Consider the following 228,876-nt stretch of genomic DNA (forward strand, 5'->3'; position numbering starts at 1 on the left):
AACTCCTTAGCACGGGGATGAATTGCACTCTAACAGTTCCATCAGTCATGTCGATGCATTGCAAATTCAATTTGAATAAGAGTTGAATTCATAGAAATATTTGGCTTATGACATTTTTCATTAGCAGTGGTTTTACCTGATTAATCTGAGTCCTCAACTTCTGAATTAATTGAGCTAACAGGCATTTAACATTGATGCTGATAAAACAAGTTTCTTTCATCTCCTCAAACACCTCTAGTATCTGTTGCTAATTAGCATCAATTGCAGACACATCTTTCATATATCACATGATTCCTTTTTACTTCAGAACCATTCATACTGTCAGTTTATCCCATCATTTTCTCAGTGCTACCAATTTGAATGATTCTATAGTAATCCCAAACTACTACTTTGTAGACAGCATTTTGAATATTCTCTTGGCTTTTGAACTTAATAGACATGATGAGATTTAAAATGTTCATAAAGAACCTTAGGAACAAGAGAAACCAACATGATTGCACATTGCCATTTTTTTATTCGTGGACATAAGTTATTTTCATTTTAAAACTTTTGCTTTGGTTGCATCTCTGAAAATAAAGGTTTTTGCATGTGCTGCTCTTGACATCCATATAACCTAAACTGTCATGTGCAGAAATTGATCCTTCACCCATCAACTGAGAAAGGATTTGCAACTATCACATGACAGCACAACCCTGCCTGGAATCATGTGAGGCAGAGCTTGTATAAATAATAAATTGAGAAATACATATATGTATGTATATTCTTTGCATGTATATATGTGTGTATATATGCACATACATACGTGTGTATGTATGTCTTTGGGAACTGAAACTCCCAAATCAGTGCTATCTAATATAATGTGACCCAACAAGTAACCTAAAATTTTCTAGAAACCACATTTTATTTTTTTTATTAATTTTTTTAATGTTTATTTATTTTTGAGAGAGAAAGAGAGACACAGAGTGTGAACAGGTGAGAGGCAGACACAGAATCAAAGCAGGCTCCGAGCTGTCAGCACAGAGCCCGACTCGGCTCAAACCCACAAACTGTGAGATCATGACCTGAGCCGAAGTCGGACGCTTAACCGACTCAGCCACCCAGGTGCCCCTAGAAGCCACACTTTAAAAAGTAAAAACAAACAGGAGAAATCAGCTTTAATAATCTTTCATTCAACCCAATATATTCAAAATAGTGTAATTTCAACATGCATTTAATATAAACATTGTAAATAAGCTACCTTACATTCCTTTTTTTGTACTAAGCATTTAAAATTTGGTGTATATTTCACATTTACATCTTAATTCAAATGCCAGGTTTTCATCAGTAATACTTGGTCTGTATTTAGATTTCATAAAATTTAGGTTTGAAAAAAATAGATTAATATACTCAAGTTGTTCCAAATATACTTAGAAGTTTTCAGTAATTGTATATCAAATTTGTTTGCTTACTTATTTATTTACGTATCTATCTAGTTATTTATTGTTAAATATGGAACACTTCATGAATTTGCATGTCATCCAAGCGCAGGGGCCATGCTAATCTTCTATCATTCCAATTTTAGTCTATGTGCTGCTAGCAGATATCAAGCTTTTAAATTAAATTAAATCAGAGGCACCTGGATGGCTCAGTCGGTTAAGTGTCCAACTTCGGCTCAGGTCATGATCTCACAGTTTATGGGTTTGAGCTCTGCGTTGGGCTCTGTGCTGATGGCTCAAAGCCTGGAGCCTGCTTCGGATTCTGTGTCTCCCTCTTTCTGCCCCTCTCCTGCTCATGCGCTCTCTCTCTCTCTTTTTGAATATAAACATTAAAAAAAAATTTTTAATGAATAAATTAATTAAATCAAATTAAAAATTTCATTGCTCAGTAGCACTAGCTACGTTTCTAGTGCTCAAGTGCCATATGTGTCTAGTGTATTGGACAGCACAGTTCTGTATAATTCTGTTGCTTGTTTTTCAGATATTAAACATGAAGAGGAACAGGTTATGTAAGAAAATAGATACTACCTGTAGCACTCAATGTGGCTGAGGGAAATTCCAAAAAGTACAGCATCCCAGAAGCTAAAACCCAGAGCTTTAAGGAGAGAATAATTAACAGCATAAAATGCTGCAAAAAGATCAGGAATGATGACTGAGAAAAACTATTTTGAGAGAGACAAGAAAGAGAGAGAGAAAACAAGTGGGAGAGGGGCAGAGAGAGAGAGAGAGAGAGAGAGAGAGAGAGAGAGAATCCCAAGCAGGCTCTGCATTGTCAGCGCAGGGCTGGACGCGGAGCTCAAACTCACAAACCATGAGATCGTGACTTGAGCCAAAATCAAGAGTGGGATGCTTAACTGATTGAGCCACTCAGGCGCCCTGAAAAAAACTCTTTAGACTTGCTTCCTAAAAGTTCATTTTTGAAAGAAATGGTGCAGACAAAGCTAGCATGCAAACTGTGAAGGAGGGATTAGGTGGTAAGGAGATAAAGGCTCAAAATGGTGATTACTGTCTTTTTTTAAGAATTGGAGAGAATTGGTTTTTAAGAATTGGGAGAATTGGAGGCACCTGGGTGACTCAGTCAGTTGAGCATCCAACTTCAGCTGAGGTCATCATCTCATGGTTCATGGGTTCTAGCCCCCCCATCAGGCTCTGTACTGACAGCTCAGAGCCTGGAGCCTGCTTCAGATTCTGTGTCTCCCTCTCTGTCTGCCCCTCCCCCATTTGCGCGCGCGCGCTCTCTCTCTCTCTCTCTCTGTCTCTTTCAAAAATAAACATTAAAAAATTTAAATAGGGAGAATTGATGTTGGTATTATTGGTAAACAATCATCTCAAAAAACTGCCCATTTGGGGGATGTATAGTTTATGTACATTTATGAATTTTGATATGTATAGATTCATGGAATCACTTCCACAATCAGGATACAGAACAATTCCATCTTCCACTAAGATTCATTCCCATTATTAGAGTTGCACCCCCAACTGAGCCCTTACCATTGATCATTTCTGTACACTTGAGTTTTATCTCTTCAAGAATATCATGAATGGAATCATATAGTATGTAACTTTTTGATATTAGCTTCTTTCACTCAGATAATGACTTTGAAATTCATCCAAGTCTTTGCTTGTGTCAATAGGTTATTCTTTCTCATTGCTGAGTAATACTCCGCGGTATGAATGTACCACAGGCTTATCCATTCATGAGTTGTAGGACATTTGGGTTGTTACCAATTTCTGATGATTATAAGTAGAGCTGCTATAAACATTTGTATACATCTTTTTCAATGAACATAGTTTTCATTTCTCTAGTGCAAGAGGTAGCAAACTAGGGCTGGCTGCCTATTTCTGCAAATAAAATGCTAATGTAACACAACCTTGCCCACTCATTTATATACTGTCTTACAGCTGCTTTTGCACTACAGTGACACCATTGAGTAGTTGTGACAGAGACCTATGTTCTTAACCCTAAAATATTTACTTTCTGGCCCTGTAAGGAAAACTTCACTTACACCTGCTCTAAAGACTCAGGAGTGGGATCATTGAGTCCTATGATGGGTGTCATGTTTAAAATTCTAAAAAACTGCCGAACTGTTTTCTAAAGCAGCTATATAATTTTTGTATTCCCATCAGAAATACATGAAGTCCAGGGGCTCTGCATTATTGTTACCATTTTGCCAGTGTGAAGTAGATCTCATCATGATTGTATTTTAGCCCTTAATAGGCAATACTGTTGAATGTTGTTTCTCAGGCATATTTGCCATCCACATATCTTGTTTGGTAAACTGTGTTTTATTTGTTGCCCATATTGTAATCAGGTTGTTTGTTGTCTTAGTGTTGAGGCTTGAGAGGACTTTATGTATTCTGATTGCAAGTTCTCTATCAGATATGTGGTTGGCAAACATTTTCTTTCACAGTCTCTACTTTATTTCATTATCTAAACAGTGTCTTCTACAGAGTAAACATTTTTTATTTTGGTGAAGTTCAACTTCCAATTTTTTCTTTTATGAATCATGGTTTTGGTGTCATGTCTAAGAACTCTAGTGCAACCTCCAGTCACCAAGGTTTTCTTCCACATCTTACACTTTATATTGATATATATGATCCACTTTGAGTTAACTTTTGCACTAAGTGAGAAATTTATGTTAAGAACTTGGGGCTTAAGGGTGCCTGGGTGGCTCAAGCAGTTAAGCATCTGACTCTTGCTTTCGGCTCAGGTTATGATCTAAGTTTCATGAGTTTGAGCCCCGTGTCGCCATCTGCTCTGGCAGCGCGGAGCCTGCTTAGGATTCTCTCTCTCTCCCTGTCTCTCTGCTCCCACTTGTGCTGTCTCTGAATAAATAAATAAATAAATAAGTAAATAAATAAATAAATAAATAAATAAATAAGATTTTGGGTGTTTTTTTGCATAGTGATGTCCAGTTGTCCCCACACTATCCTTTCTCCATTAAATTGCTATTGCCGCTTTGTGTAAATCAAATGATAGTATTAACATGAGTCTATATCTGGACTCTCCATGTTGTTTCACTGATTTCTGTATTTTTTGTTGCAGATAATACACTGTCTTGATTACTCTAGCTATATATAAGTCTTATAATCAAGGAATGTAATTCCTCAAGTAGTATGACTCTTCTTTGTCAAAATTTCTTCTACGATTCTACCAATATTTTGTCATTACATCCTGTATATGTTTTGTTGGACTATAGTTATTTCATTTTTCATAGAAAAAATGTAAGTGGTCTTATTTTTTAGATTTTGGCCTTCAGTTGCTTATTGCTAGTATAGAGAAATACAGTTGATTTTTGTATGTTGACCTTATATCCTGTGACATTGTTAAATGCACCTGTTAGTTGTAGATTTTTTGTAGGTTACTTGGATTTCACACACTGACAATCATGTAATTTAATCTGTATGCCTTTTATTTCTTTATTTTGCCTTATTTCAGGTCTAGGATTTTTAGTAAATATTGAATAAGACCAGTGAGAGAGAACACTCCTTGTTTTCGATCTTAAGGAGAATGACTTTCACTGTTAACTTGATGTTAGCTATAGGTTTAGGTAGATGCCTTTATCAGGTTAAGGAAATTTCTATTATTAGTTTGCTAACAATTTTTATCATGAGTGGACATTCTTTAAGCTGCTAATATAATTACATTGATTCATTTTAAAATATTAGACCATCCTCGAATACCAGGATAAACCCCACATGGTTGTTATGTGGTTTGCTTGTTAGTTTATTGTGGTAAAATACACATAACATAAAATTTACTACTTTAACCATTTTTAAATGTAGAATTCAATGACATTAAGTACACTCACAATGTTGTGCAACCATCACCACTATCCATTTCCAAAAGTTTTTTTATTGCCCCAAAAAGAAACTCTGTACCCATTAAACAATTAGTTCCCATTCCCCCCATCCTCTGGTAACCTCTATTCTACTTTATGACTCTATGAATTTGCCTAGTCTAGGTACCTCTTGTATTTGGAACTATCCAGTATTTGTCCTTTTGTGTCTGGCTTATTTGGCTTAGCATAATGTTTTCAAGGTTCATTCACAGTATAGTATTTTTCAGAATTTTATGGCTTTCCATGGCTGAATATGTATTAACCTTTTGTATACTACTTGATTTGCCAATTTTTGTTGAGGATTTTGCATCTAAATTGAGGGATATTGATATTTTCTAATTTCCTTTGAGATTTTCTCTTTGATTCGTCAATTATTTAGAAGTCTGTTGTTTAATTTCCAGGTGGTTAGAGATTCTCCTGTTCCATTTGCTTTTTCTACTTCCATTAAGGTTAGAGGACATGATTTGCATGTCCTCTTTTAAAATTGTTAAGGTTTGCTTTTTTTTTAAGGTTTGCTTTCTTTTTATTTTAAATTTATTTATTTATTTTGAGAGAGAGAGAGAAAGAGCACAAAGTGGGGGACGGGCAGAGAGAGAGAATGAGGGAGAGAGAGAATCCCAAGCAGGCTCTGCGCTGTCAGCACAGAACCTGATGCAGGGCTCAGTCTCACAAACCATGAGATCATGACCTGAGCCAAAATCAACTGAGCCACCCAGATGCCCCAAGGTTTGCTTTCTTTTTTAATGATTATTTATTTATTTTGAGAGAGAGAGACAAACAGCTTGAGAGGAGAAGGGACAGAGAGAGAGGCACAGAATCCAAAGCAAGCTCCAGACTCTGAGCTATCAGCACAGAGCCCAATGTGGGGCTTGAACCCACCAACCGTAAGATCATGATCTGAACCAAAGTCAGATGCTTAACTGACTGAGCCACACAGGTGCCTCCCAAGTTTGGTTTCTGATCCAGGATATAGACTGTCTTGGTGAATCATATATGTGCACTTGAAAAGAATGTTTATTCTCCTGTTGAGTGTTCTACAAATGTCAATTAGATCCCATTGGTTATGGTCCTGTTCCATTCTGTGTCTTTACTGATTTTCTATCTACTAGTTATATTGATCATTGAGAGAGGAGTATTGAAGTCCCAAACTACAATTTTGGATTTATCTATTCTTTCCTTTAGTTCTCTCAGTTTTGGCTTCATGAATTTTGAACCTTTGGTGTCAGATGAAAATACATTTGGGATTGTTGTGTCTTGTTAGTGAATTGACACTTTTATCATTATGGAATAGCCTTCTTTATCCTTGATGATTTCTCTGAAATCTACTTTGTCTGATACTAATATGGCTACTTACTCCATCACTTCTGATTAATGTTTCAATGGTATTTCTTTTTCCATCTCTTTACTTTTAACCTACCTACATATCATTATATTTAAAGTTAGTTTCTTATACAGCATATAGTTAGGTATTGTTTTATCCACTCTGATAATGTATAACTTTTAGTTGCTATATTTAGTCCATTTATACCTCATATAATTGTTGATATGTTTGGATTTATGTCTACTGTTAAACTAAATAAATGGTTTCTGTTTGCTCTATTTTTTATTTCTCTACTAACTTTTTTCTGTTTTCTTTTTGGTTATTTGAATATTTTGAATACTAATCTCATTTTGTTTTAATTTATTATCTTTGACTATATCTCTTTGCATAGTTGTTTTTTAATTTTTAAAGTTTTTTTTTTTATTGTTTTGAGAGAGAGAGAGCAAGTGGTGTAGGGGAAGAGAGAGAGGAGAGGGAGAGAATACCAAGCAGGCTCCATATTGCCGGTGCAAAGCTGACACCAGGCTTGAATTCACAAACCGTGAGATCATGACCCGAGGCGGAATCAAGAGTTGGATGCTTAACAGACTAAGCCACCCACGTGCCCCACATCATTGTTTTATAAATGGTAGCTCTAGGGATTACAATATACTTAATTATTTATGGACTACTTAGTATGAATACTTTATCATTTCAGGTAGACTATAGAAACCTAATGACCAATTAGATATCTTTACCTTCCTCTCCTTATGTTATAGATGTCTCAAAGTACATTTACATTCACTGTAAACTGCACTGAGCAATCTTATACTTTTTCTTTCAGTCATCAAATATATTTTAAAGAACAATAAAGGTAGATCCACTAGACAGAGATCACCAAGGGAATAAAATACTCTAACAACACTGTAAACAAATTAGATCTAAAAGACATCTACAGAAAACTCTACCCAACACAGCAGAATGCATGTTACTCTCAAGTGTACACAGAGCATTCTCCAGCATAGACAGTGTGCCAGGGTATAAGACAAAACTCAAGAAATTAAAAAAAAAAAACAACAACCCTGAAATCAAACAAAATATGTTTTCTTACAACAATGGAATGAAGGCAGAAATAAATTACAGAAAGAAATCTTAGAAATTCACAAATATGTGCATATTAAACAACATACTTCTAAAATAATCAGTGAGTCTAAAGAAATCACAAGGGAAGTTAGAAAATACCTTGAGATGAATGAAAATGAAGACACAACATATCAAAACTTATGGGATGAAGTTAAAATGGTACTTGGAAATTTATAGCAGAAAAGTCCTATATTTAAAAAGAAGAATGATCTCAAATGAATAACCTAAACCTGTGCCTTAAGACATAGAAAAAGAAGAGACAACTAAACATAAAGCAAGCAGAAGGAATGAAATAACAAAGATTAGAGCTGAAAATGGTGAAATACAGACTAAAAAAAAATAATAGAGAAAACTAAACAAAAAAATTCAATGAAAAAATGGACATAAAACTTACACATTTCTCCAAAGATGATATACACATGGCCAAAAATCATATAAAAAGGTGCTAAACATCACTAATCATTACAGAAATGAAAATTAAAATCACGGTAAGATCATTTTATACCCATTAGGATGGCTACTATGAAAAACAAAACCAGGAAATGACAAGTGTTGGCGAGATGAGCAGCAGTTGGAATCCCTGTGCACTATTGGAGGGAGCGTACAATAGTGCAACCACTATGGAAAACGGTATGACAGTTTCTCAAAAAATTAAAATTAGAATCACCATACGATCCAGCAATCCCATTTGCGTGCATATATATGAAAGCAGTGGAATCAGTATCTTGAATTGATACTTGCACACAGATCTTCCTAAAAGCTTTATTCACAATAGTCAAGAGGTATAAGCAATCCATACATCCATTGACAGATTAATGGATAAACAAAATGTTGTTATATATACAATGGAACTTTATTCAACCTTAAAAAAAAAAAAGAGGAAATCCTGTCACATTCTATACCATGAATGAAGTTTGAAGACAATGTGCTAAAGGACATAAGCCAGGCACCAAAAGGCAAATACCGTATGATTCCACTTGTATGAGGTATCTAAAGTAGTCACAGTCAAAGTAACAGAAAGTTGGATGGTGGTCACCAGGGGAGGGAGGAGGAGGAAATGGAGAACTGTTTAATATGTGAATGTGAATTTCAGTTTTGCAAAATGAAAAAGTTATGTAGATCTGTTTAACAACAATGCAAATATACTTAACACTACTGAATTGTACAGTTAAAAATGGTTAAGGGGCTCCTGGGTGGTTCAGTCGGTTGGGCGTCCGACTTCAGCTCAAGTCATGATCTCACGGTCCGTGAGTTCGAGCCTCGCGTCGGACTCTGGGCTGATGGCTCAGAGCCTAGAGCTTGCTTCCGAATCTGTGTCTCCCTCTCTCTCTGCTCCTCCCCCGTTCATGCTCTCTCTCTGTCTCAAAAATAAATGAACGTTAAAAAAAAATTTTTTTTTAAATGGTTAAGATGGTAAATTTAATGTTAGGTATTTTTTACAACAATTAAATTTTTAAAAGTTACTTGAAAAATAGTAGAGAAAATCAACAAAATCAAAAGTTAGTTTTTGAAAGGTTTTTAAAAGTGACAAAATTTTAGTTAGATTGACCAAGAAAAATAGACGCAAATTGCTGAATTCAGGAATTAAATAAGGTATATTAATATTGACTTACAGAAATAAAAAATATTGGGGCACCTGGGTGTCTCAGATGGTTAAGTGTCAGACTCTTGGTTTCAGCTCAGGTCATGATCTCGTGGTTCGTGAGTTCAAGCCCTGAGTCAGGCTCCACTCTGGGAGCCTGCTTGGTATTCTCTCTTTCCCCCCTCTCTGTCCCTCCCCCACTCATGCTCTCTTTCTCAAAATAAATAAACTTTTTTTTTTTTTTTTTTTTAAGAAGTAGTAGGGGAGTCTGGGTGGCTTAGTTAAGGGTCTAACCCTTGGTTTCAGCTCAGGTCATGACTTCTCATGGTTCATGAGTTCAAGCCCCGCATTGGGCTCTGTGCTAGCAGTGGGGAGCCTGCTTGGGATTCTCTCTCCCTCTCTCTGTGCTCCTCCCCCCGCTTATGCTCTTTCTCAAAAATAAGTAAATAAACTCTAAAAGTTTTTCAAAAAATTTAAAAAAAAGAAAAAGGACTATAAAGGAGTACTATGAACAATTATATGCTTGTAAATTAGATAATTTAGATGAAGTAGACAAATTCATAGACAAAAACTACCAAAACAACTTAAGAAGAAATAGAAAATGTGAACAGATCTATAATAAGAGATTGAGTTGGTGATTAAAAAACACCCAACAATGAAAAGCCCAGGATCCAATCGCTTCCCTGGTGAATTCTACTAAACTTCTTTTTTTTAACGTTTATTTATTTATTTATTTATTTAAATTTTTTTTCAATGTTTATTTTTGAGACAGAGACAGACAGAGCATGAACGGGGGAGGGTCAGAGAGAGGGAGACACAGAATTTGAAGCAGGCTCCAGGCTCCCAGCTGTCAGCACAGAGCCCGACGTGGGGCGTGAACTCACAAGTCACGAGATCATGACCTGAGCCCAAGTCGGACGCTTAACTGACCAAGCCACCCAGGCGCCCCTGTTTATTTATTTTTGAGAGAGAGAGTGTGTGAGCAAGGGAGGGGCAGAGAGAAAGAGTGACAGAGGATCCCATGCAGGCTGTGTGCTGACAGCAGCAAGCCTGATGTGGGGCTCCAACTCACGGACCATGAGACCATGACATGAACTGAAGTCAGAGGCTTAACCAACTGAGCCACCCAGGTACTCTTATACTAAACTTTTAAATAAGAATGGATGTTTATCCTTCTTTTTTTTTTTTTTTTAATGTTTTTATTTATTTTTGAGAGAGAGAGAGCACAAGCAGGGGAGGGGCAGAGAGAGAGGGAGACACAAAATCCAGAGCAGGCTCCAGGCTCTGAGCTGCCAGCCCAGAGCTCGATGCAGTGCTTAAACTCACAAACTGCGAGATTATGACCTGAGCCAAGTCGTCCACTCAACTGACTGAGCCACCCAGGCATCCCAGATGCTGATCCTTCTTAAACTTTTCAAAAAATTAGAAGAGAATGTAACACTTTCTAATGTAATCCATGATGAAACTATTACTCTGATTCCAAAGCCAGAAAAAGACAACAAAAGAAAACTACAGAGCAATATCCTTTAGGAATACACATGCAGAAATCCTTAGCAAAATGGGAGCAAACTGAATCCAGCTTCTACAATGGATTATACCAAGTAAGGCTTATCCCAGGAGTGCAAAGTTGGTTCACATACAAAAATAATACAATTAATTGCAAAATATTAATAGAATTAAAGGAAAAAAATCACATGATCATCTCAACAGGTTCAGAAAAAGCACTTAAAAAACCCCAATCCCTTTCATGGGGATTGGGGAGGGATTCATCCCTCCATCAACAATGAAGGAATAGAAGGGAATTTCTTCACCTGGTAAAGGCTATCTACAAAAAAACAACAGCTGACATCATATTTAATGGCAAAAGACCAAAAACTTTCCCCCTAAGATCAGGAACAAGACAGAGATGTCCTCTTTCACTACCTCTTAAAAAAAATTCTTTTTTTAATGTTTATTTTTGAGAGAGACAGAGACAGAGTGTGAGTGGGGGAGGGGCAGAGAGAAAGGGAGACAGAATCCGAAGCAGGCTCCAGGCTCTGAGCAAGCTGTCAGCACACAGCCTGATGTAGGGCTTGAACTCACAAACCACGAGATCATGACCTGAACCAAAGTCGGATGCTTAACCAACTAGGCCACCCAGGCGCCCCTCACTGCCTCTTTTTAACATTGTACTGGAGGTTCTAGCCAGGGCAATTAGGCAAGAAAAACAAATAAAAGGCATCCATATAGGAATGGAAGACATAAAAATAACTCTTTCATAAGTGACTTAATCTTATACATGGAAAACTCTTTAAGAGTTCTAAAAAAAACCTATTAGAGCTTAATAATAAAAGAATTCAACAAGGTTGCATATACAAGGTCAATTAAAAATCAATTGTCTTCTGTAAAATAGCAATGAACAATCCAAAATGAAATTAAGAAAACAATTCCATTTAGAATAGCATCAAAAAGAATAAAATACTTCTGAATAAACTTAAAGCTTTAAGTATAAGATTTATAGACTCAAAAGTACACATTTTTTAAAAGAATTAAAGAAGACCCAAATAAATGAAAAGATACCCCATGTTCATGAATTGGATGAAAATGTGTCCACACACAAGCTTACATATGAATGTTTATAGCAGCATTATCAAAACAGCAAAAGGTGGAAACAACTCAAATGTCCATCAACTGTAAATTTATAAACAAAATGTGGTATACCCACATAACAATATTATCTAGGGGCACCTGGCTGGCTCAGTTGATACAATTTTAGATTTAAGAACATATGACTCTTGATCTCGGGGTCATGAGTTCAAGTTCCACGTTGGGTGTGGAGCCTACTTAAAAAAAATATTAATCTGGCAAAAAAAGAATGAAGTACTGATGAACCTTGTGGTTCAATGTGGATGAATGTTGACAAAATTATACTAAGTGAAAGAAGCCAGTCAAAAGACAACATATTGTGTAATTCCATTTATGTGAAAATGTACAGAGTATGCAAATTCGTAAACACAGAAAGTTGGCTAGTGGTTGCTAAGGGATGAGAGTGGGTAATGGGAGTGACTGCTAACACATATGGGGTCTCTTGGGGTGATCGAATTGTTCTATAATTAAATCATGGAAGCGCTGACCAACATTGTGAATATACTAAAAAGAAAAAAAACTCATTGAATTAAATTAAATTAAATCCTCTGGAGAGTGTGGGTATTTTTGTTAAGGCAATCTAGCTGGTTAGGTTCAAACCACAAATTCCAACTCGCCTTCTGTGGTCTATGGTTCCAAAGTCAGTTCAGTTTCCAGAGTGCTGACAGGGCTATTCAAGTTCTGTCCCACTTGTGTGCCACCTAGTGGCCAACTGAGGACCGTGGACGGTGGTCTGTCAGTTCAGCTCAGTTCTTTGGTATGTGGAGCAGGACCAGGTCCGTCCAGGGGTCGCTCCGAAAGGGGCCCTGGAGTTCATAAACAGGTTTGTGGGGTCACTTCCCTGAGCAACTCTCTCTGGGAAATTTCCCTGTTACTTTTGTTTCCTGCAGGTTCTAGTTTTTAGTCTTCTGATCAGAAAACTGAGGCTTTACCTAAGCAGCTCTGCCAGGCATTTTGCATTTGCGGCCAAGCAGCAGGAGGATGGAGTCGGAATAAAAGCAACACCATTTTTACCCTCTTGGGTTTCACCCTGTTGGGCCTACAGCTCAGTTGGAGAACTCTCTCCCCTTCAGAGTTTTGGCTCCTGGGACCCAACTAAATGGGTATTCTCACAGGTTCTTTTCACAGGCTGTTCTCTTTGCCTGGAAAGCTCCTTTCCCTTTTCTCCCTCAGGAAAGCTCTGCAGTGTCTTTCAGCCCCAGTTCAGCCATCACCACCTTTGGAAAATCTTTCTAGACTTTCTAGAATTAACCATTTTCTCCTCTGAGAAATTTCTCCGCATCCTACTCCTATTTCTAATGTTGGTTCTTACTGCACTATGTTCTGAGTCATTTTTTAATGGCCCCTGGTACACTGTGAGCTTTCCAAGGCCTGAACGTTTATTGCTGTTTCATTGTCTTCCAGTGCAGTGGCTGGCAAAAGTGTACACTCAATAAATGTTTCTTGAATTTACTTTTAGTTTACCCTCTCTCCACTTCTATTTGGCGTCTTTTTATCTGGTATGGGAAATTCATTAAGCTCATTAGAATTGTGTGTAGGGGCACCTGGGTGGCTCAGAAGGTTAAACTTCCAACTTCGGTACAGGTCACAATCTCACAGTTTGTGGGTTCGAGCCTACATCGGGCTCTGTGCTGACAGCTCAGAGCCTGGAGCCTGCTTTGGATTCTGTGTCTCCCTCACTCTCTGCCCCTCCCCTGCTCGTGCTCTGTCTCTCTCTCTCAAAAATAAAAATAAAAACATTTCTAAAAAATTTTTAAAAGGGCACCTGGGGGCTCAGTTGGCTGAATGACCAACTCTTGGCTTCGCTCAGGTCATGGTCTCACAGTTTATGAGTTCGAGTCCCACATCAGGCTCCTCAGCTGGCAGCATGGCAACTGCTCTCTCTCCCACTCTCTCTCCCACTCTCTCTGCCCTTCCCCCTCTCGCTGTCTCTGTCTCTCTCAAAATAAATAAACTTAAAAAAAAAAAAAAAGAATCGTGTGTAAACTAAGCAGGTGACAAGCAAGGGTCTAAGAGATTTTTCTAGGTAATGAACATTCGTGCATGGACTTTATATATCTTTCGTGTTTTTAAAGCTTCTGTTTTCTACTTTTTGCCTGTATTCTGGCAGAAGTTGCCAGAAAGCTTGGTTCCAAATAGTTTAGAACTCATCACTGTACACAAAATTAAAAGGCCTTAGCTGTCCTCTGAAGGAATTTACAACTTGAAACAGGGAAATAGCCATGTCAAGTTTTCAAAAGTAGAGAAATGTGGGTTAGACCCCACATTTAATCAGGAGGTATCATTCTTGAATATTATTGAATTGAATATTCAATTGAATTCAATTGAATTGAATATTATTGAATCTTGAATATTCTTGAATATTAATGTTTCCTGATTATTAATTGGAAAGCAGTAGGAATAATTTTCAAAATGTTGATATGTTGACCCCAATAAACCCTCTTATGGGATGTTAAAGATATGTGCAAATGAATATCCTTTTAGTAAGCTACTGCTTTCATGCTTGTCTCTAACAATTTGGGGATTGAGATCTTCTTCTTGGTCCATATAAACAAAACTTAGGTTTCTAGTAGGAACACAAGCCAGTCACCTGTGGTACAATTTTAGATTGAAGAAGCTACTTGCCTGTTGCCCGGATTAGTGACAGTCATCAAGTGGAGATTGCCTACTTGATCTTGTGGCATCAAAAATTCTAATATGACAGCGGGATTAGAAAGTACAGAAGGAAATTCCAAGGTTTTAGACGTGAGAAAAAAAATAATGTTTTTTCCTTCTGAAACACTGGGGTCTCCCCAGTGGAGTCAGGTGAGGCAGGTCAGGACACAGGAGCAAGTGCACTTGTGTGGCCCCACGGTGACTGGAGATTCTAGGTGAGGGGGTGTGTCTGAGGCACTGAACTCATGGTCCACCCAGTAAAGTCTTAAGGTTGAGGTGATCACAGTATGGTTTGGGGAGCACACCTGGAACAGACCTTTACTTTCAACTCTACAAAGTTAGAATTTGTGAGAATTTATACAGGAGAGGCTTTTAGCTCACCATTGCTCCACAGGTGGAGGAAAAATTGCCAACAATATCAAAAAAGATGTAAACAATAACCAATTTAACAAAACACATTCAAAAAATAAAGTTAGCATTTTGGTTACTATAGTATAATACTAATTTTGGCAAACCAGACAACACTACCTGAATTGGAATTGAGTAAAGTCCCCCCTTTTTCCCTGCCAAAAAACTCCAAACAAAAAGTTTAGGAACCATCTTAATAACATTTTTATGCATTTTCTCCATCTATTTAAAATGGCTTTTTGTACCTTTTATGATGATATTGTGTAAGATTTTGGATCCTGCTTTTGGTATTATAAGCATTTCCTAAGAGATTTTTTAAAAAGGAAGGGATGGCATTTGTGTTTTTAGAAAGAAAACCCTAGGTGTAGACATTGTGCTGGTTCTTAGCTTTGAAAGTTCTTGTAGACTAGCTAACACTGGTAATGGCGTGATGTATGCCCAGGTATGTGTCAGTCATTTAGCAATCGCTGAGCTCCTACTGGGCGCTGGGCCCTGGAAGTGGCTGGAAGGTACAGGATGAAAACAACACAGTCTTTTCCTCCCAGAGTCAACCTTCTGGTGGGAACATAAACCAATATGCACAGACAGACCTGACAATAGGTTAGGGCCTGACTTCGAAAGTCCTTGACACAACATTTTTTTACATTTTTGTCAATTGATTAACACAGATATTATTATTTAATGTTTATTTATTTTTGAGAGAGAGACAGAATGCGAGTGGGTTAGGGGCAGAGAGAGAGGGAGACACAGAAGCAGAAGCAGAAGCAGAAGCAGGCTTTAGGCTGTGAGCTGTCAGCACAGAGCCCAATGCGGGGCTCAAACTCACAAACTGTGAGATCATGACCTGAGCCGAAGTCGGATGCTCAACCGACTGAGCCACCCAGGCGCCCCAAAAATTTTTTAAAACATTTATTTATTTTTGAGACAGAGAGACAGAATGCGAGCAGGGGAGGGGCAGAGAGAAAGGGAGACACAGAATCTGAAGCAAGCTCCAGGCTCTGAGCTGTCAGCACAGAGCCCAATGCGGGCCTCAAACCCATGAACCCTAAGATCATGACCTGAGCCGAAGTCAGACACTTGACTGACTGAGCCACCCAGGCGCCCCTGGGAACTTTCTACAGTTGAAGCGATGGAGTGTGTACATGTGGGGCAGGGAGAGGTTGTTGGGGGCGGAAATAATAGAAATCAGCCTGTACTAGCTCTACATTCTGGACAGATGGTGGTGCCACTACAGGAAATGAGGAAATGCAGACTTTAGGAAATGAAAGTGGGCCAGGGTGCCCACCCCTGGCCTCCTCCCCTGCCTGGCCAAGTGGTATTCCCCTCTGAAGATCCAGCTCCTCTAGGAGTCTTTCCTCCCCGGCTGCAGGGGCTGCTGCTGCTGCTGTGATCTAGCAAAGCCCTAAGCTCACCTTCACAACACTTCCCACGTGGTGCTGTAATTGCCCATCTCTCCTACTTGGGCGAGAGGAAGCCAAAGATCTGACCTGCTCAGGGCAGGAAAAGACTGAGACTTACATCACAGAGGCCCTGGAACCTCTACGTTTAAGGAGGACTAAGGCTCAGGGAGGGAGGGTGCAGTGGAAGAGGAAGAGGTGCCCCTTGAGAGCACCAGACACAGTGCCTCAGGGCTTGCAAAGTGATGTATTAAGATCTCTATCTCTTTTGTTAAGAAGTTCAAAATAACCAGAATTATGGTGAGTAGCAGGAAGACTCCACCCCCATTCTATATGGTTCCAAGATTTGGGTTATACACAGTAACTAGATCATTTTCTTTTATTCATACACGAGTATATTTTGTAGTTAGAACTACTTTAATTTTCTCTCTCACATACACAAACACACACATATATACATCTCACCCCCCCCACCCAAGTAACAGCATAGAAATATGTATAAGTTTGGAACCACAGGAATACTTGGTTCAAATTCTGGATATGCCACTTTTAAGTCATGCAACCTCCAGGACCTACTTAACATCACTGTGCAACTCCTCTGCTATGAACTGGGAAGAATTTTAAGTAACTCATACAATTGTAAGGATTAAATAAGATAGTATTTGTGGAAACCGCCTTGCGATCTTTATGTAGAGAATGTTTAATTTGGTATTTTTACATGGATGTAGATACAGGATTACTTAAATTGTGTTCCAAAGAAACTACATTTAAAATTGGCTTTAAGTGAACCTTTTTGAAAAAAATTGATATAATTGACATATAACATTATATTAATATCAGATGTACATGATTCAGTATCTACACTTGTAAAATGATCACAGGAAGTCTAGTTATCTATTACCATACATAATTATAAAATTTTTTATTCTCATGATAAGAACTTTTAAGATCTGCTCTTGGCAACTTTCAAATATACAATATAATGTTATTAACTATAGTCACCTTCCTGTATAGGACATCTTCATTTTATAATGAAGTTTGTACCTTCTGACTTCTTTTAACCATTTTTCCCACTTTGACACCCCACTTCTGGCAACCACCAATCTGTTCTCTGTATTCTAGGCCCCCTTTTTTTTTTAAGATTCCATATGTTCATGAGTTCATATGGTATTTGTTTTTCTCTGACTTATTTCACTTAGCATAATGCCTTCCAGTTCCATCCATGTTGTTGCAAAGGGCAAGATTTCCTTCTTTTTTGTGGCTGAATAATATTCCATTGCATAATACACCACAATTTCTTTATCCATTCATCTGTGGATGGACACTGAAGTTGTTTCCAAAACAGTTTTCTTATTAGAGATTTTATTTTTTTAAGTAATCTCTACACCCAACGTGGGCCTCAAACTCACAACCCCAAGATCAGGAGTTGCATGTGCCACTACCTGAGCCAGCCAGGGACCACCCCCTCACCAGCTGTTTTCTTAAACATTAGTCCTATCTTCTCATAGTTCTAGGTCTCAAAGTCATTCAAATGAAACAATGTGCAATAGGATTAGTCTTAATAATTATGAACATTTATTAAGCACCAAGAGTATACTGCAATGGTTGCTATACAAAAACATAATTAACAATATAGTGTCCCTGCCATCGAGCTTACATTCTAAAATGAAATACAACAATAATGCTGTAAGCCTACCTCAAAATTTCCTTAACTTAGAAATGGCTATTTTGGCAAGTGAGGCAAAATGACCTATCATTTTAGGTACGATATTAATAAGGCTTTGAACATGATCCAAAGAATGTTTTACTTGTACTCAGACATTTCCCCCAATTATGTTAGGCTTGGTATGAAAAAGAGCACTTAGAAATTGGGTAAGAACAATGAATTATTTCAAATTGCCTTGTAGGACTTTAAACAGAGAAATGCTTACTAGCCTGAGTTTTTCCACAGCCAGGGAAAACCCCATGAAAAGTATTATGAACTCAACCAAGTCTTCTATTCCACTTGCAACTTTTTGACTTCCTCTTCCTTTCCCACAGGTAAGGGCTCCAATGATGTCCCTTATCAAGGAAGGAAGTATTGCATCTAGACAAAATACCCTAGAGTATTAGAACTTCCAGGAAATACCAATTCTTATTTTAAAAGAGTGAGCAAAGACAGTAGTGGGACATCTGGCTATAGGAGAGGCCTGGCTGTGTAAGATATGTAAACAAGCTGAGCTGAGTTCATGCATCTTCAAAATGATTAAGACTATGGGTAAATGGCTGCTCTTCTGTTCCTTATTTCTGCCATAGGGGTATTTGAGAATTTAGCATCAAGACCCCAAACTGCCAAAGCCTGCACTATTTGGCCTATATCCATAGTATAGTATTTAATAAATACTTTCAAGGTTTTCCTTGCTGGTTACATATTAGCTGACGAAGGCACACAGATGGATTTTATTCTTACTGTCCAATGCAAAGACTGTTTTAAACTTCTGAGTACATACAGTCTTAAACTATATATTGTTTATTTTCAATCATTGATAATTCTTTGAACTCTAAAAGAACACTAAAAAATAATTGGTTATAAGTTATCTGAAAACCAAGATAGAATTTACTCTTGTAAAGTGCATGCACAAACTTTTAAAAAATACATGCATACAAATACTTTAATGGCAGAGTGAGTAGCATCCTGAGTTGTTTTTTTTTTAATGGCAAAACAGTATTTCAGCAATTTTTTAAAAAACCAATACTTTCCTCCTTAGAAGTCTGTCTTGGGAACTTACTTTTAAATGAAAAATAGCAGCAGCAACATTTAACAATTACTCACAAAATTTGCATTGCAAACAAGTTTGCCAAGAAAGAATGGTCTAGAAACTTCAGGATAAACGTTTAAAAACATTTTATAAGGTAGAATGATTCACTACTTTTGATCTAAAATTGATATTTAAACATCCCCTTCCAATTTAAAAATGTCATTTTTACCTCCTACTTAAATAAAATCCAATTATGAGATTTGAAATGAAAAACTTGAAACACATATCAATATCATTCTTTTAAGATGACAAAAATTAATTTCAATGTGTTTCCCAAAAAAAGGAGAGGAAAAAAAAAAATCTCATCTTAGTGGTGGCAAATGAATTTGGGTTTACAAATCTCAATCAATGCACTTATTTTTGGTATTGCATGAAACAGCTAGGATTCCTGAATTAAGTATGTTTCTAAGGCAAGGCAAGTTTGATTATGTATGAAGCACAGATATTAGTCAGCATGGTTATAAAGGCAAGAAGACCAATACATATAAATTCACTTGTTTTTAAGCGATACATTCTAAGCTACATAAAATTTAATTTTGTGTCCTATTCTAAGACTACATCTTTGACCTTAAGCTTAGAAGCATAATTGCTGTAATCCATTAAAAAATACTTCATTTTTTCCAATATTGTAAAGTGTACTGAATTTTCAAATGTCTAGTATAAATTTTTTTTTGCAAAAAATTTAAAAAGGCATACTATTAGCTAGCTATAACTACTATGTTAAGTAACTGTATGAAGGAAGAGTTTCACAAGGAGAACAAAATATAAAACTAAGCATAGTAATTATTGAATTTAACAAAAAATGAAATCAAGTAGTTTTGAATGCACTTGTTTCTTGTCTTAGTAATGTGTATATTCATTTTATAACTACTAGTTTGATAAACATACTAACATTTTACAAGATTTGTTTTTCTTGGTTGGTTATTTTTCTTCCTTATATCCTCCCTAACAGCTGTTGGAATTTATTTTCTTTCAAATACAAAGTAAAATAATGTTTCTATTGTATCTGAGTCATGTGAAAGCTGACTCCCTATTTTCATTTTTAAAAGTTAAATTAATTTTTTTGGACCTTGATTAACATGTAACATTTAACCATGTGTTTTTGCTGTTAAGTATAGTCTACATTTCAACAAACTGATAGGGTATTTAACAAAAGCATCATGATCTCATCTGTGTTTTAAATATGATTACACAAGCTTTTTTTCTTTTTTAATGAGAAAAAGGAGATAAAGAAAACCATTCATATAGGCCCTCTTCACTCTCAATTATTTTGAGATACAGCTTTAAACAGGGTGGACCAAGTCAAGTAATGTTGGTAATCTCTTTTCTTTGCACAGAAGAGAAAAAACAAAAGAAAGGAAGTTATTTCCTTCCTAAGGTCTCAGCTAGTTTCTTAAGTCTTTTCTTCAGCTCCAACGGAAATTTCTCATAGCACTTCTTACAGACTGGCTTCATGTCAAACTCCACAAATTTATTCCTAAAGACAGTAACAATAATAAAAGAAATCAGTAGAAAGGTATTTAATACAGATATATAAATAATGTGAGGTAATTTTACTGAAGTAAATGAAGATACAATATGGTGACATTAATATTCATAGCAAAAAATGAATTCTAATCTTAATTCTTGTCATTGTGGAGATGTAAAAAAATTATAATACCATTGGAAAAAAATTGTCCTTATAAATTGATCTTATACATCTCTCTGTTTAATACAGAATGTACATTACATTTTAGTCCGTGCTCACATGTATACAGGAAATCTAATGTCAATATAATTTAGGTAGTAGGGTCAATCACATGTTCATGTACCACAAGAACACTTTAAAGAACAGTTATTAAAAGCCAGGAGTTGTATTTTTGTAATGTGAATGACTTTCTCTTTGTTGAAGGCAATATCATTGTACTTAATATTTTAAATTAGGGAGCTATAGGTTTTATCTTTCCTTGCATGAAATGATTTGCCTCCTACCTCCAGCACCAAAAAAATTATCTTCAAAAAAATCTGAAATCATAATGGTTTTTTGGTTGGTTGTCTGACAGAAAAGTTGGTAGGGGAGATATAAGAATGTTTTTAATCACTCTTAAAAAACAGAAATGAAATAGATTGCCTGTGGTTCCATTTTGTGAATGGTTAGCTGTATGGAGAACTCAATGTTTTAAAAGCTAGAACAATACACATTATCTATCAATTTGTTTGTAAAACAGTTCTGGAGAGCACAGGTTTCTAGACAGCCTCCTAAGTATCTGTCATGCATTTCCATTTGGTAATACCATTACAATCGCTCATTACTGTTGAAATCGAGGGTCCTAAACTGTGAACTGAGTATATGCACAACCTTGTAACTTTTGCATTTTCCTAACTTGTATTTAGGCAGCATTTCTGGAAGAAATTTAGTGGTACTTTGTTATCTATGACAAATGATTAAATCAGGTGATGTAATTTTAAAGAATAAGGTTAATAACAAAGTTAATTCCTATTATATTTAAAATGAAAAATCTTTTATTTTAAAGCATTACATGGAAATTATTCTCTAGCTATTTTTCACAGAGCTCTTGATGCTGATAGAAATTCAAATGATCTTATTTTTCCATTGACAATTTGATTTAAATAGTACTAATGAGTTACAATATTCTCCCAAAGACTTCTTAGAACAAAAGCTATTAAAACTGCCATTTTTTTTAATGAGGGAAATAAATTATCATTGCTTTCAGAGATACTGCTAAGCAAACCTTCAATTGTTTTAATTTATATTTGAATTTTAATTCCTCTTTATAGAAGGAAACACGAGAACTGGAACAATAAAAAACTTTCGTTGGAGTGCAGAACATAGTGATAACCATGAAGAAAAAAGGACAATCATGCTAGGAATTCAACAGAATTTCAAAGATTGAAATATTTCCCATAAAAATCAGGAATAAAGTAAGTAGGCTTTGAAAACATCAAGAAAATGAATCCATAAACAGTAGCATATGGGTATTCTGTGAAAGCAGATTACATACACCAAAGACATTAGAGCTCTTATTATGTACAGTAGATGGTTTTTGCTTAGATATGAAACATGCTGAAAGGATTTAACTTAATGCAGAGCTTAGAACATGTGATGATTGGAGTTTATCAATTAAATCATTTTAGGCAAAGAAACTGAAAACCAGGATTTTAAAAGCTGCAATTATCAGAGAAAAATACTTTAAAACTTTCCCTAATGTCTACTAAATAGAGATTGGAATTCTTCCCTTTGAATCTACTTAAAAAAAAAAAGAAGAATCTTAGTAATTACCCAAAAGGCCCAGCTCTACAGAGGACAACTACTTGTATTTCAATCTCTGGCAGCTACAAACACATGCCAAAAGGAAGAGACAATAAAAAAGCAAGAGACAAAAAGAGAACAAAACACATTCTAAAGGACTAACCAAAGAAGAAAGTAGTGAAAATGATGATAGAAGGGACAGAAAAGTTTACAAACAGACTGGCTTTTTCTTTTTCTGCTTGTCCTTATCCTTTGCTTCTCTCTCCCGTTTGGCAAGTCGCCTCTTAAATTCTTCTGGCATTTTTTCATAACAGTGTTTGCAGACTGGTTTGAGATCAATTTCAACAAACTTATCCCTTTGAGCAGGACAAAGAAGGAATAGAAGAAACAACATAAAACAATTAAAGGAAGAACCTTTACATTCAGAGGCCTAAATAGAAAGAATAAGGAATCAGATAATTATTTTTAAAAATACTCTATTTAAAAAAATGTTAACCTAAAGTTTTGGTCTTAGGATTCACACGGGACTAAACCGCAGACTTACTTGAGTGTTAATTTAGTGTTGCAGGTAGAACAGGCAAAACAGTTCACACACCAGGCCTTATTCAGAGCAGAGACCACTGGAGAAAGAGCAAAGACACATGGTCACACACTTTGGCGTTCAAAGTGGCAGCGCTGACATCCTCAACTCAAACAGAGCTAAGGGTGCCTCCACAACACTTAGAAGAGGTTCTGAGAGGCTTTTTTGCAAAAGAATCACAGGACTAAAAATCTCAGCGCCATTAATTAATGTTTACTGAATCAATCCAATTAATAAATTAATTAAAGGCTATTTTTTCACATTATTAAAAAAACTGAGCACTTAATGTTTTCCGTGACTGTAGGGTTCATCTTAAGGAAGATTACCGTTGCCTTTTTCAATCTTTATTTACAGTTAAAACTTTTCTTCTTCCCTTTAGAGTATCCTGTGAGGCACATAAACAGTATGTACCATACCTTCCCGCCAAAGCCTGCCCTCTCACTCTGTGCATGGTGCAGTGTGTATTTAACATGCATTATGTCACTCAGATGAGCTTTTCTGGCACAGGGCCACTACCACTGGCCCAACAAAGAAATATAGACTAGGTAAGTAATTAAAAAACAATCCAGACGTTAACTTATTTGCCTGTCTTCCAAAGCTGACAAAAAGGAGAGCTTCCTTTGACAGCTTCTTTCACCTGACTACTATGTCACATAGGAGGGAGCTAAGTTTTATTTTCTATGGCACTAAAGATTGCTCTCCTGAAGTAATCCTTTTGCAAACTGCATCATGGGCAGTGTTTCACAAAGTATTTCCCAGGTTGGGTTTTCTGACAGGAAATACGAAGCATGTTGAAAACAGGAATGTTTAAAACTTTGCCAGGAAGTTTTTGGCAAAACTGTGCTAGTGGCTATTAGCAAACACAGCTGCTTCCTTTCTGTCCCAGTTAATCAGCCCTGCCTACTTACAATACAAGGCTGGTAAGTGCTAGAAATGTCTACAGAAAACTGCCAGGTTTTAGCATCTGCAGGGTTAAAGTGACTCTTGCTAACTACCAAGGCAGATTAAGCTGTTCCTAATAAACACTGCTCTACAGCTTCCAAGTTCTATAAATCCAGGGCATGGAAATAGAAACAGATCTCAAGGTTGTTTCACACAATACGTACTGTATTGAATGAATGGTTCACACAATACATACTGTAACAAGCCTGAGGCACTGCCCTAAAGTATTGTCATAAAGGAGTAACGAATCCAACTTGTACGATATTATCATCTCTGCTATGAATTACTTGAGCAATATGCCAAAGAAAAAGTAACTGATAATGGTCAAATGACAAATAGTAATCAATCTCTTTCTGTTTTTGTGTCATAATTTTGACACAAAATTATGCCATATAAAATCCCTACAGATACTTACCATCACCTTCTATAACACGGTTACAGTGGAAACAAACATCACCAAATAGCTGAAAATGAAAAAAAAAAGTGGTAAAAATTCAAGACATGTTAGAACTAAGGTTTAGAACACCAAACATTTAATACAGTTTCAGTTCTTTCTACCACTTAAAAATAAACAGCTGGCTACCTAGATCCAGAATTTACCCTTATTAGAGAAAATGAGTAAAGTGCATTGACTAGTTTTTACTTTTTACAGTGAAGATAATTTACTTTTCATCACTATCAAAACCCAGAAAATGGCTTTGGAAATGTCCCAGATTTAAGGAGGCTAAAGAAAATGACAACCCTAGACTGGCTCTAGTACTGAAGTGGAAAAAAATGATTCAATGACATTATGGGTTCAAGTGACAAAATGGAATAAATATAATAAAGTATTATATCAATACTGATTAACTATGATTATGTGAGACCACTCCATATTCTTGGGAAATAAAAACTGAAGTATTTAGGGGTAAAGGGCCATGATGAACTTCTGAAATACTTCAGAAAAAAATGTGTGTATATATGAATACATACATTTGTATATGAAGATCTGTGCATTTATTAAGTGTGTGTTTTTACAGAGAGTGGGCCAATGCAAATGATGAAGTAAAAGGTACATAGGTATTCTTCACATTTTTATTTTACAACCTTTCTGTTGACTCTGAAATTATTTCCCAAGTAAAACATTAAAAAATAAAATCTATAGTCCAATGTACATTTTCCAAGAGCTTTCCTTGTAGCTAAAATATTAAGCTCAAACTTATAAAAGTATATCTAGTATCCAATAAGTATGATCAATACCTGGTTATAGTGGGTTTCACAATATGCCAGGCCTTTCCTTTCATAATGTCGATGTCCAAGAAATGGCTTTTCACACTTGGCGCAAACAAAATGCTGAAAAAAATTGCTAGAGGTAATTTTTGAGCTGCCATATTTTATTTATTTAATAAAGTAAAACCCCAAAGTTAAATTATTCTCAGAGAAGGTACATGAAAGTTTGAGGTAGTTATTTCATTTGGCCAGGGGTAACCCTGGGACACTTTCAGTCTTAACTTAATTCAGGTGTCTTGAGTTTTTGACACGTTACTTTAAGACACAGCCTTTTTAAACAACACAGAATGAGAAGAGGTCAACATGTTAATATCATCTATAAGGGAGGGGCTGCTGCTGGAAATGGACCATGACACTCCTGCCTCGAGAAGGATTTAAGAACAAAAAAGCACACCCTGTATCATTACTGAGAGATCACAAAAGTGTGTATATTCTGTATTCTTAATTTTCTACAATGTCATTTGTCTTGAAAATGTCCGTATTTAATCTTTAGAATTTCCTAATCTTGCCAGCACCTCTGAATGATGGAAATTCAAAAGTACTAGTTAACCCTTCCACCATTTACGACTCACCTCCACATGCCACTGCTTGCCCATAGCATTCACCACACGCCCTTCAATGGGCCGTCGACAAGCGCCACAGATGGGGACCCCCATTTTATCATGGCACGGCAGACAGTACAGCTCTCCTTTCAGCTCCCGGGCATCAGCAGTCAGCTCCTTCCTGTCCATGAGAAATATATCCAACTGAATACTACTACCGAGAGAGAAAAACAGGCAACTGAGGAGACTGACATACTTTTTAGCAGGTTTTTGAAGATCTCACTATAACAACCTTCTTTTCCCCACTCTTAGTAGTGCTCACAGTAACCTAAATTAATAGGCTTGAACCGGTTTCAGATTCCTATCAAAACATCAATGTCAAGCAATAATGATAAAATGTACAAATAAGTCAGATATATACCATCACATTGGTCATATTTATCACTTCCTTGTCTATGATCACATGATAGTCCTTTTGTCTTCCTGAAAAAGCTAGAGAAGAATCATCACAGTGCTTGGGACAGACTTGGAGATGTTATCTTTACAAAATAACTGAGGTCTAAAGTTAGAGATTAGCTCCATTTACTAACAATTAAACTGTCACCAGCTTTTAAGTTACAGGTTAACAGAAAATAAAAGAAATGCCCAGAACCTTCCTTCCCACAAATGCTTAAGTTCACTATTCTTTTCAGTCTCCTGCATCAATATTACCATTTAGGCAGAGGTGGCCCTAATTAGCCAAATGGACTTGTTTACATTTCATCTGTTTTAAGTAATTCTCCAGAAGTACTAATGACAAATGAACAGAGAAAAATTCCACCAAAGGGAAATAGGCAAGAAAATGAAATAAGGTACAAACTGATAATCCCAAAATAAATGAGGTGGCTATACTCATAGCACAAAGCTGTTTTCTTGATCTTTAGCTTACCTTATCTCTGTCCACCCCCACTATAATTTAGCATGTATGTTCAAACTGATTATAGTAAAGTAACTTTTCCCATTAAATTTTTAGATAGCAAATTTAAAAAATCATAGCTGAACAATTTATCATGAGTCTTTGAAGAAAATAAATCCCTTTAGAAGTAAATAAAATTAAATAAATGTAGTTTAAGATATTTTAAGATAACACCCTAAGTATTACAACTGTAAAAGTTATATATGTACAAAGAGAAGACTTTTTAAAGGTTTTTTTTTTTTTTTTAATCCTGTATTGAAAAAGCACAGTGATCAAAACAGTTTTTGGGATAACTGAATTTTACCACTAACTGAATACTAAAGGTATATGTATATATGTTATATGTACACACACACACAGGGTGTGGGGAGAGTGTGCTGCACACACTCAAATGTGGCAAAATGTTAAGTGATGAAACTCAATGATGGGTATGTAGGTATTCTTTGTATTAGTCTCTTGACTTCTTCATAGGTTTAAAATGTTCCAGATTACAAGGTGGAGAAAAACAATCTGGTGTGCTGGAGTAAAAGATACAGAAAAAAAGTGATGTTTTACTTTATTTCCACGGTTTGTGCAATAAAAAGGGAAGAAATTGCAGTACCCGCAGTTGGCACAGTTGAAATGGTCTGGATGGTAAGGGTCATTCTTGAATATCAGCGGTTGCTCATCGATGATGGCGTGGCATTTCTGGCAGATGTATTTTCCAAGGCCTCTGGCTTTCTCACGATTATGACAGGGGCGACACAGATGTCTAAACAGAGCCAACACTTTTTTAGAAACTTAAGTTTAAAATCTGAGGTTCTAATAGTTAAAAAGAAATATGCTTCTCATGTCTCTGAAAAGAAGTGAATAATTTAAAAAAAAAAATCACACTTGGCTTAACAGCAGAATCAAGCCACTATTTTTTACATGAAAATTTATTTATTCCAACCCAAGTAATCCAACTGATCTTTAAGAAACTCCATCTTAACTACGTATCTCCCTTTTGTTGGCCCAGGGACACCAATTCTAGGGTCCTCTCCTAACAGCCGCCAGATGAGCCAATACAGGCTGCAGTCCCTATACCTTAAACTCAGTGCCTGAAAGCACCTCCTCACAGCCCTAGGGGAAAACAGGCATGACCTTGCAGTAGTTACTTCTCCACCCACACCTAACAAGGATGGAAAACTCCTACCTCCCAGCATTCTTGACAAATCCAATATCTGCCAGAACTTCCTGGCAGAGGTCACAGCGGAAGCACTCAGGATGCCAGCTGTTATTCATGGCTTTGATAACTCGGCCAATGATGAATTCACCTGTGGGAAAGGAACACACAAAGGATGTCCAGGGTGCGTCTTATTGCTGAAAGCAGTAAGGCAAAAGACACAAGGAAAAAGAACACATTTAAACCTTTCTCCACAACTAGGGGCTTTCTACATACATATCGACCACAGTAAGTACTGCATTAGGAAAAAACTCTATTTCATCTGAGTCCTTAGTTTTGATTCTGTGGTCAAATTTTTGGGCTGTCTTATCACATCTCTGAATCTGATTTTCCTTTTCTCAATGATACACTGGGTTCTCTCAAATGCCTTTTGTTTATTTCTGGTCATTGCTGACACAGCACATTTTCTTGAAGCCTATACTTAATTAATTTCTTCTTTCACTAAACTTTAGAACATTCTACTCAGTTTCTCCAATTTCTGGAGACTCTCTAGTAAAGCTGCTAGCAACCCATGAGGTGGCTAAAATGCAAGCAAGTTAAACACTTGTGTTACACACAGCAGTCCTTAAGCATGTGAAGCACCCCTCCAATGTTTTCCCTGTCTCTCTCTTGGCAACCTCAAAAGCGAGTAAAGGCTGAATTAACAGGGGACAAGAATATTCCAAAGGATCATCTAAAAAAGTCCTAATCAATCCCCAAAAAACTTTACACTAGATGTCCTTAAAAAACATTTCTCTCTGGGTTTTGATATTCTTCCAGTTTGTTATATATTAATGATAAGGAAAAGGATGTACAAAGTACCTGAATGCTATTTATAATGAGCACTAAACACCATTTCCACCATTGACATAATTTTGAGACTCACTTTTTACTCTGCTATTCAGCAGTAAAACTTACCACACTGATGACAGCAAGGAGCAAAGAGCATCTGAAAGTCATGTTCACAGTACTTCCTTCCTTCAAACTGAAATAGAAAGTACCATCAGCTTGTACAGATGAAACAATCACAGGATGAATATAATTATTCTGTGGAGACATATGGAAAGATGTTTTTGAACTAAGAGCCCTGCCCTAAGAATTATAATTCTACTGAGATGTTTAAAAGCAGATGTACTTTTGTACTTTACCTACACCTACCTGCATGTGGGTACAGGAAAGACATACTCAACAACTGGTACTATGGCTCCAGAGTACAGTGAACTCCCTCTAACAATGATGAACTGTTTTCTGGCTTGCAGACTCACCTTTAGGAGTCTAATGAGAGCGGTGGACTCCTCTCCCTAGAAAATACACATATATACACAAACCGTTTCCCACTTTTTTTACGTTGATATCTGAAATGTTGTATTATAAACTTAAATATTTACAAAGGGTAGATAGTCGAGTATATTTTAGATCTAAACATTTTAAAATGAGGCCAAAACCCATTAAAAAATATTCTATTTTAGGGGCGTTTGGGTGGTTCAGTCGGTTAAGCGTCTGACTTTGGCTCAGGTCATGATCTCGCAGTTCATGGGTTTGAGCCCCACGTCGGGCTCTGTGCTTTGGATTATGTGTCTCCCCCTCTCTCTCTGCTCCTCCCCCATTCATGCTCTATCTCTCTCTGTCTCTCAAAAACTAAACGTTAAAAAATTTTTTTTTAAATTCTATTTTAATAGTTGGAAAATTCACATCCTCTACTTCTCTCCTTGAACTATTTCCATTTCATTTCCCACAAAGTTTTATCCTGGTATGATATTTTTTCCTAAATTCCATACTAAAGTCTTTAACAGATCACCCTACCATACTACTCAGCAATTAAAATGTATATAACAAAACTTTAAAATTTGTTTTACTACCTGAACCCATGAACTCTAAAAGCTAAAAACATTTTTTATTCTGGATTAAGTTATCATTATAATTATTAGTACACAAATAGTTAAAACATGAATATGTGTACAAATGTCAAATTTTACTTTCTACTATTTGTTTACTTAAGCCTATCGTGGAGCAGCTGGGTACCTCAATTGGTTAAGCACCCGACTTCGGCTCAGGTCATGATCTCACAGTTCATGAGTTGTAGCCCTGCATCGAGCTCTGTGCTAACAGCTCAGAGCCTGGAGCCTGCTTTGGATTCTGTGTCTCCCTCTCTCTCTGCCACACCCCTGCTCACACTCTATCTCTCAAAAATAAATAAACATTAAAAAATTAAAAAAAAAAAGAAAAGTGTCTCAATGAGATGAGCAGGGCTCCCCTTCCTCTCACAATTATTCCATGTATCCACAGATAAATAGGACTTACCAATGGAAGAGTTCAACATGAATTTCTATTTTGGGGGCTGCTTTTTACCCTCTTCACATAAATAAGTCATGAGAATTATGGCATGTCTCCCTTTGTATCTTTGAACTCCTTACAATGTTCACATATTGCATATTGTTTGACTATCAAAATCCATTTTTAGTGATGTAGCAGTAGTCAACTAAATTTGGTCAATTGTGGAAATTAGCTGCAGATTTAGCTCAATTTATTGAACATATCCACTATAGCTTAATCTGCAGACCAGCCCAAGTAGATTTATTTTGTGCCAGAAAAAGGCTTACTTCATTTTGAAATTCAAATGGATGAACTCTAATACGTTTAATGAATCTGTTTTTAAAAAAATTTTTTAATTCATGTTTATTTTTGAGAGAGCATGAGCAGGGAAGGGGCAGAGAGAGAGGGAGACACAGAATCAGAAATAGGCTCCAGGCTCTGAGCTGTCAGCACAGAGCCCAATGCGGGGTTCAAACTCACGAACCGTGAGATCATGACCTGAGCAGAAGTTGGACACCCACCTGGGTGGGTGAGCCACCCAGGCTGGATGCCCCCGTTTTTTTTTTAATTTTTAAATTAATGTAATGAATCTGTTTTCAGAAGTTACAAACAGATAATCATAAATTGATATGCCATATTACCCAGTTCTCTGTCATAATGCACTGTGGGTAGCCCCAACCAGAAGTTATTTATGAAGTAAATACGTTCCTTTATTGGATGTTACAAACATATATAGAAATCAGATGCTTAGCTTTTAGCAGTAATTAAAAAAAGAAATCAAGGGGTGCCTAGGTGGTTCAGTCGGTTGGGTGACTGACTTCAGCTCAGGTCATGATCTCATGGTCTGTGGGTTCGAGCCCTGCGTTGGGCTTTGTGCTGACAGCTCAGAGCCTGGAGCCTGCTTTAGATTCTGTGTCTCCCTGTCTCTCTTCTTCCCTTTGTGTTCTATCAAAAATAAACATTAAAAAATTTTTAAAAAAGAGAGAAATCAAATATAAAGACTCAGAAACAACTCCACTGATTTAGTTGGAACCGATAAACTTTTTTATTGGCTACCCTAGTCTTTTAATTTTTTTTTATATTTATTTATTTTTGAGACACAGAGTGAGACAGAGTACAAGCAGGGGAGGGGCAGAGAAAGAAGGACACAGAATCTGAAGCAGGCTCCAGGCTCCAAGCAAGCGTTCAGTACAGAGCCTGATGTGGGGCTCAAACCTATGAACTGTGAGATCATGACCTGAGCCGAAGTCAGTCACTTAACCGACTGAGCCACCCAGGCGCCCCATCGGCTACCCTAGTCTTAATCCATGTTGAAAGACTGGGCTCAGAACTGTTGGTGTCAACTGGCCATGTAGCTTTATTCTTTTTTTTAAAGATTTATTTTTTATTTTTTATTTATTTTTATTTTTGAAAGAGTGTGAGCAGGGGAAGGGCAGAGAGAGAGGGGAATAGAGGATTTAAAGCTGGCTCTGTGCTGACAGCAGCAAGCCTGATGCAGGTCTTGATCTCAAGAACCATGAGGTCATGACCTGAGCCAAAGTCAGATACTCAACCAACTGAACCACCCATGTGCCCCTGGCCATGTAGGTTTAATAGCAAAGACTGGTTAATGATAACAATGCATCACAACATTTTTAGTAGGAAAACAGAATGTTTTGTGTGCCACTTATGTGTGTGTGGCAGGTTTATTATAATTTTTAAAATCAGTTCTTTTTAATGGAAACAACCAAAAAAAAAATCTGTCACAGAATTTGGAGACCATTAAAACATAGTTTAATGAGAAAAAAAAAAAAGAAACATTCAACTTTTAGTTTGTATTTAATGAAAGAGAAAGACATATTGCTTAAGACAAAAACAAAATGAGTCCAGCAGTTAGCATATATACTATATTTGCTAGCAGAAGGTAGAAAAAAAAATATAGGATTGGTTGCAATTTGAGTAAGTCTTTTAAGACGTGATTCAAATAGGTAGCATAGAGTGGAAGTTAAGAACACTGACCATGGATCCAGAATGCCTGAGTTTAAATTCTGGCTAAACCACTGACTGGCTGTGTGACTTGGGTCAGGCTGTTTAGCCTCTCAGTGCCTTGCGAGAGTCACAGACTTCTGTTTTGGCTCTGGCTCCTAACATATACGCATCATGTTCATAATTTCTTACCAATGCTCTATGCTTTGCTCTCACAGACCTCTCCCTTTAAAAGGATAAATCCTGTGATATACATATACAATGAAATACCACTCAGCCATAAATAGGAAGGAAATCATGCTAGCTAGCTAGCTATTTATTTATTTATTTATTTATTCATTCATTCATTCATTCATTCATTTATTTATTTTGAGAAAGAAGGGGAATGTAAGGGGCAGAGACAGGAGAGAAAGAGAATCCCAGGCAGGCTCCTCACTGTCAGGGCAAAACCTGATATGGGGCTTAAACTCACAAACCATGAGATCAAGACTTAAGCTGAAGTTGGATGCTTAACTGAGCGACCCATATGCCCTGGAAATCCTGCTATTTGCAACAACATGGACAAACCTGGAGGGCATTATGCTAAAAGAATTAAGTCAGGCAGAGAAAGACAAATACTGTGTGATCTCACTTATGTGTGGAATCTAAAAATGCCAAACTCCTAGAAACAGAGTAGTCTGATAGTTACTGGGACCTGGAGGGATCAGGGAAATGGGGAAATATTGTTTAAGGGGTACAAACTTCCAGTTATAAAATGAGTAAATTCTGGGCATCTAAGATACAGCACAGTGATTACAGTTAACAACACTGTATTGCACACTTGAAGTCTGCTAAGACAGTAGATCTTAAATGTTCTCACCATACACACACACAAAAGGTAATTACATGAGGTGATGGATGTGCTAACCTTACTGTGGTTATCATTTCACAATATATACATATACATATGAAATCATCATGTTGTACACCTTAATGTTATCTGTCGATCATATTTTAATAAAACTGAAGAAAAAGGATGAGTCCTTTTGAAATTAAAGATAAAAAAAGACAAAGTCTTAACAGGAAGTTGTCATGATTACTCCCTACATTTCCAAATCTGCTACAAATCTGAACCCAGAACAGCCAGCACAGTTCCTAAAGCTAGGCTTCATCCTTATCAAGAAAATACAGAAGGCAGGGTGCCTGGGTGGCTCAGTCGGTTGGGTGTCCAACTCTTGATTTCAGCTCAGGTCATGATCTCACAGTTCGTGGGATCAAGCCCTGCATCAGGCTCCATGCTAACAGTGTGGATTCTCTTTTCCTCTATCTCTGACCCTCACCCCACTTACGTGCACCTGTGCTCTCTCTCTCCCTCAAAATAAATCAGTAAAACCTTGGCTTGCAAGCATAATTCGTTCCAGAAACACGCTTGCATTCCAAAGCACTTGTATATAAAGCAAATTTGAAGAACCATTGGCTCAGGTGTGATCATGTGACCTTTGGCATCATGTACTACTTGTATTGCAAGGCACTGCTCATTTATCAAGTTACAATTTATTAGAAATGTTTGCTCTTCTTGTGGAACACCTGCAGAGTAAGTTATTCGCAATGCAACGTTTTACTGTAAATAAAACTTAAAAAAAAAAACAAAGAAAATACACAAGGCAGGGAAAGACTAGAAGCCTTATGGGTTTGAGGACTCCTGACTAATGACTTTTTATTGGTGTTCTGGGGCAATTAATCACAGTAAGATTTGAGATTCTTTTCTCTTGTGAAGTGGGAAAATCAAGTGCTACTGTGAATACAAATATATTATCAGAGAAATCAACTTTAGGAAGAAGAATCCAAAAATTTAGTTCTCTCAAACCAAAATACAAGGATCCAGAAATGGATCCCTTGAAACCATCCATAATGCAAACCCTTTGCATACCCTGGGCTGTGCTTATCCTGTATGAGGACTAATGCAAGAGAATTTCTTTTGCTAGAACAAGCTGCCTCTTTTCTACAGGTATAGACATGATCAAACACAGTTATGGGCTTGATATCCAAGCCCAGGAGAAAGGCCAGAAGTTGATCCAAAGTAAAACTCTAGGATAAAAATGAAAAATCAGAAATCATAAATTTGAAAAAATCAAACTTTCAGAAGTACTACCTTTCTAGGTAACTGCATGTTACAACCCAAAACTGGTTTAAAATACCCTCAGCTTATAAGAAATATTAATTTGAATTAATTCAATATTCAATATTGAATATTCAATATTCAATAATTAATTAATTAATATTGTTGAAACGGAATGTCTAAGAACCCTACTTGCTGCCACCTGCCTGGAACAGGGATTGTTCAGTCTGGTGGAGGATTAACTCCAACCAAAAATAGCTCTGCTTTATGTTTTATGTTTGAGTTCTGTGAAGACTCTCTTTCGAGGAGGGTGGGGCTTGATTCTGCTGCTTTAAAGAAAGCTCAGAATTAGAAACTTAGCTGGTAGTCTCATTTCAAGGCAAGTGCAAATGTTGACGATCTTCACTTGGTGATTTGTACTGGTTTGTCATAAATTGCTTTGAACTGAGTGGGTCAGCAGATAAGCTCCTCATCTAGTTGGGAAGTTTCCTCCCAACCAGACCTCCCTTCTCAGGGTTCAGCCTTCCTGAGTAATCATGATTCTGTGTAAGAGGAAATGAGTGAAGAAATCCCTTTGTAAACCATCTTTCTACTAAATCATTCATTATAAATTGGTCTTTCCTGTTATGCATTTTGTGATAGGGAAAAAAGGACACATTTGGGAAATTCAAACTAAGGAGAGAGAAAGAAATCTGAAGTATTAACAAAGAACTTAATGTGTACTATGCCAAAATGAGAAAGGCTGCACACCATGTTCTAGTTCTTGGTCCAGTCCATCCTGATTTGTAATGTTTGTAGAATTATATCACCCTTTAACTGTTGGTTCAATTTTACTCTCAAAAGTACCTTCTTAGGGGAAATACTAAGATAATCCTTTTACTGGAGATATGCCGAGATGTCACAAAGTTAGATTTGGGAGCTGTTATGGTGGCTATCTACATATAGTTAGCATTAGGACCTCTGGGCTGAGCGGGTATCCCCCTCTGAAATGGCATTTAAACAGCCTTCTCATGCCACCAATGACTTGGTCATTTTACAAATATTTTTTCACATGTACTGGAATATGACTAGACATACTGGTAACTCATGAAAACCAGTACTGATGAAAACAGATTTCCCTTTGAAGCGAACTACAATTCCGAATGCAAAAATCACTAATTGTATACAACTCATACATTTATCTGACCTCTCTAAATTTTCCTAATCTGAAAATGAGGAACAGAAGCATGGAAGTCATCATCAAGTTCTATCCAAATCACTGTGAAAACTGTATTCACTCCCAGAACTAGGGTATAGTGTGGTCTACACAGTATACCCTACAATGCAGGCTTTCCATAAATATTTACTGAATGACTGGATGAAAAAGTAGTGATGGCCACATACAAGAGAGCATTATCTCTCAGAATGATAAAATATCAGTCCCAGGAAACCATTTCAACTTCAGTGAGAGTTGGTGCATCCTAGTGGAGGAGAACCCAGCTTGTGCAGACAAGCAGGCATGAGTTAACATCCTGATTTGACCACGTCCCCACTAGTTAACCGTGGCCAAGGTCTCTGAGCCTCATCACGGCCACAGGTAAGTTGGGAAAAAAAGTACCTAACTCACAGGATTTATGTGAGAATCAAATGAAAGAAGAACAACAAGAATAACAGTCTACAAAACACTTAGTATAGGGGCGCCTGGGTGACTCGGTTGGTTAAAGCGTCAGACTCTCGATTTCGGCTCAGGTCATCATCTTGTTGGTTTGTGAGATCGAGCCCTGCGTCAGGATCTGCACTGACAATGCAGAGTCTGCTTGGGATTTTCTCTCTCCCTCTCTCTCTGCCCCTCCCTGCTTGCACTCACGTGAGCAATCTCTCTCCCCAAATAAATTAAAAAACTAAAAAAAAAAAACTAAAAAAAAAAAAGAAAGAAAGAAAGAAAGAAAAAAGAGAAAGAAATACCTAGTATAGTGCCTGGCTCAGAAATAAAAGTATTAGTATAACTCACAAGTCTTCTAAAATCAGGAATTGTGGGACATTTATTCACACATAAAGTACTACATTCTAGGCAAGGTTAAGGACTGTGACTTAACACAACAAGCTAGGTGACCTTACTCTCAAGAGACACATGGAAGCAGAAACAGCACCTCAACTCCTGGGGGTATTAGGGGTGGCAAGCAATACCACCACCATGATTGTTTGAACATGTTGTTTTTTATTACTGCCCTGATCACTACCTTCCAATACAGACAAAATTAAAAGATAAATATTTTTTGGAATCATTAATATTTATTATTTTTTAAATTTTTATTTATTTGAGAGAGAGAGAGTGCACACAAGTGGGAGAGGGGCAGAGAGAGACAGAGAGAGAATCCCAAGAAGGCTCCACACTGTCAACACAGAGCCAGACGCAGGGCTCGATCCCACAAAGTGTGAGATCATGAACTGAGCTGCAAACAACAATCAGATGCTTAACTGACTGAGCGCCACCCAGGCACCCCTGGAATCATAAACATTTAAAAGTTGTTTAAAATTAAAACACAGAAGTAGGATATTTGAAAAGAGAAAAATAAATTTCAGTTAGTGGAACCAGTACTAATCACCACACAGGTAATGTATCTTGCCTTCTGCTAAATGAGGATGATATTTTCATTATGAATAGTTGAATGTTGACTATCCAAGAACGGTATAGTTATCTTTTCTTGTGTCAATTTAAACCAGAAAAATGTAGGCTCTCTTGAGGGTCTTTCTTAAGTGAAATCTGTCTAGAAATACTTTCTAATTAAATTTATGGGGCGCCTGGGTGGCTCAGTCAGTTAAGCATCTGACTTCAGCTCAGGTCATGATCTCACGGTTTGCGGGTTTGAGCCCCATGTCGGGCTCTGTGCTGACAACTCAGAGCCCGGCGCCTGCTTCGGATTCTGTGTTTTCCTCTCTTTCTGTTCCTCCCTCGCTTGCTCTCTCTCTCTCTCTCTCTCTTTCAAAAATAAATAAAGATTAAATTTTTTTTTTAATTTATGGAACAAGAATTAGCTCTAACTGCAGTCAAATTCTGAGAGACAGAACTATAAAAAGGTTTTTTATTTTGTGAGAGTACTGCCTAACCAACATGGGGAACACACCCACTTACAATGGACTTGCTATATCCCTAGTGAAGATCATAACCCTCATTGTTTAGTGTAATGGTTCTCAGCTGAGGGTGATTTAGCGCCCCAAGAGATATTCTGGTTGTCAGGACTGGGGATCTAGTGGGTAGAAATTACTAAACATCCTACAATGCACAGGACAGCTTCCAGAACACAGCATGCTACCTTGGTTCAAACTCATAACCGTATCAGACACATGTGATTAATCCCTTGTTAGAGAAAACTGAAATTCAAAAATATTAAATAACTTGCACCAAAGCCAGTAGAGCTGGGGTTCAATCCAAGGCTGTCAGACCCTAAAATCTACACTGCTTCTTCTGTATCCACCACCTCTTTTAGACAGAGCAATAGAGAATATAACCTAGAATTCTAAAATTATCTTGTGGGTTTCTATCAACTTAAAAACCATGGCTTCTCTGCCAACACACGATGTGAACTTCACTTGAGAACTGTTAATCTGAACACAGATAGATGAAGAGGTAATTCTGTTGGATGTGGAACAATGACATTACAGCCTGGAACTACTGTGTTCCTTTTTGACAACGTACCAATAAAGTGAATCCTCCTTCTATTTCCATTGCACAAATCTGAGGAAAATGCTGAGGTCCTGAAACAACCTAATTATGGATACATGGTTCCTAAGACATCCTAGGATGCACAGCTTCACTGACAGTTTCTCTCAGTCAGCAAATATTCAGAGGACCCACTAAAGGCAAGGCACGATGCTAGAAGCTGCTGCAGATATATGTAGTGACAGCCTGTAAAATCATATCATGGTTATTTTCTAAAAAAAAGTACCTTCCATTTACTAAGCTCTTTACCAAGTGCCACTGTGCTGAAATAGAAACATCATCTATACCGGTTTTCAGTAGATTCTGGGGTAGAAATCTGTCCTCAGGTAGATTTAACTTCCTATTACCAACCAGTCTGTAGTAATACTGTGAAGCTTTGTATTTAATTTTCAATGACTTGATCTTGGTCAGCCTAGTCTAATACACTGTAGGATAAGCTCCTTAAGACTCTATCTACCTTGCTCATCATTGTACTCCTAGAATGTAACATGGTGCCTGACACACTGTAACTACCTAATATTATAAATATTGTTAAATGGATGGATAGGTCAATAAAGAATGAATAAACACACACATGGGAAATCTCATGATATCTGACTAATCAAGGCTGTTTGGTCACCTTCAATCTGTGACAGTTCCTCAACCTTGGCCTGTCTTAAATGACCTTGACACTTTAAAAAAAAAAAAAATGTATGTTTATTATTTATTTATTTAGAGACAGAGCACGCACACACAAGCAAGAGAGGGGCAGAGAGAAAGGGAGAAAAATCCCAGGCAGGCTCAACACTGTTAGCGTAGAGCCTGACGCAGCGCTTGATCCGATGAACTGTGAGATCATAATCTGAGCTGAAACCAAGAGTCAGGTGCTTAACTGACCGAGCCCTGCCCTTGACACTTTTAAAGGGTACGGGTTGTGTTTTGTAGAGTGCTCCTCATTATGTGTTTGTCTCATGATTAGACTGAGGTCATAGGTTTGCGGGAATACCACAGTAATAATACGCTCTATTTTCTTGCATCATATCGGAGAGTACATGATCTCAACATGATTTCTTACTGGTCATGTTTACCTTGACCACTTGATTAAGAGGGTATTGGGGCGCCTGGGTGGCTCAGTTGGTTGAGCGTCCGACTTCGGCTCACGTCATGATCTCACGGCTTGTGGATTCGAGCCCTGTGTCAGGCTCTGTGCTGACAGCTCAGAGGCTGGAGCCTGCTTCAGATTCTGTGTCTCCTTCTCTCTCTGCCCCTCCCCTGCTCGCACTCTGTTTCTCTCTCAAAAATAAAAAAACATTAAAAAAAAAAAAAAGATGGTATCTGCCAGGGGCACCTAGGTGGCTCAGTCAGTTAAGCGCCTGTCGTAGGTTCAAGTCATGATCTCATGGTCCGCGAATTCGAGCCCCATATCAGGCTCTGTGCTGGCAGCTCAGAGCCTGGAGCCTGCTTTGGATTCTGTGTCTCCCTCTCTCTGTCTCTCTAACCCTGCCCCACTCACGCTCTGTCTCTATCTTTCAAAAATGAATAAACGTTAAAAAAAAAAAAGATAGTATCTGCTAGGTTTTGCCACCGCAAAATCACTACTTTACCCTTTCTATATCCCTTTCAATACCCTTTCAATCCCAACTAGATACAACATGTCAGTCAATAATAGAACATTTTGTTAAGACCAGTATCCCAAAAATCATCTCTTAACTATGATTCTTCTGTTGTACCTCCTCCCCCAAAAAACACAAAAATTTAAAGTAACTTCATTTAGTGTTACATGTCTGGAAATTATTCCCAAACAATTTGGCAGAAGATGGGTGTTGTGGGTATGTGTGTGAGATGCATAAGGATACATGATATTCACTGTATTATTCTTTCAACTTTTCTGCAGGTTTTAAATAACAACTAAGTTTATTCAAGAACACCACATTGGCCTGAACCAATATACCAAATCAGTGGTCCACCTATGGTAGTGAAAATACATCATGACTAGGCATTTTACTCAGGGTTCTACCCAAAACTGAAATTTCCTATTTTTACATAAGAATACATTTCTTTCATCCACCACTCTGGACAATGTTCATGAAATGAGCAATAGGTAAATGAGTAAAGACTTTGAAGGGTAGCCTGCAATGTTTATATTAGAAAATGTGTTCCCTGGGTCCTACTGGGAATCTTAGCATTTTATCTTGCCATCTGTACAATCCAAGTACTGTATACATACCATTGTATTTATTAAGCACCTAGTAGTCATCAAATACTGCATAACAAACTATAGAGATAATGAATCAATGAGAACAGTCCTTGCACCCGAGGTATTTAATGTAATAAATTGTGAAATGCCATCTTTACTAAAGGTATAAACAAAGTGCTGTGTGTAGTCAGAGAAGACAACTTAAATGAGACAGGTGTGAGTGGCCTGAAAACATGACTAATGTGGTCTTGTAAATAAAAACATCCCAGGTACAGCAGTCATTGATGACAAGCTATGGAGCACAAGAAGCACTGAGACAGACCTTATATTTTTTAGCAGTGATAGATTACAGCCTCAATGGCAAACTTTTAAGTTCACTTACTGAACCACATAAGCTGGTGGGTTGGAATTCACCCTGCATAAAGGAGCCAGTGCAGGTAATAATCCTGGTTGCTGCTAAAACAGTCTTAAGAGGAGCTGCAAATGAGCCAGAAATAGCTGAGCTCAATCAGCTTACCTCCAGACAAACATCCTCATGAATGGGTAGGAAACAGTAGTGTAATAGTAAACTTGCCTTTGGGGCCAAAAGGAGGAGCATCCTGGCCATCTGATCCCAAATATCAGAAGTTACACAGTATAAAGTGAATCCCATTTTCAAGGGGAAGAACTAATCCTACAGAGAAAAGACTAGGGATGGTGGAAATAAGGGAAGGTTGATGTTTTAATAATAAGACAAAAGCAATACAAAGCTGTAGAGTAGAAAGGACACATTTGCTATTATTACCAAGATTGAAGTCCATACTTTGTGTCTCAAATGGAAAACAAGCCAGGTAAATTTTTAAGCTTGCTTTTCAATAACTGAAAATGCAGATTATTTCTTGGAAGCCCCGGATAGCTTTTTCTCGGATATCATTCAACCAAAAAGAAAGGCCAGATTTTCTACATGCAGATTTACATATCCCTGGCCTTGGAAAAGGGGTTTTAATTTTAAGTGTAGCTAAAACAGCAATCTTCCTCAGGACCCAAGGGACCTTAAGCTGGACAATAGCCCATTCATAGACTAGTTCTGTGTATTCATAACATTCTGGAATAATATCAGATGGACCCAGGAAGCATATTTATAGTCCAGAAGTAAAGAGGAGTGAGGTGTGGGCAGGAGGACAAGTGTGAGTCATGCTTTATTCTGTCCCACTGAAAGCTCTCACAGAGCCTCCCCTCTGACTAAGCACAAGTGGCCTGACAGCTGACAGAACACAGATGCAGAACCAGGACCTTAGGAGGTGACAGTGCCTGACAACAATTATTAATTCCAAAGTGCCAGGTGAATGGACCATATAATATTGAATTAATGTTTGGAAAAACTGACCCTGCCTTTCCCTTTTGGATCTTTCTCTTCCTCCTCTGGACTCTCTCCTAAGGTTTTTGCCATAACTAACCATTTCAATAAAAATATCTATATTTGAGGGGCATCTGGGTGACTCAGTCGGTTGGGCATCCAACTCTGGATTTGTTTGGCTTTAGGTCATGATCCCAGCGTCATGGGATCAAGCCCCACATCAGGTTCTGTGCTGAGCATGGAGTCTGCAAAAGATTCTTTCTCTCTGCCCATCCCTGCCCCTTCCCCTCCCCTGCTCTCGTGCTCTCTCTCTAGACTTAAAAAACAAACAAACAAAAAAACCCTTAGATGTGAAAAGAATACGCATGGGAAAGAATACCATATTAGACATTAGGAGACCAAACTAGGTTCTAATCCCATTCACATCACAGACCTACTGTGTTATAGCAACACTTCAACATCTTTGGGCCTCAAGGGGGGAAAAAAAGTAGGGGTAAGGTAGGGACTGACAGAGTATGAAGACTCATGTTTCCTCAAGAGGCAGACACTTGGCTCTCTTTAAGTGACCTCCTTCCTTGCCAGAGTCCTGGCACACCTCTACTGTGCTGACCTGAGCCAGAATCCCAGCACACCCCCACTGTGCTGACCTGAGAACCTGAGTGTTCCATCAAGACCACGGAAGCAGGTCCTTTTCCTTTTACTACAACTGAGGACTGCCCTCCCTCCTGCCCCTGCTCCCTTTCTCTCCCTGTTGCCTAGATCCCTAGCGATTTCCTTTTCTTCTTCAGAAATCTAGCTGCCGTTCTCCTCATTACCACTGGCAGCTTCACCCACAACCTCAGGAAGGGATCTGTTACCCTGATGCCAAGAAGCACAGTCCCTGCTCTAGCTGCCTCCTCGGTCTTCCCTCCTACTACGCCTCTTCTCACTGTCACTTGCCGTTCCCAACCCAAAGCCATTACATTTGACAGAAAAAGAGATTCCCACTGCCCAGGGAAGGAGTTTGGAAGAATGAAGGAAAAGAAAACAAGAATCTCTTCCTGTTCCTAGGGTTTTTATTGTGGGGAATATAGTTCCTCGGATACAGCAGGAGCTCAAATATGTGTTCTAATCAAAACTCTTTTTTTTTTTTTTTTTTGAAAGACAGAGCACGAGCAGGGGAGGAAGAGAGAGAGAAAGATAGAATCCAAGCAGGCTCTGCAGGGTCAGCACAGAGCCTGATGTGGGGCTTGAACTCATGAAACCATGAGATCGTGACACTTAACCGACTGAACCCCCCCCCCCTCCTCCCAGGTGCCCCTCTAATCAAAACTCTTAAAGCTTTCCCCAGAGTTATGTTACTATAGACAGGGCAGTTCTGCATGTCATGTGCATATGATGGGGTAAATAGCTTTTCTGCAGGCTGGCCTGGGAACCTCCCTCTCAGGAAGCGTTATTTCCATGGGAAAATGCCATCTGAGTGGCAAACAACTGACTTACTAATAACCATTAAAAATTACCTTTCCTTCCTCAGGAATGGCTTTTACAACAGGGAAATTAAAAAATGTGCTAGGCAAAGAAGAAATCAAAGAGCAGCTGTCTCTGGCTATAACATAATTCTATGTACAGGTATTATCACAGAGAGACATGCATATGAATAACACACACATATAAATATGTAAGGAGTAAGCTGGTAAAAGTGCACTATCTAACTGGTCACACACACACAAAACCATTCTCATCTTTGTTAACAACATGGGCTTGGCCTCTGTAGACTATTCCCAAAAGCAGACATATTTTGTGAGTAGGGGCTTTTATAGCAATGGTAAGAAGAAATCCAAGTGTAGACACCACAGGGTAACACACGAGAATCAGGAGCAAGAATTTGGAAAAGAAGATACATAGAAGAGCTTAATATGGACAGGATATCCCTCCAAAATATCCAAATAAGATCCTTCTTAGAGAATAAATGCATGGAAGCTCCTATTGATTGTTTGAAAGGTAGGTAACAGATACCCTGCCTTAGAGAGGATGTTTCATGGTGCTCTGAGTTGGGGAAAGACAGAGGCAGGAATCAGGAAGGTATGTGCAGGGGGCAAGCAAATCAGAAAACCTGCAGCTAAAGCTTACAAATGGGCTCTGTCTGCTGAGCTGAAGTGCACAGATCTGATGGGTCAAGTCACAAGGCACCAAGGGTTCTGGCACAGGAAGGTGAAATGAACAGTACAAGTTGGTGGGTCTGTCAGGGCATTCCACATAGAAGCCATCACTAACCTGACAGGTACCAAAATACCTGGTACTTCAACACCATCTTCATACTGAAATTTAAACCGAAGAAGGATGCCTCAAAACAAGGTGGAGTGGGAAGGGAATGGTGCTTCTGTCCAGGCTGACTCACCTCATAAAAGAGTCCCTCTGGGAACTGCTGGAAACACTGGGCACACACGAAGCACTGCTCGTGGTACAGCTCCCCATTACTGTTTACTATCTTCTCGGCGGGCGCAAAGCCCCCCTTGCAGCGCTCACAGGTGGCATTGGCCAGGGCATTGGCCATGTTGCTGTAATACACAAAGGACAGAAGTCACAGACTATCTACCTTTTCTTAAACTTAAGACTAAACAACATAAAGGACTAAGGAGAAAATTCTATCTGATGACAAAAATCATATTGTAGCCCTAAAGCCCAATTTCTTGTGTCTTAAGTACTCAACTCAAACTGTTCCCATCTCTTTGCCTTAGCATCTTAGGTGCTGAAAGGGTCTCTTGCTTGGAATCTGTTTTTAATATTGCTGACATTCCTCTTGCTAAATATACTATAAGAGGGTGCCTGCTACCTGTGAGGAACTAGGGATAGAGATTAAAGTCAAGAGTTGCTCTTGAGAGAGCTTAAGGTTATAGCTTCCTACGTAGCCTAATTAAAATATCCACAGGTCACCATCTCAAAGCCAGTTTTTCACCCTTCTGAGAACAGAATCTAAATTGCATGTCAACTGAATGCCATGTCCTAGGCTGGACACAGGTTATCCCTTTGGTTATATCCTGCTGAAGGCAACTGCTACAGTAGCTCTTAAAATCAGCCAGAGTGCCATGGTCCTGTAATCTCATTAGTAAGACAAGTATTGGGCACTGGCATTATAAGCTGTATCTTAAAGTCACAGCATTGTCCATTATGAAGATCATCTTACAGACATGACACAGGGAGGTTCAGGGAGGTGGAATGACCTATCCAACTTCACAAGTCTCAGTAGTTAATGGAAGATACAGGACCAGAATCCAGGGCCCCCATTCATAAAATCACAACCAGATTATAATATCAATTTCAAAAATCCGAGAATATGTGATAGGGACACCATCACGCTTTACATATTAGGCAGTCAAGTGACCACTGAAGAGCCCAGTGACCCGATCTCTCCCTTGCAGTAATTCCACTGTACCTTGAAGCATATAGGAAGAACTCTATAAAGGGTTCCAGGCCCTATTAAACCACTGTGTATTTGGGGGCATCTGGCTGGCTCAGTCGAAGGAGCGTGCAACTCTTGATTGTGGGGTCGTGAGTTCAAGCCCCATGTTGGGGGTAGAGATTACTTAAATAAACTTAAAAAAAAAAAAAAAAAAAGAAAGAAAGAACTGATTTGTTTTAAAAGGCCATGAAGTGAGGAATGTCCCCTAACCAGAGCAGTCATTGGCCAAACTGTCCTTCACAATTTGGCAAGTTTATTTTCAGACGCCCACCCAGAGCACAAGCTCTACCTGTGTGTCTAGGTCCCTGGTGCAGCCTGTAACCACCCAGATATTGAATCAATCCACCTGGTAAAGATACTGCTGACATTCTCCAGAATCTTCACAACCACCCTGTGAGGCAGGTGAGGAGTCTTCATTTTACAGATTAATAACTGCCTTGTCCCCAGCCAGTTTCTAAGTTTTGCCGTTTCCTTAGCAGAAAGGCTCACACATATGTTGTCTCACCTCCACCCCACCCCAGTGGAAGATAACTTTGCCTTCTTGCCCCAAATGTTTCAAAGAACAGTATTCCTATTTTGAAGCCTCCATAACTAACCTCATGCAGAAGTACCATGTTCATAACCGCATACCCATCAAAACTCAACTTTACTTATTAATAGGCTTAAATATAAAATTAAAACATCACAAAAAAAGAAAACAAAGGAACGCCTGGGTGGCTCTGTCAGTTAGGTAACTGACTTGGTTTCGGCTCAAGTCATGATCTCATGGGTTCGTGAGATTGAGCCCCACATGGGGCTCTGCACTAAGCATCATATAGCCTGATTGGGATTGTCTCTCCCCCTTCTCTCTGACCTTCCCTGCTTGCATGCAACTTGCATACACTCTCGATAGATAGATAGATAGATAGATAGATAGATAGATAGAATCTAAAAAAAGGAAAAGAAAAAAAAAAGGAAGACAGGCAGCCTCACTGCTTGGCAAACCTAGCCTAAGTTATCACATTAAAACAAATTTTCTACTTTGTCATTTCAAAATTACTGTTGGTTAGGGAGAAAAATCTTCACATTCCCTTCTTACTGGGTTTTGCCATAAGCTAGATGAATTACAACAATTTTAATAAAGCTCTTGGAAAGGTTTGTGTTTCTCCTTTCTCCTGACCAAAATCCACAGGTGTCCCTAGATGAAGGATGGGAAGCCCGCACCTGCCCCCATAATTCTTAATATCGTTTTGAAGATAAAATTTTAAAAAGTATGTAACTTTGGAAGCCAGAAGATGCTACTCAAAGACAAAGTGTCATTATTAATTTTCAACCCCCTCAAAAGGTTCACCCAATCCTTATAATTTTAAAAGAACTCCTAAAAAGCAGGAAGTGCAGAACATTCTGGAATGTCCTGATCCATTATTATCTTGGTTCTTAAAGTACAGGGGTCACTGTGACCCTTTTAGGGGTTCAAAAACTCCCTTCCTTTTTCAACTATATCTCTATGGGAAGCATATTTTCTTTATATACATTAGCGACATATTACAATAGGTTAAACACAGAATCAGAACTGAGAAACTGTCTTAGTCACTAATGAGATTTGCAAAAATGTAATTCAATGCCATTTTTCCCACCAAGCTTTTGTCATTTGAAAACAGTTATTTTTCATAAAAATTAATATCAATAGTTATTAATATTAACATGTAATGGGTTTATTGTTTTTTAAATTAATAAATATTTTGTTCTCAGTTTTATTTTCAAAAACAGTAAATATCGCTAAGCAAAAGCTCTTTGGGGACGTCAATAATTTTTTTTCATTTTTTAAAACATTTTACCTATTTTTGCAAGACAGAGAGATAGAGCATGGACAGAAGAGGGGCAGAGAGAGAAGGAGACACAGAATCTGAAGCAGGCTCCAGGCTCCAAGCTGTCAGCACAGAGCCCGATGTGGGGCTTGAACCCATGAACCATGAGATCCTGACCTGAGCAGATGCTTAACTGACTGAGCCACCCAGGAGCCCTGGGGGACCTCAACAATTTTTAAGAGTGTAAAGCAGTCCCAAGACCAAAGCATTTATCACCTGTTTACTACTCATTATACTAAACACTGGTTATAGTCAAATTCAAATACTCAAATAGAATTAGAAAATAGGTTGACACATTATAAAAACAAATACATAGTTTCCCACACACAGGAAAAATAAACTAGTTTTAGCCATAATGTAATGTGTATTTTTGAAGAGGTATTCCTTTTAATAACAAGCAGGATAAGGAAACAGAACCTTAGAGGAAACTTTCAGAACAAAAGCCCCAATAATCTCACCCAGCTACTGAACTGTTTACATTTCCTTTTCCTCTCCTGTTTTTGACCCTCTGGCAGTATTTATTCAATGGACTATTTTTTAGAGCAGTTTCTGGTTCACAGCAAAACTGAGCAGAAAGTGTAAAGAGTTCCCATTCACCCCCACATCCGAGCCTCCCCTGCTACCAACACCCCCACCAGAGAGGTAGTACTTTGTTACAACTAATGAACCTACAGTGACCTGTGTATTTTTTTTTACAGTTGTTTTTATCTTTAACACTACTATGATAGAAGTTACATTTTATTTTATTATTTTTATTATTTTTAGTTCAGGTAATTATTTATTTATTTACTTATTTATTTAATTTAAATTCAAGTTAGTTAACATATCATGTAGCATTGGTTTCAGGAGTAGAACCCAGTGACTCATCACTTAAAACATACAACACTGAGTGCTCATCCCAACAAGTGCCCTCCTTAATCCCCATCACCCATTTGGCACATCCTCCCACCCCCTTCCCCTCCAGCAACCCTCAGTTTGTTCTATTTCAGAGTCTCTTATGGTTTGCCTCCCTCTCTACATTTTAAAAGTTATGAATGATAGTTATAACTGTCATCAGGCTAGAAATAATTACTTGGCTGATTTTTCAAAAAGGGATTTATGCTAAGAAGTGTTGATGACAAAGAATATATATGTTGGGAAGTATCTTTACATCTGGCCAGTCATAACTGATTGTTATGTCAGTCATAAATGACCCACTTTTCCACAAATTAGCTGCACACAGAAAACTTGGCATCATTGAGCTTTTTGTTTTTCTTTTGTCTTATTGATCAAAGTATGGGAAAAAAATTTTCTGGTATTAAAATGAAAAACAAATGTGTAAATCCAAAAAGCATCTTGAAAGTCCATGAAGCATTTTGGTTACAGTATAATTATAATTGCCCAATTATACTTAAACAGAACTCTTTATAAGTTGTGAAAAATCAATGACATCTGTTACAATACCACACAGAATGGGTTCATAGAAATAGAGAATCAGGTCAGTCAAATTCTCCTTAACTCTTAATTGACAAATTGGGAATCTGCAATAATTCGAAGCTTCCGACTTTACAGGAGTTGGTCTAAATAATACTAAATACTACTCTGCACTATTTTTTTTATTGTTTGCTAAAATCCACTTAATGACATGAATTAGACTAACTTTTTAGAGTTAATGGCACACACACACACACACACACACACACACACACACGCAGGTTACACAACATTCTTATTTATTCATTCAGTCCCTTTGAGACAGTATTAAACCCAGTTAGCCTACTTCAAACTGCTTTGTTAAACCTAACAAAAATGTGCATCCTTATTAACTGTCTGTAGTTCAGTTTTTACTGTTCCCCTCAACTGACCCCTTATGTGTAGGAAGTTTTAGAGCATACAATTTTTCTATTATAAATCCTGACAGCAAAAACTCTAAATCTCCCTCTTGGACTACATAATGAAAATGTACTATTAACAGGAACCTATTGAAGACAAAGATGTTACTACTATTACTTTAAAGGCAGCATTTTTGTTCACTTCTGCATTTCATCTGGTGGATTCTTGCCTGCTGGAATACACCCCCCGCCCCTCCATCACCCTAGAATGCCCCTGCTAAAAGTCGAGGAAATAAAACCATCAATAGCTAGTGAACTCGAAACCCAAGATGGCTAGATCTGGAAGAGGGGAGCTCCTCTCCCAGGAGAAAAGACACTTACAATTTCGCATAAAAGTCACAAAACTCCTTGTAGACCTTTACGTCACTGTGCCTGCGCTGCAGTTTGGACACAGCCCTCTCGTCTTCATTGCCATTAGCCTGGTGGACATTGTTAAGAGCTGTCTGGGGGATTTCTTCATTCTCTGGGATAACATAGGGGCACACCCTGCCCGGGAACGCCATCCGTGGGTGCTTGAGAGCCCCAAACCCAGGGCAGAGAGTAGCAGGCAGGGACAGAGAAACAATTTCCAGGCCTCCCCTGTTTCCCTGCCAGGGTCACTCCCACTGTTCCCACACACGTCAGCCCTGCGTTTGCCAGGATCATTCCTAGCCTTTCATGTTAAGAGCTCCAGCAGCAAAGCAGTCAGTTGGTGTGCCAGTCCTGATTTACTGAGGCATTTCTGGAAGCTCCAGAAAACATTCTACAAAGCAGTGACAGTCTTTGCTGGAGCAATCTTCCTGATGGACTGTGTCTGTAAACACTGCTATGGAAGGAAGAACTGCTTGGCAGGGTCCGAGAGAAACAAACATCCACGTGTCCTGGGGAATCTGTCACCAGGCATCAACCACACGAACACTGTGCTTCTTGTAAAACATCCCCAGATATTCTGTTCCTAAACAAGCTCCCCACTGAGGCCAAATGCAGCTGGCACACTCTATGGGGCGTTGTAATGCCCAGGGCATGCTTGCCAGCTATACCCATGGTTGCCGTCCCCCAGGGGTCTGTGAGTCCCTGAGATTTGGAGCTACTTTGGACTTTCATTGATCCTAGTACTTGGTACATAGCAAGAGTTGGATGATGTGTCCAATGAATGGACACAAGAAGAAATAGGAAAGCGCTAGAGTCTAGTTAGAAACCCCCAGCTAATCCTAGCCTTTATCATGGCTAAGGATGCTGCTGGCATTCCTGCAATAGTCAGTCTACAGTACTGTTGTCTTGTAGCAGTGCTACAGATGAGGAGGGTGACGATGAAGGCCACGGGCAATAGAGGGGCTCAGAACCTTTCTCCAGGCCCATTCCTCTGAGACCTAGGTGCTCGATTTCTCACCAAAATCAAGGTACCAAGGGCCACTTGAGAAAGAAAAGCTAGAGAGTAGGTAAAAGGTACACTGACCAACAGAGGTCTCACTAGAGATGAGAGCCATGAAAGCATCAGCAAACAGACACAATGCAGCTGAGACTCCCAAATAATAACAATAAATAATGCTACCTAAGCATTTGTAAGTACTATCACATCCCTATAAGGTAGGTATTATTTACAGATGAGGAACTGAGGTGTAAGGAGGCTGAATAATTAAATACATGGGAGAGTCAAGATTTAAATCTAAGTAACCTTATTCTAGAGCCTATGTTGTCAATTACCATGTCAGAAAATAGTTAAACATATTCACTGGAGAGCAAAATAAGTTAACTACAAAAGATTTAAGTAGTGAGCACAAAATGAGACAGAAGCAGAAAATGAGATCTAGTCTTCCCACTTTGAAACCCAATGAATGATCTCAGAGCACAGGTCAGAAATTTAAAGGCTGTGGGGCTATGGATCCTGCTCAGACCCCAAGCCTGTGGCTGATGGAGTAAGAGACTCACCATTTTTTTTTAAGTAGGCTCCACACCCAGTGCTGAGCCCAGTGCAGGGCTTGAACTCATGACTCTGAGATCAAGACAGCTGATATCAAGAGTCGGACGCTTAACCAACTGAGCCACGCAGGCATCCCAAGACTCACCATTTTTAAAGAGGAAAGAAACAGCCTCATGGTTTAACATATATAAAACATGTAAAGTTTTTTAACTTTATCACGACCACGTAGAATAGAGGAGGCAGCAGGCATGAACACACACACACACACACACACACACACACACACACACACACACTGACTCTGAGACCAGAAACACAATGCCACTGAATTAGGGGTAGCACAATAGAAAGAGGGGAACCATGCCTCCTGCCCAGAATACTTCTTCCCTCTTAACCTGATTATCTTCTATTTACATTTCTACTTTATCTAAGACACTCCTAAAAATCAATCTTTATTTTAATTATCTTTAAACTTTTCTATCTCAGTTTACTGGGACCAAGTCCACAAACATGGGGATTTGCCCTCCTCAGGGAAAAGATTCTAGACAATGGCTTAATGGTCAAAAAGAAGGAAGGGGGCCCCACTGCCACTGTGTTCTCAACGATAATCCTTCCACTTTGCCAATTTACAACTAGCGTTCAGAGTTAATTTTTCCTGCATAAATAATAAATAAGAATCACCTTCTTAGCTTAAGAGACCTGCTTAAAGTCACACAGCTAGCAAGTGGAAGATCCCAAATTCAAATCCAGACATCTGCCTCCAATGTTTCTGTTTTTTACCTCTACATAAAATCTATCCTGTGGCCAACAGACACATGAAAAGGTCTCAACATCACTAATAATAAGGGAAAGGCAAATCAAAATCACAGTATCACCTCATACCTGTCAGAAATGGCTAGAACAAAAGACACAAACACTAATTTGAAAAGACATATGCACAACTATGTTCACTGCAGCATTATTTACAGTAGCCAAGATATGGACATATCCTAAGTGTCCACTGACAGATGAATGGATAAAGAAGATGTGGTATAAAAAAAAAAAAAAAGATGTGGTATATATACACATACATATACATATGCATACAGTGGAATATTACTCAGCCATAAAAAAGAATGAGATCTTGCCATTTGCAACAACCTGGATGGACCTAGGGGGTATTATGCTAAGTGAAATAAGTCAGGGAAAGAGAAATACTATATAATGTCATTTATAAGTGGAATCTAAAGCCAAACAAAACAAATGAACAAAGAAACAAAAGCAGAAACAGACCCATAAATATAGAGAACTGATGGTTGCTAAATGGGCGGGGGGGGGGGGATGGGTAAAAAAGGTGAAGTGTTGTTGGGGGGGGGGAATGGGTAAAAAAGGTGAAGAGGAGTGGGAGGTACAGGCTTCCAGTTATGGGACAAGTAAGTCACAGGGATAAAAGCTGTGACACAGGGAATATAGTCAGTGGTATTATAATAGCCTTATATGGTAACAAATGGTAGCTATGCTTGTGGTGAGCATAGCACAGCTTATAGAGTTGTAAAATCATGATGCTGTACACCCAGAACTAATATAATAGTGTCAACTATACTTCATCAAAAAATATATATATACACACATACACATACCAAAACCAAAATACATAAGCTAAAACTATAAAACTTCTTGCATAAAATATAGGACAGTTATATAACAAATTTAAAAAAATTTTTGTTCATGTTTTTATTTTAGGAGTGGGGGGAATGGGGGAGGGGCAGAGAGACAAGGAGAGAGAGAATCCCAAGCAGTCTCTGCACTCTCAGTGGCCTCAATCTCACAAACCATGAGATCATGACCTGAGCGGAAATCAAGAGCTGGATGCTTAACCTACTAAGCCAAAAAAATTTTTTTAAACAGGGGCACCTGGGTGGCTCGTTCGGTTGAGCATCTGACTCTTGATACTGGCTCAGGTCATGATCTCACTGTTGTGGGATGGAGCCCTGCGTTGGGGTCTGTGCTGAGTGTGGAGCCTGCTTGGGATTTTCTCTCTCCCTCTCTCTCTGCCCCTCCTCTGCTCGCTCTCTTGCTCTCTCTCTCTCAAAAATAAGCAAACAAAAATTTTTTTAAATGAAATAAAATAAAATCTATACTGTATGGGTGTTTCCAGTAACTGATACATTTGTCTATGTCTTAAGGAAAGAAGATATTAGGCGCTATTTGTTTGTTTTGTTTACAATATGCTTACAGCTCTTAATCCATACTAGGTACAATGATTGCAAATCATGTTCATTTTCCTACCAGAAACATCATTAAATCCAAATATTCTGCCCACTGAGGTAATGCTATTGGCAATACCAACCTAAGGGCAGGACGCTGAAGTAGGTCCTAGAGATTTCCCTTTCCTTCAGTTCAGTTTCCAGGGGATCTGAGGATAAGTTTTCTATGTTCTTTTCATCTCACTTCACATGCTAGAAATGTAACCTCCAGGAATGTAGGAACTTTGTTTTGTTCATGCCTATGCCCCAGCATCATCAAGAGAAGCCACCACTTGGCAGGTGTGTGTAATTATTTGTTGAATGAACTAGGGTTAATAATCCATCTACTTCATCTGGCAAACCATGAAAACAGTGAGACAGCAATTTAGCTACCAGTCTGCTAAACACTTTGAGTCAGAAGATCTAAAAATGTAACTATCTTATTAACTTCATAAGAATTAATCTTATATTTACTAGACAGAAAAGCAGAACTATGAAAAAAAGCTAATAGTGAACACACACTATTCGGTTCATGAACAGACACAATGAAGACTCTTACCTGCTAAGGAATTAAAGATAATGTGGAAGATCTGCCATCAAGTTCTAACTTTTTATTTTGAAATAATTATAGTCACAGGAAGTTATAAAAATTGTACAGAGAAGTTCTTCATATCCTTTACGTAGTTTCTCCAATGGTTACTTTATGTGATTACAGTCCAATGTCAAAACCAGGAATCTGACATTAACACAAGGTGTGTATATACATTACATATATGTCATTTTACCACCTTGGCACTGCCCCTAATCAAGATACAGCACAATACTGTCACCACAAAGATCTCTTTCATATTATCTCTGATAGTCACACTCACCTTCTCCACACCTTGCCATCTCTTAGCCCTTGGGAACCACTAGTCTGTTTTTCATTTATGTCATTATAATTTGGAGAATGTTACTGCTATGGACTGAATGTTTGTGTCCCTCCAAAATTCATATGTTGAAAGCCTAATCCCAAATGTAGGTATTTGGAGGTGGGACCTTTGGGAGGTAATTAGGATTAAATTAGGTCAAGAGCAGAGCATTAATCCCTCATTATGGGATTAACATCCTTTAAGAAGAGGAAGAGACACAGATCATTCTCTATCTGCCATGTGAGGATATAGCCAAAGGTAGCAAAATGTGGATGGCTCAGTCGGTTGAGCATCTGACTTTGGCTCAGGTCATGATCTCATGGTTCGTGAGTTCAAACCCAGTGTCAGGCTCTGCTGACAGCTCAGAGCCTGGAGCCTGCTTCAGATTCTGTATCTCCCTCTCTGTCTGCTCCTCCCCAACTTAAGCTCTCTTTGTCTCTCAAAAATAAATAAACATTAAAAAAAAAATTGTGGGTCCTCACCAGACACTGGATCTGTTGGTACCTTGATCTTGAACTTCGCAGCCTCCAGACCCTTGGGAAATAAATATTTGTTGTTTAAGCCATACAGTCTATGATATTTTTGTCATAGCCAACCAAACTAAGACAGCTCCATGGAATCATAATAGTATGTAACCTTTCAAAGGCTGGCTTTTTGTACTCAGCATAATATCGATCCAAGTTGTTAATATATATCAACAGTGTGTAACTTTTTATTGCTGTCCATGGTATGGACATACCATAGTTTGTTTAACCATTCAACCAGTGAAGGTTCAGACATCATGTCTGAACATATGGAACTTTTCCTATGTGCTCACAATGCAACAGGCCTAAGGGGTATCTGAGAAGTGCCTGCCAAATGAATAAACAAGTGAATACAAGTTTTGGGCTACTGTAAATAAAGCTATATCAGTTCCTGTGTGAATAAACATTTTCATATCTCTGGGATAAATGTCCAAGGGTGGAATTGCTGAGTTATACGATAAATGTACATTCAATATGTTTAAGAAACTTCCAAACTATTGTTTGTATCTATCCATCTATCTATCTATATCTATCTACCTACCTACCTACCTACCTACCTACCTACCTAATTTACAGGGGAGGGGCAGAGAGAGACGGTCCAAGCAGGCTCAGCGCTGTTAGCGCAGAGCCTGATGTGGGCTCAGTCTCACGCACGAACTGTGAGATCATGAGCCGAAATCGAGAGTTCGACACTTAACTGACTGAGCCATCCAGTACCCTCCCCAAACTATTTTCTTAGAGTGGTTATAGCACTTTAACTCAGTAATATACGAGAGAGTCAATTTCTCCACATCTTCACCAGTATTTGGTGCTACCATTATTATTATTTTTTAAGTTTATTTATTTTGAGGAGTAGGGGCAGAGAGACAGGAAGAGGCAGAATCCCAAGCAGGCTACATGCTGTCAGCACAGAGCCCGATGTTGGGCTCAAACTCACAAACTGTAAGAAAATGACCTGAGCCAAGACGCTTAACTGAATGAGCCACCCAGGTGCCCCGGTGCTACCATTATTTTTAGTTGTAGCTGTTCTAACAGGTGTGCAGGCATAACTTTTTATTATGTATATGTAGTAAGTCTATATATATATATATATATATATATATATATATGCATATATATATATATACATATATATATATATGCATATATATATATATACATATATATATGTGCAGATAAGCACAAAAAATAAGTCAAATTTCAGTCTACCAGATAACTGTATTGACAAGAAGGGAAAAATAATACATTTGGGAAAAAAATTCAAAGACTATAGAGATATATAAAATGACAACTACAGTGATTATAATTATTAATATAATTAAATAATTATTAATTGATAATTTAATAATTGCTCCACACCTTCAACTAAGTCAGTTCCATGGTGTCTTTCTGCTAAATCAGATTAGTGCTGGAAATTTAGTAAAACTTCCCTTATCTCTTCAAATTATGCTATCTAAAAAATACCGTGTTAAGGTAAAGCAGGTAGGAAACCTTCTATTTTTTCTGGTTTCCTCTACTTCCAGCTGGGACTATGTTAATGAGGGTGCTTGGCACATAGCAAATACCCAAACAGTAAATCCAAACTTTAATAGAAGTCACCTTAGTATGAGTCAGTTTTATGATCAAAGGTATCATGTACAATGTTAATATTTTTAAACTATTTAATCAATCAGTATGACTATTTAAATGGATGCTGAGAGACTTGTGGCTCTGTCTCTTTGTTTACAGTTTTGCCACATCTCATTCTTTCCTCCTTTCCTTTCTTTTATCACCAAGGAATATCTGAACTGACAGCTGCAAGGGAGAAGGGAGGCTGAAGTTTTAAAGAAGGAAAACATGGAGCAGGACAGAGCCAATGATCTATCCCACATCTCCTTTCTATGAGCCTGTCCCTGGGAGGAAAAGACTCTGACCAGTTGATTCTTGCATAGAAATTCCCTGAACCTTATACATGCTACTTCTACTGAAGCAACAAAGGAAGTGACACAGTGAGGGTCAAAGCCAACAAGGAAGGCTTAGCGTGCCTGCCCCCGAAAGTGTGAATGAGGTCTGGTTTGTAGGGGCTAGTGGCAATGGGCTACTCTTCCTTTAGCAGCTTTTCCATTAAGGTCTGTCGCTTCTTAAAAAGGAATTGCTCACATTATTCTACTGTTTGCTTATCCTCATTATTTTACATCATGTCTGAACATATGGAACTTTTCCTATGTGCTCACAATGCAACAGGCCTAAGGGGTATCTGAGAAGTGCCTGCCAAATGAATAAACAAGTGAATACAAGTCACAGCCTGTTTCTATGAGTATACAATGTCCTTAGGCAAACGATATATGGATATCCATCGATTCTCCATTATTCAAGCATATAAGGAGATGCTGAGTGAAAAGGGCTGTCTGTGCACCCCTGTATCTGAGTAAGGATCAGTAACTATGAGGCCACTGCAAGGTCAGGTGGTACTATTCACCCAAAAGGACTGCAAAGGGGAATCGGCTGGTCAATCACTTCTTTTCCAGCTATAAGCTAATAACAGAACAGAACACAGCTAAGAGAAATGCATGGTTATTTTTCCAAGAGGACATGGAGGTCATTTCAGGCCAAATAAACACCACTGCTTAAGTTTTATATCCAGGCATTTTGTTACTTTTAATCCATTTTTGGCACTTAATAATGTCTAAGAAATGCAAACAATCTTTTTAGATTGTGTTTGTAACAATGAGAAAAATATTTACCTGAATGCTTTTGATGGAAAGTACTACTGCCACCTCAGTGGCATCAAAATAGTCTTTGAAACAGGGCAGGAGGCTGTTTAAAAAAAATACCCAAAAGCCAGTTTTGTCTGAATAGTGGGCCTGTTAGGTGGCTTCTGCTGAAGAACTAGGGTTTCCTGAGGCCCATGATTCCTTAAGCGTTCTTCCCAAAAGGTTCTATAACCTGACTATGGCCTATGGACTATGACTACGGTCTATGGGAGACCCTACAGGACATGTCTGAACCCTAAACATCCCTTAAATCCATCCAGAGTAGACAGACTCATATTTCCTACACTCAACATTTTTTGATCATCTGTGAGCGATCTACTGTGCTGTGTTTTTGTCCATTTGGGCTGCTATAACAAAATACCACAGACTGGGTGGCTTATAAACAGCAGAAATTTATTTCTGACAGTGTTAGAGGCTCAAAGTACAAGGTCAAGGTGCCAGCATGTTCAGGTTCTGGTAAGAGCCCTCCTCCCCTCTTCCTCGTTCATATCCTCTCACCGGTGTTCTTACATGGTGGCTAGGGCTGGGGAGCTCTGTGAGACCTCTTTTTTAAGGGCACTAATCCCATTCATGAAGGCTCCACCCTCATGACCGAAGCACCTCCTAAAAGCCCCACCCACCAATACCATCACCTTTGGGGGTTAGGATTTTGGCATATGAATTTTGAGGGGACATGAACATTCAGACCACAGCAGGTAGGATCTAGGACCCTGGTGGAGTGCATGTAACAGTCTGTTAGATGCTAAACTACACACAACATATCTTATGTTAAGCTGACCACTCCAGTGTTCAGTAAAGAGTGCTGCCGTGCTTCAGACCCTACCAGTCCAGCGAGCTCCATGATTTCAGCCCAAACTCCACCCCTGACATACTGCCTAGCCCGAGATAAATAACTGACTGAGGGACATCACACAAAAATATTGCAGCTATATCCAGGAGCTCAAATACTTAAATCCTAGATACAATCATGAGCATGGTTGCCAGAATTAAACACCAACTTTTTAATAACTGGAATTTTAAAATTAAAATTCTCTCAGATAGCAACAATTGAACTATGTATATCACTACCAGATACGTAGCTCATCTATGTGGTTTTTAAAATTGAAGCTGAACATTTTGACCAATTGCTTCTAAAACACAGGACTTGAATACAGAAAAAAAAAAAGGCAGTGCTATTTACATGTTTTACACCATTCCATAGACAGATGTGAAGATGTGGATGGCTAACCAAGCACTTGGCAATAACAACTCCTAGAATGTAGCTTCTTCAACTTTAATCAAAGGCTTCCATGTTGGGGTGCATGGGTGGCTCAGTCAGTTAAGTGTCTGACTTAAGCTCAGGTCATGATCTCGCGGTTCGTGAGTTTGAGTCCCAAGTCGGGCTCTGTGCTGACAGCTCAGAGCCTGGAGCCTGCTTCGGATTCTGTGTTTCCCTCTCTCTTTGCCCCTCCTGGACTCATGTTCGCTAGCACTCTCAGTCTCTCTCTCTGTCTCTCCATCTCTCAAAAGTGAATAAACGTTAAAAACAAAAGCAAAACAAAACAAAAAAGGCTTCCATGAATACTGGGGTATTGAAATTGTTGAGACAGCCTGGTTAAGTTACCATATGACGAAATGAATTATTTTCACTGTGATTCTCTATTCTACTTAAATGGAAAATTTAATCTGATTTTCCCCCTACTATTAAAAACACAACAATCGTGACATGCAAGTGAAGATAATGGAGCTGGAAAGTTCTTTCTCATTTCCCAGAGACCAGGACAAATGCACTGTGTCTTCTTTCAACAGTCAATGAGGAAAGAGACAAAGGTCGGCTGGCCAGAAAGGATACAGGAGTTGCAATTAACATAGCATTTTTCTTGTCTGTTAAAATTGTTTCCTAATTCTGAATTGCACAAGCAAAAAGAGAGCATTTATTACAACAGGGGCAAGAGAGTGAGAAAGAAATAAGATGTGTTTTCAACTAACTTCAAAGAAGAAAGGCGTTGTTACCTGCCCGCACAGGTGCTGATTACTGATTATTACAATCAAAGCAGAGAACATCTTTAGCTTTGTTACTGTACTTTAGAAAGAACTGAAGAGACTAAGTGAACACTGTTATCACCTACCAGGAGGAAAGAACAGACTTAAAGGACCTCCTGCTCATCCCAAGTACTCAGAGCAGTCCAGCAGAGATCCTGAGGCTGGGACTCCAGAAGAGAAAGCTATTTGCATGTGATTGTAACACCGTCTGAAATGAAATTCACCTAAAAGAGCTCTGTGCTGTTGAAGACAGAAGATTTAGAGCACCCCAAATGTTGTGATATTTGAAGAAGTGTATTTATATCCCTGTAAAGGAAAATGAGTGAAACAGTATCTGGTTGAAAATTTCCAAGAAGCACACTAGCAGGCACACTTTCAGTCCTAAAATCAAAAAATACACTGTTTCCAGTGAAAGTGGGTGAGGTAAAAATTCTTTCTCTGGTGTCTGGAAGGGCCCTGGTTTTATTCTTGAAGCCCACAACAGAGGAATCAACTACTCAGGAGCCATCAGGCAGACAGCTGCCACAGGCTCTCCTCCATACCCTGAGGATTCTGTGGCACAAGACAGGTCCCAAAGGTGCTCTGCAGCTCAGAAATACTCTGCCTGCAACAGGCACAAATTATCGCAAATTATAGTTCAGTTTCTCAATCTTAACAAATTTAATAAGTATTAACAACCTACTTAGTGGACTACTTCTTGGGAAGTACTTCTCTCTGGACAATCTCTAGAAGTTTTCCAACGTTACCCAACCAACCCATCCACAAACTTCAGCATGTAGAGGACACAGGGAGCCTGGGGAAGATGCAGGAATGAGAACTCACAGTGTTCTCCCCTTTCTCCATGACACTCTTGTTGCATCCACACGACTCCTGAAACAGAATGCTACAGGCACCAGTGACAGTCACAACAAAGTTTATTGCAATGAGAGGCAAGGCCAACCAATCAGGACCAACACTCTTGATCAGAGTGCGGCCCCGAACAGCCGGGGTACAGAGTTTTTAAAGCTGATCACATAGTTTTATCATTACCTGGGAATAGAACAGAGAAACAGTTCCCAGATGAGTCAGAAACGGTTGCCGGATGAGGTGACTATTTTAGACTTTCTGCCCCTAAGTTGCAACCAGTGGATCTCCTTGACCTTGCCCGTGATGCTCTTTTCTGTGAACTTTTGTTTCCTTTGTTGGTGAAGCCTGATTTACAAGAGTAGATTTTCCAGAGTACCAAGAGTAATTTACAAGAGTAAAGCAAGGCTGTTATCTCTTGACCTTCAGGGTCAGAACAAAGCTGTTATTTTTCAAGCTACAGTGTCAACATAAAGCTGTTATCTCTCAAGCTATGCGTTAGCCCTACACTACAATTTAACCCTTACACTCTGATGCTGACAGGTCTACTTTATTAAGAGACATTCTGGACCACGTGCAGAGAAAAACCAACAGAGTTCAAGACAGTTCGTGACACACTTCTCTCCTGGGTACAGATGTAACAGTGCTGACATGCTGCCTGCATCCAGCCACCCTGTCTTTGCAGTAATGATGACACTCCCATCCCACAGAGCAACCCACTAGAGAAGGAAAGATACAAAACTAGATCTGGGAGGGGGAACACCAGAGTGGCTTAGTCAGCTGAGTGTCCGACTTCGGCTCAGGTCATGATCTCCTACTTTGTGAGTTCGAGCCCCACATCAGGCTCTGTGCAGACAGCTCAGAGCCTGGAGCCTGCTTCTGTCTCCCTGTTTCTTTCGAATTCTGTCTCCCTTTCTTTCTGCTGCTCACACTCTGCTCTCCTGCTCACACTCTGTCTCTCTCTCAAAAAATAAACGAACATTAAAAAAATTCAAAACTAGATCGGGAAAGTGGCAGAAGATGTGGCAACAAGGCAAAATCAGTAATAACAGAAAACTAACAAAGGACGTGAACGGGCAACCTCAGCTTCCGGAAGCCCCATGTGTATGGAAGTGTGAGCACTCTGAGACAGGATCACTGGGTTGCACTGTTTTGTTTGGCAAGTTGAATTTCTCCACCCCCATCAGCCCCTAAGCAACATAGCTTGTTACAGAACATTTATAAAAGGCACAGAAGACCCACTCATCTAGAAGACCTGCCATCTAGAGAGAAGCACTGCAATATGTTGATCTCTATTCCTTGTAAAATACATATATACACATGATTGTAAATAAGGGCAAGACTGTTGCATAGTGATTGTTCAGAATTATCTTTAATAGTATCAAACATACCTAGTACTGGACATAAAAAGACACAAACCTGAAAGGACATAAAGTTCTTTGGATGAATACTACTGCCCCCTTTTCCCCTGCTTTCTGCTTATCCAAAACTTGCCCAGTCCTCAAATTTCTATTCAAGGTCTTCTCTAAGAAGCCTCCTGTGAGCATTCTAGCCTGTACTAAATTGTTTAGCATGTACAAGTGCTCAAGTGGGTAAGATTTCAGTCGATTCCACATTGTTTTCTACACTGCAAAGATGGTTCTTCTCTCAAGAACACCATGAGCCCTTTAGTGTGAAAATTTCCATGGAGTCTTCATATCAAGCACCCTCTTAGTAGGCAATAATCAAAGTGGCCCTTTTGTGAAAAGTTGCTATACAACAGAGCTACGGAGGTGCTGGTAAGCCACCACCATCCCCAGAAACCCAAGACAACTCAGTGTAGCATCAGTATGTACTTCAGCGTGACATTTTCTTGTCAGTAAAGAGAACTCTCTTAACAAGATATCATCACTGCAGTCTGAAACCTATAAGCTTTCTAATAAACTTTCTCTCGCTAGATCCCCATGGTTGCTCAGTAAGCAGAGTGTTTGGTCAACTGAAAAAACTTTCTTAAAATCCTCTTTCATAGGTTAGGCAATTTTTCTCTGATTTTTTAAACATCCTCACTGGAAAATGTCTCTGTAGCAGCTCCTCCATTATCCAAATCATTTCTCCCTGTTACTTGTATGGTGACCCACTAACACATATTCTCACCCCAAACATCTTTTTAAAATGATACATTGTGTCCTGACCAAAATAGATGAATTTGAGAAAGGCTTTTATTTCAAATACAGAACAGTATTTTTAGCTAAGAGTGTTGACTAAAAGAATGTCCAGCTTACCAGGGAAATCCCTCAGTGAATCCATGGGCACCTTATATGGCTGGAGTGGCCATCAGCATCCAACTTTCTGGCTCTAAATTACATTCTTATTTTAGTTCTGACTCAGCTGGGATGTCTCACTGAACTGACCTTCAGTTAAGATGGGACAGGAAGTCAATGGGAGTTTTTACTCTGTGAATAAGCTTCACACGAGTGATAAGGTAAAAGAAAACCATGAGAATTTCAGTAAGGAAGGACAGAAAAAAACCCACACTGTACTCAAGGTAAAACAACCCTTTCAAACTTAAATCTACATCTTTCATTTTCAGTTGTTTTATTTATTTTTAACACAGAACATGTTTTCACGTATATTTTGTTACATTAAACAACATTTGAAAATATTGGACAGAATTAAAGAGAAGAACTGAAAATTATTTGGCTAACTTTAAAAAGGTAATTCTTCTCTTTTAACTTCAAATTCTGTGAAGTTCATATAGAAAGACAAGGAACTGCTTTAGCTACCATGACTTACAGTTTCCCATATGTATAATCAAAAGATGTGGAAATGATGTAAGGTCACAGGAGGCCTGAGCACCTGGTGGTGTCATTGTAAGGCTACCTAGTACACGGGTTGAGCTTCAGTTTCTCCCAGGTGTCTTTGGCATGTTCCTCCTCTTTTTCTGCCTCCTGTCCTCAGCTCTTCTCTTTCCCCATGGAGCTTACTATTCTCTGTCACAGAATTAAGTCTGGGTTTTTGAAAGCAGTTTACAAGGTTAGGTAGGAAGCTTCATGTTCAGTTCCTTTACCTCTTCTCAAGGAGACATACTCTATGAATCCAGCAGTAATAACATAAAGGTATGATCATTATGACTGCAGACAGATTCCTCATTTCCTGATGGAAGATTACTGGAATATCTTTGGTGTGCTGATGATGGGAAAGTGCTTTCTCCGCAGCCTGCTGGCCCGGAGGCCTTTCAGCAGAGGGCGCTGGAGACACTGACTGGAGGAAAGGGTTTTGCATGCAGCTCCTGGCAAGCTCAGCAGGTGGGGGCAGGGCTTTCTCAGGTCCAGCCTCTGGCAGCACATACAGTTTCTTCAGTGCCCAGCTCACATGTGCATGGCAGCCAGAAGCAGTGAGTGGCAAGCAGCTTTCCTGGTGGCAATGCCTGGTGGTTCTGCAGCAGGGGGGGCCTCTGGCTCCTGCAGCGTGTGGCAGCCCACAGCACACTGACCACCCAGCCCTGCCTCTCCAACCACTACACTGCCCACCGCTCCCATTCTTAGCACTTCTGTAGTAGAGAGCCTTGTGGCACCCTGCAGGGAGAGTCTCCTACAAGTTCAGGTTTCTAGCAACATATGTTTCACTGCGGCAGCACTGTAGCAACTGCTCTGCTATTCCCATCTGCGGTGAGTCCTGCGTGGGGAGGAGGGCTCTTCGCTGCTTAGAGGTGCTATTCCCACACTCTTAGCCTTCTCTCTGCTTCTTACTAGTCAACCTCTTACTACTGCAAACCTTTACTGGAGTTAATAACTCTTTTTATCTTTTTGTGAAACCTTCCTCATTCAAATTACAGTAAAACCTTGGTTTGTGAGCACAATTCTTTCCAGAAACATGCTTGTAATCCAAAGCACTTGTATATCAAAGCAAATTTCAAGAACCACTGGTACAGTTGTGATCATGTGATGTTTGGCATCATGTACTTAGGCGTATTCCAAGACATCACTCATTTATCAAGTTAAAATTTATTAGAAATGTTTGCTCTTACAGAACACTCGCAGAACAAGTTACTTGCAATCCAAGGTTTTAGTATACTGTGTGGCGTTTCTCTCCTGACTGGATCCAGACTGAACCACAGCTGATATGAGAGGACAAAATCAGGACTCTTTAATTGATTGTTCTTAGACCTCATCAGGTCCTTTATCCAATGTGAGGCATCTGTCTCACTTAAAACAACTGGATTTGTGTTTGAAACTAGAAAGGGAAGGGAGGAGTGGATTATAAAATAAAAGTCCAGCATAATAAAATGGCCAGCTAGATAAGAATTCAAGACAGTCGACCTCACTCTTTGTGTCTCCAAGCCAGAGGCCACAAATGGACTCAAGGTTCAACTCAGGGCAAGAGTATATGGCACTCCCCTCCTCCCCCCCAACCTAGTACAGAGCATAAATCCCTTCCTGTGATCACTCTCTGGTACCAGGGGCATGTCTGGGGACCAGTCAACCTGGGTTCTTATATTTTCACGCTAGGTATTAACCAAGGAAAGAGGCAAACAAGGGACACACTTCTGTTTCAGTCTTCAAGAAACAAAAGAGGAGAATAAAGGAGCCTTTATTAACCTTTAGTAAGCTCTCACTTACTAAACATCTTCAAGACCGTAAGGAGGCTGATGATAAGAACTGCAAGCTTCCTGGGCACTTACTATGTACCAGAACACTTGGTTGTGGGGTATTCTGTGCTACTTCATGTCAGTGCTATACAAGTTTCCTTGGTCATAGCAATTCCTGTTTCCCTTCCTGTCATGACAGTCCTGGTGTGTAATAACTAAGCAGCAGCCTGCTTCCTAAACAGTCCCTCAATTTCAGAATACTTGTGGTGGAAAGGACCATGCACACCACTTAGCAGTGACTTGCATTGCATCTCTGCAGGTATGGTCACACCAAAAGCCTGTTTGTGGGCACAGCCAGAAAGCACAGTTCCAGGAGAGCCTGAAAGTCAGCCCCTTGAGGGCTCCAAGGCCTATGCCAGGATTCTCAGCTTCATTTTCTGAGGAGAGATCGGGCAAAATCTAAAATGTGATATAGTAATATTCTAAACAACTTCTGTCATAAAAATGCGCTTTTAAGGGATGATACATTACCTTATTATTATCGGTTCTGTTTCCTCTTCATCTACCTTCTTTCAGTCCCCATACATACAAAAGCTGAACTGACAAACTCTGAGTCACGAAACATGGCAGCAGGTGGCACGACAGGGAGCAGACCAGCCCTGTGGGCCTTCTTTCCCTTCCCTTTACAGACATCCTGGTGGCCGTCATCTGCAACCTTAAACAGGCTAGTGACAGACCAACTTCACAAGGGCTGTAGCTGTTCAGCCTGCTTTCCCTTCCCATTCTTGCAGGACTCTTTGAGGACACTGCTCCTCCCTCCTCCTTCTGGAGCATGGCCTCTCTTGCCACAAAGAGGCCAGAGCCACCATCCAGTTTCCACCCCAACTACAAACCTTCCAGAAATATTGTTTCTAAAGAACAACGTGCAAGAAAAAAAAATCAGGGAAAAGGCGTGGGGAGAGAAACAACACCACAGAGCTTGCAAAGACTATTTTAGTGACTTTTACCATTGAGGCTTACACACCTGCACATGCTGGTGTGTGTGTTGTCTTTTAATATGTAATTGCTTAAATAATATTAAACAAAACTTAAACCTTCCTGACTATAGGGCATGGAGACTCCTTGCTCTAATCCTCTTATAAACAGAACTGACACCAAGGATTTTAGTTTAGGACAGCAAATGTGTACTGGGATGACAATGTCTATATAAATCTTTAACCATAGCAACGCATAAAACAGAACGATCTCTTCTCATGGCATAAATAAGGAAGCAAAATGTCATCAAAACTAACTTGGTACCAGGTCAAATTCTAAGCTGGAAAAATAGAGCAAAATACTTGAGTTCTTAAACAGCTTGGAATCTAGTAGGAAAGCAAATCAAATGATGAAATGCTGAGAATGGTCCACATAAACTAATAAAACCATATGGTCTGAATATAAGTAAAAGAGCTGTCTAGCCCTCAAGTGATTGTATCTGTGATGTTGCATCAAAAATCAATGATCTGCCTCTATTAAAAGTGGCAGTCATTTCTACTCTTCCACAGATAACGATATTGCAAACAAGTAGAGACAAATGATCACCATTATTTCAAGAGACAGTTTTATCCTTTTAGATAAAATTGCTCTGAAATAAAGGAAATAGTTCTGTATTGAAAGGATAAATGAAAAGCAAACATCAAATTAATCACTATGTTAAGATGCTAGCAAAGGGGGGGTGCCCGGGTGGCTCAGTCGGTTAAGTGTCTGACTTCGGCTCAGGTCATGATTTCACAGTTGGTGGGTTCAAGCCCCGCGTCGGGCTCTGTGCTGACAGCTCAGAGCCTGGAGCCTGCTTTGATTCTGTGTCTCCCTCTCTCTTTGCCCCTCGCCTGCTCACACTCTGTCTCTCTCAAAAATAAATAAACATTAAAAAAAAATTAAAAAAAAAAAAGATGCTAGCAAAAGCAAAGGGACAGAACAACAGTTAATATTTTAAAAGGACAAAATCCAAATTTTACACTGCTGTCATGATAAACATTTAAGAGTCATATGGGATGCATGAAGGCTTTCAGGGACAGAGTGGGAAGGGATGAGGGGGAAAAATCACATGGCACAGTTTATTATCATGAGCACAAATACAATCAGTGCTCAATATTATAATGGCTCATAAAGCAATGTGTTTTCTCATCCAGAAATCAATCTATATACTTGCTATGCAGGTACAGATTGCCTCTAGGTAAACTGCCTATATAAACACATATGAACAAGCCAGTTTACCTTCCCTTTTATTGAATGTTTCCATGTAAATGCAGACAGCTGGAGTCATTATCACACAGCCCAGAGGTCAGAACCCCAGGAGGTCACACTTAGCTCTGTAGAAGCAGTTTCAGACAGGCCATGATCTACATTTTGGTTCTTTTGTAACATTTGCATTCCCTCTTATATTTTTCAAGACTCAAAAGGCACAGAAAGAAGCCAGAGGCTTTTCTGCAGCTCATTTACCATTCATTTGACCCTAAACATCATTTTGTGCCCTAAGGTCTGGCACTGCCTTGCAGAGAAAGAACAAACTGTCCTGAACCATGAGAATTCTGAGTACATGCTCCTTTGGGTATTCTTTCTTGATTTTGTCATAGTTTCTGAGAATCTTGCACATGTTAAGTGGCTCCAGCACTTAATTTTTAACAAGGTGTCTTGCAAGGAGAGACCATAGCAGAATTCCAACAAATTACTAACATAGGTACTCAGGAAGCACAGAGAAACTAATGTTCAGCTTTGCTAACAGATGTGTCTTCCCAAATAGTAAAAATGGAAAGTGTCCAGTCATTTGATATTCAAAACGAAATACAACAATTCCTCCTTGAATAACTCTAAATCTGTTAATATCAAAACACCTTTTCTTTTTATCAATCATATTCAGTTGGCAAATGGAGAAACTCAAGCTCCTAAAAATAAGTGACTCGTAAAAGTCAATTACTAAGTGGTGATACCAGATATTGGATGTAGTCTCTGCTACCCCAGACTCTAAACTATAATGGCCCACAGTCCATAAGCCAAGCTCTTATTTTCAAAGTAAACGTAAATTGTCCCACAGATGAAACAAATCTCTCTCTGCCATGGAGGTAAGAACAGTCAATGAGATGTTCAGTAATCTCTTTCGATACAAATTGAGAAAGGCTTAATAATTACCACAGGTAGACCTCCTCGGGAAAGGTAAGGGGCTCCTATCTCTTTCCACTCTCCTCCTCCCATCAACCTCCAAATTACACATACCAGAGCCACAAATGCTGAAACCTGGTTGGTTTATATGACACTGACAGGCAAGTGACTGACAGACTATCGTTATAGATGTTGGGTAAGGCAAACTACTGATAAGCCCAGCAAGTGTTAAATTATAATGTGTCACATATGAGGGAAAGGTTAAAATTGTGCCACTCATCATGATACATATCAAAAAATTATAAACTCTACTGAAGATTTCAAACACATATTAAACTAGTGGGGAAAATAAAATGAATCCCCTCATATCCAGCTCAATGCCAAAAGTTATTAAACTGTGACCAATTTGTTTTATCTATTCTTCAACCATAAAATATTTTGAAGCAAATTCCATACATCATATCATTTGATCCATAAATTCTTCAGCATATAACCATAATGTATATATTCAAGCTCTATTTCCCCTACAGGGATGTAATACAGCATAGTAAATTGTGAAGGAGGCTCATTATAGAGATGCTTGAGTTCTACCTACTACCATTTCAAAATTACAGATTCTTGGGGCACCTGAGTGGCTCATTCTGTTGAGCATCTGACTCTTGATTTTGGTTCAGGTCATGATCCCTGGGTTGTGGGACTCGTAAGTGGGGGTAGACTGTCCTCCACTAGTTTTCAAATCATACTGAGATACCTCAGCAGCTGCCAAAGGACTGGGGGAAGGTTCAGGAAAAGAATCCGGTCTAGCCATCCCACCCCTTCCCTTCTCATCACTTCCACAGAGCATCACTGCTTTTGTTCTACACACCACAGTGCCCAGGGACATCCTGTCTGGAAAAGATGATTTTTTTAAAAAGCTTCTGACTGGAACTTCAACTTCTTTCTGAGATTTTCAGATACCTGTTTTTGTTTTTTTGGTCCATTCCTGTGAAAATCAGAAGCTCTAAAAACATTGACCAGTTTTCTGAAATGGTCTGATATTTTACCACTTCTATTATGAGTGAAAGTTAACTTACTGGTATATACCAGTTTTAACTGGTGACTGAGTAGATCAATCTCAGTCTTTAGTTCTCGCTATATAGCTCAGAAGACCACCCTAAGTTCATTCACAGAGAAGCATCTTCCCTGGAAACAATCTTGTAACTCCTTCTTTTTCCCTTCAAACATGGCTGAAACATTCCAAATGAGCAGCCTGCATATAAGCTGTGGCCCAGTTCTAGGTCCATGCACACTCATACTTCTTCCCCATAATACTATCATTTTTTTCATTTCTATAACTCCTAAACAGAATTTTGATAATGAAATGTACCATTTAATCTCAGTACCATTTGACAATGCCTTCTTTAAGTTGTTATAATAGCAGATGGCAATACAAAGATGTACAAAGGTGACAGCAGTAATCTGCTAAATTGCAGAATTGGTTACAGTGGCCACAAAACCTATCAAAATCCAACAGACGTGTTCCCACAGAAGACAATCAGGTGGCCAACAAACATATGAAAAGATGCTCAATCTCACTACACATCAGGGAAATGCAAATCAAAACCACATTGTGATATCACTTCACACCAGTCAGAACATCAGTTATTAAAAAGACAAGAGGATAGGGCACCTGGGTGGCTCAGTGGATTAAAGCCCCATGTCAGGCTCTGTGCTGACAGTTCAGAGCCTGGAGCCTGCTTCAGATTCTGTGTCTCCCCCACCCCTCTCTGCCCCTCCCCTGCTCTCTCTGTCTCTGTCTCTCTCTCCCAAAAATAAATAAATATTAAAAACAAAAAAGAAGACAAGAGGAGTCCCTGGCTGGCTCAGTCAGAAGAGCATGCAACTCTTGATCTCAGGGTCGTGAGTTCGAGCCCCACATTGGGTGTAGAGATTACTTAAATGAATAAATAAACACAACAAGAAATAACAATTGTTACTGTTAACAAGAAAAAAATAACAAGAAAAAAAACACAAGAAATAACAATTGTTGGCAAAGATGTGGAGAAAAGGGAACTCTCATGCATTGTTGGTGGGAATGTAAACTGGTGCAGTCATTACAGGAAACAATATGGAGGTTCCTCAAAAAATACCAAATGACCTAGGAATTCCACTACTGGGTATTTGCCCAAAGAAAACAAAAACATTAGTTTAAAAAACATATATATGCACCCCTAGGTTTACTGCAGCACTATTTATAGTAAGTAAGATACGGACACAACCTAAGTGCCCATGATAGATGAATGATAAAAATGTGGTATGAGCAAGCAACTTTTTTTTTAAGTTTACTTATTTATTTTGAGGGAGACAGAGACAGTGCAAGTTGGGGAGGGGCAGAGAGGGAGGGAGAGAGACAGAATCCCAAGCCGACTCTGTGCTGCCTGTGCAGAGCCTGACATGGGGCTCAAACCCATGAAACTGCAAGATCATGACCTGAGCTGAAACCAAGAGTCAGATGCTTAACCGACTGAGCCACCCACGTGCCTCAAGCATGTAACTCTTGATTTCAAGGTTGTAAGTTTAAGCCTCATGCTGGAGGTAGAGTTTACTTAAAAAAAAAAAGAGAGAGAGATGTTGTATGTATATTTACAATGAAATATTACTCAGCTATTAAAAGAATGAAATCTTGCCATTTGTGATAACATGGATGAACCTACAGTGTATTTGCTATGTAAAGTAAGGCAGAAAAGATAAATACCATGTAATTTCACTTACATGTGGAACCTAAAAAACAAACGAATAAAAAACAGAAACAGACTACATAAATACAGAGAACAAAATGATGGTTGCTAGAGGAGAGGAGAGAGGGGAATGGGTGAAATAAGTGAAGGGAATTAAGAGGTACAAACACCCAGTTATAAAATACATCACAGAGATGAAAAGTACAGCATAGGGGATATAATCAATAATACTGTAATAACACTGTATTCTGACAGATGGTGACTACTCTTAATGTGGTGAGCATTGGTTATGTATATGATTGTCGAATCACTGTGTCATACATCTGAACTCTTACAATATCTTGTATACTGACTGTACTTCAATAACAAAAACATTGTTCATTTATTTTAAGAGAGAGAGAGAGAGAGAGAGAGAGAAAGAGAGAGAGCGAGGGCACATATGAGCAGGGGAGGGTCAGAGAGAGAACGAGACAGAGGATAGGAAGCAGGCTCCAGGCTGACAGCAGAGAGCCCCCAACGCGGGGCTCAAACTTATGAACTGTGAGATCATGACATGAGCCAAAGTTGGAGGCCCAAGTGACTGAGACCCAGGTGCCCCAGAAACATTTTTTGTTTTGTTTTGTTTTTAAAGCATAAAACAAACAGTCATGTTTTTAAAAGCCTCACTTATGTCTTGTAATGGCTTCATATTTAGTTTGGAAAGAAAAACCAAAATATTCTACTCTGATTTTACAATCTCTTCAATGAATGACCTAATACAATGCTCTCATAGTCCATTTCATTTATTCACAAATATTAACTGAACATCTAGTAGTTTAACATTTATTTATTTTTGAGAAACAGCGTGAGCAGTGGAGGGGCAGAGAGAGAGGGAGATACAGAAACCGAAGCAGGCTCCAGGCTCTAGGCTGTCAGCACAGAGCTGGATGTGGGCCTGAACTCATAAACCGCAAGATCGTGACATAAACTGAAGTTGGACACTTAACCGACTCAGCCACCCAGGCACCCCTGAACATCTAGTAGTTTAAATTGTGCTGGTCACAAAGTGAGTTAGAAACTACTCCCAGCCTGGATCTGACAGTTACCTTTACATAGATGATATCTGACACCATGAATACTGAAGAGCTTTCGGAAACACTAGCAAGGGCAACAACAAATGAGAACTCGAAAAGAAGCAGTTAACTAGTAGGAAAACTAAGAAAAGGCAGCATTGGGGAGATGAATGAAGGAGAAAGTTTTAAGAAGGAAGTATTACTGCTATACAAATTCAAAAAGAAGTAAAGGCAAAGTAACTTGATTTATAGTGACAGCCTTGGGATTGTGAGGTGGGCCTCCCTCCCACAACAGACACTTACTTCCTCCCTGCCAGCTAGCAGTACAGCGAAGAGACTCACTACTTACTATGGATTGTATGAGAGGGATGACCGGATAAAGGCTGCTGCCAGAGAGGGAAAACGTAACCTAAGGAAGGGCTCTGGATCAGTGATGTGTGACCATAAGGTCTAGGTGACCAAGCTGATAGGAGGGAATACAAGGAACCACAAAGTTGACAACAAGCTACCATGATTTTCATTTATTCCTACAACTCAGTGAACTCTTATGAGTATTACGTAGAAACCACTGTGAAGGAAAAAAATGGGGGGGGGGGGAGTACAAATCCCTAACAAATGATCAATGCACAGCTTTGCCTTCAGACATCTTAGTTTAGCAAAGGAGCCTAGATGCATGTACAACTGACAGTGACAGAAGCTAGACTGTATCCTATGGGATAGTGGGGCACGTGGCACCGGGTGGGCAGGGGTGACGAGAAGCAGCGAGCTTGGGGATGAAGAATTCTGCTCTCCTGCAGTCTTGCCCTTCATTGATTGTGCAAAGGCAGGATTAAGCAAGAGAACACATGAAAATGTCTAATAGGACTAGCTTCATACAAGTTCGACATGCTACTTTCTTTCATGGATTCCCTCTGTCTTCATTCAACAAACAAAGCAGTGAATGGAGCGTGAAATCGGGGATGACACAGCAGGATGGGAAGAAAACATGGAAGGCAGGCATAGTGCTTCATTCATTCACAAAGGTACAAGCAGATCTCAATGGACAGGGCCAATGACGGATATGAGATGATTCAGAGACATATATATATATATATAAGGATTGTGAATGAAGAGAAACAGAGGGCTGATTTAACAACATTTAACATTTGACTGACTTGGTGTTCTTATTCTCTATGCATCATACACAACTGGTCCTGAGTACCCTGACTTCATTCTTTCCAGGTTCCCCAGGCTGAGTTAAGTGGCACAGTCCACCCCTTTGTGGCAGGCAGCCCAGAGGATAACCCTGGAGACCCCGCCTCTTGGAACTGACAAAGATTCTCTCCTTGATGAACTCCAACCATGCTCTTTTAAGCTCTTTCTTACTGGGCCCTGACTTTTGAGTTTCCACAGCCAGAATCAGAGTAATTTAACCTCCCACCCTTGAGATCTACTCAGTCTCTCCAACTAACAAGGTTCTTCACCCTCCATCATTCCCCAGATGATGTCTGTTCCCCTGACCTGACTTCATCAATATTTCTCTTAGGTCAGTGTGACTGTAACCTCCCACCCTTGAGATCTGCTCAATCTCTCCAACTAATTAAATTCCTCATCCTCTACTGTTAGAGAAGTGGATAAAGTACACCAAAGATGGCTGATTGGACTAAAACAAACTCTGGTTTCTAGCTTAGAGACCCCTCCTCCGGTTTCTTCTTCCTTTGTTTGCTGTGCACGCGAAAACCTCCACAGATATGGAGGCTGTCGGCTACAAATTACCCTCCCCACTTGCATTCCAGGCTCAGATCTTTGGAGAAAGTCTCCTCTGAGCCCACCGGTGTACAATAAATCTCCAATCCACCAAGATATCCGAGTGCCACTTGTTTTTTCCGCCAGCGTTCCAGCCTGGTTCCGTAACACTACCACCCCCCAGGTGATGTCTGCTCACCTGGCCTGCCTTTAGCAAGAATCCTGTTAGGTCAGTTTTGCCAGAATGCCCCCTTACCTCTGATGTTTCTTCTCAGTAATTCTCCATCCACTGACCCCTACTCTGCTCCCTGGCTATAAACCCCACTTTTCATTGGTGTACTTGGGAGTTCAGCCCTCATCAATCTCCCCCACCAGGAAGCTCACTGCAGTGGTCCCTATATCTATCTTGATCCTGAATAGTCTGCCTTATTGTTTTGTAATAGGTGTCACTGGATGTTGTTTTTCTTTTTTTTTAATTTTTAAAATGTTTATTCATTTTTGAGGGGGGGGGGGGGGGAGGCAGAGAGAGAGCAAGAGATACAGAATCCAAAGCAGGCTCCAGGCTCTGAGCTATCAGCACAGACCGGGATGCAGGGCCCAAAACCACAAACCGTGAGATCATGACTGAGAAGTCAGTTGCTTAACCAACTGGGGTGCCCCTGTTTTTCTTTAATAGTAGTCACACTTTTGTGTAATCCCCTGTTCTTCAGTGTAGACTGGACTTACTAACTTGCTTTTAATGAAGGCATTACAGCAAAACTGGTAAGTCATTTCCAAGATTTGTCTATATAAAGACTGTGGTTGCCATTCTTGAGCTCTCTCCCTCTCATCCATTTGAGTCTTGAGAAGACTACAGCCCTGACTGAAAGCTCAACAGCAATACCACAAAAGATCCTGAGCTGAATTCAATGAACTAAGATGCATCTGGATTCCTTGCTCACAGAAACTGTGGGATAACAAAGGTTCACTGTTTTAAGCCTCTAGTCAGTAAATCCGTACCCACAGGCCAAATGTGGCTCACTGTCTGCTTTTGTAGGTGAAGTTTTATTGTAACACAAAGAGCTACACTCATTCATTTACGCATCTTCTACAGCGGTGTTCATATTACAACAGCAGAGTTGAGTAGCTGTGGCACAGAATGTATAGTGTGCAAAGCCTAAAATATTATCTGGCCCTTTACAAAAAAGTGTGCCGACTCCAGGTGCCCTTAAGTTTAGGGGTGATTTGTTATTCAGTAATAGGTAGCTAATGCACTCTGATCCTTTTTTTTTTAATGTTTATTTATTTTTGAGAGAGAGAGAGAGAGAGAGAGAGAGAGAGAGAACGAGTGGGGGAAAAGCAGAGAAAGAGGGAGATAAGAATCCGAAGCAGGCTCCAGGCTCTGAGCTGTCAGCATAGGGTCTGACACAAGGCTCGAACCCACAAGCTGTGAGATCATGACCTGAGCTGAAGTTGGACGCTTAACTGACTGAGCCATCCAGGTGCCCCCAATGCACTCTGATCCTATAGCATCATGGCCATTCCTCCAGCTATCTTTTAATTATCTCTGTGTGTCTGTTTTTCCACCATATACAAAGTTCCATGTTAGTAGATAATGAATGGTTTAATCAACTTCATATCCCCATTTCCCTGGCACAGAGTCAGACCTTAATAAATGTAGACTGAACCAAGAATGCCTAGACAAATACATTTTACCTACTAACATGGGAAACTCACAACCTAGCAATATATCCTTTAAATAAAGAACATTATAGGGGCATCTGGATGGCTCGGTCGGTTGAGCGTCTGACTTCAGCTCAGGTCATGATCTCACAGTTTGTGAGTTCGAGCCCCGAATCGGGACTTGTGCTGACAGTTCAGAGCATGGAGTCTGCTTCTGATTCTGTATCTCCCTCTCTCTCTGCTCCTCTCCCACTCCTGCTCTCTCTCTCGCAGAGATAAACATTAAGAAAGAAAGAAAGAAAGAAAGAAAGAAAGAAAGAAAGAAAGAAAGAAAGAAAGAAAGAAAAAGAAAACATTATATTAAGAAGAACCAAAACTACAAATGGTGCTAAAAAATAGCTACTATTTTCAGTTGAATCCATTTTAAAAGTATTTGTTGTCTGTCACAGAAACAATGATTCTAGATCCAGGAAAACTGTTATCTTTTAAACTGGCTACACTTTTATAAAACCTCATGTTTAAAATACCTGTCTGTCCAGGTGTGCTGTTTTGAGGGGACACATGCACCCCCATGTTTACAGCAGCACTATCAACAATAGCCAAAGTATGGAAAGAGCCCAAATGTCCACCAATGGAATGAATGGATAGAGGAGAGGTGGTATATATAGACAATGGAGTATTACCCGGCAATCATAAAGAATTAAATCTTGCCATTTGTAACTATGTGGGTGGAACTAGAGGGTATTTTGCTAAGTGAAATTAGTCAGAAAAAGACAAATATATGACTTCACTCATATGAGGACTTTAAGACACAGAACAGATGAACATAAGGGAAGGGAAGCAGAAATAATATAAAAACAGGAAGGGGGATAAAACATAAGAGACTCATAAATATGGAGAACTGAGGGTTAGTGGAAGGGTTGTGGAAGGGGGGATGGGCTAAATGGGTAAGGGGCACTAAGGAATCTACTTCTGAAATCATTGCTTCACTATATACTAACTAATTTGGATGTAAATTTTAAAAAATAAAAAATAAAGTTAAATTACAAATAAAAAAATAAAATAAAATACTTTTATGTCAGTTTATATCAGATACTCCCAAGATTGTTGTTATTAGTTCTAACCATGAAACAAACAATGTATCTTCCAGCACTTGGAAATATTATTGAAATTTTCCAAAACACTGTAGAATTTCAGTTTTGTTCCAACAAATTCTGTATGTCAGAATTAAAAACTAAAGTTGGCAGCAGAAACTGTCAAACATAAGTCAACATCCTACACGCAATGATTCATTGTAGCTTCCTATCTCAGTCTGGTTCCCTTCACACTCTGGCTGCCAGAGGCAGGAGTACAATATTGTTGGCAAGATAAAAACTTGGATATTTTTATGATGTTCAATTTTAATTTTAAGGAATATATTCATTATGGGGCACCTGGCTGGCTCAGTTGGTAGAACACGTGACTCTCAATCTCAGGATTGTGAATTCAAGCCCCACATTGGGCATGGAGCCTACTTTAAAAAAAAAAAAAAGGAATATATTCATTATGACATACAAATGTAATATTTTTAGCTTTTTAAACCTGGATATTTTCTCTGACAAATATCTGTGAAAAGGAGGCATAAAATTTCTATTTTTGTTTTGATCTTATTACTTACAGGCGAGCACAGGAGGTTAACGTTTACTTTCACGTTCAATGGTAAATTTTTAACTTTTAAGATATGGTCACGTATATTCAAAACTTCCACATAAGAAATCTTACCCTAAAACCTAAATGAAGCCTAAGTTCTGTGGTTAAGAGCTCACACTTTGAACACAAGACACAAATGGGTACAGCCCTGTGTTCAAATCCCAATTGCCCAAATTACAAATCATGTGTCTCTAAGAGTCCTTTCCCTTCTCTGTGAAAAGGGGAAATACTCTGCACCTCACAGGATTATTGTGAAGATTCACTGAGGCTGTGACGCACTTACCACATAGCCAGAAAAGCACTAAATGGTATGAAAGGCCATGACGGTTTTTAAAAATAATTAATGAGTTTATATTTATATGAGACATATGTATTAATAATCTTACTGTGGGTTTGGGAAAGATTTTAAATAGGACACAGAAAGCACAAACTTCAAAAACAAAAAAATCAATAAAGTATCAAAAAAACCCTTTTGCTTTTCAAAAGACACTTATAAAAATGAGAGGACAAGCCACACAGTGGGAGGAGACATTTGCAAAATATGTATGACAAGACTTGTATGTAGAATATATAAACACTGTGAAAACTTAATACCAGTAAGAAATACCCCAATAAAAGATAGGCAAAAAACTGAACGTTTTGCCAAAGATACATAGATTGCAAATAAGCAAATGAACATATACTCAACTACATGAGTCATTAGGAAAATGCAAATTAAAGCCACAAAGGACACCACTACACACCCCCAAATGGCTAAAATTAAAAAAAAAATTATGAAACCAAGTGTTGGTGAGGATGTGGAGAAAACAGAACCCTCAACCACTGTTGGTGGAAATGGGTACACTCTCTTTGGAAAGCAGTTTAGATATTTCTCAAAAAATGTAATATACATAACCTACCTAACAACCAGTCATTCTACCCAAGAGAAATGAAAGAATATGTCCTTACAAGGACTTGTACAAGAATGTTCACAGCAGCTTTATTTGTAATAGCCCAAAACTGGAACCAACTCAAATGTCAACCAGCAAGCAACTGTCTAAACAGATTATAACTTACCCATAAAATGGAACATCACTCAAAGACACAATGGAAGGGACTGCTGATATAGGCAATAACATGGATGGATCTCAAAATAAGTATGCTGAGTTAAAAAGCCAAATCAAAACAAAGAGCACATTATCGTATGATTCTATTCACCTGAAATTCTTAAGAATCTAAAGTAATCTAGAATGACAAAAAGCAGATCAAAGTTCCTGGGGATGCAGGGAAGGGAGAGAGAGGGAAGCTCTGGGATGATGAGTGTGCTCATTATTTTGACTGTGGTAAAAGTATCACTGTGTTTACTTGTCAAAATTGATCAACTGCACATTAAAATTGTGCACTTCATTGAGGTTCATTAGTTCAACCTCAAGAAAGCTGTTTCTTAAAAAACTGCACACGAGATTGATTTTTAATCTTTATATACACTCTATGAACAGACTGCTACTGTGGATTGAATTCTGTCTCCTGAAAAGATACGTTGATGGGGTGCTTGGTTAAGTGTCCAATTCTTGATTTCGGCTCAGATTATGATCTAACAGTTTGTGAGTTTGAGCCCCCATGTCGGGCTCCATGCTGACAGTTAGGAGCCTGCTTGGGATTCTCTCTCTCTCTCCCCCCCCCCGCCCCTTTCTCTGCCCTCCCTAGTAAACTCTTTCTCTTTCTCTCAAAAATAAATAAACAAACTGTAAAAAGATACACTGACATCCTAACTCCTGGTACCCTGAACAGGATCTTATTTGAAATAGAGTCTTTGCAGATATAGTTAAGATACAAATTAAGATGATTGGTGTACTTACACAAAGAGGAGAGGAGACACAGAGATATGACACACCCATGGGGAGAACACTGTGTGAAGACATGGACATATGGAGAAGACAGCCATGTTATAAAAGAGGCAGAGATTAGAGTGATGCCATCTACAAGCCAACAGTAAGTAAGCAACGCCAGCAAATGCCAGAAGCTAGAAGAGGATTCTCTCTTTCAGGTTTCAGAGGGAATGTGGTCCTGCTGACACACTGATTTCTGACTTCTAGTCTTCAGAACTGTGAGACAGTAAACCTGCCGTTTGAAGCCACCCAGTTTGTGGAACAGCTCTAGGAAACCAACATGGCCTTAAAAAGACTTAAGGAGTCATATATTTATTTGAAAACATATTCAGTATTTACTTCTAAAAGCAGGTATTCTTTTTTTAAATTTTTTTTTTACATTTATTTATTTTTGAGAGAGACAGAGAGTGAGTGAGCGAGCACAAGTGGGGGAGGGGCAGAGAGAGGAGACACAAGCCGAACGAAGCAGGCCCCAGGCTCCGAGCTGTCAGCACCTGAGCCAAAGTCGGATACTGAGCCACCAAGGCGCCCCAGGTATTCTTTTTGTTGTTGTTGTTTATTTATTTTTGAGAGAAAGAGCACGTGCACAGGAGAGAGAGAGAGTGAGGGAGAAAGCATGCACACGAACGGGGGGGGGGGGGGTCAGAGAGAGGGAGAGAGAGAGTTTCCAAAGCATGCTCCACACTGTTAGAGCAGAGTTGATGTAGGGCTCCAACTCAAGAACCATGAGATCATGACTACAGCCAAAATCAAGAGTTGGACACTCAACTGAGCCATTCAGGCACCCCTAAAAGTAGATATTCTATAAAAGAATATTCACATTCAAAACTTATTTTTTTAAACAAGCGAGTGAGAGAGAGTGCGAGCGTGAGCAGGGGAGAGGAGCAGAGAGAATCTCAAGCAGACTCTGGGTGAAATAAAAAGTCAGCTGCTCAATCTACAAGCTACCCAGGCACCCCTCAAAGCCTGTTTTAATCACAGAATTAAACTGGGTCTCACAGATACACAATAAGTGGTTATGTTTTCAAAATGTATATTTTTATATGTAAATATATACAATATAAGTAATATGGTTTCATTTTAATAGCATCTATCCAAATAATGTAGGTAAAGTGCAATTGTTAGTCAACTGCTATTTTTTTTGTTTTTATAAGTGATTTATAACTGATACTTTAAGGTTTTATGTGTATTTTTGAAGCTATAGGAAAGCAATTATGATGATTAAAATGTTGGCATTTAATTGTGATAGCAAATCATTGAGAAAATTTTATGTTTATTGACAACAGATTCACAAATTGATTCTGAAGTTGAGGTTCATTCCTAAATGTCTCTCAGCTGTACAGAGAAACAGAAAAGGGATCCTTATCTAAAGACTTTTCACTTTTTAATTATTCCTTTCACTAACATTGCTATTTTTAACTTCAGCATCTAGTCTCTAAACTATATAGAAATATTTTAGGTGATAAAGAGGAAAATATATTCCCCTTTAGAAAATAAGTTTCCCCAAACTACTGAAAAACAAAATGACCATGATCTTTTTGACCATGATGCTTTGGAAGATATAAGAGGTACCTCTAAGCCTGTTTAGTTTCTAATTTCTTCACTCATCAAGTGAGGAATAGATACTGGACAGTGATGACCTCCTAGGTACTATGGTAGATGCTAGGGATGCAACAGAAATAAGGCCAGGCCTCTGGCTTTGGAGAATCCTCTACTAACGGCGAGGAGCACAGGAGAGGGACAGGTAAAGTGAGCAGGATGAGGAGGGGTATGCCTGTAAAGCCAATTATTACAATATAAATACTTGTGGATTATACTATTTTAGAAACATTCATATAATTGAGATATGTGACACTGTAGAAGTTTGAAGAAGCCAACCTAACCTGTTGGTTTGATATATTTGTATATTGTGGTATCATTGCTAAGGTAGCTTTAGCTAACATCTTTACCATGGCACATAATTATCATTTCCTTTTTGTGTTGAGAATAGTTGCCATCTAGTCTCTTAGCAATTCTGAAGTGTTGAATACGGTATTGTTCACTATAATCATTATGTTGGGCATTAGATTTCCAGGACTTATTTAGCTACTAGTTGCAAGTTTGTACCCTTAAAACATCTGCTCAACACCCCCAGCCCACAGGCCTTGGTAACGACCATTCTACTCTCTGGTTTCCCAAGGTGAGTTTTTTTAGATTCCACATAAAAGTGATATCATACAGTATTTGTGCCTCCCTCTCTGACTTATCAGCATAAGGCCCTCAAGGTCCATTCATGTTGTCACAAATGGCAGGATTTCCTTCTTCTTCACAGCTGCATAATATTCCAGCATGATCCCACCCCCCCCATGTATTTGTCTATATTACACCCTTAAACACACATAAGAAAGCACTACTACCTTTAAAGAAACCAAAACTGACAAAATGATACATCTCTCAGAGAAAAAAATATTTATTAACTATGTGATATGTTCACTGTTAGGAAGATTAAATATGTTCTCACTGAACCATTAAATAAGAACAGACAAAAACGGCAAAGCTGCAATTTTATCCCCCTAATTGTCTCACAGACTATATGTCTCAACCTCAAATATGAACATTGGTTTTTCATCCAAAATACAGGCAAAGAAATAATAAGCAAACTGCAAAGCAGGTATGCAAAGAAATGCACATCCTAAGCTGACCTACTCCAACCTCAACTGAACTCAGAATCAAGGACAGGAACTGGTTAATAATGATGATTACCTTTTCCAACTTTAGGTTCTTCTTCCTCACTTATTGAATTGTGAGTTAAAAAACAAACAAAAAACTCCCAAACTATGAAAATTCTTAGTATAGTGCCCAACCCATAACAAGGGCTCAACCAGTGGAAATGTATTATTCAGAACACATGATCTGAGTTTTCAACTCTCAAACCAAGTCAAGTACATTCCCACTACCTTTTTTCTTTTTTTAACTTTTTATTTACTTATTTTGAGAGAGACAGAGACAGCGCGAGTGGGGAAGGGCAGAGAGAGGGAGAGAGAATCCCAAGCAGGCTCTGCACTACCAGCACAGAGCCCAACGTGAAGCTCAAATTCACGAACTATGAGATCATGGCCTGAGCCCAAATCAAGAGTTGGACGCTTAACTGACTGAGCCACCCCAGCAACCCAAGGACATTCCCACTACTTAAAAATGATTATGTCCTATATCTAGAAAGATACAAGCTCAGAAGGTTTACTTAATAATCAGAAAGTAAAGGTTACTTTGCACTTCCTCCTATTCCTCGTGGGCCAGTTCCATCACAAAAAGTGCAGGAAAGATAGCATTAAGAAGTTCTAACAAGTAAATAAATTCTTACTGCTGCATCTAGTCAACTTCATGTAGGGATACAAACTTCAAAGTATTTTTTCTTTTGTTTTCCTCACTCATTTCAAGATTGACACAGCCCTGATTTTATCCAGGTACAACAAATCTAACTGGGAGGTGGAGGAGTGGAGAGAGTAGGTGCATAACTAAAGGAACAACAGGGAAAAACAGAAGGATTTTATATCTTAGAACTAGACCAAGGGTCTAATGCCACTGTACACTGTAGCAAGAAACTACTAGAGACAACCGTGCAAAGAAGCTTGGCTGTGTTCCAGCAAAACTTCATTTATGGGGCACCTGGGCGGCTCTGTTGGTTGAGTGTCTGACTTCAGCTCAGGTCAAGATCTTACAGTTCCTAGATTCAAGCCCTGCATGGAGCTTGCTGCTATCGGTGCAGAGCTTGCTTTGGATCCATTGTCTCCCTCTCTCTGCCCCTCCCCACTCTCTCTTTCTCAAAAATAAATATTTAAATTGTTTTTAATGTTTATTTTTGAGAGACAGCATGAGTGGGGGAGGGGTGGAGAGAGAGAGAGGGAAGCACAGAATCTGAAGCAAGCTCCAGGCTCTGAGCTGTCAGCACAGAGCCTGACAGAAGGCCCGAACCCACGAGCCGTGAGATCTTGACCTGAGCCGAAGTTGGACGCTTAACCGACTGAGCCATCCAGGTGCCCCTGAAATTTTTTTTAAATGTTTATTTTTGAGGGGCACCTGGGTGGCTCAGTCGGTTAAGCACCCAACTTCAGCTCAGGTAGTGATCTCACGGTTTCTGGGTTCGGGCCCGCATCGGGCTCTGTGCTGACAGCTCAGAGCCTGGAGCCTGCTTTGGATTCTGTGTCTCCCTCACTCTCTGCCCCTCCCCCACTGGCACTCTGTTGGTCTCTCTCTCTCTCTCTCTCTCTCTCTCTCTCTCTCTCTCTCAAAAATAAACATTTAAAAAATTAAAAATAAATAAAATAAAAATACTTCATTTATTATGGATAGTGAAATTTGAGTTTCACGTAATTTTCAGTATGTTATACAATATTCTTCTTTCAACTTTTTTCCAACCACTGAAAAATATAAAATCCACATGGGCCATACAAAAACAGGCAGTGGGCCAGATGTGGCCAATGTTTCTATGTAAACTATGTTTCAGGCCTACCCAGCAAAGACTTGACTTTTGAGGTATCCCCAATTAGTTACTTACAGATCCTTTATATCTGAGAGAGAGCAAAAGTGAGTGAGAATTTTAATTTTTTTTAACATTTACTTATTTTTGAGAGAGAGAGACCGAGAATGAGCAGGGGAGGAACAGACAGAGAGGGAGTCACAGAATCCGAAGCAGGCTCCAGGCTCTGAGCTGTCAGCACAGAGCCTGATGTGGGGCTTGAACCCACGAACTGTGAGATCATGACCTGAGCTGAAGTCAGTTGCTTAACTGACTGAGCCACCCAGGCACCCCAAAAGTGAGTGAGAATTTTAAAGGGTGTATGTGAATGTGTGTGTGTGTGTGTGTGTGTGTGTGTGTGTGTGTGTGTTGTGTGTGTGTGTGTGTGTGTATTGTGTTAGGCATGTTCTTCATGTTTCATCAAAAAACAAGGTGTCTGGGTGCAACATAGTTTGAAGGATGGAATAAATAGTTAAGGATTAAGTATACAGATAAGGGTATATCTTAAATGTTTATCTATTTTTGAGAGGGAAAGAATGCACACACACTCAAGAGAGGGCAGAGAGAGAGAAAGACAGAAAATCCCAAGCAGGCTCCACACTGTCAGTGCAGAGCCCAATGTTGGGCACAAACCTATGAACCATGAGATCATGACCTAGGCCGAAATCAAGAGTCAGGACACTCAACTGACTGAGCCACCCAGGGGCCCCAAGGGTTTATCTTAGATGCGATTTTTGAAGATCAAAAATTCCAAGGAAAAAAGGGTAAATTCTTTTTAGAGGTGTGAAACTCAGAACAAGCTCTGAGCCGACTGACATAAAAGTGTGAGCTATGTTGTGCTAAGGAGTCCATTGCTCAAATTTGAAAGTCATACCAGTTGTATCCAGGTCATGAGAACTGGACGGAAAGACAATCTGTATTTGTATACACAGACTTCATATAGTCTTGGATACAAATGAACATCCACACTATATCCAAATCCTTAACACTGAGCTTCACAAGGGAAAATAATTTCCAATGGTTTCTTTGACATGTTAGAATCTAGCCAAAATTAAGGACATGCTCTAGAACTCAAGACAAAGACCCACAGGACACTTTCCACTGGTAGTAACAACTACTATTTAAATAAAATAAATTGCCATAACATAACCCTCAAATGTAGAGGGTAATAGTCTGTTGTACAAAGTATGCAATAGGGGAAGTTTCAGGTTATATTTAGTACATCAAAATAAAAGTCTATAAAGTCAGTGTTTTTCATGCTGCCTCTTACAAGTTTGAAGCCAGGGTTGTTTTCATGTCTTTCACGGTCCTCCTTAAACACTTGTATTTTGTTTCAGAGCATAGTCTTTTATTTTTAACTTTCAAGAAAAATGTTTTCTGGCAATGAGCATAGCTCTTTTAGTTTCTATCATTCTGTTAGAGTTCATAAATATGCCAAGAAAGTGAACAGGAGAGTGAGAAGGAATGTGAGCAGGTATGGGTCTTGTGCAATACTGAGGCGGTGTGAGAAATGTTTGATATTACATGTATTCAAAGTCAAACAACTGCTTGTGTGAAGAGCACCTGTTGGTCACAGTTCATGTGCCAAAACCGTGGCGTGCCTTAAAGGGGAAGAACTGTGTCTGATTCATCACTACATCTTTATTTAGCAGAGTAGGCACCTAATAAAAATTAGTTGAATAATGCATGAAAGCCATTAATCCTATACCACTATGCACAATATAATAATGCCCCTGCCTCGGGGAGCCTGGGTGGCTCAGTCAGTTGAGCGTCCGGCTTCAGCTCAGGTCACGATCTCGTGGTTCTGTGCTGACAGCTCTGTGCTGTCATCGGGCTCTGTGCTGACAGCTGGGAGCCTGGAGCCTGCTTCGGATTCTGTCTCCCTCTCTCTCTGCCCCTCCCCCACTCGTGGTCTGTCTCTCTCTCTCTAAAATAAATAAACATTAAAATATTTTTTTTTTTTAAATAACGCCTCTGCCTCTGTAGGTTGGTGGTGAGGAATTTATGAGATAGTAAATGATGCTCAATAATGGCAGTTATTTTTACTTCGTTCTAAAGAGGAACAAACTGAGGTTTAACAAGATTACGTAACTTGTCTAACAGAGTGGTGCTGAAATGGGTGTGCCTAATTTCAAAGTCCCTACCCTCCCTGATTCCTATTAACTAAGAAACCTGATTTAATGCTAAAAATAGGCTTACTATAAAATTAGAAAAACAAACAACCTGACTCTCTAAATTGATAAAAAGTCCATGGAAAAACAGACAATTGCCTACTTTTACTAGCTAAGTACCACACTCCTAAAATAAGGAATAATAGGGGCGCCTGGGTGGTTCAGACAGCTAAGCGTCTGACTTTGGCTTAGGTCATGATCTTGTAGTTCATGGGTTTGAGCCCCACGTCCGGCTCTGTGCTGGCAGCTCGGAGCCTGGAGCCTGCTTCGGATTCTGTGTCTCCATCTCTTTCTGCCCCTCCTCTGCTTGCATTCTGTCTCTCTCTCAAAAATAAACATTAATTTTTTTTTTAAATAAAATAAGGAATAATGGTCATTCTCTCTGCAGTAAAGGACAGAGAAATCACAGAAGCAGAAGTCCCTTATTATCACCTGAGAACTGTATCACCAGAATGGGTGGAAAAATATTTCCCCTTAACTCAACAGAACAAGCAATACTTCTTAATAATTATTCTTCCTCCTTGGGGCACTGGGGTGGCTCAGTTGGTTAAGCGTCCCACTCTTGATTTTGGCTCAAGTCATGATCTCATGGTCAAGATCTCACAGTGGTGAGATTGTGCCCTGCATCAAGCTCTGGACTGGGCATGGAACCTGATTAAGATTCTCTCTCTCTCCCTCTGCCCCTACCTACCCCCATCTCTCTCAAGAAAAATATATTCTTCCTCCTTTGATTTGAAGTCTAGACAAAAGGAAAATATCCAGTTGTTTTGAAGGTCATTATAAAAATAACTACCTCCTTGAGCATAAACGCAATTTTATTCATGCGTACTTTTGCTACTGTCCGAAAAATAAATAAAATATGGTTGGTCTCAAATGTTGTTTTATATATCTTAATTTTTTTTTTATAAAGGAAATTCCTTAGGACCCCAAATCTGAAATTAAAACTGTTTCCAGTAACTTTTCACTCTTGGCTCAAGAGTAGTTTGGAGTCTGCTTGTAAATGTTGATTTCAGAGGACACTTCCAAAAGCCTATCTGTTTAGCAAGAGAGAGCTCAATATTTTCACTAAACCTCATAAAATTTGTAACAATTCAAACTCTGAAGCCTTTAAATTCTGTCTTTAAATCCAATCAATTCAAAATTGATACAATTATACGTACCTAAGAGACACCTGACATAGTAAGGAATAAAATCTAATGTTAGCATCGATAATGGTCCTTTAATGCTACTATTCTCTTCAAAAGTTATTGAAAGAGTTGATAATTTTCAAGTAAATGTTTCCCTCCCAAAGTATAGCTCCTGTAGTATATATAGCTGGCTGTAAGACAAACAGACTTACAGAAGTTTAAAAAAGCGTTCCTGATAATTGTTTCCCTGTCAAATTTAAATATAGAACTTAAACTCTAAAAATGAACTTATAGAAAAAAGAGAAATAACACACAGCATGTAAATATCCCTCTCACCATCTAGTTGAAATATTCAAATACTTAAGTCATGAGTCCATAAACAAACTTAAGTACTATAGAGTAAACGTAATAAAAAGAAAAGGAAGTCTCTCTTTACTGCAGCCTCCTGTCAGCACTAAAACAGGAACACTTCATCTCAGAAACAAAATCTAAACCCTTCACAGTTAGCATATTTTAACATATGGCTTAATGTTGCAGGGACTTTTTAGAACCTAAAAATCTAAAAACAATTCTCAATAGCTGTAACAAAAACTAAAATGAGGCAAATTAAGTCTGAAAACAAAACAAAACAAAACACCCTAACCTTTTAGTTAAAATGGTCTCCAGATTTTTGATGTCCTTCCTTCCTAGGTTACATTCAATAGCTTCTGCATTCCTTTGCTCAACCATTTCAATAACAAAGAATGCTCTATGAACACCCCCCAACCCCCACTCAAAACATCACAAACTAATCTCACCACCAAAATTCAAAGAAAAACTCCTCACAGAAACATGTTCTAATAAGCCAAAGCAATCTATCTTTAAACTAAGGGGGAAAAATCAATTGTTTCCAAATATTACTTTGATGATTATATAATTTTTAAAGACAGCACAGCAGTTTTGGGGAACAGCTAAAACAACTTACAGGATTTGTGAAGAAATGGAAAAATGAGTTCTAGTTTTGCACAGTTCCAATCCAGCACAATCTGGGGATAGTGTTCAGTCTTTAATTACAGACTGAGAGGTTTCAGTGGAACCTCTTCAAAGTGTATTCCCCACTGCTGCATCCACTGAGGCAGGAATCTCGCTGCAATCACTAGGTGTCTTGACCTCCAGCCAACCATGACTTTGCACTCACCTTAGCTCTTCCTCCGGTAACCCATTTAGTCTCACACTATCGGGGCGATCTCGTCTTCTCCGGTAGAGACCTGAGTGGGACAGCTCTTTAAGCTGTAATGCAGTCATACTTCTCTCTACACATCAGTTATTGACAGTCTGAAGCATTTATGCCGAGCAGCGTGGCTGCTAGGGCTCAGAATGAACGTGTCTCTTGCCGGGACTTTAGTACACCTGACCAGAGTTGGAAACCTCCAGGCAAGCCGGGCTAAGCACAGCTTCCTGTTTCTCTGTTGGTACACACCCTCTTCAGCAAGGCCTGGCCTGCCTTATCTCTGGGCCTTGCACCTTGGGGGAGGGGATGGGGGGAGGTGTCAGGGACCTGGGTCTCACGTGTTTACTAATAAGCAAAGTTTAATTGTTATGAATAATCACACCAATTCCTTTATAAATCTTTCCAGCATCATTCTGAATTAAAATTAGGCTAAAAAGCTCCAGTAGGGTAATGACTAAAGGGTCCTGCCCTATTTTATTTGCCAGGAAATGCACGAAGACTCCACAAGCAGCTGTCAGTATAAAGAAGTGCCTGGTCATCAAGAGCTCTTTGGGATATTTTCCTTTAAAAAAAAAAAAAAAAAAGGCACAATTGTGAGGGAAACAGTGCAATTCCTCCCTTTCCCCATTCTATCTGAAATCCTTTTTAGAAAAGAAGTGTCTTTTCCCCCTAGATGTTACTCAAAAATTCATAACTGAAAGGAACGTGGTTTCTTCTATCAACCTCCATTCAGTGATTTTCTAAATCTGTTTAACTACCTATTCTAAAAATTCCCTCTCATCAAATATGCACCTCAGTGTAATCAATACTGTCTGCCTAAAGGTGTTTTGGGTGCCTATGCAGCCCTAGTAGATGCACATTTGACACCAGATAGTGACAAAGATAGAAAGGGGCTCTGTTTTAGTGTGTGTGGGGTATAGGTGAGTGTTTGCAAGAGGGGTTCGCAAATAATGGAGGACAAATAACATGGAGCAAGTCTTTACTGTTACAGTTCCAAATGATGTTAGTGCAACAGCATGCAGGATTGTAGCCTCCAGTTCTGATTCAGTTCCACTCAGTATACAGCACTGTCTCACAGATACAGTCTAGAGCCTTGGCAACTTCTTAGCCAATAGTTTGACTTTATGGTTTCAATAATTTCTCCTTGAGTGATCTGTATCAACCTCCTTCCCTTCTAGAATCCCCTCAACAAGAGCACAGAGAAATGTCTCTGAAACTTCTTTTTGCATCAAGGGTTAAAGAATTAACATATTCCCCTGAGAGTATCTATATTATAAATACAAATATTAAGGCACCCACAAGGAAGATGGGGGTCCATATCTTACTCCTTCACCCAGGACACGCAGATGTTAGCTCCCTTCAGGGCCACAATTGTCACCTTGGCTCCACCACCCCAGCGGAAAACAGACAACTTACAGCTGCCATCAAAATGTAACATACATTTTTTAATTATTTTTTTTAATGTTTATTTTTGAGAAAGAGACAGAGTGTGAGTAGGGGAGGAGCAGAGAGAGGGAGACACAGAATCCAAAGCAGGCTCTAGGCTCCAAGCTGTCAGCACAGAGCCTGACACAGGGCTTGAACTCAAGAACCACCTGATCATGACCTGAGCCAAAGTTGGACACTCAATCTACTGAGCCACCCAGGCGCCGCCAATATGTAACATACTTTTTTTTTTTTTTTTTTTTTGAAAGAGAGCACAAGCAGGGGAAGGGAAGAGAAAGAGAGGGAGAGAGAGAGAATCCTAACCAGGCTCCACACTGTCAGAGCAGAGACCAACACGGGGTTCAAACCCATGAACTGAGAGATCATGACCTGAGCTGAAACAAATGGGCAGACACTTAACTGACTGAGCCACCCAGGTGCCCGATAACACACACTTTTAAAGATTCAAGGAAGAAATTACTAATTTTGTTAACACTAGATTTAAATAGTTGTGAAACATGTAAAAGAATCAAGTGACAAATGTTATCTCTTTCAAAAAGGGTAATACTGGAGGCCTCTGGGGAACTTGGGGACAGTAGCAGAAGAAAGCCTTTCTATTACCAAATTCTGTTCAGAACTTTGGATATTCTGCCTATTCAAAAATAAATAAAAAATACATATGTCTTTACATATGTCTTTTGTACAAAGCCCTAGGATCCTACTGAGACCTAAAATACAGAAAAGGTTAAAGTTTACCATAACAAACATAAAATTAGGATTCCTAAAGTGTCTAATTCTTACAGTTTTGTCAAAACAGATGTGAAAAACAAATGAAGAGAAACCACCAATTCTGTTTCTTTTCACTCTAGGCACCACTCTAGATGCTTGATGAATACAATACAAATTAATATTATATTCACTACAAACACAGAGACCTTGACATTGTTTTTTCCTTTTTCAAGTTTTTATTTAAATTCCATTTAGTTAACATAGAGTGTAATATTACTTTCAAGAAAGCTCAACATTAAATAGGACTTGTTTCTATAGAAAGATATAAATAACAGAGTTTGATTTTTAAAAGAGCTTTAAAAAAGTAATGCAGCATGCTGACAAGGAAAAAGTGCTTGGCAACTACTAAAGGTTAACGAGACAGGAAACACCTAACTGTGTAGGACGAATCCTGTATTTGATGAGTCTAAGGTTAAAGGATGTGAACAGAAAAAAAAAAGTTCCCAAGCTATATAACAAACAAACTGAAACAGTTCTTGCTCTCTGACTTTTAAAATGGTTGTAATGAGGGGTGCCTGGGTGGCTCAGTTGGTTAACCATCGGACTTCAGCTCAGGTCATGATCTTGGAGTTCGTGAGTTAGAGCCCCACATCCAGCTCTCTGCTGTCAGCACAGAGCCTGCTTCTGATCCTTTGTCCCCTATGCCACTCTGGTGCCCCTCCCCGTGTTCATTCGTTCTCATTTTCCCTCTCCCTCTCCCCCCCCCCCATCTCCCAAAAAATAAATAAGCACTTAAAAAAAATTTATAAAATGGTTGTAATGACAAATAGGAATTTCAGTAAATGAATGCTTAAGGTCTAACGAAATTGTCACAACCAAGTAAAACTAAATTCTGGGGCTGAAGGTAAAGCTCTCTCACATAGTCTCTAGCACCCCTTCGGATGTGCTCTCAGATTTTATTGAGCTATAAGTAGAACCAGCACTACGATACACGCTGGGAACCCACACAATTTCTGAATAGGAAATTCACAAATGCCACAAAACACACCATTGACCAAGCAGCTCACGGGATAGCCAGATTATCAACTCCTCTCCTCACAACGGTGTTCCTGAACTTCATTCAGCACCAAGGGAGGGAGAGCCCACCCCTGGAACACACAACAGGGCGGTGTCAGCAAAAGTGGCCTCATGTCTTCATCTTTTTTTTGTTAACTTTTATACTTTTCCATAGAAACAGAGCTCTCAGTTGTGCCCTCTGTTGACAGCACAGAGGGAGGCCTGTGCCAGTGCATTTTCTGTGGGTCTCTATACAGGGAAATAGTTCATTCTGCACTCCAAACAATCTCTGAGGACCAATGCGGAATACTCCTCTCTCATACTCCTATACAGCATCACTCACCTGGGATTCTGCCTCTTCTCAGAGGCTTCCAGGCATCAAGTGTTCACTACCAGGCAGCACTCCAGAACTCCCAGAGCTTTCCTCAGCCCCCATGCCCAGTGGTTGTTAAGGAGCAACAGCTCACAAAAGTTGTTAAGGTGAAGCATCTTCTATCCCACTTTCAATACAGTACAGTTGGGCTGTGAACCTGATTACAACTTTTGTTCACTTGTCTCCAAACTGTTAGGTTCTCTTTGAATCCGTACTTTGACTCCTGGCATAATTAGATATCTGTTCCAGCTTAACGTCATCAGAATAGCTGATAATATCTTTTATAAATTTAAGCCCTTTATTGAGATGACTAAATACAAAGTTCTACAGAGCCTCACACAAGGTCCTGTTCTGCCAGGCTAACATCTAACCCAGTGGTTTTTCACCTTTCAGAAGGTCAGGAACCTTTTATGAACCTGACAAAAGTTAATGACTCAGAAAATGCATGTGAACACAAAGTTTTATCATCATTTCAGGGAAACGATAGATTCTTCAGAAGCCAACAGATGGACTTTACCTTGGATCTTCTGATTTGCACTGATCTTCCCCTTCTCTGGAAACCTGCAACACCACGGTGTAGGATTTTGGATCTCATTTGTTCAATAAGTTTTCACTCAGTGCTCTGCACTGGGCTAGGCACTGTTTCAGAAGAGTTCCTTTGTCTCCCCTTAACGTCTCCGAACCAATCTTTCTTCCACTTATCTTACCCTCTTCCAATCTATCCTCCAAATTTCAAAGTGCTCTTTAAATTTTTTTGTTTCTTTATTTTTGAGAGACAGAGAGAGAGAGTGAGCAGGGGAGGGACAGAGAGGAAGAAAGAGAATTCCAAGCAGGCTGGATTTCATGAACCATGAGATCACGACCTGAGCTGAAATCAAGTTAGATGCTTAACCAACTGAGCCATCCAGGTGCCCCGTCAAAGTGTTCTTTTAAAATATCATGTATTGATCCTGCTGAAAAACTCTTGACTGGCTCACTGCCATGGGGCGCCAAGTGAACCCTGCTGAGCCCATGCCCTCCCACACTTGCACTGAATTCCGGGAGGTTCCCAGGACAGGCATCACTTCCTCTCACCTCCTGGCCTTTCCACATGGAGCTTTATAAGACTAGAAGATGGACCAACTCCTAATCATCCCACTACAACTCAGTGCAAGGATCATCACTTATAAGAAGCATTTCTAGACCCTAAGCACCCACAGTTCCCTTTCTGTTGTTCCGAGTGCCTTCCCCTGGCAACTGTGCTCCTGTCCTCATAATCACACAGCCTCACAACAGGTTGCTTCTCTACCCACCTCTCCCCTTAGCATAACAGGTCTGTGAGGGTAGTAATGTATCAGATCATTTACAACTGTGTCCACAAGACCAGATACATGGTAGACGTTTGCATTATTTAAATAAGTTCTTTGATTTAGTGGTTCAACCAATTGATTTTGACAGCCTAATCACTTTACAGTGCTACTTATGAGATTTTGAAACTTTTTTTTTTTTGCATTTGACATTCAACATTACCTAAATGAGATTTTTAAAAGGCACACCTATTCTATACTTTTACAAAAATTTACTTTCTTGGTGATACTGTAAAAAGTCAAAAGCTTTTGTAGAGTTGAACAGTACCTCCCACGGTATAAACACTTCCCACTTGGGACTGGAATAAAAAAAAAAATTTAGCCTAGATTTTTACCTATACCTGACATGATCTAGTTTTTCTAAGTTGAAGTATAATTCACATACAGTCTAATACTAGGTTTGGGCGTACATATAATGACTCAACAATTCTATACATTACTCAGTGCTCATCATGATAAGTGTACTCCTATAACATAGTCCAGGTTTTAGTGTACTTGGTCTAAGTACTCCTTCAGGCACGAAAGGGTAAAGAAACCTAGTTAAACATCAAACTTCTAAAACTGATCATTAGTATTACTAAACTGTGAATCTTTCTCCTACACAGAAATAAGACAGCGACAAACCAGATTCCATGGCAGAGTTAAGTGGGCCTCATTAGCAGTAACTTTTGTACTAGCTACTAAGAGCCTGTAAACTGGCTGAGCAGTTGTACATTTCCAGGCCATTTATTTCCTTGTGTGACACATAATAAGAGAATAATTTTATGTTTCGCAACTAATTTTGAACTTAATGAAAATGAATCCTTTTTAAAATTTTATCTTATGAATAATCATTTACAGGGGAAAGCAAAGTCTCTAGTAAAGTAAGAATATCGTCCTTTCTCACTATGTCTAACACATTCATTTCCTAAATATTTATCAGCCCTGCTATCTCTCTAAATGAGACCTCTCTAGAGTGCTCTGGGCTATCAATATGCAGGAAGGACGCAGTACTGAAAACAGATCTGCTGCTTAAGAGTTCTAACTCTGACATGCCATCATAAGTAGGTTGAAGATGAAATTAACTAGAACAAAGAATATGGGAAGGCAGAATAAACTGCCTAAAAAACCAGGCCAGAGTCAAAAAAAAAAAAAAAATCACCAAAAAAACGATGCCATTCATAAGGAGATGACACCACAACAAGTCCCTCTGAATTTTTTCCTTAATCAGCTTTTCTGTAACTCAAGCTGGACACACCTGAGTGGACAGCCTGACCTGTCATCAGAGGCTTGTGAGAACTTCACTGCATCGTTCCGAGCCAGACACACACTGAAGTTTCTCTCATGACCAACAACATGAGGTCATCTGCAGTACTTTGTTAGATAATTAAAGACTGTTCTCAAAAGATGCTGTCAAAATATGGTGAATTCTATTTCCAAAGGAATTTGAAATAAAATTTCAAGTAACTTATCCCATCCACATTTTGAAAGGGCTAAGTACGGGGTAAGTTGGTGTAAGGGTACAAGAAAGAAACCAGAAATATTCCATGTTTGTCAGTCTTCTTGCTATGCTTGACATATAAGCACACAGGAAGTCATTTCACTATGAAAATCCTCAATTTTTCCATTTAGAAACACAAGAAACCAAATTAGATGATTATCACTGGTCTTTCCCCTATATTAAAAGGACTTGATTTTAAGAAAGGACCTGAGTAACATGATGTGCCAATGTCGACTAAGTTCTGACACAGCACACTTTACCCCTAATGATTGCATTAGTGAGAAATTCCATTGCTGAGTAAATTAGGAACACAAGGGTCAGGATTTATACATTAGCTCTTCAACAAGTATTTCCTGGAGTCCCACCATATGTCAGATCCTCAGTGTAGAGACAGGAACAGAGGAGAAAGATACTGAGCATCTTTGAACTTTTCTTGATTGTTCTTTCCCTGTGTACTTTCTCTTTGGGAGAAAAGAACTATTCCAAAAGTAAGATCTAATGAAAATATAAAATGCCATGAAAAGGCATACTGATCATCCCAGCCCCAAAACACATCTGCTGCAAAACCAGAGAATACTCCTCAACAGAGCCCTGAGACCATAGGGAAGGAATAAGGAAGTAGGTGTCTGCAGGAGGACTGCACTTTTCCTCCAGAGCATAAATTATTTAAAAAAAAAAATTTTTTTTAACGTTTATTTATTTTTGAGACAGAGAGAGACAAAGCATGAACGGGGGAGGGTCACGGAGAGGGAGACACAGAATCTGAAACAGGCTCCAGGCTCTGAGCTGTCAGCACAGAGCCCGACGTGGGGCTCGAACTCACAGACTGCGAGATCATAACCTGAGCCGAAGTCGGCCGCTTAACCAACTGAGCCACCCAGTTGAGCATAAATTATAATGTTGTACCTCATTTGATGCACTAAACATGTTTTTGGAAAACGGAGTGTAAGATTAAACTTTTTTAACAGAGTAATTTTTAATTCTCTAAGGAAACTTGTTTTAAAAAGAAATCCTACTGGTAATATTTCAACAAAGGGAGCTTTTCTGAAAATAAAAATTTTCACACATTCAACCTAAGACATATGTTTTAATATAACGTTTTATAACATTGCTATAAATATTGTTTCTACTCTTTCTACTTGTCCACCTTATACCTCGATATGTGCTGAGCCTGTTTCTAAACTAAACTCTCATTTAAAAAAATCCAATAGGTGAAGTACTTGTGTGTGAGAGGAGGGAAGAAACAGTTATTTCCACATTCCAAGAGAGTCAGTCACGAGCCAGGAATTTTGATCTTCTGAGAACCTGGAAGAAGAAATACAGTTCTGCTCCCTGCCCTGGAATTCAAGAGGTGTGTCATAAAAAATAAACCACAATACCTGCCTTACCCCACTATAGGATTCATTAAAACAGTTAGCACTGTCAACACATCAACTTTTATATCAAAACTGTTTTCACCAAGTTCTCAAAATATTTCCAGGTTCTGTATAAATTCTAATCTCAAAGGCAACATAAAAAAATTTGTGTCGCCTCATTTCTAACGTCAGTGTCATCTCTTCACTTACTGTTATTTTTTTCTCCCTAGCTCAGATAAAAGTTCAATTCCATGACAAAAAAAGAATTTAAAATTTTAAGAAAGCTCTAAAGACATAATTATTTCAATAAGGACAATATTTCCTGCATAGTTTTACCATTTGAGAGTGATTGATGACAATTATTTGCTACAAAAAGGTATTCACGATATAGTACTTTGTGAAAAAAGAGTTGAGGACACTGCCCACTGCTTCCATTTTACATGAAAGACTACATATGTATACACCATGTATGTATGCACATCCACACACCCACAAACACCAGAGAGTCTGGAAGAGTATATACCTTCCAAAATATCTCTGGTGGGCAGTATTTGAAAAGATTCAAAATTATTTTTTCTTGTGGACTGTCTATATCTTCTAAGTTTTCTACAACAAAAAAATATAGTTCTATTTAATAAGGAACCAAAATTTAAAATGCTTGAGGTAACAAAGAGAAAAATTAAATTAAGATCCATTATCCCATCTTCCAAAGGGATTTCTAATCAAATCAGGAAGAAAGGACACCTCAGAAACCCTCAATATATATAATGAAATATGGATGCATCCTCTAGAGTGGGTCGGGTTTGAGTGGGAACAGCAGTACAGAAGAGGATTTGGGGAGAGGTAAGTGGACGGCACTCCAGGTGGAGGAAACATCAGTGCAATGTGATTGAGAGATATGTCAAGAGGAAAGTGAGACTGACAAAGCAGTGGATCTTCTAAGCCAGGACCACAGCTTTCAAGGTAGCACAAAAAAAAAAGGAAAGCCATGTACAGAGGATCTCATTACCCAAGTGTAAGATGAGGGTCCAGCTGAGGCTGTTCATGGGAATGAGAAGGGGACAGGCACAGACAACATTACATCAGGACTGATGGGCAGGGCTCAGCAAAAGGGCACAGAAGAGTGTGCTGTGACCGCCCCAAGGCAATCATTGCACACTGAGAGAGCCCCAAACATGTGGCAAGTCCTGCTCTAAGACCAGGGACCCACTGTCCTTGTGGGGCTTGCAGTCTACTGCTGGTACTAGTACTAATCATACAATCACACAAATACAGATTTAAAAACGTGTCAAATGACAGAAGAATAGGGTACCATGAGAATGCTTACAGCAAGGAGTGGGGAGGGATGGCAGGGAAACATTTTCTGAAACGGAAACATTACCCCCAAAAGCTGGGATCTGATACCCCCCAAACCCAAAAGGTATGAAGTCACTAAAGGCAAGAGGGCCCAAGGTGTGGGGAGCATTCGTGGAAACAGGGTCAGTTGATAGAGACCCAGGGCCAGGAGGAAAGGAAATCCCACCTTGTGGCTAAAGGGGAGTGCTGGCAGGTGAGGTGAGAGACAGGCAGTGGCATGGCATCTTTTAACCTAAGAGTGAAGGGAAGCCACCATACTGTTAAACAAGGGCCCAACACGATCAAATCTGTTCCACAAAGATTGCTCTCACAGTGGCATGTGGGGAGGGTGGATTTTAAGGAGCAAGTGGGGACAATCATGGAGGCAGTGCAGGGAAGAGATAACAGCCTGAGCTATAGTGGTATGAGAGGAATTTAGGAGGTAATGGAGAGGCCGCGGTAGGAGAGGCAGTAAGCACTGACACTGTTAACATCTCCCCATATTCTGTTTGTGATGAAGCAATAACACTGACCTGGGGAAATACAGCAAGAGCTGTACTTCATGTTCCTTTAATCTTGTTCACAGAGAGGCAGGCATTTTAAACCTACTTTGAATCTGATAAATAGTTTTTAGAGAGTGTTTACAAAAGAAAAAGCTGGGACACAAAAATGTTCACCTCACAAAGTTCAAAGTCTCCCAACTCTCTAATATGGTTGATCATTACTAACAACAGAGGGGTCTAAGTGCCTACCAAGCACCCTGTGCTTACTATCTAGTTTAATGTTCATCTCAGTCCTATGAGGTGTGTATCACTCTTCCCGTTTTGCAGATGAAGTTATGAAGTGTTAAAACAGTTAAATGTCTTTTCAAAATTTTATTTTATTTATTTATTTATTCTTCTTCTCTTTTTTTTTAGAGACAGAGAGTGTGAGCCGGGGAGAGGGGCAGAAGGAGAGAGAGACAGAGAGAGAGAGAATCCACGCTCAGTGTAGTGTCCCTTGTGGGGCTCGATCCCATGACATTGGGACCATGACCTGAACCAAAATCAAGAGTCGGATGCTCAAATGACTGAGTCACTTAGCACCCTGGTAGTTAAATGTCTTGACCAAACAACATAACCAATAAGGCAGATAATGTGGATCCCAACCCAAGTTTACCTGACTCAAATGTTCCTGTTTTGCCAATGACTACACTGTCTCTGGGCCCCCAAATGCTCTCCTCACAGATCATCAAAAGGTCACTCTGAACTAGAACTGCCTTTCAATACTGATAAATCTAACCCAGGAAGCTTCTGGAAAGCTCAGGACCCTGACAGGCACAGGTGCCCTGAGGAAAAGTCCCAGACTATAAACACAGACTAGAGACAGGTGGCCCACACTTTCCATCCCTGGAAATGAAAAGTAGTCTAGTTATGCTCTAGATGAATACTGTGAATGGGGAGTCTGAGGATTTGGAAAGAGACCTATAGTGCACTCCTGTACAATACTCACTAATACACATCTTCCTCCTCAGCTAATTTTCTCCCACCAGTCCGGAAGTAAAGGCCTGTGAAAGAAAGGAGTCAAATTGGTAGTCTTAAATTTAACTGAACTCCTGGATTCCTTTGAGTTCTGCAGGTTGAAATTACCAATGCTGCCTTACTTCCTTGCAGAGTACATGTGATGACTCAATGTTTCCATGAGTTCTGGAAAAAAAAAGGCAAAACTTCTAATGAATACAGGTTTCCTCTAACAGAGCAAGTCTGCTGAAACCATGTAGACTGTTACATGGCAACAAGGGAGGCTCTGGAAGCAACTGAGACAACACAGCGACGTTAGGAGGGTGTGGGTGCAGGAAGAGGCACTGAGAATATGACCAAGCCCATTTTAATTCCTTTGAGAGCACTTCATGCCATAAACAAATGTTAGTGTTTAAGCCATACAAACCACCTGCTTCTGGTACCTTATAAAGGAGGCTATTTCAAAACACAAACCAATCACTACATGAGAATAATAAAGAAAAAAAAGTATGCAGTTTTATTCCCCAATCCTGATATTAAGAAATCCCTGTAAAGCCATATTTGGTCTCCACATACTAGAGAAATATGTTCTACTGAACAAAAATTCTTAAGATAGAGGTGAAATACCTAAAACTTACTGAGATCCGTATCACACAAAGCAAAGGAACTCATCTCTTAGCAAACTCATCTCTCCCCTACCATGGGACCCAGCTTCTTCCCTGACATTCACTGTGATTTAGGAAATAATACCTCTGTTAAGAGCTATATTTACTGAGTGCTTACTATGTGCCAGGCATGTTCTGCAAGCATTTATCAAATTTATATTCTGCAGTGATACAATAAAGTAAATAATACTATTATTCCCATTTTAAAGATACTGAAACTGTGGTAGCAGTACATGTAATCTGTCCAAGATCATACAATTTTTATGTGATTAAGAATTTGAAACCTTATGCTTGGTTTTAAATCATGCTTTTAACCATTACAGTGTGCTGCCCCCTAGCCAGAAAATGGCTATTCTTCTCAACAGTAGAAGAGAGCTTACGATCAGAAATTACTTTAAAATTCAACCAAGGCTAATAAACACAAGGTAGTATCCCGGACAGGATGCTGAAATAGACAAAAAGACACTATGAAGGTGATGAAAGATCTTAACAAGAGAGGAAACTGGGTGAGAGGTATAGACTGAATGCTCTATCTTTGCAACTTTCCCATAAATCTAACATTATTCTAAAAATAAAAGTTTATTTAAAAAATTCAAAATGATAATTCAACATGACAAGAGAGCTAATATCTCCAAAAAAGTAATTACAAGAAAGAAAAATGGGGAAGGGGTTTTCCTCCAAATTAAAAGAAATTTAAGAGACATAACAATCAAATGTATTAATAAGTATGGACTTTGTTTAGATCCTGGTTCAAACAAACCAACTGTAAAGGAATATTCTTAGGATAGGTGGTAAAATTTGACCAGGGACTGGGTATTGGTTGATACCAAAGATTTATCACTCACTCAGTTAGATGTGATAATAGCACATGTTTATATAAGAAAATGACCATATTATCAGAGACTAATTCTGAAGTGTATCGAGATCAACTGACCTAATGTCTGGGATTTGCTTTTAAATAAGTAAATTAAGAGAGAAAAAAGACCCCAATAGCCAAAGCAATCTTGAGAAAGAAGAACAAAGCTGATCTCAAACTACATTACAAAGCTACAGTAATCAAAACAGTATGGTATTGGCATAAAAACAGACACATAGTTCAATGGAACAGAATAGAGAGCCCAGAAACAAACCCATGAATTTATGGTCAGTTAATTTATGACAAAGGAGCCAAGAACATACAACGGGGACAGGAAAGTCTCCTCAGTAAATGGTGCTGGGAAAACTGAACAGTTACATGCAAAGAATGGCACTAGACCACTCCCTTATACCACACACACACACACACACACACACAAAACTAACTCAAATGGTTTAAAGACTGAAACATAAGACCTAAAACCATAAAACTCCTAGAAGTAAACATAGGTAGTAAGCTTCCTCACATCATCTTTGCAATGATTTTTTAAAAATAAAATTTAATGTGTATTTATTTTTGAGAGAGAGACACACACACACACACAGCGTGAGCAGGTTGGGCAGAGACAGAGGGAGACACAGAATCTGAAGCAGGCTTCAGGCTCTGAGCTGTCAGCACAGAGCCTCATGCAGGGCCTGAACTCATGAACTGTGAGACCGTGACCTGAGCCGAAGTGGGACACTTACCCGACTGAGCCACCCTGGTGCCCCATGCAATGATTTTTAAAATTTGAAACCAAAAGTCAAAGGCATGGGAAGCAAAAATAAACAAGTGGTATTACATCAAACTAAAAAGCTTCTGCACAGCAAAGAAAACCACCAACAAAATGAAAGGGCAACCTACCAAATGGGAGAAAATATTGGAAATCATACATCTCATGAGGTTTAATATCCAAAACATAAGAACTCACACAAGTCAACAGCAAATAAAACAATCTGATTTAAAAATAGGGGGAGGGGTGGCAGTGCACCTGGGTGGCTCAGTTGGTTAAGAATCTGATTTCGGCTCAGGTCATGATCTCATAGTTCATGGGTTCAAGCCCTGCATTGGGCTCTGTGCTGACAGCTCAGAGCCTGGAGCCTGTTTTGGATTCTGTGTCTCCCTCTCACTTTCTCTCTCAGCCCCTTCCCTGCTGGTGCTCTGTCTCTCAAAACTAAACAAATGTTAAAAATAAATTAAAAAAAAATAGAAGATTTAGACATTTTTCCAAAGAAGACATACAGACGGTCCTACAGTGCTCCACATCACTCATCATCAGAAAAATGCAAATCAAAACCACAGTGAAATACTGTATCACATCAGTTAGAATGGCTAGCTACTAACAAAAAGACAAGAAATAACGAGTGCTCACAAAGGTATGGAGAAAAGGGAACACCCTTGTGCACTGTTGGTGGGAATGTAAATTGGCGTAGCTACTGTGGAAAACAGTATGGATGTTCCTCAAAAACTTAAAGACAGAACTACCATATGATCCAGCAACTGCACTTCTGGGTACTTATCTGAAAGAAACACAAACACTAACGTTAGAAGATATCTGCAACCCCATGTTCCTTGTAGCATTATTTACAAAAGCCAAGACATGGAACCAACCTAAGTGTTCACTAATGGAAAAATATAGAAAATGCGATTTATATACATATATTCATGTATACACACACACACACACACACACACACACACACACACACACACACTGTGATTAAGCCACAAAAAAGAATGAAGTCTTGCTATTTGCAACAACATGGAAGGACCATGAGGGCATTATGCTAAGTGGAGTAAGTGAGACAGAGAAAGGCAAGTATCTTATGATCTCACTTATATGTGAAATCTAAAACAAACAAACAAACAAACAAACAACACAGAGAAAAAAGAACTCCTAGATACAAAGAACAGATTGGTGGTTGCCAGATGTGGGAATTGGGGAGTAGGCAAAATTGGTGAAGGTGGTCAAAATGTACAAACTTCCAGTTATAAAATAAATCATGGAAAGGACATGGGTGACTCAGTGGGTTAAGGGTCCGACTTCGGCTCAGGTCATGATCTCGCCACTCTGGAGTTTGAACCCCATGTCAGGCTCTGTGCTGAAAGCTCAAGAGACTGGAGTCTGCTTCGGATTCTGTGTCTCCCTCTCTCTCTCTGACCCTCCCATGCTCGTGCTCTGTCTCTCTCCCTCTCTCAAAAATAAAATAAATATTACAAAATTTTTTTTAAATAAAAAAACCACAGGGATGTAACATACAGCATTGTGACTGTAGTTAATAATACTGCACTGCATATTTGAAAGTTGCTAAGAATAGATCTTAACGTCCTCGTTACAAGGAAAATTTTTGTAACTATCTTAATGGATATTTAGACTTACTGTAGTAATCATTTCACAGTATATAAATATCAAATCATTATGTTGTATACCTGAAACTATGTCAATTATATTTCCATTAAAAGAGACAAAAACAAGATATATGAAGCAAACATGGTAATACAGTAACTAAGGCAGAGTAATGAGTACATGGAGGTTCATTTCTTCCATTTTTATATTAGAAAATTTTCATACTAAAATTATTTTAACTTAAAACAAAATTCAACCAATGGGGATGAAAACAAGCATAACTACCTTGAAGTCATAACATAATACCCTGACAGCAGTATAAAAACAGCCCCCACATGTATGGGGAGAGAGGAGAAAATAATATTCTAGGTAGAGAAGAAAGAAATAGAACAAAAGCACAGAATGGTGGTAAATTGACCCAGAGAACAGCAGATAGCCTCATTTTGTGAAAAGAGTATGAGTAGAGAAGTAGAAGATAAGGCATCAAGACAGGGCCATATTTTGAAGATCTGTCAATGCCAAGCTAGGAAATATTATGAAACGTGTGATAAAGGGTCACAAATGGTTTGGATTCAGGATGGAGAAGGTTATAGGCCTGGATAGATCCATCTGTGAAAGACCAGCTAGGCAGCAAGATGTACCATGTGAGGAGGGAAAGAGAAGACTCGAGAATGGAGGTGGAGCCTTCATGACTTGTGAGGTGAAAAGGTTGGTGAGAAAAAACAAAACAAACAAGAAGAGTATATACACCGAAACAGGAAATTCTTTTGCAAACACCTAGCCAGACAATGCCCCAAACAAGGCCACTTCAAACCCTCAGCACTCTCAAATCATCCGTCCACCCTCCTTTCCCATCACTCTTGTGGATAACCTTGCTTACCTTAGAGAAAACAGAAGTCATCTGAAAGAAGCCACCTCGACAGTCTACAAGCCCTCGTTTTCACTATACTCCCCCCTTCTTACAGGATGACTTCCATTTCAACAGAATTTAATAAATGGCACAAAATAACACTGATTCTACATTATTGTCATCTTGTTGTGGTGCTAATGACAATAATGCTTATGGTGTTAATGCTCTACATACTATTTCATGTAATGGTCACAACACCCTGTGACACAAGTGCTATCCCTATTTTGCAGAAGTAGAAACCAAGCTCTATACTTAGCAAATGACAGCACTGGAGTCTGAATGGGTATATCAGGTCCCCAGCTCCCCAATCTGTAATCACTCTACTGTACCGTCTCTCTAAATGTCTATCATTAAGAAACAAGATGTAAAAAGTTGTGATCTCTTCAATGGAATACTATATAGCTACAAATGAAAGTAATTCACTAAAGCTACATAAATCCATATGAATTAATCTAAAAAATGTTAAGTCAAAACTCTAAGTTTCATAGTAACACAAATAGCATACACTATATACAATCTAAAACAAAAGAAACAATCTCATGCACTGCTAAGAAAACATAACTGTGTAATAAAAGTATAAAGACATACACAGAAGTAATACAAATTTAGGAAAATGCTTTCCTCGTGGAAGAAAAGTGGATGGGAGGATATTTGAAACAGGAAAGTATACCAAGAGATTTCAACTATATTTGTTTTTTAAATTATTTTTTATTTTTTTGATGTTTTTAAATTTTTATTTAAGTTTATTTATGTGTGAGAGAGAGTGTGTGTGCGCACACGAGTGGGGGAAGGGCAGAAAGAGAGGGAGAGAGAGAGAATCCCAAGAAGGCTCCCACTGTCAATGCAGAGCCCAATTCAGGGCTTGAACTTACCAACCATGAGATCATGACCTGAGCCGAAATCAAGAGTCAGACGTTTAATTAACAGTCTGAGCCATGCAAGTGCCCCTCGACTATACTTGTAATGTTTTCTTTCTTAAGATATGTGATAGGCATTTGAAGCCTCCTTCTAGTAAATCCTATACCATTTTTTTTAATGAAAAAAGGATGAAAATACAGAGCAGATGTTCTCTTAGATAGCATATTTGTAAGTCCACAAGTTTCAAAGCACTGCTTCTGCCATCATGTGGCTCCTAAAGATATTACATGCACACAATTTTCAGAAAAAGAAAGGAAGTTTAAAAAGAGGCATTGTTAATTCTCAGGTACAAGATCATATGGATGTAACGCACAGAGAAGCCTGAGTAAGCCACTTACTTGATACATAACCATTATTAAAAACATATTACCACTTCTAAATAATAATAAAACAGAAGACATAAAACATATGCTAGGTGCAAAAGAATAACACTGGACCCCTATCTTACACCATTCACAAAAATTAACTCGAAATGGATTAAGGACTTACGCGTAAGACCTGTAACTATAAAACTCATAGAAGAAAACATAGCAGAAAAGTAACTTCACATCAGTCTTGATAGTGATTTTTTGGATGAGATACCAATAGCACAAGCGACAAAAGCAAAAATAAGTGGAACTACATCAAACTAGAAAGTTCCCACCACACAGCAGAAGAAGCAATCAACAAAATGAAAAGGAAACCTACAGAAAAGAAGAAAATATTTCCAAATCATGCATCTAAGAACAGGTTAATATCCAAAATTTATAAGGAACTCATACAACTCAACAGCCAAAACACAAACAACCTGACGAAAAAATGGGCAGAGGCCATGAACAGATTTTCCAAAGATATAAAAATAGCCAACAAGTTCATGAAATGTGCTCAACATCACTAATAATCAGGAAAATTCAAAACCACAAGGAAATATCACCTCATACCTGTTAGAATGGTTAGTATCAGAAAGATAAGAGTTAAGTATTGGTAAGATGTGGAGAAAAGGAAACCCTTGTGCACTGTTGATGGGAATGTAAATTGGTGTTGCCACTGTATAAAACACTACGAAGTTCCTCAAAAAATTGAAAATAGAACTACCCTATGATCCATCAATCCCACTTCTGGGTATACATTTGAAGGAAATGAAATCACTATCTCAAAAAGATATCTGCATTCCCTTATTTTCTGCAGCATTATTCACAATAGTTAAGACATGGAAACAACCTAAGTGTCCATCAATTGATACAAATGGATAAAGAATGTGGCATATGTATGCATACATATACGATGTAGTATTATTCAGCTTACAAAAAAAAGGAAATCCTGCCATTTGCAACCTCACGGGTGGACCCTGAGAGTATTCTGCTAAGTGAAATAAACTAGAGAAACACAAATACTGTGTGATCTCACTTATATGTGGAATCTAAAAACACCGAATTCATAGAAATGAAGAGTAGGATGGTGCTTGCCAAGGGCTGAGAGGTGGGGGAAATGGGGAGATGATCAAAGGGCGTAAACTACCAGGTGTAAGATGAGAAAGTTTTGGGTATGTAATACACAGCATGATGACTATCATAGTTAAAAATACATATATTTGCAAGTTGCTATGACAGTAGTCTTAATGTTCTCACCATAACGTCAACAAAATGGTGATTGCATGTCTTAAATCACCACACTGTAAACCTCAAAATTACACAATGTTATATGCCAATCATATCTCAATAAAGCTGGAAAAATAAAAATTATAAAAGCCAGTTTGGTAGGAAGCCCACTCAGAAGAAGAAAAGTATGAGAGAGTTATTGGAAAGAAACTGTTTAAGAGAGAAGGATCAACGTAAGACATGTTAAGGTTAAATAGTCAAGACCAGCAGAAAGATGGGCTTTCAGATGCAATTCCATTAATAGCTAAATGAAGATCTAGACACAAACGTCAAAACCCAGAAGTAAATGAACAGAAAGAACACAGTAAAAAGAAACCTTGTACATAACATTAAGTTTCACTTCATTTTGTACCTTAGAATTCAGTATTAAAAAAAATTTAATGTTTATTTTGAGAGAGAGATAGAGAGAAAGAACAAACAAGTGGGGGGGGGGGCGGGGCAGAGAGAAAGGGAGACACAGAATGCAAAGCAGGCTCCAGGCTGTCAGCACAGAGCCCAATGCAGGGCTTGAACCCACGAACTGTGAGGCCATGACCTGAGCCGAAGTTGGACGCTCAACTGACTGAGCCACCCAGGCGCCCCTAGAATTCAGTATTTTTAATAGCAAATTTTACGAGAGATCAACATCTTTCCCAAATATCCAGGTTAGAGAGAAATAAACCTAAAAATTGTATCACAGTGAATCTTAACTAGTTAGAAACACGTCCCTGTGTAAAATTAATTGCACAAGCACTACCTATACAGTAAAGGTATAACTGGCATGTTTCACTACATTCTATTTATCACCAGCTGCCCCCACTGCCCCCCAAATATTGTACAGCAGTGCCCAATATGGCCTTCTGATCAAAGGTGTCCCTGGGCGGGGCACCTGGGTGGCTCAGTGGGTTAAGAGCCCAGCTCTTAGTTTTGGCTTGGGTCATAGTCTTGCAGTTTCATGGGTTCGAGCCCCACGTTGAGCTCTGTGCTGACCGTGTGGAGCCTGCTTGGGATTCTCTCTCTCCCTCTCTCTCTGCCCCTCCCCCACTCACACTGTCTCTGTCTCTCAAAATAAATAAATAAACTGAAAAAAAAGAGGGTCCCTGGTCACCTGGATGCCCAAACTAAACTCTTGAAGTCATCCTCAGCAACTTCTTTCTCACCAACCCACTCAGCAAAAGTAGTTGATTTAATGCATGAGATGTCATTTCCATTTCTCTCTTCATTTATATTTACATGTCTAAGGTCCTTCCCATAGTGTCCTGCATACCCAGCTGATGACCCCATCCTCACTCTCCTTAAGAGGCTGGGTTCAGAGTCAACCAGCCTTGAACTCAGATCCCAGCTTTGACACTTAATAGCTACTTTTTTTTTTTTTAAAGTTTATTTATTTTGAAAGAGAGCACGTGAGGGGAGAGGGGCAGAGAGAGAGAGAGAGAATCCCGAGAAGGCTCTGCACCGCCAGCACGGAGCCCAATGTGGGGCTCGAACCCATGAAGTTACAAGATCATGACCCAAGCTGAAACCAAGAGTTGGATGCTTAACTCACTGAACCATCCAGGACCCCCACTTTTTAAAAAAAATGTTTATTTCTTTATTTTGAGAGGGAGAGAGAGAGAGAATCTCAAGAAGGTTCCACACTGCCAGTGCTGAGCCCCACTTGGGGCTTGATCTCACAAACCATGGTGACCTGAGCCAAAATCGAGTCAATGCTTAACCCACTGAGCCACCCAGGTGCCCCTCTTTTCTTTCTTTTTTTCAAAATTTTTTAATGTTGATTTATTTTTGAGAGTGAGACCAACAGAGTGCAAGTGGGGGAGGGGCAGACAGAGAGGGAGACACAGAATGCAAAGCAGGTTCCAGGCTCTGAGTTGTAAGCACGGAGCTCGATGTGGGGCTCAAACCCACGAACCGTGAAATCATGACCTAAGATGACATCAGACATTTAATGGACTGAGCCACCCCAGTGCCCCACTTTTATTTCTAAAAAGGAAATTGTTATAGCCATACCCCATACAGCTCCTATGAAAAGCACATGGAAACCTCACTGAAAATGGCAGGAAGCCCTGAAGGGGGAGCTCTCACTAACACACCATCACCACTCATAATCAGCAGGAAGAAGGAAGGTAATTCTTATCTTGACAAGAAAGGGCACTTTTCCCATAGAAATTTTATCTCTGGCTTTTAAGAAAAAGTGGGACAATAGCTCCCTGCTCCAAAATCAATCACAGTCTCAAACTCCTATTCTTCCCTAGTGAACTTTTGTTCACAACAATCCTCCCCAATTTCCCCTTAACACCTAATAAAAGCAAGCTTCCCTTTGTCCCTTTGGACTTACCTATGGTTTGCCATAGTTTACTTGTCCCAAATTGCAGTTCCAATCCTATTCCCAGATAAACTCATTTTCCTAGGAAAATAACTGGCTATTTTATTTTTAAGGTTGACAAGTGGCACATACTAAGTGTTAAATACAAAATAAATATCACCATTATCAATATTTCTCCTCTCCCCTACTGCCATCAAAGCTTTTCTTAATGCAAATCTGATCATACCATGTCTCAGTTTAGAAGATTTCTATGGATGTCTATTTTATATGGGATACAGTTTAAAGACCTTGGCATAACATATGCAACATATGTAGGAGTGCTGACAATACTGACCCCATCCCTTTGGCTCTGTATCATGTTCAAGTTCAACTGATGGCTTCTTTGGGGGCTATATGTTCCAGGCCCCTTGGAGACTGACAAGCATACCTTAGAAATGCCTGCCATGGCTGGGATGAGTAAGGCTTGTTTTGGCCTCTCTATGTTAGATATAACATAGCCCTCCCCCTTCCTGATGCACAGGTGGTGCCACAAGATCTAATTAAAGGTTAGCTGTCAGGTGTATGCAAGCCCTTTGAGGTGTGTGCAAACCCTTTGATCTCACTATAGTGCCCTTCTGCATGTCCCCTTGCTCTATAAAATCTGTGAACTAAGATCTGGACTTTATGAAAAATAACTATGCAGCTGCCATGGATTGTTTTCTGCTCTATCCTCCCCACCCTTTGCCCCCCTTGTCAGTAAATTACCCTAAATAAAAGTCTGTAAACTGTGTGGAGCCACCTGCTTCCTTTTCTGGTCTCAAAGTGCCTTTTCAGTTGGGGGAACCATGTACTGTCCCTCCCCCATCTTCTAACAACATAACTCTTCACAACGTACTTACCTTTCTGGCCTCATTGCCAGCCATTTTTTTTCCTTCCAACTGTGAATCCCCTGCCCACAATGAGCCCCCTTCCCCAACCACTGTTCCCCCAACTTAGCACACTCTTTTGTGTCCCCTTAAGGACAGGCAGCAGAGAGTCAAAGGAGCCAGTGGGTTATACTAGATGGCTTCCATAAAGCCTCCACCACTGTAAGGAGTGATCACATCTCTACCCTTTGGCTTTGGTGCCCAAGTGCCCCACAGAGGGAAGGCTGCACCAGGCTCCTGAGGCCTCCCTCTGGCTTTTCTGCCATTCTAGCTATTACATGGCCACCAGCAAGTTTTCTGCAAAGTCTTCACTTTCCTTGCTTGTACATCAAAGACAGCACATGTTTGTTTACTTCACAATCTTTTTGTAAGAATTAAATAGCGTATTAGAAACAAAGTGGGGAAGATAATTAATTACTATAGCAATGTCAGTCACTCAGTATACTACTACTGGGTCACAGAGAAGTCAAAAAGGGTATCAGAAGTCAAAAGTGCCTGCAGCAGAGAGTGAAGACCCCCTACACAATTCCTTAAGCATGTTTTAAGGCACTACTGCAAGTATATGCGAGATCATTCCTTGTTCCTAATCTTTGCTCCAACAGAACTATTCCAGCATATGCCTCCCACCACCCATAGAAGCCTAAGGCCATCACCAAGCCTCCAGGCCTTCTTTGACATCTTGCTATAGGTAGAAACTTCTGCCTTGATTTAAATTTCTGGGCAAAAATAACCCCCTTACTTTCAGAATTCAAAAATGAGGCTTTAATCCCTATCAAAATCTCAATAATGTTTTTCTGCAGAAATAGAAAAAATCCATCCTAAAATCCATATGAAATTCCAGGAGACCTTCAAAGAGCCAAATCAATCTTGAAAGAGACAAAGTTGGAGGTCTCACACTGATTTCAAAACTTACTATAAAATTCTAATATCAAACAGTGTGCAAGCGTGCAACTGGCATAAAGACAGACACACAGGGGCGCCTGGGCGGCTCGGTCGGTTGGGTGGCCAACTACGGCTCAGGTCATGATCTCGCGGTCTGTGAGTTCGAGCCCTGCGTTGGGCTCTGTGCTGAGAGCTCAGAGCCTGGAGCCTGCTTCCGATTCTGTCTCCCTCTCTCTGCCCCTTCCCTGCTTGCTCTCTGTCTCTCTCTCTCTCTCTCTCTCAAAAATAATAAACAGTAAAAAAAAAAAAAAAAATTAAAAAAAAAACAGACAGACCAATGGTATAGAACTGAGAGCCTAGAAATAAACCCTCACAAATATGGTCAAATGGGTGTCAAGACCATTTAGACAAGGGTGTCAAGACCATTCAATGGGGAGAGTCTTTTCAACAAATGGTGGTAGGAAAATTTATATCCACGAGCAAAAAAATTGAGTTGAACTCTTAATCTTACACCATATACAGAAATTAACTCCATATGGGTCAAATAAAACTCTTAGAAGAAAACATATGGGAAAAGCTTCATGACACTGAATGTGTCAATGATTTCTTGGATAGGACACCAAAAGCAGAGGCAACAAAAGTAAAAATAGACAACTGGGACTACATCAACATTAAAAACTTCTGTGCATCATACACACAGGAAGGAGGCCATGAGAACAAACGCAGGAATGGTAGTGATGATTCTACAAGTCAAGGATGCAAAAGATTGCCAGGAAAGCCCCCAGGAGATAGGGGAGAGACATGGAACAGATTCTCCCCCATAACCTTCTGAGGAGGAACCAGCCCAGCCAACACCTTGATCTCAGACACCTGGCCTCCAGAACTAAGAGATAATAAATGCTGTTCGTTAAGCCCTCAAAAAAACCCAAAAAAGCAAAAAAAACCCTTTTGTGCATCAAAGGACATAAACAACAGAGTTAAAAAACAACACATGGAATGGGAGAAAATATCTGCAAATTATATATTTGATAAGGAGTTAATATCCAGAATCTATAAAGAGCTCATACAATTCAACCACAACCAAAAAACCAACCAGATTAAAAAGTGGGCAGGAGACCTAAATAGACTTTTCTCCAAATAAGGTATACAAATGGCCAATAAGTGCATAAAAGGATGCTCAATATCATTAGTCATTAGAGTAATGCAAATCAAAATCAAAATGAGATACCACCTTAAACAAATTAGGATGGCTACTATTAAAAAAAAGAAAAAGAGAAAAGGAAAATAACAAACGTTCGGGATGTGGAGATATTGGAACCCTTCTGCACCATCAGTGGGAATACGAAATGGTGCAGTCACTATGAAAACCAGTATGGTCATGCTCAAAAAATAACTGAGTTACCATGTGACCGAACAACTCTACTTCTGTATCTAAACAAATTGAAAACAGGGATTCCAAGAGATATCTGTCCACCTATGTGGACAGCAGTATTATTCATGACAGCCAAAACAAAAGTGGAAGCAACACAAATATCTGCTGACAAATGAATAAACAAAATGTGATATATACACACAATGAAATATTAGTCAGCCTCAAAAAGGAAGGTAATTCTGAGACATACAACAACATGAATGAGCCTTAAAGACATTACACTAAGTGAAATAAGCCAGTTGCAAAAAGACAAATGCTTACGATTAAACGTAACATGAGGTATCTGAAGTAGTCAAATTCATAGAGACAGGAAGTAGAATGGTGGGTGCCAGGGGCTGGGGATGGAGGGGAATGGGGAGTTAAGATTTTCAGTTCTGCAAGAGGAAAAGAGTTCTGGAGATGGTAGCACAACAATGTTAATGTAGTTAATGCCACTGAACTATACACTTAAAAATGTATTTCGCCATGGGGGGTGGCCATGGCTCACTCAGTTGAGCGTCAGACTCTTGATTTCAGCTGAGGTCATGGTTCCAGGGTTATGGGATGGAGCCCCTCGTTGGGCTCTGTGCTGAGTGTGGACCCTGTTTAAGATTCTCTCCTTCTCCCTCTGCCCCTCTCCCCTGTTTGTGTGCTCTCTCTGAAATTAAAAAAAAAATACATATATATATATATATATATATATATATATTCACTATTATTTTAAAAAATGAGTCTCCAAGCTGCAAAGTGAAGGATGTGAATGATGGTGAAGGTTTCTAATTCATCCTTTTCACTTTTCAGGTGTAGGAAAAGAATTAAAGAAGAAGAATTAAAGTCCAAGATGTAAGAGAACCGAGAACATGACCCTAGTACACAGCTTACCATCAAAAATAAATAAATAAATAAATAAATAAATAAATAAATAAATAAATAAATAAATAAAAAAGAAAGAAAGAAAAGTAAATGTAACAGGAAAAGACTGAAAGACAGGGGTTAAGTGGGACAAAGGCAACAAAGTAGGCAGCACAATCACAGGAAGGGAATGAAGGGGAAATTCCAAGAACATTTTAAAATAATTCCTGTTTTGCTGCAATAGAAGTCTGAAACTATCATTTATCTTGCTCTAGGTAGAGCTGAAGTCTGTGGAAATTCCCATATAAGGTAGTTTGTTCATGGTTATTTCCTAAAGCAGGATATTACATTTCCCATCTGAAAAAGGCATTAGGCCTTTGGAAGAAGACATTCTTTTGTCAACACCATGCATATATAAAAATATATGTATTAACAGCTGTGGTTCCATTCTTAATGGTTACCACATTTGCCAAAACATGTTATCCCCCTGGCTAAATATGGTTCAGCATCTAGCACTCAATGCCACAGTTTTCCTGTGGTCGTTACTGGAGGTAGTGATAAAGATTGGTATGACTTTACTGCTCCATAAATGGCCCTTCAGTCCGTAATATGTCTTAAATGACATGGTAATGTCTTTACTTTCTTTTTTACATTTTTTAAGATTTTATTTTTATGTAATATCTACACCCAACATGGGGCCTGAATTTACAACCCCAAGATTAAGAGTCACATGCTCCATCGCCTGAGCCAGGCAAGCACCCCATGTCTTTATTTTCTTAATTAAAAACATTTTTTTTACTTTCTTAATTTAGTAATTTAATTTTTTATTGAAGTATAGTTGAGACACAGTGTTTACATTAGTTTCCGGTGCACAACACAGTGACTCCAAAACTCTGTGCTTTGTGCTCTGTGTCTTTACTTTCCTTTAATAAGCAGTCCTGCCTTCCATGTACGGTACCTTTCTTCCACAGTTTTTCCATCTTAGGGGAAGCTGCTCTCCTGCCCCATCTTAATTCCTCCCTATGACTTCAAGGCAGAGCTTCTACCTTTGATTTTTCAGGATGAGCCTCAATCCTTTTTCTTGGACTTCTGCTCATTTGGTAGCCACATGCAGCAACTTGAAATGTGGCTAAGTTCACATCAAGATGTGCTTTAAGTGTAAAACAGACTTGGGATGTCAAAGATTTAGCTCACAAAAATGTAAAATATCTCAATAGTTTTTAATATGTTACATGATATGTATATAGTTTGGACAATAGCTTGGCATATGGAGTTAAAGAAAATATATTATGAAAATAAATTTCACCTGTTTCATTTTGCACTGGCTAGTAGAAAAGTTTAAACTACACATATGATGTGGCTCATGTGTTTATTGGATAGCACCAATCTAGGTTTACTGAATAAAGAAATGTATCCCAGAAAATAAGGGGAAGTGGCAGCCTGAACTAGAATCCTGGCTCTATCTCTTATTAGCCAGGGCAGATTTCTTCACCTACAGATTAGGTCTCCATTTATAAATGTGGTCATAATAAAACCCTCTCAATGTTTCAAGGACTTCAATAGAAAGAAAACATTTAAGCACTTACCAACACAAAGTGCATTCTCAGTGACTGTTACTTCCCTTTCTTGGAGTCTCAGAAACCCTGTGGGTATGTTCGGCTGCTGATTTAGTCATTTTGGGGTTAGTCATAGAAAGTCTGGAATACAAGACTCTTTTTTCCTTCCTTTCCATTCTAATTACTTCCACAGAATCACCCTTACCAGTCAGGGATGTGGGGCGCTTTCTAGCAAAATCTGTCCCCTTCCCCACAGTTGTATAATCTATTTCCATCATTTGTTTATCTGCCATATTCTTCCCTTCACCTCTCCACTGGTCCACACATTAACAAATCGTTAAAATTTATGTCAAAATTCTGGCTGCTGCTCACTTTCTCCTTAGGATCGTTATCAATAGCTCATTGCTACTGCCTAAATTTATTTGTTTTAAAAATATTCTTTATCTTTTATTTATTTTTGAGAGAGAGAGAGATAGAGGGAGAGAGAAAATGAGTGGGGGAGGGGCAGAGAGGGAGGGAGACACAGAATCTGAAGCAGGCTCCAGGCTCTGAGCTATCAGCACAGAGCCTGACATGGGGCTTGAACCCATGAAGTGTGAGACCATGACTTGAGCCGAAGTCAGATGCCTAACCGACTGAGCCACCCAGGTATCCTGCTACTGCCTAAATTTAAATGTAGCTTTGTTATAATTTTAGCTACTTCATGTGTGTGCACTCCATTCTCCTAAGATGCATGGATACATCCTTTATTTCCCTGTGTCTCATCAGATACACAATGAATGAAGACTTTTATAATGGTCTTAGAAAGAAGTAAAATCAAACTGAATATTGACTTTTGATTACTGACCAGACCAAACGGGATCATAGGGAATGAAAAGCAACTTCTCTAAGAAATCACACCTGATTTGGCAGTCTGGAGTTTATTTCTGGCTGATCTGTGAAAATTTTTTTATGATTTCCTCCAAGCTGTTGCTAACAGTGTGCTGAGCTGACAACCCTGAAGACTGAATTCCCCTCTTGGATGATGCTATTTTCTTATTTTCCACCTGACTTTTCCCAAATACCTGCTATTATTTATTACAAATGCCAATCCTTTTGACAGTCTGGCTTAAAGAAGTTTATTATGCATCAATGCAATCTAGCCTCTGAATCTCATTCTACCGCTAGGACCCCTTCCACAGGAGGACAACAACTCTAGGTCCTGGTGGGGCTGGGGGATAGAGAAGAAGGACCAGCTCCTGACAGACTTCCTCCCTTTAGAAAAGATAGAAGATGGTAACAGAATCACAGGGGGTAAGGGAAAGAATTAGTGAGAGAAAGAAAACATAAAAGAAGGGGAGCAGATTTAAGAAAAAAAAAAGCAAAAGAGAGAGAAGCAAATCTCCGCAATAGTCAGGCAACGGGAGTTCTCCAGGTCCATCCTTCACACTGCAATGTTACCATATCCAGTCCCTTAAAATCACCCAAAACTTTATATCGTATTGAAGACCAGTAATCTATGCGCACTCCCTATCACTCTTATCCTGCAAACACATCTTACATCCTAGCACATGTCTTTTGAATTCTTTTCATTCATTGTATACTCATTTATTGAGCACTTAGAGCTAGGCACTGGAGATACAGGAGGGAACATGGAAGACAAAGCCCCTGCTTCATCAATCTTAGAGTCTAGTGGAAAGGGGCAGTTGAGATATGGCATCTGAAAGAAAGAGGAAACCAAGGGCAGGGTGCATATCAAGTATGCCCTTGCAGACCAGAATAAGGATTCCAGGTTCCATTCAGGCGAGGTGAAAAGGCAATGGGAGGATTCTGAACAAGGAAGTAAAACTGACCTTTGCTGAAGATGTCACCAACTCGCTAGAAGAATACCCTTCCCCATCATTGTTTAAATGCTGAAATTTACTCATTCTTCAAAGCCCAACTTAAGAATCAACTAAATGGTGCTGGTCCCTGAGAATTACAGGTCACTCCTACTTTTGGTTATGCCTCCAAACTTGACAGTATACTCATGTTGGTCTGATTATGCTTGGTTATTTGTGGGCAATTTTTTTACACCACCTTTATGTATGTTTATCCAAAGTATCTTTTTCATTTTTTATTCTATGAGCCATGTACACTGCCTTGTTGTTGCAAGGCAGTTAATTTGAAGTTAATTTCTATTAACTTGCAAGACCCAAAGCAAAGCGATCATCCTTTAGAACTTTTTATTTCTTGTCCCTGAAAAAAATAAATCTGTTCTCTTAATACTATAACTATTGCTTATTTCATGACAATGTGTTTATAAAAAACATATCTATAAATATGTAACATACAAAATAAGAAAGTCCCTTACACATCACCCTATTCTATATCACAGCTATGTTCCTCTCAAGGTTATCATGTTCCTGGAGACTGACTGCAAAATAAATGTTTTCATAACTACATTTAAATCTCTAAGGAAGTACACTGTGTAAGGCAGATCATGTGTAAGGCACAAGATCCTTCTGGGGTGAATAATCACCTCTCAATAAATGTTTTATAAATGTAGATTTAGTGCATTAAGGTCACTTTAAAAATGGCCTGCTGGTTTTTACAGACTTATATAGGTTAACGAATAAATAACTCAAGTAGTTATAGTTGCTTTTTCCATACCATGGCAAGACAGATACTCACTAACCGTAGTGCTAAACAGTATATGATTATTTTATTTTAAGACCCTACACGGAATGTGGGTTAAAAATATTTAATGTAATAAAATGACAAAAAGCACTCTATGCTTCTGCAGGACCATATGGCACAAAACGTTATCAAGACTGTTAATGTTTTCTCTACAAATATAAGGGTATAGCCTCCCTTCCTCATCCACTTTAAAACCAACAAAATATAAAGTTACTTTTACCTATATTCAGTAATTAAATATGCACCCACAGGAAGTTAGAACCACAACCATTACACTTTGCAGCAGAGAAAAGACAAATTTAATTAGCATGGCTAAAAGCTACTACAACTTACCCAAGACTGTTCCTGTTACTGGATATGCAAGTTTAGACAAATGTCTTTTCGATGGATGTCTTCTCTCAGACTTCCACTCCTCTGTCTTAATCACTTTGCACACACAGCCCCACCTCTGCAAAAGCAAGTTGATATTCCGAGCACTTTACCTGATGTGCCTCTACACTCTCTTGTTCTCACCTCAAGAATAAAGAATCTCCTTTCTGGTACTTTTGCTCTTATTTTCTCTCATTATCAGGGCCTGGGCAACCAGTTCCAGATTACAGTGGATTATCTTTAAAAGCTCCTGTTTCCTATACTGTATAGTACTTCCTCATCTTAATTTTGTGTCTGTTGCCTTGAGCTATATTTAAGGCAATGAAACCAAATTGAGGGCTTTTTTTCCTGCATTCAGTCAAGTCATGTGACATGGTATGTTACACGATAACCCCAAAGTTCTGAAGCAATAAGGCAACACCCCTAAATGTCATAACTCATATCCTGTTGTTTTATGTACCTAAGTTAAGAAATTCATCCACAAATTTATTGAAAGCTGTGCAGAAAATATTTAGAAAAACAAACGATAATTAGTATAGAAAGAGGTGAAGCTTTCATAAAAAGATATTCTCCACCCTTTTGGATCTTGATAGTATCTACATGTTTGAAATAATAGAGCTTCTTTTAAGTCTCCTCTGAATGCTTTACCACGTCAGTGTTGAACAGCTAGTCTATTTTATCCTCCTGGTAGCTCAGCCCAGTTTAAAGGCAGGCAGGCCAAACTCTGGCAGGCTAAGTAGGGGAAATAGCCTTCTGTCCCAGATATCCTTGACACACACAGTGCAGAGAAGGAGCAGGGCCAATGCTAATGAGGCCTCATACATCCAACTGAGTCACCTCGCAGGACTCCTGGGTGCCAAGTTTCCATTGAAGACTAATCAAGGGATCTTTGGTAGAGATGGAGGAACTCAGGAGCATTTAATACAGGCTTCCGCCTCCATGAATGAAGACTTCCTTGCCCTGATTCATTGAGAATATTACAAGAAAGTCCCTTAAAAAATTTATTATAAAGCAGTCATTTTAAGAATGATAACAGCATTTCTTGGTTATGGGACCTGAGGTTAATCTTTAAAAACAAGAGAACAATTCCTCACCTTTGCTTGTTATGCCAACGAGACTGGGTATTGGCAGCATTGAGAGATGGCGACTGTCAGTAGAAGGGCAGTGTGACAGGCACCCTGGAACTCCATCTACTCTATAGGGAAGCAGTCTGATGTCTGGAGAGGTGAAAGAGCTCACCTAAGACAAGCTGTAGGCAGTGAGCTCTAAACTTCAGGGCTCTGGCCCAGCACCCCTGGGGGCACCACACAGGCTCCATCTCCATGGCTCACTCTAAAGCCTGACCACCAGAGTTGGGTTTGGACTTGAAATACAAGACTAAACGTATGTACAATTCCAGCCAGAGGACTTTTCTGGCCTTGATTTACTTACTTTGTTTTGAGGGGTGTGAGTGGGATATAGAAGGAAACTGGAAGTACAAGGCTGTTTGTGGGTAAGAAGAGGCCTCCCACCCCCATTCCCATGAGGGATAGTACTACACCGGAGATATAAACCCTGGAAAGCAGCCACAATCTCTCCTGGGAGAAGTAAAAGAATGGAAGTCTTGTGAGCTAAATTCCCAGCATATGGAATTCTCTTCAAGAAAGTAACTTATGTTATTGCAATTAAAATCCAGAGAGGCAAACATCTGCCATTTCTTTGTGTCCCAATTCTTTACTGATCATCACGCACTGTGAAGGAAACAGGGTGTTGTGATGAACAAAGGGGGCACACATGCCTAGGGAGGTGACTAGGAGAAGTCTATCTTGAGTCCTTCTCGCTTTTATCTCATCCCCTCCTCCTCTCTTTGGATAAATTCTTCTAGGCAAGAGCAAATCCAGAACACATTTTTCAATCCTTATCTTACGTTAGACATTTATAAACAGTGCTCTCCTGGACATTTTCAACTCAAAACCCTTGGTCTCCAGGCCATTATCCTGTCCTTCCAATCATCCCATCACGGTCTCCTCTGTAGGATCCCCTTCCTTTGCCTGCCTTTTAGGTGTAGCAACTTCCCTAATTCGTACCCTGGATCCCTGCTTGTGAACACTATGAACATTCTCCCTGACGACTCACCATCTCTCATGGCTCCACTACTCCCCCCATGTTAGCAACACCAGCCAGACCTTTCTCTTGAACCTGCAGTCATGCATCAAATTGTCTTCTGGCTGCTTTCATGGAGACACCCTAACTCAAGATGACTAAATAAACCACTCACCCCCTCCTGCCATGCCCATAGCCAGCTCTTCCTTTTATATGTACTCTCTTAGGTACAGCAACATTACCCAACCAGTCACCCAAGTTAGGAATCTCCCAGTCACCCCTGATTTCTTACCTTCAAACCAACCACTTCTGCTAATTTTAACTCCTAACTCATTTTTAAATTAGTCCCTCTGTGCTACTTCACTCTCATTTTTAGCCCTGTTACCATTCTAGCCCTCATGATTACACACTTGGTCTACAGCTGCAGCCTCCTAACTCTCTGCCTTTAACCAAATCCAGGAGACTCAGCCAACAAGTGATCTAAGGAGCCAGGTGTCTCTCCAGAACTTGCTTCAACTCTGCAATGGCTCTCTGGTGCACTGAGCACAAAGTTAAGCCCCTTAAAGAAGAATACAAACCCAATATGCCCTGGCCCACCAACCTCCTCCAATCCTCATCTCTGGACACTCCCTGCCACTCACTTCATGCAACCCAGCCATGACATATGCCATGTAGGCCCCCATCTCAATGTTGCTGCTTATGCCAGCCCTCAGCCTGGAAGAGCTTTTCATCTTCCTCTTGCTAATTTTAACATCCTTGTACAACTGAAGTGAAGCATAAGGTCTTCAAAAAACCCTGCCTCAACCCCTCTCCAGTCCCATTCTCCTGTCTGCATCAGGCACTCCTCCTCAGGGCTCTCATGAGGCCCTCTCACTTATCTCATAAGAGCTTCTTTTTCTAACCAGAGTGAGGGCAAGAAGAAGGCTTCTGCTTATCTTATGCCCTTCCTACCTATGGCTGCCATACACACTAGGCATTCAATAAAGTTTAAACTGAGCCTGTAGGAGAGACAGTCGTTCTCATCTTACAGATAAGGAAAATGATGCTCAGAAAGAGGTTACGTGGTTTCTTAAAAGTCATCCATGGAGAAATCTAAGAGAGAAACTCAGAATGCAAAAATGAAGTCTTTTCTTAAAATCAGAAAGCCTATCACAGCTAAGCATGGTGAGGTGAAAGCAGGGAATGTATCTAAGTTTTTATTACTGCTACCCTAGAGCCTGGCAAGGGGTTAACTCTCAGACAGGAGTATTTAATAAATACTGGGTGGCTCACTAACATATATACAGAGAGGGTCACTTTACTTGTATACGGTGCAAGAGAGGGTCTGCTTCTCTCCAGCAGATGGAGCTATGGTTCCATGTCGTTACCAGCTACCATTTGGGTGCCCTGACTGGTTAAAAGAACCAGCCTTTTTCACTCATCCACTGCCACACTTCCTTTTTCCTTTATAACTCTCACACAGATAAAAGGAAATCCAGATACATGTTTTCCATAGAATACTCTCTAAATGGACACATATCTATTTTGTAACTTATTCAATGCCTTTGCATATCTTTTCCTGTCTGGACTTTTAAAAAATCTGGGGTAATTTCACCCAATTTGATTTACCCAGTCTAGCAAGTGCTACTGAATGTTTCCACCTTTCTATAAGCTTCATGGGTTCTTATTTATGAAACACATCTATAACCCAGCAAGTTCATCATGTTCATCCCCAGACATATGCTTTCCCTGGGGTGTCTGCCCTACTTCACTTGAGAAAACATTAGTTTTCCAACCATCTCTCATTAAAAACAAAAAACAAAACAAAATTATCTTAATATTTTCAATATATTTTCATCATTATCTTAAAGTCTTTGAAGTTATAAACAGGATAAAAAAAGAAATTAATACCACCTATGAGAGTAGAACTTACAGTAAAATCTTTTTTTTTTTTTAATTTTTTTTCAACGTTTTTTATTGATTTTTGGGACAGAGAGAGACAGAGCATGAACGGGGGAGGGGCAGAGAGAGAGGGAGACACAGAATCGGAAACAGGCTCCAGGCTCCGAGCCATCAGCCCAGAGCCTGATGCGGGGCTCGAACTCACGGACCGCGAGATCGTGACCTGGCTGAAGTCGGATGCTTAACCGACTGCGCCACCCAGGCGCCCCAAACTTACAGTAAAATCTTAAGCAAACTTCATTTTTCACTCAATTTACAAATTTCATAGCATTCCTGAAAAACTTGGTGTCTACTGAAATCATGTAAAAGTAGGCCATGATTATATCTAAAATAGAATTAGGTGCTATGCTCAAATAATTATAATTTTTTTTTTCTTTTTTACCTGCATCAAAGTCCTATGGATGCAAAGTCCATGGCATCCAGCATCCCTGACCCTAGCCAACTCAATGCCTATGTGCCCCTTGCCCCAAACCATTGTGGAGTATTTTTTGTTACCCCACAAGTTCCCAGTTGCTCTGTAGGAAACAGTTCTAGCCCCACTGAGAATTACTGACCCAGAGGATTTCAGAGGCCATTAAGCTACCTAATGGCAAAGCATTGATTAAAGTATCTTAAGGAACTACTTGTCAGGGTGTGACTTAACCTATGACATTGAATACTACTAAAATTAAAACACTACCTAAAAAACTTCCAACTATAATTTAAACTCTTTAATCAAGTAACCCCTCAATTTTCAAGTATTTTCAAACTCAGATAAAATCACGTCAGGAAAAGAATGTCATAAAAGAACAAGACTTTTCTAATCACAATGATATCTAAGAAAGATCCTAAAGGACAGCACTTGGTCCTGAATGTTCCTAGCTCTGGGAGACTTTTTGAGTATGAGCAATGTATAATCCCCAATATCCACTCAGACCTGAAACTGTCCAAAGTACAGGAGGCACAGCAGGGGAATGAAGCTTGTCAATTTCCATGGCAATATTGTAGGAAGACTCTAGTTGCCCAAGGACATGACAAAAAAGGGACAATGCTGGCAAGTGCCTCTATGTCAGAGAGAGGAGGCCCTGATGGCAAAGTTGGAATCCCAGAAGGCACCAAGTATTCTCAAGTTAAACATGGTCTGCTTAGGTATGTCAACTCAACACTTCAAAACTGAATGAAAGCCCTGTTCCCCACCTGAAAGTAGCTCTTCTCCACACAAGGTCCCCCCATTCACTCAGTGGCCAAGGCCAGAAACACTGGAGTCATCCTCAACTCCTCAAATGTCCACACACTTCACAATGTCCAAATGCAAAGTCTTTTCTTTTCTGCCTTTAAATACCTGAGTCTATTCACCTCTTTCTATCCCTGTGGACAGTACCTACTTCTGGCGCCATCACTTCTCACTTGGATTAACATAACAGCCTTCTAACTGGTCTCTGGACTTGCACTTCTTGATGATCACTGTCTCCAACCCACCCCCTTTCCACACTGTTGCAACGTAGCTTTTGAGGCAGCACACCCACCTCCCTCCACTCTCTGTTTCAGAGCTAGCTCTCCTGACCACGTAACAGGCAACTGATTAGACAGTGTTTGTTCTTAACCCTGGCCACAGTGACTGGTCCTGGTTTAGGCACTGGACCTGAACTAAGCTAATCAGATTCTATGTTTTGAAAATTAGAAATCTGAATAGAGAATAATCCTTAGGAAGTAGAACAAGTCAACTAATGATATTATCCTACAGAGAAATTGCACAGGTTGTTCTGCTGAGATGCTCAGAGTTGCTCTAGTTGTTTATTCTCTCAGAGACCTGGATGTTTGGCCCTTTCGTTCTCTGAGCCACCCTGCTATCTTTCCAATAAATTCCTTTTTAGCCTGTTTGCCAGAGTCAATTCTTGTTATTTGTAGCCAAGGAAACTTAAGTAACAATAAAAGTAGTCTCAGGCTGACAAAAGATCCTTCCTCATCTAGATGTCCCTGCTCCCACTCTGCATTCCCCAGGTACACTACACACTTCACATGCTCTAAGCCAGTTATGGGGACCTACGTGCTACATCTCAGTATCCTACCTGCTCCTCCCTCTGCTCTTCCTGTCTACAATGGCGTCTCTGGATGATTCTCATTCATCTGGCAGGACTTAGATGTCATTTTCTCTGTGATATTTTCCCTAAGTTTCTCAGACTAGACACTCATGCTCCCATAAGGCCTGGCACTCAGTACTCCTGAAATGGAGTTTAACACCACACAATCTGTTGCCTGATTCCTTATTAGAGTCCAAAAGGAAGTTTATTACAAGTGGTGAATCTCCCCACACCTATGCACATCCCTGCCAGAGAGAAGACTCTCAGTAAATGCTTCTCAAACAAATGAACAAACTAGGAAATTAGAAGTCCACTTAAACAATCAAATTAGTACTGGGGAAAGTGTAATAGAAGTTTGAAAATAAATATATTTATTTAGAATCAAGAGGTCTTACATACTCAATGTTAAATTCACTTTAATATATTAATTCATATTCAAAACAGTTCAATTTATGTGTTCACTTTGTGAAAATTCATCAACCTGTGTACTTAAGATTTGTGTACTCTTGGGGTGCCTGGGTGGCTCAGTTGGTTGAACATCTGACTTAGGTTCAGGTCATGATCTCATGGCTCATGAGTTTAAGCCCCACATCGGGCTCTGTGTTGACAGCTCAGAGCCTGGAGTCTGCTTTGGGTTCTGTGCCCCTCTCTCTCATTGTCCCTCCCTCACTCATGCTCTGTCTCTCTCTCTCTCAAGAATAAGTAAAACATTAAAAAAATAAATAAAAAAAGATTTGTGCACTCTTTTGTATGTATATTAAACGTGAATAAAAAATGTAAATGTATTTAACATAGCTGAAAACCACAGCTTTAGGCTAGTAATAAGTTCAATATGCATGGAAACACCATACAATGGTGGAAGGTGCCCTGACTACAGGTAAAAAGTCCCTGGTTTACAGTCTTAATTGTACCACTTACTAGATGTAACATCTTGGTTCAGTGTATTCAGCTTTAGCAACTACAAAATGGGATAATAACTTGGCTACACAAAGATTAAATGAAATCATAAATGTAAAAAGTCAAACAAGGCGGGGTACCTGAGTGGCTCAGTCAGTTAAGCGTCTGACTTTTGATCTCAGTTCAGGTCTTGATCTCAGGGTCATGAGTTCAAGCCCCACATTGGGCTTAAAAAAAAAAAAAAGTCTACGTGGCAATGAGAAAGAATGAAATATGGCCCTTTGTAGCAACGTGGATGGAACTGGAGAGTGTTATGCTAAGTGAAATAAGCCATACAGAGAAAGACAGATACCATATGTTTTCACTCTTATGTGGATCCTGAGAAACTTAACAGAAACCCATGGGGGAGGGGAAGGAAAAAAAAAAAAAAAAGAGGTTAGAGTGGGAGAAAGCCAAAGCATAAGAGACTGTTAAAAACTGAGAACAAACTGAGGGTTGATGGGGGGTGGGAGGGAGGAGAGGGTGGGTGATGAGTAATGAGGAGGACACCTTTTGGGATGAGCACTGGGTGTTGTATGGAAACCAATTTGACAATAAATTTCATATACTGGAAAAAAAAATAAATTAAATAAAAATTAAAAAAAGTCAAACAAGGTGCTTTTGTTACAAAATTCTCTATCATCTCAGAGTGAGTGTTAGCTGAAATGATAAAAATCAGAACCATAAATATACAACACTTCGACACAAAAATGCCTGCAAAATCCCACGAATGCATACCAAAAAAGGTGAAATGGGATAATGAATCCAGATACTAACATGAAATTTAAGATTTGATTTATTCTTGAGGAAGAAAGGATACCCCTACATCATCATGTTTCTTGAGAAATAGATTAAAAACTCATTTACATTTTATGAAGTAACACAAACATTCATCATACTTATGACAGCAGAGATGCTTTTTAGAGTTCAGCCAGAGCATTAAGCCTTCTGGCTAATGGGGGTGCAGGAAAGCAAAGACATTTCATATCCATGTGGCCAGGATCTTATCATACTACCAAGTTATAGTGTTAGCTTTAACACTGCAAAACTATTTCAAAATAAAAATGTTTCTATTTAGAGAGTATAAAACAAAATAGGATGGGGTATATGGGTCAGATACACACGAAACAAGTGTTTACATACCTAAGTGCAAAGAATGTACTTTGTTAAAAACTGAGTCACAATTAGAAATTATTGGTGACTAACTGGCAATTTATGATATACTTCCCCACAGTGTCAAAACATGTACAAGCTCATAAGTGCATTCAACAGTGATTTGGTAAGAAGGAAGAATAGATGGATACGATTTCATTTCCCAGAAAAAACAGCTTTTCATTTTTTAACTCCTGCATTGTAAGTTCCCAGAAATGCTAAACAGTAGTTTAAAAATATATGAAGCACCTCTTACTTAAAAAGTGAAGTATCATAATTCAGAGAAATTGCATTTGTTAAGAATGTAAAACAGTAAAAATTAACTTCTGTGGCAATGCAAATGTTAACTTATCATTACCCAGTTTGTACCACTAAAACAGAGGGGTGAGTGGCAAACAAATAACCTGTAAACCAGAAACTTCCCTTCATTTTCATTTTAGCAAATATGTACCCAATGACTACCGTGTAACTAACTGTATGGGCACAAGGCACAGAAGGCTGAACAAGGCACAGCCCCTTCCCCTGAGTACCTCCCTAGACTGTGAGATACATACAAAACACATCACAGTATTCTGAGAAATAGTCGAGGCAGTGTTTGCAAGGAGCCAGGGCACAGAGAAGCTGCAGGGATGGCTTTAGGGGGTAAGGGACTAATGTTGAGTCTCAACTGGCTGTGCTCACAAAGCAGAAAAGGAGGGAGAGGACATTCCCAGGGATGGGGATAACAAAGAAGCACCACCTGCTAGTACATGTCAGGCACTTGTGCCTCAGGGAACAAGAAGAAGCCACAGTTTCGCTGGTTTTAATGAGATTAGGTTCATTATGGGAGACAAGTAATGGTCACTGATTAGACAATATGCTCAGTGCACTGACAGTTATGAGATCATATGGTATTCTGAGAGGTTTAACCCGTGTTCAAGGAACTTGGACATATGAGTCAAGATCAAACCACAGTGTCAGAAAGTGTGAAGCAGTAACAGAAATGAGTACCCTTGTTTGGGGTGGTCATAAACCCTTGTTAGAGAGTACTTTTCTTCCTACTTAAGGGTGTGAGTACTGATCGCTCTGTCCCTGTCTCTTTAGGATATTTATCATATGCTCTCACATATCAAGATAAATGGGACAGATGTTAACTAGACTTACTGTGGTGATCATTGTGCACTATATGCAAATACTTAATCATTACGTTATACATTTGAAACTAATATAATGCTATATGTCAATTACACCTCAATATAAATAAATAGAGAAAGGAAAGGAAAAGAAAGAAAAGGAGGGAGAGGGGAAAGTGAAGAAAGGGCTTATTGTGCCTATCCCTACTAGATTGTAATCTGAGACCAGGAGCTTTGTTCCTTAACCTTAAACTGAATGGTAATGGTACTGACTCATTATCAAAAGTTCTAATCCAACCCCCTCACAGGATGAATAAAACCTGGTTAACTAGTAGCTCTCATTCATGTACATGAATCCTAAAACCTTATAAAAAGAACAGAGCTAAAATGATTAGGGAAAACGAATGATTGATAATAAGCCCCTGTTGCTGCTGTAACTCTAACATTAACATCAAGACCAGGCCTCTCCCCCATTCCCAAGCCCTCTGCTCATGTTATGTCTCATCTACCATTAAGTGTAGAAAAACTTCGAATCCTGGCCTCAGCTGCTTTTGGTTCCTGATGCAGGTGTACAGCACATATGCCTATTAGCATTATCTTGCTGTTTTTTGTCCTGTTGGCAACCTCTTTTGAGTTGATTTTAGTTGTGGAATCAAGATTACTATATCTTATGTTCTCCAAATATCCAAAATGAATACCACCACACTGACACACACATGCACTCAAGATGACAGACTAAATAACTCCGATGACTCAAGACTGACTTCCGGAATAGTCATTATGAATCAAACCATGACATTCTTTAAAGAAAAGAAATAAACAGTGCCTAAAGGAAGATGGAGAAAAGGAGAGCTGTAATTAAAGTTGCCCCTCTGAAAGTCAGTGTTCAGTCCAGATGCACTCAGCCTGGCAGCCTGACCACAACAAAACGTAGTCAGATGTAGGTATAAGAAGTAAGAGAAGGGTGCCTGGGAGGCTCAGTTGGTTAAGTATCCAACTCTTGCTTTCAGCTGAGGTCATGATATGATCTCATAGTTCATGGGAATGAGTCTGCATTAGGCTTTGCGCTGACCGTGCATAGCCTGCTTGGGATTCTTCCTCTCCTTCTCTCTCTGCCCCTCCCCTGCTCATGTTCCTTTGCTTGCGCTGTCTCTCAAAATAAATAAATAAATAAAAATAAAAAAAGAAGTAAGAGAGTACCTGGATGGCTCAGTCAGTTAAGCGTCTGACTTCTGCTCAGGTTATGATCTCACACAGTTCGTGGGTTCAAGCCTGCGCCAGGCTCTGTGCTGACAGCTCTAGGAGCCTGGAGCCTACTTCAGATTCTGTGTCTCCCTCTTTCTGCCCCTCCCCTGCTCAGCTCTGTCTCTCTCTCCTTCAAAAATAAATAAACATTAAAAACGTTTAAAACAAACAAACAAACAAATCAGTAAGACATGGGAAGTGGTGGGGAGGGGGAAGAACAGGTAGAGCACAGAGGATTTTTAGTGCAGTTAAGATAATCTGTATGATATCACAATGATAGATACATGTCATTATACATTTATGCAACCCATAGAAAATACAACAAAGAGTGAACTCCAATGTAAAGTATGGACTATGGGTGAATAATGTATTAATGTAGGTTCATCAACTGAAATATAACACTTTGGTGAGGGATGTTGATAATATGGGAGGCTACACGTGTGTGGAGGCGGGGGGTATATGGGAAATCTACCTTCCCATTTAAAGAAAATTAGCAAGACACTGTAAAAATCAAATGACATCAAGAGCTCCTGGCTGTCTCAGTCAATAGAGCATTGGACTCCTGATCTCAGAGTTGTAAATTTGAGCGCCACACTGGGTGTAGAGATTATTTAAAAATAAAATCTTTAAGTTTTTTTTTTTTTTTTTAAGTTTATTCTGAGAGAGAGAAAGAGAAGCAGCAGGGGCAGAGAGACAGAGGGAAAGCATCCCAAGCAGTCTCCAGGCTGTCAGTGCAGAGCCCAATGCGACGCTTGATCTCACAGACTGTGACCTGAGCCAAAATTAAGAGCCAGATGATTTACCGACTGAGCCACCCAAGCTCCCCAAAAATAAAATCTTAAAAAAAAATGACATCAGTTAGTCCCCCAATCATCAAAAACATGAAGCCAATTCTGTATTATTTAAAATTCTACAATTTCCATAGGAGCCATATAATAAATTCCATACAACAAAATCATGACCAATCCACAAAAGCTTGTTTATCCAAAATCAGGCTGAAAAAAAGAAACCACGTAGCAGCAATCAGGGAATATGGAAACCAATGACTTTGGTTCAAATATCTATAATGGTTTAACTGGGGGATGATTAGCTTCAACAAATTATTTAATGTCTCTAAGCTTCACATTTCTCATCTGTTAAATAGACATATGAATACCTGCTCTGCCAATTTCAGCCCTCAAGCTCAGTTGAGAACAGTGCACCCTAACAATCATGAATGACAACATATCGCTCCTCCTCCTCCCCAACCCAATCTGGGGCTGCTGGAGGAGGTGACAGGGCAAAGAATCTAAGGTTCAACAGCCAGGAATGTAATCAGGATGCAGAGGGGCAAGAGTACCTGGTGCGAGGGGTCCTAAACAGACAAGGTTCAATCACTCACCACTGACAAAATCCAAAGGCAGAGAGAGGAATGGCAGTGAAACAAGAAAGGAATTTACTTCAGTGAGGCCAACACCAGGAAGACAGCAGACTAATGTCTTAACCATCTCCAAGGTGCTGAAAATACATCTAGGTTTATATAAGGAAAATGTGGGATGAAGGGTGGTGGGCAGTAAAGGTCAACAGGTCCATCCGTCATGGGGTCAGTCGCAAGGGGTCTTGCTGACTCAGGGCAGTCTGTATTGTTTGAGGAGGTAGTTTCCATTCCCATCATAGGATGCTTAGCCCACAGGATCTTTTGCCTGAGTTTTGAGATAAGCCGGCAAGAAGAACCTAATCAATTAGAAAGTAATTGACTGAGATCAAAATGGAGGTAGCTGAAGTCCTCTTTTGGAACCACAGGTAAAGGGTCTGGGTCAGAGCTGTCGGCATGTGCAGAAGGGAAGTCTTGGGCCCGAAGAGCAGCCAGATGAGAAGAGAGTCCCAGCAAAGGCTCCAGTCAATGCCGAGGAGAGCTGTCTGTTAAGCACCAGGTCACTAATGGTAGGGAAGGACTTACACAATCCTTAACTTCAAAGTGCTTAAACAAAAGCAATGCCTTCTTTCTGAAGCTTTAATCATCTGTTCTTTGAAAATTCTTTCCCTGATTTTGTCTGGCTTTCTATGTCCTCTAGAGAAATTTCATCCACTTAAAAATGGAAACTCAACTACAAAACTCATCAATTTTGTACCCTTAGGAGTAAGATACTCAAAGTCTTGGAAAATATCCAGACATAATCAAAAGCAAGATCACAGAGAGAGTAGGTTTTCCATCTAACTCCCTAACACACATAAATTACATTCCCACTCCCAAATGGATTTCCACTTTATTTGGATTTAGGCATCTTTAAATCAGGAGCATGGATAGTGAATAAAAACTGGAAAGCATAACAGAAAAGGCCAAATTTGAATTCAAACCCAGATGAGCCATTTACTAGGTGGGAGAAAGGTCTTTCATATCAGTGACCATCTCAAAAAACTCCAGGACCTTTACCATTGCTATTAGCTCTGAGTGCTTCTCCCTGCTTCAGCCCCTTCAGATCTCTGCCCAAATGTCATGGCAGTGAAGACTTCTCTAACCACCCTATTTAAAGGTGCAATCCCCACCTCCTGTCCCCTATACCTTTCTCTAGTTTATTTCTCTCTACATTATCGATCACCATCTAATGTGTTTCATTTACTTGTTTATGTTGTCTCCCCCCAGAAAAGATGTAGGTCCCTCAAGAACAGGGGGTTTTGTCTGCTCTGCTTCCTGTTGCCTCCCCAGAGCCTAGGACAAGCCTGCCCATAGCAAGGATTCAGAAACATTTAACTAAATGCATACATATAAGTGAGTTAATTCAACCCCCCACTGGGGCTAATACACCCATACTTTAGGGTTGTTCTGAGGATTACTCAGAAAGAAAAAATACAAATGCTTTGCCAAGACTGAATCATGAAAAAATAGACACTCTGAAAGATTGTACTAGTGTGAGTACAACTACTAGTATGGAGAATGAGTCAGTAATCAAAAACCTCCAACCAAACAAAAGTCTAGGGCATATGGCTTCACTGGTGAATTCCACCAAACATTTAATTAATATCAACCCTTCTCAAGCTCTTCCAAAAAAAAAAGAGGAAGGAACACATCCAAAATTTAAGAGGCCAGCATCACACTGACACCAAAATCAAACAAGGACACTATAAGCAAAGAAAGCTACTCACAACATCCTTGACAAGCACAGATGAAAAAGTCTTCAACTAAATATTTGCAAGCTGAATTCAACAAGGATTATACAGCATGATCAGAGTTAGATTTGTTCCAGGGATGCAAGGTTGGTTCAACATCTACAAATTTAAGTGATACACCACATTACCAACATGGAGGATAAAAATCAGATGATTATCTCAATAGATACAGAAAAAGCATTTGACAAAATTCAACATACACTCATGATAAAAAAACAAAACAAATCCAAAAACCTCTCAACAAAGGGAGTACAGAAGTGTCCCTCAACATAATTAAGGCCATATATGACAAGCTCACAACTAGCCTCATAGAAGAATGTTTTATATACTGGCTGGCATTTAGAGAGTACCCTAAACTCTAACTAAAAAACTAAAAATGTTAGTTTTCTATCATTTCTTAAGTGAAAGTAGCTGCCAGAAGTTGCAGAACAGTCCAAGTAGGAAACTCTAAAAGCATGCCCAAGAGATCTTTATACCCAGTGAAACACACAGGGAGAAAAGCAGGGTTGCCTACTCAGCATAGCCTATGTAATCATGAGATTTTGCTGTCAATCTGCAATGAAATCAGTGCAGAAATTAAGAACAAGAACTTATAAACTTAAAATTTGACAGAAATTTTATATCTGCTGGTCTAAAGAAAAAAAAATTGAGACTTGCATTCATGACTTCTTTTTCATTTCATTTTTCTAGTAACCCATTTTTACTGTCCTTTATATAAGCATCAGACAGCTATGAACTGAAAGTTATTATTTTTTTTTTAAAGAAAAGCTTCACTCTTCACTATAATTTGGAAAGCATTGGCCAACCACACTTGATGTGGCCCAGGAAGCTGTCGAGCACCAACAAAGCTACCTTGTACTACACATTCAGAACTTCAATTTCTGTGGGGTTTCAGGCTAAGAAAGGCACAGGGTGCAGTGGGTAGAGAAGAGACTGACAAAGGGGCATGAGACAAGTGGCAATGACATTTTCTTGACTGTGGTGATGATGTCATGAGTCAAAACTTACAGTGTAAAATTCAAATATGAATGGCTTACTGCATGCCAATTATACCTCAATAAAGGAAAATTCATGGAAGGCAAAGGAGAACATTAAGACATGAAGAATATAGGTACACAGTCAGAGTTAAGATACAAGTCCCATGATAGAAAAAAAAGCCACAGTTACTCAAATCCTTCTTCAGAATAATTTTTCTAGTGGCTTTGTAATGGGCCACTCATAATGCAATCGGTATTTGAACATAAACTCAAACATAAACACACATGTATGTATGTTTTATTACAGTTTTGCAACTGATGCACTAAATTGAGATTTTCTGGTAGAACTTTACCCTTTACCACCTGTTTTAAAATTTAAGGATCAGTGGTTTTTGGCCTGGAGGAACACTGTCAGTCAAATCTGGCTGAACTCCAGAAGAACAGATGAGATACTCGCCCTCAGCAAAGTTCAAGTCTCTCAGTTGCCCTGTGCACACAATGAATAGCTCTCCTAAATAATGTCTTTTAGCCCATGCCTCTATCTCTATTTTCTCACCATACAGGATTATGTGCTACATTCTCATAAACTAAAAAGTGAGAATCTTCAAAGAAAGAAAAGATTAAATGTTTAAGATTCACACTATTCCTGTAGTATTATGTGAGACTATTTTGTATACCACAGAATGGTATTCCAATGAAAGGTATTACATTTCTGTCAGAGTATCTACTGTCCCAGTTTAGTCAAATGATGTGGATAACAAGCATTTATACATTTCCATATTTATTTTCAGAGGTATTTTTACTGTGTGTAAATAGCTCAAAGAGAGATCTAGTATAGTAGGAGAGCAGTAGAATCAAACATTCTACAGTTGCTATTCATGCTAATATGGTCTACAGAATTACGGTTTTGAAGTCTTTTGTCATTTCCATAAGATGTAATATGATCAAGGACCTAGACCTATAAACTACATAATATTCAGCTCTCAGTTTCTCCATCCTTAAAAAGACCTTCCTCTTCCTTTAGATAACCTCAAAAGGTTATCTAAAAAGACAACCTTTTGTATTATTATCATTATTACTATTATTTGTAAACATTTGTCTTCTCTTTTGCATTATAACCCTGATGGAAGGATGCATAATATTTGTATCCCTCACAATGAATAACACACAGATACTTAATACTTACTGAGAAAAGGAAAGGAATAAAGATACAAATAAGATTTCTATAATCCTATTCAAAGCCCAGGGATTTTAACAAGAGAATTAGATATCTGTAAAGTTTTAGCAACTCTGAGAAATGTTACCACATTAGTCAAAAAGCTACACACACACACACACACACACACACACACACACACACACTTCCTTCCCCAGTTAGTTATTCAGAGTTCCTATGGACTGAGTTTTTCTGGAAAGTCTATTTTTTTTTTTTTTAAGCTAGTTGAAGGCTAACACTTCAGGTGAAGGGAAAATGGTTCTGTGCCCCCCTACCCCCTTTACCCTCCACCACCAGGCCACAGTGCTGAGTACCTTCAGTCAGGACCCCTTCTTCAAGGTCTACTGCTCATGTCAGTGCTGCTAACCCCCATGCCTCTGCTTTCTGGCTCTTCTGTGCTAATTTTCCCTGTTCTCCTCTGCCTCTGGAGATGGTCACACTCCCTCTGAGATGTTGCTGCCTCCACGGTGGATCAAGCCATCAGAGTACACAGAATATAGCCTCTTTGAGTCCTTGGCTCTTTTTCTCCTCCATGTCTGTTTGCTTCTGGGAGTTCAGGGCCTCATTAGTTTGCCATTAAAAGGGTTTCCTTCCCCCCACCACCAACCTGCCAACAACTTCTGGATTCCAGAGACCCTGGATTTCTGCAAAGTTGGTCTCTTCAGAGCCAAAGAGAATACTGTATTACTGTAATACCTTGATTTTTTTTTCTCCACATGAATATAAATAATAATTCAACTCTAAGTCAAGGAAACAGATTCTCCATAATTCTTGTAAACATATCACACAAGCAAAGACTTATAGATACCTTTCTCTATGTAGCACTAAACAAGGAAAAAACATTTTAGCATTATTTTTTCCCCAAATAATTATCTGTTCCTTGTCTCATCACTCTCTCTCCTCTCTCCTTAAATAACTGCATGGTGGGAAAGAAGTCTCTTCAACAACTGATGCTGAGAAAATTCAATACCCATATACAAAAGGATGACACTGGACCCTTATTCTAAACTATATTAACAAATATATCCTAAACAAATATTAACTCAAAATGGATTTAAGATCTGAATGTTTAAGACCCCAAACTATAAAACTGCTAGAAGAAAACATAAGGAAAAAGCTTCATGACTTTGGAGTGGGCAATGATTCCACAGATATGATACCCAAAACATAGGAAACAAAAGCAAAAATAGATAAATGGTGGGGGGCTTCATTAAACTTCAAAATTTTTGTCCATCAAAGGATACCATCAACAGGGTAAAAAAATCAACCTATCGAATGGGATAAAATATCAGCACATCATGTATGTAATAAAAGGTTAATATTCAGAATATATAAAAAACTGTAACTCAACCACAAAAAACTCAATAACCTGACTAAAAATTTGGGCAAAGGACTTGGAACATTTTTCCAAAGATGATATACCAATCATAACCAACAAGCATAATGAAAAGACGCTCAACATAACTAAATCTCAGGGAAATACAAATCAAAACCACGATGAGATACCACCTAACAGTCATTAGGCCAGCTATTACCAACAAACCAACAAAACCCTAAATCAGAAAGCAGAATAATAAGTGTTGGTGGGGATATGGAGAAGCTGGAACCCTTGTGTGTTATTGGTTGGATTGAAAATGGTGCAACTGCTATTAAAAAAAGTACGGCAAGTCCTCAAAAAATTAAAAATAGAACGATCATATGATCCAGTAACCCTACTTCTAGGTAAATATCCAAGAGAAGTGAAAACAGGGTCTCCAAGAGATATGTGCACATATCACATATTCACAGCACTATTTATAGTAGCCAAGAGGTAAAAGCAACCCAAATATCTATTGATGCACAAATAAAACAAAATGTGGTAGATATACACAGTGGAATACAATACAGCCTTGAAAAGGAAGGAAATTCTGGCATGTGCTACATGGATGAACTTGGACACTATGCCAGGTGAAATAAGCCAGTCACGACAGGAAAAATACTGTATGACTTCACTTATATGAAGTATCTAATGTAACGAAATTCATAGATATAGAAAGAATGACCATGATCAGTGGCTGGGAAGAGCAGAAAATGGGGAACTGTTTTGTGGTTACAAAGTTTCAGTTCTGGAAGATGAAAAAGTTCTGGATATCTGCTTCACAACAATGTAAATATACTTAGCACTACTTAGCTATACTACACTCTTAAAAATGGTTCAGATGGTGGGTCAGGCACTTGGGTGGCTCAGTTGGTTAAGCATCCGGCTTTTGATTTGGGCTCAAGTTATGATCTCACGATTCTTGAGTCTGAGCCCCACGTCAGAGCCTGCTTGGGATTCTCTCTCTCTCTCTCTCTCTCTCTCTGCCCCTCCCTCACACACACGTGCACATACGCTCTCTCAAAATAAATAAACTTTAAAAAATGATTCAGATGGTAAATTTTATACATATTTTTACCATAATAAAAACAAAACAAAACAGAAATTAGCACAATATATTTGAAAGAGCATGGGTGTGTGAGTATTACAGACTCCAGTTTGCAACATGGTCGGCTGGGCCACTTGCTGCATGGCTGTGGGCAAGCTATCCATTGACACTCCCTTTCCTCATCTATATAAATGAGGGCATAAATAATACAGACCTTAAAAAGTTGACCTGCAGATGAGATGGCAACTGCTGACAAAGACACTCACAGTTGGATTCCTTAACTCTACCCCCAGGGACAGCACTGATGCATCACCAACATTAAAGCAGCTCATGCAAATTATATTACTGAGTCTTGTACTGCCCTGGATGATTCACCAGGAATCCACACCTAATCCTCACAGGAAGGAAAGTAGGCAGGATTGTAGTCCTCACTCTTCTGGTGAGGAAAGTGAAGCAGAGAAGTGGCCTAAATTGCCCCAGCCCTGTCATAAGTGATGATGCCTGGTAAACCCTGAAACCCTTCATTTTATTGCACACAGACATGAGACAGAGCTAGTAATGCAGAAAATAAAACTGACAGAATAAAAACAAAAGGGGGCACAGGGAGCCTGGGTGGCTCAGTCAGTTAAGCATTCAACTCTTGATTCTGGCTCAGGTCATGATCTCACGGTTCATGTGATCAAGCCCCATGTCAGGCTCTGTCCCAGCAGTGCACAGCCTACTTGGGATTCTCTCTCTCCCTTTCTCTCTGTCCTTCTCTCCCTCTCTCAGTCAAAATAAACTTTTAAAAACCACATCAAAAGAAAAAAAAAAGGGGCATAACATAAAAAACAGACAAGGACAGAATTAAGAAAAATAATTTTATCTTTACAATGTACATTTCCAAGGACTGGTTTCATATAATCACTCTGCCTATCTTTTAAACAAGTTCATTCCTCCCCTAAGCAGTCATTTTAATAAGCAGCTATCTCCAAGACAGAATTTTAACTCTACCTCCTGATACAATTTACTTCTTTTTCCTCTAGCTAAGATAGCAAAGAGCTGGTTAACACCCTCTATGGTTACTAAATGACTCGATTATGTGCCAGCCATATTTTTTTCAGAGACCTTTGTTCCTACCAAATTTTAACTATCCACTTTGGCAACCTTGCCAGAAACTCTACCACCCTGGCTAAGCCCTAACATGACAACATCACTATAGCAACCTTTTATGCATCCCACTTCAACCCTTGTGGAATGTAGACAGGGTATGCAGGAGAGGGGGAAAAAAAAATCACCTCTTCGCTTTTAACAGTACCCAGTGAGCAAGGCTGAGTTGAAACAATCAAGTATTTCAAAGGTCAATTTGGTTACAGAGCAATTCTGGGTTTAGACAGAAATGGACTTGGAGAAAGCTTAGAGATCTCATCCAGCACACATCCTTCCTGAAACTACAAGTTTTTCTGAAAGAGCTAGGGCAGAGTTCTGGCTGTGTCTGTTCCTGTAACCCTGGGCTACAATGACTACAGTACAATATACCCATTTTGGATAATTGCAACAGACAGGTTTCTTCAGGCTATGCTGTGTCATCCACACCCTTATTCCTTTTACAGTGTTGTCATCTCTCATATCTTCTACACAATCACCATTTCAGCTTCAGTCCTAACATGGCAACATAGCTGTAGCAATATGCATTCCATTTCAACCACCCCTGTGGAACTTAATTTTATGTTCAGTATCAGTCTGTGCCAAGCCCTAAACCAGCAGGTTTATCCGAGAAGAGGCATATAGCATAATGGTGAAAGTAAGACTGGGTTTGAATTCTGCCAGCAGACAGCCTTCGGACTTGGAACTACAACATCAGCTCTTCCCTGGATTTCCAGACTATCAGTCCACCCTGCAGATTTCATAACTGTGCAAGCCAATTCCTAAAAATCAGTCAATCAATCAATCTACATACGCATACTCACAAACCCTATGGGTTCTGCCTCTGTGGAGAACCCTAATGCAGATTATTATTAATTTCCTATATGATCTTGATCATGTTGCTTAACCTCTTCAAACCTGTTTCCCCATCTGTAAAATGGCTAATAATAGTACTTACTTCATAGGGCACCCATGAAGATAAAATATGTAAAATATGGTAAACTGGGGTTCAAAGAAGTTAAGCAACTTGCAAAAGGTCTAATCAACTTCAAACTCCATGCTCCCCACCACTACCCGGCCCCTGATTATATCCAATCAAAAGGACTCCACACATCTAAACCAGCAAATGGAATGTCAAAATTTCTTTCATCTAAAGATTAGAAAGTATGGAACTTTTCAATTCGGGACCTTCCCATTCCCCATCAATTGATAAGTACTTCACAGTATAAAATTCAATGAAACCTCTCCTTAGGGAGAACCCAACTAAAGATCTGGAGATGCTTAGGATATTTCAGGCAGGTGAAAAAGATGAGAGGGAATAGCTGAGGTTGCCTCTAGGATCTGATATTGTCTGGATCTTTAGAGCAAACATTCAAACATTTATCCTGTCAGCACATGTCACTCTGGATGTGAGCCATACCCTTCAATCTGTATCAGTTAAAAACAGTATCAATAGAGTGAAAGATTCTGACAGAAGGCAAGTGATAAATATCAACACCACAGACAGTTAAGAGATGTACTCATTTGTGTTGGCACTTTGCAGTCAAAAGACAAATTACAGCTGGGGAGCCTGGGTGGCTCAGTTGGTTGAGCATCCACATTCGGCTCAGGTCACGATCTCACGGTCTGTGGGTTCGAGCCCTGCACTGGACTCTGTTGTTGACAACTCAGAACCTGGAGCCTACTTTAGATTCTGTGTCTCCCTCTCTCTCTCTGCCCCTCCCCAGCTCGTGCTCTCTCTCTCTCAAATAAACTAAATAAATTAATTAATTAAATAAAAATAGAAAATAAAAAAAAGACGAATACAGCTAATTTTTTTCATTAAACTACTATATTCATTACAGAAGGCCAGAAGTAAACTTTTCTGTTGTCCAACTGGAACTAGAATTAGAGCCACAGTGTTGGCAAAACCAATGGTCATTTACCAAAGCACACACAGACACAGAAGGCATCATTCTGGCCCTACTAAAAGTATACTTCAGAAACATTTGTTATAGGTTGTTTTTGTTTTGTTTTACTTATTTGACAAATACTGAGTCACTAACAGGAACCCTTATAAATGTTGCAGATTGCCTAGGTGGTAATTAATAGTAATAGAAAGAGAACAACAAAATTAAAATCCATCCATCCATCCGAGGGGTGTGTGTGTGTGTTTAGAGATAAATGCCAGGAGGAAAGTAAGGGAAGGGAGATCAGGAGTGTCAGGGAAAGGAGAGTTGCAATTCTTGATAAGAGTAGCTGAGGAAGGTTTTGCTAAGGAAAACACATTTGAGAAAAGATCCACAGGAAGTGAAGGAGTGGGCCCTTTGGCCATCTGTGGACAGAGCATTTTGGACAGAACAGTTGATGAAAGGTCCTGAGATGGGAGCCTGGCTGGTAAGTCTGAGAAACAACAAAGAAGCAGGTGTGGCTGAAGGGAAATGAATGAGGTGAAGACCAATAGGGCATGAGGCCAGAAGGCAGCAGGAGGCCAGATACTTGTGGGGCCTTGTAGGTCACTCTAAACACTGTAGCTTTTCCACTGGGTATACTGGAGACTCACTGGAGGTCTCTGAACAAGAGCAACTGGATGTGACTTACCTTTTAATAGATCACTTCGGTTTCTGTTTTAAGAACAGACTGGGAGTTGTAGGGAGGCGGGAGAGCAAGGAGAAAAGCAAGACTAGTTAGGAAGTTAATGCAATAATCCAAATGAGAAGTGATAGTAACCTCATTATCACTCATTTATTCACTCTGCACATGTTCATGGGACACACACTTCGTGCCAGGCTCTCTGCTGGCCCCAGGAATACAGGGTTGAAAAACTCCCCTCAGAAAGGGCACTAGAAAGGCATTCTTCACCACCTCTCCCTGGGGCAGAAAATGAAAAATATAAAGAACTCTCTACACTGTATATGCTATGGTGGTGAGGGGATGGGGGTGGGCTCTGTTTGCTTACTGCTAAATCCCCAGTGCCTAGAAATGTTCCTGGAACAGAGTAAGTATCTGCAGAATAAATGACTATTGAATAATGGTTTTCAAGGCTGATTTGGCATCAAACCACTTTATAAATGATTGCCTATCTGCTTAAATCTTAACCACCTCACTGAAAATATTACACACGCACACACACACACACACACACACTGCTCACAAGCACATCTTGAAGGAGACTCTCCAGATTCCCCAGCAAACATATCACAGAATATGTTTAATTTCACATAGGTTTCACCTGAGAATAGGGGGTGACAGGATGTTAAGAGTCAAGAAGAACCTCTTCTTTTTTTTTAATGTGTATTTATTTATTTTTGAAAGCAAGCGAGTGGAGGAAGTGTAGAGAGAAGGAGACAGAGAATCCCAAGCAGGCTCCACACTATCAGCTCAGAGCCCAACATGGGGTTCCAACTCATAAACCACAAGATCATGACTTGAGCTGAAATCATGAGTTGGACGCTTGACTGAGCCCACCCACGTGCCCCAAGAAGAATTTCTTCTAAACGTGAAGGATGTGATTCTTACATAGATAGTTTTATCACGCCCTTTCGTAATTCTGAAGTCATTTCTAATGTAATACAAAACTAACGCTGTGCTGCAAGATAAAGGTAATAGTTTCATATGTTATTAAGATAGATTATAAGACCACAATTATAAAGTTTTATTTTCAAACTCCTTATGGAACATAATTCTAAATCACAGCCAATTAAAATCAACTCATATTCATAAACTAAAAAATAAATGAAAAGAAACTTTTTCAATTATATGTAGTGTGAGTTATTTGAGAACAACACACTTCAGAAGTTATTTTTCAAACATTTCCACACGTGGAGGACATTTCAGACTAGTATCTCCAATTACCACAGAAGTGCAGGATTGTTACAATTTTCTATCTCCATAGCTTTCTAATGTGGATTTTATATGCAAGCTAAACTAAAGCCATAGGCATATAAGGGCATATAAATTAATCCATATGGAGTAACTTCTTGGAAGAGATGCAGCTCCCTGATCAATCACTCCTGACAGTGGGAATCTGGCATGGCATCAGTCGCCGTGGCAGGGTTTCCGCAGTGTTATTTTCCTACTTTTAAATGTGTTCTTAAAAATCTTCTCACAGTGGATGTAAAATGATATCTGTCTCCAATATATCCTGCAGACTAAGCCAGTCTAAGTCACATTAAAAAAGGATGAGAAATGCCAGAACAGCAAAGGCATTTCCAGTATTATAAAAATGCATATATGCTCTGGTAGGCTGACAGATCCCATTTTACAATTTCAAGTAAAGAAAGGGTAAACAATTTTAAATCCAAGATTACCTTCTAGTATATTTCAGAGACATTACAACAAGAATTCACACAATGACTTTCTTCCTAATTCTGTATGTATAATTTTTTAGGCATCTAATAATCAAACATTTCTGTTTGATAGAAAAATGTTAATAGAAGAGCAAGAGCTTTTATACCCATATTTTCTTCATTATACATTCAGCCTTCTGTTTTTCACAGGTCATAAAGATGTTACTGTCCTTATTAGTAGTATATCAATTCATTCTCAAACACATACACAAATTTGGGTATTCTGACATCAACAATCTCATGAATCATTTTACACATAAATCTTTGACACATTTAACTTAAAGAAACTATTCTCTTATTTGATTAAGGAGAAGAATGTACATAAATCTGACAGTATATAGATTCAATGTGTTATAAAAGGGTCAGTTCATGAGTCCCATGTTAAACTACTACATTCTCTCAATGAAAACACTATAGTCCTAAGAGAAAAAACATACATCCATATTACAATTTGTTTCCAAATACATGGTAACAACTTATTTTTTTAAAAAGTCAAGTTTTCAGCAATTTGGTGATTGCCCCTAGAATCATCATATGATCCAGCAACGGAGGTATAGACTCAAACAAATTAAAAACAGACTCAAACAGATACTTGTACACCAATGTTCACAGCAGCATTACTTGCAATAGCCAGTGTGAGCTATCCCAACTTCTGACATATGCTACGTCGTGGATGAACCTTGAGGACCTTATGCTAAGTGCAATGAGCGAGATACAAAAGGACAAATACTGTGTAATTCTACTTACATAAGGTATCTAGACTAGTTAAACTGATAGAAACAGAAAGTACAATAGAAGTCCCCAGGTGCTGGGGTCAGGGGAGAATGGGGAGATATTATATAATGGGAACAGAGTTTCTGTTTGGGGTGACAGAAAGGTTCTAGAAATAGTGGTGATGGTTGCACACACTGTTAATGTGAACTTAACACCACTGAACTGTACACTTAAAAATAGTTAAAATGGATGGGGCACCTGGGTGGCTCAGCCGGTTAAGCATCCGACTTCAGATCAGGTCACGATCTCGCAGTCCACGAGTTCGAGCCCCACATCGGGCTCTGCGCTGACAGCTCAGAGCCTGGAGCCTGCTTCAGATTCTGTGTCTCCCCCTTTCTCTGCCCCTCCCCTATTTGTGCCTCTGCCTCTCTCTCTCTCTCCCTCTCAAAAGTAAATAAACATTAAAAAAATTTTCAAAAAATAGTTAAAATGGATTTTGAGGGGGGTCCGGAAGATGGCGGCGTAGGAGGACGCTGGGCTCACCGCGCGTCCTGCTGATCACTTAGATTCCACCTACACCTGCCTAAAGAACCCAGAAAACCGCCAGAGGATTAGCAGAACGGAGTCTCCGGAGCCAAGCGCAGACGAGAGGCCCACGGAAGAGGGTAGGAAGGGCGGCAAGGCGGTGCGCGCTCCACGGACTGGCGGGAGGGAGCCGGGGCGGAGGGGCGGCTCGCCGGCCAAGCAGAGCCCCCGAGTCTGGCTGGCAAAAGCGGAGGGGCCAGATGGACTGTGTTCCGACAGCAAGCGCGACTTAGCGTCTGGGAGGTCATAAGTTAACAGTTCCGCTCGGAAAGCGGGAAGGCTGGAGGACAAAGGGAGGGAGAGCTGCTGAGCCCCCGGACGGCAGAGCTCAGCTTGGCGGGGAACAAAGGCGCTCGCCAGTGCCATCTCCCCCCCCCATCCCCCAGCCAAAATCCCAAAGGGAACCAGTTCCTGCCAGGGAACTTCCTCGCGCAGCGCAAACACCCAACTCTGTGCTTCTGTGGAGCCAAACCTCCGGCAGCGGATCTGACTCCCTCCCGCTGCCACAGGGCCCCTCCTGAAGTGGATCACCTAAGGAGAAGCGAGCTAAGCCTGCCCCTCCAGCCCCCGTGCACCTTGCCTACCCACCCCAGCTAATACGCCAGATCCCCAGCAACACAAGCCTGGCAGTGTGCAAGTAGCCCAGACGGGCCACGCCACTCCACAGTGAATCCCGCCCCTAGGAGAGGGGAAGAGAAGGCACACACCAGTCTGACTGTGGCCCCAGCGGTGGGCTGGGGGAAGACATCAGGTCGGACTGCGGCCCCGCCCACCAACTCCAGTTATACACCACAGCACAGGGGAAGTGCCCTGCAGGTCCTCACCACTCCAGGGACTATCCAAAATGACCAAACGGAAGAATTCCCCTCAGAAGAATCTCCAGGAAATAACAACAGCTAATGAACTGATCAAAAAGGATTTAAATAATATAACAGAAAGTGAATTTAGAATAATAGTCATAAAGTTAATTGCTGGGCTTGAAAACAGTATACAGGACAGCAGAGAATCTCTTGCCACAGAGATCAAGGGACTAAGGACCAGTCACGAGGAGCTGAAAAACGCTTTAAACGAAATGCAAAACAAAATGGAAACCACGACGGCTCGGCTTGAAGAGGCAGAGGAGAGAATAGGTGAACTAGAAGATAAAGTTATGGAGAAAGAGGAAGCTGAAAGAAAGAGAGATAAAAAAATCCAGGAGTATGAGGGGAAAATTAGAGAACTAAGTGATACACTAAAAAGAAATAATATACGCATAATTGGTATCCCAGAGGAGGAAGAGAGAGGGAAAGGTGCTGAAGGGGTACTTGAAGAAATTATAGCTGAGAACTTCCCTGAACTGGGGAAGGAAAAAGGCATTGAAATCCAAGAGGCACAGAGAACTCCCTTCAGACGTAACTTGAATCGATCTTCTGCACGACATATCATAGTGAAACTGGCAAAATACAAGGATAAAGAGAAAATTCTGAAAGCAGCAAGGGATAAACGTGCCCTCACATATAAAGGGAGACCTATAAGACTCGTGACTGATCTCTCCTTTGAAACTTGGCAGGCCAGAAAGGCTTGGCACGATATCTACAGTGTGCTAAACAGAAAAAATATGCAGCCGAGAATCCTTTATCCAGCAAGTCTGTCATTTAGAATAGAAGGAGAGATAAAGGTCTTCCCAAACAAACAAAAACTGAAGGAATTTGTCACCATGAAACCAGCCCTACAAGAGATCCTAAGGGGGATCCTGTGAGACAAAGTACCAGAGACATCACTACAAGCATAAAACATACACACATCACAATGACTCTAAACCCGTATCTTTCTATAATAACACTGAATGTAAATGGATTAAATGCGCCAACCAAAAGACATAGGGTATCAGAATGGATAAAAAAAACAAGATCCATCTATTTGCTGTCTACAAGAGACTCATTTTAGATCTGAGGACACCTTTAGATTGAGAGTGAGGGGATGGAGAACTATTTATCATGCTACTGGAAGCCAAAAGAAAGCTGGAGTAGCCATACTTCTATCAGACAAACTAGACTTTAAATTAAAGGCTGTAACAAGAGATGAAGAAGGGCATTATATAATAATCACAGGGTCTATCCATCAGGAAGAGCTAACTATTATAAATGTCTATGCGCCAAATACCGGAGCCCCCAGATATATAAAACAATTACTCATAAACATAAGCAACCTTATTGATAAGAATGTGGTCATTGCAGGGGACTTTAACACCCCACTTACAGAAATGGATAGATCATCTAGACACACAGTCAATAAAGAAACAAGGGCCCTGAATGATACATTGGATCAGATGGACTTGACAGATATATTTAGAACTCTGCATCCCAAAGCAACAGAATATACTTTCTTCTCGAGTGCACATGGAACATTCTCCAAGATAGATCATATACTGGGTCACAAAACAGCCCTTCATAAGTTTACAAGAATTGAAATTATACCATGCATACTTTCAGACCACAATGCTATGAAGCTTGAAATCAACCACAGGAAAAAGTCTGGAAAACCTCCAAAAGCATGGAGGTTAAAGAACACCCTACTAACGAATGAGTGGGTCAACCAGGCAATTAGAGAAGAAATTAAAAAATATATGGAAACAAACGAAAATGAAAATACAACAACAATCCAAACGCTTTGGGACGCAGCGAAGGCAGTCCTGAGAGGAAAATACATTGCAATCCAGGCCTATCTCAAGAAACAAGAAAAATCCCAAATACAAAATCTAACAGCACACTTAAAGGAAATAGAAGCAGAACAGCAAAGGCAGCCTAAACCCAGCAGAAGAAGAGAAATCATAAAGATCAGAGCAGAAATAAACAATATAGAATCTAAAAAAACTGTAGAGCAGATCAACGAAACCAAGAGTTGGTTTTTTGAAAAAATAAACAAAATTGACAAACCTCTAGCCAGGCTTCTCAAAAAGAAAAGGGAGATGACCCAAATAGATAAAATCATGAATGAAAATGGAATTATTACAACCAATCCCTCAGAGATACAAACAATTATCAGGGAATACTATGAAAAATTATATGCCAACAAATTGGACAACCTGGAAGAAATGGACGAATTCCTAAACACCCACACTCTTCCAAAACTCAATCAGGAGGAAATAGAAAGCTTGAACAGACCCATAACCAGCGAAGAAATTGAATCGGTTATCAAAAATCTCCCAACAAATAAGAGTCCAGGACCAGATGGCTTCCCAGGGGAGTTCTACCAGACGTTTAAAGCAGAGATAATACCTATCCTTCTCAAGCTATTCCAAGAAATAGAAAGGGAAGGAAAACTTCCAGACTCATTCTATGAAGCCAGTATTACTTTGATTCCTAAACCAGACAGAGACCCAGTAAAAAAAGAGAACTACAGGCCAATATCCCTGATGAATATGGATGCAAAAATTCTCAATAAGATACTAGCAAATCGAATTCAACAGCATATAAAAAGAATTATTCACCATGATCAAGTGGGATTCATTCCTGGGATGCAGGGCTGGTTCAACATTCGCAAATCGATCAACGTGATACATCACATTAACAAAAAAAAAGAGAAGAACCATATGATCCTGTCAATCGATGCAGAAAAGGCCTTTGACAAAATCCAGCACCCTTTCTTAATAAAAACCCTTGAGAAAGTCGGGATAGAAGGAACATACTTAAAGATCATAAAGGCCATTTATGAAAAGCCCACAGCTAACATCATCCTCAACGGGGAAAAACTGAGAGCTTTTTCCCTGAGATCAGGAACACGACAGGGATGCCCACTCTCACCGCTGTTGTTTAATATAGTGCTGGAAGTTCTAGCATCAGCAATCAGACAACAAAAGGAAATCAAAGGCATCAAAATTGGCAAAGATGAAGTCAAGCTTTCGCTTTTTGCAGATGACATGATATTGTACATGGAAAATCCGATAGACTCCACCAAAAGTCTGCTAGAACTGATACATGAATTCAGCAAAGTTGCAGGATACAAAATCAATGTGCAGAAATCAGTTGCATTCTTATACACTAACAATGAAGCAACAGAAAGACAAATGAAGAAACTGATCCCATTCACAGTGGCACCAAGAAGCATAAAATACCTAGGAATAAATCTAACCAAAGATGTAAAAGATCTGTATGCTGAAAACTATAGAAAGCTTATGCAGGTAATTGAAGAAGATATAAAGAAATGGAAAGACATTCCCTGCTCATGGATTGGAAGAATAAATATTGTCAAAATGTCAATACTACCCAAAGCTATCTACACATTCAATGCAATCCCAATCAAAATTGCACCAGCATTCTTCTCGAAACTAGAACTAGCAATCCTAAAATTCATATGGAACCACAAAAGGCCCCGAATAGCCAAAGTAATTTTGAAGAAGAAGACCAAAGCAGGAGGCATCACAATCCCAGACTTTAGCCTCTACTACAAAGCTGTCATCATCAAGACAGCATGGTATTGGCATAAAAACAGACACATAGACCAATGGAATAGAATAGAAACCCCAGAACTAGACCCACAAACGTATGGCCAACTCATCTTTGACAAAGCAGGAAAGAACATCCAATGGAAAAAAGACAGTCTCTTTAACAAATGGTGCTGGGAGAACTGGACAGCAACATGCAGAAGGTTGAAACTAGACCACTTTCTCACACCATTCACAAAAATAAACTCAAAATGGATAAAGGACCTGAATGTGAGACAGGAAACCATCAAAACCTTAGAGGAGAAAGCAGGAAAAGACCTCTCTGACCTCAGCCGTAGCAATCTCTTACTCGGCACATCCCCAAAGGCAAGGGAATTAAAAGCAAAAGTGAATTACTGGGACCTTATGAAGATAAAAAGCTTCTGCACAGCAAAGGAAACAACCAACAAAACTAAAAGGCAACCAACAGAATGGGAAAAGATATTTGCCAATGACATATCGGACAAAGGGCTAGTATCCGAAATCTATAAAGAGCTCACCAAACTCCACACCCGAAAAACAAATAACCCAGTGAAGAAATGGGCAGAAAACATGAATAGACACTTCTCTAAAGAAGACATCCGGATGGCCAACAGGCACATGAAAAGATGTTCAACGTCGCTCCTTATCAGGGAAATACAAATCAAAACCACACTCAGATACCACCTCACGCCAGTCAGAGTGGCCAAAATGAACAAATCAGGAGACTATAGATGCTGGAGAGGATGTGGAGAAACAGGAACCCTCTTGCACTGTTGGTGGGAATGCAAATTGGTGCAGCCGCTCTGGAAAGCAGTGTGGAGGTTCCTCAGAAAATTAAAAATAGACCTACCCTATGACCCAGCAATAGCACTGCTAGGAATTTATCCAAGGGATACAGGAGTACTGATGCATAGGGGCACTTGTACCCCAATGTTTATAGCAGCACTCTCAACAATAGCCAAATTATGGAAAGAGCCTAAATGTCCATCAACTGATGAATGGATAAAGAAATTGTGGTTTATATACACAATGGAATACTACGTGGCAATGAGAAAAAATGAAATATGGCCTTTTGTAGCAACGTGGATGGAACTGGAGAGTGTGATGCTAAGTGAAATAAGCCATACAGAGAAAGACAGATACCATATGGTTTCACTCTTATGTGGCTCCTGAGAAACGTAACAGAAACCCATGGGGGAGGGGAAGGAAAAAAAAAAAAAAAAAAGAGGTTAGAGTGGGAGAGATCCAAAGCATAAGAGACTGTTAAAAACTGAGAACAAACTGAGGGTTGATGGGGGGTGGGAGGGAGGGCAGGGTGGGTGATGGGTATTGAGGAGGGCACCTTTTGGGATGAGCACTGGGTGTTGTATGGAAACCAATTTGACAGTATTTTTCATATATTAAAAAGTAAAAAAAAATAAAAAAAAATTAAAAAAGCGGAAAAAAAAATTAAAAAAAATTAAAAAAAATAGTTAAAATGGTAAATTTTACATTATATATGTTTTACCACCATAAATAAGGAAAAAACAAAAACAATTAGAAATGAGAAATAGACTGGAAAAAAAGAAGTCCAGTTTTCAAAGCATTTCTACTTCCAGTATTTCATTATTATTTTCATTTTACAAATAAGGAAACTGAGGTCCAAACACCAAATTAGGGGCAAAGCATGGGTCAGCACCCAACCAGTGGGCTCTACAGTCTACTGGGCTCACACACTAGGGGACTCTGCAGTCCTACTGGGCTCTACAATCAAGCACACAGCACTTGTGAGTCCAAGTTTGCCTTTTCTCAGGACAGCCTTCTTCTCATTCTTCTTACTTCTAGCTTTCCTTTCCCTATACCAACCTTCATCTGAACAATTTAATGATTACCACATGGTGAAAGTATTATTCAAAACACTAGGAGAAAAACCTAAAACCAGCTGAAAAAGTAGATATTTTACAGGAGGATCAGCATATACAATACTTTGGGAAACCAGCAAGCATTTCTGTGTATGAATATACTAGGATACTTTCACCTGCAAGTAATAAAAATTACTTAAAGACAACTGGCATAAAACAGTGAGAAAAATTTATTATTACACATAATCGAGAGAGTAAAGGCAAGGAGAGATCCAAATACAAGATAGATCAACAGCTCAATGCCAGAATCAGAAATTTGGGTTCTTTCTACTTTTCTGCTCTAACAACTTCAATGTCAGATTCATCTCAAGACTAATCCCCTCATGGCATAGGATGGCTACCAGTGGAAATAAGGGCTACATTTCCATTATCTGAAGATTAATGATGATAATGATGATGGTGAGGAGCATCCTTCATTATTTTTTCTCTCCTGCTAGATGGGATAGAAAATGCTTGCCCAAAACAAAGAATCAGTCTTTCCTGATGACTGAGCCAACTACCTAACTCACATGACTATCCCTGCACCATCAACAGTCACTGAGGGAAAACTATGCTCTGACCAACTGAGACAAAGGACAGATTCACAGGGCTATCTGCAGGGGAGAGGGAAGTAACAGAAAAACATGTGCAAAAAACAAGGGAAATGAGTGCTGACAGGCAACCAACAATGTCCATTATACCAGTGCATTTTAAACTTAATATGCACACAAATCCTCTTGAGGATCTCACTAAAATGCAGATTCAGATTCAGTAGGTCAGGGGCAGGGCCCAAGATTCTGCATTTCCAACAGCTTGCAGGTAATGCTGATGCTGCTGATCCCTCAGTATACTCAGGAGCTAATCAACATCAGGTTCTATATTTCTTACCTAAAGAACTCACCTCCTCTAGTCAGCAAAGAACATGCAGCCTCCTGAAGTCATCATGTTTTTGGGCAGGCTGGCTGCCAAATGGGCCTTGGATTTTACAATCCAGCATGCTCATCTCAGCTGCAATGGCAATGGGTGTTGAGTACTGTAGGTGACAAATTATCCTGCGGCATCCAGAAGCTAAGAAGCTTTTTACACAAAACACTTGGCAAAATAATCAATGGTGATGAATAAACAATGTACTCTAGCTCTAATGGCAAGCCATTATGATTTTAACACCCCATCTGCACCATAATTTCTGCCTCTAGAATAAAGGAAGATACATTTCTTCAGAGAAAGGCTGTCCTCCAAAAACACTAATCAAAGGATTCCATCCTAAAAACCTAAGGGAGGAGTGACAAGTCCTTGAGAATCAGGGTATAAACTCCAGAGGCATAGAGTAGAGTCATGCCTTGGTCTGAATCATTCCAAAGACGAAGTAAGGAGCAGTAAGTGGCAAGTGAATACACGGGACATATGCAGCAACAACATGTCTTAGACTTTTCCTGGGATCTCCATAACCATCTGACCCTGCCAGGAGCTGTCATGCCCCACCCCTTCCTTAGTAGCTAGACAGGTGAAACTCTGTAAAACACCTGGCAGCCTGGCAGTTTCCTTGGTCTGAGAACAAACAGGACAAAGTTTGTTCCCCACTACTAAATGAATTACCCAGAAACAGGTTAATGCTATAGGAAATGTATGGGATTTGAAATTCCAGGATCCAGGTTCTAATTTTAGCTCTGCCACTCTACCAACTAGCCATGTGACAAGTATTTTCTGAGTCGGCTTGCTCATCTGAAAAAAGAGGATGATGATAATTAAGCTCATCTCCAAAAGTTGCGGGGATTAAATAAAATGGCATAAGAGAAAAATCCTTTGTAAATCATGAAATGGTATACAAATGTCTTGTCACCATCATTCAAAGCTCAGGTTTCCCCATCTGCCGGAGACCTCCAGAACTGATGAATTCTGTAACTTTGGATTGAAAATGATTTGGACCCTGACTCTTCCATATACAATGTATGTATGTCTGCTAGAGTCCACAGCAGCAGTCCTGGTGGTGCATGGCCTGAAGCCAGGTCCCCAGAGATTCTGGAATGACTGGAGTGAGTCTGCACTAGACTGCAATTTGAAATTTCCTGTTCCTTAGCGGTTTACGACACTGATTAGGGTAGTTTACAAAGTGAGGGGTTCTTTCTGAGCAGAGAGAATGCCACAAAATTGTAACTTTGATGCAAACTATCATTATTTGTAACAAAAGAGGACTGGTTAGTTCTCTAAAGTCTCTTCCAGCTCTGCCATTTTAGGATTCTGTGATCCAGAGCCTTGCTTGCCTCAGAGAAAGCTTAGCCCAGATTCCATAGCTATCAAAAGCCTCTATTATCATGAATCCCACTTAATCCTGCCAAGTATCAGCCACTGTCCTCAACCGCCCCTCTACATTTGTATAAGTTAACACTGGCCATTTGTTCAATCATGGAACAACGATTTTTAAAAGAACTAAAGTTAAAAAGCACTCTTTTAAATGGCAGCGATCCCCCAAAGGGCTACTAATTCTCTCAGAAGGAATTTACTTGCATTGAGCCAGGCTGAATCTGGGTAGGAAGACAGGAACCACGTCAACCATGTCAACTCACATCAACCTAGCATCTCCTAGAATCAGCAGTTTGGAAATATATTTTATTGTGAGGATCTGTTTCTCAAAATACTGTTTACTATATGAACTAGAATATCCTTACTACCCCTTTCCATTTTTTTCAGACTAATAAAGTGTTTTCCACCTCACCTACCTTCTCAAAGTCCTACTGTATCTCTATTTAGTATCAGATTGTAGAACATTTGTCTGTTGGTCAGTGTTGGAAATTCTTTGGAGAGAATCTATCTCAGCTGACTGCATACCTGATTGGGCACTGGATAATAGGATTAATGAGACCTGAATTACCTTTGTTTTTAAAGGTATGAACCACAAATTAGGTGGCACCATCATGGTGGCATATACTGATCCATTCCCTTTTTTCTAGAACCAACACCTCTGTTCTCCTTTGGTGAGGCTGAGTAAGGAAACCTTGACTTCCACTGGCCAAGGGAGGATACATGCCCAAATCAGGCCAGGCAAACTCTCTTCTCCAGATATGGAAATCTTGAACTAAATGATATAAGCATGAAAACCAGCTGGAAAGACTCATCTCAAGAAAGTCCATCTGAAGAGACTGTGACTAATACCCCTGTCCAAGACCTGAATAATCAGTTTTCCTTTTACCTATTTCACAGTATTTTAATAACTCCTGTTCTTGACTTCAGTTAGTCAGAATTGCTTTCTGTTGTTTGCAAGCAAAAGAGCCAAATGGACAGTCAGAGTGATTAAAGAGAACTCTGAACTACTCACTTCCCTGCACAGCATAATATGTAATTCAGCTTTAAAAGTGTAACAGAGACCTTTCAGCCAGAGCTGCCATCTTCCATTATTTCACTTAAATGACTAAGACTAAGACAAGGGGAAAGATTCTATTCAGCATACTCTAGGCCCTTTAGAAAATACGGAATAAATTTACATTGCTGAAAGAAATTAAAGAAGCCCTACATAAATGGAAAGACATCAATGTTCATGGACTGGAAGACTTTACACTGTTAGGATGGCATTACTCCCCAAACTGATCTACATATTCACTGTAACCCCCATCAAAATCCATTTTTGAGAAATTGACAAGCTAATTCTAAAATTCATATGGAAAAGTACGGAACCTAGAACAGGTCACAATTCTTGAAAAAGACAGTCGGAGAACTCATACTTGCTAATTTCAAAATTTTTCCACAGCTACAGTAATCAAGACAGTGTGGTGGTACTGGCATAAAGACAGACATGTGGATCAACAGAGAAATAACTACATTAGCAAAAGCCAGGTAATATGTACAGAGAGTGGGAAAGGCTGAATGCCACTGTTTCTAGTGTAGGAGAGTATTGGACTGATGATTACTGAGTATTACTGGCAGGCCTATTCCATTCAACATGTATAGAAGGTCTATCCTGTGCAAGAGATTATGTTAGGGATTTAGACATGAAAAAGATGTAATGTCTCAAGTGGTTCACAGCCTAGAAAGGGACAACACATGTATAAACCACATAAAACACAATGTGATAGCTACTCCGCCAACAGTATGAATTAAAGCACCACAGAAGTACAAAAAAAGGAATCGTTAATTTTGATTTAAAAACAATTTTTTTAAGCTTATTTATTTATTTCAAGAGAGACAGAGAGTACAAGGAGGGGAGGGGTAGAGAGAGAGGAGAGAGAAATCCCAAGCAGGCTCCGCACCGTTAGCGCGGAGTCCGATGTGGGGCTCACACCCACGAACCATGATATCATGACCCTAGCCGAAACCAAGAGTCAGATGCTCAACTGACCGAGCCCAGGAGCCCCTGTGATTGTTAATTTTGTATCAGAAGAAAAGGAACTTTGTCCAGTTCTCCCAGCACCATTTTTAAAGAGACTGTCTTTTTTCCATTGGATATTCTTCCCTGCTTTTGTCAACCGACGGAATGGGAAAAGATATTTGCAAATGACATATCGGACAAAGGGCTAGTATCCAAAATCTATAAAGAACGCACCAAACTCCACACCTGAAAAACAAATAATCCAATGAAGAAATGGGCAGAAGACATGAATAGACACTTCTCTAAAGAAGACATCCAGATAACCAACAGACACATGAAAAGATGCTCATCACTCTTCATCAGGGAAATACAAATCAAAACCACACTCAGATATCACCTCACGCCAGTCAGAGTGGCTAAAAGGAACAAACCAGAAGACTATAGATGCTGGAGAGGATATGGAGGAATGGGAACCCTCTTGCACTGTTGGTAGGAATGCAAACTGGTGCAGCCACTCTGGAAAACCGTGTGGAGGTTCTTCAGAAAATTAAAAATAGATCTACCCTATGACCCAGCAATAGCACTGCTGGGAATTTACCCAAGGGATACAGGAGTGCTGACGCATAGGGGCACTTGTACCCCAATGTTTATAGCAGCACTTTCAACAAGAGCCAAATTATGGAAAGAGCCTAAATGTCCATCAACTGATGAATAAAGAAATTGTGGTTTATATACACAATGGAATACTACGTGGCAATGAGAAAGAATGAAATATGGCCTTTTGTAGCAATGTGGAAGGAACTGGAGAGTGTTACGCTAAGTGAAATAATTCATACAGAGAAAGACAGATACCATATGTTTTCACTCTTATGTGGATTCTGAGAAACTTAACAGAAACCCATGGCGGAGGGGAAGGGGGAAAAAAAAAAGAGAGGGAGGGAGCCAAACCATAAGAGACTCTTAAAAACTAAGAATAAACTGAGGGTTGATGGGGGGGGGGGTGGGAGGGAGGGGAAAGTGGGTCATGGGCATTGAGGAGGGCACCTGTTGGGATGAGCACTGGGTGTTATATGGAAACCAATTTGACAATATATTTCATATTAAAAAAATAAATTAATTAAATTAAATTAAAAAAAAAAAGATGAAAAGAAACTCTGGACATTATCACCAAGGAAGTGACTTCTTGAGTTGGATCTTAAATACAATTAGGAATTTACAAATATAAAAGAAACTAGGAGTGGGACTCAGTGGCCTGAGGAGATTATGAAGGGTTTATGAAGAGTTATTCAAGACAAGTTAAGCGCAGAGGAAATGACATTTGGAGAAAAAGAATATACAGATTAGTAGAAAATTAGCAGTAAAATTAGGTGGGGCTAAACTGTCAAGGGTTTAAAATGCCCTTATTATGCAGGTAATGGAAAACCAGTAAAGGTAATAGAAAGTGAATCTGTTTCAGGCTATAGATAGAAGGCAGGCTGTATGAAGGGGGTGGGGGAGAAGCAGAGCTTAGTTTGATGAAACACAGAGAAGTCCTGCTTATTTGGCCAGCTCTGGAGAATCACCAAAAAGTTTCTTGAGGAATTAATTTAGCAGAAGTGAAGTTCAGGAAATAAACCACAGATAGGATTCAAAAAGACAATAAAGCAGGACTATAGAAAGAGAATGGCAGGAGTATCCAGTAGGAAAGTCTTCAAATAGAATAACAGAGAAGTCGAAGTAAGGGCCAATTTCAAGAGTGATAACAATGTGAAGTAAACAAGAATAGTTAATAATCAACATTTAATAAAGTATATAGACTTTGCTAAAGAAAAGTCATTATCAATCTTAAAGAAGTTCACCTCAATGGTGAAAACAAAGCTTCTGGGAGTAATGTGGAAAGAAGGTGAGAAATGGGGCAAATTATTCAAGGAAGCTGTCTAAATAGAAGGCAAAAAGTAAGACCAGAAGGATACCAGTGTTAGGAAGAACTACTGGAAGAGAAAAGTACAGAGACAAGCTCCATCAGGAAGCTGAAAGGAACTGGATCCAGAACGAAGTAGAAGGGCTCTTCAGAAAAGAGGATGGGGGAGAGATACAGAAAAAGAGGAGACTGGTAGCCCACTTCCTAATTTTGCACTGCTGGAAGAAAAACTATTTTCCTTATCCCCATTCCAAACATGAAGAAATAATAAATAATCATAGCTCTCAATGCTGCCTGAAATACTTCTGTGCAGCTGTACTGGATTAGAACACAGATATCTGCTAAGAAGAAAGTATTAACTAGCTAGTAGACAACCTGTTTTTTCTGGTTACTTCTAAGCAAATCAACAGTACACTTTGACTTAACCCAACAAAGTTAAGTATGCTATATAAATGAGGCCAGTCACAAGATCTACAGTAAAGATACGCACACTAAAACAATCTGCCAGGGGCGTTTGGGTGGCTCAGTCAGTTAAGCATCTGACTTGGCTCAGGTCATGATCTCATGGTTCGTGGGTTCAAGCCCTGCATTGGGCTCTCTACTGACAGCCTGGAGCCTGCATCAAATTCTGTGTCTTCCTCTCTCTCTCTCTCTCTGCCCCTCCTCTGCTCATGCTCTGTCTCCCTCTCTCTCAAATGTGGATAATAAAACATTAAAAGAAATTTTTAAAACAATCTGCCAAACCGCTTGGGGTTAAAGCAATGACTTGCTAATGATTCTAACCTTCTTACCTGGGTAACTTGACTGTCAGCATAAAAGGGAAATACCAGGGAATAAGAAGCTGAAAAATAGCAGTATTTTTAAATCAACAAAAAAGAAACTTATCAATTGCCTAAATTAGAAAATGTTGATTTATAATGAATATAATCATTTTAGCATCTACTTAAATTCAAGTCAGTTTCATCCAGAGTCCACAACCTCCCCCTCCCATTTGCTAACATATTCTCAAATTACTCTTGTTTTGTTACAGTGATAACTGAAACAGATTAAAGGTTTAAATAAAAGACTAAAAAGTGATCATGATATAGTGACATTATGAAACTTTAATAACTATCATTTTAAATACCTACATGATTTCACTAAACAGCTATCATCAGGCATTTTAAATGAGCTTCTATCATTACTTATGTATGTTCAAACTTCCTACTAGCATAAATAATGCTGCCAAAATCTTTTCACATTAAATTCTTTCCACTTTTAGAATAATCTTTTTTTTTAAGTTTTTTTCACATTTATTTTTGAATAGTAAATTCAAAAATTTATTTGATGCTTAACCAACTGAGCCACCCAGGCGCCCCATACAATAACTTTCTTAGGTATGATTTACAGAAGTGGAAATTGTGGATTACAAGTTATAAATCATGTCAGACTTGACATGTATTGCCAAATTATTTTACTAATAAATTTTATCAATTATACCCTCATACCAGCAACATATGATAAATAGCTTTTTGTTTTTTGTTTTTTTTAAAGTAGGCTTCATGCCCAGCTCAGAGCCCAACATGGGGCTTGAACTCAAGACCCTGAGATCAAGACCTGAGTTGAGATCAAGAGTCACACACTTAACCAACTGAGACACCCAGGTGCCCCATGATAAATATATTTCTTAACAAGCTCTGTAATAATGCAGGCAACTGATAATATCTACTTTAATATATACTTCTTTGGTGAGTCACGAATATTGAACACTTTTTATACTTTTGTATATGTTATATTTTCTCTTTTGTTTCTATTTTTAAAATATTGTCTCTCTTCGTTTTTTCCTACATATGTACTAGAGTTTCATATTCTGATTAACACTTTCTATCTTGTTTTGTTGTAAATGTTCTTCCCAGCCTCTTTTTTAATTCATAGAAGTTTAATTTAGTCTTACTCAAATATATATTTTTGTAATTTATTCCTAAAAGTACTAAATTTAAAAAGTACTTTTCATTCTAGAAGTCTGAAAAACATTTGTTTCTATTTTATTTTAGTGTTTATCTGGCTTGAATTTTGTAACTATTAAATATCGCCCTCTGGAATGTCTTCGGATATCATATAAAGCTCTAAACTTTTTTCCCCCAACTGCTAACAAATTATCTCACCATTTGTGGGACATTATGGAATAATCTGCCTCCTTTCCACTGCAAAGCCTTGTTTATCACAGTGCTCATACTACGAACTCTAGCCCATTGACGTATCTGATCCTACCTCAGAGACACACTGCATGACTTGTACCAACCATGTGTTGAAACAGCAAACACAGCCAATGTCCTCTCCCTCACCACCTTTCTTCCTTCAATAACTAGCTTTTTGCTATTCTTGCCTGTTTATTCCTCTTAAGAAACTTCAGGATATTCCATCAATTTTATCAAAACAGTTCCACCTGGAAATCTGATGAATACTATTGAAGATATGTATTAATATGGAAAACTGAAGAAGTTCATGAGAAAATGTTAATGTTTGATCTAAAAGATTTAACCCATTCACCTAGAAGCTTCAGTAATCCAGAATACAGCATCTTCCCATGTCAAATAACTGTTCCTGCACTAAGTCCTAAAGAAAAGAAATATGTACACAGTACCGTACAAATACTTGTACTTACACAGTATTACCGCAACTATGAAAAGCTGAAATAACCCTTCAAGTCTAATTTAATACTTCCTGGAAGCTAATTTATTAGCATTTACTCACACATTATTTTATAGCAGTATTTAAATATACTTCACTAAACCAAAAACCACATATACCAAATAAAATATACTATATCATTATTCATTCACTTAACAAATATTTACTGAATGACCATTATTGTTATATGAGCTTGGGATACATCGGTATCCCAAAAAGCATAAGTAGCTTTTTGTATGACAGTGCTATATTCTTAGAACTTAACTTCTTTATCAAAATATACTTAAAAACCAACCTCATATTTCAACTTCCATCCCATTTGTTCAGCTAACCTGGCACTGCTTCTTCCTAGAAAGCTTGATTAATCCTGACTGAGCATAAGAAAAATTCATCTCTAAAAAGTTCCCAACCCTGTATCCTTGGAGTTCCCATCACCCTCTTAATCACTCTTGCCTGCTGCAGGCTTCACATTACAGAACCTATCACCACAACTTCCTTCATAGAAAGCACTCTAAATGACCAAATATATTATCAGAAAGGGATGTGAGTGTTTATTTTAGAAATCAAAAGGGCTCAAGCTCAGAAAACTCTTCTTTTCAAGTCTGGTCTCACGGTCCCAAAATGACCTTGGGGGGTGGGGGGCGGGGGGAAGACCTCTGAAATTGTGAGGAATCACTGCAACTTTTTTATCTTTTGTCAAGTTCAAAAGAGTTATATATTAAAATTAAGCATTACTTTTTACACTTCACCAGTGCCCTTTGTCATCATTAGTAACACTTCCAAAGGGAAAGCACCTGAAAGTAATGGAAAACCCAGGTCTATACAGAGTAGCAAAACTAAAGTAGCTTTCATACAACTGCATAAGTACTCATGGTTAAAACGTTCTACTACAAAGCATTAAGAAACTGCCTTAAACAGACTCTGCAGATGTTTCATGCTTTGTACAGATCTGGCAAATGCCCAAAAGACAAAAAATCCTCTCATTTTAAGATTCGAGTTAGCCAGCATTAAAAAAAAAAAAAAAAAAAAAAGCACATTACGTCCAGAAACGCCATTAAATTATTTCAGACATTAGCCTTCCACCCACTTGAAAGTTACAGCATTGCAAATCTGGTCCATTTTATAAAACAGATAACCTAATATCCTATACATATATCTTCAAAAAAAATTTTAAACACGGTGTTTTCACCATTATCTTCAATCATGTAACTATATTCAATCACCTGAAATGGGCTAAGTGCTAACAGAACTTTCCAGATGTCATGGGGCTAGTCACAAAGCTCTTATTTCCTTGGATCATTTTAAAAAGGAAAACTAGTATAGAGGCGCCTGGGTGGCTCAGTATGTTAAGCGTCTGACTTCAACTCAAGTCATGATCTCCCAGTCTGTGAGTTTGAGCCCCACATTGGGCTCTGTCCTGATAGCTCAGAGACTGGAGATCCTGCTTCAGATTCTTTGTGTCTCTCTCTCTGCCCCTCCCCTACTCACACTCTCTCTCTCTCTCTCTCTCAAAAAATAAATATTAAAAAAAAAAAAAACTAGTCTCTAACCATGTTTACAAAGGATTCATGACTATTACAAAAATATCACTACCCACACTCCTAAAACAAAAGGCTGTTCATTTGGTGTATGAAATTCTCCATTTCAAGATTCTAATGAAGACCACACTGTATTCCCTAAAACATGCTTCTATGTGACAAAATCTGCATTGTATTCCAAAGAAAGAACTATTCTGACAACAACGCATTAAAACCCAAGGGAATCAATTTATTTTAATGTGGGCAATGACTCTAAACTGTGATTATTTTGTACATCATTTTCCCACACACTCTCTAAATGAGAAAATCTGAAAGTAGTAAATGAAATTTATTTTGTTCTAAACTTTCCCATTAGAATAAGAGACAGAGGCATTCAAGTCAAGCCTGAGGAATCAGGCTAAATTTTAATCTACATTTATATGCTTTAACTAGACACAAGGCCAAAGTCAAAATGCCAAAGGTCCCTTCTTTAATTATGTGCTTAGCACATGTCATTTTTACCTGACTACTTCTGTTTCTGTCTCTGTAAGACCAGGACCAAAATCTGAACCACTACCTCAGAGGGCACCCAGCCACTTGGAGCCAACAGCTGGAAAACTTCAGCCTGTGTTGACGATTTTCTCACTACCATGTTCTAAAGGTTTGAAAAAGAGATGTCCTCAGTCTCACCAAATCCCATCTCTCCCTCATACCACCCTTTGGTGATGACATGTAGAACGTTGCAATTCCCAACGACATCCTGACTGGTTGTCCACTGCCCTGGAATATGACTGGCCTACTTCCCAGCAATTTCAAGTTCAACCCCATGACTAGTAAGTGTGGAAGCACACTGGTTGTGTGGTGAAGTCAGAGTCTAAATGTCATTCGTAATCCAAAGGATGAAGAAAAACACATTACTCAAAATGTATATTAAATTTATCTTCAAACACAACTCCACCTGATGAAGTCCACCATCCTTTCTTCTTATCATATAATGAAATCAGAATCCAGGGGTTCCCGGGTGACTCAGTCGGTTAAGTGTCCAACTTTGGCTCAGGTCATGAGTTCATGGCTTGTGAATTCAAGGCCTGTGTCAGGCTCTGTGCTGACAGCTCAGAACCTGGAGCCTGCTTCGGACTCTGTGTCTCCCTCTCTCTCTGCTCCTTCCCTGCTTGTGCTCTCTGTCTCCCAAAAATAAATAAATGTTAACAACAACAAAAAAAGAACTCTAAATCCGTCATTTCATCTCCCCAGTCACAGGTTAAAGTCACATAGACATAATTACAGTCAGGGAGGCATCTACTGGAAAGGAAAAAGTTTTAATGAAAGCACAAACATCATTAAAGAAATGTTGCTTTCCATTAAAAAAGTGAATATCATTAACATTCAAATGATTTGTAGGTGCTTTTAAAAAGTCTCCATAAGCAACTTACCTGACCCTTTACAGATTATTTTTTTTCACATCTCTCATTGGATAACATGTTAAAGATAACATGTTTCATATCTCTCACTGGACAACACGTTAATGATAAGGTGTTTCATAGCTCTCATTAGACAACATGTTGGTGATATTTAACACGAACCATTTATACCACTGCCTTAAAAAAGGGTCACTCAAATTAGAGACAGGTTTGCTAAGTAATGAATAGCTAAGCTTTGCTAGTTCCACTACAAACAACACAAATATTAACTACATCCTTGGATGGTGTGGTTATATGCTAATGAATAGGGATAGCTAGGTGTGAAGAGGAAGTTATCCACACTCCAGTGGGCTTCCTGATGGCACCCGAACTGGATGGGCTCACAGTACAAAGGCAACTTGCTCTTCAAGAGTTGCGAGGCAGCCTGAAAGTGAGGTAAAAAAACACTGGTCCAAGTGAGAGAATGCGGGATCTCAACTCTAACTTAAGTGCTTGCAAAATGGAAGTATTATGTAGGTACCATGGACAATGTACTTTTCTGAGCACAGATCTCATGCTCAGTATAGTTAATACAAAAGTGATATATGGTAAGGCAGCACTGGACTTCCCATAGGGACTGGACTCTATTATATAATAACACTTGTTATCTGTCAAGTTGTACCAACGGGTTACCAAATTAGTTAATAGGGAAGAAGCTTCTCTTTTTAGAAGCACTTGCAGATAGGACATGAAATGTCTTAAACAACAATAGCATCACTTTGCAACCTCTTAATGAACTAATGATCTAGACTGAAAGTCTGCAAAATATGGCCTGTCGCCTATTTTTGTATGAGCTGTGAGCTGAAAGAGTTCTCGCATTTTTATATTTATTAAGGAATTCTTCATTTCTCCATTTTTATCTACAACACATATATCAATAAATACATAGAGTGCCTAATGTGCTAGGCACTGTTCTAAATGTTTTACACATAGTAGCTTATTTAACTCTGTGACAATCACAGGGGATGAGTACTATTACACATGAGGCAGAGAGAAGTCAGACAATTACCAAAAGGTAAGAAGCTGGGATTGAGCACAGTTTAGCTCCAGAATCAATGTTCTTACTTTCCATGTGTGCCACTTCCCATTTGTAATGTCTAATTGGCACAGATCAGTGAAACCAATGGCTCTTTTCATTTCAGTAAGATGGAACTGGAAAAGGGGCCAGGCATCCCTGGGGGAGAAACCATTATCCTTGAAGTCAGTTACTGGATCCAAGCTCCAGTTCCTTCTATGTCAGCTTTGCACCCAGAATACATCTTCTAAATTTCCAAACCTCCAATTCTTAGTGTGAAAATAAAAATGTTCATATTTGGGGCGCCTGGGTGGCTCAGTCGGTTAAAGGTCCGACTTCAGCTCAGGTCATGATCTCGCGGTCCATGAGTTCGAGTCCCGCGTCGGGCTCTGTGCTGACAGCTCAGAGCCTGGAGCTTGTTTCCAATTCTGTGTCTCCCTCTCTCTCTGACCCTCCCCCGTTCACGCTCTGTCTCTCTCTGTCTCAAAAATAAATAAACGTTAAAAAAAATGTTCATATTTACTTTAACTCACTCATTTACTATTATTGAGTGCCTAATGTCAGGCATTGTTGCTGGATCTTGGTACATAAAGGGGAATGGAGACAAATCATTTCCCTGAAGGAAATCACAGTCTAAAGCAGAGATATGGGAAAAGAACCCCTTACATGCTATGTGGAAGGTTTCACCTCATAGGAGCTACTGTATGTTAAGAATAATATACACAGTGGAGAGAGAGAAATATGTAACATTTCTCTAGGCAAGGAAAAGGGAAATGTGCCATCAGGGAAAACATCATGGGAAAGATGGTTTTTGAAATGAATCTTGAAAGATTAGGAATGCCTCTCAGAACATAAAAATGTTAGGGAGACAGGGTATGTAAAGACATGAAGAAACACAGAAGAGATCCTAATTTCAAACAGTTCTGAAAGTGTAGCACACATCTCCTGGGCAGCTGAGGGTAGGAGTGTATGAATCTTAAGTGGGGCTGGAAAAGTAAGGACTGAGGAAGAAGATTAAATATTTCATCAATTCCAAAGCACTGCAAAAATAGACAATGGTTCTTAATATATTCTTTACTAAAGACCCAAGTCCTTACTGACAGCTGGACATCTCCTTGGTTGATGCAACACCAGCAATGTACAGCTCTAGACAATCTTACAATATGGGAGCCTTTCAAATACATCAGACTCTGAAAAAATTATTCCTGAGCTCTACTGCAGAAGCATCTGAGATGGAATTATAATTTTCCATGTAAAATGGTGATTTTTAAACACTCTAGTTCTCAGTTAGATGCTCTGCATTTGAAGAAGCCAGCCTGTGTTTCTGACAGAAACTGAGAGAAATCTGAGATCTAAAGGGTCCTTTAAAAAATATGTTTACGTATCTATTTATTTTTGAGAAGCAGGGGAAAGGGCAGAGAGAGAGGGAGACAGAGAATCTGAAGCAGGCTCTGAGCTGTCAGTGCAGAGCCTGGTGTGGGGCTTGAACTCACAAACCGTGAGATCACGACCTGAGCCAAACCTGGACGCTTAACTGACTGAGCCACCCAGGTGCCCCAAAGGGGTCCTTTAAAAAAGACTTTTCAGCCATTTCCTTTTGGAGATGTGAGGGTCCAACATACAGAGCCTGGATTACCCACATAGCTGCTCCAATTTCGTATGTGTCCCTCTGCTTTTGGTAAATAAGGCAAGAAAATAACATTTTTTTTTTTAAATATAATTTATTGTCAAGTTGTCTAACACACAAGTGTATACAGTGTGCTCTTGGTTTTGGGGGTAGATTCCCATGATTCATCGTTTACATACAACATCCAGCGCTCATCTCAACAAGTGCCTTCCTCAATGCCCATCACCCATTTTCCCTCTCTCTCCCGCCCCCCATCAACCCTCAGTTTGTTCTCTGTATTTAAGAGTCTCTTATGGTTTACCTCCCTCTGTTTGTAATTATTTTTTCCCCTTCCCTTCCCCCCATGTCTTCTGTTAAGTTTCTCAAGTTCCACATAGGAGTGAAAACATACGATATGTCTTTCTCTGACTGACTTATTTCACTTAGCATAATACCCTCCAGTTCCATCCACGTTGCTGCAAATGGCAGGATTTCATTCTTTCTCATTGCCAAGTAGTATTCCATTGTATATATAAACCACATCTTCTTTATCCATTCATCAGTTGATGGACACTTAGGCTCTTTCCATAATTTGGCTATTGTTGAAAGTGCTGCTATAAACATTGGGGTGCATGTGCCCCTTCGAATCAGCACTCCTACATCCTTTGGATAAATACCCAGCAGTGCAATTGCTGGGTTGTGGAGTAGTTCTATTTTTAACTTTTTGAGGAACCTCCACACTGTTTTCCAGAGTGGCTGTATCAGTTTGCATTCTCACCAACAGAGCAAGAGGGTTCCTATTTCTCCACATTCTCGTGAGCATTTGTTGTTTCCTGAATTGTTAATTTTAGCCACTCTGGTGTCAAGTGGTATCTCGATGTGGTTTTGATTTGTATTTCCCCGATGATGAGTGACATTGAGCATCTTTTTTTTTTTTTAATTTTTTTACATTTGTTTATTTTTGAGAGACAGAGTGAGAGCACAAGCTGGGGAGGGGCAGAGAGAGAAGGAGACACAGAAAGAATCTGAAGCAGGCTCCCGGCTCTGAGCAAGTGTTCAGCACAGAGCCCGACGTGGGGCTTGAACCCACGAACCGTGAGATCACAACCTGGGCCAAAGTCAGATGCTCAACAAACTGTGCCCCTGTTGAGCATCTTTTCATGTGTCTGTTGGCCATCTGGATATCTTCTTTGGAAAAGTGTCTATTCATGTCTTCTGCCTATTTCTTCACTGGATTGTTTTTTGGGTGCTGAGTTTGATAAGTTCTTTATAGATTTTGGATACTAACCCTTTATCCGATATGTCATTTACAAATATCTTTTCCCATTCCTTCGGTTGCCTTTTAGTTTTGTTGATTGTTTCCTTTGTAATGCAGAAGGGTTTTTCTTGATGAGGTCCCAATAGTTCATTTTTACTTTTATTTCCCTTGCCTTTGGAGACGTGTCAAGAAAGAAATTGATGTGGCTAAGGTCAAAAAGGTTGTTGCCTGTTTTCTCCTCTAGGGTTTTGATGGTTTCCTGTGTCATATTTAGGTCTTTCATCCATTTTGGGTTTATTTTTGTGTATGGTGTAAGAAAGTGGTCCAGTTTCAATTCTTCTGCATGTTGCTGTCCAGTTCTCCCAGCACCATTTGCTAAAGAGACTGTCTTTTATCCATTGGATACCCTTTCCTTTTGTCAAAGGTCAGTCGGCCATACATCTGTGGGTCCAATTCTGGGTTCTCTATTCTATTCCATTGGTCCATGTGTCTGTTTTTGTGCCAATATCATATTGTCTCGATGATTACAGCTTTGTAGTAGAGGCTAAAGTCTGGGATTGCAGCATGATAATTTAATTCAAGTTTCCTAAAAACACATTTATTTTCCCTACCCTAACTGACTCTCCATTTTACTCTTAGAGAGTGTCAGTGAAAATTGGGAGTAGGCATTGTCTGGGAATATTATATCAATGTAATAAGTCTATACAATTTTCAGTAAGACACAGGTGGAAAAATGATAGCTGTTGCCCTTAGGTAAGCATGGATTTTTAAAAAGTAAGTGTTTTAAGATCATTGTAGATTCACATGCAGTTCTAGGAAATAATAGAAAGATATCTTATGTACACTTTCCCCAGTTTCTTCAAATGGTAAAATCTTATGAAAATGTAGCACATTAAGATCAAGTACAGTGAAGATATGAAACATTCTATCACCACAAGGATTCCCCATGTGGCCCTTTCATACCTATACCCTCCCTCCCTCTAACCCCCACCCCCATCTCCTCTTAACCCCTGGCTACCACTAATATGTTTTCCATCTCTATAATTCTGTCACTTAGAAATTATTATATAAATCAAACCACACAGTATGTGACTTTTGACATTGGCTTTTTTTTTTCATTCAGTATAATGCCCTTAAGAACCATCCAAATTGTCACAAAAATCAATAGTCTAGTTCTTTTTATTGCTGAATAGTATACCATGATAGAGAGGAACTACACTTTGTTTAAGCATTTACCTGCTGAAGGACATCTGGCCTGTTTCTAGTATGCAGGTATTAAGAATAAAGTTGCAGAACACCTGGGTGGCTCAGTTGGTTAAGCGTCTTTTGATTTCAGCTTGGGTCATGATTTCACCGCTCACGGGTTTGATCCCTGCATCAGGCTCTATGATGACAATATGGAACCCGCTTGGGATTCTCTGTCTGTCTCTCTCTCTCTCTCTCTCTCTCTCTCTCTCTGCCCCTCTCCTGCTCATGCTCTCCCTCTCTCTCTTGCTCTCAAAAATAAATAAACAAATAAACTTAAAAAAGAAGGAATAAAGTTGCTTCCTGGATGTTCAGTCAATCTTACTTCCTTGGGATAAATTTAGTCACGATGTACAATTCTTTTTATGTTTTTGGATTCAATTTGCTAATATTTTGTTGACAATTTTTGCATCAATGTTCACAAGAGGTATTGCTGGTTTGCAGTTTCTTTTTTTTTGTGATGCCTTTGTCTGACTTTGGTGTTAGGACAGTGCTAGCCCCATAGACAGCATTGGGAGGTATTCTTTCTAATGTTATCCTCTGAAGGACTGTAGAAAAATGGTATAAATCTTAAAATAGTTGGTAGAACTTGCCAGTGAACCCATATGGGCCTGAGTTGTTGTGGAAGTTTGTTTGTTTGTTTGTTTATTCATTCATTCATTCATTCATTCATTCAATTTCTTTCATAGATATAAGCCTATTCAGATCACCTATTTCTTCTTGTGTGAGTTTTGGCAAATTGTGTCTTTCAAGTAATTGGTCCATTTCACATAAATTATCACTAGGCACGGAGTTGTTCATGGTATTTCTTTCTTATCCTTTCCATGGGATGGGATCTGTAGTGATATCTCCTCTTTCATTTCTGGTATTAGTAATTTGTATCCTCTTTTTTTTTTCTTAGCCTGGTATAGCCTTATCACTTTTTTTTTTTTTTTTTTTTAGCCTTATCACTTTTGTTAAACTTTTCCAAACACCAGCTTTTTGGTTTTACTGATATTCTCTATTCATTTCCTGTTTTGAATTTCACTGATTTCTGCTCTAATTCTTATTACTTTTTTTTCCTTCTGCTTACTTGGATTTAATTTGCTCTTCCTTTTCTAGTTTCCTAAGGTGAAAACTTAGATTACTGATTTTAGTTCTTTTTTATTTTCTAATATATGCATTCAGTGGTATAAATTTCCCTCTAAGCACTGCTTCCACTGCAGCCCACAAACTTTGATAACTTGTGTGCTCATTTTCATTAGTTGAAAATATTCTTACATTTCTCTCTGAGATTTCTTCTTTGACTCATGTATTATTCAGAAGTGTGTTTTAATCAAATATTTTATGGTTTTCCAGTCTTTTTTCTGTTGTTGACTTCTCGTTTAATTATGTTGTGGTCTGACAGCATAATTGTCTGGTTTCTATTCTTTTAAATTAGGTAAGTTTTATTTTATGGCCCAGAATATGGTCTATCGTGTTGACTATTCTATACGAGCTTGATAAGAGTGTATATTATGCTACTGCTGGATAAAGTAGTCTCCAGATGTCAATTTCCAGTTAATGATGGTGTTGAACATAGTTCAACTATGTTCTTACTAATTTTCTGCTGGGTGTTGAAGTCTCTAATTATAATTGTGGTTTTGTCTATTTCTCCTTTTACTTCTACCGGGTTTGCTTCCCATGTTTTACAGCTCTGTTGTTTGGTAGAGACACATTTGGGATTGCTACATCTTCTTGGTAGACTGATCCTTTACATAACCCCTCTGTCTCTGGTAAGTTACTTTGCCCTGAAGTCTACTTTATCTGATATCTATATCTGATATATTAACACTATCACTCCTGATTTCCTTTGATTTAAAAAAATTTTTTTTCTTTAACATTTATTTATTATTGAGAGACAGAAAGACACAGAGCATGAGCAGGGGAGGGGTAAAGAGAGAGGAAGACACAGAATCTGAAGTAGGCTCCAGGCTCTGAGCTGTCAGCACAGAGCCTGACGCGGGGCTCGAACTGATGAACAATGAGATCATGACCTGAGCTGAAGTCGGTTGCTTAACCAACTGAGCCACCCAGGCGCCTGATTTCCTTCAACTGATGCTTGCGTGTTATATCTTTTCGCATCCTTTTCTTTTCAATCTGCCTATATCATTACACTATATTTGAAGTGAGTTTCTTATATATGATACAGTTGGGCCACACTGTTTAACCTACTCCATAAAATTCTGTCTTATAATTTGTATATTTAACCTACTTACATTTAATGTAATTACTGATATATTGGGGCTTAAGTCTGCCATTTGTTTTTTGTTTATTCTGTTTGTTTGTTTTCTTTTTCCTGTCTTTTTGTGGGTTACTTCAACACTTTCTAGAATTCCACTTTGATTTGTCTAGTTTTAAGGGTATCTCTTTGATATCTTTGTGGCTGCTCTAAGTATACCATATATATGTAACTTATAGTCCTCAGGTGTCCTCATTTTACCACCTTGAGTGACATATACAAAACTTTCTCCTATATCCCTTTACCATCCCTGTTTAAAAATTTTCTCTACATTAATTTAAAATCACATCACTGTTACAATTTTGCTTCATTCATCAAACATAACTTTCAAAATTCAAAAGCAGAAAGTCTATAGTATTTATTCACATTTATGCTTTACCACGTTCTTTCTTCATTCTTAAGGTTCCACGGTTCATTCTTTTAAATTTTTTTTAATGTTTATTTATGCTTGAGAGAGAGACAGAGACAGAGTATGAGTGGGGAGGGTCAGACAGAATTTGAAGCAGGTTCCAGGCTCTGAGCTGTCAACACAGAGCCTGACATGGGGCTCGAACTCACAAATTGTGAGATCATAACCAGAACTGAAGTCAGACACTTAACCGACTGAACCACCCAGGTGCTTCATGGTTCATTCTTTTATAATTTCCCTTCTGTTTAGAGAACTTCTCTTACCCATGGGGGAAGAGTGGGGGGAGTGAGGTGTTAAGATCTGCTGATCACAAATTCCCTTAGTTTCTCTTCATGAGAATTTACTGCATCCCTTCTATTCCTGAAGGATATTTTCAGAGAATATAAAATACCAAGTGACAATTATTCCTTCTAAATTTGAAAATATTACGCCAATACCCTTTTGGCCTCCATAGTTTCTGATGAAAACTCTGCTGTCATCCAAATTCTCTCCTATAAAGGTAAGGTGTCAGTTTTCCCCTCTCTGGCTGCTTTCAAGGTTTTTTTTTTTTTTAGGTCTTTAGTTCTCAGAAGTTTAATCATTATGCATCTTGGACTGAATTTCTTTGGGTTTATTCTGTTTGTGGCTTGTGCAGCTTCTTGAATCTGTATGTTTAGGTTTCCTGCAAACTGGGGAAATTTTCAGCCATTATTTCCTCTAGTATTTTTCTACCCTACCCCCTATCCCTCTCCTTTCAGAATTCAAATGACACAAATGTTAGCTCTTTTGTTATAGTTCCACAAGTCCCTGAGGCTTTGTTTTTCCCCCAGTCTATTTTATCTCTGTTGTTCACACTGGGTAATTTTTACTATTTTACATTCCAGTTCACTGATTCCTTCCTCAGTCCCCTTCAGTTGAACCCACCCACTATTGAGTTCTCCATTGAGATTTTTATTTTGGTTATTATATTTTTCAGCTGCAGAACTTCCATTTGAATCTTCTTTATATCTTATTTCTTTGCTGTGGCTTTCTACTTCCTCATTTGTTTCAAGCATCTTCACAATAGCTCACTGAAGCATTTTTATTATGACTGCTTTAAAATCTCTGTCAGATAATTCTAACATTTCTGTCATCTTGGTGCTAAAATCTATTTATTGTCCTTTTTCCTTCACTTTGAGATTTTCCTGGTTCTTGCTAGGATAAATTATTTCCTAATAAAACATGAATATTTTCATACTATGTTATGAAACTGGCTTTCTCTGAAATCTCTTTAGCAAAGGAGTGCCCTCATTACTGCCAAATAGAGGTGGAAGTATATGTTCCCCATTGGCCCCTGTTGACACCCAAGATGGGGATTCTTCACTAATGGTGAGCCAGGATGAGAGTTCTAGTTCCCCACATTGTCTCTACTAACACTGTGATAATTGGGAGAGGGGGCAGTAATTACCAGCTGGTGAATATGAAAGTCTTGATTCCTTGACATTCACTGACCCCACCATGACAGAGGTGTTGGGGTGCCTGGGTCCAGCCTGGTGAGTCTAGTCTCCCCCTTGGACTCTGCTGGCATGAGTAGTGGTGTGGCCACAGTTTTTTCTGGGTGTTTGATTAGAGTACAGCATATGCTGTCTAGATGTTTTATATCGTGTTAGACTGTCTCTCTCCTGGTCTTTTGGCTACAGAGAGCAGCCCTTTGTTGTGGCTTTTTGATCTGATCTGTTGGCATTTCCAGACCGCCAGATTCTTCAGCTCCAAGTCTGGAGTATATAAGTTAAAACCCAGAGAATTTAGTATGCTGCCGGGAACTGATGAACAGATTTAGCAAGCTACCAAAACACATAAACCTTACTTAGATGCCAATTCAGAATACCTATAAAATAAAATGGATATCTGAAATAAATGGAAAGTTTAACTGAGTAGTTGATGATACCAAGGAATTGTTAGTAATATTTTTCAGGTGCGATAATGATGTTGTAGTGACATTTAAAAAGTTTTATTAGAAGAGTCCTTATTTTTTAAGGATACATATTAAAATCTTTATGATATGCCATAGGAAAGAGAAGAATGAAAAAAGATTGGCCCTCAAAGATTTACCATCAGTCAATAATTAGTGAAGCTGAGTGGTAGCACATGGGGATACATTAATCCCTCCAGTTTTGTAAATGTCTGAAATTCTCCATAATAAAAAATTTAAAAGTACAGATTTCATGACATTTTCCCCCAAGAAGTACAGGAAGAGGGTGAGCAATCTGCAGTTAGTATGATCCCCCCACGCTGTTGGTCTGTGGCCCATGTATTGAGATTGAGAGTCACGAATCTCCCCTACAATGTTCCAAATAAAGCAGCCCCTGGTTCAACACTGCCATGACCGATATGTCTCTACCTCCAAAGAGATCTCAATAAACATTTGACTGATCCCCACATCTTAAATAAATAACAATAAGTCTCTAACAGGTGACAAATGATCGTTTCCTCCTTTAAATTTCTAAAAGACTTTTTAAAACTTCTCCTACGATACCTGTATACACATGAGATGCAATACAAAGTAGATAAATGTAATCCCTCACTATATTATAATATGCTCCACAGCATACATAAATGAATGCACACTGAATTGGAACTATCTTCCCAAATTTATAAATAATACTTTAGTATATACAAGCATAGATAGCCAAGAGTTCAAACTTAACATAGGAGTCACTTGTGTGTTGCACACAAGTATCCACACACTAAATTTAAGTAAATAACTTAATCTTATCCAATATGTTCTCTAGGAGGCCAAGAAAGAAAAGACTAACAAGAGGTTGAAGCAGCCAGGGAAACCATCTTCAAGTTTAAGCTGGGCCTTGAGCACAAGATTTGGAACTCTCTGCCTCACAAAAAAGGAAAAACCAAGTTCAGAAAGAAGGACTGTTGTATGTCTGGCAATAAGATGATGTAAAGAAAGAGTAGTGGGGAATAAAACTGGATAGGCTGGCTGGCACGCGAAGATAAGAGAAAGATTTGAAACACAGGCAAAGAAGTAGAGAGCTCTGACCTACTGAATACTGAAGCAAATGGAGGAGACACAGGTGAACCCCGGCTCTGTCATGAATGTGGAACTTGGTGAGTTCTTCATCTCTTGAGTTTAGATCACTCATCTGTAAAAGTGGGCATAAAAAAACTCTACCTCACAATGTGACTGTGAAGGTAAAATTTGTTACATAAATGTTCAACATCTTTAAAGTACTTTTTGTCGAAGTAGGTAATTAATAAAAGGTGGTTATCACTAAGAAAGCTTTCAAAAGCTTTGTCAGTGGACTGACAATGAAACAAAATTATCTAAATAAACATGGATGACTAAACATCGTTTGAATTTCTTCCTAATGTTTCATGGGTGCTGGGTCTCCACCACTAGTATACACTACACTGAAGAGTTAAGTTAAACCAAATGTGAAAGCTATGTTGTTTTACTCAAAGTGTGATGGGTTTATTCAACGGTGTCACAGGCACTAAGCAGAACCAGCACTGAATTTTCCATTCACTAACAAATGAAGAAATAAAAGGAGAAATAAAGTTGATTTAAATCTAGTTTGTTTTTCTTTGGACATTTAACAAATTTTGATTAAGACATTCCTTTAGATTCAGAGATCACAATTTGGCAGAAAAAGTTAGACATATACACAAACAAGTATAACACAAAACAGAAGCTGATAACTACCAAAAAAAGTCTAAATGCTTTCAGAGAACAAACACAAGCTCTGAATCCCTAATTCCCCAAGCACACAACAAGGGCTCAATAAATGTTCCAGAAATTCATTATTTCATGAGAGAAGTGGCAATTTTGTCCCAAGTGCCAAAAAGACACAGGAGAATACGTTTTCTGGCCCAAAAGAATAGTATGAACAAAGACACAGGGACGGGAAACACTAGATGTTTTCAAAAAATGGCAAGTAAGTGAGAGTTTAGTGAAACACAGACTAAGGGAACAGTGTGTGACAAGGCTATAAAGACAGGCTGGGGCCAGACCACAAAGAGCCTTAAACTTTAGGCTTGAGAGTTTGGACTTTGTGATAGGCAATAAAAAGCCTTCTCAATATTCTGAAAAGTGGAGTAATATGACCAAAGTGGTGCTTCAGGAAAATCTGGAGCCAACATGAATGACAGAATAGTCAAACTGGAAGACACTCTAGAGTTGAGACCATGTCTTATTTGCCTTTCAATCCCCACAGCTGTATGTGCACTGTACCTTATATATTAAAAAATCTGTGGAATCTACTGAATTGAGAAGAAGGAACAACCAGCTGTGGCAGAGGCAGCAACTGCATCCCCTCTCTTCCATATTATATTAGTAAGGCAGATTCCATACGGAATAGCAATGCGTCCAGCTTTAAAACAAAAAAACACACAAAAACAAAACCAACAACTACTACACTTACCAATGAGAAATAATTTACAATCTGTTTAAGCAGCTGGTATATGTCACTTAACTGATATATCAGTAAAGAAGCCTATCGATAGGAAGGAAACTCTCAGACTATGCCATGTGAGGGCAGTGGACATGTGTGGGTAAAAAGACCTAAGGCTCTGGGAATGAACAAATACAATCACCATCATGTGTGCCTACGAATCCCATGCCCCAAAAAACGCATTTCACAAAAGGAATCCACCTGAAAAAAAGAGTGACATCCAGGACCTCTGTGACAGAACAATTCTAAGGCAACATTTAATAATTCATTTGGACATTTCCAGAACCACTATGTTAATGGGGCTCAGATAGATAAAAGGCTCAGCCTTCAAGGCATTTACAATATAGATAGGAAGATAAAATATATATGTAACAAACTATTAACAGTGCAATTTGAATGCAGTAATAGAACAAACTAATGTAGCACAGCAGAGAGGACTCCACACTATCTTCAAAGTTTGGGGTCTAGTCCTAAGCACTAGAGCCACTCATTCTGTGGCCTTGAACAGAGATAAATAAAATTACCTCTGTATCCAACTCCTGACCTATAAAATAAAGGAACAGTTTAGTGGACTACTATAGTAGGCCCACAAAAGCATTGAATACATCAGTTTAGTAGATTCTTTTTCCCACATGAAAACATTTTTTAAATGCTAGGCAAATTTCTTAGATCTTCATGTTACTGTAATTGTGTTTTCAGTATATGCTAACAGAAAGCATACACTACAAAAATGCTACCACAAATCTCATAACACTTTTAAAAGAATCTGTACTTTATCAACATTTAAATGACAAACAGGAACACACAAAATTATGTGTTCCACCTCAAATGTTTAATATGCATATATATTTTATTTTGCATTCTCTAAGTCTTCCCCAGCCTTGATATTGTTTTCTTACACTCACTTGAAAGGTAATCAGGATGAGGGTGGAAAAGTTAGTAAGAAAGGAATGAGAAAGAAATATGGATAAAAAAAAAAATTCTAAGGTAGGAACTCAGCAAGAATGTGGGTACAGGAAGTAAAGGAAAGGAAGAAATCACAAAGGACTGAATCAATGCCATTAACAGACAGTGAGGTCAGAAGTTGTAAGCTTGGAAAAAACAACCAGGATGATAGGAAAAAATCAACATCAACAACTACAGTTACTATTAACTGAACACCTACTATGTTCCTGGCATGAAGTCAGACTCATTAAAAAATTTTACGTGCACAAGGTTAAAAAAAATCAAAACAGGGTGCCTAGGTAGCTCAGTCAGTTGAACGTCTGACTTCAGCTCAGGTTCATGGTTTGTGAGTTTAAGTCCCATATCAGGCTCTGCTGTCAGCACAGAACCCACTTCATACCCTCTGTCTCCCTCTCTCTGACCCATTCCTGCTTGTGCTATCAAAGAAATAAAAAGTAAATATTAAAAAAGATTTTTAAAAAAAATCAAAACCGTACGAAAAGGCACATAGTAAAAAAATTCCCCTCTCATTCTAGATTCCTAAATTCCTTAGATTCATAGACTGCCTCTCCAGGGGCAACAATTACTAACAACTACATTTGTATCTTTCAGAAATCTTTGTATTTGCCATTATATTTAATGCTCACAATGATTCTCTGAGATAGATATTACTTCATAAATTAAGGAAATAAGCCTTAAAGAGCTTAACCAGGTAAGGCCACAGAGCCATGAAGGGACAGAAGTGGGACTGGAACATGGGTCCAACCATCCATGCACACACCCACTCTACCCTCAGGTATCTCCTATGGAAGCACTGGCACAGATGTTCAAAGGGCTTGTAATAACAAAAATCTGGAACTGAGATGTCTATCAAGGGCTGGTTATGTAAGTCACATCACATGCATACTTTGAACTACTATACACAGCCAATCTAAAGTTAAAAACTTACAGTAGATCTAGATATGCCACACAGGAAAACCTGTAAGACAGCTTATTAAGTTAGAAAAAACAACTGCCAGGAAGGGGGTGTCATAGACTCTGGGTCTGGAGTTCTTTCTTGTCCAGCAAGAAAGTGGGATGCAGGATTAAAAATGCGAGAGATGCTAACATCCAGAAGACAAGAGCCCCATGTAAGGGTCCTTGCTCCGTTTTTATTGGGATCAGAAGGCTTACAAATGTGGTGATGAGTGTGCACAAAGAGACCATGAATCTGTGAACATTAACTCAAGGGCATGAGGGAAAGGGGGTTTTGAAGATATGCGGGATTAGGGGTTTGGGTCAATACAAAACAAAATCCTGGTGCCAGGCAGAAGGTTGTTTACAGCAGACATAAGGCCCCACCTCTGTTTACCTAAACTGGCCTAGGGGACAAGAAAGACAAAGCATGCTATATCAGGGTCAACAAGGCATCTTTCTTTTGCTAATTAGCTCCCCTCTGGGCAACTTCACTCTGCTGAGGTCCATTGCCCTATTTACCTGTTTACCTAATTTGGTCCTTCCTTCTTGCGAAAGCAGCTTTCAGCTATTACTAAATTGGGGGGCATTTCCACCCTGAATACCTAATCTTGTTTACCTCATCTTGGATGTTTTTATCCTGAGGTTCCCTATTCCTATACCTTTGTCCTATACTGAGAGCCTCTGCCCCACTTTACCTATTCTGGGGAACTTTGCCCCGTTTACCTAATCTTATTTACCCAAACTTGGGTGTGTATATCCTATGGCTTTCTATTTCTTTATGCCTTCCTAACCCATGGGTGCAAGCTCAGGGAATTCCTAAGCTTATTCCCCACAATGGGGCAATACTGTTTAATGGGCCTAGAGTTTCAGTTTGGGATAATGAGAAAGTTCTGGAGATGGACAGTGGTGGTGGTCGTACCCCAATGTGAATGTACTTAATGCCATTGAATGTACACTGAAAAATGATTAAGATGGTACATTTTGTTACATGTATTTTACTAAAATTTAAAAAATATCTTTAAAAAAAGCAATTGCAAAACAGTACAACTATGATTGCATTTTTATACACAGAGAATGTGTGTGTGTATATACACATTTTTTGCAAACAGTTTTTATCTGTTTTTATCACTTTATCATACATGACCCTCAGACATCCTGGTAAGACCCCAGACTTCAGGTGTCTCCCACCCCCAACATATCTGTCAGCATTCGAACTCAATTGCTAGCACCCTTTTACCTACCCTACACAGAACACACTATTCAGAGCCTGACTTATCTGTAACTTCCCGCCCCTTATGTTAAATGTCCTTGTGGACTCATCAAACTCCAAAACAGGCTCCAACATGAAGGAAAAAAAAAAAAAAAGAAATATGCAGGAAAATGCTTCCACCTCTCCCCACTGTGAACTCCAGTGTAGAAATGTCTGATGAGATCAAATAAAAGAGATGAGCTGATATCAGTATGAGGGGAGATAAAACCACTGTGGGGTAGAATGCACAGCGTGTAGCAGCAGGTGAAGCAGCCTTTGCTTCTCAAGTATCTTAAAATTGAAGTTTTTGGAAGACAACATGGCAACAGTCCAGCATGTAATGTAGATAATACTCCTGTGGGTGGGAAACCACAGCTTAAAGCGTAATTACAAGAAATGTAAAATCGACAAATGGCCTGAGATGTTTTGTCTTCTATTTAAGTGCAACCTTAACTAAGAACATGACCTACACTGGGGTTTATTTAAATGATTATCTGAAGAACAAACACAACACTATTAAAAATAGAGACTCTCAGAGCAAAGCTCTGCTCTCCCATTATAGATCTGCTATAGCTATTGAAGTTTCTCTGACCCAGTGGAGGGGCAGAAAGGCCCTCTCTAGGAAGATAGGAAAGCTCAAGTGCTATATTCACATTGGGCAAGAGAAAGAGCTTTCCAGAAGACGGTTCAAGGGACTACCAAAAAGGAAAGGGATGGCAATGATAATACGTGGAATCTAAAAAACAAAAATGAACAAACAATATAAAACACAAACAGCCTCAGAGAACAAACTGGTGGTCACAGGGTGGGGGGGATGTGGCAGGGGATGGGGGCAAGGGCAAAACAGGTGAAGAGCATTTACAGATTTCCAGTTCTAAAATAAATTAAGTCAAGGTGATAAAAATCACAACATAGGGAATACAGCCAATAATTCTGTAACAACACTGTATGGTGACATGATAACTGCATTTACCGTGGTGAGCAATTTGTAACGTATGCACTTTGTAATGTATGGAATTGTCCAATAACTATGTTGTACACCTGAAACTAATATAACATTGCAGATCAATGATAAAACTTAAAAAAAATCAAGACAGCATTCCTGTTGGATTGTTTTCTCTAAGCTCATACGGCACAGAACAACCAGAATTGAAGGTATCTTTTCACCACCTAATTTTCATTAGTTTTCTTAAAAGTGAAGAGCCCAATTTCCTCACCAATACAAACAAACAGGCATACAGCACTGAAGTTTTAGGAAGACCCTCGCTGCCATGACATTCTCCCTTTTCATAACAACACTAGTCATCCTGTCCTGAAAATCCTTAAGGGCAGAAAACTGCTTTTTCCATAGTGGTTCTTCAAGTCTTAGCTAGTAAGTCCCACTAAAAACTTCCAAAACCAGAACACACACACTACAACAAGCCTTTAATATATATTTTAAGAGAAATCTTTCTATATATTCTTTTAAAAATATCTGCACTTCCCTCATCACTTAGGATTATGTCATTAACAGTGGTTCTCAAAATGTAATCTCAAAACCCTGGAGGAGGTGGTGGCTGGGTGGGGAGTGGGGGGGAGGTAATCTCCAAGACCTTTACAAGAGGTCTGGGAGATCAAAACCCTCTTAATAATGGTGCCAAGAAGTTCCAAAAAAAGTTGCTGTAGCCGTTTGCACTGTACTGACACTTTCACTGACAATGCAAAAGCAAAAGTGGGTATAAGTGGGTATAAAAGCTGGTCGCTTAGTGGTGCAACTGAATTCCAGCCACTTTGAAATAATCCATCAATTTCTTAGAAAGTGAAAACTGAAATTACCATACAATCCAGCAACTACACTCTTGGACATTTATCCCAGAGAAAGGAAAACTTGTTATCTACATAAAAACCAGTTCATAGTATCTTTATTAACAGTCCACACCTGGAAATAGCCCAAAGATCCTTCAACTGGAGAACAGACTGTCCCATACCCATACCATGGAGTACTACTCAGCCACAACAAAGAACTACAGCTTGGAGGCATGTCCAGGGAATTAAGCTGGATTTTATAAAAGGCAATCCCAAAAGGTTATATATGTCTGATTTGCTTCTATAAAATTTTTGAAATGACAACATTTTAGAAACGCTAAACAGATGAGTGGTTTCCAGGCTTTAAGAAAGAGGAAGAAACATGGAGGTGGGTGTGGGTATAACATGGCAACACGTGGGATCCTTGTGGTCCTGGAACTCACTGTTCTAGTTCTTGACTGTGGTGATAGACACATGCACCACCACCTGTGATAAAATTACACAGAACTAAATACACACACACCCACCACCCCCCCCCCACACACACACACATGACTAGGAAATCTGAATAAAACTGATGGATTGTATTACCATCAATATCATGATTGTGATACTGTACTACGATTTTGCAAAATATCATTGGGGGAAACTGGGTAAAGGATACACTGGATCTCTCTGAATTATTTTTTATAACTGTATGTGAAACTATAAAAACTTCAATTAAAGAGGGGCACCTGGGTGGCTCTGTGGGCTAAGCGTCTGACTCTTGATTTTGGCTCAGGTCATGATCTCCCAGTTTTGTGGTTTCGAGCCCCACTCAGGTCATGATCTCGCAGTTTGTGAGATGGAGCCCCACATGGAGCTCTGCACGACAGCATGGAGCCTGCTTGGGATTCTTTCTCTCTCTCTCTCTCTCTCTGTCTCTGCTCCTCCTCAACTTGCACACATGCACACACACCCTCTTTCTCTCACAATAAATAAATAAACTTAAAAATTGTTCAATTAAAGAATGCATACCTATGTTCATAGCATCATTATTCACAATAGGTAAAACATACAGCAATCCAAGTAACCATCAAAAGATGAACAGATAAAGAAAACAAATGAATGGTACTTATAAACAACAGAATATTATTCAGCTCTAAAAAGCAAGGAAATTCTGACATGCTACAACATGGATGAACCTTGAGCATATTATGCCAAGTGAATGAAATAAGCCAATCACAGAAAGACAAACACTGTATATAATTGATTCCACATATATGAGGTACTTGGAATCATCAAAATCAGAGACAAAAATCAGAATAGGAGTTACCAGGGGTTGATAGGGAGGGAGGAAAAGAAAGGTGTTGTTTAATGGGTACAGAGTTTCAGTTTTGTAAAATGAAAAGAATTCCAGAAATGCATGGGTGGTGGTGATGGTCATCCAACAACATGAATGTACTTAATACCAAAAAAAAAAAAAGTATTGCTAATAGCAAATTCAAGATGGGAAGGGGATGGGATCAAGGAGGGATGCTAGATCAGGAAGGTGTTCAAGGGCCTTAAAAGGAAACAGTTTATGTTCTTTATACTGTGTATCCACTGTATCATTATTCTTTATATCTTACATATCTTTTAAATTTTGTATCGACTTGATATTCAGTTAATTTTTCAAAAAACGAAAAAATGTCCTTGATGAAGTGGTACAAATTATTAATGTTATTAAATCTTGACTTTCTTGTTACTTGTGATGAAAAGGGAGGTATGCATACAGCAGTTCTGCTGCCTACCAAAGTAAGGTGGTTGTCTCCAGGAAAAGCACATGTGTCCCTGAGTGATGAGGTGAATTAAATGTTCTTCAGGATATACCATTTTTACTGGAAATAATAAGTGATAAACTATGGTTTTTAGACTGGTACTTGGCAGACATTTCCTGAGGCTCAAAAAAACTGAGCCTCTCACTTAGAGGAAAACAACTGACAGTAGTTTCCTGCCAATAATAAAAATCAAACTTTCAACTGAAAATTCCAAATGGTGGAAACTTGTTGCCACCACCTTGAGCTTGGCATGTTCTCATAGTTAAAGAGATTTGTAATGAAATCAGTGGTAAAATTAACAAATATTATCCCGTAGTATAGTATAATGAAATGTGTCAGCATTTGGAAGACGTGCCTAACTCTATGAACCAACATTTTCCAAATGACCAACATATGATGTTACAATGGGTAACAAGTCCATTCAAACTGCAAGACAGACCAATGAATTTTAACCTAACAGAGTGTGAAAAGCTCACTGGTAAGGCTTCAGATTCCACTTCCAAACGAATCTTTAAGAAACTACCATTTATCTAGTTTGGGGGTAGCAGCAAAAAAAATCCACAAATTATCTGAAAAAGGTGTCAAAACACTCCTCCCTTTTCCAACGACATATTTGTGTAAGACCAGATTTTCTTCACACAGTTCAACCAAAACACATCGCAATAGACTGAATTCAATGCATTTAGGAAACTCTAGTTGTCCTACTATGGCAGACATTTAAGAGATTTGCAAAATGTAAAAGACCACCACTCGTCGCACTGATTTTTTTGTTTAGGAAAATGATTATTTTCATAAAAATGTATTATGTCTGTTAACATATCATGAATTAACTGTTTCTCTAATGAATTAAACATTTTTAAATGCCTCAGATTTCACTTCTAATCCAGTAAATACCTACAGGAATAGCCATCACAAGCAAAAAGTTCTCTTATTTTTAAAATGCGTGCTAAGACCAAGACGTTTGAGAGTCGCTGGTCTATATACGTGCTCCAACAGCTGGGATATGAATTATTCAGTCAACAAGCATCTGCTGTGGGCTGCTGCGCTAAGCCCTCGAAGGGCTTAGGCGATATTGGACACGTCACCAATAACTAGTGGAACCTCTCATGAGCGGCCGCCAGCCCTGGTCTGAGCGCCCCAGGGGGCAGCGCGAAAGCGTGGCTGCGGGAGACCGGGGACGCGACCGCACTCCGCGCTGGGATCCGCGGCCACCGAGGGGCTCGGGCCGAGGCCGGAGCGCGGGGAGAGAGGCCGCCCGCCCCCGGCCGGCGCGCAGGCCCGCGGGAAGGTCGGGGAAGCGGTCCGCTGCCGACGTGGCGGGTGCCGAGCGCAGGGCGGCCCCGGCAGGACCCGGCCCTTACCTGTTGGTCATTCCTGCCGCCACGCCCAGCATCTCTCCGCAGTCGGCCGTTGTCCCTCTGCACTTTGGCTGCCGGCGCAGCTCCGACCGCCGTCTCCTCCCTCGCGCTTCGGCCGGCTGCTGGCGGGCTGGCGGGCGGGCCGCAAGCAGGAAGGAGAGGCCAGCAAGGGGCGGGGAGGCCGCCGCCGCCTCCGGCCCGCAGCCGGCAAATGGCTGGGCGTGCCGCGCGGGGGCGCGCGCGGGACAGGGTCCAGGAGAGGTGGGCGCGGGGACCCGGCCCGCGGCGCGGCGAAACGCTGCCTCTTCCCCGCCCTAGCCCCGCCCCGCCGGCCCCGCCCCCCTTGGCCGGTCCTCGGCCAGGCTCCCCGCCTGCTTCCCCCGCCCACCCCGTCTGGCTCCGCCTCCAACTCCTTCCCTTCCGGGGCCTCGTCCTGCCTCCGGCCAGTCCTCGGCCCCACCTCGCTAACTTTAGCACTGCCCACCCCACACTCCGGCGCCGATCCGCTCCCAGTACTGCCCCGGATGGCCCCGCCCCCAATACGCCCCCGCGTCTAGGCCCCGCCCAGTCCCCCCTCCCCGCTTCCCCCCCCCCCCCCCCCCCCGCTCCATCCGGCGTCTCGGCACCGCCCAGTCCCGCCCTACCGTCACAGCCCCCGCTTCCAGCTCCGCCTCAGCTCCGCCTCAGCTCCGCCCCTGCCCGATCTCTCCCGCCCAGTTCCGCCCCGAGGCACGCGCCCGAGACCAACCCTGGGTGGTGGAGAAAAAGGCCCTAGGGCCAGACGGCGGCTTCCCCAGAGCTCCAGGCTTACGCTGGACGTAGTGGGACTGTCCTCTGCTGCTCCTTTGGGGTGACGCTGTCACCCCGCAAGCGGAGGAACTGTTAGGTTTTCCTTCTTCGAGACACCTCTGGCTGGGCTGACGGACCGCGTGGCTCTGCCCGAAGACTTTGGGCCCAGAGTGTTGGAGTTCCACCCCATCTGGGTGAGGGGTCCCGAGGAGACTCCGTAAGAAGGTGAATGAAGTAAGCTCCCCAGACTCTCGGAGCGGTCCTTCTCTGCATTGGCCAGTACTGAATCCCTGTTCACGAAGCCTGGCACGTTCTGGGGTGCCCTCTAGGATTTCACAGCGCTGACAAATGGTGAATTTGGGAAAGTTAATCTTTTTTTGAGATGGTCTTGTCTCTGCATTGTTTCTTCTCTTGCTGGTTCTCATCCTCTTTGCTTATTACCTCCACCAAAACCTGAACTCTACCGAGGATGTAATATAGGTTACACGGCACACATATACATGATCTCTTCAGGATATCAGGTCTTATAACCATGTGCCCCACCAGCCTGTATATGTGCGGAGTGGTCACTAGATGACTTTGATATTCTTATATCAAAATTCTAAACAGAGCAATGTGTTTTCACATGTAAAAAGGGGGAGCATATTAAAATATTAGAAGAAAACACAGGAGAAAAAAATTAAGGTTGCTCTGGAGAGATACTTTCCAAACAGGATACAAACCTCAAAAGTCCTAAAATTAAAGATGAATAAATGTGACCAAATAGGAATATTAAAATTTCTACATAGCAAACAAATATGAGAAATAGCAACCAAAAAAGGTCTAATTTCCTTATTACAAAAGGAGTCAGTAAGAAAAAGTTCAACCACTCAGAAAAATAGACAAGGTATATACACAGGTTTCCACAGAAAAAGAAATAGAAATGACTTTTAAAAGTACAAGAAGGTATCCAATGTCATAATTAAAATGTTAAAAAAAAATTTCACATGAAGGCAAAGATTAAAGTTTGACAATATGCTGTTCTGATGAGAATGTAGGGAGCACAGGTACTTTGATTTACTGATGATGGAAGAATAAATCTACACAATTTTTACTGAGGACAAGTTAGCAATATCTATCACAATGTAAAATTCAGCTCCACTTTGACCCAGAAAATCCACATTTTGGACTTTATCTTACAAATGTATTGTGTGCACATAAAAACTCTGTACAAGTTTTAAAGATACAAGGGGAACTAATTATAAACTAAATGATAAAATGACTGGGATTTCCTTTAAAATAAAAGGTGGGGGTGAGGGATATAGGTAAGAATGTCAGTGAAACAAAACTGGCCAGAAGTTGGTAATTGTTGCAACTGGGTCATTGGTACATGGAGTTCTTCATATTAGTTTGCCTACTTTAGTGTATATTTGAAATTCCATAATGAAAGGTTTTTTAAATGGAAACCAGAAGAATGTAAAAGAGTCATTGCAGTTTTGTTTTTAAGAGCAACTGAGACAGTTTATTAACCAGGATATTAATTTTAAAAATTATAGTTTCTATATATAATAATACTCAGCTCTTAAAATAAGAATGGCTAACAAGTACATGAAAAGATGCTCAACAGCACTAATCATTAAGAAAATGCAAATCAAAACCATAATGAGATACCACCTCACCCCCATTAGGATGAGTATTATCAACAAGTGTTGGCAAAGATGTAGAAAAATCGGAACTCTGTGTGTTATTGCTAGGAATGTAAAATGGTGCAGCCACTGTGGAAAACACTATGGCGGTTCATCAAAAAATTAAAAATTGAGTTATCCCATGATCCAGCAATCCCCCTTCGGTGTATATATGTTCAAGAGAATGTAAAGCAAGATCTTGGAGAGATATCTGTACATGCATGTTCATAGCATTATTCACAATAGTCAAAGGTGGAAACAACCCAGTGTTTCAAGGTTTCAATGTCCATTGAAAGATGAATGGATAAACAAAACAGGTGTATACACACTGAAATATTAGTCAACTATAAAAAGGAAGACAGTTCTGACACATGATAGATAAACCTTGAAGACATGCTAAGGGAAATAACCAGACACAAAAAGACAAATACTGTATCAATCCACTTATATACGGTCTAATGTGGTCAAATTCATAGAAACAGAAAATAGAATAATGGTTGTCAGGGGCTGGGAAAGGAGAATGGGGTTGATTGATTAATGGGTACAGAATTTCAGTTTTGTAAAAGAAAAAGTTCTAGAGGTTGGTCCCACAACAATGTGAATCTACTTAACACTACTGAACTGCACATTTTTAAATGGTTAAGCTGGTAAATTTTATGTTTTGTATATTTTACCACAATTTAAAAAATAAAAATAAGGCAGATATTATGCAGTAATAAAGAATGATTTCCAATGACACATTTTAAATAAGGAAATGACACAAGGGGGAAAAGTTTGTTAAAGTATGCTATCATCATATACACACATTCACCTGCTTGTATATGTAGAAATATCTGGAATGATAAGATATACAAGAAACATAACAGAAATTGAATCTGTAGAAGGACTAGGGACTAAGTGAGGGGCAACATGCACAAGATCTATATTTCCCTAATGGAGTATTATATATTCATTAAAAATTAATTATGAGACTGTAGCAATATGAGAAAATACACAATATGATTAATTGTATGGGATAAGTTAAAAAGTTTACATAGAGTGTGTGATTTACAAGTAGGTTAAAAATGCTTAGTAATTGTGTTTTGTTTGAAGAACAGTCAATGTGATGTTTTTCTACATTTCTGTTTTTTAGGAAATGATATGTATTGATTTTTAGAAAAAAATAAATATCAAAAAAATTTAAAGACCTTATTTGTCTTGATTTCTCATCTCCTGACAACTTTCATCTCCCACTTCTTTTTGAACAAGCACTTATTTTTTTGCATGTGTTTACCAAGTGCTCCCGTTTTTAAAGGTGAAGTAAAAGATTCATTACTGGATAAATTGCCTTAATTGTTGTTATGCTTATATTTCATAAAGCAGGTTTCTTTATACAATAGCTTGCTTCCAACATGCTGTAGTTTGTGATCAATTAATCATGCTGTCATTTCAGGATACTTGGCTAAAAACAGTGGCTTCTTCTTGGTTTCTTATTGGTGGTTTTAAAGTTGTAGTTCATTTTTGTCATAGCTATCCTGTCTGTGGAATGTGCTGTCTGGGGGAGACTGCTTTCGTGGTTGACCAATATCTGTCACAAAGCTGTAAAAAATGTTGTCTGTTGGTCTTGAATGCTAACTTGAATCTCTTATTGCTCATGTTCCTACAGAGTTTCCCAGAATGAAAACACAGATGTCCCCAAAACTGTTTTGCTCATTTTTGTTCTCACTCCCATTACCCAGCTTTTAAAAATGAAATTTGGCATTTGTAAGTTTGTGTATTATATGTAGGTGTATACATACACACACAAGCACACACACAAATCACATTACTGCAAGTATTTTGAAGGTTGTGTTCATAATAAACACTTATTTAATATGGTTTTTCTTTTTTTCCAACTTCATTAATCTCCAACAAATACTTATATAATAAGAGGCCAGGGAAAAGGGCATTTATTTGTCCCAAAATAGCAGATTAATAACTACCATGCTGCTTTCTGTCTCTATGAATTTGGTCACTCTACGTACCTCATATAAGTAGAATCATATAGTCTTTGCTTGCTTGCTTGCTTGCTTTTATTTTTTTAAAGCTGTTTAGTCTGACATGTTTTCTTTTTTTAAAAATTTTTTTTGAATGTTTATTTATTTTTGAGAGAGAGAGAGAGAGAGACAGAGCATGAGTGGGGGAGGGGCAGAGAAAGAGGGAGACACAATCTGAAGCAGGCTCCAGGCTCCAAGCTGTCAGCACGGAGCCTGATGCGGGGCTCAAATTCACCAGCCCTGAAATCATGACCTGAGCTGAAGTCAGACACTCAACTGACTGAGCAACCCAGGTGCCCCGCTTGCTTGCTTTTTTTAAATGTAGGTTCTACACTTGAACACATGATCCCAAGATCAAGAGTTGCATGCTCTGCTCACTGAGCCATCCAGGTGCCCCCAGTATCTGCCATTTTGTGACTGGCTCATTTCACTTAGCATAATAACATCCATAAGGTTCATCCATGTTGTGGCATGTGTTAGAATTTCTTTCCTTGTTAAGGCTAAATAATATTCTGTTATACAGCATATATCATAGTTTTAGAGCTGATTTTATACACACTGAAATACCAAAGTTACATATACACGTGGGTCTATTCTGAGCTCACAGTCCTAGTCTATTAGTCACTTTGTCTATCTTTGTGGCCTCTCTTAATTTTTGTTATTTTGTATAATTGTTGGTATTTATTAGAGAAAGTCCCTGGTCCTTGATTTTCTTTTTGAGAAGTGCCCAGGCTATTGCCTTTTCCTCTCCAATGTACACAATGATTTTCTCCAGTGCCATAAAATTCCTATTGTATCTTGGTTGAAATTGCTTTGAATCTATAGATTATTTTGGAAAAAACTGTCATCTTTGTAATACTGAGTTTTGCTACTCATGAATCTGGTCTATTTACTTAAGTCTTTTAATATATATTTTAATAAGCTTTCTGACTTTCTAGGGGTGTTGCATTTCTTTTCTTATATTTATTCCTAGTACTTGGTATTCTCTGATTTACAATGGTGTCTTCTCTTTAATTACATTTTCCAGTTGCTTGATGATAGTACAATGAAAATAACAACTGACTTTTAAAATATATTAACCTTGGGATTGGGGGAAGATGGCAGCATAGGAGGATGCTGGGCTCACCGCATCCTGCTGATCACTTAGATTCTACCCACACCTGCCTAAATAACCCAGAAAACCGCCAGAAGACTAGCAGAATGGATTCTCCAGAGCCAAGCATAGACGAGAGGCCCACAGAAGAGGGTAGAAAGGGCAGAGAGGCGGTGTGCGCTACACGGACTGGCAGGAGAGAGCCAGGGCAGAGGGGCAACCCGCCGGCCAAGCAGAGCCCCCGAGTCTGGCTTGCAAAAGCGGAGGGGCAGGACGGAGTGTGTTCGGACGACAAGCGGGACATAACATCTGGAAGGTTATAAGCTAACAGCTTTGCTCGGAGAGTGGGAGGGCTGGAGGACAACAGGAGGGAGAATTGTTGAGCCCCAGATTAATGACAGAGCTCAGCTTGGCGGGGAACAAAGGCGCTCACCAGCACCATCTCCCTCGCCCATCACACAGCCAAAATCCCAAAGGGAACCACGTCCTGACAGGGAACTTGCTTGCACCACGGGAACACCCAATGCTGTGCTTCTGTGGATCCATCCCTCTGGCGGGTCTGACTCCCTCTGTGTGCCACAGGGCCCCTCCCGAAGCGGATCACCAAAGCGTAAGCAAGCTGAGCCTGCCCCTCGCACCCCTGTGCACCTTGTCTATCCACTGCAGCTAATATGCCAGATCCCCAGCTCCACAAGCCTGGCAGTGTGCAAGTAGCCCAGATGGGCCACACCACCCCACAGTGAATCCCACCCCTAGGAGAGGGGAAGAGAAGGTACACACCAGTCTGACAGTGGCCCCAGCAGTGGGCTAGGAGCAGACATCAGGTCTGACTGCGGCCCTGCCCACCAACACAAGTTATTCAAGACAGCACAGGGGAAGTGCCCTGCAGTTCCACAGCACTCCAGGAAGCATCCAAAATGATGAAACGGAAGAATTCCCCTCAAAAGAATCTCTAGGAAATAGCAACATCTAACAAACTGATCAAAAACGATTTAAACAATATAACAGAAAGTGAATTTAGAATAATAGTCATAAAATTAATTGCTGGGCGTGAAAACAGTATAGAGGACAACAGAGAATCTATTGCTACAGAGATCAAGGGACTAAGGAAGAGCCAGGAGGAGCTAAAAAATGCTATTAATGAGCTGCAAAATAAAATGGAGATGACCACAGCTCGGATTGAATAGGCAGAGGAGAGAGTAGGTGAATTAGAAGATAAAATTATGGAAAAAGAAGAAGCTGAGAAAAAGAGAGATAAAAAAATCCAGGAGTATGAGGGGAAAATTAGAGAACTAAGTGATGCACTAAAGAGAAATAATCTACGTATAATTGGTATTCCAGAAGAGGAAGAGAGAGGGAAAGGTGCTGAAGGTGTACTTGAAGAAATCGTAGCTGAGAACTTCCCTGATCTGGGGAAGGAAAAAGATATTGAAATCCAAGAGGCACAGAGAACTCCCTTCAGACGTAACTTGAATCGATCTTCTGCACGACATATCATAGTGAAACTGGCAAAATACAAGGATAAAGAGAAAATTCTGAAAGCAGCTAAGGATAAACGTGCTCGAACATATAAAGGGAGACCAATAAGACTCGTTCCGGATCTCTCTACTGAAACTTGGCAGGCCAGAAAGGAATGGCAGGAGATCTTCAATATGATGAACAGAAAAAATATGCAGCCGAGAATCCTTTATCCAGCAAGTCTGTCATTTACAATAGAAGGAGAGATAAAGGTCTTCCCAAACAAACAAAAACTGAAGGAATTTGTCACCACTAAACCAGCCCTACAAGAGATCCTAAGGGGGATCCTGTGAGACAAAGTACCAGGGACATCACTACAAGCATGAAACCTACAGACATCACAATGACTCTAAACCCATATCTTTCTATAATAACACTGAATGTAAATGGACTAAATGTGCCAACCAAAAGACATAGGGTATCAGAATGGATAAAAAATCAAGACCCATCTATTTGCTGTCTACAAGAGACTCATTTTAGACCTGAGGACACCTTCAGATTGAGAGTGAGGGGATGGAGAACTATTTATCATGCTACTGGAAGTCAAAAGAAAGCTGGAGTAGCCATTCTTATATCAGACAAACTAGACTTTAAATTAAAGGCTGTCACAAGAGATGAAGAAGATCACTATATAATAATTACAGGGTCTATCCATCAGGAAGAGCTAACAATTATAAATGTCTATGCGCCGAATATGGAAGCCCCCAGATATATAAAACAATTACTCATAAACATAAGCAACCTTATTGATAAGAGTGTGGTCATTGCAGGGGACTTTAATACCCCACTTACAACAATGGATAGATCATCTAGACACATGGTCAATAAAGAAACGAGGGCCCTGAATGATACATTGGATCAGATGGACATGACAGATATATTTAGAACTCTGCATCCCAAAGCAACAGAATATACTTTCTTCTCGAGTGCACATGGAACATTCTCCAAGATAGATCACATACTGGGTCACAAAACAGCCCTTCATAAGTATACAAGAATTGAAATCACACCATACATACTTTCAGACCACAATGCTATGAAGCTTGAAATCAACCACAGGAAAAAGTCTGGAAAACCTCCAAAAGCATGGAGGTTAAGGAACACCCTACTAAAGAATGAATGGGTCAACCAGGCAATTAGAGAAGAAATTAAAAAATATATGGAAACAAATGAAAATGAAAATACAACAATCCAAATGCTTTGGGACGCAGCAAAGGCAGTCCTGAGAGGAAAATACATTGCAATCCAGCCTATCTCAAGAAACAAGAAAAATCCCAAATACAAAATCTAACAGCATATTAAAGGAAATAGAAGCAGAACAGCAAAGACAGCCTAAATCCAGCAGAAGAAGAGAAATCATAAAGATCAGAGCAGAAATAAACAATATAGAATCTAAAAAAACTGTAGAGCAGATCACCGAAACCAAGAGTTGATTTTTTGAAAAAATAAACAAAATTGGTAAACCTCTAGCCAGGCTTCTCATAAAGAAAAGGGAGATGACCCAAATAGATAAAATCATGAATGAAAATGGAATTATTACAACCAATCCCTCAGAGATACAAGCAATTATCAGGGAATACTATGAAAATTTATATGCCAACAAACTGGACAACCTGGAAGAAATGGACAAATTCCTAAACACCCACACACTTCCAAAACTCAATCAGGAGGAAATAGAAAGCTTGAACAGACCCATAACCAGTGAAGAAATTGAATCAGTTATCAAAAATCTCCTAACAAATAAGAGTCCAGGACCAGGTGGCTTCCCAGGGGAGTTCTACCAGACATTTAAAGCAGAGATGATACCTATCCTTCTCAAGCTGTTCCAAAAAATAGAAAGGGAAGGAAAACTTCCAGACTCATTCTATGAAGCCAGCATTACTTTGATTCCTAAACCAGACAGAGACCCAGTAAAAAAAGAGAACTACAGGCCAATATCCATGATGAATATGGATGCAAAAATTCTCAATAAGATACTAGCAAATAGAAGTCAACAGCATATAAAAAGAATTATTCACCATGATCAAGTGGGATTCATTCCTGGGATGCAGGGCTGGTTCAACATTCACAAATCAATCAACGTGATACATCACATTAATAAAAGAAAAGATTAGAACCATATGATCCTGTCAATCGATGCAGAAAAAGCATTTGACAAAATTCAGCAACCTTTCTTAATAAAAACCCTCGAGAAAGTCGGGAGAGAAGGAACATACTCAAAGATCATAAAAGCCATTTATGAACAGCCCACAGCTAACATCATCCTCAACGGGGAAAAACTGAGAGCTTTTTCCCTGAGAACAGGAACACGACAGGAATGTCCATTCTCACCGCTGTTGTTTAACATAGCGTTGGAAGTTCTAGCATCAGCAATCAGACAACAAAAGGAAATCAAAGGCATCAAAATTGGCAAAGATGAAGTTAAGCTTTCACTTTTTGCAGATGACATGATATTATACATGGAAAATCTGATAGACTCCACCAAAAGTCTGCTAGAGCTGACACATGAATTCAGCAAAGTCGCAGGATACAAAATCAATGTACAGAAATCAGTTGCATTCTTATACACTAATAATGAAGCAACAGAAAGACAAATAAAGAAACTGACCCCATTCACAATTGCACCAAGAAGCATAAAATACCTAGGAATAAATCTAACCAAAGATGTAAAAGATCTGTATGCTGAAAACTATAGAAAGCTTATGAAGGAAATTGAAGAAGATATAAAGAAATGGAAAGACATTCCCTGCTCATGGATTGGAAGAATAAATATTGTTCAAATGTCAATACTACCCAAAGCAATCTACACATTCAATGCAATCCCAATGAAAATTGCACCAGCATTCTTCTCGAAACTAGAACAAGCAATCCTAAAATTCATATGGAACCACAAAAAGCCCCGAATAGCCAAAGTAATTCTGAAGAAGAAGACCAAAGCAGGAGGCATCACAATCCCAGACTTTAGCCTCTACTACAAAACTGTCATCATCAAGACAGCATCGTATTGGCACAAAAACAGACACATAGACCAATGGAATAGAATAGAAACCCCAGAACTAGACCCACAAAAGTATGGCCAACTAATATTTGACAAAGCAGGAAAGACCATCCAATGGAAAAAAGACAGTCTCTGTAACAAATGGTGCTGGGAGAACTGGACAGTAACATGCAGAAGGTTGAAACTAGACCCCTTTCTCACACCATTCACAAAAATAAACTCAAAATGGATAAAGGTCTGAGTGTGAGACAGGAAACCATCAAAACTCTAGAGTAGAAAGCAGGAAAAGACCTCTCTGACCTCAGCTGTAGCAATTTATTTGACACATCCCCAAAGGCAAGGGAATTAAAAGCAAAAGTGAATTACTGGGACCTTATGAAGATAAAAAGCTTCTGCACAGCAAAGGAAACAACCAACAAAACTAAAAGGCAACCAACGGAATGGGAAAAGATATTTGCAAATGACATATTGGACAAAGGGCTAGCATCCAAAATCTATAAAGAGCTCACCAAACTCCACACCTGAAAAACAAATAACCCAGTGAAGAAATGGGCAGAAAACATGAATAGACACTTCTCTAAAGAAGACATCCGGATGGCCAACAGGCACATGAAAAGATGCTCAATGTCACTCCTCATCCGGGAAATACAAATCAAAAACACATTCAGATATCATCTCACGCCAGTCAGAGTGGCCAAAATGAACAAATCAGGAGACTATAGATGCTGGAGAGGATGTGGAGAAACAGGAACCCTCTTGCACTGTTGGTGGGAATGCAAATTGGTGCAGCCGCTCTGGAAAGCAGTGTGGAGGTTCCTCAGAAAATTAAAAATAGACCTACCCTATGACCCAGCAATAGCACTGCTAGGAATTTATCCAAGGGATACAGGAGTACTGATGCATAGGGGCACTTGTACCCCAATGTTTATAGCAGCACTCTCAACAAGAGCCAAATTATGGAAAGAGCCTAAATGTCCATCAACTGATGAATGGATTAAGAAATTGTGGTTTATATACACAATGGAGTACTAGGTAGCAATGAGAAAGAATGAAGTATGTCCCTTTGTAGCAACGTGGATGGAACTGGAGAGTGTTATGCTAAGTGAAATAAGCCATACAGAGAAAGACAGATACCATATGTTTTCACTCTTATGTGGATCCTTAGAAACTTAACAGAAACCCATGGGGGAGCAGAAGGAAAAAAAAAAGAGGTTAGAGTGGGAGAGATCCAAAGCATAAGAGACTCTTAAAAACTGAGAACAAACTGAGGGTTGATGGGGGGGGTGGGAGGGAGGGGAGGGTGGGTGATGGGTATTGAGGAGGGCATTTTTTGGGATGAGCACTGGGTGTTGCATGGAAACCAATTTGACAATAAATTCCATAAAAAGAAACACCTCATCACCAACCCCCCCCCCAAAAAAATATATATATATATATTAATCTTTGGGCTCCTGGGTCACTCAGTTGGTTAAGCATCCAACTCTTGATTTCAGATGATTACCTCATACTCCATGAGATCAAGCCCTGTATCAGGGTCTGCACTCACAGTGAAGAGCCTGTTTGGGATTCTCTCTCTCTCTCTCTCTCTCTCTCTGCCCCTACCCCTGCTCACACACTTTCTCTTTCTCAAAAATAAATAAATAAGCATTAAAATATGTATATATATTAAACTTATGGGCACCTGGGTCGCTCAGTCAGTTAAGCATCCGACTCTTGGTTTTGACTCAGGTCATGATCTCACCATTGGCGAGTTCGAGCCCCATGTGGAGCCTGCTTGGTATTCTCTCTCTGCCCCTCCCCCCACTCATGCTCTCTTTGTGTCTCTCTGTTTCTCTCTCTCAAAAAATATATATATTAATCTTATAATCAGCCAAATTGCCAGGTGCTTCTATTTTTTCTAATAATTTATCCATAGGTTTTTGTGTTTTAAATGTTAACCATCATATCAGTTGAGAATTATAAATTTTATTTTTTATTTTCTAGATCTTGTGCCTGTAATTTCTTTCTCTTATTTTTTACACTATCTACAGCTTTCAATGTCACACAAAATCAAAGTAATTAAAGTGAACATCATGCTATCATTCCTGATTTTAAAATGAATGATTCTAACAGTGCCTATTTAAGATGATGTTTGTTCCTCATTTTTCATTCACATTCTTTCCCTGTATAAGAATTTTTTTCTATTTTTCATTTACTTATAGTTTATATTAATGTATGTTGAATTTGATCAATACCTTTTCTCCATATCTCTCTCTCCTTTTTAAAATTATTTTTAATGTTTGTTTTTGAAAGAGAAAGAGGCAGAGGATGAGCAGGGGAGGGGCAGAGAGAGAGGGAGACCCAGAATCCGAAGCAGGCTCCAGGCTCTGAGCTGTCAGCACAGAGCCTGACATGGGGCTCAAACTCACAGACTGCGAGATCATGACCTGAGCAATAATCAGACACTTAGCTGAATGAGCCACCCAGGTGCCCCTCTTTTATTTTTTGACTTTTCTCTTTTTATCTATTTTTTAAAAGTTTATTTATTTTGAGAGAGAGAGAGAGAGAGCCAGAGAGTGGCAGAGAGAGGGAGAGAGAGAACCCCAATTGCGGGCACAAACCCCAATGCGGGGCTCACTCCTACCAACCATGAGATCATGAACTGAATCAAAACCAAGGGTTAGACACTTAACCAACTGAGCCACCCAGGCACCCCTCTTTTTATCTGTTAATGTAATAAATTGTACTTATGGATTTTCTAATATTAAACTATCTTGCTACTTAGGATAAACCCAAGTTATGGTGTATTATCCTCTTTTATATATAGTTGGAATCAATTTGTTAATTGAATTTTCTTTCAGAATTTTTAGAACTACAGTTGACCTTTGAACAACGATCAGGTCAACATTGCTGAAAATCTGTCTATAACTTTTGACTCCCCCTAAACTTGACTACTAATAGTCTACTGTTGAATGAAAGCCTTACAAATAACATAGTCAATTAACACATATGTTGTATATGTATGTATTCTATACTGTATTTTTACAATAAAGTAAACTAAATAAAAGAAAATGTCATCAAGAAAATCATAAGGAAAAGAAAATACACTTACAGTATTGTAATGTATTTATTTTAAAATGCATGTATAAGTGGACCTGCACAGTTCAAATATGTGTTGTTCAATGGTCAACTATACAAACAACCATCATAAATTTATGATGTGGTTTCCAGGCTTTCAGATTGAAAACACTGATACTGTAGATTGTTAAGAATTTTCAGATTGAAAACACTGATACTGTAGGTATGTTAAGAACTCTCAGTGATCTTTCTGGTAGTGACTAATGATTGCTTTTTATCAATTGACTTCAATTCTCTTCACCATACAATAGTTAACTTCTTTGTTGACAGTTGGCATGAATCATCTATCTCGGGATCTGAATAAGAAAACTATGTACACATCTCTCCTGCTTTCTCAGAGACTTGCTCTTCCCGGGCATCTGTGGATCCCACTTCCACATCCTCAGTGGGAATAGCACCCCAGAACCGCCACACCCATGACCACTAGCCTGAGGAGGCCCTCTTTCACCTCCTGTTCTTCTTCCTCAACAGACACAGATGATGAGGGTGTGCATTGGCACTTGCAAAGATGCTTCTATATGTAAGAGGTGATTCAAAACTTAAGGCCTTGCAGATCTACTTGAAAGCAGCAGAGCTCACAAGAAAGGAAACAAACAAGTCTGTTTAGGTTTACAGTAAGCATTGGCTACTGGCATGACCCTTACATCCAGCATTTTGTTAGACTGTCTGAGGAGAGGGAGGCCTCTGAAATTAACAGAATATTTTGCTGAAGTCCATGGCATCAGTCAGTATTTTTACTGAAGACAGAACGTCATTGTTAAATTCTAAATCTTGGAGCTGGGATGGATATCACCATCTCGAGATTAAAGGATGAAGATCTCCCAAGTAAATATTTTGAAGTCTATTTTCCATTGATAGTCACGAGAAAGCATAGCATCAAATCAAACCTTTCTTATCAGAACCCATCATGGAACTACATTCAGAGGGCACACTTCAAATCAATGGACACCTGTTGGATTCAAAGAGATATGCCATTATTGAAGCAGATCTCCGAGACTTACCTGAACTGGAAGAGAAGCTAAAGAAATGTAACATGAATCCACAATTACCAACACTCCTGATAACTGAATGTGTGCTGCTTTACATGACTCTGGAGCAGATGGCCAAGTTTCTCAAGTGGGCAGCCAATGGTTTTGGGACTGCCATGTTCATAAACTATGAACACACGTGGATGACTGGTTTGGACAGATCATGATTGAAAACTGCAGAGGCAACAGTGTGACCTGGCAGAAATGGAGACCTGCAAGTCATTAGAGTCACAGAAAGAACGGCTCCTGTCTAATGGGTGGGAATTGGCATCAGCAGTTGACATGATGGAACTGTACAGCAGATTGCCTCAAGCTGAAGGGAGCAGAATACAGTCTTCAATTTCTGGATGAAATGGAGCTTCTCGAACAGCTTTTGCAGCATTACTGCCTTTGCTGGGCAACCAAAGGAGGAAATGAAATAGGTTTGAAGGAAATCACTTATTAATCTGTTTGAGGCCCATGCTGAGCTTGGAGCTGAAGACACTGACCTTCCCAGAGTTGACAGGCTGTGTTTCCTGGCTGGTGGCCAGCTGTGGTCCCATCCCACACCCAGAGAAATCTCAGTTCCCAGGGCTAGGCACCACCTGCTGTGCCCGTTGACTTACTTTAAATAAATCTCAGTTGCCAATTAAAAAAAAAAAAAAGAAAACTATGTAAAATTAATTGTTTAATGAAGCTGCTTCAAATTTCAATCAATGCATTTTAATGCTATTTGTGGATTATGTGTGCTATATTTGTAATTTACATTTTCAATCTTTAAGGAGATTCTGTAACTGAGATACACATGTGTGCACACACACACATAGGCACTCACGCACACACACACACACGCACACACACACACATACACAAGACTTGGTGAACTCAGTTTAGTCCATACTTAGGTTAGACTGCTGTAATACTGGGGAAAGTATTACATTTTTTATCCTATTTTTTGCCACATGGTAATATGCAGAAGACACATGACCATTGTCATCGTGCTCCATTGCTAGCCTGTACCACCTTTCATTTTCTGTCATCACAACAATGTTCTGACTTTGCTAGTGTGGATTTTGTTGGTTTCATTATTGAATATTTTACTCAGTAAAGACAGAGTCTTTCAAGCTATGTTTGTAGGTTCAGAAAGAATGATTATACAAAGCTATCATTTTTTTATTTCTTTTTTTTAAGTTCATTTATTTATTTTGTGTGTGTGAGAAAGAGAAAGCAAGAGAGAGCATCCTGGAGGGGCAGAGAGAGAGAGAGAGGGAGAGAGAGAATCCCAAGCAGGCTCTGCACAGTCAGCACAGAGCCCAATGTGGGGCTCCAACTCACAAACCAGGAGATCATGACCTGAGCTGAAACAAAGAGTCGGACACTTAACTCACTGAGCCACACAGGCACCCCTAAAGCTCTCATATTTTTTATGTCCTTTGTATCTATGGACTTATTTATCTGTGTGAAATAAAGTCCTGTATTTACTGTGGGAGCCTCTGAATTTTACAGAGGCTTTTTACACAGGAACGTAACTATTTTTTTTTATTAAAAAAATTTTTTTTTACATTTTATTTATTTTTGATAGAGAGACAAAGCACAAGCGGGAGAGGGGCAGAGAGAGACAACGGAGACACAGAATCAGAAGCAGGCTCCAGTCTCCAAGCTGTCAGCACAGAGCCCGATGCGGGGCTTGAACTCACAAACCACAAGATCATGACCTAAGCTGAAGTCGGACACTCAACCAACTGAGCCACCCAGGTGCCCCAGGAATGTAACTATTTTAAAGGCCATAATTTATTATTTTTCTCTGATTTTTGCTTCCTTTCAAGCCCCCCTAATTACCAATACTCGTGATGTACATCTTAGAAAGTATGTTTATACGTTATTGTGTTCAGCTCATAACCACTTTAGCAGAGCTTTTAGTTCTCACTATTACAGACTTTTCTGTGGCCCATATGCACAAACCTCTGCATACATCTGATTCTGACACAGGCTTACAGGCAGAATTGCTGAATCAAAGGATATACCCTTCCAAGGCTTTTGATACAAATTTGCCAAGTTCTAATTAGTTTATTCCTACTAAGGTTGAATATGTTTTCTATATTTATCCTGTTGTGATTACTTGCTTGTGCCCTTTGCTCATTACTAAAAATATTAGGTCCATATTTTTCTTAAGTTCTCTTATAAGAACTCCTTTTATAACAATAATTTCAATCCTCCGGCAGATATATTACAAGGGGAATTCCTCACCACCACCCTGCCCCAAGTTTGACATTTCCCATTTGTTTTTTGTTTGTTTGTTTTTTAGAGCTTTTTAAGTTAAAAAAATTTTTTTACATAGACATTTAAAGGTTTTATTTAAAATTTTTTTAAATCTTTTCTTTTATGAATCTTTTCTCCCTTTTGCTTTTATGAGTAGAAAGTTATTCCCTATACATAGATTATGTAAATTGCCAATAATGCTCAAATGACATATTTTTAAATTTTTTTATTGCAGTATACTAACAGGGAGTGTTAGCTTCAGTAGACATCATAATGATTCAACTATTTTACACATTAATCAGTGTTACCATGATAAGTATAGTCATCATACAACCTTATTATAATTTTTCTTTTTTGAGAGAGAGAGAGAAAGAGAGCAAGCAGGGTAGAGGGGCAGAGGGAGAGAGAGAGATAGAGAGAGAGAGAGAGAGAGAGAGAGAGAGAGAATCCCAAGATGTGGGGCTTGATCCTACAACCTTGGGACCATTACCTGAGCAGAAATCAAGAGTTGGATGCTCACCGTCTGAGCCACCCAGGTGCCCCATTACAATCTTATTGACTATTCCCTATGCTGTACGTGTCACCTCTGCGACTTATTTATTTTGTAACTGGAAGTTTGTACCTCCTAATCCCTTTAGCTATCTCACCCATCCTCCCCCTCCCCTCTGGCAACCACCCATTTGTTCCCTGTATCTAAGAGTCTGTTTTTTGTTTATTCATTTGTGTCTTTTTTCATTGTTTTGTTTTTTAAGGCCACATATAAATGAAATTATATGGTATACCCAGGTTGTCACAAATGGCAATATCTTGTTCTTTATGGCAGAGTAATATTCCATTTTTGTGTGTGTGTACATTTATGTATATATATATACATATATATATATACATAATGTGTATATATATATATATATGTACACACACACACACACACACACACCCCACATCTTTTTTATCCATTCATCTACCTATGGTACTTGGGTTGCTTTAATATCTTGGCTATTATAAATAATGCTGCAATAAACATAGAGGTATATATATCTTTTCAAATTAGTGTTTTCATTTTGGGGGGTAAATATCCAGTAGTGGAATTACTAGATCATATGCTATTTCTGTTTTTAATTTTTTGAGGAACTCCATACTGTTTTCCAGAGTTGTGCACCAAGTTGCATTTCCAACAGTGCACAAGGGTTCCTTTTTCTCCACATCCTCACCCACACTTGTTATTTTAAATAAAATCCTTAAATTTAGTGTTAAAAAAATTGCTACTGCAACAAAATTTCTTTAAAAAAATTTTTTTAATGTTTATTTTTGAGAGAGAGAGAGAGACAGAGCACAAGCAGGGGAGGGATAGAGAGGGAGACACAGAATCTGAAGCAGGCTCCAGGTTCTGAGCTGTCAGCACAGAGCCTGATGAGGGGCTTGAACTCATGACCTGAGCTGAAGTGGGATGCTCAACCTACTGAGCCACCCAGGTGCCCCCCAACAAAATTTCTTTTTGCTAATTATTTAAACACAGCCTACTGTCATGACATTATTGAAGAAATGGCCTTCCCCCATTCTTTCAAACTTGGGATTTCTGATAAATTCTACTTAGTAGAAGTTGGATATTAGGGAAAATAATCTTATTTTTGGTTTGCATGGTTCAACAAGAGCCAGTGGAGACTTTAAGTCTTCAAATGATGATATTTTTGCCCCAAAGATTAAGTATGAAAAGAATGAAAATCCAAATCAATATTTATGAATACCCCACATAGTTCTGGTTTATTTTGTTTTTAATTTCCTTTTTAGCTACTCCTTAACAGTAAAGCACCAGTGATTTGTTTTGCAGAATCCTTGCAGCCTTTCCTGGAAGGCTGTAGCAACACTTTATTTTTTTGTTCTTGCTTTGTGCTGCTTTGAACCCCTAAGCTTGATCTTCAAATACTAGGAAAGCTCAATATGATTCTGCAGAAACTTTCCAAAATCAAGTAAGAATTTTTCTAAGATTTTTAATTGAAAGATATATCATTATAATGATTTAGGCCTTTCTGAATCCTATATTGGTTCAACTTTGTTAAGTCACAATTCCAATGTAGAAATTTCCAATTTCTAAATGTAGCAAAGTGAGATTCATGAACTATTACTGAATATCTACAATATATACGCAGTGACAAATGAGAATCAGAGTGCCCATCTAAGAACATCCTGGTTCCATAGTTCATTTCTGCTAAATAAACTTAGAGTACTGTAAGGCAATTAAAAATAAGAGCAGTTTTTAGCAACCAAGTGGTAGTATCAGAGTGAAATACTGCACACTGATACTCTGTAATACCACAGGTGAAAATAAAAAAGATAATAAAAGTATATTTGCAGATCCTTATTGCTGTACTGAAATGAATTTAGGGAGTAAAAGTGAAGCAGTCAGAAGAGATTTAAAATGATGTTGGTAACTGGATTTATTTTAGGAAACAGTTATGGACTTGTTATGCTACTAATTTGTATTTTATTGTAAGAACCAAGGCCATTTTTTCTACATTTCCTCTTCTTCCCCCTGATGCAGACATTGATATAACCAGTTATTAAATTATAAATAAAGGACATAAATTTTAAGCTTTATTTTCCTAATCTTGAGGTATTCTCCAGTGTTTCTTTTGGGGCAATTAAGCACCTGTCTCATCCCATGTATATAACAGTAAACTTTTGATTTTGGTTCAGCTCCACTGCCCCCCTCCCTCTCCCCTCCCCTGGATTTGCATGGTAGTGAACCGAGGTATTTCACCAGGACTCAGTGTACTTGAATAGTAAATATGATACATCTTAAAATTATTTGTAGATGTGTGCTAGTGGGTCTACATGTTCTGCTTGGTACCTAGTACACTGTACCATACTACAGTAAGTTATTAATTCTCAAACGAACCTTATACTACTCATCTCACCAAATTACTTGTTTTGGACTGGCATCAGTTAAACTTATCAATTCATTGTCTTCCTTTACTTACAGGCTGACTGTACCATGGTTATCTTGATTTTTAATCAGTAAATTATCAGGAAGACTTGTTGTGGTTTACCTATGGTGCTGTGAAGCTGCAGTAACATTACTTGGGTTTGATTTGGTCTTAGCTTTTTTTTTTTTAATTTTAGAGGGAGAGAGGGAGCACAAGCAGGGGAGCGGGGCCATGTTCAGTGTGGAGCCTGATGCAGGGCTTGATTCCATGACCCTGGGATCATGACCTGAGCTGAAATCAAGAGTCAAAGGCTCAACCAACTGAGCCATCCAAGTGCCCCTGGTCTTAGCTCTTAATTTGTGGGATTTTTTTTATGTAGTCCCAAAATGCAAGTATATCTTTGAGTCAAAGCATTTTATTATTCTTGATGTGTTTTATAGCTTACATTCATTTCACACTGAGATAAAGAGCTTGAACAGGAGGGCTGGGAATAGCTGATGCTCAAGCAGGTCTTAAAATAAATCTTTAAAACCACAAAGATGTGAATCGTTTTGTATTAAAGTGGGTGGTTATGTAGGTTATTTGATAATTTCTTTCAGGAGGAAAATATATGTAGACAAGGAAATAAGAAATATGTTTCAGATATTATTCTGATTGAAAATGAAATTACTGACTGGTAATTAGGAGGAGGATGGATAAATGGGTATGTTGGATCTAAGTCAAAAGTTAACCCAATATTCTGCTACTCACTTGAAATAAGATGATCAAATATTTTCCTTTTTCATGCTACAAGGAAATTATTTTTTTCTCAAACATGATAATAATGAATAGGGTGTAATTTTCAGGATCATAGAGCATATTCTTTTTTTTCTTGAATTCTTTTCTACTGTGGGCTTCTCTCCTAAAACCCTTTTTTGTTTGCCTTTACATATTAATCCTTTAGTTCCTTATTTTCTGCACTAGGTTGAAAACCAGGTGCCATTTGCCCACATTTACAAGTAAATGATCTCTCATTGCCATTCCAGATAATTTCCCTTAACTGTGTGTAATTAAGTTAAGGTATTCATTCTGTTATAGGAGTAATAAGAAGCTCTTTGAACATTTTACAATTCATCTGATGTTTCAAGAAATACAAAGGACAACACATCCAGAGCATGCCTTTCTCTTTATTAACCTAAATTAAACTCTGTTCAATTTGGGTTTAACAAAATGCAACTCCTTGGCCTCCAATGAAAGCCATTAAACTGGCTTAATATTATTTCATATATATGTGTTGCTTATTTGTAGGATTGTAAAAATAACCAAAGTAACTAAAAGTTTACCAAGTAAAGTTATCAGTAGCATCATTTATCATGAAAAATAGAATTTTTTTTAACTTTTAATATGAAATCTATAGAAGCTATGGAATTTTTGGACTGTTTCAGTTCAACTAAGGTAGTAATTACTAATGTAAAAAATGGAATTTCCAGAATTGGTGACACTGGGGTTACTTTTTTGTAGGAGTATTTTAGGAAAATTTTTTAACTTGTGTGATTATTTGGAATAAAATTGGAGTTTATGAGGGAAAGAGTGTTGTCATTCTTTCTCAATATATCTACTTCCCTTTCAGAAGCAAAAGCACATAATTTTTAATGGCCATTCTCATATCATAACTCTTATATATATCCTAGATTCACAAAAACTGATTTTTTATTGTGCTCTTCACAGAGTACTTTATTTTTTTCCATTCTATTTAATTTATTTTTTAAATTTACATCCAAGTTAGCATATAGTGCAACAGTGATTTCAGGAGTAGATTCCTTAGTGCCCCTTACCCATTTAGCCCATCGCCGCTCCCACAACCCTTCCAGTAACCCTCTGTTTGTTCCCCACATTTAAGAGTCTCTTATGTTTTGTCCCCCTCCCTGTTTTTATATTATTTTTGCTTCCCTTCCCTTATGTTCATCTGTTTTGTATCTTAAAGTCCTCATATGAGTGAAGTCATATGATATTTGTCTTTCTCCGACTGACTAATTTTGCTTAGCATAATAAACTCTAGTTCCATCCATGCAGTTGCAAATGGCAAGATTTCATCCTTTTTGATTGCTGAGTAATACTCCATTGTGTGTGTGTGTATATATATATATATATATATATATATACCTCTTCTTTATCCATTCATCCATCGATGGATATTTGGGCTCTTTCCATACTTGGGCTATTGTTGCTAGTGCTGCTATAAACATTGGGGTGCATGTGCCCCTTCGAAACAGCATACCTGTATCCCTTGGATAAATGCCTAGTAGGGCAATTGCTGGATCATAAGGTAGTTCTGTTTAAAAAATTTTAAGGAACCACCATCATGTTTTCCAGAGGGATTGCACCGGTTTGCATTCCCACCAGCAACGCAAAAGAGATATCCTCTTTCTCCACATCCTCGCCAACATCTATTGTTGCCTGAGTTGTTAATATTAGCCATTCTGACTGGTGTGAGGTGGCATCTTATTGTGGTTTTGATTTGTATTTCCCTGATGATGAGTGATGTTGAGCATTTTTTCATGTGTCTGTTGGCCATCTGGATGTCTTCCTTGGATAAGTGTCTATTCATGTTTTTTGTCCTTTTCTTCACTGGGTTATTTTTGTGTGTGTGTGTGTGTTGAGTTTGTTACGTTCTTTATAAATTTTGGATACTAACCCTTTATCTGATATGTCGTTTGCAAATATCTTCTCCCATTCCATCAGTTGGCTTTTAGTTTTGCTGATTGTTTCCTTTGCTGTGCGGAAGATTTTATTTTGATGAGGTCCCAACAGTTAATTTTTGTTTTTGTTTCCCTTGCCTCCAGAGATGTGTTGAGTAAGAAGTTGTTGTGGCCAAGGTCAAAGAGGTTTTTGTTTGCTTTCTCCTCGAGGATTTTGATGGCTTCCTGTCTCACATTTATGTCTTTCATCCATTTTGAGTTTATTTTTGTGTATGGTGTAAGAAAGTGGTCCAGGTTCATTCTTCTGCATGTCACTGTCCAGTTTTCCCAGCACCACTTGCTGAAGAGACTGTCTTTATTCCATTGGACAGTCTTTCCTCCTTTGTCAAAGATTTGTTGGCTATATATTTGTGGGTCCATTTCTGGGTTCTCTATTCTTTTCCATTGATCTGAGTGTCTGTTTTTGTTCCACAGAGAATATATTAAAGAATTTTTTTTTCTATTTTTCTTTTTTCCAAAATAATTTAATCATCACCAAACTATATATGTACATTAGAAGGTTTGAAAAAAAATTGAAACATAAGGGATGGCAGAACAGCATGGAAGTTTTTTTTTGTCTCTCATCCATGAAATACAGCCAGATCAACACTAAACCATCCTGCACACCTAGAAAATGACTTGTGGATTAACACAACAATATGCACAAGCTGAACCACAGAACTCAGCAGGTACACAGAGCAGAGAGTGAACTGGGGGAGAGAGAAGCCACAAAAGGGAGGGACCTGTGATTGCATGTGGAGAGATGATGGAGTTGGGGGGGAGAATACAGGAAAAGCACCATCACCCCAAAGCAGCTGGAGAGAAAGTACAAAAGGGGAAAAAGCCACAGGGACTGAACAAAAAATGGAGAAAGGAGAAAGGAGAGGGTTTAAATTCTACTAAGATGCTATAAACAGGGAGAGTGCAGAGTCTGAAATTCTTCAGCTTGATACGTTCTGGTGCTCTGGTGGGAAGGGTGAACCCCAAGGAGCAGAGATTCAGGTCCTCAGGGTCCTCGGGCCACATGGAGAGAGTCAGTTCCCCTGCTGGGAGGACATTTGGTAGAGGCTGTGTGGCCATCCCACAGGCAAAGGTCCCAGCGGACACCAGAGAACAACCACATTCACTGGTGCTGGAACAAGGACATTACGGGAGAAACCTGGTGCCAGATGTATGTTGTGATTTACCATAATCCCTGAAATACTGTTACATGATCCCAGAACATTTTATGGGGCAGGCTGGCACCCAGGAGTAGTCTCTGGGCATTGACAGAAGCACAGTCCTCTGAACATTCCTGGAGGCGGGTGGGCACCTGGACATTGCTCATTTTCCCTCCCCCAGAAGATCTGGCTGGTCAGAGCTACAGTCCTTTAGAAGTGAGGAGTTGGGAAACACAGCAGCATCTGAGATAAAACTCAGGAGGGGCCACCGGGCAGCCTGAGAGCTTGGTCATGGACAGTGTAAAGCGAGGAGTGGACAAAGACAAAGAGACCTACCAGAGACAAAGGACAGGTGCACAATTGCTTGTTGGGGAGAACAGAATTTCGATACTAGAGACTGAGTAGCTTGGTGATGCCATTTTCACCCCTCCCACACATGCGCATACATACCTACAAGCACCACAACAATCCACCCCAGTAAGGTAAGCCGCACCACCTAGTGGAGAACAGAGCCGTTAAACTAAGCACTGCCCAACTGGGCCAACGTCGCTCTTCAGGAACACAAGTCTGTGCCTGCTTAGCTTATGGACTATAAAGTGTTTCATAGTTTGACTTCTAGGGGAGACTGATGTAATTTCAATCATATTTCAGTCTGTTCGCTAGTGCATCTATTTAATTTTTTTCTTTTTCTTTTTTTTTCTGATTCTTGAATACAGAAAGAGAAAAATTTATTCTTATTTTCAATATTTATTAAAACTATTTTAAATTGTTTTCTACTATATATTTTACTTTCTTGTAAATTTTTCAAATTCTATTTTACTTCCATCATTTCATTTTATTCTATTTCATTGTATTCATTCTTTCAAATTTTCAAATGTTTTCCTTTTCTTTTTTTTTATCTTGCCCTTTTTTCTCTAATCTATCATGCTCCTTTCAACAACCAGACCAAAACACACCTGAGATCTACATCATTTATTTCATTTTTTGTGTTGTTTTTAATTTTTTAATTTTAATTTTTTTACCTTATCAATTCATTTTCTTCCTTCAAAATGATGAAATGAAAGAATTTGCCCCAAAGGAAAGAACGGGAAGAAACGACAACCAGAGACTTAAACAACAAAGATACAAGCAAGATATCTGAACCAGAATTTAGAATCATGATAATAAGAGTACTAGCTGTGGTTGAAAATAGATTAGAATCTCTTTCTGTGGAGATAAGAGAAGTAAAAGCTAGTCAGGACAAAATTAAAAATGCTATAACTGAGCTGCAATCTCGAATGATTGTCTCAGCGGCAAGGATGGATGAGGCAGAGCAGTGAATCAGCGATATAGAGGACAAACTAGTGGAGAAAAATGAAGCAGAAAAAAAGAGGGAGACTAAAGCAAAAGAGCACGATTTAAGAATTAGAGAAACCAGTGACTCATTAAAAAGGAATAACATCTGAATCATAGGGTCCCAGAAGATGAAGAAGGTAGAAGGTTATGTGAGCAAATCATAGCAGAAAAATTTCCTAACCTGGGGAGAGACACAGACATCACAACCCAGGAAGCACAGAGGACTCCCATTAGATTCAACAAAAACCAACCATCAACTAGGCATATCATAGTCAAATTCACAAAATACTCAAACAAGGAAAGAATCATGAAAGCAGCAAGGGAAAAAAGTCCTTAACCTTTAAGGGAACAGATCAGGTTTGCAGCAGACCTATCCGCAGAAATTAGGCAGGCCAAAAGGAGTGGCAGGATATATTCAATATGCTGAATTGGAAAAATATGCAGCCAAGTATTGTTTATCCAGCAAGGGTGTCACTCAAAATAGAAGGAGAGTTTAAAAGTTTCTGAGACAAACAAAAATTAAAGGAATTCGTGACCACTAAACCAGCCCTGCAAGAAATTTAAAGGGGACTCTCTGAGGGGAGAAAAGACATAAACAAACAAACAAACAAAACACCAAAAGCAACAAAGAGAAGAAAGGACCAGAGAACACTACCAGAAACTCTAACTCTACAGGCAACATAATGGCAATAAATCCATATTTTTCAGTGCTCACTTTAAGCATCAATGGACTAAATGCTCCAATCAAAAGACATAAGGTAGCAGAATGGATAAGAAAACAAGATCCATCTATATGCTGTTTACAAGAGACCCACTTTAATCTAAAGACACCTTCAGTTTGAAAGTGAGGGGATGGAGAACCATCTATCATGCTAATGGTCAATAAAAGAAAGCCGGAGTAGCCATACTTAGATCAGACAATCTAGACTTTAAAATAAAAACTGTAACAAGAGATGAAGAAGGCCATTTTATCATAATTAAGGGGTCTGTCCACCAAGAAGACCTAAAAATTGTAAACATTTATTCTCCAAACATTGAAACAACCAAATATATAAATCAATCACAAACTTACAGGAACTCATTGATTAATAATACCATAATAGTAGGGGACTTCAACACCGCATTTACAGCAATGGACAGAGCATCTAAAAAGAAAATCAACAGGGGCGCCTGGGTGGCTCCATCGGTTAAGCTCAGGTCATGATCTTGTGGTTTGTGAGTTCGAGCCTTGCTTTGGGCCCTGTCTTGACAGCTCAGAGCCTGGAGTCCACTTTGGATTCTGTGTCTCCCCATCTCTTGGCCCCTCCCCTGCTCATGCTCTGTTTCTTTGTCTCTCAATAATAAATAAATGTTAAAAAAAAATATCAACAAGGAAACAATGGCTTTGAATGGCAGTGGACCAAATGAACTTAACAGATATATTCAGAATATTCCATCCCAAAGCAGCAGAATACAGATTATTCTCCAGTGCGTATGAAACATTCTCCAGAATAGATCACATACCGGGACACAAATTAGCCCTTAACAAGTACAAAAAAATCGAGATCATACCACGCATATTTTCAGACTACAGAGCTATGAAACTCGAAATCAACCACAAGAAAAATTTGGAAAGATAACAAATACCTGGAGACTAAAGACCATCCTACTAAAGAATGAATGGGCTAACCAAGAAGTTAAAGAGGAAATTAAAAAGTACATGAAGTCAATGAAAATGATAACACCATGACCAAACCCCTGGGATGCAGCAAAGATGGTCATAAGAAGGAAGTACGTAGCAATCCAGGCCTTCCTAAAGCAGGAAGAAAAGCCTCACATACACAACCTAATCTTACACCTTAAATACCTGAAAAAGAGCAGCAAATAAAACCCCAAAACAGCAGAAGACAGGAAATAATAAAGATTAGAGCTGAAATTAATGCTATCGAAACCAACCAACCAACCAACCAAACAACAACAAAAAAACCAGCAGAACAAATCAATGACACCAGGAGCTGGTTCTTTGAAAGAATTAACAAAATTGATAAACCACTAGCCAGTTGGATCAAAAATAAAAAACAAAGGACCTATATAAATAAAATCAAGAATGAAAGAGGAGGGATCACAATCAACGTAACAGAAATACAAACAATAATAAGAGAATATTATGAGCAGTTATATGCCAAAAAAATGGGCAATCTGGAAGAAATGGACAAATTCCTAGAAACATATACACTACCAAAACTGAAACCAGAAGAAATAGAAAATTTAAACAGACCCATAACCCGTAAAGAAATCAAATTAGTTATCAAAAATCCCCCAAAACAAGAGTCCAGGGCCAGAAGGCTTTCCAGGGGAATTCTACCAAACATTTAAAGGAAGAGTTAACACCTAGTCTCTTGAAGCTCTTCCAAAAAATAGAAATGGAAGGGAAATTTCCAAACTCTTTCTATGAAGCCAGCATTACCTTGATTCCAAAACCAGACAAATACCCCACTAAAAAGGAGAACTATAGACCAATATCCCTGATGAACATGGATGCAAAAATCCTCAGCAAGATACTAGCCAACCAGATCCAACAATACATTAAAAAATTATTCACCAGGACCAAGTGGGTCCTGGGATGCTGGGCTGGTTCAATATCCACAAAACAATCAATGTGATACATCATATCAATAAAAGAAAGGACAAGAACCACATGATCCTCTCAATAGATGCAGAGAAAGCATTTGACAAAATACAATATCCTTTCTTTATAAAAACCTTCAAGAGGGGCGCCTGGGTGGCTCAGTTGGATGAGCGTCCAGCTTCAGCTCAGGTCATGATCTCACAGTTTGTGAGTTCGAGCTCCACGTCGGGCTCTGTGCTGACAGTTCAGAGCCTGGAGCCTGCTTTGAATTCTGTGTCTCCCTCTCTCTCTGCTCCTCCCCTGCTCATGCTCTGTCTCTCTCTCTCCTTCAAAAATAAATAAAAACACTAAAAAAAAATTAAAAAAATAAAATAAAATTATTTTAGGAAAAAAACCCTCAACAAAGTAGGCATAGAAGATCATACCTCGACATCATAAAAGCTATGTATGAAAGACCCGACGCTAATAATCATCCTCAATGGTGAAAAACTGAGAGCTTTCCCTATAAGGTCAGGAACACAACAGGAAGTCCCCTCTCACCACTGTTACTCAACATAGTATTGGAAGACTTAGCCTCAGCATTCAAACAAAAGAATGAAATAAATGGCATCCAAATTGGCCAGGAGGAGGTCATAATTTCAGTCTTCACAGAAGACATGATACTCTATATGGAAAACCCAAAAGGTTCCACAAAAAACTGCTGGAGCTGATTCATGAATTCAGCAAAGTTGCAGGATATAAAATCAATGCACAAAAATAGGTTGCATTCCTATACACCAATAATGAAGCAGCAGAAAGAGAAATCAAGAATCAATCCCATTGACAATTGCACCAAAACCCATAAAATACCTAGGAACAAACATAATCAAAGAGGTGAAAAATGTATACACTGAAAACTATAGAAAGCTTATGAAAGAAATTGAAGAGGACACACACACACACACACACACACACACACACACAAAATGGAAAAATATTCCATGCTCCTGGATAGAAAGAACAAATACTGTTAAAATGTCAATACTACCCGAAGCAGTCTACATATCCAATGCCATCCCTATCAAAATAACACCAGCATTCTTCACAGAGCTACAACAAACAATCCTAAAATTTATATGGATCCAGAAAAGACGCTGAATAGCCAAAGCAATCTTGAAAAGAGGCATCACAATCCCAGAATTCAAGCTGTATTACAAAGCTGTAATAATCAGGACGGTATGGTACTGGCACAAAAACAGACACACAGATCAATGGAACAGAATAGGGAACCCATAAATGGACCCACAAATGTATGGCCAACTAATCTCTGACAGAGGAGGAAAGACTATCCGATGGAATAAAGACAGTCTCTTCAGCAACTGGTGCTGGGAAAATTGGACAGCAATATGCAGAAAACTGGACCTGGACCACTTTCTTACACCATACACAAAAATAAACTCAAAATGGATGAAAGACATAAATGTGAGACAGGAAGCCATCAAAATCCTCGAGGAGAAAGCAAACAAAAACTTCTTTGACCTTGGCCACAACAACTTCTTATTCAACACATCTCTGGAGGCAAGGGAAACAAAAGCAAAAATTAACTGTTGGGACCTCATCAAAATAAAAATCTTCTGAACAGCGAAGGAAACAATCAGCAAAACTAAAAGCCAACTGATGGAATGGGAGAAGACATTTGCAAACGACATATCAGATAAAGGATTAGTATCCAAAATCTATAAAGAACTTATCAAAGTCAACACCCAAAAAACAAATAATCCAGTGAAGAAAAGGGAAAAAGATATGAATAGACACTTCTCCAAGGAAGATATCCATACGGCCACCTGACACATTAAAAAATACTAAACATCACTCATCATCAGGGAAATACAAATCAAAACCACAATGAGATACCACTTCACACCAGTCAGAATGGCTAACATTAACAACTCAGGCATCAATAGATGTTGGCAAGGAGGCAGAGAAAGAGGATCTCTTTTGCACTGCTGGTGGGAATGCAAACTTGTGCAACCACTCTGGAAAACATGATGGTGGTCCCTTAAAATTTTTTAAATACAACTACCCTATGACCCAGCAATTACCCTACTAGGCGTTTATCCAAGGGCTATAGGTATGCTGTTTCGAAGGGGCACATGCACCCCAATGTTTATAGCAGCACTAGCAACAATAGCCCAAGTATGGAAAGAGCCCAAATATCCATCGATGGATGAATGGATAAAGAAGAGGTAGTATATATATAATGGAGTATTACTCAGCAATCAAAAAGGATGAAATCTTGCCATTTGCAACTGTGTGGATGGAACTAGAGTATATTATGCTAAGCAAAATTAGTCAGTCGGAGAAAGACAAATATCATATGACTTCACTCATATGAGAACTTTAAGATACAAAACAGATGAACATAAAGGAAGGGAAGCAAAAATAATATAAAAACAGGGAGGGGGACAAAACATAAGAGACTCTTAAATGTGGAGAACAAACAGAGGGTTACTGGAGGGGTTGTGGGAGCGGGGATGGGCTAAATGGGTAAGGGGCACTAAGGAATCTACTCCCGAAATCATTGTTACACTATATGCTAATTAACTTGGAAGTAAATTAAAAAATTAAAAAATTAAAAATAACTGAAACATACAAATATCTTAGTCTCCCAACATCCAGGGATATTTCTTGCTACTACCAAAGATGAGTGATGTAGCTGCAGGTCTGTTGAGGTGGAGATGGTGGGACTTGGGACAGAATACTGAGAAACACAGAAAAGGAGCATTGTCCTAAACACTGAAAATTATGCTGTATCAGTATATATTCTCATTTCCAGAAACTGGGAGAAATTTTCAGGAAACGCTTGCACCTCTTCAAGTGAGTGTCAAAAAATGTGCTGTTTGTGAAGCCAAAACAGAAAGCCATAAAGAGAGAACAGGTTGAGTATGGTGACACTTTTAGGAACTGAAGAATGCAGAAGGAAAATGCACAGCAGACACAAAAATATACCATCACTGATACGGCAGAAGATAGAATCAGTGTCACGAGGAAAAAGAGTAGCTCTCATAAGTACCTTGAGATGGTACCAGTGAGAGGGTGGACAGCTGATGGAAGAGCAAAGGTTGGCACTTGAGCCTTGTGTATTTGATGTTTCTGAAGAAGAAAACAGAACAGGTAGAGCAAAAGTACTGCTCAGAGATATAGTTGAACAAAGATTTTGGGGCAGCAAAGAAAGATCTACATGTATGGATTGAAAGAGCTCATCATGTTCTTGAAAAATTGATGAGAAAAGCATTCTATAACTAGACACATCGTGTAATTTAAACACAAACTATAATTTAATTCTAAGCATTAAAATATGAAAGGAAAGGCAAGGACAAACAAAAGAGACGAAAAACCAAATTAGCCTCATGCACTACCAGAAGTTGATAGGAAACTATCCTCCTGTGTTTTAGAGAGGGAAATTTTAAATTCAAAAATTAAAAAAAAATTTTGTAATGTTTATTGTTGAGAGAGACAGAGAGAGAGAGAGAGAGCAAGCGGGGGAAGAGCAGAGAGAGAGAGAGAGACACAGAATCTGAAGCAGGCTCCTGGTTCTGAGCTGTCAGCACAGAGCCCAATGCGGGGCTTGAACTCACAAACTGTGAGATCATGTCTTGAGATGAGGTTGGATGCTCAACTGACCCAGCCACCCCCAGGAGCCCCAATTAAAGAATTTATACGTAGTGAAGATGCCTTCACAGATGAAGACAATGGAAGAAAGACATTTTCAGATATGTAAGTGTTCAGAAATGATACCACTTCTTGAGACAAGAAGCTGCTTACTTAGATTATTCCAACCAATTTAGACATGAAGGAAAATTGAGTTTATTAAATCCACGTCATACCACAAGACTGCAGTGAAGCTGAAATCACATAAACACAAATAAATTTAAGTAATTGTCCTAAATCTCTTTATAAAATGGAGTGAAATGTTAAAGTCATCAAAAGGATAAATAATGGGAAAAGCAATAATTCAGTAGTATTTTGATAAACTATATTAATTGATGTTAAAAACTGAGAATTAATGGGGCCCTGAGATTGAGGCACAGATGGAGGAGCTAACGAGTAAAGTTTTCCATATTTTCATCAGAAATAGAGTCAAAATGTTCCATATCAAAACTAAGGTTGACAATTAGAGAAATGAACAATGAAGAAATGTTTTTGGAAAACATCAAGGTAACTACTATAAAAATTAAAGGCAGGATCAATATTCTCAAAACATTGAAGAAGAAAAATAAAATACTTAGTCATAGCAAAAAACAGAAGCCAGGAATTTGTAAAGAACAAAAAAACTTATTAGGATAAATAAAAGTGTCTTTTTATTTTATTGTATTTTATTTTAGCTTAAAAAATGTTTATTTATTTTGAGAGAGACAGGGAGAGAGAGGGAAAATCTCAAGCATGCTCCACACTCAGTGCAGAGCCTGGTACAGGGTTTGATCCCACAACCCTGGGATCATAACCTGAACTGAATTCAAGAATTGGATGCTCAACTGACTGAGGCATACAGATGCCCCAAAAGTGTCTTAAAATTTTTTTTTTAGATGTGCCTGGGTGGCTCAGTCAGTTAAGTATCCGACTTCAGCTCAGCTCATGATCTCATGGTTCGTGGGTTCAAGCCCTGCACTGGGTTCTGTGCTGACAGCTCAAAGCCTGGAACCTGTTGTTTCAGATTCTGTGTTTCCTTCTCTGCTCCTACTCAGCTTGTGGTCTGTCTCTCTGTCTCTCAAACACAAATAAACATTATAGAAATTGAAAAAAACTATTTTTAGTATTTATTTTTGAGAGAGAGGGCAAGTGAGTGTGGGAGATGGGCAGAGAGCTAGGGAGACAGAAGGATCAGAAGCAGATTCTAAGCTGACAGCAGAGAGCCCCATGCAGGGCTTGAACTCACAAACTGTGAGAACATGACCTGAGCTGAAGTCAGCTGCTTAACGGGCTGAGCCACCCAGGCACCCAAAAAGCGTATTTAAAATTAGAAATTCTGTATTACCGTGTGCTGATAAATTTGAAAATCTGGATGAAATGAACTATTTTTTTTCCTAGGAAACAACTTATCAAAATCATCTCAAGAAATCTGCAATAGAAAATCAGTGAAGTCTGATAAAATTATGGAAGAATTCTTTTTAAAAATGACATCAAGTCCACGTGTTTTACAGGAGAATCATTTTAACATTTCAAGGAGGAAATGTTTAAAGCTATTTAAACTGTCTCAGAATGTAGAAAAATCATCCTAATTCATTTTACACAGTTAGCATGAATCCAGTACCAAAAAGTGCCAAAGGAAGTAGGAAAGAATTAAATAGATTGAAAAATCTTAAAGAATTATGAACAAATCAATACCAACTATATATCACAGGAACATTAATCCATGACCAAGTAAGCTAGCATGCTAGAAATTTTAGAAATACAAGGTTGGCTTTCTGGTAAGAAAAATACATTTTATTCTATTTGTAAAGGAGGAGAACCATATAGTCATCTTAATAAATGCCTAGAAGTGTTATAATTCAAGTTATGTTGCTGATAAATGTTGTTACAGTGTGCTTAAAGAAATATGGAATCAAAGACATATTTATATTGAAGAACTAGCTACACGCTTATAGTGAGGAATAAAATTAAGGAGACCATTGAGGAAGTATAACTTTTGGAAAAGAGAAAAAAATGCGATCATTTGTAGATGATATGATTAACTGAAACAGCAGCATTCTTACAAAACTTCAGCAAGATGTACAATTGCAAAATAAACATATAAAAATCAAAGCTTTTATATATCCCAGGAATAACTAATTAGAGATTGTTTTACTTATAATAATAAAAAAACATAATTGTTTATATAATAAATTTAATAAACCTTTCTAAAATAGGCTGCCTATGGTAATCACAAACTGTTCTCTGTTATCTATGAGCTTGTTTTGTTTTGTTTTGTTTTTAATTCTAGATATAAGTGAGATAATACAGTATTTGTGTCTCTCTGTCTTATTTCACTTAGAATAATGCCCTCAAATTTGTCCATGTTGTCACAAAAGACATTCTTTTCTATGGCTGAATATTATTCCATTGTATCTATATATCACAGTTTTTTTAATCCATTCATCGTTTGATGGGCATTCAGGCTGGTTTCATATTTTGGCTATTGTAGATAATGCTTCAGTGAATATGAGTGTGCATATATTGGTGAGTTAGTGTTTTCATTTTCTTCAGATAAATGCCCAGAAGTGAAATTGCTGGATCATATGGGAGTCCCATTTTTAATTATTTGAGGAAACTTCGTACTGTTTTCCACAGTGGCTGCACTGATTTACATTCCCACCAACAGTGCACAAGTGTTCCCTTTTCTCCGCATACTTGCCAACACGTGTTATTTCTTATTGGGTAATAGCCATTCTAATAGGTATAAGGAGATATCTCATCGGGTTTTGATTTGCATTTCTCTGAAGATTACTGGTGTTGAGTATATTTTCATGTACCTGTTGTCCATTTGTATGTCTTCTTTGGAAAAATATCTACTTAGATCTCTTGCCCATTTAAAAATTTTTTTATGTTTATTTACTTTTGAGAGAGAGACAGAGAGAGAGCACAAGTGGTGGGGACACAGAATCTGAAGCAGGCTCCAGGTTCTGAACTGTCAGCACAAACTCACAAACTGTGAGATCATGACCTGAGCTGAAGTCGAATGCTTAACTGCTGATCCACCCAGGCGCCCTGATCTTTTGCCCATTTTAAAATAGTGTTGCTTGTTTATTTGCTATTGAGTTGTATAAGGTCTGTATATATTTTGGATATTAGCCCTTTATCAGATATATGATTTACAACTATTTTTTCTCATTTAGTAGGTTGACTTTTCATTCTGTTGATGGTTTCCCTTGCTGTGAAGAAGGTTTTGAGTTTGATACAGTCACACTTGCTTATTTTTGCTTTTGTTGTCTTTGCTTTGGGTGTCTGATTCCAAACATCATCACTAAGACTGGTGTCAAGGAGCCGTGACAACTGCTTATGTTGTCTTCTGGGAGCCTAATGTGTTCTTCCAATCTATGAGCATGGAATGTCTTTCCATTTCTTTGTGTCTTCTTCAATTTCTTTCATCAATGTCTTATACCTGTAAGTATACAGGTCTTTCACTTCTTTGGTTAAATTTATTCCTAGGTATTTTATGACTTTTGATGTGATTGTAAATAGGATTTTCCCCTTAATTTCTATTTCTCATAGTTTGCTATTAGTGAATGAAAACAAAACAGATTTTTTTTTTTGTATATTGATTTTGTATCCTGCAATTTTACTGAATTTGTACATTAGTTTTAACAGTTTTTTTGGTGGAGTCTTTAGGTTTTCTATATATAATATGTCATTTGCAAATAGTGACAGTTTTACTTCTTTCTTTCCAATTTGGATGTGTTTTATTTCTATTTATTGCCTAATTACTGTGGCTAGGACTTTCAGTACTATGTTGAATAAAACTGCTATGAATAGACATCCTTGTCTTGCTCCTGATTTTAGAGGAAAAGCTTTTAGCTTTTCATCACTGAGAATGCAGTTAACTGATGGTTGTCATATATAGCCTTTATCATGTTGAGGTATGTTCCCAGTATGCTTATTTTGTTTAGAGTTTTGTTTAGAGATTTTATTTTTAAGTAATCTCAACACCCAATGTGGGGTTCAAACTCACACCCCTGAGATCAAGAGCTGCATGCTGTACTGAGTCAGCCAGATACCCCAACACTACCATATGATTTTTATCCTTCATTTTGTTCATGGGGTGTATCACATTCATTGATTTGCATATTTTGAACCATCCTTGTGTCCCTGGAATAAATCTCACTTGATCTTAGAGTATGATTTTTTAACATATTGTTGAATTCAATTTGCTAATATTTTGTTGAGGATTTTTCATCTATGTTCATCAGGGATATTGACCTGTAATTTTCTTTTCTTGTGACGTCTATGTCTGGTTTTGGTATCAGGATAATGTTGGCTCCATAAAATGAGTTTGGAAGAGTTTCCTCCTCTTTTATTTTTGGAAGAGTTTGAAAGGTTGGTAAATTTTTTTGAATGTTTGATAGAGTTCACCAGTGAACATGTCTGGTTCTGGACTATTATTTGTTGGGAGTTTTATTATTATTGATTCAATCTCCTTACTAGTAATTGGTCTGTTCATATTTTCTTTTTCTTTATCATTCAGTCTTGGTAGGTTGTCTGTTTCTAGGAATTTACCTATTTTTGTAGGTTGTCCAATTTGTTGTTATATTTGTCTTGTTATTTATGTCTGAGTGAATAATAGAGATCTAGTTTGGAATAACACTTATTCTTTAAAATTTGTTGATTTTCTTTATGGACATGATAAATTTTTGTGAATATTCCAAAATTACATTCTCTGTTGAGAAAAAAAGTATTTTCTAATTATTGGATGCAGCCCTCTATATATGTCCTTTAGGTCAAACTTATTAATTCAGATCTTCTATATCCATTCAAATCGTCTATATCCTTGATAAAGTTTTGTCTGAGAAGGATGTTTAGAAAATCTATTATCAAATACTTTCTGCAATCCAAGTGTATTATATTTGTGTTAAACAAAAATATTTTTTGTCTTATAAATAAATAACAAGTATAATATAAATAAAAAATGTGTAAAGATGTCCCATAGTTCCTGAGAGTGGAAGATGAGTGGAGGGAAGTGAGCCAGGAGATCTGTTGGAGGCACCTAGTTATAGAAATCCAAGTGAGCTGTGCTGATGAATGGGAGTAGGAGTGACACCAGGGAGAGTGGTTTGTAAGACATTGATGGGATGGAATGAACATGAACGTGGAAAGAAGAAGCATGTACCGAAAAAGGAAGAATGTAGAATGACTTCCAGGCTTCTGACTAGGCCACATGGTGAATGGTGTAGACATAATCTGAAATAGAGCACAAAGGAGAAAGTAGAGAGGAAGTAGCAGGCAGATGACACATTCAGTATCATATTTGCCACATTTGAGGAGTTTGTGGGGCATCCAACATCCAGTAGAAAGATGGATGTAAGACAGATGGCTGTAAATATAAGAAACTTAAAATTTTATGAGTCAAAGATCTAATAATCAAATTTGGGAGAGAGATAAGTGAGACAATCAGAGTAATACACAAGGCAATTACTTAAGGGTCTAAAATATTTGGAGAAGTCAGAAAAGCTGTGGGGGGAGCAAAACCAAATGAGATAAGAGTAGATGGGGTTATCAGGGCTCACTTCTGGCCCAGGATCTGATTTAAAAGGTGAGCAGGTAGAATCTTAAAAACACTGAAATTATATGATTCCACTTACATGAAGTCCCTAGAATAGGTCAAATTCATAGAAACAGAAAGTAGAATTGTGGTTACCAGGACCTTGGGGGCGGGGAACAGAGGGGTGAGGAGGAAATGTTTATGGGACAGAGTTTCAGTTTTGCAAGATGAAAGAGTTCTGTAAGTGGACAATGGTGATGGGTGCCCCACAACATCAGTGTACTTAATCCCACTGAAGTATACACTTAATAGGATGGTGAATTTTATTTTATGTAGCATAAAGACAGACAGTAGCATATTCTGGGTACAAAACAGCCAAAGGAAAGAGCATGAAATTAAAATAAGCCAGGTTGATCCAGGTCACAACAGTCCTAAATATTAGAGAATGCTAGATTTTCAATGAAAAAAAAAAAGTAGATGTGTATGATTTTGAATAGAGAAAAACTCAAAGGCAATATTTATGAATGCATTTATATGTATGTTGTTTGAGAGAAGGAAATCTAGGGTCAAGGAGAGAAGGTAGGAATCTGATTTAATAATTCAGCAAGTTATGTCAATGGAAATGCAGGGGGAGTGTAGACATCTTGGGGGTGTCTACCCAACTATTCCTGGTTTGTTCAATCTATTTTTACAAGTGACTTTAAACTTTTCACCCCTAAATAGTTCAGAATGTATCCTTTTAAAAAAGAAAATTATTTTACCACACAATCACAATATAATTCTCATATCTAAAAAAATTTACAAAGCTTTCTTAATGTCACCTCATAGTCAGACAACATTAAAATTTCCTCTATTGACCACAAAATGCCTTTCAGAGCTGGTTTGTTTAAATCGGGATCTAATTAAGGAACATGCATTACATTTCATTGTTTTGTCTCTAAACATTTTTAAAACCAAGCACAGTACTTGGCTCTGATTTTTTGTCTTGACCTTGAACTTGTTGGAGAGACTCAGCCAGTTGTCTAAGGCCAATTTTCTCAATTTCTGTGTTTATCTGATTGTTTCCTGATTATGTCCTTTCTTTAACTGTTGTCTCTTTTATTTCCAGTAGACTGGAACTTTAATCTAAAGGTTTGAATATACTTCTATCAAACATTTTTAGCAAGGATTATTCACAGTTAATACTATTTTCATCAGGCACATAATGTCTAGAGCACAACTATTAGAGGTGCTTAGATCATGGGATAAAGGTATCTCTTTATTGGAAGGTTATGTTCATCTTTTTTTTTTCAACCAGGACATATTCTAAAAGGTTCATCAGCTCTGACTTTAGTCATATTTCACCGGCCTTTCCTCCAGTATCCTGTCTATATCAGGATTCAATTCATGATCTTTGGCTCTCTTTACTTTGTGAAATGTCCTTCCGTTTGGGTTGGCTGTTTTCTCATGGTTAAATAAAGTACATGGATTTGGGGGAAGGATACCCCAGAGGTGTAATGCCCTCTCCAGAGCATCCTATAGGGGGTACCCAGCCTTGATACGTCCCATGATGGGTGATATCAGCCTTGGCTCCCTGGCCTAGGGCGGTTTCTGTCAGGTTTCTCCAATGTTAAGTCACTATTATTCCTTGTAGTCAACAAATATTTGAGGGGGAGATACTTTCAGCTATGCAGTATCCTGCTCCTTCTTAAACTACAGTCCATTAATTTTCATATTTATTATTTGGTTTTGCCTATAGCAATTATTAGCTTTGGTATGGTGATTCTTGTTTCTCCCACTCCTAGCAAATGTATCAATTAGAATTCTTCTGTATGGAAGAGTTGTCCCTTCTCCCTCATTTTTAAATTCACCCAGAGTACTCATGGGTATCTATTTTATTCTTTGAATTATAATCTAATACTATTATTATTTATTTAGTTGTTCAAATTGTTCCAGTTTTGGCCATTGGGAGCTCTTCAAGGTTGACTCCTATGTCCCTTTGATATGCCCCCATCTTTTTGTTTTTTTGGCACTTACTTACTTTTTGGCACTGCAAGATGCTCCAGGCTCATTTTGTATTTTCCCTACTCAGCCTTGGCATCAACCATTTCACCAAGGAGTCTTGGTTCTTTTTATTGGGGGATAATATTTTAAATTTTAAAACCAAGAGCTGGGCAGTAGGTATGTTCATCTAGGCTCTCTGAGCCAACAAAGCTAAAAAAAATGTATGTGTATGTATACCAATCCATGTATATATGCTTAGCTAGATTTCTATCACCATACTAAAGCTAATAATTGCTGTAGGCAAAACCAAATGATGAATATGAAAATTAATGGACCATAGTTTAAGAAGGAGCAGGATATTGCATAGCTGAAAGTATCTCCCCCTTAAATATTTGTTGGCTACATGTATACCAATCCATGTATATACACTTAGCTAGGTTTCTATCTCTGTGTGTGTAGTAAAACAACAAACATGATTTATACTGATACCTCTGATTCCAATCCAGTACCTTGAGGTTCATTCTAGCCTTCTCCTTTTGCTTATTTGTAATTTCTTTCTCTGACAGTGAGAAACCTGGGGACTTGCCAATAAGTCAGACTTCCTGCCTGTCCTCGAGGACCTTACAATTATGTAGGGTCAAACATAAACATGCATGCAAGTAATGAAGGGCTGTATATCTGCAGAAGGCATAGTGAGCTCCCAAAGGAAGATGTCCACGTTGAGGTGTGAGGCCAGGAACATTTTAAAAGCAGAAGTGACAACTAAGTTTTGCTTTAAAGAGTTCATCATTTGGACAAAAGAGAGTCAGGGAGAGGATGTTTCATTATTTTATGCAGTTTTCAAAGTCAGTTTTAAATTTTGTTTTGTAAAATGCAATGATTTTTATACCCTGCACTTATTTCAAGGTTTATGAATTTTTAACTATTCTAAGGTCTAACAGAACTTTCACATGTGCTCTGTGCTCTACTGTGGAAGAGGAGGAGAGACTTTATTTTAGTTTGTAATTCATGAATCACATTACAAAAAAGTCCTGTAGTTCTCTGGACTAGTTTATCCTTTCCAGGTTTTAGAGAAAAAGCAATCTAATGATCTGATTATGTAATTGATACCAAGATGGAAATGACCCTGGCCTAATCTTCTTCAATTCACATTTTAAAAGAGGACCTTAATAACCCCCAAGTAATATGTAATTGGAGATGAAGAGTGAATATTTCTGAAGGAAGAAAGTGTATTTCTCATGCTTGCTGGCTTTTAGAAATTGAATTTCAAGGAAGCCTCTCAGTTAGCACTTTATTCCAGACGGCATTTGGAGTTAATTTTAGGACTTAACAGAATGTTTCTTTAGAACAGTATTGTTCTAAATGTAATATAAGCCACAAATGAGATCCTTATAAGTAACTTAAAAATTATCTAGTAGTCACATTATAAAAACTAAATAGAAATAGGTGAAATTAATTTTAAGAATATATTTTACCAATAAAATACATTTTACTTAAACCGATATGTTCACAATTTTGAAATTTCAGCATGTAATCGTGATAAAATTAAAAAAAATTAATGCTTATTTATTTTGAGAGAACACGAGCAGGGGAGGGGCAGAGAGAGAGGGAGACACAGAATCTGAAGCAGGCTCAGGCTCTGAGTTGTCAGCATAGAGGCTGAGGTGGGGTTTGAACTCATGAGCTGAGCCAAAGTCATATGTTCAACCGACTGAGCCACCCAGGTGCCCCACATTATAACATTTTAAAATGAGATGCGTTATTATATTTTTTTCATATGTCTTTGAAATCTGGTGTGTATTTTATACTTACAGTATGTATCAATTTGAAATAACCACATTTTAATCTTTCAAAAATCCACATGTGACTAGTGGCTACTGTATCAGAGCAGTTTTAGAACAATGGAATTCCTTTTAAAATATTTCAGTCATTGTCTATAAGGCAGTTTGAAAGCTTATCTGAATGATTTCCGCTTTTCCAGGAAAGGAAGCAGAAATAGTACAGTCATGAAATTAAGTTAGCTGCATATTTTATGGGTCCCAGGAGAAATATGCAAGCTCAGAGAGAATGATCTCAGTCAGAAACTCAGAATGAATCATATGAATTAAACATTGGACAATGTCCAGTACTCAACATGACTTTTTAGTTTATAATAGGATCACATTATACCACAAAATGTAGAGATTTTCTAATTATGCTCAGTGTAGGATACATTGTTCTATAGACTACCATAGACCCATACTCAGCAAAAAGTTATATCTCGTTTTTTGGGATTTGTATCTTATTGTAATCTTAAACTGCACTAAAGTGAATATAAACTGTTAAGTTCCTCAGAGTGGGTCTGAATCCTAGCGTCTACTTTGGTTATAAGAGAAGTAGTAAAAGTAGTGCTTTTGTGTATAAACAAGACACTAAAAGCAATCAATGGTGATTAACAGTGCTCTTGCAAAAGGGTAACTCTTTCTAGAACTTGGTATACCACAGTATGATCATTGATCGGCTTATTAACTGTTTTACACGTTTATAAGTTTTCTAAGCAGTTAAAAACAGTCCTTTTCAAGTCTGTGGTGGGACTTCAAGCTATCCTCAATCTTTATTCCATTAGCCTTCTATCACCACCTAGCTGTGCAATGAGTAGCACATCCATGCTCACACAAAGCAGCTACAATAATACATCAGTGCTATAGATATACACTATACATATAGTCTAAAGATATACACAGATATAGACATAGATATAGATGATATAGATATAGATATAGATATAGATATAGATATAGATATAGATGTAGATGGATATAGATATAGAAAGTCAGAGAGCTCAGACTTAATGAATAGATCCTTTCCTTGGGAAAATTCATGAAAGTAAATACTGAACGTGAAACTGAAGGGCTTCTTGAGGGAATGTGACCTGGTAATCCAATGGAGTAAGAAAAAGAGCAAAAAGACATAGCCAGTTCTTGATGAGGCCCCCAAAGGATAGCAAACCCTGTATCTAGCCAGCAACAACACTGTTAAGAAAGAGTGAGCACAATGTTTAGAAAAGTTGATCAAAATACAAACAAAAAACACATATTTTCTCTTAAGTTATCATAAAAGATTCAAGGAACATAACTAACAGAATTTGCAATATTATGGGTAAACTACATTTTAAATTGCTTTTGCAAATTAGGAAAGCAGTAACAGGAATGATCCAAATGTCATTTATATTAGTTTTATAAATATTTAATTTTTTATCTATTTATTGTTTATTTATTTTTGGGAGAGAGAGAGAGAGAGAAACCACAACTGGGGGAGGGGCAGAGAGAGAGGGAGACACAGAATCTGAAGCAGGCTCTAGGCTCTGAGCTGTCAGCACAGAGCTGGATGCGGGGCATGAACTCACGAACTGTGACATCATGACCTGAGCTGAAATCAAGAGCTGGATACTTAACCAACTGCACCACCCAGGCAGGCGTCTCTAGGAGTATTTTTACATATAGTTGTTGTGAGTGTTAATTTTATGTCATCTTGACTGAGACACGGATGCTTATGTATCTGTTTAAATATTATTCTGGTGTATTTTGAGGGTGTTTCTGGATGAGAGTACCATTTGAATTGGAGGATGGCCCTCCCCAGTGTAGGTGGGCCTCGTCCAGTCCACCAGAGGCCAGAGTAGAACAAATGGCAGGGTAAGGGAGAACTCATTTTCTCTACCTTCTTTGAGCTAGCTGGGGCACTGGTCTTCTGCATTTGGGCTGCAAATTACATCACTGGCTCTCCTGATTCTCCAGTTTGCAGAAAGCAGATCATGGGACTTCTTAGTTCTGTTTCTCTGGGGAACCTGGACTAATATAGTACTACATACTGAAATAGGAGGAAAAATAGTCACAAAAATCCATTCATTTACTATCCTGAGAAATAATGAGTCCTAATAATCCATTAATTATTGATGTTTTCTATTATTTGTTATCCAAGATCAGTAGATTTAGTAAGTACAACAAAAAATAGGCAATAATTATAGATCCTAAAAATATAACTTTAACATCTATTCTGTGTTGATGTGTGTATTGGTCAGCTCCAGCTGCCATGACAAAATACCACAGCCTGAGTGGCTTAAACAGAAATCTATTTTCTCACAGTTCTGGAGGGCAGAAGTCCAATTTCAAGGTTCTGGCTGATTTGGTTTCTGGTGAGAGCATTCCTCCTCGCCTGTAGACATCCACCTTTTCACTATGTCGTCACCTGGTCTTTCCTTGGTGTGTAAACGCAGGGAGAAGGAGAGTGAACCCTCGTCTCTTCCTCTTCCTATAAGGACGCCCATCCTATTGGATTAGGTTTCCACCTTTATACTTCATTTAAGCTTACCTCTTTACAGGCCTCATCTCCATATACAGTCACATTGTGGGGGAGGGCTTCCACATGTGGATTTGAGGGGGGCACAATTCAGTCTATAACTATGTGTGTTAGAGCAATATCTCTGGTATCTTTGGATTCCTGTTCATTATGTAAATGTAACATTTACTTGTTTTATTTTAAAGGATTATAAAAGAAAAACATGAATCCCTTGCTCTACTTTTCTGACCCAAGGCCCTCTCTCCAAAAGTACTACTTTCACCTCTTTCAACTTTTCTCTTGGTATTTACTTTCATATTTCTAAATAATATATGGATTTGTTAAATCCATTTTTTATGATTTTTTAGGTTTATTTTTATTAATTTTGAGAGCAGGAGAGGGGCAGAGAGAGAGAGAGAGAGAGAGACAGAATTGTAGGCTCCACAGTGTCAGGTCAGAGCCCAATGGGGGGCATGAATTCACAAACCATGAGGTCATGACTGAGCTGATGTCAAGAGTCGGATGCTTAACTGACTGAGCCACCCAGGGGTCCCATTTTTTATCTTTTTGATTTGCTTTTACATGAGGTGGGAATTTAGGAACTTTGTGTCTCCTCACTTCACCCATACCCATTCTTCCAATATAACATTCTAATATTTTGCAAATAGTGTTTTGACTTTATATTGTTATCCAGTGAGCCAAAAGTGTACTATGACTATATCTTCTTTGTCATTCACCTTTTAGTGTTTCCTAAAGTTAACATTGACTCCCCCCGCCTTCCTAGTTTCCTATTTACATTTCACTAATTCTCTAAGAACTTTCTATTCTTTATTCAATTTTTAGTAACTTAAACATTTAAAAAAGTTTTAAAAAATTTAAATATAACCAACAAACAGTGTTATATCAGTTTCAGGTGCATAATACAATGATTCAACAATTCTATACATTACTCAGTGCTCATCGTTATAAGTGTACTCTTTATTCACTATCACCTGTTTCAACCAATACCCCCTCCCACCTCCTCTCTGATAACCATCAGTTTGTTCTCTGCATCTCTGTGGTTACTACAGCATTATTTACATTGGCCAAGATATGGAAGCAACCAAAGTGTTCATCCACAAATGAATAAAGGAGATGTGATACACACACACACACACACACACACACACACACACATACTGGAATATTCCTCAGGCATAAAAAAAATGAGATCTTGCCATTTGCAACAACATGGATAGACCTAGAAGGTATTATGCTTGGTGAAATAAGCCAGAGGAAAAAAATCCCATATGATTTCACTCATATGTGGAATTTAAGAACAAAAACAAATGAACGAACAAAGAAAAAACAGACAAATTAAAAAAAGGACTCTTAAATTTTTAGTAACTTTTTGTTATGGAAAATTTCAAACACATACAAAAATGGTGAGAATACTACTGTATATACTCCAGCCTCCATTATTAAGCTTCAAATCTCAACTCTTATTTCAAGGAATGTAAGGTTAGTTTAATATCCAAAAGCCAATCCATGTAGTAATATACCATATTAATAGAATAAAAGACAAACCCTCATGATTATCTCAAAAGAGACTGAAAAACTATTTGACAAAACCCAATAGTCTTTCATGATCAATTACTCAACAAACTAGGAATAGAAATAAACTTTCTCAATCCGATACAAGGCATCTATGAAAGTCTCACAGCTGACATCCTACTTAATGGTGAAAGACTGCATGCTTTCCTCCTAACATCAGGACGATAGGGATGTCCTCTTTTGTCACTTCACTTTGACATTGTGCTAGAGTTTCTAGACAGGTGATTAGGCAGGAAAAAATAAATAAAAGGCATAAAAATAGGAAAGGAAGGGGTAAAACTATCTTTATTTGTGTATTACATGATCTATGGAATATAGTTACCTATATTCCTGTGGAATCCACATACAGATAGCTACTGGAACTAATAAAGAATTCAGTGTGGTTACAGGATAGAAGATCAGCATACAGAAAATCAATTAGATTTCTATATATAAGCAATGAACAATCCAAAAATGAAATTAAGAAAACAATTCAATTTACAATAGCATCAAAAGGAATGAAGTATTTAGGTATAAATTTAACATTTAAATGCAAGACTTGTATACTGAAAACTACAAAATATTGTCAAAAGAAATTAAAGCAGATCCAAAGAAATGGAAAGATACCCTATGTTCATGGGTTGGAAGACTAAATATTGTTAAGAAGGCAATGTTTTCCAAATTGATTTATAGACTCAACATAAACCCCATCAAAATCCCAATTTGTGTTTTTGCAGAACAGACAAACTGATCCTAAAGTTCATATGGAAATGCAAAGGATCTGGAAGAGACAAAAAATCTTGAAAAGAAAGAGTAAAGTTTGAGGAAACACACTTCCCCCTTTCAATCTTACTGAAGAGCTGCAGTAATTAAGACTGTGTGGGACGGGCCTAGCTGCAGACATACAGGTCAAGGAACTAGAACTGAGAGTTAAGATATAAACCCTTACTTTTATGGCAAATGATTTTCAACAAAGATGCCATGACAATTCAATAGGGAAAGGACCAAGTTTTCAATAAATAGTGCTGGGACAAATGGATGACAACATGCAAGAGAATGAAGTTGGACTCCTTCCTGTATCATATTAAAAAGATTAACTCAAAGCGAATCAGAGACCTAAATGTAAGAGCTAAAACTAGAACACTCTTTTAAGAAAACATAGGAATAAATCTTTGTAATTGTTGGATTAAGCAATGAAGTTTGGATCTGACATCAAAAGTACAGGGGATAAGCAAAAAGTAGGTAAATTGAGACTTCATCAAAATGAAAAACTTTTGTGCTGCAAATGAGTCATCGAGAAAGTAAAAAGACAAACCACAGAATGGTGGGAAATATTTGAAAATAATATGTCTGATAAGAGATTTATATCCAAAACTGTATATCACATAAAGTTGTATGTAAAGAACACTTACAATTAAATAATAAAAAGACAAATCATCCAATTTTTAAAATGGGCAAATAATTGAAACAGGACATTTTTCCGAAGAAGAAATACAAAGCACATGGAACACACTTTTTTAAAAAAAATATTTATTTATTCTGAGAGAGAGAGAGAGAGAGAGAGAGAGAGAGAATGAGAATCCCAAGCAGGCTCTGCACTGTCAGCACAAAGCTCAATGCAGGGGTCTATCTCATGAACCTTAAGATCATGACCTAAGGCGAAATCAGGAGCTGGATGCATAACCGACTGAGCCACTTAGGGGCCCTGAAACACACTTTTAACATCATTAGTCATTAGGGAAATATAAATCAAACCACAGTGAGATATCATTTCATATCCACTAGGATGGCTATATTCAAAAAGACAGATAAGTTTTGATGAAGGTGTGGGGAAAATGAATCCATACCTTGTTGGTGGGATTGTAAAGTGGAGTAGTCCTTTAGAAAAGTTTGGCAGTTCTACAAATAAACATACAGTTACTATATGATGCAAAAAGTTCCACTCCAAGGTATGTACATGTACACAAGAGAACTGAAAACGTATATCCACACAAAATCTTGTATGCAAATTTTCATAGCAGCAATATTCTTAATAGCTAGAAGTTGGAAATACTCAAATGCCTACCAACTGATGAATATATAAAACATAACATGTCATAGAAGGGATTAGTTTTCAGCAGTAAAAGGGATGATGCATGCTACAATGCAGAGGACCTTGAAAACATTATGCCAAGTGAAAGAAGTCAGTCACAGAAGATCACACACATGATTCTATTTATATGAAAAGCCTATCATAGGCAACTTGATAGGAAGTAGATTAGTGTTGTCAAGGACTGAAGTAGGCTAATGGAGGAGTGACTGCCAATGGGCAGGGAGTTCCTTTTAGGGGGTAATAAAAATTTCTAAACTCAGATTATGGGGATGATTTTGCAACCCCGTAACTGTACTAAAACCATTGAATTGTACACTTTCAACAAGGGAATTTTATGATATGTAAATTATATCTCAACAAATGTGTAAAAACCAAAACACAATGTATAAGTGATGTCAGAAAAAAAAAAGATGTATGCTTATGGAGTGCATTGAGTGAAAATGAGTAGATAAGAAAACAACTTTCAACTCATTGTCAATCCTCTTTCACTGTCACCCTCACCCACTCTTCTCCTCCCATAATACTTTGGATCAAATATGATTTCAACTGTAAATATTTCATCATGTTTTAAAAGTAATTCTTTTAAAACACAGACTCATCATCAAAACTAAACAAATTAAACATATTTCCTTTAGGTGCTCCTAAAAAGCAAGAGGTGATTATTTTTTTTATTAAAATTTTTTTTTAATGTTTATTTTTGAGAAAGAGAGAGAGACAGAGCACGAGCGGGGAAGGGGCAGAGAGAGAGGGAGACACAGAATTCAAAGCAGGCTCCAGGCTCTTAGCGGTGAGCAGAGCCGACACAGGGCTCAAACTCATGAACTGTGAGATCATGACCTGAGCCAAAGTCAGATGCTTAAACAACTGAGTCATCCAGGTGCCCCAAGCAAGAGGTGATTATTACAGGCATGTGCAGGTAAATGTTACATTCACTTGTTGATTAATTAAATAACTTACTCATTAAGCACACTTTAGTGTTATGTGCCGTGCACTTAAGTAAGGACTGGGCACAAAAAGAAAAGTGAATTGGTAAACCTTTTTTCAGGCTGAGGAAGTAGGAAGATAACTTCCAAAAGGGGGAATTAACATTGGAGTGCCCACTCTGTGCTGGGGTGATTATGTCATTTACTAACTCACGATTGTGTAATTTGTTGTCTTCCTCTTGCAGATAAACAGATGGGGTCTCAGAACTGTCAAGAATGGGCCCCGAGCCAGTCAGTAGTAAAGCGGACATTCTGTCCAGATCTAAGTGTAGAGTTTCTCCTCTCGTCACTGCACTGTGTTCCAGACACCTGATAGTCACTCTCGAAGCACATGTAGAAGTTTGCTGAGGATGCAGGGACATGGTCTAGAATCCACTGTACCTGTCTCAGGCATTAGAGCAGAATTGAAGTCTCCCAATGTTCTCACCCCATATGTATTACCTCTGCCTGTCAGCTTAGCCTTCTTTGTGCTTTCTAGGTGAGCTTTCCTTGCTCTTTCTGGGCCTCCCAGAGCTCCTGTCTTTGTCATAATTCGAGTTACACAGAAATGCAGACTTGACTCTGTAGTACCAAATCCACATCATTGAATCTGATCAGTTTCGCCTGGGTTAGGGCTCTGTGCCTGGTTCAGTTGATTCTGGTTGGGCCTATGGTTGCCTCCTGGTATGGTGGTGGGGCAAAAGTTCCCAGTGAGAGGCAGAGGTGGAGAGGATTGTTGTCGTCTTCAAGTCTAGGCAGACATTTGGAGTGGTAACCACTATGGGTTCTAAGTGAGCTCACCTCAAAGGGAAGCTGGGGTGGTCATCTACATTATTGAAACTGAAATCTTATTTCTTCACCATATTAATATTGAACAATATTCAGTGTTCTATTCATATGCACCTTGCTATTTTTTTTAAAGTAACAATTTGAAGGCCATGTAATCACATTTTGAATGCAGGAGGAAAAGATTTTTCTGCTATATATAACTTATGCATAAATAACCAAATCCTTTTTAACACTCATGGGTAAAAATTAGCTCAAAGACACCTGCAAAGTTGTATCAGGTTGTTTTACCTAGTGTGTATTCATTTTGAAATAATAGCTGATTTTCAGATAACCAAATCAAAACAGACTAGTCTTAAACCAAATTGCAACCTACATTCCAACTTACTCATAGTACGAGTACTTTTTTTGTGTCACCAAATACCAAATTGTGTCTTTATTGGAAATTTCACATTCCTCAATACTATGTATTTCCAGTGACATCATTAGCTAACATGGGGCTTAAAAAGAACACAAAACGCTGCATGTCTTTCCAAGCCTTAGCTTTGCTAGTAAGCAATTCAATTATACTTCTGCCAAAGTTTGTTTAAAGGAATGTAATTGTGAAAGTTTGTTTAAAGGAATATAATTCTTGATCTTACACAGCTTGGAGCATAAGCAAATCTCACTGTATACAAGAGAGGCCTACATCACAGAGGAGGCTGGAACTTGAGAGGTGCCCAAAGTAAGGCTAAATGTGGCTCCCGGATCCAGCTGGAAGGTAGATGTCAGACATGGAAGGTATCATGGCTACACTTTATGCACCAAAATGTCAGTTCTCTCAAGCAAATGACATTCTAGGTCCCAACTGTCTGAAGAAAGCAGTGAAGGAATTTGCAATGCCAATTCATGGACTAAAAAACCCCAAAGAGACAGTGTCTAACAGAAAAAGAGTAGGCATAAAAATATAATACGCAGTTAAATATATTTAATAGAAATATTAAAATAATCATTACATTTCCTCTCATTGCTGAAGCCATGAAAGAATATCACTTTTGCAATCAAAGTAATA

The 228,876-nt window shown here is 38.9% G+C and overlaps 1 protein-coding gene and 2 pseudogenes across 6 annotated transcripts; 1 reads left to right on the forward strand and 2 right to left on the reverse strand.

The window, feature by feature from the left end:
- Positions 1–1,482: 1,482 nt before the first annotated feature.
- LOC122237484 lies at positions 1,483–1,579 on the reverse strand (annotated as a pseudogene).
- Positions 1,580–17,979: 16,400 nt separating this feature from the next.
- Positions 17,980–179,954, reverse strand: LIMS1 (LIM zinc finger domain containing 1). Of its 6 annotated transcripts, none has more exons than XM_042981054.1 (10): positions 179,705–179,954; positions 43,912–44,071; positions 28,865–28,931; positions 27,938–28,058; positions 27,365–27,514; positions 25,839–25,989; positions 25,237–25,329; positions 24,413–24,461; positions 23,020–23,095; positions 17,980–20,702 (listed from the first exon to the last, which is right to left on the reverse strand). In XM_042981054.1, exons 1-10 carry the CDS (start codon positions 179,734–179,736, stop codon positions 20,588–20,590), a joined length of 1,014 nt encoding a protein of 337 aa, XP_042836988.1. In that variant the 5' UTR covers positions 179,737–179,954; the 3' UTR covers positions 17,980–20,587. The 6 variants fall into 6 exon arrangements, with proteins under 6 accessions (XP_042836988.1, XP_042836989.1, XP_007097817.1 ...); XM_042981055.1 differs by lacking the exon at positions 179,705–179,954 and adding an exon at positions 116,160–117,085; XM_007097755.3 differs by lacking the exon at positions 179,705–179,954 and adding an exon at positions 87,258–87,845.
- A 13,357-nt stretch (positions 179,955–193,311) lies between these two features.
- On the forward strand, positions 193,312–194,368 carry LOC102959475 (annotated as a pseudogene).
- Positions 194,369–228,876: the final 34,508 nt, after the last annotated feature.

This window comes from Panthera tigris, chromosome A3 (assembly GCF_018350195.1).
Source record: "Panthera tigris isolate Pti1 chromosome A3, P.tigris_Pti1_mat1.1, whole genome shotgun sequence".
Lineage (NCBI taxonomy): Eukaryota > Metazoa > Chordata > Mammalia > Carnivora > Felidae > Panthera > Panthera tigris.

What these genes read in the sequence shown, in the direction of transcription:
- LIMS1 (XM_007097752.3), bottom strand. Translation starts at nt 49,194, where the DNA reads ATGGCGTTCCCGGGCAGGGTGTGCCCCTATGTTATCCCAGAGAATGAA. An exon ending in TTCAACTGTGCCAACTGCGG is followed by an intron (nt 25,990 to 27,364) that starts GTACTGCAATTT and finishes TCTCATGGACAG; the next exon opens with GAAGGAGCTGACTGCTGATG. An exon ending in GTGAAACCCACTATAACCAG is followed by an intron (nt 24,462 to 25,236) that starts GTATTGATCATA and finishes TTTCATTTTCAG; the next exon opens with CTATTTGGTGATGTTTGTTT.